The sequence below is a fragment of the Equus caballus genome, chromosome 2 (assembly GCF_041296265.1).
Source record: "Equus caballus isolate H_3958 breed thoroughbred chromosome 2, TB-T2T, whole genome shotgun sequence".
Lineage (NCBI taxonomy): Eukaryota > Metazoa > Chordata > Mammalia > Perissodactyla > Equidae > Equus > Equus caballus.
The window spans coordinates 31,301,506-31,584,673 of NC_091685.1; the positions used below are offsets into that span (position 1 = coordinate 31,301,506).

At 47.6% G+C, this 283,168-nt stretch overlaps 6 protein-coding genes and 5 long non-coding RNA genes across 17 annotated transcripts; 8 read left to right on the top strand and 3 right to left on the bottom strand.

The window, feature by feature from the left end:
• Positions 1-32,247: 32,247 nt before the first annotated feature.
• Positions 32,248-33,853, top strand: ID3 (inhibitor of DNA binding 3). Its single transcript, XM_014737524.3, has 3 exons — positions 32,248-32,641; positions 32,759-32,841; positions 33,365-33,853. Exons 1-2 carry the CDS (start codon positions 32,342-32,344, stop codon positions 32,816-32,818), a joined length of 360 nt encoding a protein of 119 aa, XP_014593010.1. The 5' UTR covers positions 32,248-32,341; the 3' UTR covers positions 32,819-32,841; positions 33,365-33,853.
• Positions 33,854-36,858: 3,005 nt separating this feature from the next.
• Positions 36,859-41,695, top strand: LOC138920792 (uncharacterized). The gene is made up of 3 exons (XR_011432589.1): positions 36,859-38,034; positions 39,295-39,457; positions 40,730-41,695. It is a non-coding gene; the product is annotated as an uncharacterized lncRNA (long non-coding RNA).
• An 8,937-nt stretch (positions 41,696-50,632) lies between these two features.
• On the top strand, positions 50,633-70,716 carry E2F2 (E2F transcription factor 2). 2 transcript variants are annotated; one of them, XM_023635519.2, is made up of 8 exons: positions 50,936-51,323; positions 56,735-56,840; positions 58,300-58,368; positions 58,473-58,692; positions 59,513-59,671; positions 60,779-60,893; positions 62,689-62,881; positions 67,297-70,716. In XM_023635519.2, the coding sequence occupies exons 1-8, from the start codon at positions 51,069-51,071 to the stop codon at positions 67,563-67,565; spliced, it is 1,386 nt and encodes a 461-aa protein (XP_023491287.1). In that variant the 5' UTR covers positions 50,936-51,068; the 3' UTR covers positions 67,566-70,716. The 2 variants fall into 2 exon arrangements, with proteins under 2 accessions (XP_001504272.2, XP_023491287.1); XM_001504222.5 differs by lacking the exon at positions 58,300-58,368 and having other exon boundaries at positions 50,633-51,323.
• Positions 70,717-90,062: 19,346 nt separating this feature from the next.
• ASAP3 (ArfGAP with SH3 domain, ankyrin repeat and PH domain 3) lies at positions 90,063-134,525 on the top strand. 2 transcript variants are annotated; one of them, XM_070260739.1, is made up of 27 exons: positions 90,063-90,113; positions 90,333-90,488; positions 112,715-112,787; positions 112,878-113,023; positions 115,297-115,371; positions 116,496-116,545; positions 122,391-122,502; positions 122,733-122,818; positions 123,260-123,335; positions 123,516-123,602; positions 123,780-123,889; positions 124,785-124,854; positions 125,152-125,239; positions 126,399-126,447; positions 126,578-126,768; positions 126,853-126,986; positions 127,250-127,344; positions 127,575-127,752; positions 128,699-128,784; positions 128,943-129,058; positions 129,641-129,708; positions 129,800-129,907; positions 130,304-130,496; positions 131,309-131,534; positions 132,093-132,183; positions 132,572-132,634; positions 133,162-134,525. In XM_070260739.1, the coding sequence occupies exons 2-26, from the start codon at positions 90,360-90,362 to the stop codon at positions 132,590-132,592; spliced, it is 2,658 nt and encodes an 885-aa protein (XP_070116840.1). In that variant the 5' UTR covers positions 90,063-90,113; positions 90,333-90,359; the 3' UTR covers positions 132,593-132,634; positions 133,162-134,525. The 2 variants fall into 2 exon arrangements, with proteins under 2 accessions (XP_070116840.1, XP_070116841.1); XM_070260740.1 differs by lacking the exons at positions 90,063-90,113; positions 90,333-90,488 and adding an exon at positions 101,112-101,424.
• Positions 99,097-115,170, bottom strand: LOC106782797 (uncharacterized). 2 transcript variants are annotated; one of them, XR_002806268.2, is made up of 5 exons: positions 114,729-115,143; positions 111,558-111,725; positions 104,090-104,289; positions 101,653-101,752; positions 100,127-100,444 (listed from the first exon to the last, which is right to left on the bottom strand). It is a non-coding gene; the product is annotated as an uncharacterized lncRNA (long non-coding RNA). The 2 variants fall into 2 exon arrangements; XR_001380114.3 differs by lacking the exon at positions 111,558-111,725 and having other exon boundaries at positions 99,097-100,444; positions 114,729-115,170.
• Positions 134,526-136,689: 2,164 nt separating the features above from the next.
• On the bottom strand, positions 136,690-139,551 carry LOC138923210 (uncharacterized). Its single transcript, XR_011436517.1, has 3 exons — positions 139,442-139,551; positions 138,836-138,877; positions 136,690-136,813 (listed from the first exon to the last, which is right to left on the bottom strand). It is a non-coding gene; the product is annotated as an uncharacterized lncRNA (long non-coding RNA).
• Positions 137,264-169,499, top strand: TCEA3 (transcription elongation factor A3). The gene is made up of 11 exons (XM_070260744.1): positions 137,264-137,623; positions 142,518-142,580; positions 143,375-143,480; positions 143,952-144,093; positions 148,737-148,799; positions 156,425-156,588; positions 156,738-156,793; positions 159,687-159,842; positions 164,971-165,117; positions 166,794-166,865; positions 169,387-169,499. The coding sequence occupies exons 1-11, from the start codon at positions 137,555-137,557 to the stop codon at positions 169,393-169,395; spliced, it is 1,047 nt and encodes a 348-aa protein (XP_070116845.1). The 5' UTR covers positions 137,264-137,554; the 3' UTR covers positions 169,396-169,499.
• Positions 169,500-177,203: 7,704 nt separating this feature from the next.
• Positions 177,204-186,268, top strand: ZNF436 (zinc finger protein 436). Of its 2 annotated transcripts, XM_001504230.6 has the most exons (4): positions 177,204-177,861; positions 179,173-179,265; positions 180,066-180,192; positions 182,417-186,268. In XM_001504230.6, the coding sequence occupies exons 2-4, from the start codon at positions 179,233-179,235 to the stop codon at positions 183,667-183,669; spliced, it is 1,413 nt and encodes a 470-aa protein (XP_001504280.1). In that variant the 5' UTR covers positions 177,204-177,861; positions 179,173-179,232; the 3' UTR covers positions 183,670-186,268. The 2 variants fall into 2 exon arrangements, with proteins under 2 accessions (XP_001504280.1, XP_023491290.1); XM_023635522.2 differs by lacking the exon at positions 179,173-179,265 and having other exon boundaries at positions 177,261-177,861.
• A 5,064-nt stretch (positions 186,269-191,332) lies between these two features.
• Positions 191,333-197,076, bottom strand: LOC106782814 (uncharacterized). The gene is made up of 3 exons (XR_001380150.3): positions 196,537-197,076; positions 192,804-192,897; positions 191,333-191,804 (listed from the first exon to the last, which is right to left on the bottom strand). It is a non-coding gene; the product is annotated as an uncharacterized lncRNA (long non-coding RNA).
• On the top strand, positions 196,932-230,168 carry HNRNPR (heterogeneous nuclear ribonucleoprotein R). Of its 3 annotated transcripts, none has more exons than XM_070260742.1 (11): positions 196,932-197,396; positions 200,556-200,721; positions 202,961-203,079; positions 203,711-203,818; positions 205,883-205,996; positions 217,562-217,738; positions 219,356-219,491; positions 222,198-222,403; positions 226,087-226,236; positions 228,633-228,754; positions 228,887-230,168. In XM_070260742.1, exons 2-11 carry the CDS (start codon positions 200,565-200,567, stop codon positions 229,497-229,499), a joined length of 1,902 nt encoding a protein of 633 aa, XP_070116843.1. In that variant the 5' UTR covers positions 196,932-197,396; positions 200,556-200,564; the 3' UTR covers positions 229,500-230,168. The 3 variants fall into 3 exon arrangements, with proteins under 3 accessions (XP_070116843.1, XP_005607421.1, XP_070116844.1); XM_005607364.4 differs by having other exon boundaries at positions 196,977-197,396; positions 200,553-200,721; XM_070260743.1 differs by lacking the exon at positions 200,556-200,721 and having other exon boundaries at positions 197,225-197,396.
• A 3,233-nt stretch (positions 230,169-233,401) lies between these two features.
• LOC138923209 (uncharacterized) lies at positions 233,402-238,793 on the top strand. The gene is made up of 2 exons (XR_011436516.1): positions 233,402-233,539; positions 236,855-238,793. It is a non-coding gene; the product is annotated as an uncharacterized lncRNA (long non-coding RNA).
• Positions 238,794-283,168: the final 44,375 nt, after the last annotated feature.

Sequence of the window (283,168 nt, forward strand, 5' to 3'; positions counted from 1 at the left end):
AGTCCCAGCTCGGCCTCGTCTCCCGCCGTGCAGCGTCTGAGTCTGCACTTGCAGTTCCCAGGAGTGCCCAACACTGCTTCTGTGCTCCATGCCTTTGCTCATGCTGTGCCCTCTGCCAGGAGTGCCCTTCCTGCTACCGGTTCATTCACACTCGCCATTTAAGGCTCAGCTCTTCAGTCTTCCTCGACTCCTATACCAGCTGGATTGGGGGCCCCTCACACCACCTGCTCCCCACTCCGTGTTGACTTCATCAGTAAATGAGAACTTTTTCTTCATATGATAATTTCTCTTTTAATATACAGAATCATTTCCAACTCATTTGGTCTGGTGGTTCCTCAGTCACAATTTAACATGAAACAACTGGGCAGCTTTTCCTGGATAGTCCTGGGTGAGAGCAGTCGTCAATGCTTCCAGTCTTTCCTTGGGTTAGCTTTGATCGCAAATGAGATGCTACCTCCGGAGAAGAGGTATGAGCCAGTAGAAAGGGGCGCACAGGTCCTCAACCCTTACAAACCCCGGGATGTATTAGGAGAAGAAGGCCCCAGTATTCTCACCCAGCGCATTTCGATCCTGGTCTTCCCTCTCTTTTGGGGTTAAGAGGTTCCTCGAGTTTTCTCATTCTCACCCAGGCCAGAGGGCTCCCTCACGGGCAGGGGTCCACGCCTACATGGCCAACGCATGGACTGGCCCAGCCAGCCCCTTACTGCGGTGTGGACAAGCTGGTGCCCTTGCAAGAGGCTCAGTCTCTTGAGGAGAGAGCTCACCACCGCCACATGGAAACGCATCCCGCCGCCTGGCGGGACCGCGTGGCTGCCACTCTCATTGCACAGCTCCAGCACCTCGGGGTCCAAGGCCTGCTCCAGCTTTGTGCGGATGGCAGCCTTGGTGGGACTGATGTTCCCCAATCCCGTGCTGCCCTGAGACAGGCATGGTCACCATGGAGAACAGATGCCCAGCCTGCTGCCCACTCAGCATTGGCTTCCGTTTGGCCTTGCCTACCGCAGTGCTGCTCAGGGACGGGGCTCCTGACGTTCTGGGTGAAATCCAGTCCCTCTAATAATAATAACTTTCATTTATTGAGACATTGCCTGACAGGTGTTGTACTAAGTGCTTTACAAGTATTAAATAATTTAATCCTCACAACAATCTTATCAGGTGGGTAATTATTCCCCCCATTTTACAGATTGAGGAAACGGAGGCACAGAGAGTCCAAGTGACTCGCTTACAGCCACACAGCCAGAAAGTGGCAGAGCTGGGATATGAACCCAGGCAGGCTGGCTCCAGAGCCACACTCTTGGCTGATATGTTCAAATGCTTCAACCAATTGCATGATGCATATCTGTTTGCTTGTCTCTCCCCTAAGAACAAAAACCAAGTGTCATTGCTCCTATCTTCAACACTGGCACAGCAGCTGGCACACAGTAGGTGCTCGATCAACCCTCCCTTAACAGGAGCCAGTTTGTGACCTTCCTACCTTGGGTAGGAGAGCCCAAGGGGAGAAAAGACTTTTCATTTTACAGCATTTTGTAACCATCTATCCTACATGATCACATTCATTTTCTCAACACTGCTGGGCATGGGTTATTACACCCACCTGTCAAGTGATGAAACTGAGGCTCAGAGAGCTTAAGAAATTTGCCTAACTCACCCAGCTAAGAGTTGGTGGAGATGGTACATAAACCCAGGACTCCTGACTCCCAGCCCAGTGCTCATTCCACAGTCAGAAATGGGGCCGAGGAAGATGTTGCTGAACCCAAACCCAGTCCAAGGGGCACAGAGGCCCTGCCGGGTCAGGGGTCATTAATCACCCCCTCCCTCCCCCAGTGTGGGGGAGGCTTTGGGGACAGAGGGTTGCTTCCCGTCCTCCCAACCCTCAGGGTCTGACACCTCTTCAGGGCAGGAAACTCTTCCTTGTCACAAAGCTCTATCCCCCCCTCCCGCCTGCCCCCCATCCCAGGCCACGCCCCTCCCCGTCCCCCTCGAGGGTCCTGGTAAAAGCATCCGCTTGTCAGTGTAAATCTGCAGGGTTCAGAGCAGCAGCTGGAGATGGATGGGCAGGAAGCAGTAACAATGGATGAAAGACCCTCTGTGCCCAGGTGGGTGGGGGAGGGAGAGGCAGGAAACACAACCTCGTCCCATGGAGGCCAGGAGCTTCTGGCTGGCCGGAGGCCTCGGATGCCAGAACCTGCGGGGTTTATTTGGATTCCCCAAGGATCCAAGCTGGGAGCCCTTCACAAACATCAGACAAGCTCATCTCCATGGGGTGCCAGGGCCAGGATGTGTGTGACAAGAATGTCGCTTTCATGCATCACTGTTTGTCCCCAGGGCCTAGCACAGGGCCAGCTACACAGTAGGGGCTTGTTTGTTGAATGAAGAAATTCATCTGGCACTACTCATAACTAAAGAACTGCAGTTTTATATTGATTTTTAAAAAATAAAAAGCATCCACAGTTATCCCTTTCCTCCTTCAGACCTTTTGCACATACTGTTCCTTACGCCTGGCATGCTTTTCCCTCTGCTTTTTGCAAGGTCAGCGCCTTCTCATCCTCTAGCTGCAGCTCAGATAAAGCTCTTCAAGGCAGCTTTGGGGGCCAGCTTTTACCACCCCACCCCAGCTAAGGTAGCCCCCATTCCCCAGCCCCTGTAACTCAGCACTCTGTCGATTTCCTTTGTGGCACTTATTGTCATCGGAAATCTTCTCACTTAATATGGATCCTTATTTTTTTATTCCCTGTCTCTCTCCCAAGAATGTAAGTTTCAAACAAGCTTCTTGATCGTTGTTGTATCTCCAGGGCCTGGTACTTAGCTGATGCTCCATAAATAGTTGTTAAATAGATAAAGAGCTGAACAACTGAGTTCCTATAATAATGTCATTCACACCCCAAGATCCTCAATCTGCTTCCTCGAAGAGAACAAAAGGGAGACTCACTCTTGCTCTGGGGACTTCAAGCCCCGACTCTCAGTGAGGAGCTAGTCCCGATCATTGTGACATTGTGACGACCGCAAATCATTTTAGGGCTTTGCTTCCCCCACGACAGCTTCTAAGGTTCACAAAAATCTGGGCTTGCACAGAAGGGGAGGCTGGACGTGGGAATGTCCACCGTCTGTCCAGCATGCTGCAGTGGACACTGGGATGGACAGGGCTGGTTCCATCAAACCTACCCATTTCAAAGGTGGAAGAACCAAGGCCCAGAAATGCCAGGGTCACACACACATCAATCCACAGCTTTGCCAGCAGAGAGCTCAATGGAGCTGCAGATTCCTCGAGTCCTGAGATTGGTTCATTCATTTAATGAGTATTCATTGAGCTCCTCTTATGTGTCTGACGCTGTGCTAGGAACTGGGGATCCAGCAACGGCTAAAGACTCAGAGACTCACAGGAATTAAGGGAAAGACCGAGCCGACCAGACACGGAGCTACTTCAGTGACCTTGAAAGCAATCCGCGCTTGGCTTGGCCTGTGTGAGAGCTGGGCACGGGGTCGCGGGGGAAGAACTGTAGAGTCTGAGCAGGGAGGAGGGGGAGAGCGGATCTGGGGCTGGACAAAGAGAATCCGAAATGGAGCAAAGTGTTGACTACGGCTGAGAAGCCAGCTTAGCGGGGGTAGTGCCCCTGCTTCTGTGCCTGCCGTTGTCAGCTGGGGTCAGGTTGGTGCCCAGAAGCTCAGGGCCTTCAGGTGGAGCAGTTTGTGCCATCTCAACAGTGTGGGACCCAGTCACCAGAGAAGGCCGAAGCCACTCATTCGCTCAGGAAACTCATGTTCATCACCTGCTGTGTGCCAGACCCTGTGCTGAGCCCTGGAGCTACCAAGGTGAAGGAGACACAGCCCATCCCTAAAAGTCCCCAGGACACAGACATGCAGACAGGCCATTGCAGCCCTGAGATCCTGGCCACCTCGGGGCAGCACAGATCAGCAAGGAAACCGGCTAGCAGTGCCTTTCCAACGCCTCTTCCACCTACATCAGTGATATTGGGGACCACGAGAACATCGTGAGGCCAAACACAGCTGAGTCAGGTCTCAGCTCCACCTCTAGGTCAACATGTGACCATAAGCAAGTGACTTGATGTCTCTGAACCTCAGCCCCCTCATCTGTAAAACAAGGCTAATAAGAGTCTCTGCTTTCATGGTGCCGTGGGAATTTGACGAAACAAGCACACGGCAGGAATGGTAAGCCAACACGGGCTTCACTTCTGGGTCGGAACTGTGCGCCCTCAGATAGCTGTGGCCGACCGTCACAAGTACCTCCATTCAATGTCACAAGCTCCAGTCTTGGATGGAGTCAGTCAGTCATGGGACAAACATGTACAGAGCCCAGGGCCTCGCATGGGGGAGCAAAACCAAATGAGACCCAGCCCCGACCCAGGAGTGGCTCACTATCCAGGGCGGAGCTGATACGGTAATAAACTCATAACAACATGGGATCGATGTTATCACAGATGGAGTCCAGGCACAGGAGACACGTCTCTGAGGTGGCCTCATTTACACCTCACAAAGGCCCTTTACAAAGTACACACTGTTATCTCCATTTTACTGATGAGGAAACCGAGGCTCTGAGAGCCAGATTCACTTGCCCAGGGTCACGTAACCTTGTCTGTCTGCCCATCTCCAGAGCCCCACGCTCTGCCTTCACAAACACCCCGCACACCACAAATCCTGTTTCTCCAAAGTCCCGCACAAACGTTGGCTCATTCAGTCAGTGACCACTCGCTGCATCCCCGCTACGTGCCAAGCCTGGACCTGGGGGGAGCTGAACAGGACATGGCCCCTGCCCTACCTCCAGCCAGCACAGAGGTAGATTTGGGGCTTCTTGGGGCTCTGCACTGAGTCTTCTTGGTGACAGCGATGGAGCACTTTTGGGCACTGGTCTGGCCTTTCCCCCATCACAGCTTGCATAAAGCTGCTGGGAAAGGCCCAGGGAGGAAAGCTGTGACAGCTTCAGGCCCCCAGGGCCACCATGTCCGCTCAGCCTGGCTCTGACTCACCGCTCACACCTGGCGCTGGCCTCAGGCAGCCACGCTGCTGGAAATAGACCCGGGGTGAGAGCAGGAGCAGGGGAGGGCAGGGAGGGGCGGGGGGGGGGGGGGCCCGGGCAGGGAGGTGGCACCTGCACGCATGGCTGCTGTTCCTACCCTCCCCGCCAGGAAGCAGAGAAATGTCATCCAACAGAACCCACCTGAGCTAGCCGGACTCGAAAGTGCTCCCAGGAGTTGAAGACCCCGGCCTACTTGGGAGGCTGTCCAGGAGCAGAGAAGGTTACAGTAAAAATAATGGTGATGTCTCACTTCCCAGAATGCTCGGGGCTTACCCAGGGCTTGCTGTGTTCCAGGCACCGGCCTAAGAGAGTGCTTTGCATGTCTTAATGATCTCATTGACCTCTCACAGCTGTCGGAGGTTGTACTATGATTAAGCCCATTTTGCAGATGAAGAACCTAAGACTCAGAGAAGCAGGGTAACTTGCCTAATACCACACAGCCCCTGTATTAGGCAATGTGGGCTCAGCTCAAGTTCCCCACCCAATCCCAGCTCAGATGGCTCATTCTGGGTCACATGTGCCAGCTCTGCTCCCATCTGCCCTTCCTGCAACACCTTTCCTCTGTGCCGAGGTAACGCCTCCCTTCTTACCACTCTGGGAAGCGGAAATCAAACCACCATCCTTCTCTCCTCCCCACCTATCTAAACCCTGCTGAGCTTTCAGCCCAAGTCCGATCATGTGGCCTTCCTGTCTACAACCTGCAGTGGCTCCCCATTGCCCTCAAGAGAAAGTGTATTCAAGAACATTCATAAACTGGCCCCTGCCCACTTCTCCAGCCTCATGGCTCACAGCTCTTTGCTTGGGCAAGTCAGGACACCTCCCAGGGCTCACTGTCCTGGTGGGCAGGAGAACACTTCTGCACAGCAAGGGGGATGAAGGGGCTGATGCCTGTGAAGTGCCTAGCTGGGCACTTGGCGCATGGCTGGTGTTTAGTGGACCTTCCTGCCATGCTACCAGCTCGGAGCGAGAGGCTGGGGCAGAGCTGGTGGTGTGGGACACGGTTTCTGCTTTCGGCCATGCTGAGGTCAAGGGCTTTATGGTGGTCCAACCCAAGGACTGTCAGAGCTACTGGAATTCATCATTTTGAGAAATTCTGAAAGCCTTCAAGGCAGTTGGAACTGGGGGAGGAAAAAAGGCAAAGGGACTGTTGGCGGGAATGTAAACTGGTACAGCCAGTGGAGAAAACAGTATGGCGGTCCCTCAAAAAATTAAAAATAGAATTTCCATATGATCCAGCAACCCTGCTTCTGGGTATATACCTAAAAGGATTGTAAGCAGGATCTTGAACAGATATTTGTACACCCATTTTCACAGCAGCTTTGTTCACAAGAGCTAAAACGTGGAAGCCACCCAAGTGTCCATCAACAGATGAATAGAGGAGCAAAATGTGGTGTATCCATACAACGGAATATTATTCAGTCTTAAAAAGGAAGGAAATTCTGACACATGCTACAGCATGGATGAACACTGGGGACATTCTGCTACGTGAAATAAGGCAGTTACAAAAAGACAAATACTATATGATTCCACTTATAAGAGGTACTTAGAGCAGTCAGACTCATAAAGCTAGAAAGTAGAATGGTGGTTGCCGGGGGCTGGGGGTGAGGGATGGAGAGTTATAGTTTAATGAATATAAAGTTTCAGTTTTACAAGATGAAAAGAGTTTGGAGATGGATGGTGTGAGAGTAGCACATCATGAATGTATTTAATACCACTGAATTGTACACTTAAAAATGGCTACGATGGTAAATTTTATGTTTGTGTATTTTACTACAATTTGTAAAAAGTGGGGGGGGAAGGCAAAGGAAACCAACTTTCATAATACAGTCTTTTTTATCTTCAGCACAATCTAGAATATAGATATACCCACTCGACAGAAAGGAAAACTGAGGTCAGAAGGGTGAAGATTCACCAGGATATCAGGGACAGAGCCAGATCTGGTTCCAAAGCCCGTGCTCTTTCCTCCCCTGCACCAGCACCCCGGCCCCCCGGCACCCCCCCCCCCCCCGCCACCCCGCCTGCGCCTGGAGGACGGAGAGTGAGCGCTGGCTCAGAAGAGGAGGTCCGAGAGCATGAGTGTGGAGGGGAGAGCGTGGATGGAGGCCTGAGTCAGCACTGGTCCAGAACTCGAGGCGCACATGGATGCAGTGAGTGGTGGTGAAGAGCTGGGGCGAGGTCATCTGCAACAAGCAGAGAAGCCTGGACTTGATCCTTCCTCCCCTTCCTCCCACTTCCCCGATGAGGAAACTGAGGACCTGCCTTGCCCAGGCCTCCATAACGCAGGGGGCAGGTGAATGGCTGGGGGACAGCCAAGGGAAGAAAGGAAGAGACCCAGGTGGGGCTGCCGCCTCTCCTTGCCCGCCCCACCCTGCCTCTGCCAGGACCACACCCCCACCCCCAGGCTTGGCTTGGTCACCTGACTTACAGGTGGGAGTGACTCAGGCCCCCATGAGCCTGCTCTGGTGGCCCTGGCCCCCAGGCCACAACGAGCTCTGGGCCTCTCAGCTGTGATGTCAGCGGGCCCTTCCTTCCTCCCACATCTGCTTGAAAAGGTCACCTATTTTAAACTCTCTCGCCCCACCCTGGCCCTCCCCCCAAAAGAGGATGAGCCTTTCTAACCTGTGTCAACAGCTCAGTTCAACATTCAAGCAGCCTTCTCTTCTGGTGCCGGTCACCCTCGCTTCCACCACCAGAAAAAACCCAGCCCCGCAGACACCCCCAGGTTGCAGGAACCACCCCCCCCAGCCACTTGTGATTTAGTAGATAATTCCTGAGTTCGCTGCATGCCAAGCACTGCCCTAGGCTCCCGGGGATGGACCCTGCCTTCCTGGATCTTACATTTTAATAGAGACAACCAGACAGCAAGTAAACAAGTCAACAAATATGGTGACAAGATGTTTTCTAACGATGACCAGTGCCCTAAAGAAAATAAAACAGGGCAAGAAGATAGTGGCTGAGTGGCTACTTTACAGTGAATGGTCAAGGAAAGCTTCTCTGAGGAGGTGACAAAGATTTGGGGGAGGCCACCCCAGAGAGAGGGAACAGCAAGTGCAAAGGCCCTGAGGTGGGAATGGAAAGGTATGCTAGAGTAGGGATTCTCAAAGTGGGGTCCCCCAACCAGCAGCATCACCAGGAACCAGTTAGAAATGTAAATTCTCGGGAAATCTAGCAAGTTGGATTTTTAACAAGTCCTCCAGGTGATTCTGACGCACCTTAAATGCGGAGGGCCACTGTGGTAGAGCTCAGGAAGAAAGCCATGTGTCTGGAGTGTGGTGACAGGGAGAGGGGAAGCCCCTGATCCTTAGCCTCATTCTAGCTCATCCCATTCACCGCCTTCCTCCTCCTGGCCTCACTTCCTGGTCAAGGCAAAGCTGAAAGCCCTTCCAAGGCCCCTCATTGCCCTCTGGCTGAAATCAACACCTCTCATCTGAGCTTATGAGGCCCCTCAAGACTGCACCCACCCACCTGTCCGGCCTCATCCCTCACGCTTCTCCCTCTCGAATCTTACACTCCTAAATAGAGCTGTTCCTCCGCTCCTCCAGACATGCTGTTCCCTTTGTCCAGAATGCTTTCTCCACTTCTTCATCTGGCTTTCACCCATCCTTCAAAACATAACCCAGGACTTGCCTCCTTCAGGAAGCCCTCCCTGATTGCCTAATCAGGGGCAGGACCCCTCCTCTCTGCTTCCACACCAGCCAGCCCCTATGCTTCCTCATCATACCATTCATCACATAGGTTTGACATTATCTGGGAGAAGAAGGATTGTTTTTTATTTTTACTTTTATTTCCAGTTTTATTGAGATATAATTGACATATAACATTATATTAGTTTAAGGCGTACAACATAAGGATTTGATATGTGTATATATTGCAAAATGATCACCGTAATAACTTTGGCTAATCATCGCCTCACATAACTACAAACTTTGTTCCTTGTGATGAGAACTTTTAAGATCTACCCTCTTAGCAACTTTCAAATATACAATACAGTGTTGTTAACTAGTCACCACGCTGTACGTTACATCCTCCGAACTTATCTTATAACTGAAAGTTTGTCTTTTGACCACCTTTACCCAATGTCTCCCACCCCCAGGATGTTTTTTAAATTAATTCCTTTCTATTTAATTACGTAGGTAATACATGAACATGTACTTATTATAAAAGTTTCAAACATACAGACACAAGAAGACCCCCTCTTTGATGCTAGTTTGCTGTCTGTTCATATGTTTTCAGTGCATTCCACACATACAAACAGATGTACAGAAGTTTAAAGTTCACTTGTGTTTATTTTTTCCCACATGAAATGCAATCATATGGGTATGTATTATTCCACGACTTGTTTCCTTACTTAACCATGTCTTGGAGGTCATCTATGTCAGAGCAGGGAAACTCACCTTACTATTTTTAATTACCGTATAGCATTCCAAAGCGTGAAGGTACTGTCGTTTTTTTTAGTCATCCCCCAAATGTATTAATCATGTTTTAAATTTTCTGTATTTTGTGATGCTTTCCCATGCCAGGGCCTTGCTAATCCTGGAAAGACTGCCCCTCCCAGGGCTGGCTAATTCCTAGAGACAGTAAATACCTTGCCTGAGAACATGTCTTTCTTTAACAAACCAATGAGTTCAAAGCCCATACACCCAACCCCCTCCTCTATCTAATTCTCACACCAAGTCAATGTTTCCCTGACTCGGCTCACCCCAGGGCCAGGACCTGGACAGCTAAGGACCCCTCCTATAGCCCAGAGCCTGGCGGCTGACATTATTCAAACTATCTAATCCTAGGCTCGTTCAAACTTGCTACCCTACCTCGCCCATTCCTTCCCGAGAAAACCACAACAAAGGCTCCGGGCCGTGTTCTCTCCTCCCTCCTTCTGCCTCCTGACGCACCCTGGTGCTTCCCCATGTGGCCCTGTGTGGTGTCGTGTGGCCCCTCCTCTTGGGAACTGTAAATAATATAACTTCTGTTAATGGCATTGGCCTCACTGTGTCATCACTCAGTCGCCTCTATAAATTATATCCCGGCGACAATCAAAGCACTGAATGATGGACATTTAGAGGTTTCCAGTTTTTCACCTTTACAGAGAAAGCTGAGTGTACCCCACTATATGTGCCTCTCTGCATATGTGTGAGTATTTCTCTAGGCAGTTGGACTGCCAGGTGAGAATTGCCTAATTCCTCCTTGCACTCCATGGGTGATGCCCCTCCCAAGCCTAGCCTCTGCTCCCCTTGCCTTGCTGGCTTCACAGCTATTGAATCACAGAATGAATGAGACGCATCCCCAGGGGTCTCACCCCCCCACTCCTGGAATGGTTTGGTCAGCACAGAGAGGCTCTGTGGTGGGAAACATCTTCCCCGTCATCAGTCTGCCCTGTTCCCTGAATTTCCTCCCCTTCGAGTCTTAGCATCACCCGGTCAAGAGAGATTCCCTTGGAAAGTGGAACCTATCGAGAGAGTCAGCACGAGCTCTGGCAGAGTCATGCCACACGGAAAGAACACGGGGAGCTTTCGGGTTGGGGAACACGTGGAGGTCTGGGGACAGTGGCGTGCCTGGAGAGGGCATGGAAGCTCCGTGCCCCTCCCCACACCCCTTGTCCTACACAGCTCTTCCACCTGGCTGTTCCTGAGTTCTATTATTTTGTAATAAACGGGTGTCTATTGATAATGTTGACCCTGCCCACAGGAAGGCAGTGGGCTTCCTGTAGCTTCGCTGTTGGGACTCTTGTCGGTGAGGTCGGCCACAAGGCCTCCTACGCAGCTTACACAGTGTGCACCATTCCGACGTGCCTGGCCTCCAGGCTCTGGTGGCACTGGTCTGTCCAGGCTGAGGCTGTGCTTTTCATCTCTTTGGCTTTTAAGATATTTCAATATCTCCCATCTAACTCTAAAGTCTTCATTTTCAAAAACAAAGGAAGAATATGGTTTTGGGGTTAGAAGACCTGTCTGAGTGACAGGGGACAAGTCACTTTACTTCTCTGAGTCTTGGTTTTGTCACCTCCCAGAGCAACTGTCAGGATGTATGTAACACATATAATAATGTAATAACGTATGTAAAGCCCCTCAAGCATAGAGGTACTGGAAAACAAACAAAAAAACACAAAGCATGCTGGGTGTTCTCCGTTTGACCACGCCCCACCCCCACTGGCCTCCCTTCTCCTGGGCTTCTGTGCTCCCTGGCTTCCATTTAGCTTTGGTCAACGGAAGCACTGACAAAAGCCTGCTGTTGCTAGTCCCTGGTGGCCCTGCCTCCCTTAACCCTGCCAACCCCTTTAGACATGAAAGCCCTCCGTTAAACTATCTCCAGAAGGCCCTTCCAGTGAGCCATTTGTTTCTTGCTGGAAACTTGACTGATGCAAGGAGCCAGTTTCCCAGTTTTTATCAAGGTGCTCTTTCTACCTGTCCCTCCCTCCAGCTGCAGAAAGAAGATCCCTGAATCCCAAAGGAGAGAGCAGTCTTGGGGAAGTCTCAGGAGCTGGGGAGTGAGGCCCCAGTGAGAGGAGAGGGCTCTCCCAGAGCTGCCTGCCCAGCTGAGCCTCACAGGGGGGCGCCCTCGGCGAGGCCCTGATGCCCCAGCCTCCTCCTGAACTTCACAAGGTCAGGGTCTTATGCGCCCAACCGCCTTCCGCCAGCCCAGGCACCCAGCCTCTGGGACCCTGACTCACACTGGTGAACCCACCCAAGACCAACTGATACACCCAACACCAGCACATTCATTGATCTGAGAGAGATACAGGCCGAACAGCAGGTCAATCCTGAGGTCAGCCGGTCATGAGGTTCTCTCTGAGGAACTCAAAGTGATAATAACAGTAACCGGATACTGCGCACCTACTGTGTGTCAGGCACTGTACTAGAACTTTCATTCGTTCACTCAGCAAATATTTATTAAGGGTCTACTCTATGCCAGGTACCATTCTAAGCCTTAGGGATACAGCAATGACACGCAGATGAGGACACTGCTATCTTGGAGCCCTAGGAGATGGGCATTTGCAGTCCTGGCTAGTCCCTGAATGAGGATATTGAGGTTCAGAAAATTGCCAAGAGTGCTCAGCTGGCAAGTGGCTGAGCGGGATTCGAACCCAGACCTGTCAGGCTTCCCAGAGGGAACCATCATCTCAGAAAACTACAGGAGGATCAGGCGGCAGCTTGGGCAGAGCCAAACCCAACTCTCCAGAGAGAGGACCTGGGAGGAGGGAGCCTTGAGCTTGGTGGAGGGGGTGCGAGGCTCCCATCTCTATTCCAGACGCCTGTGGTGACTAAAATGTAGGGTCTGGGGCCCAGGGTGACACAGCTGGGGAAGGACGCTTTGTGAAATGATGCTCCTAGTTATTACTTGGTTGTAATTTCCTTCTTGACGTAAAATTTGTGAGTCACAGTCTCAGAACTTGTCTTGGTTTCACAATCCACATAGATGATTGCAGATGCTATCGTGTCTCCTGCCAGCACACTCCCACAGTCATTTCCCCTCTCCTGTTTGGGAGATTGTGGGGAGCAAGGAAAGGTGAGCACAAGATCTCACGCGCCACTCAAGGGTCGGTCACACCAAGGGTCTGGAACAGTTAAACAGCTGCTCAGAGCTCCCTCTCCCCAAACACAAGCAGACAACCATTTCATTGAGCACCTGCTATGGGCAGGCAGTGGATTAGGCAAAGACGGACAATGGTTAAAACCAAAGGCCCTGGATCAACTGGATTCAAGTCTCGGCTCTACCACTTTCTGCCTATGTGACTTCAGGCAAGTCAATTTACCTCTCTGAGCCTCAGCTTCCTTATCTGTAAAATAGTGGAAATAACAGTGCCTACCTGACAGAGTTGCTATGAGGATTAAATGAAGCAACACATCCAGGTGCTTAGAGGAGGACACAGCACACGGTGAGAGTGCAAAAAACGCTCACAGTTATTACCATCGTCAAGCACAGGTGGGGAAACAAACGTGTGACAAGTGTGCACCACATTTGTACCTTTATAACAATAACTCAATTGTGATACAGATGGATACTCACGGTAATCAGTTTATTTTTCACCTGTCGCTCTTCAGCATTTACACAGCAGCCTCACTTCGCGTTAATTCACTAGGTCCTCACCTCCTTGAGGTCTCAGTTCAAACATCGTCTCTTTACAGGATTCTCTCCAACTGCCCAGTCTAATCAGAAATGTGTTCTGTCTCCACCTCGTCAGTCTTTTTATTTTCATCACAGAACTTAACATTCTCTGACATTTTCCCGTTGACTTATGTTTTACTTGCTTGTGATCGGCCCCTCCCATAAAAATGTAAGTTTCCATGAGAGCTGGAGCCTGGTGTCCTGGTCCCTCCTGGATTCCCAAAGCCAAGTAGGCTGCCTGGCACACGGTAGGTGCTTACAAAATATTTGTTCAAAGAACAACGAATAAATTTGATCTTCCCAGGTGTCCCCTTTAGATGCTGGCCTCTGTGTCCTACAGAGGAGGGTAACGGAGGCTCACAGAGGTGAGAGGGCTGGATGCTGAGCTTCGAGCTGGCCTGCCTCAGTCACCGTGTTGGCTCCACTTGGCAGCTGAACTGCGGCCCCGAGAGCGATAGGATGAGGGGGTGGCTGTCAGATACGGCAATCAGAGCTGTCCACCCCCACCCCACTCCTGGTACCACGTGGCACAGAAACAGCATCTGGCTTGTAGCACTAGGGCCTGCTTCCCAATTCTGTCACTGATTTGTGGGTGACCGTGAACGAGCTGCTTCTCCTCACTTGGCCTCGGTCTCCCATCTGGAAAATGAAAGGGGTAGAATAGACGGGAGGACTTTTGAAAAACTGAGATATGATTCATGTACCGTAAAAGATCAGAGGTTTTGAACTTTTTCTGTGGTTGCAAAATCTTGTTTTCCAAAGCCACATTTTATATGACGACCCACTATGGAAACGAGAGAAGCATGGGGCTGTTCTGAAGCCTGGGGGTGCGGCTTGAGAGCCCAGCCTGCTTAGTGTGCTCCTTGCTTCCACCATGCTACCCCTCCCCACCCTCCGTGGTCCCAGAGGCACTTTCACAGCATCCCAGGGCTTTGGAGGAACCCAGTTTGGAAATCAACAAGAGTCCCTCTTTTGGGTCCCTCCCAAGGTGTGGGAGCCTGGGGAATAGGAGCGGCTGCTCTCCCAACTTGCAGATGAGAGCTCTTCCTTGAGCTGCAGTCCAGCTGCCTCCCGAGGGTCATGAGAAAGAAGGCAAGGGCAGGCTCAGGGCGCAGGAAGTGGAGCCGGCCAGCTGGGAGGCAGTGACAGGCGCTGGTACTGTGGCCTCCTGGATGGGCCGGTGACATCACAACCCCAGGAAGCAGCTGCCCGAGAGGCCCTTGCTGTCCCGCAGTCCTCCTCTGGGAAAATCAGCCACCAGCTGTTGCAGTCCCCTTCTCACTCACTCACTGTTCTGGATTGTCTCCTCCTGAGCCATCATCTTCAGCAGCAGCCACTTCCTCTCATTAACGACCTACTATGTGCCGGAATGGCACGACCCTTTACAGCATAGCTCCACATATGCACTCCCTTATATCATTTAATTCAATCATCGTATCAACGTTATGAAGTAGGTACCACCCCCATTTTACAGATGATGAAACTGAGGCTCAGACGGACAAAACAGCTTGCACAAGTTCATCCAGCTGGTAAACATCAGAGCCAGGATTTGAATGGATTCTATCTGACTCCGTCTATGCCCTTTTCATGAATTGTTACGCTGTCAGATTCAAAGCAAAACAATGCCAGGTGGAGATTTCTTCATACATGGCAAGGAGAGATTGTAAATTTCAAACCACGCATCCTTTATTAATGGTTATTCCTGGCCTATTGTCCAGGCCGAGTCTGAGGATGCCTGGACAGGGCTTAGCACGCTGCCGGGCACTCTACAGACGTTGGCTATCGCTACGACTCTTCCCATTTCACAAAGGAGGAAACTGAGGCTCAGAAGTGCAAAGCCATTCGTCAAGACCTGTGAATGGGGAGGTGCCAAAGCCAGGTCTGTGAGACCCCAGAGTTGACGCCGTTTCTCTTTAAGCCCTGAATTTCTCAGCCAGGAGTGTCCTCCTGCTCAACTCTTGTATTGTCGCCTAGTGCTGTGACAGACTCGGTGGCATAAAACAATAGTAATGTGTTCTCTCACAGTTCTGGAGGCCAGAGTCCAAAACCAAGGTGTCAGCAGGGTCGGTTCCCTCCGGAGGTTCCATGCTTCTCTTCCAGCTTGTGGTGGGTGCCAGCAACCCTTGGGGTGCTCGTCTTAGGGCCTCATGACTCGTCTCTGCCTCCGTCTTCACTCGGCCTTCTTCTCTCTGTATCTCAAATCTCGCTTTCTTTTCTTTTGTAAGGAGAACAGTCCTTGGATTTAGGGCCCACCCTAAATACAGGATGATCTCATTTTGAGATCCTTAACTTAATGACATCTGTAAATGCCCTATTTCTAAATAAGGTCACATGCACAAGTACTTGGGTTAGAACTTGGACATATCTTTTTAGGGGATATAATTCAACCCACTACATTGCACCCCACCCCCCGCCCAGTTCAGCAAATCTTCATTGAGCATGAACAATGTGCCAGCCAGGGACACGGCAGGCATATGGCATTATTGCATTAGGGCTGCCCAGTCTGTTGGGAGAGACAGACAGCACAGACAATGGTGGAATGGTTTTTAAACTAAGCGTGGAGATTAAGAATATGACCCCACAAAAGAGAGCAATACTGTCTGGGATAGGGTAAAGCAGGGAGCTTGTATGTATCCTATCAATCATTAGTTACTTACTAAGCCCTTACTTTGTGTAAGATACTTTAGGGAAAAATACATATATTTGAAAAAAAGCAACACAGAATAGAAGAATGCACCTGAACTTTAGCTTTGGTGGCAGAAAGATCTCAAATGCAGCCTCTAACCTGTCTGTGCCTCAGTTTCCTCATTTGTAAAATGGGAATACTAATAGCGTTTGCTTCACAGAGTTATAATTAAGTTTAAGTGAAATCACTCAAGCATTCAGTCAGCAACTATTTATTGAACATTTTCTATGCGCCAGGCACATAATGAAGAGTAAGGGGCTAGTAAAATGCCTGGCACGAGGAAAGCACTTAATAAATGTCAGTTCTTGTCCTCTTTCCCCTAATTCATAAGTTAGGTAAAAGTTCAGGACAGAAATGCAAGAGAGGTAGGACCGGCTAAAAGCCCAGTAAAGAGCATGAGACCCGTGTGCTTAGGAACAGTGAGGACATGGCCAGATAGGTCTGCAAACGCTTCCCGGGGGACACAGGCTTTGAATCAGGCCCTGGAGGACAGCTAAGAAGGAGAGGAGGGAAGGCTCCGTGAAGCAATGGTGGTGTGATCCTAAGATTGGGGCGAGACGAAATTAGTTGGTAAGAAAAGTATGTCTGGGCCAATGGTGACCCTTTCCATAGGATTCTGGGAGGGCAACTGAAACATCCATGAAAGTTAGACGTTTTCTAAATCGAAAACAAAAGATCAAAAGTAAGCATACATAAGAAAGCACTTGACCATATCACAGTTGTTTGAGTTTATTTAAATTCTGCTCCAACTTTGGCATCACTTTATGCAGGACGTTTGCTATCGGGAATAGTTCCATACGTTTCTTCTATATCTAACTTGTCTGCTTCTCCCATTCAACAAGGCTCCTTGAAGGCAGGGGCTGTGTCTTAGCACCAGTTCATCCCTGGTGCCTAGCCCAGTGCTTAGCATATCATAAGTGCTCAATAAGCATTTTATTCAATGAATAAATTACTTTTATATTTATAGCTTACATAAGAGCATGAAATTTTGAATGGCATGCTAAAATTCATGTTTCCTGACCTGGAGCAAGTGGTCAGCCCAAGCCAGGCAGGATTGTTTAGCTGAAGACAGCTACTGGAATGACAAGCCTGGAATCTACTGGAATCTAGCAGGACAAAGCCATACAGGGGCCTTGCTAAACTAAACTTATGAGCTCACTGGCTGTGTGATCAACTCGTTAGGCTGTGTTACTTTAAATTCGGGTCAGCCAACCAAAGGTGGATGCAAAAGACCTTCTCTAAACAAGCCAGCAGCTTGAGACTTGAAATAGAACAGAAAGGGAATTCACAGGCCTCAGCCTGGTCTTCTGGCCGGAGCTCTTGAGACCTGAAGATGCTGGCAAGCCTAACTCTGTGTTGAGATAAGAAACGGCAGCTTCTTTAAGGTTTATTTTGTTTTTGGAGCCACCAGATCCAGTGGGCGGATCATGCCTTGAAATAGAAGCATCTCTAAAGGCCTGTGAAACATTTCTTAGCGCTGGCCTGCAAGGTTTCATATCCTGTTCTCGGAGTTACCTTGGGTGCTGTGTGCGTGTGTGCGTGCATGTGTGTGCGTGTGTGTGTATTGTTTTCAGAGTTGTTTGCTTAGGATTTGGTTTTGAAACTTTTACTTTCTTTTAATAGCTTTTTTTTTTTTTTTAAGCTGGAAGAATTTTTCAAATGGTTTTTGCGAGAAAGTTCAAACCCTGGAATGACTAAGTCTCTGGAAGAATTTGGACTTTGTGTGGGGAATTTGTTTGTATGTCACATGAATCACCCAGTCACTGATTTCTGCAGTGAGAAGATCTTTCAGAAAGGTTTTAGGTCAACTCCCTCATTGTACACTTGGGGAAACTGAGGCTCGGGGAGGGAGGGGGTTCAGCCAAGGCCACACAGCCTGTCAGTGGAGGCGATCACACCAGGTGCAGGACTGACTCCTGCCGTCAGCTTCGGCTTTGCAGGAAGCTGCTAAGCACTCAGGCTACATTTGGTGGCCACATCTTCAAGAGCGGTACAGGAACAGAAAGAGAAAGAGGGCTCCGAGGAGTCAGAATTCACCACGTACAGATATGGAAGGGTCAGGAAAGGGGTCTATAGACGTATCTTCCATGTATGCGTGACCTCGCTTAATCCTCCCCAGATCCTATCCCAGTGCTTCTCAACTAGGGTTGACTTTGCCCCCAGGGGACATTTGGCAAGATCTGGAGATGTTTTTGGTTGTCACAATTTAGGAGGCGGGGGTTGCTCCTGGCGTCTCATGGGTAGAGGCCAGCGATGCTGCTAAACATCCTACGATACGCAAGACAGTTCCCACAACAAAGAATTATCTGGCCCCAAAGGTCAATAGTGCCAGGACTGAGAACCCCTGCTATATGGAGGGCACTCTTACAGGCATCCCAATTTAGCATCTGAGAAAGCTGAGGCTCAGAAAGCACAGCCACTCGCCAGCCATGTGGTCCTGGGCAGATTACTTAACCTCTCTGTGTCTTGGTGTCCTCATCTACAAAATGGAGATAACAGGATCTCTGTCAACCGTCGTTATGATGATTAAATAAATTAATATGTGTAAAGCACTTAGAACAGTGCCTGGTACATATTAAGTAGTCTATGAGTATTTGCTTAAAAAGTATATAAATAAATAAACAAATTTGCCCAGAATACACCAAAAATAAGTGGAAGAATGATAATAAAAATCTAAGGACATGGGGCTGGCCTGGTGGCATAGTGGTTAAGTTCATGCCCTCTGCTTCAGCTGCCTGGGGTTCGTGGATTCAGATCCCGGGTGTGGACCTACACATCGCTCATCCAGCCATGCTGTGGTGGTCTCCCACATACAAAATACAGGAAGATTGGCACAGATGTTTGCCCAGGGCCAATCTTCCTCAGCAAAACAAAATAAAACGAAAAACCCTTAAGGACATTTAAGGGCATGGGGGCTGGAAGATGGGAGATCTGGGGTGGGTAGGGCCTTGAAAGCAGATGAGGCATATGGCTGTCCATGTGGCATCCTACATTCCCCTGGCCATGAGGTTTTCCTTCTCAGACACTGTTGCCTTAAATGCAACTTCATCTTTTTATGTTAAAGTGATACGCACTGTTAAACATGAATATCTTTGGCAAGTCTAACACGGTAAGCCACTATCAGTCATCAGTCATGGCCCAGGATAAATTAGTTTATCAGCTCCCTCCCAACAGGTCAGCCTACTGCTCCCCTCAGCAATCCTAATCCATCAGTCACACCCACACCAGCCAGCACCACCTAAAACCGGCCTCCAGCCTGGTCCAGCCCCGTGCCCTGCTGCCCACTGCGCCCTGCCGCCCACTGCACCCTGCCGCCCACTGCACCCTGCCGCCCACTGCGCCCCACGCCCACTGCACCCCACGCCCACTGCACCCCATGCCCACTGCACCCCATGCCCACTGCACCCCACGCCAGGACCTGCTCTGATCCTCCCTCCCCCTGCAGCTCTGAGGGTCCTTTTACCCAGCCTGGGGCCCAGTCCCTGCTTTTTCATTTTGACCCTCTAGTTCTGTCCTCAGTAGGGGATCAGATTCCTCCACTGGCTGCTGACGCCCGCCAACTCAGAGCGATTGCTACGGGCAGCCCCCAAGGCCTAACGCCCCGGGCCCGGGCAGGCTCTCCCAGCGAGCACTGGGCTCTGGGAAGCAACCCAGGCAGGGGGTTGTTACGAGAGCGGAGGGAGGAAAAGCCAAAGCAAGAATCACCCACGTCTCCCCTTTGCCTGGGAGCCACTTGACAAGCTGTTCCTTATAACAACAGGCGCCATTGGTCAAGCATTTTAAGCTAAGTTTCTCACATACTTAACAACAGTTCTCACCAACTGTGCCCCACTCCCCCATCCCCAGATCTCACCCAGCTAAAACCAGGGTGTTGGCAGGCCTGTTTCTTTCTGGAGGCTCCAGAAGAAAATCCATTTCCTTGCCTTCTCCACCTTTTAGAGGCTGCTGACACTCCTTGTTTCACGGCCCCTTCCTCCATTTTCAAAGCAGCAACACGGTACCTCTCTGACCCTGTTTCCACAGTCACATCTCTTTCTCTGACTCTCTTCTTCTGCCTCCCTCTTCCACTTTTAAGGTCTCTTGTGATGACAGTGGACCCAGCAAAATAATTCAGGATAATCTCCCTATTTTAAGAGCAGCTGATCACCAATCTTAACTCCATCTGCAACCGTAATTTCCACTGCCACGTGATGTAACATACGATTCCAGGGGTTAGGACATGAACATCTTTGGAGGGGCCACTAATCTGCCTACCATGTTAACCAACAGGGAGTGGTAAGGACCATGACAATCAGAGAGCACATACTCCTTCTAGGGGGCAACTGCTACCCAGCCCAGCTGATTTCATCATGCATGAACACAGTGTGGCTGGATCTGCCAATATTCCAAATAAAGCTGGAAAATCAGATTTTCAGGCGAAGTCTTCCAATTTTGAAATCACTGGGCAAAGCCAATAAAAAAAAAAATGCTCATGAGCTAGATTTGGCCCGAGGTCACCCAGGTGTGACCTCTGGATCCGCCTCCAGGCCATCGGCCATGGCGAGATGAGGAGATGTTCTCTGCTACTGACAGGCTCTGCAGGCTCCGGGGGATGAGGAAGCAGCTGGGTCTGGAGGTGGGAGAGAATGTGGTCAGGAGCAGAGCGGGTACTGAATGGGGTGCCTCGGGGGAAAGTTTAGAGGGAGAAGGGACCAACCATCTCCCTGAGGGACCGACCATCACCTGCAGGAAGCAGCCGTGCATCAAAGGGTACATGAAACCAGGCAGAGGCCGACCTGAAGAAATCAACCAGAGTAAGGTAGACTTTATGCCTCGTGGCTTCAGAACAAATCAAGCACACCCTTTCTAATTTCAAAAGGTATCAGTTCTTCCCTTCCCCCTGAAAAAACTAGCAATTTTGGCTGGCTGTGAGGAGACCAGCAGGCTGAGGGGGAGGTGGGGATTTATCACCTTATACCTTTTCACGCTTTTTGAATTTTGAACCAGGTGAAAGTGTTGTCTATTTAAAACGTTACATCGAAATCCTGTTATTCATTTAAAAATTTTTCAGAATACAGTCGTTCACGCTAAAGGTAAAACCACGAATGCAGTGGTCATGGTGACTCTGCGGCACTTTCATGAAGATGGTATGTGTGACCTCACGGCAGGATGGTTTAGAAATGGTGAAAGGTTAATACATTTGGCCAATTGCTTTAGACCTGTCATCTTAGCTGACTGCTGGCTGCCTTCCCTTAGTCTCACACACCAGGACTTGAATGAACCAGGCTGATGTCTTCTTGAGTTCTATTCTATTCCATTCTGAGTGGCAAAAAGTTAAGTCTCTGGAGTTCAGTTGGCTTGTCCCTTCCACAACTGGGTGAACTGGGTGAACTGAGCAATGTACTTAACCTCTCTGAGCCTCGGTTTGCACATCTGTAAAATGGGGGTAATAATAATACCAACTTCATGGGTTATTAGGAAGATTAATGAGTTAACGTATGCAAAGCACTTGAAACAGCAAAAAATCAGTGTTCATAAATGCTGACTCTTATTATTAACTATTTTTACTATTTTTTTTTAACCTTGTTTCTTTTGAGTGAGGAAATTATTAAAACCATAACAACTTAAGATACATAACGTAGGTGCTCTGAAATGAAGTGAACTTAACCTCTGGCCCCCCAACTCCTTACAACCATCCTCTGAGGGGAGTATCATTGTCTCCACCTCACAGATAAGGATACCTAGGCTTGGAGAAGGTAAATGAGTGCCTCAAGGAAGCTGAGTTTGGAGACAGAGAAAATAGGAGCTCGAATCAGATTTTCAAGATTCCAGATCCCATGAGTTCCAACTCAATCTGTCCTATGGTGTGACTATGAAATAACACGCTGCGTGGGGTGCTTGGATTTCAGTTTGTTAGTTTGGTTTGGAGAAAGCCTCTCCCCCATCATGGCCCCAGATCCGGTAGATTCCAAGGTGGGGTCAGGTCAAGTCTCTGGCTCACATTATGGCCTCAGCTTTGGAGCCAACTTCCTCCGTCCCCTGGGAGTGAGACAGGGTTGGGGAGGGGGTGTCAGAGCGTGGGGATCGCCATGGATGACCCTGGCCCAGCTGCTGCCTGAGCTTTCTCACGAAGGAGGCACTCCCAGTGTCCCTAGTCTACCCCAGGCCCTCTGCCGCCTCCCCCTGACCCTTGTCATCTAAGAAGCAATTGTTGCAGCTTGAAAAACACGTCTGGCACCAAATTTGTGAGTTAAATGCCCCAGAAAAGAGGGCACTGTGCAAGGAAGTGCCCTTGGAAGGGCACAACCCCCAGGAAGCAGGAGAGCCCAGAGGCCAGGAGCACGGGCCTTGCAGGTTGCAAACCTGGCTCCTCTACTTCCTTGCTAAGTGGCCTGAGGCTTCACTTTTCTGAGGTTTCCACAACCGTGAAATGGGATAATAATAGTATCTATCACAAAAGTTGTTGGGAGAATTCTTTTCTTTTTTTAAAGAGCTTTATTGAGGTATAATTTACATACCATAAAATTCACCTGCTTTCAGTATACAATTCAATGATTTTTAGCATACTTACAGAGTTGTACAACCATCACCACATCAATTTGAGAATATTTTTATCCTCCCCAAAAAACCCTGTACCCATTAGCAGTCACTTGACTTCTTCCTCCCAGCCTTAGGCAAACACTGATCTACTTTCTGTCGCTATAGACTTACCTTTCTGGAAACTTCACATAAATAGAATCACACAGCATGTGGTTCTTTGTGTCTTGCTCCTTTCACTTAGCATAATTTTCGAGGTCCATCCATGTGTTGCGTAGATCAGTAGTTCATTCCTTTTTTAGTGCTGAATAATATTTCATTGTCTGAATATACCACATTTTGTTTATTCATTCATCAGTCAACGGATATTTGAGTCCTTTCCACTTTTTGGCTATAATAAAGAACGTTGCTATAAACATACCTGTACAAGTCTTGGGTAGACACGTTTTCATTTCTCTTGGGTAGATATCTAGCAGGAGAATTACTAGGTCACATGGTGATTTGATGTCTAACTTTTTAAGAAACCGCCAAACTGTTTTCCAAAGTTTTACATTCCCATCTGCAATGTATGAGGGTTTGTTGAGAGAATTAAATGAGGTAATTAACAAAAAGTACTTAGCACAGTGCCTGGGCCTAGTGAAGCTTCAATCAGTGGTAGCCAGTAGGAATAGAGGTCTTACTGGAATCAGCTGTAGGTACAGTACCCAGGACTGCTGCCTCCTTCCCTGAAAAGAAAGTGGATCTCAAAGAGACGGTCACTCTGAAGTATTAATACCCATATTCTGCCTGATTTTAGCCTGGCATTCAAGGCTCCCCACGCATCCACCTCCATCTACTTATCCGATCTTGGCTAGCATCCACGCCACCCTCCAGCTTCTGCCCAGTCAAGCTGAGCAGCCCGTCTGCCCACACCGTTCTCTGTCCTTTCCCTCCTGTCTTCCTCCTGCCTTCTCTTCACATATTAAAATCCCAGCTGGCCTTCAAGACTCTCGTGTCCTTTCCTCTCTAACGTCTATCTTGACTTTCTAACTAGACCAGTACTGTCCAATTGCTAACCACTAGCCATGTGTGAATATTGAGTATTTGAAATTTGGCTAGTTCGAATTGAGATGCGCTCTTTTATAAAACACACACCAGATTTTGATAACTTAGTGTGAAAAATAATGTAAAAGAAATAGTTTTTTTGCATTCATTACATGTTCAAATAATATTTTGGGTAAAATGAGTTAGGTAAAATACACTATTGAAATTAACTTCACCCGTCTTACTTTTCAACAATGTGACCACTAGGAAATTTTAAATTATATACGCAGCTCGCATTTATGGCTGCATTATAGTTCTATTGGACAGTGTTGTGCAGAGCATCAACATCCTAACAGTTGCTATTTATTGAGCACCTATTTCTTACATTTTGTTATCTGACGTAATGCTCAGTACAATCCTGTGGGGTAGATATTATGAACATCTCCTTTTTACAGACAAGGAAACAGAGGGAGAGTGTGACCTCCCCAAGGTCATACAGCTAGACACTAGCAGTTTCAGGATTCAAACTCGAGTTGTCTGACTCCAAAACCCAGTCTTCCATGGGATTTTGCTACACAGACTTCTAATGCACCAAGGCTTTGGGGGTCTCCCTGGGGTGTCTTTGGCTGGAATTAGAACAGCTCTGGATGGTAATGAATCATGCTAATCAGAGACTCTGACTGAATGCTTGTCTTTCATAAAAACCAAATGAAGAAGCAGATTAATTAATATAAGCAATGCATTTGGAATAAATCGGATCTTGGGATCTGTGGGTGGAATAAAAGGTTGAGGACCACTGATCTAAACAAATATCTCATTTTATAGGTGGAGAAATTGACGCCCAAAGAAGAGAAAGGATTTACCAGGGGTTGTCAGCGAGTGGTAGAGGCAAACGCAAAAGCTGGGTTTCCAGGATCCAGACTGAGCTTCCCGGCATGTACCTCACTGTCTTTGCATGGAAGGACCCTGCCCCCAGCCACCTGGAAGCCCTTTGTCTGGAACTAGTCCCCCCCTCCCCCAAGCCTGTCCCAAGGACTAGAGAGGAGGGGGCCAGGAGACCCAACCCATTTCCCATCAGGGTCCCAAGGCCACCATCCGGTCCTGAGCCAGGAATTCCTTTCAGAGACTGAATTAAACTGAGCCGAAAATAATTGTGAAACCTTGAAGGCCTCCAAGAGCCCCTCTTCCTACTCGACCCTGGTCCAGCTGACCAGGCCTCCCCAAGTCTTCCCCCTGCCTCTTCTTGGGCTCCCCCAGACTTCCCCTGTCAGCTCCCATCCGCACCCACACGTGTGTGTGGAGAGAGGGATGTTTAGACAAACTGCCCACATCCCGGGGTCCCTCTTCCTGGCCCTCTCCAAAGAGGCAGGAGAAAGGGCGACAGAGACTGTGAGAAGTCCAGCACCATCCCTCTGAGCTAACCCAGGAGAGCCCTGGCCAGAGGAACGGAGAAGGAGCCACCAAGAAACGAGAGAGACACACGGACACAAAGCAGCACAGAGAGTGTGTCCGAGACAAAGAGAGGAGATAAAGGATGGATGTTCAGATCAAGATAAAGACAGAGAATAGAAATGAGAAAAACATGGAGGAGAAAAGGGGAAACATGGAAAGGAAACAGAAGAAGGGAAAGTAGGAAGAAGATAGAGAAATGAGAATTTGAGAAAACTGAGGGAGACACTGAAGGCGCAGGGGCGCGATGGGGCAGAGAGAGACCGAGAGCGTGAGAGGAGAGCTCGGCGCACGGGGGCGCGGGCGGCGCCCGGCTGGGGACTTTGGGGGCGCCGGGGCCGCGGGGGTCCCGGGGGGCGGGCCCTCCTCTCGGCGCCCTGCCCCGCCGCGGCGGTCCAAGCGGCCACATTCCTCCGGGTTTCCCACACACTGGCCATCAAAGAGTCCCCAAAGCCCCAGCTTTTCCCGCGCCCCTCCCCCGCCAGGGCTGGAGAAGCTATTTTTCACCCCCTCCTGGTCTTTAATCTGTTGTGGGGAAAGAAAGCGGCTTTTGTTGGGCGAGGGGCTGCGCGGGGGGCGGGGAGGGGGCGCCGGCGATTGTGTGTCCCGCAGCTGCGCGCCTGGGGCCGCCCGGGTGGGGGCGCGGGGCGCGGGCTGGCCGGGGTGGTCGGGGTTGGGGCGCGGGGTACAGGCGGGGAGGGTCGCGGTGGGTGAGGGAGTGGAGGAAAAAGCCACCGGGGCGCGCAAGCCCATTGTCCTCTTAGCCCTGTTCTGCACCTGGCCGGGTACATAGGGAGAAAGCCGGACACCCAGAGAAGGTCATAGATTTAGGCAGGGGGCCACAAGCAGTCAGGGAGTCCCACCACACATTTAAGTAGATTGCAACATCCAGGGGCCCAGACACACAACCCTCAAGGAGGGTCCGACGCCCAGGGAGGGGCAAACAACACACGCTCAGGGAGGAAAACATACATTCACAAAGAACCGGCTTACTCTGAGACTCAAACACACATACACTGTCTGAGACCATAAGGGTCTGTTGAACAAAATGGGTTTCAAATATGAATTTCCTTCTCCTTCCATCCCCAATTTCTCCTTAAGACACTCTCCCATTCTGCAGCATTTGCTTCCTCTCTCCCTCCAGTTGATAGCCTGGTTAATGTTTCAAAGCACAAGCTCTGGATTTAGGCAGCCATGCTGTGCCTCCCAACAGCTGTGTGACCTTGGGCAAGTCACGTCACTTCTCTGAGCTTCAGTCGATATAAGGATCAAGGGAGACAATACATGTAAGATGCCTGGCTCATTGTTGGTGCTCAGCAAAAGTTATCCTTTATAAGCCTGCTGATGCTTAGGCCACTGTAATGATTACACTCAGAAACAGCTTTGGCCAGCAGGAGGCTCTCTCTGAGCTGCAGCGGCTGTCTATGCTTTCCGGCATTCCAGCATTTCCAGCATTTCCAGCTCACTGCAGAGCTCTGGCCCAGTTGGGGGTGGGGGAGCCCTTTCCTCTCTGGCAGGGTCAGCTCTGTCCCCAGGACGCATGCCTCCCCTCCCTACCTCCCTACCTCCCCTAGCAGCCTTTGAACTGCTGCTGGGCCCTAGGCCAACACAAGACAATATCTGGGCAGGGTGAACATTGCCTTTCAAGGTCTTTTTTTACCCTCATCTTTTCTTGCCCCGACTCCATCGTTTTTCCGAAGCCTTTCCTGAACCCTGTTACTGGGAGCCCAGATGCAATTGTCAGCATCCATCTGCAGCAAAGGACATTATGCCTGGGAGCCACAGAATCAGAGAGCCGTCCAGCACAACTTGCATTTGAGTTTTAAATCCCGCCTCCAAGTGGTCTCCCAAAAGTGATTACTGGGGTGGAACTTAATTCCGTACATCCATCTCAGTAAAGTGCCCACTCTGTGCCAGGCACTGTGAGGGAGAGTGAGACAGGGGAGATGAATACTTTGATCACAAAGCAGATGAGCCCCATGTCCCACAAGGTTGTCCGGGTGTTTGATAAAACTGTGAATGAAAGTGCTTTGTAAATACTAAAACCTGTGCAATATATTCTTTTCCTTTTGTTATTTGTTAAATCAGAGTTCAACTCCCACATAACCAACTGATGCTCTCCAAATTCTAAAAGTTCCAAACTTTTCCCTTAACAGAGAAATGAGGTTGTCCCTGTCCACCCTTGTGAGCCTAGAAATGCAGGAAGGAAAGAACTAGTCCTTGTGCGTGCAGTTTGAATGTCTTTCTCCATCCTTCTGTGTATCAATATTTGAGCCACAGGCCTGGGTTCAAATCTTCATTGTTGGCATTTATTTCCTACCAGCTTTGTGGAGAAATCTCTTTGAACGTCAGTATCTTCGTCATAATAATACCTACCCCAAAAGAGTCTAGAGCAGATTATACTAGATAGAATTTATGAAACACCCAACACAGGATAGGTTCTCAGAAAATAAACTCCCTTCCTGCTTCCCTGTGGGTGTCCACCCACAGATGCCATCCAGCCCTTGGGCATCCCATGGTCACTGCCTACCTGCTGATGTCAGGGGTTCATTAACTTCAGGGTGGTATGGCTGGACCAAGCTGGGCTGGCTTTGGGTTGGAAGAAGGAGAGAGGGAGGAAGCTCAGCTCGAAAGTTGACTCTTAAAAACAAGAGTAGTCATTCTGCACTTTAAGGATAAACATCCCTTAAAGCATGGACAGGAAGGATTTGAGGGGAGGGAAAAAAACCCAAAAGCTTCAGATTTCCAAGAAATTTTTACTACTGTTTCTCTGCTTAGAAAGCAAAAGTTTTCCCCTAATTCCCCAATACCTTAGTGTCTGTCTTCCTACCTAATACATTCACCCCTTGCTTTTTCTCTATCTGACAGAATAAAACCCTCTCAGGTCCAAGCCCCCTTCCCAGGAGGTCCCTTGAAGGGGCAGAAGAAAAAGCACAGGCACAGAAGGACACAGCGTTGAGACACGCAGACCTGAGTGCGAATCTTGGATCTGCCACTTACTAGCTATGTGACCGTGGGCAAGCACATTAACCTCTCTGAGTCTCAGTTTCCTCGTCTGTAAAATGGGCCCATGAGATAATGTATGAGAAGGCAAACAGGACTTAAACAGTGAAGACTCAGTGAAGGACAATGACGATGACGATGGCACCGAGTACTTCTGAACATAGAGTAGCCCATCTAGGAGGCCCCTGAAATCCCCACCCCATAAGGACTCCTGCCTTTAGATCGTGATGCTCCCCATACCGCTGGCCTCAGTATTACCCACATTCCTGAGAACAGTCTCAGCAGGAGCCATTCAACTCAGCTGGCACCACCTATCCCGCTCCCCAGGGGCTCCCTCCCACCATAGCACATAAAGATAACTAATTGGTTCTCATCGAACTTTCCAGCCTTCCTCCCCTTTGATTCTCTCCTCTGAGGTTTGTGGATATTATTTTCCTCCCCATTTTACAGAGGAGACAATTGAGGCAGAGTGTGAGGGTAGGTAGGCCATGCAAGGGTTTGAGCCTGGTCTTGATTCTGAATTCCCTGTGCTTTCCTGGTATCACGTGAGCGTCAAGCAGTACTCTGAGGTCTAGCCTCGCTGAGGGGAGGAGAAGGGATCTGTTCCATGTGTATGGCTGGAAGCCCTCCGCCCACCTTTACAGGTATTTTGTGAGCAAACAGGTCCTTATTAGGAAATGCAGCATCTGGGGATGTTCTGAGTCCACAGCGGGCCACCCCAGTGCTAAGGAGAGTCAGTGGGCAGAGTGCACAGGGAACCAAGTGAGGGGGAGTCTGGGTCCTGGCCACAGGTCAGCAGCTGACACTGCAAGTAACCTTGGGCAAGTTTCGGAGGTTCCCTTGATCTCCACTTTACAACATAAATGGGAAAAGATAGATAGGTACATAGATAGAAGCTCAATTTAGGCAAAAAGACATCTGTGGTTCTCATCATCATTACTTTGGCTTTGAAATCGACAGCTCAGAGACCCCCCACCACTTTTTAAGTTTTAAAAGACAAAACAGTATAACTTAAGAGTTCTGCCAACTCTTCAAAAAATCAGAGAGCACAACACTAGATTTTTTTTTTTTGTCTTTAATTTTGGCAAAGGAAGATTCAGTTCCTGGAAATGCTTACAAAATGATTCCTGACACTAGGAGGAGATAGTTAAAAAAGGAAAAGGAAGAAGACGAAGAAAAACTATATACATATATAAATAATGGAAGAAGGTGGAAAGAAAGAGAATAAACAAAAGAAAGAAAAGAAAGAGCAAAAAGAGGGGGGTAAAAGACTTTAAAGGGCCCCAATTCAAGGAACGTTATCAAGTTCTCAGCATCTGCAATTCTCAAGCCGCTCACGGGTCTGGGCGGAGCAGACCCGCCCCTTTCTCGGGTGTCAGCCGCTCATTGGTGGGGGCCGCCGGCTCCGGCCGGTGACTGCCCGAGGAAAGGTTGCCTGGGACACGCATCCCTGTGTGAACGCATGACGTCCCACCCTGGCGCCAGGCTGTCTGGGGCTGAGTCTTAGATCAACACAGCTGTGGGACCGGGACCCACAGCTGGGCAAAGGAGCGGATTCCTCAACAAAAAATAGGATTGTGAGAAAAGTTCTGAAACAAAAACAGCGCAGACAAAAGCCTTAATGACATCCTTTCATAAAAATAAAAAATGCAAGAGGGGGGAAAAAGCTGGTAAAAGGAGCAGAACTGGGAACAGAAAGTTCAGAGGCATTTGGAATAAGAGGCTGGGCCCCGCCACCGCTAGGCAAGTTACAGAAGGCCTGAGCTGGGCCTCCAGTCCGCTGTTGGGAAAAGAAGTCTCTTGGGTTCAAACTTTATTCGATGTTCCCAACCGTAACCTACTTCTTTCGAAATTATAATCTTAGATTGGAAAGGACCATTAGGGGTCATTCACTACCTCCTCTTCCCCCAATTTGCAGAAAATGCAGCCCAGAAGGGAGGAAATTCGTCCAAGGCCACACTGCAAGTTATTGGCATGGCCAGGACAGAATTCTGCTTGCTAATCCCACTGCATCCTTCTCCTGCCTTGTGTCACACAGCCCCTGGGCATTTCAACCTGAAAGCATCTTGGGAAATAATAAATATGAAAGTGTTTGCAAACAGCTATCCAAGCCTGAGGCACCGGTGGTAGTAACTGGAGGAGGGAAAGGAGAGAGGAGAACCTGTGTGGACCTGTGGACCAAGCACCTACCACACACCTGGCGCCATGCTAGGTCCCCAGGCACCAAGGAGACTAACAGATCTAATGGGGAGTTCATGTCAAGTGCCTTACAGAGAAGAGGTATTCAATAATTATTTGTTGAATGAATGAGTTAGGTCTCATTAGCTCCATTTTAGGAATTGGGAAATCAAAGCACAGAATTCACTTACCCAAAGTTCACATCGTTAGTAAAAGAGAAGAATGGGGATTTGAACATAAATCTGCCTGGCCCTAATGGCCGTGATTTTTCCAGAACCTTCTGGGCTTGACCATTTTGTACAAACCCTGGAAGTCTGAATGATAGAAAAAGAAAGACTTTTCTACTTGGTCACTTTGGAGTCTGTATCACCCACATTTTCCCGCCCCATGACCAAATAGTTGGCATGCTTTTCACTTGATGTCTGTAGCATATATAGACTGACTTATCCACTCACAGGTTATTTTCTTCCTCCTTCTTATTTAAAAGAGGCTGTCCTTGAAAAATTAATACTCCAGGAAGCAATCTTTTGAAGATGTGTTTCCTGGGACACAGAACCCTGTGGTACGATGGCAAAGAGTGAGGCTTCAGGGCTGGCTCTGCCATTACTCGTGGTGTGACATTGAGCACAGCCCCTCTCTGGGCCCTTCAGCATCTCACCACACCTGCCTGTCCAAATTTCATAAAGCCTTAGACTTGTAGAGTTGGAGAGGATTTAAAATAATCACTTCGCACCATCTCCTCATCTTATTCACAAGAGAACTAAGGATGGGATAGCTGGGCTTGTTCAAGATCACATGACAAATGATTGGCAGGGCTGGGATGTTGAGCCTAGGACCCCTCATTCCCAGTCCAGTGTCCTTTCTACTCCAACTATTTTGAGACTCTTCTAGTTCTGAGCTCCCATTGTCCTGTTCATCAGCACCACACACTGTAGAACAATTGAGTTTCTCAATTGTTTCCTGTGCTAATTTTTGTCTCCCCAAATTATGAGATTCTGGAGAGCAGGAGCCACGGTCTTACGTGGGGCAACTCCAAAACATTTACCAACTGATTGATTAAGGAAGCCATCATTGGGGGACCCCCACCTCGTCAGTTTCAAGATGGAAACCAGCATTTTGAGGCTGCAAACTCCCAGAAGTCCTGGGAAGTGCCAACAAGACAAGAAAAGAATACTGAGTGCACTGTCCTGTCGCAATCAATACAGGGCTTAGCTTGCCTGTCCTCTGGTCCCTTTCCTGGGCTCTCAGATAGAGCTGGAGCCATTTCAGCAAGGCTAAGAATAATCAAGTCCAGGTGGCCTGCCCTTCCATAGCAGAAAGGGATAGACAATAGAGCGATGAAATTACCAAACTATTGTTTTCTGCGTAGAGAGGTGCATGGAGTGGAGGGAAAGGGGAAAAGAAGGGTTAGGAGATTTGCTCACCTGATGGAGGACTCCTATAAAGGTTCATCTACAACTCATCTCTTCTATCCCTCCATATTTAAAACCATGTCCAGAATTGTAAGAAACTCACCTCCAAAACACAACTGGGCACATATTTGGCTCCTTATGGAGTGCATGGGGCAGGAGGGCGGGGGCTCTTTCCCTTCCTCGTGCAAAAAGCACAGATTCAGGCTGCTCTCTTTTTTTTTCTTTTCCCCCGTTGCTCAAATAAATAGTGTTCTTTGCTCAAACCCCCTTCCCCTCCTCCTTCTGCAATCTCAGCGCCTAGCCCAAATCTGTTTTCTTCATTGTAACCTCAGCTTCACCGCAATTAATTTTTTTCCCCTCTGGTCACAAGATAATTCCTGACGCCAGTGAGTCTGGAGGTCAGACGAACAGCAAATTGGGGAACAAGGCGGCACTAATTCCTTACAAGTTTCCCTTGAAAAATCTTTTGCAAAAAAAAAAGCTTCTTTGCTGTTCAGGGATTTATGACTTCGGAGGAGCTGTGGGTTCAGAGCTAGTGTTGGGCTGTGGGTGGACTAGCAGGGGGCAGGAGAGCTCAAAAGATCTGGGGCGCTGCCAGGAAAAGGCAAATTCTTAAAGTTAATGATTTTAAGTGATTTTTTAAATCCTTGCTGGCAACGAGGCCCGCCTTTCCTCAGTATCAGCGCTTCCTCATTCTTTGAATCCGCGGCTCCGCGGTATTCGGCGTCAGACCAGCCGGAGGAAGCCTGTTTGCAATTTAACCGGGTCGTGAACGCCCAGGGCTGGCGGAGGCGGGGCCCAGGCGCGCTGCTTTGCATAAGGGGGCGTGCCTTCGAGGCGGCTTCTATAAGTGCGGGCCTCGGCGAGCGTGCGCGCACTGCAAGCTGCTCTAGGGGTTGTTTGGCTTTCTGCGCCCTCTCTGCACCTCCAACCTCAATCCTCACCATGAAGGCGCTGAGCCCGGTGCGTGGCTGCTACGAGGCGGTGTGCTGCCTGTCGGAACGCAGCCTCGCCATCGCGCGGGGCCGCGGGAAGGGCCCGGCAGCAGAGGAACCGCTGAGCCTGCTGGACGACATGAACCACTGCTACTCACGTCTGAGGGAACTGGTACCCGGAGTCCCGCGAGGCACTCAGCTTAGCCAGGTGGAAATCCTGCAGCGCGTCATCGACTACATCCTCGACCTGCAGGTGGTCCTGGCGGAGCCCGCTCCTGGACCCCCAGACAGTCCGCATCTTCCTATCCAGGTGACCGTGGGCGTGCGCGGGAACCTGGGCGGGGCTGAGCTCCAGGGCCGGGATGCTGCTGGACCCCTAGAACTCCCAAGGGCCATGCGTAACTCTCCCCCCTTTCCCTTCTCTCAGACAGCCGAGCTCGCCCCAGAACTTGTGATCTCCAACGACAAGAGGAGTTTCTGCCACTGACCTGGCCGTCCTGGCGCCTCCAGGTGAGTGTTCCCGCCTTCGCGGGAGCGGGGGCGCGGGGGGGCGGAACCGGTGTTTAAAGCAAATCTTGCAGTTGGCAGGCCTTCAAGGGATTACTATCCCCTCGGTTTAGGGAAACCCAGGCCATAGAGGGGCAAGTGACTTGCCGGTTGTCACATGAAATGAATGAGGAACTTATTCCCATCCAGTGTACATTTTAACCTTAAACGCACGTTGTCCCAGCCCTCCCCCAGTGGCCAAAGGCCCTAGAAAGTAGGCTCAGGTCCGACTAAATAAAATAGCAGTGCTGTTTGTAGTCTTCCACGGCCCCCTCCCAACTAGTGTCAGTTCCAAGAGGGTGGGGTGGTGCAAGCTCCGCCTGTGGTCCTTTGGCGCCAACTGGGTGGGGGCAGCGTGGGGCGCGGAGTTATCAGCTGGAGGTAGAGACCAAGTTCCCTCCCTGGCGCCGGCCAGTCTGCGGACGGCCCCCGCCGCGGCGCGCTCGGCGGAAACTGACGGCTCCCTGGTCTTTCCTCCCCCGCCCAGAACGCAGGTGCTGGCGCCCGTTCCGCCTGGGAACCCGGGACCCTCTACGGCCGGAAGCCCGAGGGCATGGATGGGCCCCAGCCTCGCCCTGCCCACTTGACTTCCCCAAACCCCTGCCTCGAGGCTGGACCTGGCGCCCGGGAGCGAAGGACTGTGAACTTGGGTGGCCTAAAGCGCCAGAGCTAGCTGTGGGCACCAGCTGGCAACGTCGCCCAGCCCCCACCCTACCCCCAAGTTTTAAAGACTGTCTTCGGAGTGTGGAGGTGTGGGGAGAAGTGGCTGCTCTCCAGACTCGGCCGAGGCAGCGGTAGAGCTGGTCTTCTGTTCTCCTTGAAGAAAGGCTCTGTTTGCCCTGATTATGAACTCTATAATAGAGTATATAGCTTTTGTACCTTGTTTGCAGGAAGGTGACTTTCTGTAACCATGCGATGTATATTATTAAACTTTTTATAAAAGTTATCATTTTGCATAATAAACGGTTTTTAAACACTTGTGTATATAATTTGATTCCTGAAGTGCTAACACTTTCTCACGGGGCTGAATTTAGGGGAAATATATAAATGTCCTTCTTGGAGCTTGGGAAAAGCAAACTTGCTTATTCCCTTAAAAGGGAGATGGGAAAATGCCCAGCTAAGACTGCGGTGGAGGGGGAATGGAAAGGGCTCATCATGGGAGCCCCACATCCATTGAGGGTTGGGTGCAGAGACGATCCTGGCCCTGGCTCCTCGTTTTACAGATGAGGAGATATGGACAGGGGAAGTGACTGGTAGAAGCTCACCCAGCAAGTTGGGAGCTCAGGATAGAAATCAGGTCTCCTGAGTCCCAGTTCTTAGGTCCCTTGAGAGCTGTTTTGCTACATTAGCAGATGGTCAAATACTCATGTCTTTCTAGCAGGGGACGGGAAAGAGTGGAGCCTCACCTGGTGTCCAGACGGAGGTGGTGGTTGATAGACCCATTTCAGAGATGAATAAACGTCCCCGGGCCTGGTTTCATTTCCTTCCTCGTGCTCTCTAATTTGTCTTCCTCTTGGGCTTCCGAAGTTGGAAAAAGTAGGAGAGGGTTCTCCTCCCGCAAATCCCCAGTCATACTGACCAGGGTTTTGGTGCTGGCCGGAACCTCTTGGTGCCCAGCCCTCCTCCATCACCAGGTACTTGAAGACTCTGACCCTGGGCTGGGAATTTGAGGAAGAGGTTCTACAGCCCTCATTCCTTCTGGTATTTCCTTCCGATAGCACCTCCATTGGGAACCTACTCTATAAGCATCTTTATTCCTATTTCAGAATTGGAGAAACTGAGGCTCCATGGATAATGGGCCTGAGCCAGGTTCTCACAGCCCCTCCAGAGGCAGAGATGGGATTGGAACCTTAACTACAGTGACTACGATTGTAGTGGACAGGAGCGGGGCCCGAGACTGGCCACTCCATGGGGCCAGGCCTGAGAGTGGAGCAGAGGGCAAGACCCCCAACCCAGGCCATCCCCTTTTGCCCCCCACCTGGCAGCTCCCCAGGTGGGCTCCATGAGGCACCTGGCTTCACTAGATTCCTGTTTATGATATGATCTCATCTGTGTGTTGGCCCCTGGCATGAATTACTTCAATATTTCCTAACAAACAGGTCACATCATCACCCTTCACGCCTTAACCCTGGTGAGCTTTCAAGGGTGAAAGGGGCACGTGGTAGGGAGGCAACTGCTGTCTTTGCCAGCCATCCTCCCAGCTGGCCGTTGGTTCTTAACCTGTTTCCTGGTCTCTGATGATCTGATGGAAGGTACAAACATTCTCTTCAGAAAATAAAAACCTGCACACACGCACAATTTTTGCAGAGCAGTAACAGACCTCCCGTCTGTGGGAAGCCCTCAGTCCCCACATGAGGAGTTCTTGCCTCAAGCCAAGTGAGTACAAGACCCAGGCTGGGTCTCCCTCGGGCTGTTTGTTAGGTGTGCAGTGCTGGCTCTGGAGACAGTCACACAGGGTGCAAATCCTTGCCCTGCAACCTGTTAGCAGTAAAACTGCAGGCTAGACAGCCTCTCTCAAGCCTCAGTTTCCATGACTGTCTAAGATTGCTGATCTTGAGGATACAGTTCTGAGGCACCTGGCTCCATATTACACCATTAACTGCAGCACAGCCAGGCACTGAACTCAACGTCCTGTACCCTTTCTGCCACAGCATGCTGCTTCCTGCTCTCTCAGAAGTTGCCGGACTGTGGAAGGCTAGAAAGAGCTGAATCGCTCATCTGCCATGTGACCTTGAGCAAGCCACTTCACCTCTCGAAGCCTTTCTCCTCCCTTGCCCAACAGCTGGCGGTTCTTGTACTGCTGCCTTCCCAGACAGAAGATAATGTTGGGAAAGTTCTTTGAAATGCATCGCACACCTACAAGGTATTATTAAGCTAATTCCAAGGAAATTGCCTGTCAAGTCCGCTGAGACTGGGCTGTTCAGGTGGCTGGGACAAAAGCTGAAATCAGCATGCCAATTCATTACTCATTAGAGAGTGAAAGCAATTTGGCCCTAGGTCGGAAAACTCTGAGAGAGAGGATAGAGCCTTCTGTCATAATCACCTATCGAGTGCCTACCAGGTGCCAGGCTCCATTTTATCTTAATTTTCTCTAATCCTCACCACAACCTAGCAAAGTGGGCATCATTATTCCTGTGTTACAGATTCAGAGAGGCTGAATAACTTGATGCAGGTCACACAGCAAGGAAGTGGCAGCATGCATTAGTAAACCCAGCTCCATCTAGCTTCAAAGCCCACGTTCTCACCTCTACTCCAGTCCAGCTCTTTCCCCTCCCCATTCGCTTGGCCTGGCCTATATTTGGTCTCCAGTGGGTGCTTGCTGAATAAAAGACCTAAGGCCACCTCAGATCTCCCTCTCATTTGTGAGAAGGGGATGGTACTTCCTTTGCAGGTTTGTGGTTCAGATTAAAGATAACACGCGTAAAGCATCTACCGAGCTCCCTGAAATACAAAATTCACTATTAACTGAATATCTTACGTTCATCACTGCATCAGCTCTGAAATCTGGAGGGGATTTCTACTTTGTAAATTAAAAAAGCGCCTCAGAACAGGCGAAGTAACTTGTCCGTGGCCACACAGCTCCTAAGTAACAAAACGGGGATTCAAATTCCATGCTAGTGACACCGGAGATGGTGCCCTTTCGAGAAGGCCAGTTATAGCTCTCCCAAGCTGTGGATGCGCCGGACAACCTTCAATTATCTGTCTTCCCGGTCTCATCACCTCTCCTGGCCTCCACGCTTCTTCATCCCCCAGACTACACCCTAGAAACCTCCTGTCGCTCTCTCTTTCCCGCAGAGCCGATCCAAGAGGTCCCTTCGGCCCGCTCCCGGCCCTCCGGGGAGAGAGCCGCTCCCCGCCCGCAGCTCCGCGGCGCCTGGGCGGGGCGGAGTCTCGGCCCACGTGGCCCCGGGCCCGGCTGGGCGGGGCTGCGCCGGCCCCGCCCCGCGCCCCGCCCCCGGCCCCGCGCCCCGCGCTCCCCCCGCGGGCCCTGGGGGCCGCTCGCAGGTGTTCGCTGGCGCCCGGATGTCTGAGCTCTGGCTCCACTCTGGCTCCGGCTCCCTCCGCAGCCTGCGGGCGGGGCTCCCAGCCCATCCGGAGCCTCGCGGCGCCCCCTCCGCTCTGCCAGCAGCGCGGCCTCCCGCTTCCCAGCCTCCCGGCCTGGGGGGCCCCCCACCCGGCGGAGTCGCTGACCCGACTGCTCTCCCGCTGCCCCCAGCTGCGCTCGGGCCGCTGCAGCCTCGGCGCGCCCCCACCCCGCTTCCTGCCTCGGCAGCTTTGCCCCGGCCGGGCGGCCGCCCTGGATCGCACCCCGTTCCTTCCTTCCTCCATTCTTTCAGGCAGCTCGCATTCCTCGAGCGCCTGCGACGTGCCCCGCACAAGGCCTCGCCGACCTTCCGAGTGTGGCCCCCGGCCCACCGGGATCCTCCGGGAAGCCTCTGCCCTCCACCCCAGCCTCCCTCCCCACCCTGCTCCCCGCTCTCCTCCCTGATGTCCTGTTTCACTCAGAGTTGAGCATGTAATTGTTCTCTGATTATTTCTCCCTCCCGTTAAGGGTCGGGCTGTGGCAAGGTCGAGGGGTCTCTCTGTGACCTAAATCAGGGGTCAGTCTGAAAGTGGGGTGAGAGTCAGAGTGTGGCCAGAGTTGTTGGGGTTCGGCCAGACTGTGGCAGGGTTTGGGGATACGTGTGGGCAGAAGTTGGCAGCAGTCAGTCTGGGGGCCCCGTTCGCAGACAGGGTGTGAGGGTTGGTCTGAGCAGCGTCAGAGGTCAAGGTTAGTGAGTCAGTGTGTGAGTAAGGTCAGTGGACCTCCGGATCAGGGTAGTAGGTCACCCTGAGACCAGGATTTGGGGCTTGCCTCTGACAAGCCAGATAGGAGGAGGGCACTGGAGGCCTCAGAACTCAGATTCCTATCCCTCCGTGCTGGGGGCTGACCACAGCCTCCCCCGTCACCCAAGCCATGGAGCTGACCTTCCATGTGGGGCCACTCCCTGTGCTCAGCACCACTCTGCTCCTACTTTGTGCCAGAAGCTAGAGGCAGAAACCCTCATCGGGCCAGACTGTGGTCAAAGGGAGCCCAGACTGGCGGTAACACTGGCCATGGTAGGGTAGCCTTAAGCTTCTGGGGGACCCCATCCTGGAGCCACCCATGTTTAACAGGTAAGAAGATGCTGTTCCCTGCACCTTTTGTCATTTGTTCATAAATCCAAAGCCTGTCAGGGATAGAAGAGCCTTCAGAGGTCACAGTTGTGGCCCAGAGAGGGAAAGGAACCTACCCAGGGACACACAGCAAGTTAGTAGTCAAGACAGGACTCAGACCCAAGCCTCCAAGCTTCCTATCTGGGGCTTTTTTTGTGTAGTATGCCTATCCTGAGCAAGGAGTGTTATTCCCATTTTACAGATGGGGCCGCTGAGGCCCTGCGAGGCTTAGGGACTCAAACAGCTCTCACAGAGTAACTGTAAGGGGCTGGTGGGATGCACAGCCCCCCACCCTGAGAGTCGGGAAATGTGAAGTCAGAGAATGCTGATTCCCTAAAGCATTGTCTCCTTGTCATTGCCACCCAGCCCCCTCCGTCCTGCCCTCATTAGGAGCAAATGAAACAAGGGTGGCCAAGCATGAGCTGGAAGCCAGGGAGGGGAGAGAGCACTTTTTAAGCACTGCTGGGGAAAAGCTTAGCTGGGTCCTTATGGAAACATATGGAACTCATTACCCTAAGTCGAAGTGGTTGCTGGCCAGCTGGCAGTTGGTCGGCTTGGGGGCTAAAAGTGTGCGTTGTGTGACAATGAGGGTACCCAATGCACAGCAGACTCCCCAGAATAACCCACACGCTCACTGAGCCAGGTTCTTCCTGACCCTCACTTTGTGTTTGACCTGTGCCATTTCTACCATCAAAAAACGGGTGTCAGGGGCCGGCCCGGTGGCACAGCGGTTGTGTGTGCACGTTCCACTTCGGTGGCCCAGGGTTCGCCGGCTCGGATCCCTGGTGTGGACATGGCACCGCTTGGCACACCATGCTGTGGTAGGCGTCCCACATATAAAGTAGAGGAAGATGGGCATGGATGTTAGCTCAGGGCCAGTCTTCCTCAACAAAAAGGGGAGGATTGGCAGCAGATGTTAGCTCAGGGCTAATCTTCCTCAAAAAAAAAAAAAACGGGTTTCAAGACACACTTGGGTACTGGGCCCTCTAGGTATGCAGGGAGGAGATGAGGACTTGGGGACCATCAGGCCAGACAGCCACACACCCCTAACACACACCCTGACTCACACACCTCCCTCCCCCACCGGGGCCCCTGGCAGGTCTTGCAGTGACTCAGATGTGTGAAGGGTTGGTCCCAGGTTCCGTCAAGGGTTCATCCAGGTGGGCCTCGAGGGGCCTGAATGTTGGTCCTGCACCCTATCAATTGCATTTTCCACTGCAGGTTTGACTCCATATATAAACAGAGTGCCAAGAAATTGTTCAGAAGAGGCATTCAGTAGTTCACAGCATCTTAGTCTGCGTGGTAACAGGAACAGGGGGCGCTGCCTCCATTTCACCCTTACGAGGTTCACAGATTTGGGAGACCTGCCAAAGGTCACCCTGGGGTAAGTGTCAGAGGCCATGTCTCCAGCACGTCCAGTGCTTTCCATGTCCGCAGCTCATTTAAATCTGTGCAAAGCAATGGATCACACAGAGTGGCCTCTGCCAGCCACCGCAGCCCTGCGGGTACTCTCTCTGTGAGTCTGGGAATCAGACAGTTGCTGGTTGAACTCCGAGCTTTGTCGTGTGTGAGCTGTGCCATCGACAGGTAAGTTATTTGATCCTCTCTGAGCCTCACACGATTGCTGTGATGACTAAACAAGATGACGTAGGTAGAGCGCCTGGTATTAGCCATAGTAACCCCACCACGGAGCTGGCTGGGCATGGTTGTCAGAATCCTAACAGAATTCTTTCCTCATCTTTCTGGGGTGGCAATGTTGTTGGCGTCATCCAATCAGTGTCCAGCTACTACTTTCCCGTTATTGGGGTCTGTAGTTATTTCACGGCAGATGTGTTATCAACTGGTGGAAGGATGGAGCTTCAGATCCATGAGCCTGTCCAGGCTCAGCCTGCTCCAGAACCATCTCACTCATGAAAGTGCCCCTCTCTAGAAGAGAACAGGGGTTGGGGGTTGGGGTAGGAGGGACACGACCCGGACACCAGGGGACATGGAGGCCAGAGGTGGTGAAATCATGGATATGAGCAGCAGCTTGGTGATCAGACAGACCTGTGCTGAAACCCTGTCGGCCACTCCTTAGCTGTGTGACAGCACTTCTCTGAGCCTCAGTTTTTCCATCTGTAAAACTCCCAATAGTGCCTCTTTCCTGGGGTTGTGGGAATTAAATAAGACAACGGAGATAGCATACCTGGCACAGGTGATCTCCTCAGGATTGGCAGCCCTTATGATTTTTTCGAGAGGAAGTGGGGAGGGGGCACGGGCTGTTCCTTCGTCATCACCCTCACCTGCAAATCTTATCGTAAACTTTCAACTTGAACAAACAATGGATAATACAGATGTTGTAATATTTGGCTATTGAAATGCCTGTGTGTGCCCACATTCCTCCACTCACTAGCAGTGTGAACTTGGACAAGTTACTTGGCTTCTTTCATTCTCAGTGGCTGCATCTATAAAATGGTGGTGATAAACCTCCCTGCCACAGACAGTGAGGATTAATTAATGAATGTATAGAACTTTCAGACTGGGGCCTGGCACAGAGAACCCCCAAATGCTAGTTGTCTTTCATTCTCTCAGCATACCGTCTGAAGTTTGTGTTCTTATACATTCTGTAGCCATCTGTGCTTTAATATAAAATCGTAATGTCTCCATTTTTTTTTAGTGAAATTGACATTTCAGGAAGATGTACCAGATTTTTATCACATGGCTTTGTGAAACCCGGCACCCAGCCAACTTCACACACAATCACATATGTGCATACGGATGTACGCTTTGAGAAGGCCATGCTCCGCTGGGCTGCTTCCTAAATGGGCCGAAGCAAGCCCTCTTAGCCCTGAGGACTGCCTGCGCTCTCTGTCCTGCTCATCATGCTCTGTGGAGTGAAGCGAGAAAGGGTGCTCACATCTCAGCAGGAGCGTGTTCCTTGGCAAGACTGACCTGGGAGGAATTCCTGGCTCTGGCCCTTAACCTGAGTGTCAGACCGTGGGTGCCAGTCCTGGCCCTCTCCTCTCCTTGCTGTGCAACCCTGGGCACCTAGCTTTGCCTCTCTGAGCCTCAGCTTCTTATCTGTGAAACGCTTTCTACCTTTCAGGCTTGTTGTGAGGATCAGAGAAATGCATAAAAAGGGCCTGCACATAGTCATGGCTCCACAAATGAGAGCTCTTAAAAGTCTGGCTGGTGTTTTAGCTCCATAAAAGCTATCTTTTATATGTACTTTAATAAAACGGGGCTACGGTCTGTGTGCCTTACACAATTAATACACTTTCTTGCATTTGAACACATCTGTTAATCCAATCAAGGTGTTTTTCCTCCTAAATTATCTTCTTTCATATTTTATTCATATTTTACAATGTCTGGGCACGTCGTTGAAGCCGACTGAGCCTCAGTTTCCTCATCTCTAAAATGGGAAAAATGCCTTTCTTACAAGGTTGTTTCGAGAATTCAACGAGACGGTGTATGTGAAAATGCTTTGTAGATTGTAAAGTCGAACACGTGCCAGAGATATTTTCCTGTACGCCCCTCCCTCTCACTAGGCTGAATTCCTCAAAGACAAGAGAGAGTTTTGTTGACCTTTATTCAGCCCCAGCATTGAATATGTACTAATAAATTTAATAATAATGGTGAGGGAGATAGGAATTCTCATTTCTTGAACGCTCCCTGTGAACGAGGCTCTGGGCTGAGGGCATCCTAATGGAAGGATGAGTGACAGACGTTTAAAAGGTTTGGGTTCCCTCTGCTGCTGATTGAAAGGTGAAGGGATTGTCGTCCTTTTCCCTAGGGCAAGTTCTGTTTTCCATGCTGCAGACAAATTAATTTCATTCTTGGGTCTTTTCCATTGTTTGGCCAATCCATTGTATAACAATAATAGCACTCGTTAGTTTCCTTATGTATAAAATGGGGCTAATGATCAACTGGCCTCATGTAAAGGTGGCTCATAAATGACAGTAACTTTCCCTTCCTCCTTTCCTTCCTCCCCAGCTACGCACACCCTTCCCTTGGAGAAGAAGTTGGTGATGGGGCGAGATGATTAAGCTGGGCGGCAAAGAGCTGAGTCCCTTCACCCCTCTGGGCTTTTGTTTCTTTTTGGCACAGGGTGGCAGATCTTTTAGGAATAAAGCCCTGATTCTGAGACCTTCTGAGCCCTTCCTCATTCAGAAAATCTCTCTCATCTGCCATAGCACCGAAGATTCCACTCACCAAATACCACGTGTCCCCTCTGATCATTTGTTGTGTATTCCAAAACAGCTTTAAGTCCTAAAAAGCAGAGCTGTGTGTTAGGGATTTGACGTCTATTTTTCCAAGCACTTTCTTACCATCGCGTTTCATCCTTGTAAACCTTTCAAAGTCCCCAAATCATACACAGGGCAGCTGAGGCCCAGAGAGAAGAAGGGCCTTGGTTAAGGTCACAAGAGTGAGTGACAGAGCCAGTCCTCTGACCCAAGACATGCCAGGAGCCCATCTGAGCTCAGGCCCTCTCTGAGCCCCTTCTTGACACCAAGCTTTGTGCTTGGTGCTTCCTCACAGTAATTTTACAAAGCAGGTGTTGTCCCCACTTTCCAGACACGGAAACTGAGCAGGTGAAATTACTTGCCCAAGTCACACAGCAGCAAGGGACAAAATCACGATTCGGTCATGGCTGACTCCAAAATGTGTGCTTTTTATTTAATACCTCGATTCCTCTGCAGCTTTGCTGTTTCGGAGCCTTGAAGATGGCCTCTCTTGAGTGTCTACAGCAGTAGTTTTGTACCCACAAGCGAGAAGTGATTACCAAGGCTGACCCCCATGCTCCCCTCTCTCAGCCCCACAGCCAGGGTCAGGGGGTTCACAGAGCAGGGCACACAAGGCCTCTGCTGCAGCAGTGATCTGCACGGAGTGCCCCCCCACCCCCAAAGCCCATTGTCTCCCCAGAAGACAATACAGATAAAGGAGCCAGCCTAGTGGGCTGCCTGCATCAATCTGTAACCATGGAAACCCCCAGGAAGACAATTCCAGAGCCCTCCCTGCCACCCTCCGCCCTGCAGCTGTGGCTCCAGGAACCAAGCCGCCAGCAGAAGGGGCATTGCTGGTAATTGCCACCCCCCCCCCCCCACCATCAAATGGGACACAGCTGGGCTCCCCTCCACATACATCCTCCCACCGCGCCCCAGAACTGGTGTTGGCAAAGGGGCCTTGGATGCGTTTAAGGCCTAAACCTTATTTCTTTTGCAGGAAGGTCCATTCCGTGAGGTTCCACACTGGTGAGATGTGTCCTTGATCCCAGGGTTGGGCAGAGGAAAAAGGGCTCCGCAGAATCCTGAAGCATTGACGGGTCAGCCGGGCCCCTGGGAAGGGCTTCCTTCTTCAGCACATGACTCCCCTCTGGTGGCCAGTAGCTGCAATTGTCAGTTGCGGCGCTGGAGAGGAACAAAAATTATGACCTCTTCTTCCTGGGTGTCTGCCGTGTTCCGGACGCTCACACATATCTGGTCTAATCCTCACAACCACTCTGTGAGCGGGGTGTTCTTAACCTTTTTACACGTGCTGAAGGCAAGCCTTTCGAGGCTAGAAGCATAGATAGCAGAGAGGTCCAGAGGTGAACTCAGACAGCCCGGGACCAAAACCTGCTCCACCATCGCCAGCCTTGTGACCTAAAGTCTGAGCCTCCGTTTCTTCATCTGTAAAGTGGGAGTGGCAGCAATATGTACCTCAGAGGGACGTTATGAGGATGACGTGAGTTCAGATTTGTGACCCTTCAGAACAGTGCCTGGCATAGTAAAGAAATGAATTCCGGGCCCTGACACTCAAGCTGTGTGCCATCAGCATATTGTTGACCTACTCCTGCCTCAGTCCTTTCCCCTGTACGATGGGGCCAGTCGTGGCTTCCTCTTAGGGCTGTTGGGATCGGTGAAGTGGATTTGGGGTGTGAATGTGCTTGCTTTGCTGCTGTTAGCTTCGTTTCTGACCTGCCTTTGTAGGGAGGAATGATCGCAAGGGCAGGGTAGGGGAAGGGGCAAGATTCGGAAGGGAGAGGTTCTGCTTCTCCTCTCTCCACAGGCCAGGAGAAGGAGGTACCGGAGAATTCTGGCCCCGCGACCCCTTCAGCCTCACAGGGCCTCCCATTCCCCTCCATGCAGAGTCACACGAGACTGACAGTGGCCAGAGACTTTCCCGGGAGGACATTGGGTGTGGTCTTTCAGTGGCTCCAGAAACCTTCCACTGAGGTCAGTTCAGTGAGCAATTCTCGTGCTGCTTCTCTGCGAGGGGCACTGGGCTGGGTGTTGGGGTGGGAAGACAAAGAAGGCAAGCAGCACCTTAAATCTGGAGGGGAGGACAGAACAGAAGAACGACCGTCACTACACTGCGAAATGATGACAGACTGAGGCTCCCAACAGGAGGTGGGGAGCAGGGTCTGAGAGATGGGCCGTACAAGCCATCACCACCCATTCCCATACTGTGGCCAGTGCCACCTGGACTGCAAAGACTGAATGTCTTGCTTATTTCAAAAGAATTCTGAGTCTTATTTTCCAATGTTAGCAATTGATCTGGAGTCTTGAGTTTGCTGTCCCGGGTTTCAATTCTGTTAGTCTGAAGAGTGAAAACACACCCATTTTTATTGAGTGTTGGTTGAGGTCATGTGTGCATATGGGGTCCACAGCATCCTCAATGACGTGTATCTGAGAAACTTGTGTCTGAGAGCAGGCCCTTTTTCCTGGTAGAAGAGGTAGAGAGAAGCATCCCAAACGGAGAGAACAGCGTGAGCAAACAGGGAGAGCAGGCAGGTCAGCGGGGGGAGTCGCAAAAGCATGTCTGATCAGAGCCTAAGGTCCCTGTGTGAAGGGGGCTCAAGATCAGAGGGGCTGCGAGGAGGTGGGGTGGGGTGGCCTTCCGTGGTGGGGAGCTACTTGCCAGACCTTAAGCTAGAGAGTGACCAGGTCAGGTGTGCATTTTAAAGAGTTCCCGCGGGAAAAGGAGGGAATAAATTGATAATCACGTGAGTTGTAGGTGGCGCATCCCCCAAACTCCTCTGGGCACCTCTTTGGGGACCTGAATCCAATTGCCCGTCTCCAACAAGGGGCAACCTCCACAGGACCTAACATCTGTGAAAAACATCTCCAGGGGCTGGAAACATCTGGAAAGAATCTGGCCAATTTGGTAGCCCTGGCCTTCCCAGCAGGGCAGCATCTTTCACATCCTTTTTCTCCTTCCCAAGCCCGTAGCTGGTTAACGATGAGAATAGACAGCCTGGCAGGCTTTTGGCAGGTGCTGGAGTTCACCTCTAGATGGCAGCCTTAACCCTTAAAGCCCACCAGCTCCCGGAAAGGCAAGAGAGGAGGGAAAAGGAACTAATAAATGAGAAGGATGCACAACCGGTCTCTCAGGTATGCGTCATTATCTCTATTCTACAGTCGAGAAAATTAAAACCTGGAGGGGCGAAGCCACCAGTCCAAAGTCCCGTAGAGAGACGGGCACAGTGGAACTCAGCCTCTCTGAGCCTCAGCTTCCTCATTCATAAGATGAAACTGACCCACCCCTGGCAACGCTAATCTACTTTCCGTCTCTATAGATTTGCCTATTCTGGACATTTCACATAAATGGAATCACACAATATGCGGCCTTTTGTGGCTGGTTTCTTTTGCTCAGCATAATGTTTTCAAGGGTCATCCATGTTGTGGCATGTACCAGTGCTTCATTCCTTTTTACGGCTGAATAATACTCTGTTGTAAGGATATATCACATTTTGCTTATCCATTCATCAGCTGGTGGACATTGGGTTGTTTCCACTTTTTGGTTATTATGATTAATGCTGCTATGAACATTCACGTACACGTTTTTTGTGTGAACATTTGTTTTCAGTCCTCTTGGGTATATATCTAAGCATGGACTTCCCGGATCATACGGTAACTCCATGTCTAACTTTTTTGAGGAACTGCCAAATTGTTTTCCATAGTGGCTGCACCAATTCGCATTCCTACCAGCAATGAATGAGAGTTCAAAAATTTCTCCACGTCCCAGCCAACAATTGTTAGTGTCAGTCTTTTTGACTATAGCCATCCTAGTGGGTGTGATTCTCGTTGTGGTTTTGATTTTCATTTCCCTAGTGACTAATGATGTTGAGCATCTTTTTATGTGCTTATTCATTTCTGTGCATCTTCTTTGGAGGTTCGTCCATCCAAATCCTTTACCTTCTCAACACATTTTGGTAATATTATGCCACACACACATACACACAGCACATTCACGTACCATCCCAGATTTCACCTATCACAATAACCCTATAAGACAGTCATGCTCAGCCCCATTTCACAGGTGAAGGAATTGGGGCCCAGAGTCGTGCAATGATGTGCCCAAGAGCACACAGCTTAAAGAGTGTCAGGGCCCAGAATTTTGTTTATTTAACAAACATTCATATAGTATTTACTATGTGCCAGTTCAGAGAACCCATGAATCCACATTCTAACAATTTTCCAGCAAAAGCATTGTTATCACTAGCAGAACTTCCCTGAAGCAGCAAGTTGTTTCTTTAAAAAAGCAACTTTTTCTCTCCAATTCCCACAGTAATACGTGCTTATTATAGAATAGTTGGACCAGCCTGTACAGAGGAGCACAGAGAAGATGGAGCAGAGGTTTCTCTTCCTTCCGTCCCATGGCTCCCGTTTGGCTTCTCTCTGATTTGGGGTTGGCGTGAACAGGTAACACAGTAGGGAGCCCCGGAACAGGAAGTCTTTGCATTCAGGAAGCTTCCATCAAGCATTTTGTATTTTGATAAGGAGGATTCTGAGCAGAGGGAATCTGAGGCATTTTTCAGGAGAAGATACACCAGCTGCAAGGGACGTTTGCTATTTGGGGACTTTTCCGGGCCTTCAGGGCCTGACTGGAATGGGGGCTCCTCCCTGACCAGCTGTGCAGCCTCAGGCAGGTCATTTAGTGTCCTCCATGCCTCCGCTTCCTCATCTGGAAAATGGGACTAAGCATCCCTCGCTTATCTAGTTGTGGGGTGCACTCCACCCCAACAGTGTCTGCAGCACTGCAACTCCTGGTTCATCAGAGGAACACACTCGCCTTCACGTGGGGTCCTGGGGCTGAGTTCTTTGTTCAAAATGGTTCAGTGCCTTGTGAGACAGAGGTCTGAGTTCAGATCCTGATTTCATCTTTAACCAGCCCTTGGTCAAGTCCCTCTACATGACTCTTTTTTTCGTTTTGAGGAAGATCAACCCTGAGCTAACATCTGCTGCCAATCCTCCTCTTTTTGCTGAGGAAGATTGGCCCTGAGCTAACATCCGTGCCCATCTTCCTCTACTTCATATGTGGGATGCCTGCCACAGCATGGCTTGATAAGCAGTGCATAGGTCTGTGCCCGGGAACCAAACCAGCGAATGCCAGGCCACCAAAGCGGAGTGAGTGAACTTAACCACTACACCACCAGGCCGGCCCCCTCTACCTGTTTGAGCCTCAGTTTCCTTGTCTGTCCAAACTGTACCCATGTCACAGGGTAGTTGGGAGGTCTCAACATAATATGCATGTGAAGGGCCTGGCTGGGGGATTTATACTGAGGAAGTACTCAGAAGACATGAGCTGTTATCACCATCGTCACTACTTCGGGCCTACTATGTGCCTGGCACTCTCAGGGAGGAGGCACAAAGGTAAAAACAAACCATGGTCCTGCTCCCAAGGAGTTTGAAGTGTCATTGGACGTCTAACTCTAGACTCATTGCTCCTGCCCCTCCACCATTTGAGTAGGGCCTTGAAGGCTGGATCAGATTTGACCACGTAGGGATGGAAGGGAGGAGGGGCCCTGTGCATATGGAGCCATGTAATTAAAGCCTGGGAAATGGGGAAGTGTAGGGCCTGAATGGAAAACTGTAAGTATTTTCGTTCAGTTCCATATGAGGACCTCTTTGGTCCGTCCGCATAAATCTTAGCTAAAATGTATTAAGTACCTACTGTGCACCCCTCTGAGAACTTTCTATCCAATGCCTTACTGAATCCTCACCATAAATGGAAAGTTCACTTTTGCCATCTTCATTTCAAAGATGAAGAAATTGAGGCTCAGAGAGGTCCAGCGACCTGACCAAGAGTGCACACTAGGAATGGACGGGACATGGGGAGCCAGGCTGCAGATCTGTACCCCACAGCTTTTGCAGGAATTAGTCAGTTCCCAGGCAGTGAAACTCTAAAGCCAGTCCCAGCTGCCCGAAACTCAACCGCAGAGAGCTGGCTCGCCGCCCCCCTGCTGGCTCCCTTCTTTCTTCTCAGCCCCACCCTGCCACCCCCATCTCCCTTCCTGGCCCTGAGGCTCTGCTCCTTCCCCAAACCTGCTCTGCCACAATTCCTTCCAGGTTTCTTCATCTGTAAAATGGGGATAATGATAGTGCCTGTCTCAGAGGGGTGTTATGAGGATCAGAACAGATGCCCAAGGCTCGGAGCCCGGCACATTCAGAATCTGTAGTAGGTTCTGTAAATATTAATGAGCCTCATCACCACCATCACTTTATAGTGTCCCTGAAGTCCGGTAAAATAGGCTGAGTGGAAGAATTCTCCATATTTACGGTTGAGGAGACTGGGGTTGAGAGGTGGAGCCTGTCCAGGGTCACTGAGCCAGGCAGTGGAGAGTGGAACCTGCATCGGGCCTCATGAGTTTCTGACTTCAGATCTCATTAACTTCTGCCTCTATTTGCTGGGAAGATGAGCAAATCGCATAATCAATATTTATTACCCACCTTCTGCATGCCCCGCCAGGCCTGACATGCTGAGGGGCATTTAGAGAGAGAGAACACAGAACACCTGGGTCCTCAAGGGAGCTTAGAACCTGGTAAACAAGGCATGAAAACAGAGCAGAGGCTGGCTAACTTGCCCAAGGTCACACAGAGAGATTCACTGATTTGAGAACTGGCAGTCCAATCTGGGACAGGCCAGCTCCTGAGCCCTTGAGGGCTCCTTAGTGTGTTGAGGCAGAACACAATAAGGGTCCAAAGAGGGCAAGAGGCACTCTGACTGGGAGAGGGGAGGCAGGCAGGGAAGGCCTCCTGGAGAAGGTGAAGTTTAAGCTGGGCCTTGAAGGACCCGTGAAATATGTATACTGGAGTGAAGGGTCTGTGTGCTGGAGATAAGGCTAGAGATGGAACCAAAGCTGCTGTTTTTTGAGGTTCTTTATGAACCAGGCTCTGGCTGAGAGCTTTACATGCATTATCTCATGAGATTTCTCCATAATCCTATAAGGCAGGGGTTATTAGGGATGAGAAAACTCAGGCTCAGAGTTTACAAAACTTGCCTGGGGTCACACAGCTAGTAAAGTGACAGGACCCGGGTTTGAACCCAGGGCCATCTACTACAAAGTCTGGGCTCTTAATCACCATGCATTATCGCTATGTCATCCTCACAATCTGAGGATGAGGACCAGGTATTAAGCTGGGGACTTGACTCTGGAGGGCCTTGAATGCCAGGCTCAGACTTGCATAAAAATCACACAACACCAGGCAGGAATCAGTGGACCTGGAATTTAGCAGCAGCTTCTAGCAGCTCTGCCGCTCACTAGCCAAGGTCACTTCTCTGAGCCTCAGCATCTCCAAACCGGAGAGAGGAGGACTGTAAATGGATCATCAGCAATGAAGGTTTTGAATGAGGGAGGGAGGGAGGCTTCTGTGACAAAAGGATTACTCAGGAGAAACCTGGAGATGTTCAAATACTTACTGAGTGTTGAGCTGTGGACATACAACAGTGAAGAAGACAGACGTCTGCACTCTGGGCATGCACACGCGTGCACACACACACCCCATGCATGCAAGGGGCAGGGCACAGCCTGGGAGAGTAAAAGAGGAACCTTTTATTGGAACAAACAAGGGCTCCGGAGCTGGCCTGTCCCAGATTGGACTGCCACTTCTCAAATCAGTGACTCTTTCTGTGTGACCTTGGGAAAGGGAGCTAGCCTCTCAGACTCTCCATCTTTACCAGGAAGGTAATCATTCTTCTTCCCAGGATTGGATTAAATTAAATAAAACAACACATGTATTCATCTAGCAGGGTGCTTGGCATACTGCAGGTGCTCAGTTGACGTTAGTATCCCCCTATGAAGAGGTATAAACGTTAGACTCCGTCCCTTGCCCCTCTATCAACCCCTACCAAGAAAGAGAACAGGTTCCTGGCTTTCATTTTTAGTGGGGATGGGGGCGGGGGGGTGGATATAAATGCATATATGCCCGCTAAGCAACAATGCGGCCGGGGCAATGTGTTGCTGGGTCTGGGCTCAGGTCAGGACTCCGTGCCCAAATCTTTCCCCCAACCACCAGGGAATTGGGGGCCATTCCTCAGCGCGCTGCTCTGGCGGCCTCCGCACTGCGCGAGAGCAGTCTGCTTCGCGGGCTGCTAGCGCCGGCGGCGGGAGGCCGGCGGGCGACAGCAGGTGTGGCGGCCCCTTTAAGCAGCGAAGCTCGTGTTGTAATCGCTGCCTTGGGGACCGGTCCTTTCCGGGAGGTGGAGCCTGTGCGTGTTGCAGCGGCCAACCGGAGCGCGGCATTTTCCGCGGGAGATCCGAATTTCGCGGCACGCAGTTTGGCGCTAAAAAAAAAAAAGAAGAAAAAAAATAGGCAGAGAAAGACTCGGGAACTAGAGAGGGAGGCGAGAGGGAGTCCGTGCAATCGGTCCCCGTCCCCGTCCGAGTACATCGCGTCTCCACCGAGCCGGTGGCCACCCCAGAGACCCTTCCCCGGAGCGGGCCCGACCCCAGGTGCCGAGGCCTTCCGGGGGCGCGGGGCCGTCCCGGGTCGCGGCCGCCCTCGGGGCGGGGCAGCCCCTGGCCGTGCCGCCGCCGCAGCCACCGGGCGATCTCCAAGCGGCGATCTCCAAGCGCTGCTCGGCTCGGCCGCGGGCCAGGAGGGAGGGTCCGGCCTTGCCCCGCAGACGTCCATTGGCGGCTTCCCCCGGCCTCCGCGCCATGCCGCGGGCCGTGTGAGCCGGCGTGGGCTCGGGAGCCTGCAGGTGTCCGCGGGCGCGCCAGGCCCGGTTGGGGAGGGGGCGCTGCGCTCGTCATGCTGCGAGGGCCCCGGGCCCTGGCTCCCGCGGCTGGGCCGCCCCCGAAGGGGCTGCCCGCGATGAGCCCCACCGAGCTGTGGTCGCCCGGCCTCAGCAGCCCTCAGCTCTGCCCGGCCACCACCACCTACTACACCACGCTGTACCCGCAGACTGTGCCTCCCCCTGCGGCGCCGCCGGGCACCTGCCTCGACGCCACCCCACACGGACCCGAGAGCCAAGTTGTACGATGCGTGCCGGCTGGCCGGCTGCCGGTAATGCTGGGGACCCCCATCGCTTCCCCCTATGCTTTTCCGGGTGTGGGAAAGGAGGGAGGGGCGCCTGGGACCCTGGTTGAGTGAAGCAGGTAGAGTTTGGGGAGGGACAAGGGGAGTTTTCAGCTTCCCGAACGACCCATTGCCCCCAATATCTGAGTACTTCATTTTGCAGACTTGGGATGAAATAATCTCATCCACTGGAGTGAAGTGGAATGAGCACTGGATTGGGAGCATGGAGACCCACCCCACTACCCCCAGTGCACTGTGTGACTTTGGGGAAGTCCACAGAGCCAACTTTGCCATCAGTCATTCATTCCTTCATCCATTGTTTGGCCCAGAAACCAGTACTGGGCACCTGCTATTGTGCAGGCAGAGAGCTTGGCCTGGGGATTCCGTGGGGACTTTAAAATGGAGGCGAGGTCTCTCAGGTCCAGTCTGGCTTGGACAGACTCCAAACTCTCCATCCAGCCAACTCCTTCCCAATTATGTGCCCTAGGTTCTCCCCCAGGCCCAGTCTTCCCTCCCAGACAGCCAGTAGCAGGTGCAAGTGGAGGGCAGCCCCCTGGGGTTCCTGCTGAGATTGATTGTTCCCTGCTTAAGCCCCCAGGCCCATTGCCAGGGAGGGCCCTAAGTGTGGTGGCACCAGGCACAGGGTGTGTTTTGTGGGAGTGGAATTGCTGGAGCCCATGAGAATCGAAACAACCAGAGGGTGGGGGTGGGGTGGGAAAAGCTGTGAGGGAGTGGGGGTGGTGGCTGGGGAGCCTGATTTCTGGTCCTGACTGCCACTAATTCACTGTGTGTCCTTGGACAAGTCTTGGCTCCAGTCTGGGCTTCAGTTTCCTTTTCTTGAAACTGTGTGTGTGCATGGAGTGGCTGTACAGCTAATTCAGGTCACTCCCAGCTCCAGGTTCTGGGTCTTGGAAGCAGTCTCCAGGGCGGGGAGATGGGAGGGTTGTAGATTTGCTTAGTTGTGAGTGATGAATAAGTTCAGGTACAGGGATAAACCACCCCCACTGCCCTAGAGGCATCTGGTCAGGCCTGTGGCAGTCAGCAGGCACAGGCCCCCAGCCAGCTCTGGATGCAGGCAGAGCCCCCATTCCTGCCACTGGAATCATGCTTTGCCCATGCTTAAGGCTTTAACCTTCCCAGAGTCCCTTCCTGCCGTTATTTTCAGCTAAGAGGAGTGCTAGTCCCATTTTACAGGTCAAGTAGCCAAGGATAACCAGGACTGAGTACGTGTCTTGTGTTCAGCAGTTTACAGCTTAAAACAGCTTTATACTCTGTGAAGTAGATGGCATTAGCAGCTCCATGTTGCAGGGGAAACAGGCTCAGAGAGGGCCTGTGACCTGTCTAAGGTCATACAGGGAGGTGTATGACCCACAGGGCATTGATCATTAGTCTCTTCTCTGCAGCCATGACTTTCCCCAGTGCTGCCTGACTTAGGAGCTGGGTGGCCCCGGGGAAGGGGCTCAGAGGCAGGCCCAGTCTCCTCTGGCCAGCTGCTTTCAGGCGCTCGGGCGGAGTTTCAGTAACAGCTGTGGTTTTGAACTGCTTCCCTCCCCGGGGAGCCTGAGTGCATCTGTCTGTACCTCCCTCCCAGAGGGGCTCAGTGATCACAGCAAGAATGGCTCTCTTTTACTGAACGCCTCTCGTGTGCCAGGCACTGCTTGGCACTCTTCTCATTCGTTATCTCGGTCAAGAAGCCTGGGATGAGGCATCTTACAGATGAGGAAACTGAGCAGAGATGTGAAGTCACTTGTCCAAGTCACAAGCCAAGAAGTAGGAGAGTGTCCTTGCCTCAGACCACCCTAAAGGCCGAGCAGGCCCAGAGCCCCTTCTCGTGTCCGTCTCCAGACGCCCCGTGCCCCCAGCCCTGTGGGCAGGCCTTGGACCCTGCTTACTCATTTTACCAGGGTGTGACCTGGAGCAGCTCCAGACCCAACCCTGGGTGTGGCCCCTTGCTTTGCGGCCAGGCTGCAAAGTGCAGGGCGAGCAGGATTTGTTGGGGAGCTGTTTAAAGGGAACTCAGGCACTGCCCAGGGATGGCAACCAAGTTCAACAGCAGAATGAAGGCCAGAGCCCAGGTTCCCTCGCTCCCTGTCTAGCGCTCTTCCCGCCACCCTCTGGCGCAGGCTTGGGATGCTCTTTTTGCGTCCCTACTCCCGCCAGGCACACTGCATCATTCTCTTTCATCCCTGGAGGAACCTGTGAAGAGGGTGGGGTTCTGCACGATTCTCCTTTTCTTTTCTATTTCCTTTTCATTTGTCTCTATTTTCCAAATTTCGTCTGAGAACCATGAAAGAAAGTGAACATTTTAATGAACAACCCTGCAAGGCGGGTCAGATGAGGACATACAGCTCAGAGAGGTGAGGCAGTGACTCCCAGGCTCCCTGTGGCAGAGTTGGGGTCTGACAGCGAGGCTCTCTGACTGCCACCTGCTCCTGCCCCACTGTCTAACTTAGGACTGGGGCTCAGGAGAGACCTGGCTCCATCCCCGTGTGACCTTGGGCACATCACTTCCCCTCCCCCGAGCCCTGCTTCCCTCACCTAGGTGACTGCAAGGAGTTGTGTCTGGTGGTCTCTGGCCCTCCCACTCCCGGGGCTGCCTGTGGAAGGAGCTTTGTTCTTCTTCCTCTGGGTTGGCAGGTGGGCTCGAATCCTAAGCAGGCCTTTTAGGAAACAGCCAAAGGGGCTGCCTGGGAGGGTCCAGGTTAGAGCCACGCTGGCCCTGGCTCTTGGCACATCCCGTCTCTTTTCAGCCCCACTCTGAACTCTCCCCTGCTGGGGCCCCTGGCGCTTTGGTGACAGCAGCTGCCCTGCGTGAGCAGGGCGCTTTGCTGTCTCACTGAATCCTCAGCAGAGGTGTCGAGCAGATTATCCCCATTTCACAGATGGGGCTCAAGAGGTCAGCCGACTTCCCAGCTCACCCAGCCTAGATGGGAACCCAGGCAGGTCTGACTCCAAGGCCTGTGCTCCGCCTCTCCTCGTTCCTCATCCGCCTAGGCTTGTCCTCTGCCGCCTCTGTCCTGCAGGCTTAGACCCATCCGTGGGCTGACTTTTCTCTGGGCAGTGCCCAAAGATGTCAGGGAGATGTCCTTGGGTGGGGGACACTTTGCTGCTTAGGGACCCTTGGCGTGCAGGATGAGGGTGAGGGAGAGTAAGAGAAGGGAGGGGACTGGTGGGACTGGAGTGTGTGTGTAAAGTGATGGGGACAGGTGGACATAGCCAGGTCTTGGCTCAAATCCCAGCAAATTCTGGGGCAATGTGTGTGGGATGGAGCCAAGGCAGCCTGGTCTATGGCTTTGGAATCGGACAGACCTAGGTTCAAACTCTGGCTCTGTCCTTTGTCTGTGTGACCTTGGGCATGTGGCTTAACCTCTCTGAGTCTCCACTTCTCTTCTACCAAGAGATATTACCAATACTGCTGTTGCAGGACTGATGAGCACGTGATAGGCCCAGCACAGGTCCTCTGTTCAAGGCCCTCCCCTCCTTCTCCCCGCTTTGCAGGTAGTGAGGTTCTTCCTGGTGTGTTCTGTGAACTCAGCAGGGGCTGGCTTCTCGCAGGTGGGGGAGGTGGGTGGGGTTGGGGACAACTCTGGGCTGCCCCACCTCTGCCTCTGGTGGAACTCAGCCTGACTCCCCATCCTCTCCCTGCCCTTGGCCTTTCCTCTGAGGGATGGATGAAGGATGCTGGGACGGACAACCTCCATCAGGAGTGCTTAAGGCCTTGGAGCTCACCAAGCCTCAGTGACTTTGGCTGTCAAATGGGGATTAGTGGTCCTGGGAAGATTCAGTGAGGTAGTGAATGTTGGGGCTTGGCCCAGGGCATGTGGAAGGTCTCAGCAAATGACTGGGCCTTTCTCTAGAGACAAGATGGAGCCAGAGCAGGTCACTTTCCCTAGAATCTAGGATCTCTCCAGCTGGGAGGTTATAAAAGGAAGATTCCAGAGAGACTTCAAGAGGAATGAGCAGGGAGGTGTTCGGATCATGTCCTGCTCTGGGTAGGGGTGGAGGAGCGGAGCGTCATATCCAAGGCTCCTCAGATCAGTCCAGGAAGACTTCCTGGAGGAGGCAGGAGTGGGGGGAGGGGAGCTGATAGCAGGAAGAACTGTCACCACCTCCCACACCTGTCAGCCCAGCTGTGCTTAGCAGCGGTTAGAAGTCTCAGCCCTGCCGAGCATGACCTCACCACCAAAGGTTAAAATAGGCGTCTGTATCCCAAGCAGGGTTGGGGTGGTGGGGGAGGGGGAGAGGAAGGAAATGGCTCAGTGACCCCCAGAAGGGTGTGTCAACGAAGAGGCCGAGATTGGAAGGGACTCTGCATTTCCTGAACACCTACTGTGTGCTGAGCCAGAGGCTGAGCACTTCACGGAAGTTATCTCCTTGAATCCTTACAACAGCCCCTGAGGTAGGTATTTGCTGCCCCATTTTACAGAGGAGGAAACTGAGGCTTCTAGATGTGGAGCATTGCCCCAGGTCACACAGTGAGCCCGTGAAGGAGCTGGGAGAGTCAAGCCCCGGGCTCTGACCTGTGCCCCAGTGCCCCAGCCCTGCCCCTGCCCAGCCCTAACCAGGAGAGGCCCCTTCCGGGCCAGCACGGCCTCTGGGCCTAATTGGGGCCGGGTGGCAGTGGGGTGGAGAGGAACAGATGGGTCTGTGGTTTGATTTCCCCAGCAGGTGTTTCCCAAGCTTGGCGGGAACAGGGAGGGGGGAGCAGGGGGACCTCAGCTGCCAGTCCTTAAGACACAGGGGAAGGATTCATTGTCTACCCCTCTCGGCAAAGAAAGAATGGCAAATGGGGTCTATTCAGGAGGCCCTGGGGCCCTTGAGCTGAGCCCAAACGGGGGGTGGGGGGGGGATGTTTGCACTGCTTCCAGATCTCGGCACCTCCCTGGGGTGTGGCACGGAGCCAGGAAGTCCCCTGGGCCTGGGCGGATGCCCAGCCCCACCCAGATAAGGGCCAGCTGTAGAGCAGTGATGGGCACACAGTCTGGCTGGCCCAGCTGCTTCTGTCGGGGGGGCCTCTCCCCAGCCTGATGTGGTTTAGGCCCCACCCACTCCTTCCTCCCTACATCATCCTCTGGGTGTGTGGGGGGGGCGGAGGCAGATGTAGAAGTGACCTTGGGGCCTGCAATTAAGGAGCCCTGAGCGACTAACCTTGATCGGGTCTCAAGTGCCCGGGCTTCAGAGGACGGGAGTGTTGTGTGCCCCTCGGAGAACAGGACTTCCTTCCCCTGAAAGCTTTCTTTCAGGCCATTGATATTTCCTTACCAGGTACAGTGATAGTTCACCAGGACTGGTGGTAAACTGAGGCAGGAGATGGCTGCTGGTAGCCTCAGTGCTTTGGCCCCAGGACAGGGAAAGGCTGAGGGGGAACGATCCTCAAACTCTGCCTCTCTCTCTCCAAGGCCAAAAGGAAGCTGGACCTGGAGGGAATCGGCAGGCCTGCGGTCCCTGAATTCCGGACTCCCAAGGGGAAGAGCGTTAGAGTGGATGGCCTCCCCAGCCCCAAAAGTAAGCGGCCTGATGGGGCATCTGAAGGCGGGCTCAGGAGACGGGGAGGGAGTGGGGGCAGAGGGTACAGCCCTGCCCAGGCCACCAGGAGTAATAGTTGGAGCACACTTCCTGGTTTACAAAACAGTTTCCTGTGCGTGCTCTCCCTGGGTCCCGCCAGGTGGGCAGGATCGTCCCCCTCTCTGCTGGGGCCCTTGAGACGCAGAGCTGGAGTGACTTGTCCGAGGTCACATTGCCAGAAGTGGAGTCAGGACTAGAACCCAGTGCCACACTGCTTCTCCCACACCACACACCACTCCCGTGATCTAAACCGGTGACGTGTTATTGAGGAGCTTACTATTTTCAAAAAGTTTTTCTGTTTAGTTCAATCCGAGCTTTGCTAAGAGAGAATCCAGCTCAGAGAGGAGGAGGGGCTAACTAAGGTCTTTCCCACATGCAGACAGAGAGCTAAGTCAGAGGTGCAGAGAGAAGTGAAGTTGGGATTCATCCCACCCACACTACCTCAGGCTCTGCCCTGACCTGACCGGTCACTCCTCTTCTGTGACCCTTAGTTGTCTCATCTGTAAAACGAGATACAGCTAGGTCAGGAAAAACAAGAAAGTTTCCTACGCAGTTGATTGATAGAGGCTGCCCAGAGCTTTTTATTGAAGGATCCTAAGTGTGCTGATGAATTAGTAATGTCTGCCACGAGTGCAGAGCTTGGCAAAATTTTCTGTTTGCCAAATGCTTGCCATCTATATGTTAAGAGATTCTAAAGTCCCTCTCCCAAGGAATCTGAGACTCGCTAAAACTCAGTTTCCAGAACTAGTTTGGCCACTAACTTGCTATGTGACTTGCAAGTCACTTGATTGCACAAGTCCTCCTGTGGTTTAAGACGCTGCAGCTGAGAAGTGGTCTTGTGACATTGACCTCATTAAGAAGGTTCACCTTTTTCATGAACCTTCCCCATTTGTTGTCCCAGGACTGATTCCTCTCAGATCATCACTGGGCTACGCATGGAAAGAAAAAGCAAGCCTATAAAAATGCTCTCAACCAAGCTCATCCTTCCCTCCCTTCTCTCATTGCAGATTCCTGACATAACTGGCAGGATAGGGCAATGGTTAAGAAGGAAGACTCTTGAGCCAGACTGCCTGAATTTAAATCCCAGCTTTGCCACTTTCTAGCTGAGTGAGCTGAGCAAGTTACTTAAGCTGTCTGTGCCTCAGTAGTCTCATCTATAAAATGGGGATGGTTGTGCATCAGCTTTACACGGTGTTGTAAGGATTACATGTGTTGTATATGCAACAAATACTGCTTAGAACAGTGACCTACACATTTACTGTTGTTGGTGGTGGTGGTGGTATGGTTGCCCCAAGCTGTGGTGGGAAGGTGCTCTGAACCAGGAGTTAGGATGCTTGCTTTCTAGTCCTGACACTGCCCCTGACTGTGAGGCCTTAAACAAGTCACTTTTCCTCTCTAGGTATCAGGTTCCCTGTTTGGACAATGGTGGTGAATGACCCCTGCCTCATAGTGCTCTGTAAACTGGAAAGTGGGTGCTCATATGAAGGGTGGTACTTCATGGGTCCAGGTCAAGGGAGGGGGTTCCCCAGGCTGGCCCTCTCTGAGCAGTTACTGGGCCCCTTTTCTCCTCAGCCCCCAAATCCCCCGGCGAGAAGACTCGGTATGACACGTCGCTGGGGCTTCTCACCAAGAAGTTCATTTATCTCCTGAGTGAGTCCGAGGATGGTGTCCTGGACCTGAACTGGGCTGCTGAGGTGCTGGACGTGCAGAAGCGGCGCATCTATGACATCACCAACGTGCTGGAGGGCATCCAGCTCATCCGCAAGAAGGCCAAGAACAACATCCAGTGGGTGTGAGTGCCTGGGCTGGGGCCGATGGCACCGGTGGGTGCACATGCTGTGGGCACAGCTGGGGGCAGTATCCAGCGGCTGTGAATGTCAAGGGCAGGGCTGAGAGCAACAGCCAATGGGCACACATGCTGGGATCCGAGCAAGAGCAACATCCAATAGGCTTATAGTCTGGGGGCGGAGCCAATGTATTTAAGAGGGGTGGAAAAGCAGGTGCACTGCGGAAGTAATAGAACATGGCAGGGGGAAGGTGGAGAGGGATTTCTGGGTTGTGTAAAGGCTTCAGAGCATACCAGGTCCGCTTGAGTCAGGGATCCCAAGATTCGCCCTCTTCTAGCTTAGGAAAGTCCCCTGCGAGCTGAGCTGTAGTAACCCAGACTCCTTCCAGCTCCGAGACGTAACTGCTCAAGACTCCTTCCGTCACTTCTACAATGTCTGAAAGAGCGACCTGCAGCCCCTGGCATGAACCCTGAGAGAACCCAGGCAGAGGAGTCAGGACTGAGGTCACTCCAGCTCCCTGCCACTTAGGGGAGCCTGGAACAGAGGGTGGACACAGTTGAAAGCCCCCCAAAAGTGGAGTCAGGCCTGACTTGTTTCTCTTCTCTAGCCCAACCCCTAAACCTCAAGTTCCAGTCCCTGGCAGCTTCCTGGGAGCCTGGCAAGACCACTGATTTGCACAACCCAGGGGGCACCATCGTAGACGATGTGGACAGGCTCTTCCTGGAGTGTGGCCTGCACCATCCGTGCAGTTTTGCACAGCAACCCTGGGGTTGGGGTCCCCGGATGTGGTCTGAGACTGACCCTGGCGGGCTGCTCTGTTCTCAGAGGCAGGGGAATGTTTGAAGATCCCACCCGGCCTGGGAAGCAGCAGCAGCTGGGGCAGGAGCTGAAGGAGCTGATGAGCATGGAGCAGGCCTTGGACCAGCTCATCCAGAGCTGCTCTCTGAACTTCAAGCACCTGACCGAGGACAAGGCCAACAAGAGATATCCTCTTTGGTTGGGGGGAGGAGTCAGGGAGCAGGGGCCTTCGGCATGCTCCTCTCCATGCAGACATGATGCAAGACCTCCATGCGGGGACTAAGTCACCCTTTCGCTCTGGCTTCTGTTTCTTCCTTCTTCAGGGGCTTTTCCTCTTGAGTCTATTGAAGTTACTTTCTCATTATAAAACTAAGACAAGTACATTTCTTTAGATATGGAAAATGGAGAAAAGAAAGAAATAGCTGCCACCTTAACCCAGCCATTGTTCCTTAACTATAGACAGGGTCTGTGTTATTTAAATACAGCACGTGCCCCGCTATACATAAGATTTTATATCTTGCCTTTCTCCACTTAGCATGTCACCATAGACAGTTTTTATGTTGTAACACATCCTTCCTAACTATTTGACTGATCCACATGAAATTGCTGATATTGGACCATCTTTCACAAAAATAGCAATTTCATATGGCTTAAACTCGTCTTTTACATGGTTTGAGAATGTCCTACTCAGACTATACTCTGGCTTATTGATAAGGCCTAGAATGAACATTTAGATTGATTCTAGATTTGTACTTTTGTAAAGCAACAGTGTGATGAATATCTTTGTATATAGAACATTTTCCTAAATTTCTCACTTACTTCCCTAGGTCAGATCCCCAGGATCGAAACGATAAGGTCAAAGAGCGTGGCCTTTGCTAAGGCTTTTCATACATTTTCCCCAAATGGCTTCGCCATCTAATCGGTTTTTGGATCTGCCCTTGTATTTCTGGAAGGATGCTAGGCATTGTGAGATATATGAAGAAATGAGACATGTCTCCTGCCTTCTCAGAGCTACTGATCTAGTTAGTTTCAGAGATGAAGCTTTTATGTAAAAAGCTGATATAATGCGGCATTTTTTTTTAATGATTTATTCCCCCATTTGCTTTCCAAAGGGATCCAAGGTAGCTTATGACTTTAAAAGAACAGGTTATAGTTTTTGGTTATTTCTATCTGTGTAAGGAGTAAGAAGGAGATACTCAGAGGCCTAGGAGAGGTGGGCGAGATGCCTGGCTGGCAGGCTGTGGGTTCAAATTTTGACCAGACAGTCACTTCTCTTGACTCTCCTGCCCCTACACTGGCCTATGTGACTTACCAGGACATCCGTGCTGTCGGCAACTTTAAGGAGCAGACAGTGATCGCTGTCAAGGCTCCTCCGCAGACAAGACTGGAGGTGCCCGACAGAAGTGAGGTGAGAGGGGGAAGCTTTGGGTGGAGAGCAGTGTTATGGGGGTCCTGGGCAGCTTTGCCGACCCTGTCCCTGGCACTGCCCAGCCCCAAGCTTCCCGGGACTGTTCTGGTGCTCATGGCAAGATTGATGGTCTCCGAGCTGGGGCAGAAATGGCGGAGGTTGGAAAGTACAACAGGCATCGGGTTCCGGCTCGAGAAAATCTCTGTTCCTGGTTTCTTTCTGTGTCCCTCCAACCCCCGCATTCCTGCACCCATGCACGTGTGCCCACACACAGCGGTGTTAGTACTTACAATAATCCTTTCTTGTGAACCGTACTCCTAGGCTGAAGACCAAAATTCTTAACACTCCCCATGAGGCCCTCTGTGCTCTGACCTCACCAGCCTCCTCTTGCGTGCTGCCCCTGTTCTGTCTTTGCTTCAGCCACACTGATCGGCCTGCGGTTTCCCCACCACACTAAGCTTGTCGCCAGTACAAGACCTGCACACGTGCTGTTCCCTCCAGCGGAAATGTTCTTCCTTTTCTCTGCCTGGTTTCCTCCTATGCATCCTACAGGTCTCAACTCAAACATCGCTTCCTCAAGGAAGCCTTCCCTGATCACCCCTAGACTTCATAACCTCCTGTGCTTTCCCACTGCACTTAACCTCCATTTGCGGGCGTATATTGGTGATTACGGGATTATGTTCTGCCTTGTCTATTAGTGTGTAAGCTCCACAAAAGCACGTTCCACTCACGTGGTACCCCCAGCCCAGAACTGGACTCATAATAAGGGCTTGAGAATTAATTTGTTTAATGAAAGAACATTAAGATAAATGAGGCCCCACCCTGCCTTGGAGGAGCTCAAGACCTAGTGGGAAAAAGACCCCAGCAAGCAGTGATGCTGTCATTTATAGACCGAAGATGTATTTTTAGGGTCAGAGAAAGGACAGTTGGAGGAAGAGTCCACAAGTGGTGACACTTAAACTGGGTCTTCAAGAATGAATAGGACTTTTGCCAGGTGAAGTAGGGGTGGGTGGAGGGTACCGCATGAGCACAGGCATGGAGACCGGAATGCGGGCTGAATGGCGCGTGTGTAGCCAGTCGTGGCTGGAGCTGCGGGTCTGGGGTAGGGAAGAGGCAGGGCTGCGAAGGCCAAGGATCAGGACTCTCAGTTACGAGTAACAGAAAGCTGAGTCCAGCTGGCTTAAGTGAGAGGGGCGGCAGGGGGAAGATTTGGCGATTGCAGACGAGGCCAGATGCAGGGCCTCCAACTGTGAGTTCAAGTCCGCCTCACGCTCTCCATCTCTCACTCTGCCATCCTCTTTGCTGACTCCATTCCCAGGGGGGCTCTCTCCTTGCGGTGGCAAAGATAGCTTTTATGATACCGGCTCAGCAACCCCAGCGGGAGGGAGCTTCCATTTCCCACACCTCCTGAGCCTGATGCTGGTTGGACTGACCTGAGCCATGTGCCACCCTGAAGGTAGTCACCTCGTTCTGACTTTCCCCGCCTGCATCCCAGGCTCACCCACTGGAATTGGGGAAGGGTGCTGCCCCCCCACCCCCCACAACTGCAGGCCTGAGAGTGGGGGGAGGAGTGACTTCCCAGAGGAAAATCAAGGTGCTGTCCCCAAAAGAAGGGACCTGGGGCCAGACAGGCAACAAAGCAGATGTCCACAGGCCAGAGGGGGCCAGCCCAGAGCCCAGCTCCGGAGTTGAGCCTGCTCTTGTGGACAGTAAGAGCCACATGTTCATATACATTCACCCATAAGTAAGTATCCAGCTGCCCAGAGCCATGACCTGGCTTCTCTTCCTCTTCCAGGAGAACCTGCAGATATATCTGAAGAGCACGCAGGGGCCCATCGAAGTCTACCTGTGCCCCGAGGAAGTGCAGGATCCAGATAGTCCTGCCAAGGAACCCCTCCCCTCCACCTCCACCCGCAGCCCCAGCCCTGACTCCATTCAGCCCAGCAGCAGCACCGACCCCGGGACCCTGAAACCCACGGCATCCCCAGGTAGGGCCCTCTGTCCAGAGGGATAGGAGGTGGGGAGAGCAACCAGCCTCAGAGTTTCTTCTTCCACGGCAACGTTTGTGGGGTACCCACCTTCTACCCAGCAGCAGAGGATGCCGTCCTCCCCCACATGTGTGCATCACCCTTTACACTCTATAAGGCACATGCCATTCCTCCTCGTCTCACTGGCAGGCTGCTGCTGCCCTGGGGCAGAGCGGGGGCCTGGGTTTGAGCCCCAGCTCTTCCACTTACCAGCTGTGTGACCTTGGACAAGCTACTTAACCTCTCCTTGCCTCAATTTCCCCATCTGTAAGTTGAGCATAGTAACGAATAGTATCTACTTCACGGCTTGTTGTGAGAACGAAATGAGTCAATATAGGGAAGCGCTTAGAGGGTGCCTGGCAACAACTGTCAGCTGTTATTACCCTCATCACTGCCACTGCCACTAGTCCTGCTAGCTCCATGACAACTACCCCATAAGCCCACAGGAAATAGAAACTATAGGTTTTTTGAGGAAAGCTCAATACTTTTTTGGGAGATAATAGCTAAGGTTTTTTGAACCACAACTGTACCAGCTGCACCCGCTTCACATTACTCCTGACAGCAGCTCTGGAGTAGGGTCTGTTATTCCCAGTTTAGAGATAAATGAACTGAGCCAGAGATGTGGTGTAACTTGCCCAAGGTCTCCCAGCTGGGCGAGCACAGAGCTGTCTTGAACCTCGGTACACACACTCCTAGCCCAGTGCTCTCTCCTTGAGGCACAGAGCGAATCAAGGAAGGGGCCCTGGCTGGAGAGGCTCACTCCTGGCTGCGGGGTGGACAGTACAGCTAAAAGCTGGCTGTGCCCGGCAGGAAGTAGTGTGAGGCCATTGCCAGGGAGCAAAGAGGTGGGAGAGGTCCCTGAGGGCTTCCTAGGGAGGGCGGGAGTCCGGAAGGAGAAGAAATGGGAGCCTGGGAAGGCCTCTCCCCGAGAATGGTTTTTGCCCTTTACTGGGATACACATCAGGTCAGGCTCGCAGGATCCTTTGAGGCCTTGTAGGCCCGTGTCCCACGTTTTGTTTTCTTAGCAGTAGAATTCCCTTAAGTAGAAACCTCATGTGTAAGCAGGCACAGAGCTAGAACTGGTCTGATGGAGGAGCCTTGGTGGGGGAGTCCACAGAACACAGGTTGGATTCCATTTCTTTAACTCATAGATTGACAAAGTATTGCCTGCAGGCCACATCTGGCCTGTTTGTATGTGATCCTTGAGCTAAGAATGGTTTTCATGTTTTTAAAGGGTTGTGGGGGAAGAAAAAAAGGGAAGTGACTGTGTGGCAGAGACCATACGTGTCCTGCAAAGCCTAAAAAACTATCCAGCCCTTTACAGGAGTTTGCTGGACCCTAATCTAACTCAACCTTTCATTTTACTCGTGAATAAACTGAGGCCCAGAGAAGGCCAATGACTTCCCCAAGATCACACAGCAAGTTGGTGGTAGAGCTTGGGCAAGAGCCCAGACTCCCTTTTCTAGTGATGTCTCCTGTGTCCTGGCCCTGTCCAGAGACCGAGGCTTCTCCCTGCACCAGCCATCTGTCGCTCTGGGCACCTCCCAATGCCTATCTCCCTGTCCAGACCTGTGCCTCACCCCATTCTCCCTCCTCCTGCGCTCTGCCTTCTCACCCCACTGTCAACATGTGTACAGCTCTCCAAAGTTAGAACCACTTTCACTTCCATCGTCCTCCAAGACCTTGGGCGGAGGTGGGGGACCCTGCAGCGTGAGCGAGGGCCAGGTTTTACCTTGGTTGTACAGATTAAGAGTGTGAGGCCCGAGAGGAGTAGAGCCATACAGGGCAGTTGCTGATGGGGCCACACAGCCGGCTCTGTGCCAGGGGTCATGCCATGGCTGCCCCTTTCCACCCTGGCTACGTGGCGTCTCAGTGCTGTCCCTGCTGAAGGGAGCAGGAGGAAGTTTTCTGGACAGGGTACACACCCCCACACACCCCCTCCGCGTTCTGGCCTGAAGCGGGGTCTTCGTGAGGTGTGAGTGCAGGGGTCACGCCCAACGAGGAGGCTACTGCAATCTTGGGACCCAGCTCTGTCCCTAGTGCTGACATCAGCGGGGGATCGCTAACCCTTTGGGGCCTCAGTTTCCCTCATCTGTAATGGAAGGGAACAAGGGTCGTCTCTGACCTCCCTCCAGGCCCCGACCTTCTGAGTGAACCTAGACGTGGCCGACGGTGCAGGAGCTAGAACTGGAGACTTGGTTTTGAGTCTGCACCTCACCTCCTATGACTTGGTGACTATAGGCGAGTCGCTTTAACCCCTCCCAGCCTCTGTCCCCACGTCTCTAAAACTGAGGCAGCGGGTCCTACAGCCAGTGAGCGGTGGGGCTGGGGTCGGAGCCCACCTCCTCCGTGCTCCCAAGCCAGGCCTCTTACTATAACACCTGCACACCTCTGCAGCGCACTAAAGGAACATTAGATTTTTTTTCATTCAAATACATTTAATTGACTCCTTTCAGCCTCAGTTTCCTCATCTGTAAATAGGGTTAACAACATTGCCACGTGAGTGTCCTTAAGAGCAGAGCCAGGCCCCCGTAAGCCCTGGGTAATGGGAGCCATTCTCATTATTGACAAGGGCGTGCAGACACAAGGTGGGGTTTCTGCAGATCAGCTGCTCTTTCCCTGCGCTTACCATTTAATCCTCTTAGCAACACTGTGGGGCGGTGTAATCATTGTCCCCATTTTAGAGGTGAGGACCCCAAGGCTCACACACATTAAGTCACTTGCCCACAGTTACGTGGCTAGTAAGGGGTTGACCAGGTAGTCTGGCCTACCAGCACAGTTGCATTTTCAAACAAGGCTTGGTTGGGGGTTAGGGAATGACTCATATGGTGAGACTGCGGGCATCGGGATATATGGCAGGGGATTTCTGGTGCCCTGTTCCGCATCCCTGTGTAGGAAACCACCGTCTTACCTCAAGGGGGAAACAAGCTTGGTGTACTGAAGCGTAGCTGATGACCAGCGTGGCTGGAGAGGGTGCATGTGAGCTGTGGGAGGAACGTGGGAGAAGGAGTGGGAAGGCAGGCAGGGCCAGGCCACACAGGCCTTCCCAGCCCTGGTGGGAACTTGGATTTTGTTCTAGGCCATTTTTCAATCCAAGCACAGACTGCAAGGGGCAAGAGGCACCTCCTGCAGGGGCCTAGTGAGAGGAGAGGACTCGGACCAGGATCACCGCAGTGGAACTAAAGAGAAAGGGGCAGCTTGGAGAATTCGTTTGGTTGTAGAGATGACTGAACTTGCTGCTGGAGTGGATGCAGGGGACATGTCAGGGTTACAGTGATTCTTGGGCCTTTTGGTCAAGGCAACTGAGTGAGTGGTGTTTCCTTAATTGTGATGGGGCAAGACGAGGGGAGGCCCAGGTTCAGGGGAAGACCAGGAGCTTGGTTTTGACCCGCTGAGTTCTGAGTTCTGATGCACCTTAGACATCCGAGTAGAGATGTTACAGAAGCAGTCCTGCAGGGCCCCAGAGCTCTGGGAGGAGGTCCATGCCAGAGGCCTCCACTTGGGAGCAGTAGGTCGAAAGAGGGATTTAAAGCCACAGGGCAGGAGGAGAGCCGCTGGAGGAGAGAAGAAGCTGAGGGTGGAGCCCTGGGGTCATCAGGGTTTAGTTGGGAAGAGAAGGAGAATCCAGCAAAGGAGACCAAGGAGAAGTAGCCGAAGAGGTAAGAAGAAAACCAGGGGAAGCTGGTGCGTCCAAAACCAAGGGAGGAAGATGTTTCAAGAAGGATGGGAACAACTGAATCAGATTCTGCTGGAAGGTCAAATAAGAGAAGGCAGAGAACTGACCATTGGATTTAGCCACATGGAGGTCCCTGGCTCAGTGGCGTGGTGGGGACAGACCCCAGGTTGGAGTGGGTAGGAGAAGTGAACAGCGGTGGGGAAGGAGGGAGTATGACAGGCGGTTCTTGAGAAGTTCCACCATGAAACGGAGCAGTGAAACGGGCTGGTGACTGGAGAGAGTCACGAGGTCAGGGAGGGTGCTCTCTAAAGACAGGAGTTATGAGAGTGTGTCTGTGTTGGTGGGAATGATGTAGAGTGAGAGAAATTGACGGTGCAGGAGGAAGAAAAATTATTTCAGGGGCAAGGGCCTTGGTGAAAGGGAGTTGGGTTGAGTGTAGAAGCTGGGGGTGGGTTTTGAGAGCAGGAGACCCCACCCACTGTGAGAGGAGAGGGGAGAGAGGATGGGAGAATGAGGGCGGTGGCTAGAGCTGGTGCCGGGAAAGGGAGGGTGACCCTGTGCCATTAGGAGTGGGGCAGGGTAGGAGAAAGGAGAAGGGTGCACCGTCATCAGAGAACCAGAAGGCTGTTCTTGCGCTCTGAGGTCTGACCAGGGCTTTTGGGCACCAGGGCAAGCATAACCCTTGTCTATTTGTCTCCAGCGCCAGCGCTGACTCCCCAGCAGGTCCCACCGCCGCCACCACCATCCCTTGTCCCCCTGGAGGCCACTGACAGCATGCTGGAGCTGCCACACCCTCTTCTGCAGCAGACTGAGGACCAGTTCCTGTCCCCGACCCTACCGGGCAGCTCCCCTCTGATCAGCTTCTCCCCGCCCTTGGACCAGGATGACTACTTGTGGGGCCTGGACGGTGGTGAGGGCATCAGTGACCTCTTCGACTCCTACGACCTCTCGGAACTGCTGCTTAATTGAGTGGCCCTGCCTGTCCCCTGCAGCCCTGCTCCTGTCTCTACCTCCTCCCAGACAGACTGACAGGTCCTCTGCCTGTGCAGGGACGTTGGACACAAGGTGCTGCCGTCAGGATCTGGGGGTCTCCTCCTCTCCTTTTCCGCCTCCCTGCTGGCCGAAGTGTCTCGCGGGGGCGGTGTGGAGGCCGCAGGTGAGGAGTGTATCAGGCGTCGGGTCCTGACCTTCCTAGTGGAAGCTGGGCCTGGGAAGGCCTAGCCAGTCTTCTGACCTCTGACCTCTCATGTGAAGGGCCACAGGTGAGGTGGCTAGGTATAAGGAAAGGTCCTGCCACTGCTTTTTGAGGGGTAATTAGGACCCTCGATTTATCAAGAAGCACTTAATACCTTTGTATTTATTTCAGGTTGAGTTTTGTTTGTTTGTCTTCCCTGAGTTTTAGCAGGGAGATTGTTCTAGTTTCTAGTAAGACTTCTCCTCCGACAGGCCCAACGCTGTCCACGGGCCAAGGGCAGGCCTAGGCCTGGCCGGGCCAACTCCCTGATTTGTGCTGGTGGCTGGGGCTGCGTCTCGGAGGGGCCGGCCGTCGGCTGAAATGCTGATTGCTCTTCGGCCCCAAGGTTCTGTCGCGGCTGCAGCTGCAGGCCCTGTGGCCTCTCCTGCTCTCAGCTTGCCGACTCTAGCCCCACATTCCTGGTCTCCTCTGTCCCAGAGATGGTTCCAGGGCGCCCTGGGCTTCTGAGGAAACTGGAGCAGCCAGTTAAGGAGACCCTCTTCCTGTGGAACCCCTTACCTCTTGCCTTAGAATGTAAAACACCATCCTCCGGGGGGTCAGCAGAGAAGTGCCCCTGTGGAAACACGGACAGGAATGTGGAAGCAGCTGTAACAGCTGCCGCGGGCACCTGTCCTCGGCTCTGCCTCCCTCTGGGATGGGGCTGTTTGATGCTGAGGACCCGGGCAGCTCCACCCCAGAGAAGGGTGGGATGAAAACCAGAAACTGCCAGAAAGTTCCCGCCCTGGTAGCTGCCAGTATTGTCCTCCCGTTCCCTGGAAGGATCGTTTTTTTGCCATGTTTGTTGAAGGGGGGTGATTCTTTAAGGACCTCCTGTTCCCCCCAGCTCTCCCATAGACCCCCCCCCAGGGACAGAGGTGACCAGGGCTTGATGGCATGTTGGCTCCTTTTGTCACAGGAATGCTGAAGGGGTGACAGGGACGAGTCTTCCTTGCAGACCAGCTAATGGGGAGATGGGCTCGTGTTACCTCTTCAGGCTTGGGGTCCTGAGAAGGTCTGGCCTCACCCCATCCCCCAGAGGCTTGACCATCCCACACTGTCCCTGTAGCCCAGCTGGGCAAGGGGGACACAACTCTCCCCTTTGACCCAGCCTGGGATGGGGGGTGCTCTGGGCTGAACCAAGGCTGTGCCTTCTGGAGAGAGGCAGCCAGGGGTGGTGGTCTCAGAGGCCCCCGCCCACCCTCAGGGAGCTAGGTTTCCTCAGGGGCTCAGCTCGGCAGCACTTTTTGTTTAAGTTTGTAGCATTAAGTTGATTTAAAATATGAAATTGGCCTCGTAAGAGAGCTCCTGAGCTCACCAACTGGCATCTGAATTTTGAGAGGTGGGCTTCTTTGGGGGTGGGGTCTGATGTGAGCTAATGTCCAGCTTGGGACAGTGGTGCCTTGTCATTTGCTCCGTTTCCTGGGCTCCCAAGTTAGGGCCCTCTCTGGAATGGCCATCAGGTCACAGATGCCCCGCTCTATAGACAGGGCTAATTTTGTATGCTTTACAGAAATGCCGTTAATCTCCCCTCCCCAGATACTCACAGGGGTCTCATCAGAAGCCTGTTTTGAAGTTCAAGAGGCCAAGGGCCAAGGGACCACCTTGACCTTTGGGCGGGGGTGAGGGGAGCTGCATGGGCTCTGGTTTGGGGCATGTGGGACTGAAGATGGCCTTGCTGTTCTGAGGTCTCCGCTGGGCTGCCGTTTAGCCATGCACCATCTCTGAGGACAGAGATGTTTGACTTCCATGCCGTGGATTGTCTAGAACTTTCTCCTGGAATAGAGAAAAGAGAGGCCTGCAGGATCCACCGGGAATGAGTTTAATGATGAAATCTGGCCAGAATTCAAGCTCTTTGAATGCCCAGCCATAGGGCTGGACAGAGGGGCTGCCCCTTGGGCCCATGGCCTGTATCCTGAGCAGCTGCCCCTGCCCCCTCCTGTGCTGTCCTCTCCACACCCTGCCTGGCCCAGGGGCTGAACCGCCCAGGCCAAGCCTCAGGCTCAGGATGGGAAAGAAGCTCTTACGTCTTCCTTGCCAGTGACGCTTGGAACCTCCCATGTTCCAGTGCTTTAAGAATGCATTTGGAGTGGTATTTCCTTTAGGGGCCAGGGAAACTTTAAAACCAGGGCAGAAGGAAAGCCAGTTTTTTCTGAAGTACATTATTTCTGCCAGGAAATTTCCCAGCCCACCAGCAGCCCCCAAGTCACCTGTGTCCCCGGGGCATCAAAGGCCCCGGGGGCTCCAGGGAACCCGGTAGCATTAAATTGTTCAGTAGAGTTGGGGATTCAAAGAGATGGCTTGACACCAGGGACGTGCTCCTGTGTCCCTTCCCGCTAAAAGTGTTGGCTCCACCTTAGCGGCGTCCCCTCCCCACGGCAATGCTGTGGGCTGACTAGCGTGGCTGCAGGAAGAAGAGCGAGATGGTGCAGCTCGTAAAAGCGGCTCCAGGATGGTTTTGACTTTATTTTCTCTCCCCAGGTGTTCTCAGCTTCAGTTCCGCACAGTGTTTAGAGTTTTTAGTGAAAGAGTTTGGGTGTCCCCTCATCCGAGCGCTGTGTGGCTTAGTGCATTTGAAGGGAAAGCTTTTGGGGTTGTTTGCAAGCAGCTTTCTGGTTCTCATCATTGTGTCCTGAGGTCCCCAACTCATCCTGGGACCCTGTTCTCCCAAAGGATCCTCAGTGACCAGAAGCCCGGCCAGCCTCCTGGCTCCTGGGTAAGTGAAGAAGCCTTGTATGTGGCACACGTCTCAAGGGCGAGTGGGTCCTGTGCTAGGGCTCCACACGGGTCACTTACCGCTGGCCTGGTTTCGCCTGGGTCCTGCCTCGATGAGCACTGTGTAAACCTCCTCATGTTGTGATAATCGGGCATTAAATGGCAACTCTGGGCGCTGCGTCTCTGTTGTCCTTTCTGAAGGTTGTTGTCAAGTGTGCATCTGGTCCTCCCAGCTTAGGGGTAGGGACTATCCTGACCAACTGGCTGACTTTTCCCCAGAAACAGCCTCCCTTTCCCACGTTGGCTTAGTACCATGCCTGAAATCTCACCATTAAGACACTGAAAAGTCACCAGCGCTCAGATGTAAGATGTGAGCACCTGCCTGCTCTGCCTCTGTCACCTCCCACCTAGGGGGTTTCAACAGCTTCCTTACTCTTCTTGCTGCTCCCCACTCTTCTCCATCCCATCCTCTACATCAGTGGTTCTCACTGTGTGGTCCTCAGACCAGCATCACCTGGGAACTTGAGACAAATTCATATTCTCAGGCCCCACCCCAGACCTTCTGAACCAGAAACTCACGGGAGGGGACCCAGAATCTCTTAATGAGCCCTCCCGGTGATTTTAATGCAGCTGCAGTTTGAGAACCCATGACCGTACCCCAGAGAGATCCTTCTAAAATGCAGCTCTAATCGTGTTACTCCCCTACTTAGTGGGTGGCTCCTCTCTGCCCTCAGGATGAAGTCCCCCCCTTGGCTTGGCATGAAAAGCCATTTGCAACCTTATACCTGGCTTCCCCTACCTTTCCAGCCTCACTGGCCACTCCTTCCCACCGCCCATAGCCACACTGGCTTCTGTGTCAGTTCCTCAGAACAACATCCTTTCCCTCTTCTGGGTTTTTCTTTTTTCATGCTGTTCACTCCACCTGGTGTGCCCTCTCTCCATTTCAGCTGAGCAGCCTTCTGCTTATTCTTCTAGGCCCAGTTCAAGGAAATTTTCTGCAGTTTTCCTTGACACTAACTTGTAACCATTAATACTTTGTACATGGATATGGTTACTTATGGGTTATTGAATACCTGCTATGTGCTAGGCACTGGGGAGATAGAAGTGAATAAGAATAGTCCCCACCCTCAGGATGCTCACAAGACACAGACACAGAAATATAGTTATGAATGATGTGACAGTTGCAGTAATATACATTATAGGAGTTGCGGGGAGAGGGAATTGGTCATTGGGAAGGCTTCCTGGAGGAGGAGGTACCCAAACTATGTCTTACAGGATGAATAGGAGTAGCCTGGAGTTCAGGCATATGGGGGACGGGAGACCTCCCTTCCAAGCAGAGCAATCAATACCTTCTGTCCTGTCATCCAGCAGACAATGACAGGCACGCGGAGCACTGCCTGCTGCCCCAACGCTGCCAATTTGGAGCCTTTGCCCTAGGAAAGCCCACTGAGCCAAAGAGGTTGACAGCCCTGAGGGCAGTGGGATAAGGGGACTAGGCCTGGGGGTCCTGTTAGACGACAGGGGGGACTGACTAATGAGAAGTGTCTGTAACTTGATACCCCGAAGTCAGTTTCCGTGGAAGGCATGAAGACAATATCGCCCAGGTGAGCAAAGCAGGGTCTGAGGTTTGAGACGTTAGCAATGACAAGGCAACATTAAAAAGATGCCATTTATTAAGCCTTTCTGTGTGTCTGGCTGGGCCCAGCACTGTGCTAAGTCCTGCACACATCATAGTCTCATTTAATGCTCACTTTATGAGGTCAGTGTTGTTATCACCACTTTATAGATGAGGAAACATTCAGTTTAAATAAGTTCCCAGCTAACCCACGTACTTTGCGGGTGGGAAAGTAAGATGATGCAGCCACTTTGGCAGTTCCTTGGAAAGATAAGCGTTTGGACCCAGTAATTCCACTCCTAGGTGTCTACTCAAGAGAAATGAAAACATGTTCATGCAAAGACAAGACTTGCACATGAATGTTCGTAGCAGCATTATTCATAATAGCCCCAAACTGGAAACATCTAATATCCATCAACTGTAAACAGAGACAAAATATTAGATGCATACACTGGAATGCTATTCAGCCATAAAAAGGAAGGAAGTACTGACACAATATGGACTCTCAAACACAATAGGCTGAGTGAAAGAAGCTAATCACAAAAGATCACGTGTTGTTGATTCCATTTTTATGAACTGTCCAGAACAGGCGAAGCTATAGAGACAAAAAGTAAATTAGTGGTTGCCTGAGATTGGAGTTGAATTTTTGTTGAGTGGCCTGAACAAAATACTAGCAAACCAAATCCAGCAACGTATAAATAAAAAGGATTATACACTGGGAATTTATCCCAGGAGTGCAATGTTGGTTTAAAAACCTGAAAATCAATTCATGTAATACACCATTATCAGTAGAATAAAGAACCAAAACCACATGATCGTCTCAGTAGATGCAGAAAAAACATTTAACAAAATTCAACACCCCTTCGTGATTCAACAAAAAACAATGGAGTAGGAATAGAGGGGAACTTCTTCAACCAGATAAAGAGCATCTGTGAAAAACCCACAGATAGCATCATACTTAATTGTGAAATACTGAATGCTTTCCCCCTAGATCAGAAACAAAACAAGGATGCTTACTCCCCCCATTTCTATTCAGCATTATTCTGAAGGTTCCAGCTGAGGCAATTAGGCAAGAAAATGAAATAAAAGATATCTGGTTTGGATGGAAGAAAAACTAGTTCTATTTGCACATAACATGATCTTGTATATAGAAAATCCTAAGGAATCCATTAAAAAATATAAACCTAGTAAATGAGTTCAGTAAGGTGGTAAGATACAGGATAAACACACAAAATTAGTTGTATTTCTATACGCTAGCAATGAACAACTCAAAAAAATGAAATTAAGAACACAGCTTCATCTGCAATAGCTTCAAAAATTAAATATTTAGGAATAAATTTAACCAAAGAAGTGCAGAACTTATATTCTGAAAACTACAAAGCATTGTTGAAAGAAATTAATATCTAAATAAATGAAAGGATGGCAATATTTCGCAAATTGATTTATGGATTCAATGCAGTCTCCATCAAAATTCTAGCTGGCTTCTTTGCAGAAATCGACAAGTTGATCCTAAAATTCATATGGAAATATAAGTGACCAAGAATAGTCGAAAGAGTCTCAAAAAAGAAAAAGTTGGAGGACTCACACTTCCCAATTTCAAAACTTATTACAAAGCTACAGAAGTCAAGACACGCATAAGGATAGACATATAGATCAATGGAATAGAATTGAGTGTGCAGAAATAAGCCCCCACATTTACAGTCAATTGATTTTTTAAAAAAATAAATTGCTTGTCATTCTTATTTACTTATTTGGTGAGGAAGATTGGCCCTGAGCGAACATCTGTGCCAATCTTCCTATATTCTCTATGTAGGATGTCACCACAGCACGGCTTGATGAGTGGCGTGTAGGGCTACGCCTGGGATCTGAATGCATGAACCCCAGGCCACCAAAGCAGAGCACGTGAACTTAACCACTACGCCACAGGGCTGGCTTCTACAACCAATTGGTTTTTGACAAGGGTGCCAAGACAGTTCAATGCAGAAAGAATAATTTTTTCAACAAATGGTTCTGGGACAATTGGATATCCACATGTGAAAAAATGAAGTTGGACCCCTAACACACACCATATACAAAATTTAACTCAAAATGAATCAAAGATCTAAATATAAGTGCTAAAACTATAAAACTCTTAGAAAAAAGCACATGCATAAATTTTCATGACCTTGGACTAGGCAATAGTTTCTTAGGTATGACACCAGAAGTACAAGCAACAAAAGAAAAAAATAGATAAATAGGACTTCATCAAAATTGGAAAATTCTTTGTTGCAAAGGACTTCATCAAGAAAGTAAAAAGACAACTTACAGAATGGGTGGAAATACTTGCAAACCATATATCTAATCAGGGACTTGCATCCAGAATATAAAATGAACACTTACAACTCAATAATAAAAATATAAATAACCCGATTAAAACATAGACAAAGGATGTGAACAGATATTTCTCCAAAGCAGATATACAAATGGCCAATAAGCACATGAAAAAATGCTCAACATCATGAGCCACCCATTAGGGAAATGCCAATCCAAACTGCGAGACACCACCTCATACCTACTAGGATGGCAATAACCAAAGGGACAGATAATAACAAGTGCTGACAAGGATGTGGAGAAGTTGGAACTCTTGTACACTGTTGGAGGGAATGTAAAATAGTACAGCCACTCTGGAAAAACGTTTGACAGTTCCTCAAAAGGTTAAACATAGAACCACCGTGCAGCCCAAGGAATTCCTCCCCTAGGTGTCTACCCAAGAGAATCGAAAACACATCCACACGAAAGCTTGTACATGAATCTTCATAGCAGCGTTATTCACAATAGCCCAAGAGTGGAACAACCCAAATGTCCGTCAATTGATGAATGGATAAAGAAAATACAGTATGTCCATACAATGGAATATTATTTAGCAATGAAAAGACATGAGGTACTGATCCATGCTACAACGGATGAACCTTGAAAACATGCTAAGTGAAAGAAGCTAAAGACAAATAGCACATGTTCTATGATTTCATTTGTATGAAATGTCCAGAATGGGCAAATCCATAGAGACTGAAAGTAGATTGCTGAAATTGATTGCTTAGATTGAAAGTGGTTGCTTAAGGCTTTGGAGGAAGAGGGAAGAGGAGTGACTGCTAATGGGTACAGGGTTTTCCTGGAAGGGGGTGATGGAAATGTTCTAAAACTGACATGGTGACGGTTACACAACTCTATGAATATCCTAAGAACTACTGAATTGTATACTTTAGCTGAATTGAATGGTATGTGAATTATACCTCACATAAACCTATTATTTTACAAATGGACGTAGGGATCTTATGGGAGGCATGAAAGTGTTCTAAAACTGATTTACGGTAATAGTTGTAGTTACTTGATGAAATTTCTAGAAATCATTGCATTGTATACCTGAAATAAGCGAACTTAATATTATGTAAAATGTATCTCAGGGCCGACCTGGTGGCGTAGTAGTGGTTGAGTTTGTGTACTCTGCTTTGGTGGTCCGGGTTTCATGGGTTTGGATCCCGGGCACAGACCTAGCACCACTCATCAAGCCACACTGTGGCAGCATGCCACATAAAACAGAGGAAGATGGGCACAGATGTTAGTTAGCTCAGCGACAATCTTCCTCAAGCAAAAAGAGGAAGATTGGCAACAGATGTTAGCTCAGGGCCAATCTTCCTCACACACAAAAAACTAAAAACTAAAATGAAATGAAATAAAATGTACCTCAATAAAGTTGTTTAAAAAAAAAGAGTTCCCAGGTAATGTAGCCAATGAAAGACAGAGCTGAAAATGTATTTGAAAGGGACAGTTTTCTAGAAAATAATAAATTTACCCAAATTGACTCAAGAAGAAACAGGAATCATTAACTAACTTCACTTGGCATTCGAGAGTTTCTGACTCCAGATGATGCCAGAGCCAGATGGACTTACAAGGGAGTTTTATTAAACCTTAATCTTGAATGTACACATTTTTCAGAGAATGGGAAAGAAAGGGAAGTGATCCAATTCATTTTATGAGGCTAGGACAACTTTGATCTCCAAACCAGACAAGGACAATGCAAGAAAAGAAAATTACCGAGGAATTTTCTTAAATGTAGAGACACAAATTGTAAATAATAATTAGCCAATTAAATATAACCTTGCAAAATAAAAATAAATCACAGTCAAGTTAGATCCATCCCAGGAATGCAAGCACGTTATCAGCATATTTACTACAAAACTCCAAGGTTTTCTCATGTGTAGAATGTGAGATAGAAATGCTACTTTTTGCAAGTTTGCCCAGGAAACTGTTCCTCATTTACTCATTGAGCAAATATTTGGGTGCCTATTGAGTGCTGGGTGCTGTTCAGACACCAGTGCATAACATGAATTCCTGCCCTCAAAAATGGAAAGAAAGCAATCTATGCGTCACCCACATTGACAAATTAAAGGAAAAACTGATGTGACCATCTCCATAAATACGGGAGAGACACGTGAAAAATTCAACATTCCTTTATGATTTTTAGACACCTGATAGATAAATGAGAATATATAGGAATTACTACTCTACAGCAAATTTCATACTGACAACAGAAACAAGACAGGACACCTTACTGACACTCCTACAAATCAACACCGTCCTAGTGATCCTGGACAAAGCAGTAAGATAAGGGCAAGAAAAACGCCCACATCTGACTTCACCAAACCTATGCAATTGACTACTCCACTCTGCTGGACAAAGGTCATGTATTTATCAGACATTTATTGAGCATCTACCCTGTGCCAGGGTGGGGTCATAACTACTGCTCCTTCCTTGTCTACCCTGTGCCAGGGTCGGGTCATAACTACTGCTCCTTCCTTGTCAAGGGTATTGACCTGCTTTAAGGCTTGGCTTCCTCTTTCCATGGATGGACAAGGCCTGGCAGGTGCGCACCTGCAGCACATCTCTTGAGGTCCCTGAAGTTCTAGATTACAGCAGGAGCAGAAGAGCCAGACCTCTCTGGGGCTTCTTTTGAGGAAGATTAACCCTGAGCTAACTACTGCCAATCCTCCTCTTTTTGCTGAGGAAGACTGGCCCTGAGCTAACATCCATGCCCATCTTCCTCTACTTTATAGGTGTGATGCCTCCCACAGCATGGCTTTTGCCAAGCGGTGCCATGTCCACACCCAGGATCTGAACCGGTGAACCCTGGGCCGCCGAGAAGCAGAATGCGCGAACTTAACCACTGCACCACTGGGCCGGCCTCTCTCTGGGGCTTCTAAACGAGATTTTCTAACAGGCCTCAGCAGTGTGACAATACCATTTTGTTATGAATATCCATATATTTCGTTTGCCTCTTGATCCTTCAATCAATCCTGGAAGAGATGACAGGCAATGAAAGTGAAGTTTGGAAAGTTTAGGACACTTAGAGCCACAAAAAGAACTGGAAGCAACCTTCGCTCATTTATTTTACAAACACGTTTCGAGCATCTTCTATGCACTTGCATCTGCCAGGTGCTGGGGAAACTACAGCCTCTGCTGCCTTCCTGGAGCTCACTGCCTTTTCTAATTCAAATCACATATTTTACAGATCTGTACATTCATTTAAATAAATACTTTTGAGCCTCTCTGTTCTAGGCCGGTGGATCTCAAATTTCAGCTCTCATCAGAGTCACCTGGAGGGCTTGTTAAAGCACAGATTGCTGGGCCCCATCCCCAGAGCTCTGATTCAGTAGGTCAGGGGTGGGGCCTGGACATGTGCGTTTCTGACAGGCTCAAGGAAATGCTGCGGCTCCTGCCCAGGGGAACCCTACTTTGAGGACCGCTGCACTAGCAATGTGCCCACACTGGGATTCGTGCGTTACACAGCGTAGAAAGAAAGAAGACAGTCCCTAGCCCTGAGGCACTTACAGCTCAGTGGAGTTTGAGAGACATTCACTTACTCACTCATTTGTTCAACAAACCAGCGCCTTGAACACATAATAACATTTAGTTTTGAGGAAAACCCTATGAGCTGGATATTGTTATTAGCCCTATTTTTATGAATCAGGAAACTGAGACTCAGAGAGTTTAGGTAATGTGCCCACGGTTACACAGTAAGTGACAGAGCCCAGGCTGGGGTCCAACAGTCCCTACTCTTAACCTCTAGTTAAACTGCACACAAATAAGTAATTTAATGATGTGTTATACATGCTTCCGCTAAGGAAAGAACAGAGGGCTTTGGGAGCCCAGATGGACTCCAGTTGGGGAAGAATGAACTCAGGGAGGTCACCTCAGGAGGGACCTGAAGGAGACACTTGCCCAAGGGAAGAGAGGAGAAGGCTGCACAGCAAGTAGAAGGAACTGCTCTGGAAGAGGCCGGGATGCCCAATGGTTATGGTATATGCAGTAGAGCATCTCAACAAATCCCAATTCACTGGTCTCAGGCTCGCGCCAATCCTCAAGTGACCATGTGGAGAGTCACCAGCAGGATGCCCAGTGTATCTGTTGGCCGGTGGCTGTGTTAACCCAATAAAGGCCACATACCCTCCTGGCACACTTGTGCACGCATGTGTGTGTGCGTGTGCGTGTGCGTGTTCCTTCAAAGGGATGACTGACCACCAGACAGGTTATTTTCCCAGCCTGGGGACCACTGCCCTCTAGTGGCCACTCTGCCAAATGCCAAAATTGGGGAAAGAACTACCCTTTTTTGAGACTATTGAAGACCAATAAGGACCTGGTTTTATTTTATTTAATCTCCCAGAAACCTTATAGAATAGATATTATTATCCCCAATGAGGCTCAGAGAGGTGAAGTTACTTGCCTGAGGTCACACAGCTGGAAATGATGGACAGGCCCATGCCTAGGGCAAGGCAGCAGATGAGGGAAGAGAAGCGCCTCGCTTGCCTCACCCTAGTCCCAGCCCTACTGATGGACTAGGACTAGAGTCGAGTCAGTCAGCTCCAAGGCTCATGGTCTTAACCACTATGCGGTCCAGCCTCCTAACTGGTATTTTAGGGGTTCCATTCTGAACTTGGACGTTTGCTCTGTGTGTACAATGCTAGATTCTGAGGGGGGAAAGACACAGCCCTTCAAAGGCTCATGGAGAGCATGATTCATGTCCTGCAAATGGAAGCTGTGAGAAGACACCTTGCTCCAGGAACAGCAAAGGAAGCCTTTTGTGTCTGTGTGTGTGGGCCTGTGTGTGTGCGTTTGGTGTCCTAAGGAAACAGGTCCTCAGGGACGCCTAAAGGCAGTGTCCCAGCCACAAGGAGACTTCCTCCCCAGGCCGTGCATCCTCTGAGGCAAGCCAGTTGGAGGTGCAAGGGAAGTGTCTGTTGGATAAATGACTATGAACTTGCAACACAGTTGATCTGCTGTCCATCGCCACCACGCACATGGTTGTCATTGTGCTGTGCGGTCGTGAGGCATAGAAGGAAAACACTCACCAGTGTGAAGGTAATTAGCATTGTTTGGCTCAGACATCCCCAGCTTTGCTCATTTTGCCCGCATTGTTCATCAGGGCCCAAGTCAGTAGGTTCCCTAAAACCAATTCACAAGTTCTTACTGAGCACCCAAAGGAACTCAAAACACAGGGAGAGGGAAATTATAGAGGTGGAGCTCTGTGCCATTTCTCCAGCACCACTGAGATGCATGGCACTGGCCTAAGCCTGTTACTCCTTCAGTCAACCCAGAGTGGGGGGAATGGCGAGACCTTTTAGAGATGAGAAAGCAGCTTGGAGAGGGCAAGGGACGCATCCACGGTCCCGCAGCCAGAGGCAGAGCTGAGGTTCGAGCCTCAGGCCAACACCTCAACGCCTGTGCCTGTGGTTCTTGAAGTATCCCCCAGCCCAGTAGCATCAGGACCACCTGGGCACTTGTTAGAGATGCAGATTCCCAGGTTCCACCACGGATCTACTGAGTCTGAAATTCTGGACGTAGGGCCCAGCAGTCTGTGTTTTAACACACTCTCCAGGGGATACCGTGGATTCTCAAGTGTGAGAACCACAGACCATTGCTACAGTGGTCCCCAAGCTTCAACGGCCCACGGTCAGATGGGGACCAACCCAGACTGAGACAAATGCAAATAACTCCAGTCAATAATACTCTATAACAGCGCCAGAGGGGGGAGAGTCATTCTGGGGCTTCGGAACAGGTTTCACGGAAGAGATGACGTTTGAACTTGGCCATGACGAGTGGAGGGACTTTAAAGATCACAAACGGAAGAAAAAGGCTTTCAGGTAGAACACAGGCAAGGAGGCCAGAGAGTGCCTGTTCATAAACGGGATAGAGCTTAGCTCATGAAGACCTTGCCTGCCAGGCTGAGAGGTCTGGCCCTTATCCTGGAGGCGCTGGGGAGCCATGGGAGGTTTGTTTTTTGAGCACGGGTATGCTCATAGCTCAAATTCCCAGTATGTCACTGCCCAACAAGAGCGTTTTCTTACTTACTCACTGTGGATGGCAGAATAACGCCCCTCCCCCCCCGAAGATGGCCGTGTTCTAATGCCCAGATCCAGTGAATATGTCATGTTACATGGCAAGGGGAAATTAAGATTGTAGATGGAATTAAGGCTGCTAATCAGCTGGCCTTGAGATGGGGCGAGTATCCTGGGTTATCCAGGTGGACCCAGTATAATCGCAAGGGGTCTTCTAAGTACAGAGGGAGGCGAGTCAGTGTCAGAGTCAGTGAAAGATTTCAAGATGCTGCACTGCTGGCTTTGAAGATGGAGGAAGGGGCCACGAGCCAGCCATGCAGGCGGCCCCCAGGAGCTGGGAAAGCAAGGGAAATTCTTCCCTAAAGCCCCAGAAGGAACACAGCCCCGCCAACACCTTGATTTCAGCCCATTAAGACCCACTTCAGTCTTCTGACCTCCAGAGCTGTACGACAGACCTCTAGAAAACTGTGAGTTTTCCTTTCTTCAACCAAAGACAAATAATAACGAGTCACCATTTTCCGAATACTTCCGGTGTCGTGTACTTTATGCACGTGCTCCCTTTAATCCTCCCTATCACCCCATGAGACAGGCATTATTATCTCCATTTTTCATATGGGGAAACTGAGGCTTGCCTGAGCTAATAAGGAGCGCAACCCGCATTGAAACCCAGGCCTGTCTCCCAAGCTCGTCCGCACTAGGCTCCAGAAAAGACTTCAGGACAGCCTCCGCTTGAGGACTTCAGGACAGCCTCCGCTTGAGCTTGCCTGGATGGGTGTCAGACCAAGGTGCTAGGGGCCTTCCCCGGCTGGAGCAGGGGCAGAGGGTTGGAGGACCCTGGACATCCTCTCCCTCTAAGGAGGAAGTTGGTGAAGACAAATTTGAACTCCTCAGTGTTCCACCCTGACTTGGGTCTGCTCTCATCTAGGCCAAGGGAGATAGAAGCCCAGGCACTGGCTGCTGGTTCACAGAAGATGGCCTGCATTTGTCACTTGCCTGATCCATCACTTGTTTACCAGTAACCTTAAGCAAATTCCGTACTGCTCCCTGTCTTAGTTTTCCATTCTATAAAATGGGGATAATGATAGTACCCACCTTTGAGAGCATTCTATGAGTGATCATATATAACGGGCTTAGAAGAGAACCTACAGAAAGTAAGGCTGATGACTGATATTATTACTTCATGTCATAGGAGAGCTAGCCCACCCCAAGCCCCCTTCTCAGGAACAATGGTGACGATCAGCTATGCAGATGGGTTCACATACATACTCTTGGTTTGTTTTTTTTTTTGTTTTTTTGGAGGAAGATTAACCCTGAGCTAACATCCACCGCCAATCCTCCTCTTTTTTGCTGAGGAAGATTGGACCTGAGCTAACATCTGTGCCCATCTTCCTCTATTTCATATGTGGGATACCTGCCACAGCATGGCTTGATAAGCAGTCCTAGGTCCGCAGCCAGATCCTAACCAGCAAACTCCAGGCCACCAAAGCAGAGCACATGAGTTTAACAACTACACTACTAGGCTGGCCCTTACATACCCTTTTAACATGAACGTTTTCATGTGTTCACCAAATACTCCTTTAGGAGTTTTTAACCTTTTATGGGTTTGTGGACCCTTTGGGAATCTGATGACAACTGTCGACTTTGTGTATCTGATCAGTCCACTCTCTTCTCTGAAAATTGCCCCTGGGCACACAGGGGCAGGTCCCCGCAGCTATGCTTGGACTCTGTGGGTGTTGGCAGGCCCCCTCAGCTCACAGGAAGCCTGGCCCACGCTAGTGGGCACTCACAGCTACTTTGCCCAGCCTTCCAGCTGTGCAGGCTGTGCACTGCCCAACTCTAGGGGGCGCCGTGATATCGACCTCAATTCATAGTCCTGGAGTTGAGTAACATGGAGCCTTGCAAGCTTCTGAGCCAGGCTGGGGCTATGCAACTCTCTCTCAAGGGAATTTAATAATTGAGGTTCTAAGATTAGTCTCTGCTGGTGGCTTGAACTGAGGACACACAAAGACCATTTGGCCCTGCAGAGTAGCTGCCCTTTGTTCTTGGGTACTTTCCAGGTCCTTGGGTAGGGAACATCTTACACAACTTGAGGCCACAGGCTCATGGAGCTCATGGTCCAGCAAAGGGTGGGATGGGTCTTTATACACACGTGCACGCACAATGATGAGGGAAAAACAAGGAAACAAAGTGACACGTACTGGGGAAGCCCCGGGGCCTATGGGAAGGGCACCAGAGTCATGAGGATGACTAGGAGACGGCCAGGCAAAGAGGCTGGGGGACTCACGCAGGCAGAAGGAACAGCAGAAAGGTGGCGGTCGGGTGGCCTCAGGAACTGGCGGAGGCTGAGAGACAGGATTGAAGAGGCAGCTGGCGCTAGATAGGAGGGGCCTGTGGCCATGCAAAGGAGTGTGGACTTGATCCCAAAGGGGAGAAGGAGCCCCTCTTTGCATCCATTTTCTTTGGCTATCCTCATTTCCACTTCTTCCGGTCGCTGGTCTCATCTTGCCCCGTGACATGAAACATGAATTCTCCAGTCCCTGGAAGTGAGCCTAGAATTGATCTCCAATAGGTACATCATAGAGCAGTGGAAGAAGCAGGGGTTTTGACCACAGATAAATGTGGATTCTAATTCTGCCCCTGCCACTCACTGGTCGTGTAACATTGGGCATCAGTGAAAAGGGGGAAAGACATCTACTTGGTCCAGCAAATATTTATTGTGTGCCTAATATGGACCAGATGTGGGGACAATAGTTAACACTTACCAAGCTACGACATACTATGTGCCAGGCACGATTACCAAATCCTTTTCATCTATCACCTCATTTAATCATTTCTACAACCCTATGAGGGAGGCACCATTATTCCCCCATTTTACAGATGAGGAAACGGAGACCCCCAGAGATTAAGCTGTTTACCCAAGGTAGCTAGCAAAGCCAGGATGCACACCCAGGTGGTCTGGCTCCAAAGTCTGGGCACACAACCTGGTTTCCGGCAAAGCCCTAATCAGGACAAAGAAGCCTCTGCTCTCATAGAACTTACATTCTAATGGAGGGAGCAAATGGTAAACAACAGACAAAGAAGAAAAGCAGCATGTTAAAAGGTATAAGTCCTAAACAGGAGAAAATAGAGTGAGGTGAGGGAGACTAAGAGTGCGGGGCAGGCGCAGGTGCTTGCAGTTTTAAATGAGATGGTCAGGATAAGCATCATTAAGGTGGTGACAGTTGAGCTAAGACTTGAAAAAAATCGAAGGAGTTGGTCATGTGGCTATCTAGAGGAAGAGCAATCTAGGCAGGAGGAGCAGCCAGTGCAAAGGTCCTGAGGCAGGAATGTGCCTAGTGCCTTCAAGGAACAAGGAAGTCAGCGTGATTGGAGCAGAGGTGAGGAGCAAGGGGAAGAGTGATAGTAGATGATGTCAGAAGGAGGCAGGTCATGTAGGGCCTTGTGGGCCATGCAAGGACTTGGCTATTAGTCTGAGTGCAATGAGGAGCCATTGGAGGGTCTTGAGGAGTGAAATTACATGATCTGACATGATACTTTAAGGATCACTTGCTGCTCTGTTGAGAGTAGACTGCAGAGGAGCAAGGGTGGAAGCAGAGAGACCAATCAGAAGGCTCCTGAAGTAATCCAGGCAAGAGATGGCGGTGGCTTGGATCAGGCTGGTAGTGAAGTGATGAGGAGTGGCGGATTCTGGATCTCTTTCGGGGGTAGAGCCAACAGACTTCCTGATGTGGGGAAAGAGATTCGGGGAGGGAAATCAGAAGTTCAGCTCTGGACTTGTTAATTCAAGACGCCCTATTAGACTCCCAAGTGGGAGTGTCAAGGAACCGGTTGAACATGGGAGTGTGGAATTCAGGGAAGAGGTCCAGGCTAGAGTTATAAGTTCGGGAATCATCAGGATCTAAGTGGTATTTAAAGTCATGGGCCTGGATGAGATCGTCAAGGGAGTGAGCAGAGAGAGGAGAGTAAAGACCAAGGACTCGGGTCCTCAGTGTTAAGACAGTGTCAGGAAGAACAGAGAGAACCAACAAAGGAGGTCAAGAAGGAGCCGCCAAGGAGGGAGAAAGAAAATCAGGACAGTGTGGCGTCCTGGAGGCCCAGTGAAGAAAATGTAGCATGGAGGAAGGCACAGGAAGCTGCTGGGAGGCCAAGCTTGGTGACCATTGGGTTCAACAATGTGGGGGGCACCTTGATGAGAGCTGTTTCAGTGGCTTGTGGGAGCAAGAGTCTACCTGGTGGTGTAGCAGTTAAGTTCACGTGCCCTGCTTCGGTGGCCCAGGGTTTGATGGTTTGGATCTCAGGCACTGACCTACACACTGCTCATCAAGCCATGCTGTGGCAGTGTCCCACATATAAAATAAATATTGGCACAGATGTTAGCTCAGGGACAATCTTCCTCAAGCAAAAAGAGGAAGAGTGGCAACGGATGTTAGCTCAGGGCCAATCCTCCTCACCAAAAAAAGAAAGAAAGAAAGAAAGAAAACACCACACACACAAAAAAAGTCTGATCAGAGGGAGTTAAAGAGAATATTGGAGTGCAGGCATTGGCTTCCTTCCTGAACTCCTCCTGCTGTCTCCAGTGGCCCCACAGAGCACGCCTCCAGGGCCTCTCTGAGTGCATTGCTCACCCTCCCCACTGCTCAACCCCAGCAACATCCTGGTGTCTCCCCTTGACAGATGGCAGCTTGCCTATGACCCAGAATCCAGCACAATAATCCAGTGATGCTGGTAGAGGATTGTCCAGGCAGCTGCTCCTGACTCTACACTACGGGTTGTATGCAGAAATGAAGAGAAGAGGTTCTCTTCTCTTCTCATCATCTTAAGAGGTTCTATTTAGAAAGTTATGACACTGAAAGAGAGTATTTACATTCGGTACATCAAACACTGGGATCCTTAGATTTTCTCCTCTGTCTATTTTGATCCAATATAAACCTAATCGTGAGCATGCCATGACATCACACCCCTAGAGATTACTTAGAGATTACCCCAAGCCTGGAAATCTAGGGAAAATTTCAACGGAATTGAATTATTCACATCACATTTAAACAAAAGCAAAAAGTTATTTTACTGAAAAGAAAAATATTGGAGGAGAGGAAGCAGATGCTGTGAACATAGTGGCAACTTTTCAGTGACTTCTGCTGCAAAAAGGAGCAGAGAAACGGGGCAGCAGCTGGAGGGAGAAGTTGGGTCAAGAAGAACCATTTTATTATGGGAGATGTCACAGCATGTGTCTACACTGATGGAAACGGGCTCATCTACACCGTCTTTCTTCCCTGTCTTTGCTCCTTCTATCCCCAGATCCCTGAAATCCTTCAGGGCTCAGCTCAGGTTCCCCTTCTTTCCTGAAGCCTCCTGAACTTCTCTGAGTCAGAAGCCGGAAGGACTCTCTTTTCTCCTCCCCATCCCTAACTCCCACAGCACCCTGTAAGGGTATTTACAATTTGAGTCTTATGATTATGAGTACAAGCTCCCTGAGAGCTGCTCCATATCCTGCCCATCTTGGAACCCACAGCCTCCCTACTCCTCATTTTCCACATGGGAATACACCTAGAATGGCTTGATCAATGTTTGTTGAATGACCAAGTGAACTGCAGGCAGCCAGATTTGTACAGGTTGGTCCAGGGACCTAGAAACAGCTATTTTATAAGTACTGTGTCTCGAACTCTTCCCTTGAAGTAGCCCTAGTAAGGTGAACGTTTACACAGGGTGGTCTGGGGAAATAGCTTGAATCACCTGGAAATTTCCTCGAAGGCACATGTTTTCTCTGAAAATTCCTAAAAATCTTATAACCTACTCTGATAAAACCCTGGGTTTTTCTTATTTCCATATAATACTGTAATTTTTGTTTATCATTTGTTATTCAATTTTCTGCCAAAAGTCTTGAAATAAAACTTACACTCCAGCAAGGGGCACACCAGCAGTTTGTGTGTCTCTCAGTTTGAGGATCTGATATAGGATTTGACACTGAAGTAGTTGCTTTACAAAATAGTGAGGGATTTGTGAGCCTGAAGATATTATGACAGTATTCTGCCTCTGATGGTGGAATGTTTTAATTGTAGGAGAGAATATATGGAACATTCATATCTACTTAATTTACAAGGGGCAATATTTTCTAGTTGGGTGGCATAATTTGATGATTAATAATAAAACAAAAGAAAGGGCTTTGGAGGCATGCAGGCCTGGGTTGGAATCTCGGTTATATGTCTTGTTCATTCTGACTTTATATGAAGTAAACTCTTGAGGCTCTAGTCTCCCACCTATAATATGGAGATGGGAAGAATAATATCGCCTGCATCCTTGGGTACCTCCTGTTGTGGGTACTGAGTGAGCCATAGCCCTTGGCACTGTGACTGCACATAGTAAGTGCTCAATAAATAAATAAGGGGGCCAGAGACTCAGACCAGCAAACAGGTGATCACAATCCACAGTGAGAAGTGCTGTGGTAGAGGGTACCCAGTCCTGTAGGAACCCCTGGGACATCAAGGAAGGCTTCCTGGAGGAAGTGACAACTAATTTGGCCAGTTGAAGGGGGGTGGAGGAGTCTTACAGGCAAAGAGAAGAATAGTGAGAGGGCTGAGATCACAGAGGGGAGGCAATGGTGAGAGATAATTATGGCTGATGATGGCAGGAGCAATGAGACCACGTAGAACCAGGCAGCCAGGAAAAAAAGTTTGTCTTTCACCCAGAGAGCAATGGAGGCCATGGAAGAGTTCTAAGCAGGGGAGCAACAGATCAGAAATGCAAGACTGGGGACAGGGAGACGGGGGAGGAGGTGAGAGTGGAGGCATTGGCCTGGAGATGGGGAAGATGGGCACATCTGTGAGCCATTTAGGAAGCAGTGATAAGGCTTGATTGAGTGGAGGTTGGTGGAAGGAGATGGCAGGATGATCCCCACAGGGTGCATGGTGGTGCCTTCCACCAAGACAGGGACAGAGAAGGAGCTGGGGCCAGGGACGGGGTACAAGATAGCGAGTTCAGTTTTGGACAAGTAGAGTCTGAGGTGTCTGTCTGTGAGATAACCTCATGAAGGCTGTGAAGCTGGAGAAGGGTCCAGGCTGGAGACAGAGCCTTGGAAGATGTGGCTGGTTGAATAACGGCCCTCAAAGATATCTAGGCCCTGGTCCCTGGAACCCATAAATGTTATTTTATATGGCAAAAGGAATTTTGCAGAAGTGATTAAGTTAAGGATGGGGAGATTAGCCTGGATTATCTGGGTGTGCCCTAAATGTAATCACAAATGTGGGTGGCCAAGGAGGGAGGGAGGCCAAGGGAGATTTGACCACAGAAAAGAAGACAATAGAACACAGAAACAAGATGCTCTTGAAGATGGAGGAAGTCGGTTGCCAAAGAATGTAAGGAAGCAGTACCTCCAGAACTGTAAGAGAATACACGTGTCGAATTAAAACATCAAATTTAAAGTAACTTGTCAGAGCAGCAATAGAAAACTAACACAGAAGACATCAACATTAATGGCATAAAAGAAGCTGGCGGGTTGGATGAAGGTGTCCAGGAAGCCTGAGTAGAGTGAGGAGAGCAGGTCCAGCAGAGAGCTCCCAATGCCTCCAGCACTTAAAATACCAGGGTTGTGTTTCACAGCATATTTGTCTTGCCTTCTCCACCAGATTATACACATTTTTTTCAACTTTCAATTCTGACACACAAGTAGTATATGCTTGTTACAGAAAAGTGAGTATATACGGATTAGCCAAAAGAAAAAAATTTTACTCATAATGTCCTCAGTTGGTAGTATTTTAATACACATCTTTTCAGGTTTGTTTTTCTTTCTATGCAAACTACATAATCCTCTCAATCACCCTATGGGGTAGAATACCATCGGGCCATTTTAAGAGGACGACATTCAGGCTTAGAGAAGCAAGCCATTTACCCAGCTGCACACAGCAGCACCGAGATTGGAACTTCGGTGTGTCTGACCCAAAGCCAGTGTTCTTCACCGCTGTGCTCCCCTGATTGCTTCACCTGAACGAGTCTTTTCCAGAGAATCTCAGGCTCCAGAACTAAGCTTAAGTGAGTTTCTATCCTGAACCCCATCCCTCATCCACCCAAGGATACAAGTGGTTCCCAAGAGGCAGAGGTTAGGGGGTGGGGAGGAGTGGCAGTCTTTAGCCTGGTGGGGATGGTGAGCGGGGTTGAAAGACCCCAGAGTGGGCCCAGGAAGAACGAAGACATGGGTGAGAGGGCCGGGTAAGGTGGAGCGGGTTACTGAGAGCCTATCAGGTACACGCACGTGTGAGGTTCTTTCCTCGCAACATCACAACCAAGTGGGCAACACACTTCCACTTCCCATTTTACACATAAGGAAACTCAGGTTCCAAGAAGGGATGTAATTTTCCCAAAATCACACAGCTACCCAAAAGCGCGGAGCCACAAAGTCCTCGGAGACGGACACGCGGCTGAGGGCGGACCCAAAGGGCGGTGGGCGGCCCTGGCCGCGCGCAAAGCCGAGGCTGAGAGCCGGGTGTGCGGAGCCAGGGAGACTGGGGCGATGAGGGCGGAGCGGGGCACGGAGACTGGCAGGGCTGCGGGCGGGGTGGGGGTCAGGCTGAAGGGGAGAGGTCATGCGGCTGGGAACGAATCGGTAGGAGAGGAAGAGGCAAGGCGCACTGAGGTGGGGCGCAGGGGTGTGGCACCCGGGCCTTGGGAGACGAGGGAGCGGGATGAAAGGGGGTGGAGCCGTGGGGGGGCCGAGAGCGGGGCGGGGCGAGGAAGCTTCGAGGGAGGCCGGAGATCGGGAGGTGGGCCAGGGGCGGGGCTCTCAGGGGCTGGGAGCCGGGGGCGGGGCCGAGGAGCCCAGAGAAGCGGGCCGGGGGCGGAGCTCTGAGGGGCTGGGAGCCGGGGGCGGGGCCGAGGAGCCCAGAGAAGGGGCCAGGGCGGAGCTCTGAGGGTCTGGGAGCCGGGGGCGGGGCCGAGGAGCCCAGAGAAGGGGGCGGGGCGGAGCTCTCAGGGGCTGGGAGCCGGGGGCGGGGCCGAGGAGCCCAGAGAAGGGGCCGGGGCGGAGCTCTCAGGGGCTCGGAGCCGAGGGGCGGGGCCGAGGTGGGGCCCAGAGAAGGGGCCGGGGCGGAGCTCTGAGGGGCTGGGAGCCGGGGGCGGGGCCGAGGAGCCCAGAGAAGGGGCCGGGGCGGAGCTCTGAGGGGCTGGGAGCCGGGGGCGGGGCCGAGGAGCCCAGAGAAGGGGCCGGGGCGGAGCTCTCAGGGGCTCGGAGCCGAGGGGCGGGGCCGAGGTGGGGCCCGGAGAAGGGGCCGGGGCGGAGCTCTGAGGGGCTGGCAGCCGGGGGCGGGGCCGAGGAGCCCAGCGCAGGGGGCGGGGCGGAGCTCTCAGGGGCTGGGAGCCGGGGGGCGGGGCCGAGGAGCCCAGAGCAGGGGGCGGGGCGGAGCTCTCAGGGGTTGGAAGCCGCGGGGCGGGGCCGAGGAGCCCAGAGAAGGGGCCGGGGCGGAGCTCTGAGGGGCTGGGAGCCGGGGGGCGGGGCCGAGGAGCCCAGAGCAGGGGGCGGGGCGGAGCTCTCAGGGGCTGGAAGCCGCGGGGCGGGGCCGTGGGGCCCAGAGTAGGGGCTGAGGCGGGCGGTCCAGGCTAAGGTGCGGAGAGTGGCTGGAAGGCCGAGGCGGGGTGGGGACGCTCGGGGCTCCCGGCCGCGAGGGCACAGGGCTGCGGCGGGCGCAGGCAGGGGCGGGGCGGCGGGGCGGGGCGGCGGGGCGGCGGGGCGGGGCGTGCGGAGGCCCGGACGGCGCGCGCGGCCGGCGGTGAGGTCGGCCCAGCGCGGTGCAGCGAGCGCCCCCCGCGCCCCTCTCCGGCAGCCCAGGCGCCCCCGCCCCGCGCCCGCAATGCCCGAGCAGCTCAGCGTCGCCGAGTTCCTGGCCGTCACCGCGGAGGACCTCAGCTCCCCGGCCGGGGCCGCTGCCTTCGCCGCCAAGATGCCCCGGTGCCGGGGGGCGGCGCTGGCGCGGGAGGAGGTGAGGGGGCTGGGGCGGGAGGGTTCGGGGTCCCGGCAGGGCCTCGCCTGGACCTTAACAGGCGTAACCGGAGCTGCGATGGCCCTCACCGCTACCTAGAAACCTGCCCCCTCCCGAGATCTGGGAGAACCGAGTGCATCGCGAACATCAGCATTCTCGCCGTCGAGGCAGGGTGAGGGCCGGAGGGACCGTTTGGGGGGACCTCGAGGTCACCTCGATGACAGGCTTCACAGGTCGGGGGACACACCCCCAGTGCTCTTGGTGACCTGCCCCGTCTCATGTGTTTGCTCAGCGCCTCGCTGCATCTGTCTGGATTTTCGTCTTCAGAGCCCCACAAGCTTACCCCCCACGTCACTCCCCTTCTGGGAAGCAGGCCTTCCCGCCTCGGTCCTGAACTTACTTCTGCCTGGCTGCAGGGAGGCCCCCTCCCCCTGGCTGCTGGTTCTGAGATTTGGCCGGCGTTTGTGGAATGAATGCGACCGAGAAGGCGCCAGGAGCCGGGGTTCACCTTGGCCAGGCTGTTGGCAAGTTTACCGTCTCCTCTACCCTCCCCTCCCCTCTTTGTCTTTCCCAGCAAGCGTCCCAGGCCTTTTCTTTCGCCCTTGCAGGCCGCCCCACCCCATTCCCCTGCTTGCTGGAGTTTGTTCCTCTTCCCCGGACCTGCCGCATGTTCCCGGGCCTCCTCTGCAGGGAATCTTCTGGGGCAGACACTGTGCGGCTTTGGGGCAAGAGAGAATCTGTGTTTTTGTAGTTCCCTTTTGGAGGATGCCCTGAATTGGGGTGGCATTTTGGACCTCAGCAGCTGCTCTCGCCTTCCATTCTTCACTGTAAGAGTATTGACCACCTACTGGGTGGCAGATATAATACCCTGGGCCACTGTCGTGCGAGATCTCTCCTTCTCCTCCTCTCCTCTGGCAGGCTGAACTCCCATCCCAGAGTGTGTGTGTGTATCGCTTTGTAGGAGTGATAGAGGACTGTGGAAAGAGTGTGGACAGTGCAGCAGGCCTCCCTGTATTCAGATGCTGGCTCTGCAGTTTGCCAGCTGTGTGAGCTTGGGCATGTGACCTGATCTGTTGGAGCCCCGCTTTTGGCATCTGTAAAATGGGGATGCTAATCTTTACCTCACAGGGCTGTGGTATTACGTGAGGCAACGTGTGTAAAGCATGCATCTTGGTAAATAGAATGACTACCAGGTTCATTGACGGACCTCTTTAGACAGAGATGAGGTCTCTCTGGTTCTCATTTCACTCACAGAGCCTAGCCTGGTGCTTTGCACCTCGTAGAAGTGCATGCTTTGATTAAAATAAGCTGCCGATGACCTTTGGCTTTCTTCCTTGGGCAGCACTAGTAGCTTGGAGGCCACCACCCATGCAGGTGGAGGCTCCCAGGGAAGCTGCCGCAGACTCATCCTGAGGAACGAGAGCTTCCTGAGGTTTGTCTTCGTGGCCTCAAGTTTCGTGACCTGGAAGAGTTCAGTGCCATCAGCATCTTTAGGGCTTCCAGTGTTCACCCTTCTCTGTGTGTTCATTAAAATGTGAAATCAGAGCAGGAGCAGAAGGGGCTGTGCTCTGAACCCTTCTCCAGGGACAGAAATGCCCATCTGTGCCCGTGCATCTGGCCTTGCCTGGCTTGCTGTGTGTAAGCGCTTGTGTGTGCCGGCAGGGCTGGGGGTGCCCTTGGAAGGGGTCTGGAGGCCGTGGCCGGCTCTGGTCAGGGCTCAGCTTTGCCCCAGTTGAGGCCAGACAAAACTGGGCCTCCTTTGCCTTTGGGACTTTGGTTTGATGCATGCAGGAGTTCAGTTTTGCAGCAGGAATGCTGTAGGACCCAAACACAGCTTTTCTCCTCAGCATTGAATTCACTGCCCCAGAAGTTAGAATCTGACCTTTGGATTGGACTTTCCTGAGTTTCCTGTTTGGTTTTGCATTCATGTTTATATTTACATGTAGTTTCATGCTGACACCCCCACCCCCACAGTTCTGGGCATGACTAACCCACTCCCGGGCCTGAAGCTCCATTTGGCTGAATCAAAATGCAACTGTTCTTAAGGCACGTCTTCCAGTCCCAGCTGGTTTCCTGGGAGTAGCTAGGGACTCTGTCCTGGGACTTGCAGCCCTTTTTTGCAGTCCTGCTAGGAAGGACCCGGGGCAAGTCACGGGAAACTTGAGTGTCAGTGCTGAGGGACCCTTTAAGAGAGAGCTCACCTAGGAACTCCCTCCTTTAAGATGGGGAAACTCTTGTCCAGAGAGTGCAGGGGGCTTGTCCACGCTCCCGTAGCTGGGAAGGGGAAGAATTGGCATTTCCACCCACAGGTTCTAACCCCTGGTCCTATTCCCTTTCTTTCTACAGTCCAGCTGCCTGTCTCCCTGTGTAACTTCTCTGAACCTCAGTTATTTCACCCATAAAATGGGTCTAATAATCCCTCCTTGCTTTCCTCTCTGGGTCGTTAAGTTCTTTCTTTTTGGTTGTGAAACACTGTACAAATATAAGGGGGTATTAAGACAGATAATCATTCTCTCAGCCTTCCTCCTCCCTGGGCCCCTTTGCATCCATCATCTCATTGATATTCACAATAACACAGGTGAAAATGGGTCCAGGGAGGTTAAGGCAGTTGCTTTGTGTCACAGAGTGGGTCAGTCTAACTCTAGCCTGTGATCTGTCCAGTTCTCCATGCCATCTCTGTCCTAGGCACCAAGCACAGAAAGATGCTGCTCTGGTTTGCAGGCTGGTTGGGGAGAGGTAGCCTATCTTAGGGAGATGAGTAGGAACCCCAGGAGTCTGTCTCGAGTACCCAGAGAAAGGTAGAGAAAGGTGAGATCAGTGCCATAAGAGGCCAGTGGAGCAGGGGAGGGAGGGCGCAGTGAAGACGAATGCAGTCAGGGAGAGCTTCCTGGAGGAAGTGACACTTCCAGATGGGTCTTGAAGGGGGAAAGAACTCCGTTAAGTGGAGAGGACAAGTGAGTGAATTTGGAGACGGGTGGGAAGAGAACATATTCAGGAACCAAGTAAGCCATCTTGACCAGTGCTGAGAATTCCTGCTGTATCGTGTGTCTCAAACTACTAGTGAACTTCTGTCTCCTGATGAATCTTGGATGAAGCAGTCCTCCACAAGGAGGGGATCTTCAAAGGCTTGTGTATTATATATATTTTTTTGAAATTTAATGAAGTTTTACTTACACGTAGGACATCATAATTTTTAATTAACAATTTAAAAATGTAACAGAAAAGGCTAAAGCCACCTGTGACTGTGTCTCACAAACCCTGTGTTCTCCCCAGAGGTAACTGCTGTGGCAATGTGTGTGCTTCCCACTGTGGGTCCTCAGAGAAAGTCTACTATCAGCAAGGGGGAGTGGTTAGGAGAATGCTTACCTCAATTCGTATCATGTCTTATAATGCATGCTTTGAAGTTTTATGGGAATCAAATTTATCTTTTCCTTTGTGACTTTTCCTTTTTGAATCTTGTTTTAGAAGAAGAATTTCGTTCTTTTGTTTGTTTGTTTGTTTTTTTCTGGTGATCTGAGGGACTTGCAAGTCCCTGAGCTAACATCTGTGCCGATCTTTCCTCTATTTGGTATGTGGGTCGCTGCCACAGCATGGCTTGATGAGCGGTGTATGTCTGAACCTGTGAACCCTGGGCCGCTGAGCCAGAGCACGCCAAACTTAACCACTACGCCACCGGGCCGGCCCCAAGAATTTCATTCTTAATCCTTAATATTCTTGTCAATTTTACATTCTGCTTCGTCCTATATCTATAATTGTTTTACAAAAAATAATAAAATTTTTGTTTTACAAAAAATGATAAAAATTATGTCATCTTAGGGCTTATTTGTTTGCAAGAAAGATAAACCCTCTCAAGCTTGTTTATGTTGAAGGGAAATTTGCTTTAAGGAGTTAGAGGTGCCTGAGGGGACTGAAGAGCAGTAAGTAGTAGACCTCACCAGGGCCTCACTGGAGGCTGGGAAGTCGTCAGGGACAAAAGCAGCTGCTTCGTCCTTCTCACCACCTTTTGCCTTCCTCTTTGCACATCTGAAAAGTGCTTTTGCTCCCTTGTCATCACACAGGCCCCAAAGGGCATCACAGAGTCTTCTGGGGAAGACAGGCAGCTTCAGCCCCCACATTCACGTGACCCCACTGGTCCAGCCTCTGAAGGTGACCAAGCCAGTCTTGTGTCCCACTTCCAAGTTCCTGGCAGAGAGGCTGCTGGCCCAGCCCAGCTTCTGGATTGGTTCCAGAAGCTGGGTCTCCACCCCTGGTTTCATCAGCAGAGGTCGTGGAGCGATAGACGCAGGCAGGGTAAACATGGCCACAGAGACCTACACTGTGGGAGGGGGTACTTCTCGAGAAGAGGGGCAGGGCCTGGAAAGCGACCCCCCCCCCCACATGTCCACACCAATTTCTCTTCATTTGGCACAATCTCGGCTCCAGGGAGAGGCACTGTGCCTCCCTGATTATCCAGGCGCGGATGAATCCCAGTTTGGAAAGCTCAGGTGCAGGGGAATTAAAAAGATGGATTGGAGAGCTAAGGGGGTGCAACAGGACTTGGAGGGCCTTTGGGCTTTTGAGCTTTTTGCTGAGCAAGGGGGACCAGTGGACCCAATCCTGTCACCTAAGGAACGGATGAGGCTGGCCCCTCCACTGTTCCCTTCTCAGTGAGGGGTACCTCCCTCTCTTCTGTTACATAAGCCAGAGGTCTCACACCTCCGCGTGCACGCTGCATCACCAAGGGTCATGAGCTTTACCTTCCCAGCGTCTCTGCAGTCTACCCACTTCCCTTCGTCTCCAGTCCAAGCCACCATCACCACTGCCCGGGAACACCGCAGTGGCCTCCTGACGTGCCTCTCCACTTTCAATCCAGCTCATTTCTCCCTAACAGCACGGTATCTCTCTCCTTTGCAGTGCACACCATAGAAAAATTTTACATTTATTTGTATAATTATTTTATTAAAATCTGATTTCTCAATAGCTTTTGACTTCCATGAGAACAGAATCTATCTCATCTTGTATGCCTAGTATTTACCATAGCACCATAGTAGGCGCTCAGAAATATTTGTTGAATAACAAATAAATAAAAGAAAACTAAAAAGAAGCATTAATAGAAAATAATGGTGTGAGGGTGCTCCAGATGGAGGGAACAGCTTGGGCAAAGGCCCTGTGGCAGTAAAGAACCTAAAGTATTTGTGACACTGAAGGGAGGCCAGGGGATAGACAGCAATGGACAAATGGAAGAGTGATGCCTTCCACTGAGGAAGTTTGGGGAGGTAGGCAGGGGCTAGATCATATTCAAGCTTCGAGGCCCTAGCAGCAAGTTTGGATTTTACTTAGTTTCCAGTCAAGCAACGTGATTCAGTTTATATTTTAGAAAGATCATATCAACTGCTGGGTGGAGACTCCTTTGGAGGGGAGTGGGAGGGGACCCAAGGAGGCTGTTGTAGTTGTTCATGGAAGAGATGATGGTGGTGTGGACAGGGCCGTGACTGGGGGAGGAGAGAAGTGGGCAGATTCTAGAAGTATTTTATAAGTAGTAACATCAAGATTTGTTGATGGAGTGCGTGTGAGGAGTGGTTCCCAAGTTCTAATGGAAAAGTGCCATTGACCCTTCCTAAGAAGGGGAAATCTGGGAGAGGAACAGGTTTGGGGAAAGTCAAGAATTCTGTTTGTGGGGCCGGCCTGGGGGTGCAGCAGTTAAGTGCACACATTCCGCTTTGGCGGCCTGGGGTTCGCTGGTTTGGATCCCGGGTGCGGACATGACAGTGCTTGGCAAGCCATGCTGTGGTGGGCATCCCACATATAAAGTAGAGGAAGATGGGCACAGAGGTTGGCTCAGGGCCAGTCTTCCTCAGCAAAAAGAGGAGGATTAGCAGCAGATGTTAGCTCAGGGTTAATCTTCCTCAAAAAAAGAGAATTCTGTTTGTATATCTTATGGGTCTTTGAGACATCCAAGTGGAGATGTCAAGAAGGCAGTTGGATATGTGAGTCTGGAAATCAAAGGAGCTGGAGATACACAGTGGACTGCCGTCAACGTCGAGATAGTGGGTTTCAAAGTTGCCTCTGTGTGAGAATCACCTGGCATCATTCCCAGAGAGTCTGATTCAGTAGCTGTGTCTTCTTTAGGCTTCTTATTGCAAGTAACAGAAACCAACCTGAGCTGATTTAAACAGAAAAGGAGTTCATTGAAAGGGAATATTCAGTAGTGCACAGAATGTCTGGGAAGCTGGAGACCTGGAGCGAGGCAGCAGGCAGGATCTCAGCCAGAATCATTCTGCTGAGCCAGTTTGGCGAGGACACTGCTGCCCTGCACTAAATGCCACTGTCCCCTGGAGACTGGGCCCCTTCACTGCTGTTGCCACCAGCATAAGGACGGATCTTCCACTCTCTCTGCTCCTGGTTCCAAGTCTGCAATGAGTGCCTCTGATTGGTCGAGCCTAGCTCGTACAACTGTACCCTAGCTGCAAGGGAGGCTGAAAAGTAAGAACTTGGTTTTCTTAGCTTTTATAGGAAGCAAGCTCTGCCAAGCCTTGTGCAGCAAGTAATTTCCCAGACGAAGGAAGTTCAGATGCCAGACTGGCGAAAGATGACGGACGTCCTTGACAGCAGGTTTGCTAGCGTGCAGAAGGTGTCTGGGAATCTTCATTCGAACCAGCAGCCCAGGAGATGCTCATGCAGGTGGCCCATGAACCACATGTGTATTCACTGCATTAGCTGCTGTTTAAAGCTGTGGGAACGGAAAAGGTCACCCAGGGAGAGGAGTGGAGAGGGCCGGGGCCCAAGCTTTGGGGAGCTTCAGGATTGAGAGAGTAGGATGGAAGAGTAGTTAATAAAGGAGACTGAGAAGGAGCCACCCATGAGGAAGGAGGGAAATCAAGAGAGTACAGCGCCTCAGAAGCCAGGAGAGGGATGTTTTGAGGAGGGAGCAGTGCTCAGCTCGTCAGACGCTGCCTAGCTGTTCAGAGGTAAAGTGAGAAATGAGTGAGATGAGACCCTGGCGTTGGCAGCCTGGAGGTCATTGATGACCTTAAGAATAGGTTTAGTGCTGTTTTCCCCTCCACACCGGCCTGGACTGGTAGAGGAGGGGTCAGATGAGAAGTTCTCCTGAGATGGGGAGCAGAGACGAGGGATGGTGGCTAGGGACCTGGGCCAAGAGGGTTTTCCAGCTTAGAACCCGCCCGGCCTGGGCCCGGCCTCTTCCCAGAGCAGGCTGACTCTGCACGGGGGCCGAGGGCCTTCCTGCGCTCGTCAGTCTCCAGCCCAGTCTCTCGGAGTCTCCTCCCCTCTCCAAATTTCAGTCTTTCTTGCTCACTTCCTTGCCTGGCTTCTGCTGTTTCTAGCCACCGAGGTGACACAGGCAGGTTTGGGGAGAGAAACTGGAACTTTAGGTCAGAGCAGAAGGAAAATGCTTTCCCCGAAGGCAGTTTGGAGGTGTAGTCCTCAGACAGACGTTATTGCTGGAAGGTCCCTTTGGTGGACCTGGTTGCAGCCAGAGCACAGGAGACGGTGAGGGACAGTGAGTTCCCCAGACTCTGGGGCCGGGCCCTGGGCTCCCTTTGTCCTGGGAACGTTGTGATTGGGCGTCACCGTGGAGGGTGCGGGCGGCCGAGCGGGAACAGCTGCTAAAGGTTCTCTAGCTCAGCTGGGTTTTGACCTTGACTGAGCTTTCAAGAACTTCACATGCTGCGGGCTCCACCCAGACTCACTGAATCAGAATCTCCCAGGGGTGAGGCCTGGGCAAGCGTGCTTCAGAAGCTGCCCGGGGTGACTCTGATGTGCAGTGAAGGTGAGAACTATGGTGGTGAGCTCTTACATGCCCACTTAGGTTAGTAATCCCTTCAACTCCATTTATTGAACACCTGCTGTGTGCAAAGGCAGGATGGCAGGTTCTGAGGGCATGAAGATGACAAGGCAAGGCCTCCATCTGGAAAGGAGGACTCATGCCCATGAAAAGATGATTGACAACCCACAGCACACAGGACATGGCTGAGGTCTGTGGAGAGAGTCTAGTAAGTGAAGTCAGACAGACCTGGGTTTGAATTTCTATTGGCTGTGTGACCTCGGGCAAATGACTTACCCTTTCTGAATCTCAGCTTCCCCATCTGTAAATCAGGGGTGATGATAACTATCTTCTGGGGTTGTACAAGGGGATTACGTATAAAGCATGTAGCATGTACCTGGCACATAACATACTTAATGATTTTTAAAAATTCCCTTTCACTAAAAACACAACTACACCTGCACATGGGACAGTTAAAGCGATCAGGAAACACACAGAGAAAAGGGGGAGATATTGGCAACAGGGATGAAGTAATGACTATGAGTGAGCCCTGAAATTGTCTGTGCAGTCCCGGCACCAGAGCAGAACGGGAATCTGTGTACCTGGCAGGTGTCCGGGGATGAATAGCTCAGCCTAGATCTGGACGAGGCAGGTTCTGCCCTCAGCTCTGCCCTTTGCTCTCTCCCAGCCATTTATTTCTTCATCAAACACTTGTTGAGAAGCCTATGCAGTTGTCAGTCCTGGCTGCATGTTACAATCCCCTGGGTTGCTTTTAGGTAGATTTTTCTTTAATTGAGATAAAATTCATATAACATAAAATTCACCATTTAACCATTTTAACATGTACAGTTCAAGTGGTCTTTATTCACAGTGTTGTGCAATTGTCACCATTTCTAATTCCAGAACATTCCTCTCACCCCAGAAAGAAACCCTGTGCTCATTACTCCCCTGGCAACTTTCTGTCTCTATGGATCTGCCTATTCCAGACATTTCATATCGGTGGAATCCTACAATATGTGGCCTTTTGTGTCTGGCTTCTCTCAGTGAGCAGAATGTTTTCAAGGTTCGCCCGTGTCGTCTGGGTTGCTTTAAAAGCAAAATAAATAGGAATAGCAAACACACCAGGCAGTGCTGTAAGCATTCTCCATATATTAACTCATGTAATCCCCACAAGGAAGTGAAGGCGCAGGGAGATGAAACAGCTTCGTAAGCAGGGCTGCCAAATAGCACACAGGATGCCTGTGCAATATTTGGGGCACACTGATACTAAAACACTGTTCATTGATTACCTGAAATTCAAATGTTACTGCTGTCCTGTATTTATTTTTGCCAAATCTGGCAACTCTGCTAGCAGAGCGAGGGTTTGGACTCGGACGGTTCCAAGCACTTGGGGGGTGCCTCACCTGTCACACCCCGGGCGGTGCCTGACTCTCCCCTGCCCTCTCCAGGGACTCTGATTGAACAGGTCTGAAGTCGCTCTGGCACCCTTATTTTTTTTTTAGCGCTCCAGTTGATCACCCTGGGCAGCCTGGGGATGTGTTTCTCAGGGCCTAGGAATACCGAGAAGATGTTTGCTGGTGGGATAACTACCACGCAGCCCTCCATGTATGCCAGACACTGGGCTAGGTGCTTAAATGCCTGATCGCATTCAGTGCTATGAGATAGATGCCATGAGATAGTATCCCATTTGACAGATAGGGAAATGGAGGCTCAGAGAAACTAAATCACTTGCCCCAGGTCACACAGCTAAGAGTATTGGAACCAGAATTTGGACCTCAGAACAATGTGATGTAAAAGCCAGAGTTCTTAACCCCTCCTGCCTTTTCTGTGTTCCCATAGGGCCCTGCTGATATCCATTCATTCATTTACTCATTCATTCATCCCACAAACGTTTATTGCTACATAGGGACCAGGCCCTGAGCTGGGTGCTGTGGATACAAAGGCAAAGGAACCAATCCCTGCCCTTCTAGAGTTTTCAGCCTCGTAGAGAAGTCAGATGCATGGTCAGTAAGGGCCATGAGTGCCCTGAGAAAGCCTGGAATGGGCGCAGGGCGGCATGAAGGCAGGAGGGATGAGTTCTGTTGTGCAGGGAGGGGTGACCTGTAGGCTGAGTCTGGAAAGATGAAGTGTTCACAGGCAGAATGGGGGAAGGGCTCTCCAGGCAGCGTGAGCAGTGCGCGCAGAGGTCTGGCGGCTGGAAACAGGCATAGTAAGGAAATTGCAAAGCATCGGTTAGGGCTGGGGTTTAAAGGATTAGTGATGGATATCAAGCCCAAGTTGGGGGCAGGGAGGGGTTTGTCCAGGCCAACAAGGAACCCAGAGGATGGGAGGCGTGGGACCCTCTGCTGTCTGTCCCGGAGGGCAGGCCGGGCTCTCCCCAGGGTTGGGCGGAATTCAGGGCTTGGGGCCAGGAGTCGGACGGGAATCTTCGGCAGTCAGGCCGGCAGAGTTCTTGCTCTCTTAGCTCATCCCTGCCGAGCAGTCTCCCGAGAAAAATCCCAGCCAGGAAACTTGGGGTTTGCAGAGGCCTCAGCGTACGTCAAGGGTGCGGCTCCCTTCCTGCAACCCCTTTTCTTCCCCGCTTCCCAGCACCCTGCAAGGGGCAGCTGGTGAGGCCAAGCTGGCAAGGCTGGACAGGCTCCCGGGCTGGGGAGATGTCTGCGGGGGCCCAACCAAGGGGGCGCATGGCCAGTCGCAGGCTCCAGCAGCACAGGAAGGAAAACAGCAAGAGGCTGAGGGATCCTGAAATAATAAATGTCAGAGCTGGCAGGAGCCTTCCATGTCACCGCCCAACCCCTTCGTTCCAGATGAGGATTCAGCCCAGGCAGAGAAGGGGGCTGGGCAGAACAGGGGCTGGCCCCGGGCCCTGGCCCCCAGGCCTTGCAGTGCAGCCACTGCAGGGGCTGCGAGCGAGCAGGCAGGGCTGGGGGCCCCTTCCACATGGGCGATGCAGAGCGGGGCTGGGAAGAACCCTGCCGTCCGCAGACACCTCCTTCTGACTGCCCCAGCCTGGAACAGGCGTGGGGCTGATCCAGTTGAAAACCACTGGAGAATTTTGCTCCTGCTGGCGGCCGAGGTTGGAGCAGCCTTGCAGGGTACCGTTCATCTCGACTCTGAGTCCCAGAGCATCGACCTGGGAGGGGATTTGGAGGTCCTGTCCATCAGCTCTAAATGGTATGGATGAGGAAACTGAGGCACAGAGGGAGGAAGGAGTTTGCTCAGAGGGACACAGAGGGGCTAATGGCAGAGGCAGGCCTAAAATTCAGCACCCTTCCTTCCCCCAAAACATTTCTGTGTGGCCTCTCTAGAGGCTGACATCCACCATTAGGAAAGAAACGACCTGATTTCATCTTCACAGCAGTCCTTCCAGAGCCACCTGGGGCTCAGCGAGGCGGGACTCACCTCGTGGCCTGCTGTCGTGTGCTAGAGAGCGAAGTCTCTGGAGGCAGAGGGCTCCGCGCTTCCTGGAGTGACCTTGAGCCAGTTGCCTCAGTTTCCTCGTCTGTAAAATGGGGAAGATAATAACTACCTCACAGGGTTGTTGGGAGGAGTAAATGATTTAAATAACACGTCTGCCCCAAAGCAGGCACTCAGGAAGTGGTGTCTGGATTCGTCCTGGACACTCCTCCCGGGAGCTGGGAATCCGAGTCCTTCCTGTAGTGTGATCAGCTTTGGGCCAGGCTGTGCTCCCCAGTCACCCTGTCGTGCCTGGGGGACGAGGCTACACCCCCTTTCTCCCGCTTGGGCGTGGGCCTGCAGCCGAGCCCCAGAGTCGGTCTTTCTACCAGGAGAATTTATCAGGCCACTCGGCTCTTGTGCAGAACCCTGCAGGATCTCCCCATACTTGTGGGATAAAACCTAGAGGTTTTGGTTAAAGGCATGGACTCTGGAGCCTGACACCCTGGGTTTGAGTCTTGGTTCCACCACTTACTAGTTGTGTGAGCCTAGGCATACGGCATAAGTTCCCTGGGCCTCAGTTTCCTCATCTGTAGAACCTCCTGGGGTTGTTGGAAGGAATACATGAACTAATACATAGTATGTCAGGTGCTTAGAATAAAGCCTGGTACGTGGTACTGATAGAGGAGCACCCAGCCGGCTCTCGTTATCGTGAGCATGGTCTCCCAGCGGCCCCTTCCCGGCCCTGCTTGGCCCGAGGCTCACTGCTCGCCACTTCCCCACTGGCCCTGGAACCTGCCTGCTCCGGGAGACTCCTGGCTGTTCCCCAAATGTGCCGAGCGCTCCTACCAGGGGCTTTGCAGGGGCACCTCTCCTCGCTTAGAATCTTCTTCCCCTATCCTACTTTCCTCCACCAATGTCTTCATTTTTCGACTTTCTGATGAAGCATCACTTCATCCCAGGGTGGGGTGGGTGCTCCTCCTCTGTGCCCCCACACGGGCTTCTCTTCGGCTCCAGGCTCAGCAAGGCCGCCTGAGCCCTTAGACAATGTCCTTGTCTACCTTCTGGCTCCCCGACTGGGCTGTGAGCACCTTGAGGGTAGATCCTGGCATCCCTCTCTCCCCAGCACCTGCACCGGGCCTGGGTACAGCCGGGCACTCAGTGTGTGCGAATGAGCTCCTACTGCGTGCCAGTGACCCTGTTAGAGACCTTCCCCAGCCCCTCCCTCTGCGCATCAGGGTGGAGAGGGGCAGGTTTGCAGATCTGAGATTCCGAGCAGGCGCTATTAAGGGAGTGGAGCGAGCTGGGATTGCCCTAAGGTGTGATGCCAGAGAATACTTCTCGGTCCCACCCTTTCCTCTTCCTTGCTGGACACCCAGGAGGGGCCCTGGGGGGCTCCCTGCCTTTCTCTGGATCTGGCAGTTGGGCAGGTGGGTGAGAAAAGGCGAACTTCGAACATGACGTGAACAGGACAGCTCTCTTTTGCACAGCTACAAACCTCCATCTTTCTGTGATTCGATTCTCAGTGGGAGGTGGCTGAGCAGCAGTGACTGTCATTCCCATTTTGCAGGTCCAAATTCCGCTAGAGATGCTGGGGACTTGCTCAGGGTCTCAGAGCTGGTAAGGACTGAGTCCAGAATAGAACCCAGGTCTCCTCATTCTGCGTCTTGTTCTTTCCACCATGTGCCCTCTTCGTAATTAGGCCTGGAGCTTGGTGGCCGCCTTTAGCCAGCAGATCAACCTTAACCCCTTCCCGCCTGGGCCTTGCCCTCCATTGCTCCTGAGCCCCTGGCCCTCAGGCCCACTTTTCCCAGACCCCACTCTCTCCCATCTATCCCTCTTGTTGAAAGCCGTGCACCGTCTGTTGAAAGGGGCCAGCTCAGTGTCCTAAGGTGTCAAGGACTAGTTCCAGGTACCTTGGGGCAGTGGCTCCAACTTTGCTGAATATGAGAACTTCTTGTTTTCTTTTATTAACTTTGTATTATAGAAATTTTCAAACATACACAAAAGTAGCCTTACTCAGCTTCAGCAGCTATTCATATTTTGCCAATCTTATTTTCTCATCTATTAGCCCTCCCTTTTGTCTCATTATGGAGAATTTATAATAGTCGCCGGAACAGAATGATGAACCCCCATTTACTCATAACCCAGTCCTGTCCTGTCCACACCCCCACCTACTTTCTTGAGTCTCATCTTATTTTGAAGCAAATTCTAAACATCAAGAAATTTCATCTTTAAATATTTCTATATGGATCTCTAAATAGTAAGGACCCCTTTCTTGTTTGCATAACTATGATACCATTATTGTACCCCAAAACATCAACAATAATCCCTGAATCATCAATTATCTAGTTTTCAGATTTCTAGTTGTCTGATAATTGTCTAACCTCTTTTATAGTTTATTTTTTTAAAAAGCAGGATTCAAGAAAAGTCCACACATTACCATTTGTTGATGTGCATTTTGAGTCTCGTAAGATTCCCCTGCCATCGTTTGTGGTTTTGTTTTTTTGCGGTCCCCTTGTTAGCGAAACCACGAGGCTTGTTCTGTAGTTTCACACCGTCTGACAGCCCATTGCCGCATCCCCAGGTGTGGTTTAACAAGATTCTCCATCTTCTGCGCTTTCCTTAAATTGGTAGTTGGATCTAGAAATGAGAAGTCCCAGGTTTTCGGGGGGTTTTAGCATTTTATATATCATTTCATGAAATGTTTTAAGGATAACTTAATTTGCTCATTAAAGTATTGTATTTTAATTTTCGTGTTTAAATGTAGTGCAGATAATCTAATCTTCGTGTGGACATCAGAGTCCAAGAGCAAAGGAGCCAGGACCCCGCCAGCTCACCGGAGGACCCCTTTTCAGTGTCAGAGTTTCACTGACCTTCCCTCAACAGCTGTACTTTTCATATTGATTGATTGATTGATTGATTGAGAAATATGAAAAAGGACAAAATACTATCAAGAATTCAAGAATGCTTTTAAAGATTTCAGTGTCTTATTGATCATGAGAGCTGCATACATGTTTGGGATGTGGTCAGGCTAATTTGTGAGACGTTTCTTATTGGTCTTTAGTGTGTACTGTAAGTGTGGCTTCATAGGGGCCTGGTAGTAACTCCATGGGCCCCCAGGATCTGGGGCCCATGGACTGGAATGAACAAGGGAGTCAGAGTCTAAAGTCTGAGTCCCAGGTCTATCTCCACCACTTGCTGGCTGTGTGAGCTCAGGCAACTTTCTTTACCTCTCTGAGCCTCATTGACTCATCAGTCAGATGGGAGCAAAAGCAATGACTGCCTCATTAGGATGCTGTGGGTCTTAAAGGGTGGATGCCAACTGCTTTACAAACTGTAAAGCCCTGTACATGTTTGGGTTTGTATTCTTTCCCTAGTTTGTTTGCGTTTCCAATGAGACCCAGGGCAAGAAACTCAGCTGAGCCTTCTTTGCAACCTGTAAAATGAGGAGGGAGTGTTAGATTATCTTCAATATTCTGTGATTTACCCTCTCAGGGGTCAACATCACGGTCCAAAGCAAAGATAGAAAATGGTTTTCATCTCTGTGCCAAGTCTAGTTTAGTTGGTAGAGGCTACCTGAAGAGCTGTCTTAGCAGAATGATGAACCAACCCAGGGTTAGTGGGGAAAATACTGTGATTGATTAACGATGGCTGCAGTGGTCATGGGATGCCACAAAAGCAGTGCGTATGCCGCATATTCATCCAAAGGAGTGAATGTCTAATGGTATAATTTAATCTGCAGCTCCCAAGGCCTTAGCTTTAGCTGCTCTGCCCTCTTGGCTGAGTTGCCATGGTTACCACAGCTGGCTCTGAGGACTCACAGGAATGAAGAATGGGTCCTATTGATGAATCTTGACCCAGGAGAGGGGCATGCAGAAGGCCCTTCCAAGCAGGGCAGCTGGGCATGGCCCTAGTGCTGCCATCTGTGGTCTTCTGCCTGCAGAGAACACGAACCAGGGAGCCAGCACGCTGTGTGTGTGTGTGTGTTTGGGGTCGGGTAGAGGACATAAAAGGCAGTGCCGCCAGCTGGAACTAGCCAGGCAAGGCTGCCTGAAGGACTTCAGTTGGTTTTCCAAGTTCAGACATGTCCCTGATGCCCTCATGTTTCACCTGCCTTTGCCCTGTGCCCGCCCAGGCTCTTGCATGGAGCCACTGACTCTTAGCTTTGAGATAAATCTAAATGGCCATCACTACTGATCCAAAATCCAGTGCCTGAATCATGCTTTACCCCCTGATGTCCTTGAATACTTCTAGTGATGGGGAGCTCACTCCCTATAGGGGTCACTTATTCTTCCTCTGTTTGAGGAAGAGGAAGAACTCCTTCCTCGGTTTGAGCTGACATCTGTTTCTGTCTGCCTAACTTCCACCTCTCAGTCCTGGGACTCCTCTTCAGGCCAACAACTCATACAAATCTACTTTCTCTTCAGTAGGCTTGGAGTATTTGGAATTGGGGCTCTACCACTGCTGTCAACCTTGTTTCTTTGGGCAGCTCTTCCTCTGTGGCTTCCCCGTCTGAGGGGATGGTGAGGGGAGAAGGTGGAGGCAGAGGTGGCCGCGTTGGGATTCAGTTCAGAGGCAGATCAGGATCAAAGAAGCCGTGTCCCTTAGCCTTTGTGGGACAGCTCGGTGGAAGGAAAGCACATTGGCCCCAGATCTGGCCAGACCTGGGTTTAAATTACGACTCTGCCGCTGTTCAGCATTATGTGACCTGTACATACCTGGACGTGTTGCTTTGTCCCTGGCACACATCTGTAGAAGGCAAATGGTGATGCTTACCTCATACAGTGGCGGGGGGTGACGAGTAACGTGCCCGGCACAGAGCGGCCACCCAGGACATGGAATGTCTGCACTCTGAGACTGCCGGGGCTGAAGTTTCACTGTGGTCCCTCCACACCTATGGTTCCCACAGCTTGCCAAGCAGGATCACAGCGGGGTGGCGGTGGGGGTGGGGGAGGGCTATCTTTAATTAGCTCAAGGGAAGTCAAAAAATTCCTAAACCAAATTCAGTTCAATTTTGAAATAGATGACATTGTTAGCTACCAAATAATAGTGTTCTAAGCACTTTACCTATGTGAATTCATTTCATCTCCCCAACAACCCTATGTGGTGGAAACTATTATCATCTTCATTTCATGAATGGGGAAATTGAGACACAGAGAGGTCACATAGCAAGTACCTAATGGAGCTGGAATTCAAAGCTAGGTAGTTTGGAGCCAGCCCCATACTTTTAGCAAAGATGACTTACTGCGTCTCTGAAGGTAGAATTAGACCAGCCATTCCAGGACCTTAGCTGCGTCAGAATCACCTGGAGGGCTTGTTAAAACACAGGCTGCTGGCCCCGCCCAGAGTTTCTGATCCAGCTGAAGAATTTGCGTTTCTAACAAGCTTCCGGGTGATGCTGATGCTGCTGGCTCAGGCGCCCCGCTTTGAGAATCCCTGACCACTCGGGATTAAATGGACCACCTGAAGCCAGAGGCGGACTTGTTTTTTCTCACCTGTCCTGTCTCGGGCTCAGGGGACGAGGGCTGATCTCATCCACAGGCAGAAAACAAAGCACAGGGAGAATCACATTCAGATTTTCCAAATGCCTCAAGCCTTGGCACAGGCCGCGGTGGCTGCGCTCCCAGGTCAGCCTCACAGTAACTCTGAGTTAAGTGGAGAATTTTTTTCCCCCCATGTTCCACTATTTTTCTCTCATTTTAAAGAAGAGGCAGTTTGGAGAACTGGCTGGGCTGGGGTCCCCCGGGGAGATCGTTTGGGGGAGACGGGGTTTAGAATCTCAGCTTGTGACTCATTGTGCTATGCTAGCATCGTTGCAGGAACTCTGGGAACCTCTCTGCCTTTCCCCAGATGCCTCCCCTCCCCAGGCTATGATCGGAACTTCCTCCTTAAACTACATTTCGTTAGCTTAACTCTTTGCCCCATTATATCACAGATGTTATCAGTCATTTATACCCCAGTGTGAATGATTTTCAGATATTTTCTTGAGAAAAGGGTGCTCAGAATTCTCCCCTCTTTGTGCCCCCTTCGGGTTGCGTGTTTATATGTCTGTGAGCCTCTTGAAGGAAGGGGCCGTGCCCAGCTAACCTAGGCACCTCGAGATGCTTGTTGAAATGAAGGAATGAAAGGAGGAGTAAACGGTATTCCTCTCCTTGCCCATTGCCTCCCTCCTCTAGCAACCCTGCCACTCAGACCACGTGCTCCCCCACCGCCGCCCCCGCCCGCAGTGCAGTCTCTCAGTCTCTTTTCTGCCGGCCCACTGCCCACAGTCAAGCATCACAGCTTAAAGCTGTCCCTCTTCCTCCTAAGCAGACACGGCTCTGCCTCCCCTGGGCTCCCAGGCCTTGTCTCTCTTCTATTAAAGCCCTAATCACATTGCGTTACAAGTATCTGCTTGGCTCTTTCTTCCCTTCCATGGTGATGTCCCTGAGAGCTGAGATTGTCTTTTATTATCTCAGGGAGTGAACACATAGCAGGCTCTCAATAACGAGCTGAATGAGTGAATAGCTTTGTGAACCTTGGTTGCTAAGAGCAGTATGGGCCAGGATGGTATCTTGCTGGGAAACCATTTCCTGATATGTGTCTGACAAGGGCATCAGGGACAGTTTTTGGATGATTAGAGTGACCTGCCTGCCTGTACCAGTTAGAGCTAGTTCAGCTACAAGTGTCAGAATACCCAGCATAACAGTGGCTCAAATAAGATATGTATTTCTCTTTCATATAAAATAAGTCTGCAGATAAGTAGTCCAGGGCTGATAGGGTGGCTCCCCAGTCATCAGAGACAAGGCTACTACCTTGTTGTACCACCATCCACAACACATGGCTTCTACCTCATGGTCCAAGATGGCTGCCTCAGCTCCAGACATCACTAATGCCTTCTAGCCAGGAGAAAGGTGTGACAGAGGACACCCTTCTCTTTGTTTTCTTCCTTTCCTTTTCTTCACTAAAAAAATAGGGGATGGCCCGGTGGTGCAGTGGTTAAGTTCACACGTTCTGCTTCTCAGATCCCGGGTGCAGACATGGCACCACTTGGCAAGCCATGCTGTGGTAGGCGTCCCATGTATAAAGTACAGGAAGATGGGCACAGATGTTAGCTCAGGGCCAGTCTTCCTCAGCAAAAAGAGGAGGATTGGCAGTAGTTAGCTCAGGGCTAATCTTCCTCAAAAGAAAAAAAAACATTAAAAAAAATAGACTTCATTTTTTAGAGCAGTTTTAGTTTCACAGCACAATTGAGTGGAAAGTACAGAGTTCCCATATATCCCCTTGCTCCACATACACGCAACCTCTCTCACTATCACCATCCCATGCCAGAATGGAACATTTGTTATAATCAGTGGGCCTACACTGACACATCATTATCACCCAAAGTCCATGGGTTACATTAGGGTTCACTCTGGTGTCGTACATTCTGTGAACTTTTTTGTATTTTTTTTTAAGATTGGCACCTGAGCTAACATCTGTGGCCAATCTTCTTCTTTTTTTCCCCTTCTTCTTCTCCCCAAAGCCCCCGGTACACAGTTGTACATTCTAGCTGTGGGTCCCTCTAGTTGTGGCATGTGGCCTCCTTCCTCAGCGTGGCCTGACGAGCGGTGCCGTGTCCACGCCGGGGATCCGAACCGGCGAAACCCGGGGCTGCCGAAGCAGAGCGCGCGAACTTAACCACTCGGCCACGGGGCCGGCCCCTATTCTATGAGTTTTGACAAATGTATAGTGACAAGTGTCCACTATCATAGGATCATAGAGAGTAGTTTCTCTGCCCTAAAAGTCCTCTGTGCTCCACCTGTTCTTCCCTCCCTCCCCTCACCCCCGGCAACCACTGATCTTTTGTCTCCACAGCTTTGTCTTTTCCAGAATCTTGTATAGCTGGAGTCACACACTACCCAGCCTTTTCAGACTGGCTTCTTTCACTTAGTAATATGCATTTAAGTTTCCTCCATGTCTTTTGTGGCTTGATAGCTCATTTCTTTTTTTTTTTTTAAGATTTTATTTTTCCTTTTTCTCCCCAAAGCCCCCCCTGGTACATAGTTGTGTATTCTTAGTTGTGAGTCCTTCTAGTTGTGGCATGTGGGACGCCACCTCAACATGACCTGAGGAGCGGTGCCGTGTCTGCACCCAGGATCCGAACCGGCGAAACCCTGGGCTGCTGAAGCGGAGCACGCAAACTTAACCACTCGACCACCGGGCCAGCCCCAGCTCATTTCTTTTTAGTGCTAAATAATATTCCATTGTCTTCCGAGCTTTGGCGGTTAAGAATAAAGCTGCTATAAGCATCTGTGTGCACATTTTCAGTGGAAATAAGTTTTCAGCTCATTTGGGTAAATATCAAGGAGCACAGCTGCTGGGTTCTATCGTAAGAGTACGTTTAGTTTTGTAAGAAACTGCCAAACTGTCTTCCAAAGTGGCTGTGCCATTTTGTGTTCCCACGAGGAACGTGTGACAGTTTGTGTTGCTCCACATCCTCGCCAGCATTTGGTGTCATCAGTGTTCTGGATTTTGGCCATTCTAATAGGCGTGCAGTCCCTCTCTTCCTGTTAAGGATGCTTTCTGGAAGCTAACAAGTGAAATATCCATTACACCCCATTGGTTAGAACTTGGGTGTACGACCACACTTAGCTACAACGTAGGCTGGGAATGTGATCTTTAATCTGAGTGGCCAGGTGGCCATCTGAAAAGTCAGGGTTCTTACTGCTGAGGAAGAAGAGAGAATGGACGTGGGGGCCAACAGCAGTCTCTGCCACAGTGCCGGGGAGAGATGGCCGTTCAAGCCAGCTCAAGCACTACAGGGACTTTGTTGGCCGGTTCAGGGGTATTTCGTGGAGGCCCCAGGACTAGAAGGTGGAAGGGCCTCGGGGCAGGATATGGGTTTCATGTGCTTCTCTCCACACCTGCTTGTTCTCTTCTCTTTGCACATAGTGGGAAAGGCGCCCCAGCTCAAGCGCTTGCAGTCAATTAGCTGGCTTCCTAGAGCCTGTTTCCAGATTCCTTGGAGAGAGTGTCCACCCTGGTCCAGTCAATGCTGGCTAGAACAAACAAGGCGCCCAGGACCCCCCTCTAGAGGGGAGGAGAGCAGTTTCCAGAGACTGGGTGTCATGGGATGGGAGACTCCCCAAGGTGTCTAGAGCACAGACATAGACCTCTCAGGTCCGTGTCCCAGGCCTTTGCAAACCTTTCATTTAGATAAACAATTATTGAGCACCTTATGTATGTTAGGCACACAGATGGCCTTCTAGGGAGTTTTCTAAATCTCTGTGGAATTTGTTCATATCTTTAACCTGCGCTATCTTTTGGCGTCAAGTCATGGCTCCTTCAATTAATCCCCTCTTAGCTTTCCCTTTTCAAGTTTCAAGGTATGGGGATGAGGCCTTTGCGAACATGTGTTTCTTCACCCGGGCCTTTGGGAACTAGGGAGATGTCCATGTTCTCTCCTCTTGCCTTTGTCTTGCTGGTAGAAGTGTCTCAGTTCTTCAGCTGATTCAGATATGGCCCCCACTCCCTGATCTCCCTGACTGCTTGACTTTCTTTCTTCAGCCCTGAGATGGGCCTCCACTGGTCCCAAATGTGCAAGTATCTCAAGTTCATACTCAGGGAGGAGAACGTTAGGTTTCTAGTCCCCGTAGGAAAAGTACCCAGAATCTGATGGACCTTTCTAGTGTCAGCAACAGCAGCTGGTGATGACCATAGGTACTGTTCATTGAAGATGTGCTCTGTGCTCCACACCAGGCTAAGCCCATCATCTCATACATATAACCCTCCTAACAACCCTGAGGGGTAGGCATTATTTCCCCCATTTTACAGATAGCTAATCAGGAAGCTCAGAGAGAACAGGCAACTTGCCCAAGGTCACACAGCACCTGGGCAGTGGAGCTAGGCTTCAAAACCAGACCCTCCTCCCTCCAGAGGCTTCCTACCTGCCAAAGGCTTCCGCGAACACCCCACATCGCCTCCGAGCTCTGCCCTGTGGCATATCCTGTGAGTATGGTGTAGAATCTTCGGAGGTGCCATTCCAAACGTGTTCGCTAACTCTTGTCATATTGAAGCAACTCTTTGGAGCTCCAACTCTGATCCCACTTTAGTCACTGGACAAAATAGGTGGGGCTGGGGTCAGAGAAGGGCCGTGGTGTCTGGATGGAGCAGTGTGCTGACTGGGGCACCCTGGGAGCCCAGCTCTGCTGTGACCCTGCCATTTGACTCTGGGCAAGACTCTCCCCTGTGTTGGCCTCGGTTTCTTCATCTGTGGCTCTGTGGGCCCTTTGTAGCCCTAACATTCTGTGACTTCCAGCTTAACTCTGCACTTCATAAGGGTTTCATGAGGTTGGCAGCTTTATACCCACTGAAAGAGGAGCACATCTGGGAGGTTTCCATGCAGGCTGAGCCTACCTGGGGCAGGTGAGTTCGGCCTCTTGCCATCACATCTCCTGGCCTTCCCCAGTCTGCACCCCCGGACTTTGGGGTTGCATGTTGTCATCCCACCAAGTCTTCCCAGTGGAGTTGAGTGCCCCCTCTACCCTCTCTCATCTCCCCACCACCCATAGTATCTGGTATCTTCCTCATCCTCACGTGCCTGCTCCTCGAACCTGGGATTTGGTGAACAGAGTTCCCCCATATAGAGACGTCTACATTCTCTCTTCTGGTCTTTGCTAAGCATTTTGTACATAATCGTCAAATCATTCATTCTCTCAGCAACTCTGTGAGTCCTTAGTATCATCCCCACTGTGCAGACAAGGCACCCAAGGCTCAGAGAAGTTAACAGTTTGTCTGGATTGACACACTAGTTCGTGTCAGAGCCGAAATTCAAACCCACTCTGGCATATCCCCCCGTGCCACACGCCTTGGCATCGCTGCGTTTACTTGGCCTGCACTGGCTTTCGGGAGACAAGTCTGTGGACTTCCTGGAGGAGTGTGACTGGTCTGTGGTGTCCACGCATCTGGTGGTCTGTTTCTGGGTGGTGGGGTTTCAGGGGGCCCCGCGGGAGGAAACTGTTTGTGTGTGTTTGGAGGGTGGGATGTGGAGTCAGGCACCCCTCCCAGCGGAGCGTCTCTGAACCTCTGCCCCGTGTGCTTCCAGGTCCTGGAAGGAGACCAGGCCCTCCTGCAGAGAGTGAAGAAGGCCGTGCGGGCGATCCACAGCTCCGGCCTTGGTGAGCGAGCCTGCCTGATGCCCAGCCTGGCCGGCCAGCCCCTGCCCAGCCCCCGCCTGGAGCTGACGCTGCCCTTCCCTACCTCCCCAGGCCACGTGGAGAACGAGGAGCAGTACCGAGAGGCTGTGGAGTCCTTAGGCAACAGCCACCTGTCCCAAAACAGTCATGAGCTGTCCACCGGCTTCCTGAACTTGGCTGTGTTCACCCGCGAGGTGGCCGCGCTCTTCAAGAACCTGGTGAGGCCCCTGATCCTTCTCACCCAGCCGTTAGCCCAGGCTCAGGGTAAATCAAGTGGGCTTGAGAACCTGACCTGGAAAGGGCTGGTTTCCACCCTTCTCCTGGGCTGCCCTTGACCTCTGACCCATGACCTGAGGTCCCTTTCCAGTTCTGAGCCACCATTTGCATCCTTCTTCCTCTCTGACTTCCCACCCACGTCTCCTCTCCCTTCCCTCTCTGCCCTCCTCTTTCTCTCCTGTGGCGAGTCCCCAGGAGCAGAGGGGTCTCACAGTGGGGAAGAGTCCCACGCGACAGAGGGCTCCCTGGAGGAGGTCTGGGAGAAGGGAGGGCAGACTTTGGGGTTCCTGTCTTTGCGCCTCTCCTTTACCTGCTTTGTCCTCTGCTTTCCCAGCTGCATCTGCTTTGTCTTCAAAGCCTAGAACCTGCCTCTCCTCCCCAAACCCCCAGCTCCTGCACGTGGCCCCGTGGCCTCAGGTTCCTTCCTGAGATTGCCTCCTCCCCTGTCCTCTGAGTCCCCACCTCGAGACCACCCGAGGTACCAGCTCTTCCGTGCACAGGTGCGGCTCTCAGTGCTGCACTGCTGTGAACTCATTCAAGCCGGGAGCACAGCTCTGTGGGGTGGTTCACCACTGCCCTTGCTTTGCAGACTAGGAAACCAGGACATGAGGTTAAGCAGCTTGCCCCAGGTCTCACGACTGGATTTGAACCCAGGTTGTCTGGCTCCAGCTTCTGAGCACAAGCCTGGCTGCACCGTCGCCCAGCAAAGCCCCTCTCTCTCCAGGCTCCGTAGCTTTTGGACCGGCTCTCGTGGCCTGAGTCCCACGCAGTGCCCTCCCTGGCTGGCAGGGACCCTCATCTCTGAGAGGCAGTTTGCTTAGTGGTTAAGCACCCAGACCTCGGGCTTAGAGTCAGGCCTCGAATTCCCGCTCTGCTGCTCACTAGGTGTGTGACCCTGGGCAAGTCACTCAATCTGCCTGAGCTGCGTCTGTAAAATTGGGATGCTGATGGTACCCACCTCACAGAGTCATAGTGAGGGTTACGTGAGTTAAGCGCCTGCTCCAGAGTAAGTGCCCCGTAAATGTTCGCTAAGACTGCCATCCGTCCTTACTACGTCTGCACAGCACTGCCTCACACGCTGTCCTGCACGGGGGGCCGTGAATGGCGCTTGAGTTCAACTGAGTTAGTGACCACTTTGGTCTTTACCTCTCCTCCTCCTGTTTCGGTGAAACTAGTGTTTGCTGTGGTGGCCATTGTACCAGGGGCTGGGGACACAGGAAGAGTCAGGCGCTGCCTCAGGGAGCCACCGTCTAGTGAGGGAGGTGGGAACTGAGATGTAGGACAACACCAAGCAGTGCCTGCAGCATAGCACGGACTCAAGGCCCCAGGAGTCGGGCCAGAGGCCTAGTGCTGCCATCATTCAGAAAAAGGGAGGTCAGCACAGGCCGCAGGCAGGAGTGGTCAGGAAGGGAGACCTGAGCTGTACCTTGAAAGGTAGGCTGAAATATCAGACAGGCCGTTTGGGGTTGCCAAATGACAAACTCAACTTGAACTAGGTTAATTTTTAACAAGGGAAGTCACTGGCCCCTGCAATGGGAAGTCCAGGTACGCAACCGGCTTTAGGCCCCATCTTGTTCTCTTAGATAGTTTCTCTCTGCCTCTACTCAGAGGGCAGGATGGCCCAGTAGGCCCAGCTTCGCATCTTACCAGAAGAAAGACAGTCTTTCTCCCGTGACTTTGGCAGAGAAGCCCCAGGAAGGATCCTGATTGGCTGGCTTGGGTGGTGTGCCTGTTCCCGATCCAGTCGCTGTAGCTCCAGGATGGAGTACTCTGGTCAGCTCCGACTCCTGTGTTGACCCCACGGCCACAGGGAAAGGGTTCCCCACATTATAAGTGGAGACGAGGAACTAGCCAGACAAAAACGACAGATGGGCACCACAGGTGGACTCCAGAGAGTCAGAGAGGAGAGGACAGGGTGCTCCTGGCAAAGGAACAGAGATGGGACTGACCGCGGATGTTCCTGGGCAGTGAGGCGGTGAGGCCGGATTAGCTGGGGAGGGGGTAACAGCTCTATGGCAGGCTGACTCTGCCGCCCCCTTCTACCTTCCGGCCTCTGCATCTCTCCGCCCGCCTCCCTTACCCCGCTGCTGTCCTCCCCCTGCCTCATTGTCCCGTTGCTGTCCTTTGCTTTGTGACGCTTCACAGTACCCTGAGCCCCTTGGGGCTGGACAGATAGTCACCCAAGGTGGGGTATGGGGGTCTCTGCTTTTTCCAGGTTCAGAACTTGAACAACATTGTCTCTTTCCCCCTGGACAGTCTGTTGAAGGGGCAGCTGAGGGATGGGCGACAGGTGAGTCTCCATGCGGGAAGCAGGGGTGCCCAGAGGTGGTAGGATGGAGCGAGAAGGGGGCGGGCAGGAGACCAGAGGGGAGGCAGGGCTGGGCTGAGAATGGCTGGTACAGTGGGAGTGCTGACCCCATACTGCTGACCCTTGGAAGCACAGGACCACCTGGCTCTGGGGTCAGCCTTAGGGTAGCTGAACTACTGTCGGCCAGGGCCCGTATGTACTTCTGACAACACCCCTGTGAGGCGGGTTCTGTAGGTACTCTCGTGCCCATCTTGCAGCTGAGGAAACTGAGGCTCAGAGGGTAACCTGCTCTCAGTTTACACAGCCGGTTGGCAGAGAAGCCAGTGTGGGCTCCGGGACTCCCACACCTGGCTGCTCCCTCTGCACCTGGCAGCCTGGCTCGAGGCAGACAGAGCTCAAAGAAGACGACAGAGTAATCTCCCTGGGAAGTCCACCCCAGAATGCCCAGGGGAGGAGCTGTCCTCCCCACAGAGGCTTCCCTCCTTGCCCCAGGCGGGGAACCACCCAAACCAGACCAGCAGCTCTCCCACCCAGCTGACTGGGGCACCTTGGAAGTCGGGGCTGTTCTGAAGGGTGTGCGCAGCCCAGCTGAATGAGGCCCAGGCGAATGAGGCCAGGGACCAGCTGGGTCTCACTGGCTTGCTGTGCAGCCTTCGGCAGACTTCTTAGTCTCTCTGTGCACCCTTCCTATTGAGAGGACGGTCTAGTGCCCGGCAGGAGAATGGTGGGGTAAAGTTAGGGAGGACCTTCATCCTCCCATCCTCATCCTCATGGTGATCTCCATCTTCTGAGGGAGGGAATTCAGGGCAGATCCCAAAAATCTCCCCACACCCCAGTCCCGGGCCCACCAGTCTGACTGATTCTTGGCAACTGTGGGAGAGGGTCAGGTGGGAGGAGGGGCTCAGCCCTGAGAAGTGGGGTCAGTTGGGTCTATTGTTGGGGTCAGGTTTGCAGGCAGGGCTGTTGGGGCAGGGGTTGGCTGGAGTATGGCTCTGAGCAGCAGAGGGGAGCATGCAAGCACAGGGTACAGGGTAACTGTGCAAAGTGCGCTGTTGATTTCAGGCTCCAAGCGCCCCTTTGGGCAAATTGTTCTTTTTAAACCACAGGATTCCAAAAAGCAGCTGGAGAAGGCATGGAAGGACTACGAAGCCAAAATGTAAGTGGCTGCGGCCAGGTGGTTTGTCCAGGAGAACGGTGCTTGTGTTGCAGCAAGAGGCGGGATGTCGGGAAGAATCTAAATGCTGCCAGGACGCGTTGCCCCTAAGTGCATGGCACATCTCGATCTCTAGAGGCACCTACGGGGGGTGGTTTCTGCCCAGGCCTGATGGGAATCTGGGGGCTGGACCACGAGACCATCAAAGGGGAGCACTCGTGAAGGGACCTCAGGATGCTGCTCTCAGAGACCCATCTGCTTGGTGGTGCCAGACATGGGTAGAGAGACAGACAGGAGCTACAATTTACTGGACACCTCCATGTGCTGGTCACTTAATCCTCACAAACACCCAGCCCTGTGAGGGAAGTATTAGTATCCCAATTATCAGAGCAGGAATTGGAGGCTCAGAGAGGTTAACTCATTTGCCCCAGGCCACACAGCTAGGCAGAGGCAGAGCTGGGGTTCACGTTCCTTGATCCTCTTTCTGCAGTACCAGGTGATATCTCTAAACATTGAGAGGGACATAGATGAGGAAAGGGAGTGGATGTCCTACCCAGGCCTCTTGTGTGCACAGGATACTCCAGATCTCCCACCAGCTACTGGGACTTCACAGGGACAGAAGGAGCCTCGGGCACCCAGTGACCAACTGCGCCTGAGCAGAGCCTCCTTGCCTCTGTCCTCTAGACTCTGTTCAGGTCCCAGCCCCAGCCCTCTGCCAGGGCCCAGCCCGGCCAACCGTATCTCGGAGCACTGCTTGCTATTCTTCGTAAAACTTTATTTTCTCTTACGTTTTGCAAAAGCACTATGTGTTCATTATGAATAACTTAGAAAATATGGAGACGTAAAAGAAGAAACAATTCTATTATCCTTAGCCGGGGGGGGGGTCTTGTGGGGAAAAGCTAGTACTTCTGTGTCGTTGGAAGTTTTTCACGTAGTGTGGGTAGCACTGTAAAAAGTGGGGGGAGGGGAAACCACCAAAAACTAGGAGGAAAATCTTTCATTTCCAAGCCTAAAGTATTAACACCTTTCTAGTTATTTTTCTATACAGAAAGAAATATTTTTACAAAACTCAAGTAATAATCATACTTGGGTTTTTTTACCTACAAATACATCGTGACCATCTCTACATCATTACATATTCTTCTACAATGTCACTTAAATGGGTGCACCGTGTGCCAGCGTATGCAGAAGCCGTAATGTATTGAGTCCACCCCTCTCTCTGGGGAAGCATCCTTGGAACTGAATCTTTGCTCCCATCCATAACTGTTTCTGTAGGATCCATCCCAAGAAGTAGATCCTGGAGCTTTATTGTTCCTCAAGCTCCGAGAGCCACGGGGACCCCCCTCCCCGAGTCTAGAGGAAAGCCATGATCTCTCCCCCCACCAGCATCTCCATCCATTCTCCAGCTGGGGATCTAGATCCTGCCGTGGAGGCAGTGGGAGCTGTGATGGGCGTGGCCTCTGCTCTCAGAGGCCTGTGGCAAGGTGTGGACCGGCAGGCTAGCTCTCTCTTCTGATTTGATGTGGGGTCCCATGGCCTTCCTCCCCCTGAGTTACCCAGACTAAGCCCTTAGCCTTTCAGATCATCATCTACCATGTGGAAAGACTCAGCCCCACCCTGCTGACCTTCCCCAAGCAGCTCTGCTTTTCCCAGATCTACGTATTGATCTTCCCTGTCAGGTTTCATTTAAAGACAAGAACTCTGTGTAATTGATGGGGAAAGGGGCTTGGCTGAGGTTATTCAGGAGTTATCGACAGGGCCTGGAGCTAGAACCCAGGGCTTCTGGGTCCAGTGCTTTTCCTGCCATGCTACATGGTCTCCTTGCTCCAGCCGTGCATGTTACATAGGTTGAGCTACATGTCCTGGCATAGGTGTCTGTACATTCTTTTTGTGAGGGCTCCAGGTATAGCTAGCTATTGGTGAGCCATGAATGGCTGTGTGATTCTGCCTCATTCTTACCAAACTGGTCTGGGCAGCAGCTGGAAGGGCCCAGGGCCCTGATAGCATCTGTGGGATACCACCAGGAGTTGCACCCACTAGTCATTCATATAGGAGGAGGGCTCCCCTCTCTACCTGGGGCTGCTGAGAACGGCATCCCAGAACCTGTGCAGAGGCCTGGTTTATCTAGGCTGTTCCATGTGCAGGTCTGTTTCCTCTAATGGAAAATGGGGCCAGTGATACCTCGTAGCGTTGATGTGGGGATGAAACAGTACAGCATATAAAGCGCCTGGCAGGGCAGTTCAGCAGGTATTTATTGGCCATCTTTCTGAGCCAAAACTGGGACCAGAATAACTCAGCAAGGGGCTGAGAGGCAGGCCCTGAGACCTCTGCTCCTAGCGTTTCCCCGGACCAGCTTGGGATCTTAGGCCGTCATGTCCTTTCTCTGGGTCTCACTTTCCTCTTCTGTAAAATAGTCCTTGACTGTGATCCATCAGAAAAGACACTGTGAGCGTCCCCAGCTGGGGGAACCAGGCAGGGGAGGAGGGATGGAACAAATCTGAGCGGTGGGGTTAGTTACCAGTGCCCTCCGTCCCCAGGGCGCTAGCCTCAGACAGATCTGGGTTCAGATCCTGCCTCCAGCACTAACTAGCTGTGTGCCTTGGACAAATGGCTCCTTCTTGTAAAGTCGGGAATGATCCTGCCTCACGGGTTATCCCTTTAGCGTGTGACAGGTCTAGGAGAGCACCCAGCACAAAATTAGTGCTTCAAAACAATAATTAGTAATAATAGCAGCTAGTACTTGTACTTACTTGAGACCTTCCTTTCTCCAGGCACTCTGATAAGTTCTTTACATCTGTTATCAGATTTATTCCCCTAGGCAGGGGAAGGCACTGTTAAGATCCCAAATTTATAGGTAAGTAGTGAGGAAAAGACCACCATAACCCCTGCCTTAGTGGGTCCCACTGGTTTGTAAGCAAGAAGAGAGGTGGGTCAAGAAATAATGAAAATGCAAAGTAATTGTGCCCTAATGGAAGTGTCAGCACGGAGCTGGCAGAAAAGGCAGGTAGTTGGCAGGAAAGGCAGGAGGGGTGGTCAGAACAGGCATCGCAGGATGCCATGGTGTCAGGTTGGCAGGTGCGAGATTGGCTTTGCTTCCTTTCCTCTCCCGTCTCCCCCCTCCCTCGCCTCCTCACTGCCCCGGAGTCCCTGTTCCGTCTCCTGAATAGCATCAGACTGCTGCTGTAGCCCTTTCTCCGCTCAGCTCGGTCTTCTTAGTAACCAGCATTTCAGCGCTTTTCACCCCCTATTTCATTTCGCTCCTTCTGCTGCAACTCCATTCAAAGGAAATCAGAATATTCCTAACATATGAAATGTTTACAAAACGTCGGTGATCCTTGGAGACAGGGAGGGAATGGGACTTGCTGTTTTCTGGGCTGGGGTGCGTGGTGGAATAAAAAGCACTCCCCAGCTATTAGTTTGAGGGGTGTCACATCAGGTGACTGTGTCAGACTTTGTAGGGTAAATCTCTGTAAATTACCATAGCCGAGGCTGAGGGACAGAAATAGGGTAATTCACAAAGCCATGGATAGCTTCCAAGCTTATCTTCATCCTGAGCTAAATAGCTTCTGTCCTTTAATCTCCACTAGACCCTGTATAAAAAATATTAAATAAATAAAGAAGTACTGTATGCTAAAAAAAAATTATCTAAAGGGATCACCAACCGTTCTTACTATAATCATCAGTATCATTATTATCATCATAATCCTGCCATTTATTGAGGGCTTACCATATGCCATGGACTATATTAAATGTTTCCCATGCATTATGTCATCTGAGAACTAGGCAGTATCAAGTCTCATTTTGAAATGGGGAAACTGAAGCTTAGATTTAGAAAGGTTAAGTGAGGGAGCTGCCATTCAAATTCAGAATCCACATTTCTAGCCACTGTACTACATTGTGGCTTCCTTTCTGTCCATTTATTCTGAAGCAGACATCTTTCCATGTCAATAGAGAGAGAGATCTTCCTCATCCTTTTTAACAGCTGTATAGTATTCCTATATATGGACATAGCATAATTTATTAAACTGCTTCCTATGGATAGACATGTAGCTTATTTTTCATTTTTCACTATTGAAAGATATGGTAACAATGTGTACGGAAGATTCCCCGCCCGCTCCCAGCTGCTCTGCCCACTCAGTCTCCTGCCCTCCTTTGCAAGCTGCCAGGCTCGTTGTTGCTAACACCCAGCCTAGCCACTGCCTCTCACCCTGCTGCTCATCTTCAGATCCCAGAAAAAGCATCAGTGCTGACTCCCAGGCCCGGTTCACAGGGTCAGTCCCCACCCTAACTCCACCACCCTGCCACAGACTCCCTCCTGGGGTATCATAAAGCTTTAGGGAATTGAAAAATAGCTTCTGAGAAAAGAAAAACAAAAGCCTGCAGTGCCCTGCTCTAGAGCAGTAGTTCTCACGCAGGGGCCGTTTTGCACTCCACCCTCCCCCCAGGAGACATTTCTGGTTGTCACGACCGGGGAGATGCTACTGGCATCTAGCGGGTAGAGGTCAGGGATGCTGCCAAACATCCTCTATCCACAGAGCGGCCCCCACATTAAAGAATCATCTGGTCAATTATCTGTAGTTCCAAGGTCGAGAAACTGCTCCACAGGTCTCCAGGGACAGATGCTGTGGGTAAACTCTGTCCCAGACGTCTGACCTCAGTGGGACCCGAGACTTTAGAGGCAGAAGGGGCCTGAGAACTCAGTCTAGGCCACTGCGTCCTCAGTTTACAGGTGGGAAGGCTGAGGCCTCGAGGGGCTGTAATAATAGCTGTAGTGTCTTCTCCGTGCTAAGTCTTTTGCATACTTTCTCTCATCTGGGAACAGATAAAGAGCCCCCTTTTCCAGATGGGGAGACCCAAAGAGGGAAAGTAACGCAGCCCATGATGTATCCCACGTCTGTCTTCTCTGCTGAGGGCCGGCTCCCATTTGGGAGCAAAGCTATTGAGCAAGACGTCTCCTTTACACAGGATTCATGGTCACATGCGCCCAGCCTTGATGTGGAAATACTCTCCTGGCTGGGAGTGGGTGATCTGATGGGCGTGGGATTTCCAGGAAACCATTCACACAGTTCCACCCATCCCTAAAGAGGGAAAACAGCCAACCCTTGAGATCCGCAGGGGGAAGGCCCAGGTTTCTCTCAGCTACAAGGATGGGAAGCAGTTTCTGTTTTCATTTAAAAGAAAAGAACAAAGGTTTTGTAAGCTTTAAATGGGGAGTTCCATGGCTCAGAAGAGTGAAGGCACTTTGTGGTCTTCTAACCCACAGGGTCCTAAATCCCTTCCAGCAAAATCAGAATTGTCACCCCAAATCCCAGCTGACCCTTATGTGAGCGCATCCCCTCCCCCCATAAAAACCTTCACTCCTTCCCATCACTGTTGGGATGAAGACCAAGAACCTCAGCATGGTCTGAATTAGGCCCTGCATGGTCTGGCCCCTCTTTACCTCACCTGGAACCCCTCCCTCTCCATTTCTCCTAGAGCCCTGATCCCTCCTGCCTCTGGCCGCTGTCACATGCTCTGATCCTCCCACCCAGCCCTAGCTTCCTCCAAGGCAACTTCTCAGACTTCAGATCCCACTCAAACATCACTTCCTGAGCAGCCGGATGAGGTCCCCCATGTAATCTCCCATCGCTCTCTTCACAGCTGTGATTTGATCCACGTCTTTCTCTCCAACCAGCCTGTGGATTCCCTGAATCTTCCTTGTTCACCATTGTATGCCAACCCACCACACGGCTGGCACCCAGGAGCGCCCCTCACTCTCGTGTGGCTGTGCAGAGAGGAGCACATAGGGATGGTAGGACGTGAAGGGGCTGGTGGGCGTTGTTCAGCCCTCTCTTTTCTTGGGGCCTAGGGCCAGGCTGGAGAAGGAGAGGGACCGTGCCAGGGTGACAGGAGGGAGCCCTGGGGAGGTGGCCCAGGACACGCAGAGAGAGCGGCGTGTTTTCCAGCTGCACATGTGTGAGGTAAGGAGTGCTCCAGGGGGAGGGTGGCTGGGATGTGTCTGCCTGCCTGCCTCTCCTGAAGCCCCGGGGCCCAGGCACAGACTCAGCTCAGGTCCTGGCCGGATGGCCCTTGAGATGTCACCAAGGTTCAGTCATGGCCAAGAGGCGGAGCCCAGGATGGGGACTGCAGCCCCTCGTCCCTGGATTCAGCTTCTGCTCACGTCACACATCTTGCCCTGCCCTTCCCCCAGTATCTGCTCAAAGCTGGGGAGAGCCAGATGAAGCAAGGTCCCGACTTCCTGCAGAGCCTCATCAAGTTCTTCCACGCCCAGCACAAGTAGGTCTCTCCCCGTGTCCCCACCCCAACGCCACCGTCCCTCGCCCCTTAACCCTCAGGCAACACAGAACAAGGCCCAGGGCCAGGGCCTGGCAGACCTTCAAGGACTGTGTGTGTCTGTCCCCTGTTGGTGATGCGTTGTACAGCTCCTCTTTATCAGGCACTAAGTACCTTACACACTTGATCTTAGTCCCCCAACACCCCTGTGAACAGGTACTGTTATTATCCCCATTTTACAGATGAGAAAACTGAGGCTTAGATTTACTAAGATCACACGGCTAGTAAGTGGAGTTTGGACCCAGACACTCTGACTCCGAGTGCCTGCTCTTGACCGTCAGACTCTACTGCCCCCAGGTGCCCTGTGATCCTTAGAGCACCTTCTCCCACACTTCTCTCATTTGCATCTCTTTCTGGTCCCTTGTTTGGCCTCACACCTCTTAGCTTTTTCCAAGATGGCTGGAAGGCTGCTCAGAGCTTGTCCCCCTTCATCGAGAAACTGGCGGCCTCAGTGCATGCAGTAAGTCGGGCCTCAACCTTGGGCATGGGGTCAAGTCCCTTGTCCTTCCGGGAGAATCTGGGGTGTCGAAGAGTTGGCTCCCGCCCAAAGAGCGAGGCTACTGCTCTGCAACTCTGGGTCCGGGCTGTGCACCTGGCACGTCTGCTGGCTGATGATGGGGTGCTGCCCTCTGTCCCATAGCTGCGTCAAGCCCAGGAGGAGGAGCTCCAGAAGTTGACCCAGCTCCGGGACTCCCTCCGGGGGACGCTGCAGCTGGAGAGCAGAGAGGTCAGCCCCTGAGTCATCCCAAAGCAAGTGCCCTCCCCTGAGGCCCACCACGGAGGGAGGGAGAAAAGGAAGACCCCACAGCGTCCCCTTGAGAAGGCTCCCGGGGTGACACTCCTGCAGAATGGGGTTCTTCCCACCCAGACGCCCTGAGGTCTCCTTTGCATGTCTGAGGAACAGGAGAACCTGAGCCGGAAGAATTCAGGAGGTGGCTACAGCATCCACCAGCACCAAGGCAACAAGCAGTTTGGGACGGAGAAGGTGGGCTTTCTGTACAAGAAAAGTGATGGGTAAGTGACTCAGAGAGCTGAAGTAACTTGCCCAAAGTCGCACAGCCAGTAAATGACAGGGTTGGGGGAACTGCCCAAAGGGGCTGTTCTTATCATTTGTGTAGACCCTGAGGGCTCCAGGACTGTCCACTCTGGCAATGCAAAATTATCAGAAGCCTGGGCCCATGAACCTCTGCTGAAAGTCACTGGTTCTTCTTGAAGGAGAATAGCAGCAGCTAACCCTCGCTGCAGACTCACCATGCCCCAGCCAGTCTCCACGCCCCGCGCCTAACCTCTCCAATATGCTGAATATGCCTGGACATGAAAGCGTGGACTGTGCCTTGCTCCCTGGTATAAAAAAATCAGTCCGTGAAATGCACAGGCCCTATGGACGCGTTCATGTTTCTACATATCCGTTTTTATCACAGAAAAATAACTTTGTTAACCAGTTAATAGGGACCTCTAAGAGCTTTGGATCATGGATTTGCTAATTTTATTTTCAGGGTTTCAATATTTACCCTGCTTTGTTTTTACCTATATTCATCTGTTGCGGTCAAGCGCCTCTTTCCCCTCTCAGACTAGGAGGCCCCTAAGGTTGAGAGCTGTCTCCTCCATCAGACCAGAAGCTCTCAGGGGACCAAGGTCACATGGTCTCCTTTAGAATAAGGATTCCCAGCCGGCAGGGCTGTGTTCCCTCCATCAGACTAGGAGCTTCCTAAGGAGAGGGCTGTGTCTCCTCCATCATCAGGCAGCCCCAGAAAGTGAGGGGTGTCCGAGTCAGGGCACAGGAGAGGTGAGAGGTGTGGCAGGAGGTCATGCAGGTGGGGCTGGGGGCCTGGTCCAGGACTCTCTTCTCTGATTCAGGGGGATTAGGCATGAGGCTCCCATCACCATCTCTCTATCCCTCTGGCCTTAGAATTCGAAGAGTCTGGCAGAAAAGGAAGTGCGGAGTCAAGTACGGCTGCCTGACCATCTCACACAGCACGGTGAGGCCTGGCGTGCGGCCTCGACCGGTCCACTCCTCTGTGTCCTGAGCAGTGTCGAGCCCTCCCTCCAAGATTAGCCCTCGACCTGGATCCAGGGAGCTGGAGACCCCCTGGGTGGGAGGAAGGAGGGGACCCAAAGCCCCCAACCTCGTCTTGGCCCACCCTCCACATCTTTGAGGTCCTGGGAGGGGGGAGCCGTAAACTGGAACAGGATTAGCATGCCATTAAACAGATTGCGATCAGAGTTTGGCAGGCCCAGAGGGGGACGTGTACATCCTCCCCCACAACTTCTCACAGATAAACCGGCCCCCAGTGAAGCTGACCCTGCTGACGTGCCAAGTGAGGCCCAACCCCGAGGAGAAGAAGTGCTTCGACCTGGTGACCCGTGAGTGGTCCCTGCCCCTCCCCCAACTCTTCTCTCAGAGACCTGTCCGCTCCCGGAGGCTTCCCTCAGGGCCTGTGTCCACTTCCACACATGTTTATAAACGGCTGCTCCTGAAGGCCTGAAACGCCCCTGCACAGTCTTCTAGAGGCTTCACCTCATGTCACCTGAAACATTAAAACGCACCCACATCCCACATGCAATCTGGTTATTTCTGTAAGACATATTTGAATGGATTTGGGTAATTTGGCTTTCAAAATTATTACTTTAAAATTTCCAGTTTTTATCCTTTGGAGACTTTGGTGACAGGCTTTACATGGGGGCCGGCACAGGCTGAGAAAGAGTGAGGCCTGGTCCTCGGGGAGCTCTGACAGGGGTGTCATGTGGGGACCAGGACTGCAAGCTGATGGGGAGCATCCAGAAGGGAGGTGCAGATGTGACGCTGTCAGAGATGAGAGGGAAGGCCCGCCCTGTGGTGGGGAGTCAGGAACGGCTGCTCAGAGGAGCATTTGAGTTTGGCCTTGAAGGACACAGAACGGAGAGTCTGGGGGAGGACGTTTCAGGAGACAGGACTGGCATGAGGAAAGGCATGGAAGCAGGAGAGTGGGTTCGGCCAGTTTGGCCAGAGTGCAGGGTTCACACAAGAGTAGTGAGACATGAGCCCTGGAAATGCCTCTTAAAAGTTTGGCCCTTCTTTCCTGGCAATAGGGAGCCACAGGGGGTCTTGGAGCAAGGGAGTGGCTTGATCAGAGCAGAAATTTAGGTACAACAACCTGGCAGCTGGAACAGGCTGGGGGAGGGCGAGAGATGGGGGGCAGGGAGACCAGACAGGAGGCTGTGGGGCCCAGAGTGGTGGTGGCCGTAGGTTCAGAGGATACCCTGCCTCTGAGCTGAGTGGGGTCCTGTGCCCTGGGAGAGCCCCTTGACCCTGGGACTTGGGCTGCACACAGAAGGCCTTGGGATCCTGCTTTGGCAGTAACTTCTGAGAAACTGCCCCCTCTGCTGGCCACTGTCATTACCCTCCCCACTCCCAGCTTGGCAGAGCTTGGCCCCACAGGGACAAAAGCTCCGTCCGGATCCAGTGGTGGGGGTGAGGGCTCCCCGGGTGCAGGGAAGGCCAGCAGGATGTCTGTGGGCCACACATGCCCCCCTCGCCCCACAGACAACAGGACGTACCACTTCCAGGCGGAGGACGAACACGAGTGTGAGGCGTGAGTGCCCCCCGCGGCCAGCCTGGGGGTGGGGGCAGGGGAGCCTCATCTAAGCCCCAGCCTCTGGGCCTGAAACAGGAGCCCACCGCCGCGGGTGTGACCCCCACGCCTGCCCGCACACTCTCCGCAGGTGGGTGTCCGTGCTGCAGAACAGTAAGGACGAAGCCTTGAGCAGTGCCTTCCTCGGGGAGCCCGGCGGCGGCCCGGGGCCCTGGGGGGGCGCCGGGCTGGACGGGGAGCCCCAGGACCTCACCAAGCTGCTCATCGCCGAGGTGAAGAGCAGGCCCGGGAACGGCCAGTGCTGCGACTGCGGGGCAGCAGGTGGGGCCGGTGGGCGGGGCGAGGCGGGAGGTGGGCGCCGAGGGGAGGGCCGCACCGCCAGGCACGAGCTGCTCGTCTTTGCAGACCCCACGTGGCTCAGCACCAACCTGGGCGTGCTCACCTGCATCCAGTGCTCCGGCGTCCACCGCGAGCTGGGCGTGCGCTTCTCGCGCATGCAGTCCCTCACCCTGGACCTGCTGGGCCCCTCCGAGTTGCTGGTGAGGGCAGGGCGGGGCCAGAGGGGGGCTCGGGGCGTGGTTCGATCGGGGGCGGGGCTTCCCGACGGCTCGGCCAGAGCCTGTGGGTCGGGTGGGGCTGGGCCAAGGTGGCGCGGGATCCAGAGGAGCCAGAAAGGGGCTGATCAGGGGCGGGGCCTGGGCCCGGAGGAAAGCTGGGGGGCGGGACCTCTGGAGGCTCGGTCCTCCAGGGGCCGCTGTCCCAACCACCCGCCCTTACCACCACCGCGTTCCCGCAACCCCAGCTGGCCTTGAACATCGGAAACACACGCTTCAATGAGGTCATGGAGGCCCAGCTGCCCTCACACGGCGGCCCTAAACCGTCTGCTGAGAGTGACATGTAAGGGGACTCTCAGATGGCGGGCGTCTTGGCTGGGGGATTCTGCTTCCCCAGCTCCTAGGGTCTCAGAAAGATCTTGGACCAGAATTCTGGGGGGGAGGGGAGCCTCAGATCTGGAAGAGTCCAGGACAGGTTCTGGGAAGAGGGGATCCTGTCTCCTGTGGGATGGGTCCCCGGGTCAGCTGGGTGGAGACGGCCCTTGCTCTGAGATCCCCTGTCTGTTTTGGCAGGAGCGCCCGCAGGGACTACATCGTGGCCAAGTATGTGGAACACAGGTTTGCCCGGCGCTCCACACCCGAGCCCCAGAGACTCTGGATGGCCATTTGCAACCGGGACCTCCTGTCGGTGCTGGAGGCCTTTGCTAATGGGCAGGACTTCGGACAGCTGCTGCCTGGGCCTGAGGGGCAGGTGAGAACCACCTCGAAGGGCCACTGAAAACCCACCGGAACTCGCATACTCCCCAGTCCTCCTCCAGAACCAGCTACTACTCCCCTCTGCCCCACCCCTGACAGCTGCTCAAACCCCACCATCAGAGGGGTAAATGGGAGAGAACACAGCTTCAGTCAGGCAGCCCTGGGCCAGAATCCTGGCTCTGTCTTTTCCTAGCTGTGTGATCCTGAGCAGGTTACTTAACTTCTCTGAGTCTCATTTTCTCATCTGTAAAAGAGGTTAATGATAACACCTAGAGTGCTGAAGTGGGAATTAAGTCATGTATGTAAACGGCCTGGTGCGTAATATGTGTGCCATGAATGTTAGTGTCATTTTTTTTTCCTTGAATAGCCTTAGAAATGGGTAAGGGTGGGTCAGGTTAGATCAGGGAAGGCCACTGCATTGCGATTTCCAGGAACATCTGTGAGCCGAGGAGGGGAAAGGCGATCAGAGACATTTGAAAGATTAAGTCAACAGGAGTTGCTGACTGATTAGACGTCAAAAATTGGATGTCATGTCTTTGAGCTTCTGTTTGACATCTTGGTGGGGCTGTCCAGTGGGCAGTGCGGGTGCAGCGTGTAGGGGAGGTAAGAATTTGGAACAGCCTACACCTGAGTGATGGCTGAGAGCATGAGGTTAGCTGAGGTCTCAGCGGGCAGGGAGAGAGGAAGCCCAGGGCCAAGAACCAAGTTTGGGAAACACCTTCTCCTGCGGGCACAGGAGGCAGAGCCACTGAAGGAAGCTAGGAAGGAATGGTCTTTCACCCTCCTCCCTAACTCGAGGCTCCCCCAGCCTGTCTCAGCTCTCCGCAGTTCTGGCAGCTGCCTATCCAGAGGAGTGAGGGGCAGCAAGGGTTCAAAAGGGTAGTATCGGGTTGAGGGCAGACGAACTGGGGGTAAACTCAGAGGTGTGGACGTGTATTCAGGCACCTGGAGAGCTCGCCCTGCACTTGGCTGTCAGAGTCGCCAGCCAGGCCTCCCTGCCCCTGGTGGATTTCATCATCCAGAATGGGTGAGAACGCCCCTGCCCGCCTGTCCACCTCCTCACGCTGCCCCCTCCTCCCTCTTCTCCCACTCTCCGCCCTCCTCTCCTCTCCCTCCTTTTCCCCCTGACCTTGACCCCCTCACCTGTCTGTTCCCTTCCTCCCTCCCTGACCCCCCCACGCACAGTGGTCACCTGGATGCCAAGGCTGCTGATGGGAACAGTGCCCTGCACTATGCTGCTCTCTACAACCAGCCCGACTGCCTGAAGCTGCTGCTGAAAGGGAGGGCGGCCGCTGGCTCAGGTGGGGCTCCGTCAGACTCCCCTTCCCCACCGCCCCTCCTGTGGGACTTCCTCCTTCTTCCCTGACGGAGAGCACGGGTCACAAGCGTGGACTTGGCAGACAGACGTGCCTTCTAATCCTGGCTTGCCTCGGACCACCTCTGTGACTGTGGGGTTTGTCTGTTCATCTCTTGAACCTCAGCTTCCTCATCTGTAAAATGGGAATAATCCTGCTGACCTAGAAGGCATGCTGAAAGGATAAAATAAAATAATGTTTCTGAAAGTACCTAACAGAATAAATATTAGCCGAATCTGAATAATAATGATTATACTAGCCACTATTTACTATTTAACATGTGCCTGATAATGTGCTAAGTGCTCTGCACATATGAACTCACTTAATCCTCTCAACAGCCACATCAGGTAATTACAGGTATTATACTCGTTTTATAGATGACGAAAATTGAGGCCCAGAGAGGTGAAGTAACTTGCCCAAGGTGACACAGCTAGGAAGTAGCAGAACCAGGGTTCCAACTCAGACAATCTGACTCCAGAGGCCCATCTTAACCTCGAAGCATAATACCCCTGCCTTTACCCCTCACAGTGAACGAGGCAGGAGAAACAGCTCTGGACATAGCCAGGAAGAAGCAGCACAAGGAATGTGAGGAGCTGGTAAGGTCTAGGGAAGGGGGAGCCCCCGACCCTTTCTTTCTCTCCGCTGAGCCCCCAACCCCCTGAACTAACAAGCCTTTGTTTCTGGCAGCTGGAGCAGGCCCAGGCTGGGACCCTCGCCTTCCCTCTGCACGTGGACTACCCCTGGGGAATTTCCCCTGAGCCTGGCTCTGACAGTGAGGAGGACGAGGAGGAGAAGGTGGGTCCCAGCCCCTGCCTCTTGGGCCTCTAGACAGCAGAAGGAGAGAGGCAGGGGTGGGCCCGGTGGCGCAGCAGTTAAGTTCGCATGTTCCACTTCGGTGGCCCAGGGTTTTCGCCGGTTTGGATCCCGGGTGCGGACATGGCACTGCTTGGCAAGCCATGCTGTGGTAGGCATCCCACATATAAAGTAGAGGAAGATAGACACGATGTTAGCTCAGGGCCAGTCTTCCTCAGCAAAAAAGAGGAGGATTGGCAGTGGATGTTAGCTTGGGACTAATCTTCCTCAAAAAAAAAAAAAAAAAGAAGGAAAGAACCAGATGGGACCTGGCATGGGGAAGGCAGGGCTGAACTGGAGGACCAGGCTGTCCTCCCTCCCACACTTCTGCCCTGGCAGCGCTGCTCTCTGAAGCCCCCAGCCCAGGTCCGCTGGGCCAGTGGGAGGCTGGACATCAGCAACAAGACTTATGAGACCTTCGCCAGTCTGGGACCAGCCCCTCAGAGCCAGAGTGAGGACTGCCCCCCACCCTTGCCAGTGAAGAACCCTTCTCGGACTGTGGTCCAGGGACGCGCGGGACATGCCAGTGGAGGTATGGTGGGCTGTCCTTACAAGGCTCATCACACCCTTCATTGAGGGCCTCCTGTGTGCGGGGGCAGTGAGCAAGAGTGCGTGTGTTACTCCTTCTCATCCTCACAGCCACTGTCAGGTAGGACTTACGACCCCTACAGGCAAAGGAACGGAGATGTTAAGTGAGATGCCCAAAGTCCCACAGCTAATAAGTCCCTGATATGGGATTGAAACCCGGGTCCGTGCACTGCTTCACTTAAATACAAAGAGAGAGACACATTTGCTGAGCACCCACCATGTCTCGAGTCCTTCGGGGGCTACGCTGGTGGGAGAGAGAAAAACTGGAGTGCAATCATTGTAATATAAGGCCCAGTGTGCTCTAGAATGTCAATCCCCAAAAGGACGGGGACTGGGAGTGTCTTGTTGACACTATTTCTCCAGCACCTGGCACAGTGCTTGGCTGGTCTCAAGAACTATTTGTTGAATGAATGAACAGGCTTGTTCTGGAAGTCCGGGGGAGGGAGGGAGCATGTCCCGTTGGGAGTGGGGGTGGTTCAGGAAGGCTTCCTGGTGGAGGTAGCATCGCGCTGAGCCTGAGGGATGAGTAGGAGAGTCCAGATGGAGGAGAAGGTGTGAGCAGAAGCCAAAGAGTGTGGCCCTGGCTGTCGTGAATGATGCTGTGGATGAATGAGGCTGAAGCATGATGGGGAGGAGCGGAAGGAGAATGCTGGAGAAGGAGATGGGGTTGGGGAGTGGGGAGAGAACCGTGATAGATCCCGAGGCCAAAGAATGCAGAGGAGTGATCAAGACAGGCTTTATCCCTTCTGATTCCAGATCGTTCTGAAGTCCCCAGCCTGAGCTCGGAAGCCCCTGGGGCCTCTGAGAGCCTGAGCAGTCCAGCCTCCTCCTCCTCCAGCCTTACAAGCCCCGTGGAACCTGGGGGTCCCAGCCAAAGCCCACATGGCTCTGAAGAGGGCCTCTGGGAGCCCTCGGGCGCCTCTCGACCCAGCCTGACATCTGGAACCACCCCTGCGGAGATGTATCCCCCCGTCAGGTTCAGGTTGGTGAGAGCCCAGCTGTGCAACCTGGGGAGGTCTCCTGACCTCTCTGAGCCACTATTTATTTCCCCACTCTAAGTGAGCCTGCCTGAAGACTGGGAACCTTCCAGCTCTGAGGCCCATGACTAGACCTTAAGTTCAAGGAGATTGGACCCCTTTCCCTCACACACCTGCTCCCGGGTGTGAGCCAGAGAGCTGGGGAGGAGTCGGGGACCCAGATTGCTGAAGTGGGAGTAGAGAAGGCTTAGTCCCACCTGTGTGGCTTATTCCAGGGGCTCTCAGTGGGGTCTTCACTCTGTCCCCACCTCCAACCCAGGGTCCAGTCCTCCCTTCCTTGCAAACCCTCGCAGTTTGGAGTTTTGAGAATAGACATGGGGAAATCTCTGGAGCCCTCTGGAGGTCAGTTGCAGGCCTCTGGGCCTGTGATGGACCCCGCCTGGGGCCTCGTGGACTCTCTACACATCCTAAGCCCCCAGCCTTGCTCTGTACCTGAGCCCTGTCTCCCCACTCTGAGGGGCTTGCTGGGCTTGAGGTCACCTTGGCCTTTCCCTGCCTTGCAGCTCCGAGAGCACTCGCTCCTATCGGCGGGGGGCCCGGAGCCCAGAAGACTGTCCCACGGCCAGGCAGCCTCTGCCCAGAAGAAACATGCCGGTAGGAGCTCTGGGACCCTGGTTTGAGGGCCGGTACAGGGTGTCCGGGAGGCAGAGTTGGTCAAGAGTGGGTGTATTAGATTGGGAGACCTCTCCCCATGACTGGTGTACATTAGGGCCAGGCAGCCCTAGTTTGGCCAGTCCCTGTCCTGGTGCTCCTCCTTCCCTTTCCCGCTCCAGCCCAGGGTGGGGGGAGCTGGGGAGAGCCCAGTTCCTGAGGGACGGCAGAGGTGCTGAGGCCCAAGCTCTGGCTGCTCCCCGGGGGAGGATGAGCAAAGCTGTGTCCGCCAGGCTGGGCGCTGAGAGAAGGAATCACTTTCCTGCAGATGAGGCGGGGTTAGGGTGGCCACGTACCAGCCCTTGGTTTACCTGACCCTCCCTTTGTGCAGGAGTCCCCCGGAATCCGCTGAGCCTGCCAGCTCTCAGGCATAGAGGGATGTGACAGGGACAAGGCAAGAGCTGTCATCCTTCATCGGGCCTCTCCCTGCTGGGTCACGAAGTCTCAAACAGTTGGACATATGTAGCTGAGGAACCTGGGAGTGGGCACAGAACAGAGCCAGTTGTGCCGAGAAGGAAGCCTCCTCTGGCCCTTGTTCCCCGGGGTTCCTCAGGGCTGGTGTTGGTTGTCTGTGTTGGGAGTGGGGCCAGGCAGGGGCAGGAGCTGGGTCTCTGAGGAGCTGGCGTCTTCAGTCCATCACAGTCAGGCACGAGACACAAATCTGTGTTCATAACCAGGTATCCGTCACCCAGCATTTAGTTGATGCTTGTTGTTGAGACGTGTATGATAACAGGAACCTGGGCTTTGGAGTGTGGAGGCATTGGAAAAGTGGCTTCGCTGCCTCCAGCCTCAGTTTCATCGCCTGTAAAATGGGGATAATTTCGTCCACCCACAAAAGGGCAGTTGTGAAACTGAGGGAGACAAACAGCTGGGACTCAGTAGGTGCTTAGTAAATGTCCATTTTCATCCCTCTCTCCTCAGGTTGGCTTCACGGAAGGGGAGGGCTCGAGGACTGGGGTTCTCCCAGCAAGTTCTGTGCAGCTTTTGCAAGACTAGCTCCTTGCCGGCCGTTGTGTGCCTGGACCACCCCTATGCTGGACCCCAACATTCAGAGCTAGGACTTGAGCCGCATGACTGGAAAGCTGAGGTGTTCGCTCCCTTAGGTCTTGCTTCCTCTGTTCCTTGTGCTTCTGTGGCTGGCCTTCCTCTCTGCCATGGGCCCGTGCCCCTGCCGAGGACACTGCGCCCTGCCAGGTTAGGGCTGATGGTGGTTCTTTCCCCTCTATCTCATTCCCTGCCAGAGGCCAGGGGGCTGTATGGCTGGATCTGAGTACTCCTGAGCTAGCTGCAGCTGCCAAACCCACAGTCCCTCATCAGACCAGCACTGTGCTTCTTCCATCAGTCTGGGGCCTCCGCAAGAGTAGGACCAGCCTGCTTCGTCATTCTCCATGTCCAGACAGGGATTCTGCCAGACGAGGGACTGTCTTCTCAGCCATTATTAGTCTAGTATTCCTTTACTGAGTTCCAGATGCCACATGAATAGAAGAAGAGTCCTGCAGAGGTGGTCCCTTGCTGGGAAGCTGGTCCCAAAGGTTGGGCTTGGGAGTGGGCAGGGCTAGGTTCCAGGGGCTGGGCTCAGGGGCAGACTGACCATCAGCTGGTTTACACCTGTGTGACCCTGCAGCTGTCTGTGGCCTGTGTCCATTCTAGCAGGTCAATGCCCATGCTATCCTGGCTGTTACATAAATATTCTAAATATCACCCCTTGGAGGGTCAGCACAGCCTTCCGGGGGACCTCTGCTACATTCCCCAGTCAGGAGGTAGAGTAGGACTCACCCGAATGTGCCCACTCGCCTTGATGTAGCAGGAAGGAGAGGAATGGTCCAGGATCGTTGATCCTCACTTCTCTGCTCTTTCTCTCGGTCAGCTCAGGAGCCTTTCAGTCTCGGGGGAGGAATGGGCCCAGAAAGGAGAAAGCAGAGTGACAGAAATGGGAGGGCACAGACTGGAAGGTTCTGCTTGCCAGGGCCAGAAATCCCACCATGGCTTCCAGCCCCATCATCAAAAACATATACACCCAGGCCATCCTCAGTCTCTAACACCTCAGCCTTACGGGCACTGGGCGCTGGGCCCTGGCAGGGATGGCCCTGGCCAGACGGGACGCCAGAGGGTGCCAATGGCCAACGCAGCAGTCTGTCCCAGGAGGCTGGGCTGTTTACTCTGGAGACCTGGCTGGTCTGTGTTCCCACAGGAACAGGGTTGTCTTCTGAGCCCTCAGTGTCTGATTTTGTTTGCCTCAGACTTGTTATTTCACTCCTCTCTAATAAAAGATTTTTTTGAGTAAATTCCACTGGTTTCATTTATGTGATCGGAAGAGTAACAGGGAAGGGGAGGGAATCTTAGGGCTGGGAATTTTCTCGGGACTCAGTAAGGGAGGCAGCTGGTGAAGTGCAGTGGTTTGCGACCACCAGCGATTTTGTCCCAGGGGACATTTGGCAATGCAGAGACTTTTTTTTTTTTTTGAGGAAGATTAGCACTGAGCTAACATCTGCTGCCAATTCTCCTCTTTTTGCTAAGGAAGACTGGCCCTGAGCTAACATCCATGTCCATCTTCCTCCACTTTATATGTGGGAGGTCTGCCACAGCATGGCTTGCCAAGCAGTGCCATGTCCGCACCCGGGGGTCAGAACCGGCAAACCCCAGGCCGCCAAAGCAGAACGTGTGAACTTAACTGCTGCGCCACCGGGCCGGCCCCTCGGAGACATTTTTGATTGCTCCCAACTGGAAGGTGCTACTGGCATCTAGTTGCTAGAGGTCAGGGATGCTGCTAAACATCCTACAGTACACAGCTCTGCCCCTCACAGCAATGAATTAGCCAGTCCAAAATGTTAATAGTGCAGAGGTTGAGAAACTCTGGTGTGGAGGAAAGAGCACTGGATGAGGAGTCTGGAGACGTGTTTTAGCTCTGCCACCGTCCCTGTCTCATTTTGATTTCCGCTGAGACAGGATTTGGAGGCAAGTAGTTTATTATTTGAGAGATGATCCCAGGAAACATAATGAGGGGGTGGGGAAGTGAAAGAGAAGGTCAAAAAGCAACAGTGTATCCATGAGGGGCTACCACCCGGTGCCACTAGGGCTGCTTATCTTGTTGGGGACCTTTGAGAGACTATACTGATTAGAACATGCCTTCAAGTTATCCCACTGAGAGTGAAGAGATTGGCATGTTTACCACCACCTCTGGTCTCTCCTTGGTTGAGGGGTCCTTCCTGGGGGTGTCAATTCCCAAGCGCCTCCAGCCTGCCCTGGAGCCCTCAGATGTGGGGAGCTGTCCGAGGAGTGTCCAGGAATTGCCCGCTGGAGGCCTCCAGGGAGGACAGCAGGCAGAAGGGATGTGGTGGGTACCAACCGTGTCTGGTATGGTTGAGCAGTGTGACCCTGGGCCTCTCTGAGCCTCAGTCTTCCCATCTGTGCGACGAGAGGGTTGCACTAGATGTTTTCATAGTGTCCTTCCAGCCCTGATGATGTGGGCATCGGGTTCTTTTGATGTCACATGTTTTTTTGTTTGTTTTTTTAAAGGCAGTTCTAACTAACTGCAGACAGCTGTCCCTTCAACCCAGAGGGACTTGTAACAGGGTTGGCAGGAGACCTCCTCACACCCCAAACCGTTAAAGCCTAACCTCCTCAAAGTGGCCGATAATACTTTGCGTGGTCAGACCCCGCCTCTCCCCACCCTCCTCTCATCTGGGTGCTGCAGCCACACCGGTTTCCTGACAGCCAAGCACTGTCCCATCCCTAAGCTTTGCTGCAACTCCAGGAGCATTTTGTTCCTTCCTGGATGCTCAGGGCTAGAACTGCCTGGCACATAGTAGGTGCTCAGTAAATATATGTCGACTGAACGAATGTTACTTCCTCTCTCACGTGAACACTCCCTCCCTCCCCTCAACTCCCACCTTGCACTCGGGCCCAAAGTTTACACTTCGTTTCTTCAGAGGAGATGACACCCTAACTGACACAGGTCCCCTCAAACGTGTCCTTAACGTATCCCCCCCTTCTTCCCGACCCTCACCCCAGTTGTGATAATACAGAATTGATCGTGTCCAAATTCGTTTAGAGTTTCTCTTGCCCATAGACCGAATCTCAAGCTTGCTGGGACTGGGTCTGCCTTGTTCGTTGCCTGGACACTCAATACATATTCGTTGAATGAATGAAAAGACCCACCCCTTCCTCCTTTCCTCCCAGGTCCCACAGCAGCAGTTAGAAGCCAGATGGGTCCACACCGGCGCTGTCTCTGTGGCCCGGGCTGGGATGGGGTTCTCCAAGGTTCCCTCAGGACGGTCTGGAGATTTCACTGTACGCCCCACCCCCAGCTCCCGCCCTGCACACACTGTGGACCAGTGTTCCCGCCTCGCCTCTAGGTCCCTAAGCACACTCCCTCCACCCCCCGAAAGATTATTTTCTGTCAATTAAACTCACTTGTTTAGGACCCTTCCTGGGTCCGCTGGGGACGCTTGTAAGGTCCTTCCACGGGTACAGAGATGTGTGTGTAGCTGTGGGGGCACAATTCTGTTTCCTTCCCTCCGCCCAAGATGGACCCTTCCAGACCCGATCCCACTGGGAAGGCAGCGGTTGGACCCTGAATAAATAAAGGGTGCCCACGTCCCGGGGTCAGTATTTCTCAAAGTCTCCCCAGCCCTCACTACTCGGACGGCAGCACTGGGACTTGGTAGAAACGCAGAACTTCACTGTAAGGAACCAAATAAACGGCAACAGAGGGCCTGGATCTACGCGGGAGCACAGAGTAGGGCCGAGTTCGATTTAATGATCGCGCACAAAAATGCGATCCCAGCGCGCCAAGTTGCCTCCACCGGGGCAGAAGCGCGGAGCTCGATCTGCCGCTTTGAGCTGCCGCGAGCAGAGACGCGGGAGCCCAGAACTCTCCCCGCAGCCCCCGGGGCGCCCTCAGGCTCCCTCCGCGCAGCGACAGCCACCCCTGTCCCGGGACGACGGCCTCCCCACTCGCCAGAGAGCCCTCCTCCCCAAATCTCCGTCAGCCCCCGGCCCCCCAGGAAGGGCCCGAGGTGCAGGGCCCTCTCTCGCAGCCTCGTCCCTCTCGGGAGGCCCGACTGGCCGGCGCGGGCAATCTTTGCCCGAGCAAGTCCTTGAAGTCTATATTTAGCGCAGCCACCCCTCCCCCACGTTCGGAGGCCGGCCGGCCGAGGGGGGTGTGGGGGGAGGGCCCCGCCCCCGCCAGGCGTGTGTGTCGTGTGTGTTTGGGGCCCGCGCGGGTTGCGCGCCCTCCGCCTCTGCGCCTCCTGCCCCCGAGGCCGAGCTGCTGCCCCCGTGCCCCGCGCCCCGCCGGGCGTCGCGGGCCACCATGGGCCAGGAGGAGGAGCTGCTGAGGATCGCCAAAAAGCTAGAGAAGATGGTGGCCAGGAAGAACACGGTGAGGGTGCAGAGTTCGGGCCACAGCCCCCGCCCCCGGAGGCGCGGCGCGTGCGAGCCGGCGAGTCCCGGGGGCGCGTGCTGGCCCGGCGCCCGGGAGGCGCGTGCAGGACTCAGGGGCCCGAGGGAGGCGCGGCGGGTGCAGGGCTCAGCGCCCCTTGGGGACTGCTGGGCACCTCGGGGTGGGCGTGTGCATGGCCCGGGGCGCCGAGGGGATCGTGCGGGCCCCGAAGACCCTCTGGGTGCACGTCCCTCTGGACTTGTAGAGTTCGGGGACCGCTGGGTGGCTTGTGCAGGGCCTGGGAAAGCAAGTGAAGAGACCGGGACCTGGAAAAGGACTTTCGGCGTCCCGGGACTAGCTGTGTGCAAAGCCCGGGGAGCGGCGGCGACGGCGGGCGGGGGGAGGGGCGACGGGGGGAACAAAATCCTGGGCGGCCTGGGAAGGGGCAGAGAAACTTGAGCTGATGAGGGGTGCTGTGCAGCGTCTATCTCGCAGCCCGGGAACGGATCTAGGGGAGAGGGGCGAAGGGCCGCGGATCTTACGACCCCACAGCTGGGGCGCCAGCAGGAGCGGTGCTGTTTGCAACTTTCCCTTTGCTGGGCCGCGGGGTGGGGCCCGGCGGGCGGGGGCCGAACAGGTGCGGGGCCGCCGCAGCGCCCGCCTTCGGGGCCCGCGGGCGGGGGCAGGGGGCGGGCTACAGGCCTGGGCGGTGCGGGGACTGGGCCCCGGAGGATGGGGGGAGTAGGGACTGGCGGTCCTACCTGCGGGTCCCTGGGCACTCAGTGCCGGGAACTCCGAGCGCAGGGCGACTTGAAGTTAATGTTTATCCTCCCCATGATCTTTGCCTCCGGTCGGCGGCCGCCTGGGTGCCTAGCCAGAGCAAACTTGGCCTTGGGTCAGGGAGGGTGGGCACACCCCGGGAGGGAAGAGAGCGGGGGGCGGGGGGGTGGTGGTAGCCCAAAGGGCTCTCCTCCTCTCACCATCCATAGCCACGTGCTGGAGCAGAACCTGCGTTTCCAGCACATTCTGTGACCCTGGAAACTTGGAAAAGGGATGGACCCTAAGGGAGGTTTTAGAGCAGAGAAGAGGGAAGAGTGGCTGGAGTCGTGGAGCGTCAGGGAGCCCTAGAGCAGACATGGGCGGTGAGGAGTTGGTGCCTGTGTAAAGGCCAAAGCCTCAGTTTCTTCCTCTGTGAGGAGGAGGGGAGCTTACCTGCCTCCTAGGAAGGAGTGGCACTGGACGTGGTGGTCGACGCTGGTGAGGGGGAAAGAAGTGAGATGGGTTTGAAAACCCCTTGGTAGCACTCTGACTGGTGCTCAGTTAGAGGATGGCTCGGTATTTGCACAGAAACCTGCCATGCTGGAAGCTTCTCACTCTCACACTCTAAGGTGCCACCCGCCCTCATTCCAGGACCTTCCAAAATCAGCAAAACTGAGCCTCACCTCATGGGGACACTTTCCCAACTGGGGGCGGCAGAGCCCGCCCAGGTCTTGTGAGCTAAGTTCCACCCAAGTGGACAGGTTATCCCAGCCCTGCGCCTTGCTGACCCCACTTTTGGGCCAGCAGATTCTGGGCCTCTGGGGGAGGGGGGGAGACTGGGAGGGGTGGGAGGCTGGGGAGTTTAGGAGACCTGAGACATGCGGCTCAGTTCCCAGCAGAGCTCTGGCTGAGGAAGAAGGGGCCTGCCCTGGCCTCCTCTCCCTCCTTTTATGCCCCTATGCCCACCACTCTACTTTCCCTCTCTGGGCCTCGATTTCCTCATCTGTGAAATGGGAGGAGGACATGGTGTCCTTTTGAGATGGGTTCTTGTGGAAGTACCCAGAGGTCTCTCCAGGAAAGATGCAAGTCTGGCCGCCGTGTCGCGGCTACACAGAGCCAGTGTGCAGCCACGTCTGCGCCTGGGCTCTTGGCAGCATCTGGGTGGGCACGGAGAGCTCTGGGCCCGTGGCCGAGAGGTGGGGCCTACTCTGGGAGTGAAAGTGGGCCCGCCCAGTGGTGGTGAGGGGAGGAGGACACACTTCCTGGAACAAGATGATCCTCCACGTTGCAGCTCAGGCGGAGGGTTTACTGCCTGTTACAGAAGTCCCAGCCCTTAGGGCTTTGTCAGAGGCTGTGAGTGTGCACCCACTGAAACAGCTTCAAACGTACCCACCACCAGCAATCGCAGCTACACGCACATGTAATTACACACAACAAACAGCTACACACACGCAGCCACACACAGAAGTTAAACACACAGCTATGAGTATAACTGCATATGAGACGTGGCTACTGACTCTGACATGACAGACACACTGACCATTATATTTACAGAAAGACACGCAAGGACGACTGCACGCCTGCACACAACACAGCTACACCCAGCCAGGCAAAGCTACAGACTTAGCCAACAGCCACACTTACGCATTCAGAAGTTATAACACAGGCATCATCCCACAAAGACAAATAGACCCATTGGGCTTCCAGCCACTACATACAGCTCCACCCCGGACCAGAAATACCATCAGCTACACATCCCATACGTGCATGCAGAGAGACACACCTGGCAACACTTGCACATGGCTTTGTGAGCCTAGCTACAACGAGGGCTCAGGGCTATTCTCCAGCATGACCCAGTTATATACAAATTCTTTTTTTTTTGGTGAGGTGAGGATGATTGGCCCTGAGCTAACATCCCTTGCCAATCTTCCTCCACCCAGTTATATAGTGTGACATACAGAGACACACGCCCAGTGGTGAGCTGGAACTGGCTTAACACCGATTGTTAAATTTTTAGGAATTTTGCAAGCCGGTTGTTAAATACAACCATTGTTTTAAAAACTAAAGTATGTGCTTACAATTAAATAAATTATATTAAAAATAACGGTAATAAATACTCCAAAATCATCACTTCCCAATTATTTTTCTACATTTCACTGTCACCTATGGTCTAGAGGTGATTTACATCTATTGCATCGATATGGTGGAAATACTATATAATGGTGTGCTACTGCCCATCTCTTCCCAGCACCTCCTTTGGGGCCAGCTGGTTGGTTGCTTGAAATTGGCCATGGGAGCAGTATTTACACCATAGAAATTGGCAAACACTACAGATCAGAGGTTTTTCCCCCTTGAGAATTATTAAACATTGAGCAACATACCACTGCACTTAGCCATGTTGATATTCCTTGACGGGACACAGATCTATGTTCATACCTACACAGTTTGTATAGTGGTTCCAGCCCAAAAGGCCTGAGTTTGAATCCCAGCTCAGTTCCTGTAACTTTGGGCAAATGATTTAACCTCTTTGTTTCTTGGATTCCTCTTCTGTGAAAATGGGGTGATAATTCTGTGTGGAAAAAAAAAAAAAAAAACGGCACCCTAATAGTCATACCTAGCTCATAGGGTGGTCGTTGTGAGAGTTAAACAAGATAATGTAGGTAAAATACTTAGCACACTGCCCAGCATATAGTAAGCCTTTAATTACTGGCACACACAGAGTCATGCCCTTAAGTGTACATGCACACAGGTCACACTTTTGAAAACACACTGTGAGCCCAAGCTAAGGGAGGCTGAGGACTGACAGAGGGCAGATCTTGGGACATGATCCAGGAAGCTTGGCAGGGCCGGGGTTGGCAGCTGGAACCCCACAGTGGGGCCAGGGCAAGGGGCATACAGGGCACGGTCGGCTCGTGCTCCCCAGGAAACTGATCTCAGGACAGGAGACTGTGGTTGGCTTCTAGGAAGCGGGTGGGAGAAACGACAAGGCTGAAATGAGTCAGAGGTTGTTCGGGGCCTGGCAGCCAGCAGATTTTCACATCTGAGTCCCCTTTCTGAACCCCCCCCCACCCCTGCTCTCCCCTCCCGCCTTCTGCTTTCTGCTTTATTCATTCACTGAGGGACCCCTGGGCTGTGTGCTGAACCCCGAGGCCTCAGAGATTAAAACAGTCCTCCTTATGCGAGAGAAATGAAAGTATATGTCCACACAAAGACTGTACGTGAATCTTCCTAGCAGCTTCATCTGTAATAGCCCCAAACTGGAAACTGCCCACAAATCCTGTCAACAGATGAATGCATAAACAAAGTATGGTATATCCATGCAAAGGAATACTACTCGGCAATAAAAAGGAGCTATTGATCTATGCAGCAACGTGGATGAATCTCAAAATAATTCATGCTGAGTGAAAGAAGCCAGACAAAAGAGAGTCCGTTACAGTACAGAAAATCCTTAGAAACGCAAGCTCCTCTCTAGTGTCAGAAAGCAGAACGGTGGGGGCCTGGGCCTGGGGTTGAGGTGCAAGAGGGGTGTATTAGAGAGAGGCACAAGGAAGCTTTTGAGGATGATGGCTATATTCTTATCTTGATTTTGGTGATGGTTTTATGGGTGTATGCGGATGTCAAGGCTCATCAAATTCCAGCCTCCATATGGGCAGTTTATTATTGGTCAATTATGCCTCAATAAAGCTGTAAAAAAAAAAAAGAAGCCGCCATCCTCACCCTGTAGAAACTCCCACTTGGGAAGTGAGGGGAGGAGGATACAGACACAAAAGCGATAACAATAAACTGTGAAGTGATTAATTTTAGAGAAGATGGGGAAGGGGAGAGCATGCCTAGTAGAAAGAACAGCTGAACCACCCGGAGGGCTCAGGGCTGGACACTGGCTCAGAGGGACTTGGACCCAGCAGGGTGGTGGGAGATGAAGTTAGGGAGCTGGTCTGGGGCAGAATCTTTTCCTCCTCTCTCCCTCTCTGTCCCTTGCCTGTCCTTCAACCACTTGTCTGCCCATATCCTGCAGCTGGAACAGTCTCTCCCATGCCTCCTGCCCGCCTCTCTCCCACCAAGACCACACAGTGGTCAGAGAGGGGCCTGGGGCAGAACCCACCGCCCTTGGTCCTCACCTTGTGGCCTTCCACAGGAAGGGGCCCTCGATCTTCTGAAGAAGCTGAACAGCTGTCAGATGTCCATCCAGCTACTCCAGGTGAGGTGGGGGTGGGAAGCCCTGGGGGCAGTGCCTGGCGGGTGGGGGGCGGGGAGACCTGGGGAAGGGAAAGACTCTGGGGGTGAGGGAGGGAGACCTCCAAGAGTGGGACCTGGGAGGAATTTCTGAGGGGAGGGTCGGTGGGAGGGGGAGACCTTGAGGCGCTCTGAGGGTGGGGCCTGAGGCATCTGCATGGGAGCGGGGTACCTTCCAAGGGGACCCTCTGGCTCTGAGAGAAAGACTGATTTGCTGTCCTCAAAAATCTCAATTCTCAAGGCCCTGGGCCTGTGGAATCCAAGAGGCCAGTGATCCACGGAGAGGGAAAGGCCCCCATTTTTAGATCCCGCCCTGTGTTGCCCATGTAGCCCCCAAACATTACCAGAAGCTCTTGGCCCAGAAAAAAAAATTGAAAAAATTGGCACAGGCCCAAGCTGTAGCCAGAGCTGTGTCTGGAGCTGAAACTCGAGCTCAGAGACACCAGGGGGTGGGGGATGGGGCGGGGTCCTCGTCACCAGCCAAACCCACCACCATCACCTCAGCTTTTCTCCAAAGCCGCAGTTATCCCTCAGTGCAGGGGGCTGGGCCTTCCTTGGGCACTGGACCTCAGTGAGGGCACAGGTCAGGGCCCCAGTTATAGGATCAGGTTAATTACCTCAGCCACAGGTCAGAGCTGGGGCTCTGGAGAGGCTGAGGCTGGGGGAAGGGGTGGTTGAGCCGGGGCAGGTCCTGCCAGTGGGGGCAGCCCGTTCCGTGTGTCCATTCCCAGGCCAGCTCCTAACCCTCTCGCTTCGCAGACGACCAGGATTGGAGTTGCCGTTAATGGGGTCCGCAAGCACTGCTCAGACAAGGAGGTGGTGTCCTTGGCCAAAGTCCTCATCAAAAACTGGAAGCGGCTGCTGGGTGAGAGGGGGGGAGGTTGACTTGGGCCATGTTTTCCTCCCTGTATCTGGGTTGAAACTATGCCTGGCAGGCACTCAGCGTATGTCTGTTGAGTGACTTAACAAATGACAGATGGCCTCAGGTGGGGAGTCCATGTTTGTGTACGCAAGTGCAAGATTTGTAGACGTGTGAGTTTTGTGTACATGTGCCTAGGCACGATCTCTGTGTGCTTGTGTGCTTGTATGTGTAGCACGTCTGTATATACACATTTGTACAAGTATGTGCCTAGGTGTGTGCACATGTCTTTCTGTCCTCTGTGTGAGTGTGGATTTGCACCATATGTGCAGATTGTATATGCATCTTGTGTATAAATTTATATTTGTGTGTGTGGCTGTCCCTGACCCTGCCCTTTGCTTTTTCCTCCCCAAAGCCGTGCTGGGTCCTGCTGAGACAAAGCTGAGTTGAGGAACAATGCCACCCTTTTGTTTTCAGACTCCCCCGGACCCCCCAAAGGAGAAAGAGGAGAGGAAAGAGAAAAAGCAAAGAAGAAGGAAAAAGCGATTGACTGTTCCGATTGGAAGCCAGAAGCAGGCCTTTCTCCACCAAGGAAAAAACGGGAAGAGCCCAAAGACAGGTATTTTTTCTGGGATGGAGAGAAAGGGGCCAACACTTGTCACGTCCTCTGCCAGCAGCTCTGTGCATATAACTTCGCTTAATCCTCACCCCCCCCCAGGAGGTGGTTATTGTTATCTCCTAGGGGGCCCCCTCTGGGAGTCTTCTTTGGCTCAACCAGACAGACTCACAAGACCCCAGAAGGCCTCCTTGGCACTGGCGTCACCGAGAAGGAGGCAGGGACAGGAGACAAAGATGTGCTGTGCCAGCAGGGCAGCCTCAGGTGTTTCTCATCAGCCAGAGTCCTCACAGGGGCCGGCACCGTGTCCAGAGCTATTCTCTGACCCAGGCAGATGACAGCCCAGCTGCAGGGAATGAGACTGCAATGGATGGGAACCCCCTGACTTAGAAGCCCCATGGCCCAGATGCTATAACAGTCCCGGCGACAAAGCTTCCAGGATCCCAGCAAGGGCGAGGACCAGTTGCAAGATTCACGGCACTCGGGGCAGCCTCAGAAGCTTTGGTTTTCTGCTAGTTATTTATAGTTCGCTCATAGCGCTTCCTGTCTAGACGTAAGTTACCCATCAGGGGTCGTTGGCACCATCAGCGTTGTTTCCTAGTAACAGCTGACATTCCACCTTTGTCAGCGATGAGGGAGCTGAAGGTTGAGAGCCAGGGCTTTCCCAAGATCACACGGCCATTATGTGACAGAGTGAGATTCCAGTCTTCATCTGTCAGACCCCAGACCTCTGCTGAGACAAATAGAGCGGTTGTTTGTCTCAACTTCGTGCCCGTTCTCTCTTGCCCACCCCAACCAGGGTCCCCAAAATTGCATGGCTTTCCAGGGCCCAAATGTCTTATCCATCATGGTAGATAACAACCTTTATGCATATAAAAATAAATCCTACCTACTCCCTATGTGACTAGACAAATCACTTAACTTCTTGGCGGGGCGGGGGGAGTCTTGTTCATCTAATAGATAAGGAAGTGGTATGAGATAAAACTGAACAGTATCTGATGGTACTAGATAATACGAGATAGTATGGACAATACCATCTGTGATACATCAGCATTTTTATCTTTTTTTCTTTTCTTTTGTCTGCTTTTTCTCCCCAAATACCCCCAGTACATAGTTGTATATTTTAGTTGTGGGTCCTTCTAGTTGTGGCATGTGGGACGCTGCCTCAGCATGGCCTGATGAGTGGTGCCATTTCCGCGCCCAGGATTCGAACCGGTGAACCCTGGGCCGCCCAAGCGGAACACGCGCAGTTAACCACTGCACCACCAGGCCGGCCCCACTGCAGGTGTTTCTGAAACATTTTTTCCTTTTTAAATGAATGCTTATTATAATCCTGTAAAATAAGTGTTCTGCAGAAAACACGCTGTCGGAGGAGTGATTCTTGACCAGGAGGGAAGTGCACCCCCACCACACTACTCCCATTTTTCGCTGTAAAAATAACTTAGAGCAGAGAGGATGCTCCGTATCCTGCGATGCACAGAATAGTCCTGCACGCTAAAACCATTTTCCTGGGATGTGGAATTCTTGATGCCAGCTCACCGCCCACAGCTGTGAAGCTATGAAGTGCAGCTGTCACTGTGGCTGAGCAGAGTCGTGACATTGTCTCCCCACCTTTCTGGGAGGATCGAGTCGGCAGGGGTCCCGTTTCAGCTCAGTTAGGGAACTTCCTTTCTTTTTAGTTTTCTTAATAATTCACTATCGTTATTTATTATATAAACACTATAACCACATTATTGAAATTTGACATAAAAATGAAAAGTATTTGTCCTCAGTATACCACTTCCAACAAATGAAACAGCTTTTATTTTCCTCTTCCCTCCCAGTCCTGATCTACTTACGCACGTAATTTTTCCGTTCCTACAGGCAGAGCGTACAAACGATTACGTCCCTGTTTGTTTATCTTCTTGTTGTATTCTAAGCAGTTTTTCATGTTCCTGAATATTTTTCATAATGATCATTTTCAGTAACTGTGGAATATTTCTGGTTTGTTCTAAAAAGAAAAGCAATGAGGAAGGGCCAGAAAAGGCTGAGTCTCGGGGTAGAGGGTCCTGTCTTCCCTTCTTCCTCTCACTGCACGAATTCTGGCTTTCCGCTCTGGCCTGCACCTGCCATCCCCATGGGGCACTCGGGGAGGAACCCGACAGAGGAGCACCCAGGGCCTGGTGTGGGATTGCAGCGGGATGTGGAGGAGGGTCTCTCTTCCTCTCTCCCCCTCTGCGGCCTCCCCGTGTGTTTAAGCCGGGGTGAAAGTCTGGAGCTGGATGGGTCTGGTCCGCAGGATAATTAAGGCCAGCCCCTGAAGCTGCCTCACCCACTGTCTCCCAGACCACGGAGAGGATGAGGTGGGAGCTAGAAATCCATGCAGGAGCATCGCACAAGCTGGAAAACAGGAAATCAGATGCCTGGGATTATGGAGCCTGGAGGACTTCGTTCTGCTGGGAACTGCTGTAGGGTTGTAAATGATGTAATGTCTTCTTCCCAGGCAGCCCCGAGGTGTAGGTCAGCTTCTCCCCGCTTGACAGGTGAGGGAATTGATGACCTGCCCAGGGGCAGGGTGGGATAACAACTCATGTCATTGCCTCTCTTTTTTTTTCTTTAGGAAGATTAGCCCTGAGCTAGCTACTGCCAATCCTCCTCTTTTTGCTGAGGAAGACTGGCCCTGAGCTAACATCCATGCCCATCTTCCTCTACTTTATACGTGAGATGCCTGCCACAGCATGTCTTTTGCCAAGCGGTGCCATGTCTGCACCCGGGATCCGAGCCACTGAACCCCGGGCTGCCGAGAAGCAGAACATGCACACTTAACTGCTGTGCCACAGGGCCAGCCCCCGGTGCCTCTCTTTTTAAATTATAAGTGTTATATATGTTTGTGTGCATGTAGGAAAAGATCTGGAAGGAAAGACATTAAACGCATAGCGGTTACCTCAAGAGGTTTCTTTTTCCACTTTTTAAGTTTTTATATTTCTGTACTTTTCGACTTCACAGCAGTTGGCAACAACTTTTTACAGAGCAGCTCCTCTGAGCCAGGCATCATTCTGCTTGCTTGGGATACATCAGTGAATGTATTAGATCAGGTTCCCCAGAAGCAGACCCTGACACATGGAGTCAAGTGCAAGGGGTTTATTTGGGACGTGATTTCAGAAAATGTACAGAGGAGTGAGGAAGTGAGACACGGAAGGGAAGGAAGCCAGCACGCGGTGTGTTCGTGAGCAGGTTACTGCTGTGGGTGACCAGGGCTTAAATCCTACTGGGGAACAGTGGAGAACACACCTCAAGGTGGCCCACGTGAGGGACAAGGCAGCCGGGGTATTGATCCGCCAGTTCCCACGTGTCTGGTTGAGGGCTGCTCCTGGGGTCATTAACTCCCCAGCACTTCCAGTGCAGAGGCCCAAGGGAGCTTGTAGAAGGAAGCCCTTGGGTCCCAGCGCTGGGAGAGTGAGTGCCGAGGGAACATGGGTGTGGCACAGACAGCGTCCACCACAACGAACAAAACCCACCGAACAAAACCCGCCGAACTCTGCTCTTGCAGAATTTACATGGGGAGTGGTCAGACAATACATATAATAAATAAGCAAATTCTCTAGTGTGTTAGCAGGTGACACATGCACTGGAATTAAAAGGAGAGCTGGTAACTGAGGTGGGGAGTGGGAATTAACAATTTACAAACAGATTAATTTTGTAAAACTGATAAAAGAAAAATGCATTCTGTATCATAAAAAGAATGGAGCTACGTGCATTTTGGAAAATGGGGGGAAACATTTCACTTGTAATCCCATTGCTGTAATATAACCATGGTTAGCATTTGGGTGTATTTTCTTTCGATCTAGGCATTGGTTTTCTTGCATGACTGTAGGCACAGCACACATCTAATTTTGTTTTTTTGTTTTTTGGGTTTTTTTGAGGAAGATTAGCCCTGAGCTAACTACTGCCAGTCCTCCTCTTTTTTGCTGAGGAAGGCTGGCCCTGAGCTAACGTCTGTCCCCATCTTCCTCTACTTTATATGTGGGACGCCTACCACAGCATGGCATGCCAAGCGGTGCCATGTCTGCACCCGGGATCCGAACCGGTGAACCCCGGGCCACCGAGAATCGGAACGTGTGAACTTAACCGCTGCGCTACCGGGCCGGTCCCTGCACGCATCTAATTTTGTACCCTGTTTTTTCACTTGCTCTTTTAACCCAGCTCTTCTATCTTCAAGGCCTACGTGCTTCTCCTCTCTTCCTCCTAAGGTGCCTGTGAGGGTGACTGAAGCCAGTCTTCTCCAGGTCCTCATGAGAATAGGCAATCCTAGGAATTCTAATCTCCGTGGGCCCCACTAGCCAAAGCCTGCCAGATAGCAAGGAGGAGAGGGGCCTGCTGAGAATGTCATTAATAACCAGTAGTACATGACGTAGCACATGTAATGTATCTGGTGCGTATTAGGTTTCCTTCCTTGTACTGCTTCACTGGATGGAGGGCAGGTGAGGGTGGCCAGCCAGCACTGCCTGGAGCTTCCTCTCCCGGGCAGCTGTGGTCCAGGTAGGCTCCACCATCCTCACTCCAGCAGGCCTGGCTCCGGGATGCTTTCTCCCCAGCCTCTGAACTCTGTAGATCAGTGCTGATGCTGGCCTACGAGAGAGTCTCATCTCCAATTTCTCTTCTTTCAGGAGAGACTCTGTGGACTCCAAGTCTTCGGCCACCTCCTCTCCAAAAAGGCCGTCGATGGAAAGGTAAAGGAAGCCATGGACTTCTCCATCCCCAAAGTCCTGTTCCATGTGTGTCCCTCTCTCTGCTTTAACGGAGGAAGCCCAAGGCAGAGGAGAGGAGGAAACCTCATACATCATGTTGCCTCTGAGTCCTAGACCCACACAGTAAGACTGTGAGTTCTCTGGTCGATTAGCCGCGTGTGTCATGAGTAAGGCCCAGGAATGGAGGCTCCAGTGTCGTCCTGGTTCTAGACCAGTGGTTCTCAATGAGGTTCATTTAGAAATTTGTGGAGGTATTTTCGGTTGTCACTATGACTTGGGGGTTATTTTGGTCAGCTTGGACCGCTATAGCAAAATATCATAGACTGGGTGGCTTAAACGACAGATGTTTCTTTCTCACAGTTCTGGAGGCTGGAGAGTCCAAGATCAAGGTTCCAGTCAATTCAGTTCCTGGTGAAAGCTTTCTTCCTGGCTTGCAGACAGCTGCCTTCTCTCTGTGTCTGCACGGGAGAGAGAGAGGGAGAGACAGAGAGAGGGAGCACTCCAGTCTCTCTTCCTCTTCTTATAAGGACATTAATCCCATCACCGGCCCCCCTCCTCGTGACCTCATCCTGACCTGATTACTTCTCAAAGGCCCCGCCTCCAGGTCCTATCACACTGGGAGTTAGGGCTTCCATTTGGGGAGGACACAGACATTTAGTCTGCAGTGGGAGTGAGGGAGGAGCGCCACAGCATTTGGAAGGCAGTGGCCAGAGACGCTGAATGTCCTGGGATGTGAAGGACAGCCCTGCATAACAAAGGATCGTTCTGTCCCAAAATGAAACACTGACCACTAATCCATTTCTGGGTTTGATGCTGTAATGAAAACATTCGACATTTGTGTAAGGATTTATACCTCCAGGCTCCTCTCCTGACTTTGACTGTGGCCTTGACGTCTCCTGGCTCCATCCCATAATGCATTCTCTTTCTGAAGCTCAGTCGAGCAGAATATGTTTGTCTTTCCAGCAGTTGTGCCATTTCCTGCTGGGTCAGTATTGGGGGTGGGCCACCCAAAGGGACAGAAGCAAGTCCTGTAAATTCACCTTATCCCCTACCCGGACTGGCTCCTGCACTCTCTGCTTCTCTATTATTTCATCTTTCTCTTCCATGCATGCATGCATGCATGCATCCATCCACCCATGCATTCATTCAGTGAGCACATTTGTTCAACACCTTGCAAACTCAACGTCCTCCGGGGGTCAAGGGCTTGTGCACACACTGGGTGACTAGAGGAGACCATGGCAAACTGGAGAGCACCTGCCCGTCTGAAGGGGGCGCCCACTCCCCAGCCCCAGCGGCTTGTTGCTTTGTAGAAACCAAAGTCCAGCGCTCCACGTCTTCCAATTTTTTAAGGAAAGCTGGACATTTAGATTGTCAGAGGACACTCCCAACTTTAAATGTTGGCAGCACATTCCTATTTTTCTGAGACACAGTAGAGCAAACAAAGCACATTTGTAGCTAGCCAGTTTGTGACCCCTAAGGCCAGGCAGAGATTTTAGACTCAGATCTCTTCCTTGGTACAGCTAACCACTAGTGTAGAAGCAGAAGCGAAAATGCTTGTTTTTTGAAGCTGTAAAACAATGGGAACATAGGAAGAGTGTCTCAGTATGACTTGAGAAGTCACAGGAGATTTCATGGAAGAGAGTGTGTGCTGAGCACTGAAAGCTGAATAGGAGTTTGCCGGTAGACAAGCCAAGAGAGGACAGAGGGAATACGCGTGCAGACGTGTGGCAGGATGAGCGAGCTTGGTGCTCTGGGAACTGTAGCTGGAGTCCCGGGGAGCAGACCATGAGGGGCATCCCTGTGACAGGGAAGAAGGCTGCTTTTATCAGCTGCCCTTAGGACCCAGCTGTCCGAATTGGTGCACTTTTTTTTCTCACCGAGCAGTTATGCTTGCTTGGCGGTGCAGTAACCGAAATGCCCTCGAGGTGGCGCGCAGGAGCAGCGAGCCTCCAGGTGCTTCTGCTCTGACCTGGGGCGGGAGCGTCTTCTGAGGGCTTGGCGGTGTCAGACCACAGGCTGGTGCTGGCGCTGGCACATTCAGGGAACAGAAGGAAGCTGTTGATCAATCCAGACCCCCGCCCCCACTCCAGTGATGCCCTCTCTGCAGTTTGGCACAGTTCCCAATCGTGTGCATTGAAAGCAGAATGAGCATGGCTGCCGGATATGCCACCCAGACACGAATTCCAGCCAGCCAGCCAGCCAGCCAGCCAGCCAGCTCCTAGCCAGGAGGAGGGACCCGGACTGGGAGTGCCCTGCCAAGGAGGTGGGGGGAAAATGAAGCAAGCAGCCTAGCCTAGGCCGCATAAGGGGACTCTGGAAAACCCTCTGCCTTTTAGAGACGCGGTGAGATGTGTTGAAAAGAATTTGGGAGGCAGGCGGACCTACGCTTGTGGTCTGACTCTGCCATTTGCAAGTTCGATAACCTTGAACAAGTAAGTTCAACTCTCTGAGCCTCAGTCTGTTGATCTGGAAGGTGGGTATAATTATGACCTCCTCTCAAGGTCACTGTGGGGCTCCAATGAGGTAATGAAATGCTTAGCACTGTTTGTAACCCGTGTGAGTGCTCAATAAATGCCTAGTGCTTGGTAACAATACTCGCACTTAACGTGGTAATCTCTGTAAGTTTCCTAATCCTTCGTTACTGGAATTCTCTTAGGTGCTTCAATTTCTCAACAACTCTATAAGATGGGTACTATGGTTATCCCCATCTTACACATGAGAAAACTGAGGCAGCTATAGGTTAAGGAACTTTCCTAAGGTCACATAGCTACAAGGTGGTGGCGTCAGGCTTTAAACCTGGGAGTTTGGCTCTGGAGCCTGGGTTCTTAATTAATATGCCACCTCAGGGTAGGCATTCCCCAAAGGACCAGTTCTCGTTGTTGTTTGTTATTATGACTCCTTCCTAGCAGCTTGCTCCAAGCTCCCCCTGGTGGTTCCCCACAGCTGGGTCCTGGACCTTGAGAGTGTGGTGATGGGGCCCACGGGTCAGTGAGGGGCGGTGCCTGGAAGAATCTGGGACTCCATCCCAGGTGTGGGAGATGGGATGGCCCAGGTCATGGGAGTTGACAGATGCTGGCTCAGAGGGAGATCCTTCTCTTAAACTCAGGGAATGGAGCCACTGGTCTTCCAAAGAGGACCTGTCCCCTGCCCAATTCAGCTCTGCCTAGACCCCCTGGACGTGCCTTTCACCTCTTTGTGGCCAGCTCCCTCAACTCATCCTGTATTCATTCATTCAACGAGGAGTCATCAGGTGCCCACCTAGAACTGTTGCAGGTGCCGGAAGCCAACGGGGTCCCTATACGCTGGAAGCTGTAATCTGGAGATGGAGGCAGACAATGTTTATAAACACATAAACAAGTTAATTATAGACTTGGATCAGTGCTATGAATGAAAGAAATCAGGTCACGTGCTAGAGAGTTACAAGCAGGAACAGTGCACTTGGCCGCGGTGGTCAGGGAAGGCCTCCCTGAGGATGTGGTATTGGAGCCGAGGCCTGCCTGGCAGGAAAGCACCCGTCACAGGGGAATCTGGAGGAGAACGAGCCTTCCGGGAGGAGGGACCAGCCAGCACAAAGGCACTATGCCGGGAGTGACTGGGGTGTTTGAGGAACAGACAGGAGCAGCGAGGGGGAGGGGGCTTCAGTGAACCCTGCCCTAGGGGACTTGGCGTGAGATGAGGTCAGGGGCGAGGCAGGGCCAGATGTGCAGGGGCTGGAAGGCCATGTGAGAAGTTGGAGTTTATGCTGAAAACAGCTGGAAGCCATTAGCAGGTCAGAAGCAGGAGAATGCTGGGATCAGCTGTGAGTTTTTGAAAAGGAAATTGACGGTAAGGGGGCAAGAGGATGCAGGGCGAGCAGCTTCTGGGCTGTTGTGGCTGTTGTGGCTGAGAGCCTGGGGCAGGGACGGGCTGTGCAGAGACGTTGGTTCTGGTCGCAGGCAGCCCCTTAGATCAGAGTTTATACCATCCCAGCCTCTCACCCCAGCTTTCCCTCCCGCTGAAATCTGACTCCAGGGAGAGTTGGTTGGAGCTCAGCTTCGCTGTCCCTGTGCCCTGGCTGCCAGGCCACCCAGTTGTCAGGGTTGGGTAGAATCCAGGGTAAGTTCATCTAGAACAGTAAGGTTCAAACTGCATTAACAATTAAATAAAAGCTAGGGAATCCCTCTGGATGAGTTTTTGGGGATTCAAAATGTCAACCTTATGAGAGCCTTCCCTCCCCAGACCACCCCCGCCCCCCTCCCGCCCCCGTGGCAGCACTGAGACAGCTTTGAGGAGCCTCAGAGCTCCAGAGAACACAAGAATCCCGGCAGTCCAAGGGTATCTGTGGTGAGAGAGGGCATCCAAGGTCAGGTGAAACAGCAGGGGTTGGAGGACAAAGAGGTCACTGGCAGAATCCACACTGAGGGGTGCTCGGGGGGCTGTTGAATGGGATTCTCTTATAACCTCAGGTTTGTAGCATTGAGAAGCCTGGGCTCTTCAGTCAGCTTCACTCTCAGACACAATTCCTTGGGGCTGAAAGACTGTCAGAAGCCCAGCGTCCTCTACAACCATAGCTCCAGAGCTGCCTGGTGTGGCTGCCCAGGTTGTCCACTGTGCAACTCCAAGGGGTACACAGGTGACAATGCGAATGGTGCCCCCTGGAGTTAGGAAATGCGTCAGCCTTTTGGGCCCTTCCACGAGGGCTCAGTGTGGGAAGACCCTGGAGTGAAGGAAGGACCCTCATTTCTTCAGCTCCGATGAGTCGGTTTTTCCTAGGAGGCATGAGGGTTGGCTGGCAGATCCTGATGGGTTACTGAAAGATGAGACTGGGGAACAGCCAAGAGATGAAGGCAGTGACATCTTGAGTACTGGGCCCTGTCCCCAAGAGTAGTGCAGAGGCAGCTCTGGAAGGGAGGGAGGTGTGAGACTCTCACAAAGTCACTTCACTTCCCAGTGCTCCATCCCCTCATCTGTAAAATGGGGCTAGTCATGTGTGAGTCTCAGGGTTAGAGAGAGGAACGCATAGCAAACAGTAAGTGGTGGCCTTTGTTATTACCATCCTTCACAAGCCCCAGAGTCTGTCCACATCCTCTCTCTCCAGCTCCCTCACGCTCACGCTCCAGCTGCCCTGAGCCCCCCAACATTGCACATACAAACCATGGACTTCCACGCTTCCAGGCATTTCTGCCAAGAATGCCCGCTCCTCTAGTGCGCAACTCCTACTCCCCATCCCTTGCTGAATTTCTTGGACTGAATTGCACTGTAGTGTGTGACCTGTTTGACCTTTCTTAAGCCCTGGCATCGTGATGCTTGTTGGCATGGGCCGCCTCTGGGATGCGGGAGGACGACGCCTCTTGTGACATCGCCCAGCACTCTCTTCATGAGGACCTGAAAGGGACCACCGCCAGTTGGAGTCTGAGCCTTGACCCGATTTTTTGTGGTTGCATGCATCAGTACTTCATTCTTTTTTTTTTACTTTTTTTATTGTGGTCAAATACAAATAACAAAGTTTTCCATTTTAATCTTTTTTTTTCAGTCTGAGAAAAAAGATATTTTATCATTTCAAATGGATTAAGATTTACCAAATATATAAAACAGATTAGTTGTCATTGCATATTTCAGGTTTGATGGCTGCTCTCATTCATTACACTTATTATATAGATTTTTCTATTGCGGTAAAATAGATGTAACATAAAATTTACCCACTTTAGCCATTTTTAAGTGCACAGTTCAGTAGTATTAAGGAGTAGTATTAAGGACATTCACATTGTTGTACAACGGTCACCACCACCCGTCTCCAGAAGTCCTTCATCATCCAAACTGAAATTCTGTCCCCATTAAACACTAACTCCGTTCCCCTCTCCCCAGCCCCTGGCAGCTGCCATTCTGCTTTCTGTCTATGAATCTGACTACTGTACGTACTTCATATAAGTAGAATTGTACAGTTTTTGTCCTTTTGTATCTGGCTTATTTCACTTATAATGTCTTCAAAGTCCATACATGTTGTAGCATGTTTCGGAATTTCATTCCTTTTAATGGCTGAATAATATTCCACTGTATTATATACCACGTTTTGTTTATCCATTCATCTCTCAATGGATACTTGGGTTGCTTCTACCTTTTGCTGGCACTTCCTTGAGAACAGGAGGACAGGAAGCCTGTCTGAGCCATCAACACCGAATGACCACTCATGCTCGTCAGTGTTAAAAAACAAAAAACAAGAAAAGAGTTTCTCATTATACAAGTTGATATATTCTTCATAGAAGATTTAGAAAATATGTATAAGCAAAAGAAAAAGATTTAAATCTCCTATAATCCCATCTTGGAGAGAGAATTATTATGAACGTGGTGTTGTGGTCCGAATGTTTGTGACTCCCCCCCCCGCCCCCGCAAGTTCATGTGTTGCAGCCCCAAACCCCAATGTGACTGTATTTGGAGACAGGGCCTTTATGGAAGAAATTAAGGTTAAATGCGGTCATAAGAGTGGAGCCCTGATCTGATAGGATTAGTGTCCTTAGAAGAAGAGACACCTGAGAGCTCGCTTGCTCTCAAGAACGTGGCCGTCTGCAAGCCCGGAAGAGAGCTCCCACCAGAAACCAAATTGCCCACCACCTTGATCTTGGACTTGCGAGTGTCTAGAAGTATGAGAACTAAGTTTCTGTTGTTTAAGTCTATGTTCTGGCGGCCCAAGCCAAGACACGTGGTTATCCTTGCAGTCATCTGTGCATCTATGCATATGTATATTTGTGGTTTTTTAAGCCAAAACCAAAATGGGATTATTCTTAGGAAGTGTTTCATAGGAATTAAGAGCATAGGCGTTGGAATCAGACAGACCTGGGTTTGGATCTTAGCAGGGGAACTTTAAGCAGATCTCAGCAGTGTAACTCTCTGTTCCCTCAGCTGGAAATGGGGACAAGGAGAGCCTCTCCCTCCGAGAACTGCTGTAGGATTAAATTAGAAAAAGCTGCTGAAGTGTGGCACAGTGCCTGGACATGGCAAGAGCCCGCTCCCCATTCCGTAATGGTGGTAATCGTTTGAATGGTGATAAATTCACTGCCCACCAGACTGTGACGTCCTTGAGAGAGGGAGCTTTTCTCACCTGTCTGCTTTCTCCCTTGTCTTTAGCAAAGTACCTGGAGAACAGGTGCCCATCAATATTTATTGAATGAGCAAATGAATGGTTCAGGGAGAGCCTGGGGAGAGAGCAGCTAGCGCGGTGCATGATGAAGGGACTGTCGTCTGGTTACTGGCGTCGTCGTTTCCCTGTTCTATAACCAGCAGGGTGTGGTGGTTGGTTAAGGGCCTGGTATCGCAGCTCAGCCACCTGGGTTTCACTTCTGCTTCTACTCGTTTCCAGAGGTGTGACCTGAGTCAAAGTATTTTACATGTATCTTTCTCTAAAATTCACTTTAAAACGCAACTCTAAAATGAGGGTAAGAATAGTGTCAACCTCATGGGGTTGTTATGAGGATTAAATGAGATGATCCATGTCAGGTGTCTCAAATAGTACCTACCTCACAGGTTTGTTATGAGGCTTAAAGGAGATCATCCATAGAAACATCTAGAATGGTGCTCAATAAATGCTTTATTCGCTTAATGTCAAAATGACCATTACTGATTGTCATCCTCAGATCAAACAGCAGCAAATCAAAAGCGGAGACCCCCAGAACACCCAGCAGCCCCTCGAGCCCCACCTTTGCCCCCTCCGTCTGCCTCCTGGCGCCTTGCTATCTCACGGGGGATTCTGTCCGGGACAAGTGTGTGGAGATGCTCTCAGCGGCCCTGAAGGCGGAGGGTGAGAGGGCCTGGGTCAGGGGTGGGGAGGGAAGGGCTTCCCAAGGGCAGAGGAGCTGCGGTCTTGCTCAGCAGTGGGAGTGCTGCAGTGCCCGGTACAAGCAGGCTTCACTGCCAAGGTCATGTCTCTGTTTGCCGAATCTCTTTCAGATGATTACAAGGACTATGGAGTCAACTGTGACAAGATGGCATCAGAAATTGAAGATCATATCCTTGAGTTGTGCTGGGGCTGCGGGTGCTGGGCTGTCAGCAGCAAGTCCCCCTGGTGCCAGGGACCCAGGACAATGAGGGAGGAGGGGAGAGGCTGGGGCCGGCCCCCTGCTGTGCCCCCGAACTGCATTCTAGCTAACATTTATTAAGTCTCGCACCTGCCGGCCTCTAGCTCAGCTCTTTACGAGCAGCGCCTCATTCAGTGTTGCAGACAGTCCCACATCGTAGGTCCCCCGATGTACAGGTGAGGTAACTGAGGCTCCGAGAGGTTAAGTCACTTGCCAAAGCTCGTACAGCAAATAATAGTGGCAGAGTTGGCATCTGAACCCAGAAAATGTGACTCCGGAACCTGAAGGCCCAACTGCTGTGCCAGACAGGCGGTGTCACAACGTGCCTGGGTTGTGACATCAAGTGTCAGAGCAGACAGAGAGGACAGCATTTCTCCTGCACAGCCTTTCCCTCTCTTCCATCCTCTGAAGATAACAGCTCCCCTTTTTGACCCCTGAATATGTACCAGGCACTGTGATGGGCAAATGACACTTCCTACCTCTGTTAGCTCTCACAACAGTCTCTGTGAGGCAGGGGCTGGTGTTCCCATGTTGCGGATGAGGAAACTGAGGCTCAGGAACCACTGGTTGTCAGAGCTGGCCTGAAACCTTGGTCCTTGGATTCCGTGCCCTGAGCTCTTTCCATGTGCCCCCTTCTCCCACTATCTGAAAGGGGCCTTATAGACGGCGGGGTGGGAGGGTGACCACCTGTGTGATATGGGCCCATTGCACCAAAAGATTTTTGTCTTGGGGAAAATACTCCCTCCGCACAGTGCCCACTGGATGAAGGCATGGAATTTCTTTTACCGGAGGCAAAGCTTTGCATGTCAGAGTGACGTGAAGGGACGGGGACAGAATCCCCAAGGGAGAGGGGGTCTGATGTCACAGCAAGGTGTGAGTGACCCTTTGGAGGCCTCTGGGCTCTGTCTGGGGAGCTCAACTGGATCTGCTGGGGAGGGGTGGGGCCCCCTCTGCAGACAGCAAACTTGCCTGCCTGAGGCTCACCCTAATATCCTCCAGCACATCTCCTGGGAGTTTCCCTCCGCCGTCATTAAATTATTAACCAGCGTGTCTTGAGCTGTCCAACTCCTCACCAGGTACATTTTCATAATTTCCAATTAATTCAGGAACACAGAGCACAAGGTGTCAGAACTATCACGAGCTTCATCTTTGTTTTCTCCAGAACAGTTGTCCCTCCAAGGAGTCCGTTCCACCTTCAAGTATGAAACAAAGGTGGATGATCCGGTGCTCAGTTCCACTCGCAGTCCACTCTCAGCCTTCCTTCCTTCCCCCTCCCCTGGAGGAGAGGAGATCAAAGCTGCATCAACCCTTTCGCTCTTTGTTCTGACGTGGTGGGAGGTCACGGGGAGGGTAAGTTTGGGGGCTCGAATGCTCTGTGTCCAGAAAAGGTCTGTCCTCTTTGGAGCGACCCTGGACTAACACGGCAGCCGTGGGGCTCGCATGCGCCCCTCTGAGGGGTCGGTGACCCCGGGTCCTCGCTCCGCCCAGTCCTCCCCTGTGATCTCAGGAAATGGAGACAGAGTCAGGAAGAGGCGGATGGACGCACTGCAGCCCCCTGTCCCCACCTGCCAAGCGGATACACGCCACCCAGAATCCCAAATACAGATTTTTAAACAAACTTTTTGACTTTCAAATACATTATGGCATATTCCTTCTTTTCACATTTTTGTTGTACAAACGTTAAAACAACAATAACAGAAAAAATAAATAACACCGTATTCCCTCCCACCACTTCTAGCCAGTCAGCTATTTCCAGTTTTCGTATTCCCTGCAGTCTCTTTCTCGAATATGGTTTTTCCCAGCAAAGGCTTTGTCTTCCTGATTCTGTTTGGCTCAGGAGCCCAAGAAATCGCGGCTGTGTGCCCTGAGCTCCTCCAGAGGATGGAGAAGGGAGGCGGGGGTGGGAGGCCTGTCTGGGATGCAGTGTCTGCACAGAGGACTCACTGTGGTTGGTGGCCAGGGGTGACTTCCTGCTGGGGGAGTGAAGAGAGCATTACTGTTAGGAGGGCATCTGGCTTCCAGCCCCGTCTCTGCCGGGAATTTGCCCTGTGACCTTGAGTGAGGGCCTGCACCCTTTTTAAGCCTCAGCTTCCTCATCTGGTAATGAGAGAAGTACCTGACCAGCCATTCCCAAAGTGGGTTCCATGGGATGGTAGTAGGTAGTAGGGAAACGGGGCGGCAGGTTCTATGCTCTGATATATTGGGAACACCAGATTAAACAAAACTCAACCATTTCTTTATTGCAATACTTCTTAGAGCCTTAAACATGTGGTTCCTAATCTTATGCTTTCTTCTGATGACTGGACTCATAACCTCCAGAGGCCCTTCCAAACTAGAGGTCATCTTTGTCATTGTCGTCATCTTCCTCATTGTCATCATCTTAGCAGCCCTTGATTTTGAGCACTTGATATGTCCCACACACCACCCTCGTGCATCATGTGGCTTAGCTCACTGAACCTCATTACAGCCCTATATTTTATACATAAGGAAACTGAGGCACAAAGAGGTCATGTGACCCATGTGAGATCACACAAGAGGCACAGACAAACCCAGGATGCCCATTCGTGGGGTCCCTGACACCACAGTGCTTGCTACCACCTGAGCTCACCATGGAGGCTGTTTCCTGTCCCTGATACATGGCTGACCCCAAATGTCCAAATGAGATTCCCCACTTGGGGAATCAGAGGTCACAAAGGTGCCCGGCCCCTGTGCAAGTCCAAGGAGAGGAATAGATGGCCCTGGGGCTCCTTGGGCTTCTGGGAGAGGCTCCCCATCCTTCTCTGCCCCTCTGCGCATGGCTGGCTGGCCCTTGACCATGTCACATATCTATCAGGAGCTCAAGAGCACAGACATGAAGTACCGGAATCGCGTACGCAGCCGAATCAGCAACCTCAAGGACCCCAGGAACCCCGGCCTGAGGCGGAACGTGCTCAGCGGGGCCATCTCCGCTGGGCTCATTGCCAAGATGACGGCAGAGGTGAGGGCCGGGGCATGACCTCTGCATGGGCGGACAAGAGGCCAGGCCCTTCCAGCTTTGTCCCAGTCTGAGAGCCAGTGGCTTGTGACTCAGTGCAGATAAGCCAGAGGGCTCTTTCAGCCAGACCATCGCAACTCCCCATCCCTCGGGCTTCTGGCCCATCTAGAGAGTGAGCACAGCCGATCTGTATTGGGCACTGGGCTGAGTGCTACAGGGACATTGCCGGTTCTATCTTCACACCAGCTGAGGTAGAAATGTTTATTATCCCCCCTTTACAGATGGGAATACAGAGGCTCAGACGGGGGAGCTGGTTTGCCCCTGCCCACAGCTAGAAAATGTCGAGACCAGGAAACAAGCTGTCTGCCCCAGAGCCCCACTCTCCCCTGCTTTGTGATCTGCCTTTCTCTTCTGCCTTGTCGCCCAGTTCTGTGGCCGAGCCAGGATAGGAGTCCCTGTCTCCGTGGAGCACAGGGTGAGGGGGAGACACACGTGTTTACAAAGATGTATAATCAGAGGTGGTGCCATGATGGAGCCACCGTGGAACTTCCAGGAGGGAAGGACTGACCCAGCTCGAAGGGGACAGTACGGGAAGGAAGAGGGAGCAAGCCCGTTTGAGGAGGTATAGTGCAGTGGTTAGAAGCTCAGAGGCTGTGCCAAACTGCCTGAGTTTGAATTCTGCCCCTGCCACTTAGCTGTGTGATCTCAGACAAGCTCCTTAACCTCTCTGCGCCTCAGTTTCTCATCTGTAAAATGGGAATGATAATAGCTATCTCACGAAGGATTGAACGAGTTAATACGTGTGACGTGTTTGGAAGGTGAATACCTGTGGAGCCCTCCCCAGAACTGGTACATGATAGGCTCATTTGCTGACCGTTGCCTGCAGCCTTCAGCACCATGCTATGAAAGGGGAAAATTATCCCCATTTTATGGGTGAGAAGACTGAGGCCACACACAATTAGTAAGTGGCCGACGAGAGTTTGAACCCAGAGCTGTTTACTTGAGAGCGCACACCTTGAAAACGCCTTTTGCACGCCATCAGGTGCAAGTGGCCCTTTCCTGCCAGAGCTCACGGAGGGGTTCCCGCACGCACCTGGAGGCCCGGGAAAGAGGGCAAACGCAGGGGGTCCTGGGATCTGGGTGTGCCTCAGGGAGCCTGGGACCCTCTGTAACTGCTGGCCACGCTGGGCCTCTGTGTGTCTGTGGTGTGTGTGGTGGGGGAGTATGATATGTGTGTGTGTGGTGTTTAGTGTGTGTGATGTGTGCGTATTTAGTGTGTGTAGGGGGTGTGCTATCTAGGGTATGTACGTACATTTTTCTGAGGAGAGAGTTCACTGCTTTCCTCAAACACCTGAAGCAAGAGTGAGCCCTGGCTTTAGGAGAAAATGGGGAACTTGGCACAGGTGGACCCGGGTTATCTTTCTGCTTAATTTAAAATATCTGATTTTTAGGCAACTAGTGTTATATGCCCAGAGTTACAAATTGCAGCCTGGCCTTACAGGGAATTCTCCTTCCCTGCATGGTGAAGCTGTGACTTTTACGGAAACCCAGGCTTGTGTTTCCTTCTCTCTGTCCCCACTCTGTGGCTCTGGGGTCCCTCTGCTTCTCTTTGTGTGTGTGTCACGGCAATGCTATCAAGAGACTGTCTTACAAGGAATTCCAGAGACGTTGGGAAACCAGGCCCTGCAGAAGCAAGAGCAAGATGTAGACAGAGGTTTGAGCCAAACACAGCACATTCCCAGAAGCTAGAGGTCGGAATGGAGCTGGGCGTCTGGATTAGGACAAAGACAGGCCCCAGAAGTCCCAGCAAAGCAACTGCGAAAGCCAGACGTGGGCGAAGTCAGGCCCCATCCGAGGACTGTTCACTGGGACAGGACAAGAGAATTGAGTGACCAACCCAGGCCCAAGAAGAGGCTGACCAGGCCAAGGGGAGCAAGCCAGGAACTTGCCAGGCCCTCCACAGGGACTGCCAGGGCCAGCCCTCAGGGACCCGGCCTCCCCAGCAACCCAGGCAACGGATGCCGAGACCTTCATCCTCGGGTCATCTTTTACCCCAGGCAGCAAGTTTCTATAAGAAATGTAGGACCATTTTTCCTCCAATAAGAAAAATAACAGCTTGGGTTTGGGCTACTTGCTGTGCTGTGGCTCAGAGGACAGGGAGCCCCCAGCAAGGAGAGCATGGGACGGCGGATGCCCGTGTGGGTGGACATCCCTCTCTGCATCCTCAGTCCCCCTGGCTCCCTTCTTGTGTCTCTTTCCTCGTCCACCTCATTCCCTCATTCTTCTCTTTTTTCCTCTCTACCTGGATGTATCAAAGAATGTCACAGATTCTGAGATTTCCTTTAGAGCTGTCGAGTGGACACACTGTCAGCCCCGCAAGAAGAGGATTTTGTCTGTTCACGGTTCATCCCGCATTGAGACCAGTGCCTGGCATGTCATAAGTGCTCAACAGATATTTATCAGATTCACATTTGGGGCCCTTCTCTAACCGTGGATACAACGTGAGGCCAGTGTCATCTCCTACCCTTATTTTCCTCATTTTCTACATCACTTACTTTATGTGTCTTAATACTGCCTGCTTCCAGAGGAGGCAGGGCAAGATAGGTAAATGAACTGGTGAGTGAGTGGGTAGGTTTTTCTGTTCTCTGTTTCTTAGCTGGCACACAAGACTCTCTTTCCACAATCCTACCCCACACATGTCTCCCACACTCCTCACCTTGAAACTACCCCAAATACCCACCCCCAAATATGTTATTCTTGTCCTCCGATCTTTTGTGTGTGTGTGTGTGTGTGTGTGAAGAAGCTTGGCCCTGAGGTAACATCTGTGCCAGTCTTCCTCTATTTCGTTTGTGGGACGCTGCCACAGCATAGCTGATGAGTGGTGTGTAGGTCTGTGCCCAGGATCTGAACCCGTGAACTCTGGGCCGCTGAAGCGGAGGGTATGAACTTAACCACTACACCACGGAGGAGCCGGCCCTGCTCTGGTCCTTTGTGTCTCCTATTCTCTTTGTCTGGAATGTGCCATCCCCCTTGGGAAGTCCTGCTTATCTTTCAAGACTAGTGAAGGTGTCAGCTTCTTTCATGAGCCTTCCCTGTCCCCAAGCAGTTAGCCAGGTACTCTAGGCTCCCCCTGCACTTTGTAAACTTTTGCTTTAGCACTTTATCTTGCAATCTTGTGTAAATGCCTGGCTGCTCTGCCAGATTAGCATTACCGGGAAGAGGAACCAAATCTTTATGTCTGGATCTTTAGGGTTTAGAGGGCGGGGTGTGCTGCAGCCGGCTCCTGCCAGCTCGAGCGATGAGTCTGTGTAGCTGTTGCCAACTCTGCATTCAGTTACAACACATCAGTACCTTGAAATTGGCCATGGTTGGAGTATTTACACCATGGAAATTGGTAAATGCTACAAATCAGGTACCCCTATAACCAAAGTTGGTTTACCAGCACACGAATGCAGTTAAAGGCATGCAATAAATTGACATCGGATACATTTTCAATGAATGGATGCATTATGCTCTAGAAAGTCCCCCCAAGTTAAAGTCAGCTGCTTGTTTATGTGGCCTCTCCTTGATTGGCCCTTCTATATAGCCCTGCCATTGGTTAGGATCTCGTCCTTGAATTTAACACAGTAGGATTTTTTTTTTTTTTAAGATTTTATTTTTTCCTTTTTCTCCCCAAAGCCCCCCGGTACATAGCTGTATATTTTTAGTTGTGGGTCCTTCTAGTTGTGGCATGTGGGACACCACCTCAGCATGGTTTGATGAGCGGTGCCATGTCCGCGCCCAGGATCCGAACCGGAGAAACCCTGGGCCGCCAATCGGAGCGCAGGAAGTTAACCACTCGGGTGCGGAGCCGGCCCCGTGTAGGACTTAAACGTTAGTGTGTGCCAGAATAACTTGGGGGCACTAGTAAGAATGCACATTCCTGGGCCTGCCTTTAGAGTTTTAGATTCATAAGAATCTGCCTTTTATCAAGAAGCCCAAGTGGTTATAACGCAGTGGTCAGCACACTAAAATCATTTATCCTTTGTGCCAACTCTGTTCTCCATGGTTTAAGGGGTCAGGATAGATAGCAACAATGAGAATGTTTAGCCAGTACCAAATCCTCATTTTTTTTTTTAAAGATTTTATTTTTTCCTTTTTTCTCCCCAAAGCCCCCCGGTACATAGTTGTATATTCTTCATTGTGGGTCCTTCTAGTTGTGGCATGTGGGACGCTGCCTCAGCGTGGTTTGATGAGCAGTGCCAAGTCCGCGCCCAGGATTCGAACCAACGAAACACTGGGCCACCTGCAGCGGAGCACACGAACTTAACCACTCAGCCACGGGGCCAGCGGCCCAAATCCTCATTTTAACCTTAGCCATCCTCCTTCCCCCCAAACCAACCCCAACTAGAGCTCTCCCCACTTTGAGTGTCCCAGCTCTCTGCTGTCCTCTTGCAGAGGTTTGAGGGGAGTCAAATGGCCAGGAAGATGGATAAAGCAGGGAAGGACCTGGATAACACAGACACTGAGTGTCTGCAGTGAGCTGAGGGGAGACAGGAGGCTGTTCTGTAGGAACTTATGGAAAAAGACACTCTCTGATGCTTTCACAGGTGAGCCGTGAGCTCTGCGAACCCAGGAGCTTCAGCTCCTGCTTGGGTTGGGGGTAGCAGCAGTGTGTCATGGAGAGTTGAGACCAAGGTTCCCACCAGGCAGAATGGACTGGGCATTGATCACAGCTCAGACAGGCACTGGGTCAAGTCCAGGCTGGAAGGATAGGGGAACATCATAGATCTGGTGGTCAGTATTGAAGTCAGCTCAAGCAGGAAGGTTCAGGCAGGCACCCAGGTCCTGGCAGGCAGGCCAGGCACCAGATCTGAGCAAATATACACAAGAGTGTTGATCTTGGGGTGGAAGCCGTTTGCCTTCTGCTCTCCTGTACACGCCCTGCCGTGCTTGGCCAAGTCAGAGCCCCCAGGTTTGACCTTCACCTGGAGGTGGAATGGGGAACTCTTGTATAGCCAGTCCTCCCTCCAGCTCCTTGTACTCAATCTAACACATTCCCCACTCCTCTGTTCAGCCTCTCTAGAAACTGGGTGTAGGGCAAGGGTTATGGGGCTCCCTGGCCCTAAAGGGCAGACTCGTTTCTCTCCAGGAAATGGCCAGTGATGAGCTGAGGGAGTTGAGGAATGCCATGACCCAGGAGGCCATCCGTGAGCACCAGATGGCCAAGACAGGCGGCACCACCACTGACCTCTTCCAGTGCAGCAAATGCAAGAAGAAGAACTGTACCTATAACCAGGTATGAGGGAGGAGGCCACGGGGGCCTGGATGCGGAGACCCAGGGAGAGCTGAGGGAAGAGCCAGAGGGGAGGAAGGGCTAACAGCCAGGCTTCAGACAGAGGGCGCGTCTTGATACACCAACATGGTGCCCCTGTGGCTTGTGGGATATGTTCTCCTGCACGTACGGTCACCCAGATTTGTGTCTATGAGGCTTGGCAAGGGTGTGCTGGCCTGCTCTGAAGCAAAAATAAGAGGAACCAGAGTAACAGGGCGCAGAACTCCATAGAGCCACGGAAGGTTGGAAGAGAACCTAGCAATATAAAAGCTCCCACATTTTACACACTGGGAAGCTGAGGCCCAGACAAGAGACAGGCTTTGCAGCTTTGCCCAAGGTGTCAAGGATGGTCAGTGGCAGAGATTGTAATAAACGCAGATCCAGACCTTTCTGCCTGCAGCACAGCCAACGTGGTCGGTAAAGCCTGAGGTATTTAGCCTCAGTTCTAAGGGTGAAGAGTATTGCCTCAAAGTAGGGAGGCACAGAAGGCTGTGGAGGTCCCTTCTCTGAAAGGCTTAAACCAGAGAACTGACTCCAGTTTCTGAGGTGCACACATTATGCCCTTGGGGCACCAATATTCTTGAATTCTAATTAGTGCCTAGTCTTTCTGGAACTCTATTCATTCCCCCATCTGCTGGGAAGCGAGATTTATGAAGAGCACCTTGCCCGTGGGGATGTGCGGCTCCAGCAGAAATACAGTCAGCCTTGCCATTCAGGGGGACGCCCTCGGAGAATTCTGACTCCAGAATTTGGAGATGTTTGCACAAGCTCCTGCTCCCTTCCAAGCACGTTTTCACGTGGAGTGATGTGTTTCCCGCACATCGTCTCCCACCAGGAGTAAACTGTCCATTAGCAGAGTTTTCTCTGCACAGAGAAACCCCAATATTACCCCTCCTCAGGTGTCCTTGCTCCCCAGTGACAAGGCTGTGCTAAGCTGTGTCCTCCTGTCTGACCGCTGGGCTCACTCAGCTGGGGGACTCCCTCCCACTCCACGGAATCCCGGGTGACATCCCTCATGGCTGTGTGTCAGCAAAGTAACAACTCGCTACATGTCATGGCCATCCAGGGTTGGCTGTAGAAAATCAGAACAGCCATGGTTAAATCTGGAAGTGCCAGGGGTTTCCTGCACCTGAATGGTTTGGTGACGGGCATGAGAAACTGGAAAACGTAACGTTAACTAGTCCCAATGATCTTCAGATCCCTTTTCCTCCCTGGGCCTCAATTCTTCCAGCTGCAAAATAAGAAACAAACTAGATGATCTCTAAGGGGGTTTCCAGCTCACAAGTTCTGATCAGTGAGGCACATCCAACAGGGTGTGTTCAGAGCAGGGTCAGGAACCTCCTGCAGGAGATGAATCTTGAGGCAAGAGAAGAGAGATGGGTCAGAGGATCAACAAGAGTGAGAATGCAAAGGTCAGGCGGGGCCAGTGAGATCCTGGAAGTGCGCTGATGGACCTGTGAGAGGAGGGGAAAGTACACCTGATGGAGTTCTCAGTGATAAGGGTATTGCCAAAGGGGGTGGGAATAACAATGCCAAGCTCTGGGATTTGGACCTACTACCACAGACAGTGGGAGCCATGGCAGGTCCTAGAGCAGGGGAGTGACATCATGAGCGATTCTCGTGCTCTCTCTGTCTCTCAGGTGCAGACACGAAGTGCTGATGAGCCCATGACTACCTTCGTCTTATGCAATGAATGTGGCAATCGCTGGAAGGTCTGTATCTTTCTCCCTCTCCTGTCATTCACAGATGCTGCCTCACATAAGGAGGAGCATATCCACGGCCCAGAAGGGGCCTCATACATGGGGGGCTGCGCCAGCCTGTGCAGAGTGGGTCTGCAGAGCTGGAGAGAGTGGTGGGTTGCTGTTGAGGAGGCGGGGAGAGAGTGCATGTGTGTGTGTTTTGTTTTGGAAGGCACCCAGCAAGGGTGGGGGCAGCAGCCCACATTTTATCACAGGATGGGCAGGTCTGTCATTTGAGCACAGATGCAATCAGCCGCCCGCCCGAGATCCACAGAGGGGAAGAAAAACAACGGCACTCGGCATCTGGACCACACCCCTTTGCAAAGCACTTTCACAGATGATATTTCCTTTAAACCTGGCCACAACTGGGATGGGAGGAAGGCTGAGCCCCATCAGAGGGGCGTGGCCCCTAAATGCTCCCAGGTCGTCCTCCCCTCCCAAGCCAGTTCTGGAAAAGCCTTACATTACCCAAGGCTGTAACCCAGGCTGCCCCAGCTCCTGCAAAGGCCGAGGTTTTGTTTTCAGGCATGGGAGCCACGCAAAGACTCCTCCCAGGGGGCTCCTTCCTGCCACGTCTTCTGAAAAAACTGAGTGTGGTCATGTGATTACTGTCAGTTGCCAGTGCCATCTGGCCTGCATGTGCACGCACCGTGTGATGTCTGAGCCACCAAGCAGGCTGCAGGTGCTCCAAAAGTTCCAAGGTACTTAGCAAGGAGCCCAAGACTGAGCATGGGACGGGGCGTCAGGAGCCCTGGTTTCATGTCTCCGCTCTGCCCTACTCGTTCGTTGTGTGACCCGGAGCATGTCACTCACCTCCCTGAGCAAAACGGTGATAATGCCTTTCCCCTGTGGTTGACGTGAACATTATTACAAATGCACACACACTTTGCAGACATCTATGAGAAGCATTCCTTACAGTATTACTCTCACTTGTCACACAAGGACGCTGGGCTACCGAAATACTTAACGAGCATAAAGTCACATAGTTTGGACTTTATAGTTTGAAAGACAGTGCGCCAAATTCCTGATCAATCTGAGTTTTTTACAACCTTACTAAGAGCCTTGATACACCTGGGGCCTCATTAGAACTGCCGTACTTTTTAAGGTAAAAGTCAGATGATTATGTATTTTTCCTTTATTCACTCATTGAGCACTTAGAGATGGGGCCAGCATAGTGATGTAGTGGTTTGGAGCATGGACTTTGGCATCAGGTCCAAATCCTAACTTTGTCACTTACAGAGTGACTTAGCTAAGTGATCTGAACCCTCTAGACCTGATTTCCTCATCTATAAAATGGGAGGATTAATATCTAGCCCACAGAGCTGTTTCGAGGATTAGAGCAGGCAATATACACAAAGCATTAACGGGGCCTCTGATCGCTCATATGGCATCTTTGTCAAATTAGAAAAAGGTTTCCCAGCCTCCAGGTAGACACCGCCTTGCACCAGGGTACAGAGGTTGGCACACAGAGCAGGGGCTAAGTTTCAGCCTCAACTTGCCCCTTTGGCCAGGCTCTCTTGTGCAGTGAACAACCTGTCAACTATACAAAAAAGCCCTGAGCACGTATATACGTAGAAACTACTGTTCTTACTATTCTGAGTTTGTCACCTACTAGTATTATGGGAGCTTGGGCAAGTCACTTAACCTAAGTTGCTTCTTTACCAGTGAAAATGGGAGTGATACAGTGCCTGTCTCATCAGGTGACTGCGAGGATGAAATGAGTTAATACACACTAATGCTGCCTAGCCTAGAAGTGCTCAGTAAATGGTGGCTCTTGTGATTGGGGCACAAGGACAGTCTGCATGTTCCCAACCCAGCTCCTCCTCCCTGATTCCTATTAGTGAGAGAGGCAGGGCCCACTGGAGGTGGCAGCTGCACAGCTTCTGACAACATTTTCAGGTAGCGTCCATTGCCACGTTGGGAGGTCTAAAGTCCACCAAGTCATTAGTAATAATGACAGTGAATTTTTTTTTTTTTTTGAGGAAGATTAGCCCTGAGCTAACATCTGCTGCCAATCCTCCTCTTCTTGCTGAGGAAGACTGGCCCTGAGCTAACATCCGTGCCCATCTTCCTCTACTTTCTATGTGGGATGCCTACCACAGCATGGCTTTTGCCAAGCAGTGCCACGTCCACACCCAGGATCCGAACTGGTGAACCCTGGGCCGCCGAAGCGGAACATGCACACTTAACCGCTGCGCCACCGGGCCGGCCCCCACAGTGATATTTTTGACCATGAACTGAGAGCCCACCACGTGCCCAGCACCGAATTTTCATTCATTTATTACCAGATCTCCTTGCCCTGGCCAGCATTATGATCCCATCTTACAGATGAGTGATTTGCTCAAGGTCACACAGCCAATAATGGCAGAGGTGGGACCTAGACTCCAGTCTGTGTGGCTCCAGACTCTACCTTCTTTTTCCTGTGCCCTTCCCCTAGCCTCCTTGGGTGATACAGGGAAAGTTCTAAAATGTTGTCGCCTTTTTGGTTTTGTAGTTCTGCTGACAGAACCGCCAGCCAGGATTTCAGTGAACAAGGTGAGGAAGAATAAAGAGAAAGCACTAAGCCGTTGTAACTGGAGAAAAAATAAAAATCAAAATGAAGAAAAATGCTGAACTCTGCATGGGGTATTAGGGACCAGAGGGAGAATTCTTTTGCAAATTAATAATCAGATATTAATAATGCTGGGTTAAATGGGGGAGCCTAGTTGGGGTATGACGCTAAGAATCTGTGTTGACAAACCTCTTGTAGCAACTCAGAGACTGCAGAGCCTCATAGCTGAGGTGTCGTGATCTTTGACAGTGGCCTGGCAGACCTTTGCGTCCCTTCCCTCACATCCGAACCTCTCAGTCTTCTCTGAATTGAAAACTACTAGGCCACACAGATCTCACCCCACCCCACTGCAGTCACAGGTGCAGAACAGGTGACACACGGCTTGGCTCAGGCAGGTATGACTTCCACGCCATGTAGAAAGATTTCTTCCCTGCTCCTCATCTCTTCCCAAACTCTCTGTGCTCTTCCCTGTTCCCAGCTGGCTTTGGGGGCCTCTGATGACTTCAGACGCGGTCCCTTTTGGCAGGGAACTGATCGTCTTGAGCCGAGCCTTTCTGAGTGATGAGTACAGTGGTGCCCCCGAGTTCCACGGCCCCTGGGAGGTCCTGAGCCTCAGCACCTGCCCAGGCGCTGGCAGCGCATTCCTTATGGCCCCATCTGTGGCCTGAGCTGCAGAGGAAGCCTGCAGGGCACAAAGGGCCTTGTTGTGCTTCTCCCCTGATGACATAAACTTGCATTTTGAGCTGATAGGAACTTTAGGCAAAACTGGAACCTTCTGCAAAAGCCTTGGGAGCAGGTCTGGTGGGCCTGTCCTGGGTCTCTGTCTCTGACTTTCCCAGCCTTCCAGCAGCCTCTGGATTCTTTGTTTCCTAAAATGGCTGAAGCACAGGAGCCTGTGCACCCCTGGGAGCCTGGGCACGTCACTTAACCTCTCTAAGCCATTTTTTTCACCTGTAAAAATGGGAGTGGTCCTAGTGCCTATCTCACAGGGTGATTGTGCAAAGGCCGCGGGGTACCCATCTGCCTCGGTTCACCCTTAAGGCAGCTGTTCGGGGTAACTTCAGCCCAAGTTACTTGTAGGCCCCGGATATCATCCACTCTGAAATTGGTTATTGCCTTCCTCCTTCCGCCTTCCAACGCCTCCTCCTAGAGATGAAGCCGGCGAGGAAACTGTGTGCAGAAATCTGCCACCATCTTCAGCTCTTCAACAGTCAGATTTGGGGCGGGTCCTTTGGAAGGACAAAAATTCCTCTCACAGAAGATACAACACACATAGCTCATAAATGGCAAACCAGGACTGAAACCCAGGTCCTCTGCCTCACGTCAGTGTGCTCAATGCCATCAGAGGTCCAGCACGACACACAGTGCTCAACCCCTACCTTCCAGGAATTCCCGGCCTGGCAGGGAAGACATCCTAGGCACAGGCTTCCACACCAGGTGGGATGTGATAAACGCCTGAGGGACGAATATTAACCACAGGAGTATGGAGCAATCCTGCTTAGATACCCAGGTGCTTCTGAAGCTTTAATAGGGGTGGGAATCCACTGGGGATTGTGTTAAAATGCAGATTCTGATTCAGTGGGTCTGGGGCGGGGCCTGAGATTTTTCATTTCTAACGAGCTCCCAGGAGATGCCAGTGATGCTGGTCCACAGACCACACTTGGAGGGTTTAGATATCCAGATTTTTCTCTGCACTATCTAATCCTCCATCCAAATGTCTAGAAAACAAAAGCAGAACAAAACAGCAACCACTGCCATATAATAATGTCAATAAACGTTACCTTGGGGCCTTTTAAAGGTGGCACCCTGGGGTGACTTTCAATAGTCACGGTCTAAATATCCTTTGTGTTCCCAGTGTCATAGGGATTTACAGCATAGGAAAAAGTACAAAACTGAATCTCCGCCCTCAACAACCTCGCTGTTTACAAAGGAGATGAGTCAGAGTAAACAGCAAAAGAAGAAGCTGGCTCCAGTCCACACATCTATACAGGGCACATCTACATTCACCAAAGGACACGGAAAAGCGCGAACAGGCCTCAGACTGTGTTCATCAGCAGGTGTCAGGACCCTTCCAACTGGTCTTCCTGTGTCCACTTTGGACCCACTCCAATTCATGCTCTCCATTGCGCTGACCAAAATACACTTTTCAAAATTGCCGATATGATCGTGTTACAGCGCCCCCCCCCCCACCCCATTCTACCACCCCCATTTAAAACCTTCCATTTTTTCCCACTGCTCTTGGCGGGACCTACAAGTCCCTGCAGAGCTAGCCTCTGCCACACCCCCTCACTTGGTGCTCCAGCCACGCTGGCCACGCTGTGTGCTGTGTGTCACAGAGCCTTTGCATACGCTGTTGACTGGAACACATGGTTTAACCCCATCTCCTCCTTCATATCAAAGGGGAAGAGGGTGTGAGCCGCCAGGCAGCTAGCATCAACTTTTGCCACCCAGAAATGCTTCCCAGGGGAGGGGAGAGTGCTACCTTACAGGAGGAAAAACTCAAGGTTAGGTGAAGTGAAACAGAGAGGCAACCTGCTTGGGATGGAGGAGAGAACGTCTCTCCAGGAATGTCATGGCCAAAAGACCTTGAAAACAAAAGTACATTCAAGATCCTATGACCAATGAAGAAGATGTTTTCAAAAAGTTACAGGAACCTAAAATACCATATGGAATGAGAAGTCCTAGTAGTCTCATTCAGACTACCAAATCTGTCTTTAGCTCTGAGATTTCTTTTCTTTTCTTTTTTTGCTGAGGAAGATTCATCCTGAGCTAAAATCTGTGCCAGTCTTCCTCTTTTTTTTTTTTTAAGATTTTATTTTTTTCCTTTTTCTCTCCAAAGTCCCCTGGTACATAGTTGTATATTCTTAGTTGTGAGTCCTTCTAGTTGTTGCATGTGGGATGCCGCCTCAGTGTGGTTTGATGAGCAGTGCCATGTCCGCACCCAGGATTCAAACTGACGAAACACTGGGCCGCCTGCAGCAGAGCGCATGAACTTGACCACTCGGCCACAGGGCCAGCCCTCTTCCTCTATCTTGTATGTGGGTCGCCGCCACAGCATGGCCACCGCTGAGCAGTGTTGGTCTGCACCCAGCAACCAAACCCATGCCGCCGAAGCAGAGTGTGGCAAACTTAACCACTAGGCCACTGGGCTGGCCCCCCACCCTGAGATTTCTTGAGCTCAAGACTTTCATCACCAAGTGCCTATGTGGATATCTCCTCTAAGTACCCCACCGGCCCTCTCAATCCAAAGAATCTGAAACTTAACTCACATCTTCTCTTTCTTAAATCCTCTCTTTGGGGCCGGCCCGGTGGCACAGCGGATAAGTTCGCACATTCTGCTTCTTGGCGGCCCGGGGTTCACCAGTTCGGATCCCGGGTGTGGACATGGCACCGCTTGGCATGCCATGCTGTGGTAGGCATCCCACATATAAAGTAGAGGAAGATGGGCACAGATCTTAGCTCAGGGCCAGGCTTCCTCAGCAAAAAGAGGAGGACTGGCAGTAGTTAGCTCAGGGCTAATCTTCCTCAAAAACAAAAACAAAAACAAACATTAAATGCTCTCTTCTTTTTTATTTGCCAACTAGTTCATTACTTAGAACCATCTTTGACCCTTTCCCCTTACCGTCTTCACCTTATCAGTTACCAATTCTACAGCCTTTCCCTCATCCAACCCTTTTCTCTGTTGCCGTTACCAGCAACACTGTCTTTCAGGTTTTCTTTTTTCTTGAACTGCTGCAAAGACCTTCTACTGGTCTCCCAACTCAGAGCACTGCCTCCCTTTCATGCATCTGCCCTGCAGGGCTCTTTGCTTTCCCCCCGAGCACCTTCAGTGGACGTCCAGCAGCTGTCAAATAAGTTTCAAGCTCCTTGGCTCGGCTTTGAAAGCTCCCCTCCCTCTGCCTCCTGCCTGTCTTTGGTGGCTTGTCTTCCACCCCGCTGCCCCTTCACTCCAGCCTAAGGATGGTATCTGCCCTGTTCTTGAACACCTGATGGTCCTTCCCAACTGTGGTCACCTGTTCTGATTCCCCCTCCCCGACCTCGGTCCAAATCTCACCCCTTCTTCAAGGCTCACCTCAGATGCACGTCTTCCATGACGTCTTCTCCGATCCCCTGGACATAGAGACAGTTCTCAGAACTCCCACAGTGCTGTGAAACTGATAACTATACTGCATTCTGCCATGATGATGAGAACGATGACGACTTCTTTGTGTGATAGTGTCAATATAGCTACTAATTATTGAGCATTTACTAGCTAGGCATCTTGGGCACATTATGTAACTTCTCCATGCCTCCGTTTTTCATCTGTAAACTGGTGGTGACAGCACCTAGCTCAAAGGGTTGTTGTGAGAATTCATTGGAATCATGCCTGGCACAAAGTACCTGATTAGTAAACATCAGCTATTGTTATTACTATGAGTATAGGGGAGTACTTTATATTGTCTCAACTAACCCTCAGACCCCATGAACTAGGATACTATTAATATAATCTTTTTAAAAAAATCATGGTAAAATAAACATAAAATTTGACATCGTAACCATTTTTTTTCCTTTTTTTGTGAGGAAGACTGGCCCTGAGCTAACATCTGTTGCCAATCTTCTTTTTGCTTGAGGAAGATTGTCGCTGAGCTAACATCTGTGCCCATCTTCCTCTATTTTATGTGGGATGCCACCACAGCATGGCTTGATGAGTGGTGCTAGGTCTGTGCCTGGGATCCAAACCTGTGAAACCTGTGCTGCCGACGTGGAGCATGCAAACTTAACCACTATGCCACCAGGCCGGCCCCATCTTAACCATGTTCAAGTGTACACAGTTCAGTAATGTCAAGCACATTCACATTGTTGTGCGGCTAATCTCCAGAACTCTTCCGTCTTGCAAAACTGAACCTCTGTACCTATTAAACACCTCCCCGTCCTCCTCCCCCGCCCCTGGCAAGCACCAGTCTACTTTCTGTCTCTATGAATTGTATTGCTAAACTCTTCTTACAGACGGAGACAACCAAGGTTCAGAGAGTAATTTGCTTCTAGGAGACAGAATCTGGACTTGAAACCAGGCCCCCATTGGTACTCTGAGCCACTCTGAAATATGGCTTCACCTTACAGAGCATCTGTGATGCGTTTTACCTCCCCCATAACGGTGATGGCCGCTGTGTGCCAAGGCCCTCCTCTGTGCCCATGCATTTTGCAGCCATTCTCACATTTAATCCTCACAACGGCCTTGCAGTCATTGTGAGGCGTGGTGTCCTCTCTCTCAGCACAGTGTCTTGTACAGAATAGAGACACAGTAAACACGTTCAGAGAATATGGGCGTATTTGGTGCCTTTTAGAAGGCTAGACAATACTAGTTAAGTTTGTTGTACATTTTTAATGCAACTGTTTACATTTTTGAAAATGTTGATTCTCTCTGGAGAAAACCAGCTGAAATGCACGAGATCATAAAGAGTGGCCCAGTCCTCTCTGCTCCCTGCCCCTCCTGCAGAGTCAGCCTGCTGTGCTCACACCAGGCAGCCCCCAGGCCGCCCCCCAGCTGCACCTCATCATCAGCTTTGCTGATCCACAGCCCAAGGCAGAGACAAACAGGCAGGCAGGCAAGGGGACCTAAGAGACTGTCCCTGCTCTGCTTCCTCCCCCTGCCACTCCACCCCCACACTCTTCCCTCTAGTCATACCCAATCCTGACCATTCTGGAACATGCTCTGTCTTTCACGCCTCCGTGACTTCGCACATGCTGTTCTTGAAGACTGGAATGCTTTCCCTCCCCTCCGTTCTCCACCTCCAAGACTCCTACAGGCTTTGCAAGTCAGCTCAGATGTCACCTCCTCGGTGAAGCCTCCTCCCCTGCCCCCAGCTGAGCTCGCCCCCTGCTCGGTGTAGACAAGCTAGCTCACCCGTATAGCAGAGCAGCTGGACTGCAATGACTGTTCACAAGTCAGTGTGTCCCCCATGTCCCCAACTCCCTGTGCTGTGAGGAGGCTTCATCTCTGCTCCTAGCAGGGGTGAAAAGCCTGAGTCACTCCGATCTTTTTGATGTTCCTGGTATATTTGAAAATGAAGCGATGACAAAGCAAGATCACAAACATTGAGGCATGTTTTTCAATGTGAACAAATTAATGCTCCTAATACCAAAAATTACAACATAATTGTGCTGCTCACAAGGTAATTATAGGATTTATTAAAATATAATTTATAGTGCTCCACAGGCACAGTGGTCGGTTAATAAGAAACAAGTTCACGCATCAGCAAGGAGGGTCTTGGGTCAAATTGGTCAGTAGATCCGACATAACATATAACGCTATTTGGAGATGATGTCAGAAGCCTAGACTGGAGACCATGGCCGAATGGTTCTCCCGGCCCCTCTCCCCAGTGATAGGCTGTGTTGCTGCCTCTGCACTCAGTAGGTGCTCACTGTTTGCTGAACGATAGGAACAAATACAGCTTTCCCAGTTGGTTATTGAAAACTCATGCACAATAAGTATTCCTGAGAAACTATGAAGTCCTGAACAATGGGGCAGGAAGCCACCTCCTCCTCCAGTGACCCCAGCCCTCAGGGTCCAGCTGAAGGCTGCAACAGGAAGCCCCTCACCCACGGTCTTTCCTCCGCCTCTTCCCTACTACCCTCCCCCCACCCCCAGCCAGGGGCACCAAACGCAGTCCGCTTCCCATCCACTCTCTGCCTCTCTTCTCCTCCACTCTCGGGAGGGTCCCAGGTGAAGAGAGAGAAAAGCACTTAGAGAAGGAGGCAAGCAGCCAAGCTGGGCTTAGAGAGGCGTCCTGCCCCCAGGCAGGCCTGAGGAAGAAAAGAAACAGCGAGAGGACAAAGGAGGGCTTAAAGCACTGGAACAAGGGGGAGAAAAGGCCCGAGAAAGTTTACAAAGCAATCTGTCAGAGAAGGACTGAAAAGGGAGGCCCGCTGGGCTGACGGGCTGGGGCACTCGCCTCACCTTAGGCGCGCTTGGAAACCTGCAATTACTTAGCCGAAGTCTGAACCAATCCCCCTCCTCCTCGTCCCAGATTTCCCTGAGCGTGAAGCCTCAGTTCGCTGGGTCTCTGGCAGCCCCAAATACCTCTGCTCTACTGGGCTCAAAACACCATTCGCTTGAACCCACCAAACTGGCCCAACTCCCAGATCCCTCTGAATTTCCAGCCGAAGCACTGTGTGAGGAAAAGGTCGCCCGCAGATCCTCACAGCTATGGCGCCGCTCTGACTTCCCAGCCTTTCAGAGCCAGTGAAAACACCCACAGGCCTCTCTGGAAGTCTCCCCTGCTGCGAAAGGCAGGATTGATAATAATAACAGTTATCTGAGTGCCTACCCCGTGTGGAGCGCTTTGAGTCATCTCACTTAGTGCTCACCATCGCCTTGGGTATGGTTACCCCATTTTACAGAAAAAGAAATGGGCCTGGAGAGGTTAAATGGCTTTCCAAAGGATACACAGCCTAGATTCCAACCAAGTCTGTCTGCCCTTGCTGCCCACACTCTCCCCATTAGGGACACTGCCTCTTGGGAACCCTCTACGATTCCATTTTTTGTGGTACCCGCATCAATTTTAGATGGGGTAGGACGGTACAATTCTGTGCTATCTAAAGAATTCCTAGCCTCACAGTTGGGCGTGAGGAGTGGGAGAGTTTGCCTCATGGCTGGGTAGGGTCCTAGTTCTTTTTAGACACTTGAGTAATTTAACCATAAATAACTGGGCACTGGGAACAGGACACTAACTAATAAAAGCATAGCCTGGAGTCATGTTCGATAAAAAAAAATTCAAGTCACTGAGTGGGTGGATGTATCTGCAAAACAAAAGAAAAGCCCCTTTCCCAGCCCAAGCAGAGAAGTCTCCTGTACAGTTAAGAGACAACAGGCTTCTGGGCACGTAGCCAAGGTTCTGGGGATATTTATAACTTGAAGAGGGTGGGAGTCCCTAATAAGCTGCTATATTCTTTTTCCATCACTTCCCTCTCCAAGGCTACAGCGAGCTCAGAGCTCTTCCCCACGCAGAATGCCTGCTTTCCCCAGTCCTCGGCTTCCATTGTCTAATTTTCTCATCCTGGCTGGGGAGAGGAAAGGCTGCAAGTCCTTCCGTTCGGAGGAACTCCAATTGAATGCAGCTTAGCTGCTGGTGGTGTTTCTTGGCTAGCTGCTGTGCTCTCAGGGATCTGCCTATGAGCCTGTGGTTTCTCTGAGTTGCCTAAGAGTCTGAGCTCTCGGGAATCTGCGAGTCTTTGGGATCTGCCTACGATCTCTGGGCTTTGCCTGCAAGTCTACGGATTGGAGAGCTACCCGCAGGTCTATCCGGGATCTGCCAGAGATCTCTAGAACCTTTCCGAACGCCTTAAGTCTCAGAGAACTCTGCCTGCGGATTTGGAATCTGTTCGAGGCCTCTCGGATCTTGGAGCCGCTGATCCAGCGGATTTTTTGCGGGCCAGGTGGTAAGTCTGTTGGTTCCCAACTCGGGTTTTCGGCTTCCTACCTCCAGCCGGTCAGGAACTGCTAACATCCCAAGGGCCCGCCCGGCTCAGGCCCTCAGAGGCGCACTATCCCAGCGGTGCGGGAGGCCACCAAGAACCCTTTTAGCAGACAACCCCTCCAGGGATGATAAGGACAGCCCGTCCCAGCGCAGGGGCTGGCGCGCTCCTCCTTACGCGCCCTATCCCCCACCCTCGCTTCTGATTGCCCTTAGGGTCCCCCCTCCCCCTGCCCCACGCTGGGTGCAACTCAGCCCACTCCTCAAGGGGCGCCCTCTTTAGAAGGACGCAGTCGGACGCGCCTATAGGGTTAACAGCGATGGAGCCCGGACACAGCCTGGCCCAGCCGCTGACCGCACTCGCTCGCAGCGGGCCTTGCGGGGCCTCCTGGGAGTTGTAGTCTGCGTAGCGGGGAGCCAACGCCGCAGGCGCCGCCGGGAGATGTAGTGCATGGGCGGAGCTCAAAGTTCCAGCGCGGCCGCTGAGTCTCCCCTGGGGAGTGGGCGGCTGCCGCTTTCCTCTCAGGCCTGGGCTGCCAAATGAGAGCTAATCCTAGCGGAACCCAACACAGGCCAGCGCCTAAATTAGGCCCGACGTCGCAGTTTAGGTCCGACTCAAGATAAGCTTCTAGTGAGGAGAGGAGAAGCAGGGCAACCGCCCTGGCTTAATCGGGCTGTGGTCTCCAAGAGAAGAAAGCAGCAGATACTCTGTCCTAGCTAGGAGGACGCGCTGCTTTCTTCACCCTTTTGTTCTTTTCCCTCTTTGGCTTTTGGCCTCCGACTGGCCTTTGTACGCCGGTACGGAACTCCAACTCCCGGCAGGCCATGGGGGCGGGCGCAAGCGTGGTAAAGGGGCTCAGCCGTGCTACAAGAGGCGGGCCTAGTGTTCGGCATCTAATTGGCAGAGCGTTTTCCGAGCTTTGCTCGCTGATTGGCTGACGCAGCTGCCGGAAAGGGCCCAGCCTCGAGCTGAGGCGTTCTGAAGAGCGGAGGCGTTCTGTGGGCTGGGTTGAGAGCCTCCTCCCTGAGACAGCATCTGCTTGACCCCGGGCCTGGGAGGGACCGAGCCAGGGGGCTGTCTCAGTAAACTCCGGCATTGCCTCCACCCCATGGTGGCGGAGACACAGAGGGCGGGTCGCGCTCGAGGGTCAGGGAGGAGAGTGACCCAGCCCGGGTCCAGGGCCCTCCCCACCCGCCTGGCGGCCAGAACTCCAGCCCTGGGGAGTGGGCAGGGCCTGTTTTCTGTGCCTCACGCCCTGCTTTTCGCCTCCTCTAGCGCTGTCTGCTAGCTGCTTTTCCTGCTCTCTCTCCCGGGAGGCGGATCCTTGAGCCCGAGATGGCAGCCACCCTGCTCATGGCTGGGTCCCAGGTAAGCCGGGGGTGGCTTCTCGGACCCTGCCTCTGCTTACCCATCTCGTCCCGGCGTTTCTTTGCTCTCCAAATCCCGATGGGAAATTCCCTGGAGTTAGTAATTCGCTCGCTTCGGTATTCTGCCTCCAGGGACCCAGTACCAGGCCAGTACAGCCACAGACATTTATTGAACACCTGCTGTATGCCTTTAAATAATGGGGAGACAAAAGATGGATGAAACTGGCCCGGGCTTTCCCCGCCTGCTATAATCTGTAGGGAGACAGACGCATCTAGTAAGCCGTGATACAACGTGATAACAACATTTGCCATGGAGCAAAGTTGTGGTGGTGTGGGAACCAAGAAGTGGGAGTGATTAATTCTATCTGAGGGGTCCAAGGGAGGAGTGGAGCAAAGCAGAGGGATGTGGGGCATTGAAGAACAGTTGGTACTGGAACAGGGCCTTAAAGAATAGCAGGATTTCACTAGTCTGAGAAAGATATTCCAGGTAAAGAGGAACATTGTGAGTAAAGGTATGGAGTGATGTAGCTGCTAAATGTGTTCTGAGAAATATATGACGAGGAGAAGGTTCCAGAGTAGGGCAGGGATATCAGGTTATGAGGCCAGAGCAGTCAGCTTGTAAATTGCTCCCTTCTTTACCCCATCTCTTTTTTGCTTGTTTATTTCTTCTTTGGACTCCCCAGATCAGATTTAATACCTTTTGCTTCCTCGACACTTCTAGCCATGTGTCTAATTTCAAGAAGAAAAGCTGGTACGAGCCTCCTAGATACCAGGTAATGAGGAAGCATTGTGTGATTTCAGGCACCTGTGACATTTGAGGACATGGCCATGTACCTCACCCGGGAGGAGTGGAGACCTCTGGACCCTACACAAAGGGACCTTTACAGGGATGTTATGCAGGAGAATTATGGAAACGTTGTCTCTTTAGGTAAGTAAAGATTCTCCACCTTTCTTCAACCCACGTTTTTGAGACTGTGTCAAAAATGGCTTAGTTCTTTCAACACAACTTAGTAGTTTGATTTTTTTAAAGCACTTACTTGGATATTGGCCTGAGTGGAGTCCTCAGGCAAATCTTTGAGTGTGGAAACATCAAGGTCATGTTGTCTAAAAGGAAAGAATGTTTCTGCACATGTTAGAAACGTTCAGATTTCTTGGGCCCTGAGTCATTTGCCGTTCTCCAGCCTGTTTGTACAGATCACTGACCAAACAGGTCTGACATAATGGTGCTTGCCAGGATATAAATGCCCCTGTAAACAGCGCTTTTACTAGAAGATGAGGGGGTTCAGACCCAGGTTCATGGGAGGGCAAAAGCCACCTCTTTGTGTTTGTTTTGGCTTCAGAGCCCCAGCTTTGCCTGAGGTCCTTTATTTACGTGGAGTAGGTACTTGTCTAGAGATGTTTCAGAGTTGATCATACATTTTGAGTGTGTCAGATGTTGTTCCAGGAGAATCTTGAACTAAATGAGATCACAAATTCTATTAGAGAGGGAAGCTAATTTTTTTGATCATCTGCAAACTTGTCTTTTGCCTATCCTTTCATCTGGGTGTAACTAGAATAGACAGTTAACTTCTTGAGCTGAACAGTCTTTGACTCACTTTATCTCCTGTTAGGACTTGACAGAAGTTAGCAACCATGGATGTTCACTGGGTCATCTGTCACTCATTAGGACTAATCCTTTTTCTGAGATCTTTATTCCTATAGCCTTTTCCAGGACAAAAGGTGACTGTGAAGGATTTTCTTTTTAACTTGAGCGCTCTCTGATGTCCCAACTTTCTTGGATCCTTCCTTTAGAAAAGCAACTAGAAATGAAGTTATCTACCTAGATCTATTGCAGTCTGTAACCCAAATATTCCCTTCAATCCAACAAAAACAAGAAATGAGACTCTTAAAGAAATGTGAATTTATATGTGTATGGTCCAGCCCAAGGAGCATTTGTTAGAAGGATGGAAGCATGGAAGCACCAAAAAGAAAAAAGAGAAAAAAAAGTTTCTTGCCCAGATAAATTCAGGAATGGGTTAAATAATGTTTACAAAGTTCCTTTACTTCAAGAGTCTTCAGACTCTTTAATGTGTTATGAGGCATTGTGAATTTCTAAGAAGAGGGACCCTTTTCTCCCAGCATACCTAGTAACCTCTTTCTGAAGAGTGTACCAAGAAACACAGCTTGTAAAATGCAGTGTCTGGTAGAAAGTCTCTTGTAGACAGTGGTTGTGTATTTTGATTTTCATTTAAAGACTGTACTTAGTCAATGCCAAGAATGTTCTGAGCCAGGTATCTTTTTTGCCTTCTCCAGCCTTGCCACCTCTATTTTCAATAAAAAGCCACTGGAAAGTAGCAAGTAACATTTGGCAGTCACTTTACCTGTCAACTAAGACTTGGTATAGGGGCCAGCCCCTTGGCTGAGTGGTTGGGTTCATGTGCTCTGCTTCGGCAGCCCCAGGTTTTGCTGGTTCGGATCCTGGGCACGGAGATGACACCGCTCATCAGGCCACGCTGAGGCGATGTCCCACATGCCACAACTGGAAGGACTCACAACTAAAATATACAACTATGAACTGGGGGGATTTGGGGAGAAAGAGCAGGGAAAAAAAAAAAGATTGGCAATAGTTGTTAGCTCAGGTGCCAATCTTTAAAAAAAAAAAAAAGACTTAGTATAGATCGATAAAGATTCATTTTTCTCTGTGCTAACCCAGTAGGTTCTTAGTAAATATCATATAATAGTAATGATGAAGGCTTGACAAGAACATATACATACACTCACGTGCATTCACACAAAAAATATCTAGGCTCTTGGCTTTTAGAGATTCTAACTTAGAGTCTCTTCTATTTTCTATCTCTGGTTGTCTTCTTCTTTCAAAACCAGGAAGATATACAATTTTCATAAAGAACCATTTTAACTGTAATGATACAGAGCATGAACTTTTATTAGACCTGCCTGGATTTGAATCCTAGTTCCACCATTACCACTAAATGACCTTTTGCAAGTCACTCCTTGGGTCTTGGATTTCTCATTCATAAAGTGGAAATCATCATAATGCCTCACTCTCAGGGTGGTTGAAGTAATTCATGTAAAGAACTTAGCACAGTGCCTGGCACACAGTAGGTAATTTTTTGTGTGTATTTACCAGTATTATTATTTACCCTTTGTTACAGATTTTGAGATCAGGAGTGAGAATGAAGTGAATCCAAAACAAGAGATTAGTGAAGATGTGGAATTTGGGACCACATCTGAAAGACCTGTTGAGAATACTGAGGAAAATCCCGAAAGTGAAGAGGCCTTTGAAAGCAGGGATAGAGCAGAAAGACAATGGGGAGATCTAACAGCAGAAGAGTGGGTAAGCTATCCTCTCCAACAAGTCACCGATCTGCTTGTCCACAAAGAAGTCCACACAGGCATCCGATATCACATATGTTCTCATTGTGGAAAGGCTTTCAGTCAGATCTCAGACCTTAATCGACATCAGAAAACCCACACTGGAGACAGACCCTATAAGTGTTATGAATGTGGAAAGGGCTTCAGTCGGAGTTCACACCTTATTCAGCATCAAAGAACACACACTGGGGAGAGGCCCTATGACTGTAATGAGTGTGGGAAAAGTTTTGGAAGAAGCTCCCACCTCATTCAGCATCAGACAATCCACACTGGAGAAAAGCCCCACAAATGTAATGAGTGTGGGAAAAGTTTCTGCCGGCTGTCTCACCTAATCCAGCACCAAAGGACCCACAGTGGGGAGAAACCCTATGAGTGTGAGGAGTGTGGGAAAAGCTTCAGCCGGAGCTCTCACCTAGCTCAGCACCAGAGGACCCACACAGGCGAGAAGCCTTACGAGTGTAACGAATGTGGGCGAGGCTTCAGTGAGAGATCTGATCTCATCAAACACTATCGAGTCCACACGGGGGAGAGGCCCTACAAGTGTGACGAGTGTGGGAAGAATTTCAGTCAGAACTCTGACCTCGTGCGCCATCGCAGAGCCCACACGGGAGAAAAGCCGTACCACTGTAATGAATGTGGGGAGAATTTCAGCCGCATCTCACACTTGGTTCAGCACCAGAGAACCCACACGGGGGAAAAGCCATATGAATGTAATGCTTGTGGGAAAAGCTTCAGCCGAAGCTCTCATCTCATCACACACCAGAAGATTCACACTGGAGAGAAGCCCTACGAGTGCAATGAGTGTTGGCGAAGCTTTGGTGAAAGGTCAGATCTAATTAAACACCAGAGAACCCACACAGGAGAGAAGCCCTATGAGTGTGTGCAGTGTGGAAAAGGTTTCACCCAGAGCTCCAACCTCATCACTCATCAAAGGGTTCACACAGGAGAGAAGCCTTATGAATGTACCGAATGTGAGAAGAGTTTCAGCCGGAGCTCAGCTCTTATTAAACATAAGAGAGTTCACACCGACTAAGTCCTGTAATTATGATGACTGAGAAATGATTCATTTGAAGGTACAATTTTATTGATATCAAAGAGCTCTCTCAAGACAGCTCTCTCTTGGAGCTGCTTTTACCATACTGAGTTTCCTTGTTGTGGGCCACAGTTTAAAACGTCAAAGAAGACAAGCCACTTGAAATTCTGACCCACAGCTTTGGGAATGTTATCCGCTCCTCCAAAATAGTGATTTTTATTCACTCGAATTACTTCCTCAAAATCAGCCCCACGGGTAACTGGAAATCTGAAGACCAGGAGATGAATGATGATAAATTCTCAGGCCTGGAAATGGAGTAAATCTTTAAAAGTTCTTTCTCCTATCCTTGGCCCAGAGAACTACGCTAGGGGAAATATTGGACTGTGATAGGGTGGTCACAGCTGCTTTGGAAAAAGAAGCCAGAGACTTGGCCTGAATTGCCACACCTATTCACTCACCATGGTAGTTTGGTACACACATCTTCCCCTTCAAAGGGCTGTTTCCTTGAGTTGCTCATGCGTTTGTATCTTCCTGTCTTCCTGAGAGCAGGATTCTTCTGCACAATGAAGGCAATGATCATAACTTTTCTCCTCATTGTTTCTAATTAACTTTTTTAAAGCTTGCATCTTTGTGAAAGCTAACTGAAGATACAGATTGAAACAAAAAATGAGATACAGGTTTGGGGACCAAGGACTCATCAGCGGTGGTGACTTTAGCAAGAGATGTCCACTGTTATTGCCATTAATCATAATTTATTAATTTTCTTTGGGGATCACTGTAGGGAACATTGTAGGGAAAATATCTTCAAGGAAAGATAGGACCATAAGTGATGATGGAGTGTAAGTGGAATTGACCACTTCAGGGAAGGAGGCACAGAGTCCCTTCCCAAGGAACACAGGCCATTTCTGTGTTCTTTCCCCTCTACCCTTTAAGATCAATTCTCCCTATACTGCTAACTCTCGAATTTGATAAGGGCCACATCCCAGTGTTTATCTTAGCTTGCGTAAGGGCATGTGTATGTACAGTAAAATGTGTGTTCCTGTGGTTTTTCCAATAGCAGAAACTGAATTCACACAGAATTAGCATGTTCTTGGGTGATGTTGATCATGTGACAGAACTACACACGTAACTCCAATATGAGAAGTGTCCTTTGTTTTCATTCTTTATGAAAAAAAATTTCAACAGTAATGCTCTAGTGTGCACTCTCCTGTAAGATCTGTGTTTGTACTGAACTAAGCACTTGTTTATATGTATCAGTCGATTGTGGGAGATATGACCAAATAGGCTGATTGTCCTGTTCTCAAACTGAATTATCTTCTCTTCGGCCTAGTCACAAGGACTTAATAAACCTAGATAGGAATGTATTTCGATCCTTCCAGCCTACACATATAAGTGGTTAAAGTAAGAGTTGAACCAATTTAAACCCAGTAGTGTCAGTTTTCCTTATCACAGCCCAAATAGAAATTAAGAAATATCCCAAATGTTGATGGTTATCCAAGCATCCAAGGAGATGGGAGAAGGAAAGAATTGATGCCCAGGAGATGGGACTGGAGTAAGGATTTTTTTTTTTGCGCGTGCCCCACGTTATTTCTACTGTGCTTTATTGTGAGTGTTGTAACATTTGAAGAATACTTTTGCCATAGCTCTTTGGTACTTGGTGTTAAAGGAACCAGTGGTCTCTCTTGGGTGGTGTACTCTAGTGAGTTATTAGGACCCACGGCTATGTGGGACTGCATCCCTTGCAAATAACACAACCCCGAAAGTAACAAAATAAAAAACCACTCCACCAAGGAGGTTTCTTTATGTTGCCACTCCTATTTAAAGACAAACTTGGGCAGGGAGCATGTTTTCTGTTCTATACAAAATCTAGCTGACTGTGGGTATTCCTATTTTAATTGTTGAGTGACTTACATGTTCTTGATGACTAAACTCAAATATGTCTTCTCGTATCAGTGTTGCTGATGGTTGCAGTGAATATCAGAGTTCTCCTGTTGTTTCTGGATGCCACTACGGGCATGAGCTTTGGAGTGGCCGTGGGAGACACCGTCTCCATGACCCAACTGTATTTCATCCCCTTTTCCTTCCCTACTCTCCTGCCCCACCCTAGCCTGTTCCTGCTGCTGCTTTTGGCTTCTAAATGCCCCAGCCATCTCTCCATACATCTACACTCCAGCTGAGAAGTTAAGAGGGCTAGGGCCAGACCAGCTCAGTCTCCTCTCTTTCTGCCAGTTGCTGCCCATTTGCTGTGCTGAACTTTGTGTAGAAGTCAGGCATTGGACTCTCTTTGCTAATGCTTTTTGCATGCCTTCTGCTCCCAAGTCGCTGCTGCTTCTGCACATCCCCTGAACACTTTGTGCCTGTTTTCTATGGTTGTGGAGAGTGAGTGAACAAGTAAGTATGTAGAGCAGTTTTCCTTATGGTATTGGTCACAGTTATCCTAGTGTCTATCTACATCTGTATTATTCTAATAATATTCTATAATTAAAAGTATAATTTTTAAAATCAAAAAACTGAGAATTATTTTAGTAATCCAGCACTGGTTCATAAAATGTCTTTTCATCAGATTCATTAAAATTGGGCACAATTGTCTTTACACGGATGCATTTGTACAGATGTTCTTGTGGAAATTTGGAAGTACAGTGTGTCTTCACACATTAGTGGGCTCTCTGGATATTGCCATATTTTGGGGAGATGCAAAAACTGGACAGTTTCCTATGAATATTAGGCTGGAGGCAAAGCAATGTGGAAATATTTGGTATGGGTGATTCATTGGCTTTGGAGAATGAAAAAAAAAGACAACAACAGAAAACAACCACATCCAAGAAGAAAAATGAGAGGAGGCCTTGTTGCTTTAAGGAGATTATTTTTGAGTATCTGTTAAGAGTACTAAAACAATTTCTACGGAGCTGGTATTGGGATCCCAGAACAGAGATACTCTTAGAAACAGTCAAAAGCTCTCTATTCATGACATAATTGCACAGTCTGCCTAAGGCAGTGATTTGATTCTGTGCTACCAGGGTGTGGCCACAATTTTCAAATTACTTACAAGTAATTTTCTCTTATGAAGCCCTTTTTTTAAATGGAGAGCCAGTCTAGGCAGAGGTGGGTAGTGGAAGAGCTTTAAATTGGGAAAAAATGCAAATAGCAAAGAAAAAATTTCATTAACCCAATAGCCAAGACTTGGAAAAGAAAAAGATATTATCAAAACATTTTTTAAAACTCTTTTTCTCCTTTCTACATGTTCAGCATTTTTTATTTCTTGAGAAGGAAAGTTCAAGGAAAATGCTGGTTCATCTGGAGAAATTCACCTGCAGCCTCCCCTCTAAGGGTATTTGATATGTTAATATTTCGCCATTGTTATAAGGGTAGCAGGTTTCCTTCTGTGTGAGCTGTTCTCTAGGAGGCTAACAGTTGGTAGCGCTGTGCTTCCAGGCCATTAGGACACCACTGAGCGCAGTGAAATGATAATTTGTTAAATGGTTCCCTAGTGTTTCAAAAGTTAGTGTTGTTCGAAAAGGAGTTCCTGTGCCCTGGGAGAAAGGGACTCTTTGAAGCCTTGGTTAGATGCCCATCTCTGCTGAGGAGTAGCAGGCTTGGCCTCTTATCTACAGGAGACTTCAAGATAAAAGGTCGTTAGTGGAAAACAATTGGGGAGTAAAATTAATAGAAGAAAACTACCCTGTAATGACCTAAAATTGTTTTGTAGCTAATCCTGTTGTATTATCTGTTTTCCTGAATGCTTGTGTCATTTTCAGCTTCTCCAAAAGTGGTTTTGTTTTTCCTTCTGGGAGAGATTGAGGCCGATGACATCAGAATCTCACTTTGAGTTTCACACCATCCCCTCCAGCTGCCTTGTGAACGTCTCCACTTGGAAATTACCCCCAGGCCCTTGAAATCCAACCCCACGCTGAATTGACCTGACCACTTTTTTCCACTACTGCCCGCCTGCTTCTCCTGCATTTCCTAACTCCGTCATTGCCTAGGTATCCAAGCTAGAAAATTGCCTATCGTACTGGACAACAACTGCTCCTTTGGCCAACCTCCCAAAATCAACAATATAAGTAAAAATAATGAAAATTAATTGAATAATTAGTGATTCAGTCATGATCATACCACCTCCTAAATATTTCTCCAATCTGCTTAGCTCTCTCTCTATTACCATCACTTACCCTGAGACTTTGGGCAAGTTACTTTGCTTTTCTGTTCCTTGGATTTCCCATCCATAAAATGGGGATAATTGTATCTGCCTCACCGATTTGCAAAGATTAAATGAGTTAATGAGGCTCAAAACATTAGCTGCAATTATTCAGGCCATCAGCAAGCCACACCTCGGCTCGTGAAACAACCTCCTAACGAATCTCCTCGGTTCTATTTTCAACTCCTTTTGGTCTGTTCTCCCTTGCCGCAGCTAGAATGATCTTTCTGAAGGGCAAATCCCTTTGTGCTGCTCTTCTGTGTCAAACCTTCTCATGCTTCCCATTGCCAGCAGCACACGGTGAAACTGCTTCACTGTGATTCATGAGGAGGTCGTCATCTGGCCTCTGCTGCCCTCCTCGGCTTCAGTTCTCTGCACCTGCAGCACTCTCCAGGCTGCATGTCTCTCCACTCTTCTGGTCAACTCCTGCTCTTCCTTCAGGTCTCATACCTAACCTGTTCTAAGAAAGCTTTCCCGATCCCACAAGAGTGGGTCAGGTGTTCCTTTTCAGGGTTCCTTGGGTTCAGCCCAATTAAAGTGCTTTATCCCTGTTTTGTAATTGCTTGTTTCCTTTTTCATCTCCTCCATTAGACTTTGTTATCCTTGAAGAAGTCACTGTGTCTTGCTCACCCTTGTATCTTCAACCCTTGGCACAATTTGACTTAGAGTAGGCAAGCAACACATATTTCTTGGATAAATGAGAGAAGGATATGTATAAACTTCATTCTCTTCAGCAGGGCTGGTGAATTCATTTCTTATTTGTCACCACACAAGCTACTCATAAAAGAACTGTAGAAATTCTGTCATTGTGTATCTGTGGGGCCTTATGCAAGAGGAAGAAGGCTCCCAGAGTCAATGTGACCCATCTAAGACACTGCCCCCACCCCCGCCCCAGGTGAAGCTGGGATAAAGACACCCTCACAGCTCCTGTACTTGAGGAACCACTGTCATCTTTGGAGGGTTATCTAGGAATAGACTCTGACAACTTTGCAGACGTGTTGCAAGGCAGACGCTCAATACAGGGAGCTTGGGCAGGATTCTAAGCTCCCTGCTCTAGATTGGGCATTTGGTCAATCTCTGAATTCTCCAAGCTGAGCATATAAACCAATAGTTATTGAGGCTGGCCCCATGGCCAAGTGGTTAAGTTCGTGCGCTCCACTTCAGTGGCCCAGGGTTTTCCCAGTTTGAATCCTGGGCGTGGACATCGCACTGCTCATCGGGCCATGCTGAGGCAGCGTCCCACATAGCACAACCGGAAGGACCTATAACTAGAATCAACAACTATGTACTGGGGAGCTTTGAGGAAGAAGACGAAACAAACAAAACAAAAAAACCCCAATAGTTTTAATAGTATTAATATTTTGAGGAGGATCCAGATTCCTTTGAGAGCCTAATGAAAGTTTTAGATCCTTTGTTTTTATTGAGTTTTGAGAGTTTTTTATATATTTTGGATACAAGTCCTTTATCAGGTATATGTTTCGCAAATATTTCTCCATCTTTAGCTTGTCTTTTCACTCTTGATAGTGTCTTTCAAAGAACCCAGGTTTTAAAGTTTGATGTCCAGTTTTCTGATAGGATTTTTACCCAAGGTTTCCTTTTCTAAATTTCTGTTGATACCTCTTGAGTCATAAAACTTTAACCTTTGGTTTTTAGGCAAGGGGGGGATGAAGCACGCTTTCAGTCTTGTTTGGTTACAGCTGCTCTATTGGAGTTTGGGTTTAGCCCGGGTAGTACTGCCATTAGACGGGGGCAATGGGGCCACGCCCCTGAGCTGGCTCTCCTCCAGTTGCACCTTTTCCCATGGGGCCAAGGGTAGATGGCCATCCAGAGCTCATACCTCTTTCTCCACTTCTGGATCACAAACTCCAAGTATCTAGGACCTTGGAATTATTTGCCCAAACAGCGCGCTTCCTCCCCAGGTTTGTTTTCTCGAGGGCAAACCAAGCCGCCTATGTGTATCTCTAGGCCTTCAGTTTGGGAGGATGGACAGAGCTGGGACCTGCAGGTTAGGTAGCCAGAGATGTGGACATGAGGGCCCTCCTGGAACAGGACAAAGCTAGAACAGGCTTCCCTTTGTGCTCTTGCTCCAGCCTGGTTCGAGGTATGCTATCAAACACTTCCATGAGTGACTTATGGTCAGGAGTCAGAACCTACAAAGTCCAGATTTCTGAGGTGAGTAATTTGTTGGATGGAGGAGTATGCTATGAATGGAACCAGGGCACACAAAGAGGAGGAGTCTGGGGCAGATATAAAGGTTACAAGTTAAGTCATTTAACAAAAATTTGTTGAGCACCAGCTTATGTACCTCAGATGTGACTGAACAAGATGAAGACTCTGCCCATATTGAACTTACATTCTGGTGGGGAGATGGACAATAAACAGACATATATAATGTCCAGTGGTAACAAGTACAATGAAGAAAAATTGAGTAAAAGAAGGGGAGTGAAAGGGGACGGCTATGTTAGAGACAGTGGTCAAGGAAAGCCTCTCTAAAGGGGGGACATTAGAGCAGAGTTCTGAATGAGTTGTCAGGACATCTGGGGGAAAGAGTTCTAAGTACTTAATTTCCTGAAGAGCGACTGTAAGGGGGCTGAGGCAGCGGCTGGCAGACTAGAGGAACCACCACCAGATTGGCATGGCTGGAACTCAGTGAGGAAGGAGGCATATAGTGAGAGAGAAAAACCATCTTCAGAGACGAGTTGTGAGTTGAAGAACCTGTCATACCCAAACATACATTCATATGCCCAGCAGGTAGTTGAAAATGAGTCCAATGCTCAGGACCAAAAGCAGGGCTGCAGATAAAGAAATGGGAACAGCTAGAATGAGGATGGTAGTAGTGAAAACTATGCAAGTGAGTGGGTGGCCCTGATGGAGCATGAGAACAGTGTCAAGGATGGAATCCTGGGGACACCAAAAACGACAGGCAGAGGAGAGGACCTAGAAGGAAGTATTATTGAACCCAGAGAATCAGGAGAGGAGAGTCACAGGGTCAAGAATGTGACACATTTCAAGATGTCCAAAGGGAGCAAAGATGTCTAGTGAGATACTGTAGTTGAAACTCTTTGTACATGAAAAAATTCTACACAAGTATAAGATATTATATTATTATCAATGATAATTAGAGAGCACTTGTCCCCTTCTTCTAATGGATATTTTAACTTAAGGGTAATGAGAATTTAGTTATGTACACATAGTCTACTTATAATCTGTCAACCTTAAAAATAAAACAGCTCTGGGGCCGGCCCCATGACCAAGTGGTTAAGTTCGCATGCTCCACTTGGGTGGCCCAGGGTTTCGCTGGTTCAAATCCTGGCCACGGACATGGCACCGCTCATCAGGCCATGCTCAGGCGGCGTCCTACATGCCACAACTAGAAGGACCCACAACTAAAAATACACAACTATGTACCGGGGGGCTTTGGGGAGAAACGGGAAAAATAAAATATTTAAAAAATAATAAAACAGCTAGTTAGTTTACTAGGAAAAAGTGTTTATTTGGCAATACCTAAAGAATTGCAATTCAGGATATGCATGCTATGGCAGACTATAGGCAAATCCAACAAATGAGGGAGAGAAACATTATTTTACAGGGAAAAAGGAGGAAGTTGGGAGGGGTTGTTTTGAAGGAAAGTCCATTGGAGGAAAGTGAGAGTTTAGGGTGATAGGTTCTCATTGGCTTAGTTACTGGGGTAGCGGATTTCTGCTTGGGATGCAATGTACATTTCTTCCTGTAACTGATGATTCGTCTCTGTTGACTTCTTTCTGTTGGCGTCTATAACTGACTGTCTTCCTGTTAATGACTTCTTTCTGTTGGGGTCTGTAATTGACTATCTTTCCTGTAATTGATCTGGAGTGGTACTGCACAGGAGCTCCCCCTTCTGGCCTGCTGAGTCCATTTCAAATGAGATTTCCTTTTACTAATTTTCACAAATCAATTCTTCCTGTTTTATTGAATTTTCAGAACAAAACATAAGTTATAGTATGGAGAGAGCAGGACTCACAATCCTTGTTGAATCTGATTTGTGTTAAAAGTATATTTAACTTGTATATTTGAACATGGGTAATAATACTTACCTTAGAATTCTACTAGATTTTGGTTAAAAGCTTTTTTTTCTTTTTAGGAAGATTAGCCTTGAGCTAACTGATGCAAATCCTCCTCTTTTTGCTGAGGAAGACTGGCCCTGAGGTAACATCCATGCCCATCTTCCTCTACTTTATATGTGGGACGCCTACGTGGCGTGCCAAGCGGTGCCATGTCCACACCCGGGATCTGAACCAGCGAACCCCGGGCTGCCGAAGCAGAACGTGTGCACTTAACTGCTGCACCACCAGGCCGGCCCCTGGTTAAAAGCTTACAGTAACACTTCCATAAAAGATTTGCAGCGTATAGCTCTTCTGCCTGACTATAGGGAAGCCTTAAAATAATTAGAACTTAATGGACCAGATATTATGTTCAACAAAATCCTAGAATCTCATTTCTGGACTTTAGGAGCAGCTGCTGTTGCTGCCTATGCCTGTCTCTTTAAACGGCTGCAGAGTTCAGTGGCAGTGGGTAGATGCACCAAGGTCCTGCTGGTGAGCGGCCAGGGAATGCCGCTGCAGCCAAGCGAAAGAAGGCTGTGTTAAATTCTTCCATGAGACCAAGTGTCTATCACTCTTAAATTGGATTTAACAATCCTAATTGGACTCAAAAGTTGATTCTTGCTTTCTTGAGTTTGACTGAGGGAATGGAAGGTTGGAAAGGAGAGCTTACTCTGTTATCTTTCTTTTCTCACTTCACTTTATCCATAGTCCCTCAACAGAGTCCAAGGAGAACAGAGAACTCATGAAAAAAAAAATTAAGGACAAAAGGAATTTTAAAATCAGAAACTACCAACATCAGGTTTGGAAATATAAAGACTTAAAAAGAGGGCAGTTTAACTTTATTCCTTTGAACTCACCCCTTCTAGCTGTGTAGCATGATGATTAAGAGATTGGTGTTTGGAGTTACGCCAGAGTTTGTCTCAGCTTTGACTCGGGCCTGAGTTTCTTCATCTGCAAAGGGGAGATGATATCTTTTGGTATTTGTGCCGTATGTTGTTGTGAGCATCCAATAAGATAACCTGGCAAGCACTCAACAAATATTAACTACTATTATGAAGTCCACGTAGTTATAATCTTTATGAGATGTCTTCTTTTCTAACAAACCTGCCCAAAGGACTGTCGCTCCTGAATGTTGAGACCTTGTGAGGCCACAATTTTGTTCTTGGATACTGTCATTTCTCGAAACAAGTTCAAATTGCATTGTAAAGCCAATTTGCAAACCACATAAGGAAAATGTTCTAATTATCTTATACCACAATTTGCTTTGGACTCTTAAATAGTATTTTCTAACTTATTCATAAAATTGACAATGGTGACTTTTTGACTGGTAAAAATATATACCTCTACAAGTGAAGAATCTGCCAACACTGAGACTTTACTTGAAAAGTTGCTTGGTGAAGTAGCTTTGGAGTCACACAGACCTGTGATTGAGTCTTAGTTCAGCTGTGTGACTTTGAGCAAATGTGTTAACCTCTCTGAGCTTTGTTTCCTCCATAAAATGGGATAATATTACTAACCTTGAAAGTTTCATGTAAATATCAGCAATAGCCTAAGTAAAACACTTGACCCACAGTAGGAGCTCAGTAAATGGTAGTGATTTATTGTTTGAAACGTTGTGCCACTAAGATGGAGATATACTTTCTTTCCATATTAAAACAGCTTTGATGAATTTGAGAATTAGAAGGGAATTCAACAAGTCAGCTCAAGGATAATCTTCAACAGAAAAATTGCTACAAATATGATGATAAAGCAGGTGTGCATTAAGGTCTTGGGGTCAGTTGACTACAAGCTACTGCAAATCAGCCACATGCACTTTGTTTTTTAAAAGAAGCATAATCCATGGGGCCAGCCTGGTGGCATAGTGGTTAAGTTTGTGTGCTCTGCTTAGGCGGCCCTGGGTTCACTGGTTCGGATCCTGGGCACAGACCTATGCACCGCTCATCAAGCAATGCTGGGGTGGCATCCCACATAGAAGAACTAGAAGGACTTACACCTAGGATATACAACTATGTACTGCGGCTTTGGGGAGGAAAAAAAGAGGAAGATTGGCAACAGATGTTAGCTCAGGGCCAATCTTCCTCACCAAAATAAATAAATAAACAAATAAATAAATAAAATGAAAGAAGCATAATCCTAGGAGGTATGAATAAAAGACAAAGAGCCTTCAGCTCTGGTCAATCTTGATTAGAGCACCACGGCTTTGCAAAGTGCCTTAAAATAATAAAAATGATTAAAGTTTGAGGAAGAAAATAAATAGTTGTATTTGACATTGGGAGAATTCATGGTAGAACTGAAGTTTTCGAGTAAGGCTGAGTGGAGGACTCTTGGCACCTAAATGTTTGTGAGGGTTGGTTGTTGACACCCTTTCCACTAGCATTCCACACATGGTGTTTCTTCATCTTCCTCTCCTCTTTCTTCCATTCTACATTGTTTGTTTATTCCTTCCCCCTGCCTGTGCCTTTGAACTGTGGCTAGCATGGCTTATTCTTGTTAGTGGCAAATGAAGGCATTTTGAAAAGGCTGAATTTATGCAATCTTGTTCGGAGTCAGAAGAATAGACTAAATGTTTCTTTAAGAATCATCTCAGGGACAAGATTAATCTAAGGATGCAGTAAAAAAGTTTGATGATTTAAACATTCTTTGTTACTTCAGGTTGTAAGTAGTAAAAGTCCGAGCTTCAATTTGAATATTCTGGTGCCCTGTAATTGTTTTAAAAAGCAAAGCATGTTCATTCACATACTAGCTCAGACCACAGAGTGGGTCTGTGACAGAAAACGGTTGTGGAATGGCCTGGCTGCACCATTACCTAATCTCAAAAGATTAGAGATGTAGCTGGAGCTCTCCCTAGTAATTCATTTTTACTATGTTTATTTGTATACTTATCCTGCCTTGTCAGCTGGAGGACAGAGATGGTGTTTTATTCATTTTATATTCCCTACTTGTAACAGTGATTTTATTTATTTATTTATTTGCTGGGGAAGATTCACCCAGAGCTAACATCCACTGCCAGTCTCCCTCTTTTTGTATGTGAGCCACCACCACAGCACGGCCACTGACAGATGAGTGGTGTAGGTTGGTGCCCTGGAACCAGCCGAGGATTGCTGAAGTGGAGTGTGCCGAAGTTAACCACTAGGCCACTGGGACTGGCCCTTAACACAGTGATTTGAATGTGGAGGGCATACAATATTTGTAGAATATTGAGTTCACAAACACACACACACAATTTTTTTGGAAATGCAAAGATCAGAAGATCATGCTTTCCAAATTAAGAAAAAGTCAAGAGAGCCAGCCCCATGGCCGAGTGGTTAAGTTCGCATGCTCTGCTTCGGCGGCCCAGGGTTTCACTGGTTTGGATCCTGGGCATGGACATGGCACCGCTCATCAAGCCATGCTGAGGAGGCATCCCACATGCCACAACTAGAAGGACCCACAACTAAAAATATACAACTATGTACCGGGGGAGCTTTGGAGAGAAAAAGGAAAAATAAAATCTTTAAAGAAAAACAAAGAAAAAGTCAAGATACATGGTCTGAAAAGGTGGAATATACTTATGAGCACTATATATGGCTAAATATTTGAAATATTATCTCGGAAAATATTGGGTGACAGAATCACTTTAATTGCAGTGTCCAGCCCAGGAGTTCTTATCCTGTGTTAAATGGAATTCATTGGTCCTTCAACATGGAAGGAAAAAAAAATAACATCTTTATTTTCACTAATATCCAGCTGAAATTTAGCATTTTTTCCCCGCTGTGAATGTAGGCAACAAAGCACACTAGAATTAGCAGTACCTTTCACTCTGTCACCAATAGAAATCAGACAATTTCATATCACATTATGGTTATCATAGATTTCTTGACATATCTTCTCATTCCTTTAAAATTTCAGTGGTTGTTTGATCTGCTACAAGATCTTGACATTTAATGTGTTCGATTACTATATCACAAATTTGTTTTTAAAATATATTTCCGTATTTCAATATAAAGTTTCTTTTGTAGTGCTATGTATTTTATTTAAAAACTTAGACGAGATCGAGCTTTTACCAGACTGTCAAATAATACAAAATCGGTGAAGAACCCTTTAGCTAGAGGCAGGTTTATGTGAAGCTAATAAAGTTTAAGCTTCAAAGCCCCTTTCCCACGCCCTTCCAAGACTGTTCCTAAATTTGTCATTTTATATTATTTTCTTATCGATCCCAGCACTTGTGTAAAGTTTCACACCCCATAATACAAAACTTGGGTCCATTTAGCTCAGTATCGGGCACATAGGTTGTCAATAATTAATTTTTGTTGGTAGGTACTGGGAAATTTAAACGATCCTCGAAGTGTATCTGGAAATTCTGCAGACCTCTTCTCGACCTCCTCCCCTCGGAGAGCGGTGGGGCGTTGGGGGCTGGGGTTGGGGTGGGGGGCTGGCTCTCGGAAAAAAGCTTGGAGGGCTGTGGACGAAGGCGAGGACAGGGAACAAACCCGCGGGGTGGAGGGTGAGAAATCTCCTTTGGGAATAAGCCCTTTTCCCTGCATGGCTCTTTTGGCTTCATAGATACATCTGTCTGCCCAGCTACTTTATGAATGTTAATCAGCTACAAACCCTGTGGAAAAGAGGTCCCTGCTCTGTCATTTGTGGGCGCCGCTGCTCTGGAGCAACGGCCACTTTCGCGATTCCCCTCACGCTCGGAGCGGCCCTAGCGAGGCACGGAAGGCAGCCAGGGAGGCGGGGGTGCAGTTTTCCGATCGTCCCGAAGGGTGATTTTCTACCCGAAATTCTCCAGCAAAACGACGAGCCCAACATCCTTAACTCCGGCTCTACCGCGCAAAAGGCGACCTAGCGGGAGGCCCGACCGCGTGGCGGGGGCGTGGCGGGGCTCACGCCGGCGGCAGCGGCGCGAGGGGGGATCGGGGGCTCTGCGGCGCCGGCGAAGGGGCGGGAGGTCCGCGGCGGAGCAAGGCCGGCGCCGACAGGGGGGCGGGGCTCCGGAGGCGGCCACGCGGCGCGAGGCCTACGTCTTCGGCCTCGCGTCGGCGGCAGACGAGGAGGGAGGAGCCTCGGCCGCCCGGGGCCTGGTGCCCCGCAGCCTCGCCTCTACCCGGGGCTTCACCACAGACCCCTTTGTGTTCCTGCCCCCGCCCCGGAGGCGCCCCAGCCGGCGGCGCTGCGTTCCCCCATTGGCTCAGCCGACGGCCTCATTGATTGGCTCTGGAGTCGTCCGGCGTCGTGCGCCTCTTCTCGCTCCTATTGGTCGCCTGAGCTGCCCCTCAGACCGCCGCGCGACGTGATTGCCCGGCCGCTCTGAGTCCCTGGAAGCAGTTCCGGGAAACCCCGCGTGCTGCCGGGATCGCGTCTCTGTCCATGAGGGGGGGAGGGGGTGGCGCGCGCGCCATTTCTAGTCGTTTTCAAAGCGCCTCGCGCTGATTCTCACGGGCCCGGCCGCCGGCCCCAGCTCTGCCCGGGTGAGTCTCGCGCCGGCCCGTGGGGGAAGGGGCCAGGCGCCCCGATCCGACCCGACTCGGCCCGGCCCGGGCCCGGCGTCTTGTCCCCAGTTTCGTTTTCGCTCCGAGGCCCCGAAGGTGGGGGTGGGGACGGGCCGGGGGCGGCTTCGGCCTCGTCCGGCCGTGCGGTTGAGGGCCTAGCCCCGCCGCGGCGCCTCCGCGCCCTCGCTCGGCCTCCCCCGCCCCTCCGACTCCCGGCCCGCCGGGCGCCCTTCCGCGCGGCCTGCCGGGGCTGGTTGTGCTTTTCCCGCCTCCGCCCGCCGCTCCACGCGGCCCGGCCGGCGGCCTGAGGCGCCCGCGGCCCCCCGGCCTCCCCCGCCGGAGCCGCCTCGGTCCGGTCGCAGCCGGCCCAGCCGCGAGTGGGATGTGTGGCTGAGCGGGGCGGGCGGAGGGCGCGGGGCGGGCGGAGGCGGGAGGCGAGTCCGGGTGCCCGAGCCGGGAGGAAACTTTGGTGCGAGCGGGAGGCGGGGGCCGCTCCGCGGAGGCGGCCTCCCCTCTCCCCCCGCGCGCCGCGGGCCGAGATTTGAAGGAAAAAATGACTGCTAGAGGCCACGCACCTTAGGGCCGGCGGCGCCCGAGGTCGCCGGTTCCGAGCATGTCGCCGGCGCGGCGCATCGGAAAGGCGATTCTTGGCCAAAATTGAAAAGTTAAAGCCGAGGGGTTCTTGAGCGGTCCGGTCCTTTCGCGCCACCTGTGCCGACTTTTGCTGTCCTCAAGAGGCCGAGCGTGTGTGTCCTGAGTCAGGGGTAGGATGAGGGCTTGACGCGCCTCGGCCATTAGGTGCCCGTTAGTTTTCATTTCGTGGGCTCTTTGAAGGCCCGTTCTTAATATGGTGCGTCGGCACGAGCGGTCCCGCAAAGGCCAGGGAGGGGCTGGGCCGACTTCCCGAATCTCCCGGCAGCCCTTTGAAAACCTCACTGAAATTTCTACTTTGGGCAGGAAGGCTTAGTATATTTGCTGCATCCAGAAATATGGTTTGGCTGTGTGGCATCGTGTGGAATTGACAACACGAGTTTTAAAACGGTCTCCTAGAACGTAAAAGTCTTTTTTTAAATGAGCACATTGTCTGTGGCTCGAAGAGAGAGGTGTTCCCCCTTGATCTGAAAAGTTTTATTATCTGCAGTCTAATTATTTTACTTTTATTCCCTTAAAAGTTTACAAACTTTTTTTTTTTTGAAAATTTCCGCCAGTTTCGGAATTCAGCTGGTAGAGAGCCTTTCCGGTGAAATGGCAGTCATAAATATTTCTGTCTTGTGCTTAATCCACAACTCGTCTTTTTGCTTTACACATACTTGAAAAGAATACCACCTTAACCGATGTTCATTGAACTTTTTAAAAAAAAATTTGCCTTCTTTCTGTGACTGATAGTATTCCCAGGTGCAATGCTGTGAGGGTCTTGTGGTGCTGGGAACTTGTGAGTTCTGATGATCTTACGGTCGTGTTTGGGGTGGCGGAGCGTGGGAAAGCAGAACTCTTACGTTCTCAAAGAGATTTCGGACTTTAGGGTGCATCTTTATAGAAACGGGTTGTATTAATCAGTAACGTGTTCATCTTAGACCGTGACTAGTTTCTTGATCAAAAGTGTGCCAGTTTCGAATGTTTTCGGTTTTGCCAGTTCATCAGAATTTGAGGCTTGCCTTGAGAAGCGTTCATCCACCCAGAGTTGAACCACACAGTCTGCGTCTGTATAGACATCGGTGGGCTATCAAGTCCTAATGTTTTGTGATCATAAGAAGTCATGATGATGTTTATCTCATTTTCAGAATAACCCTTTCTGCATTTTCCTCTCTTCCTACTCTATTACCTCCTACCTCTGGGTCCTCCTCTCTTTTTCATTAACTTCAAAGTACCAGGGACTTTGAAATGAGAAGATGTTGTTTTAAGTCAGAAAACTGCACCTGGTGCATTTGCACAGCGTTTGTTAAGCAATCTGGAAGTGTGGTTATCTTACAGGTTTTAGTGCTTTTTAGGAAACTTGCATTTTCTCTGTAGCTGACTAAGCATCTTGAGTTTCATCAAGAAAAGTACGCTTTTTCTTGAGATCCACCTTCATGTCCTTTATTTCAGTATTTGTTGCAATGTCTTTGTTCTGCTTATCTTCATCACATTATGATTTCACAGACAAATGCACTTTATCTTGAATTCCCTCTTTTGAGGCAGTATAGAGACTGGCTTTGAATGGTTTTATTATTTAATCTCTCCTCAGAGAGGTGGTCCAATTCAGCATTACATACAGGTTGAACATACAGAAAGAATGATTTGGGTAGGTTAATCTGAGCCATCTGACCTAAGTTTACCCTAATTAGGTAATGTGTATTGAAACTATTTGGAAGAAGTTAGTTGTCCATTCTTCATTATGTTTTTGCAGCTTTATTTTATTGATATGAAAAATTCAATATGTATTCATGATTTTTTTTTAAAGAAGCAACTCAATTATAGCTCACTTTTTATTTTGTGTGGACTTAAAACAATTGTTTAGCTTTCATACTTGGTCATTTTTTCTTTTAAATCTGTGAATGGGAATAGCAAATTAATTTTAGAACAAAAATTAATGTCAAGTTGTGGTTTTTTTGTTTTGTTTTAAGTGAGGCAAAGAAAACCCAAACCACCAGCATGTTGAACTAGAGACGTGTTGAACAGGGCATTTATTTTCCATCTATTTTACATTTGAAGCAGAGCTAGGAAAATTTGAAAGTCCTTAAAACCTTGATTAAGTGATCTATGGGTGTTCATTCTGTTTTTAAACCAAACTTTTAAAAACTGTATAAGAATTGAGAGCTGAGGGGCTTTTTAGGATTTTGTGGTGATTTGTTGATATGCTCGTAAGGACACAACAGCTGCTTTTGTTAATCAGTGATTCTATCTTCAGTAAATTCAAGCCTTTATTTAACCTAGTGTACATGAAGTTCCTTAAAGATCTAATGCTTCCATGTACATTTTCTATGGTTTTACAGAATTATTGGAAATTTAGGTCAGATACATCACTAAAGGCATAAGATATTATTTTGACAGACGTTATTAGCAGCATGTATACAAATTAGTTTAGATAAATCATGCATTGTCCTACAAACTAGTTATTTCTGGCTTAATGTAATATAGCTCCTGAATTTTTTCCAGCAGCATAATAAAATGGCTAATCAGGTGAATGGTAATGCGGTACAGTTAAAAGAAGAGGAAGAACCAATGGATACTTCCAGTGTAACTCACACAGAACACTACAAGACACTGATAGAGGCAGGCCTCCCACAGAAGGTGGCAGAAAGACTTGATGAAATATTTCAGACAGGTATAATATGCATTTCTTGTTTCTGACTGGTTATGAAAGTGAGGGCAAACCACTTTGAATTTTATAGATTTTTTTAAGGTTAAATAATACTGTTTCTGATCTATGTAGAGCTGAATGTTTGTTACTTTCCCTTCGAGGGCATATTGGGTTTGATTTTGATATTCTTATTTCATTATTTTGAAGCCTTCTTAGTGTTGAATATGCAGTCTTAGTTGTTTCAGAACAGTACATCAATTTGTCTTAGATTTACCAATGAAAATGTATGTTTGAGCATACTAAATTTTACATTTTTTTCTTAATCTAAATCAGTCATCGTTTTGCTTTTAGTTTTCTACTTTTAGCTTCTTAAAGTGATTGTTAAATCAGCTTAGGTCTGATTAGGTGGCATAATAAGGGGACTAGTTAGACTGTATTGTCTGAAACGATAATAAATGTCACACTCCGTGAGAGTTTGTGGCCTGTCTAGTTTCTGATAGACAGAAATCCACATCTCTCAGTAATTTGAAAGTGTTTGGTTTGTAACAGCTGCTTTTTTTTTTTTAATCCAGAAGTCCCATGGTTAAGGGCGTAAGCAAATTTGAACATCTTAATATGGTTGGTTGTAGGTGGTTTGAAGTTTTAAAGAGGGAGAGAAATATTTACCCTTAGGGAGTGTTGTTCATAAACAAATGTGTCCTCCCCCCTTGGGGCCAGAGATGGAAACTTTATTCCTCTGTGTTTTGTGTGCCTATCCAGATTCTGGGAGAGAGAACTGAATTGTCTCACAAATGTGTGTTAAGTACCGTAGTAACAAATATCTGTTTTTTTGTCCTCTTAAAAAAAGTTTAAATCTGAAAAGCTCAGGATAATTCTAGACCTTAAAATGATTTCTAAAAATGACTCCTGGGTGATGGTCCCATTCGAAAATCAGTCCTCAGGAACTTTCTGTGACATTCTGCCATAGAGAATTGGCAGTGATCTGCTTAGAGATGCTCTCTTGTAGAGTGTTTTGTTATTGATAAGAGGCTGATGGTTTGGGTGTAGGGTTGGATTGACAGAATGGATTGATGGGTGTCCTGAGTTGTGACTTTGGGTGGTGGTATTGAATATTCAAATGAGAAACTCCAATTATTTGGGCTGCTCGTTTTTTGAGCTTTTAAAACAAATTATGGCAACATTATTTTAAAGTAACTTTGCAAGTGGCATTACATTTATTTAAAATATATTTACTGTATGGAATAAAGTTCTTTTGGCTTTTCCAAAATGGAGTCACTTTTGATGTTAGTTCATATGGACTTGGAGTTTTAATCTGCCAAATATTTCCATTTTATATTGGATCAATTCTGAAATGTATTCCTTATATACATAGAAAGAGAAAGATAGCAAACTTAACAGACTTAAGAAAGTATGTGTTAAGCTTAGTAGATGTTCTGTGTGCAAGTTAAATATACTACATATGTAGAATGCAGTGAATATATTTTCTGTATAGTTTACTTGTAAGTCCATAGTAAAGTCCTTAACGCCACAAAAAAATTGTCAGTGTTATGAATGCCACAGCATATTTAAATCTCAGCTTGACACTTCAGAAGTACAAAAAATGCTTTAAAATAGAACTTTCAGAATTGATCAAGCTGCACTTGAATTTGTAGAAGAGTTTAAAATTATGCCTTTCCACATTCTGACTGCAGCAAAGCAGGTGCTCAGATAAAAAAATGCATTTCATTTTATCTTTGGTACTAAAGAGGGAAAGCTACTTTTTGGAGAGTGGAAAGAATTATTTAGTAAAAATTGTTCTCTTATTTTTCCCCCTACCTCTTGTGTGGTTAGCAGCAGCTAAAAGAGTCCTATAATTTGAAGGTTGATCCTTGGGAAGTACAGTATTTTCTTACCATTCTAACATAAACCAGAATTTGTTACATTAATGCTTAATCTGTAGTACAGTGTGTACATCAGATTTAATTTCCAAGACTTAAACCATTTGGGGAGTGGGAAACGGGGTTAGGATTTTTGTGGGGGTTTTTTTGTGGGATATGGAGATTGAAATTCATGTTTATAGGCGTTGACGTTTTATCTATTTTCATATTTGTACTCTTGACCTTTCTTATAGTATTTGGATAGCTGCCTATATACATATAGTTAAATGAAAATGTAGTTTGTTAGTGATAGTATTGAATATAACAATTCTTGATTAAACATTGATAGACAGTTTAGATTATCCCTTTTGTTGCAATAATGTTATCCCTTTTCGATTTAATTTTAGGATTGGTAGCTTATGTCGATCTTGATGAAAGAGCAATTGATGCTCTCAGGGAATTTAATGAAGAAGGAGCTCTGTCTGTACTACAACAATTCAAAGAAAGTGACTTATCACATGTTCAGGTAAGGCCGCTACTCACAAATGTCTCTGAACAACTACTGATCTGAAGTTATTTTACCATTACTTTTTTTCCTGTGGAGCAGTGCTATTTTTTGTTTGTGAGTACCTCTGCTTCTTTAAAAAAGTTAGTTTAAAGAAAAAAAGGTCTGCTTATGGCAAAGAGTTCAGAAATGCAAGTATAAAAGTCTCCCCCGCACTCCTTTGCTTGCAGTGTTACTTGAGAAACTTAAAATCAAAGCCAGAGTTTGCTGGTTGTTGTTATTAGGTTTTTACATGTTTAAATTACTCAGATTTTAAACATTTTTGGGTTATCTAGTTCTGTTTTATTTTCTTGGAGGAAAATAATGTAAGCGGGAGGAATAGTTTTGGAGCATCTGGCAAAGATAGTCTAGATGCATTTAAAAATCAACAAATGGAAGACTGTTGGCCAGCATAGAAGGTAAGCTCCCTGAGGTCTTGGCTGTCTGCTCCAGTCTCTGACACGTAATAACCACTCAGCAAATATTTGTTGAATGAATAAGTGAGTAAATATTCTGTTAAAATTCTGCTCCTCTGAAATTTAAATTTAATTATGTATTTGACCCTTCAACAATTTCTGTGATTCTTTTTCATTAAATTACTTGCCTGTTGTAGAACAAAAGTGCATTTTTATGTGGAGTTATGAAGACCTACAGGCAAAGGGAGAAACAGGGGAGCAAGGTGCAAGAGTCCACAAAGGGACCTGATGAAGCAAAGATCAAGGTAAAACTTGACTTGGATAGGTGCAATGGAATTAAATTTAATGAGATCGAATGCTGCTTTTCATGTTTCCCAGAAACAGTTTTTATAGTTGCACTTCTTTTTCTAAAACTAGCGTTAAGCAGTGAAATAATTTATGGAAAATTACATAGGAAGAATTTGAGGGGTAAAGATTCAATTGTATGTTTGGTGGAAAACCTTAATTCAGACTCTTCCCTCATTCCTTGTTCTTCTCGATATGAATGATATGTATTTATTGATACTTCCAATAATAGTTTTTTGTACTGATCCGGTCATATCTCTTGATTGGGTTTCTTTCCAAGTGCTTCCTTTTCTCTTGGCAAAGAGTTGTTTTTATAACTGCTTTCCTCCTTTTGAATTTTTATTTACCTCAGTTTTTTTATTTGTAAGCTGGAAATAGTAATAGTGCCTATCTTATAGAGTTGCTGTAAGGGTTAAAGGAATTAAGATATGTGAAGCACTTAGAGTAAGGCCTGGAATGTGCCAAGAGCTGTAAAACTATGAGTTGTTGTTACTATTACCATTATTATTACGATAAACTGCTCTGAAAGGTAAATACAGGGCTTTTAGTGGAATACCAGTGAACCTAGTTCCTTCGTTAAATGCACATGGTTATTTTGCTGCAGTGGTCGACTTTCCCATTTGAAGTAGTTATTTAATGTGAAAGTTGTTTGTATAGTTCTATGTTTTAGACAGAGAATATAACTCGTACTTTCTCTCATTTAACTTGTTTATATAGAGCTCCTTTGTACCTTTTTTCGTTATCTGTAAAATAGCATAACCCCATTCTTACACTTTTTCGGATAATTGTGTGAAAATTTTGTTTGACGTAATAGTTGTTTTTTAAAAAAACCTTTCTGCTGTTCATTGAATAGGCCTATGTTATTTTCCTAAAGCTGGCTGCTTGCTCTTGGTAAGATGTGTATTATATATGTAATATGTGTATATTACATATTAAGTATTGTGTAAATATGTAATATACGTGTTATGTGCATATTATACATTACATGTATTCCTATGTTTAAAAGTAGAGCAGCTCTGCTTGAGTCAAAGATAGAAGAACGGAGAGCCTCAAGTGACTCTGGAATCCCAGGGTTCTTCCAAAGACACTTTTGAAAACCACTAAACTTGGTGTCTAAAATCTCTTGTTGCTTTGGCATTGTATAATTTTAAAAACCTTAAAAAATTCTGCCCTTCCCAGGTAGATTGCCTTTCTTCTTTTCCATTGTATCTTCATTCTCTAGGCCTTTCGTGTAGTTACAAACGCTTGAGGGCAAGGATGTTATCTTTTTTTCTATGATTCTTAATACCTAATATTGTGAGGAAGGTTGGTAATCAGAAGACATAAGGTTATTTGGTTTTTGAAACCTGAGTGTACTCATTTGGTAATTGCCGAACATTTTGAGTCTTTGCTGTATGAAAAATGGTCTGGTTCTTATGGAGCTTATGGTATAGCAGGAGTACAAAACAAGTGATCAAACAATATAAAGGTTAAATTATTTGAGTACAATAGAAAGTCAGTATGAAGATGTGAGACATAGTAAATGAGAGAAGCTACATAAAGGAGGTAGGGCTTTTGATGTTTTAAGAATACAGAACATTTTATTTGAAAAGAATCACTGGTGGACATAAGTATGGTATATCAAGGGAACAATAGGGAAAGAAGTCTAATTGAAGTAAAGTAGGATGCAAAATGAGGAGTACTTCAGTAATTAACCATGGATAGGTAGCCTGGGGTCAGCTTATGTCAAATTTTTAATGCTTGCTGCCTTTTTCTGTTCTCATTCATAACAAAGTGGTAGTGTGTGCTTAGGCACTTAATTTGTGTACAACTCTTTCCATTAGATGTATGGAAAGGAACAGTAAAACAAAGTAGGAACAACATATGTGAGAGGTCCCAGTGTGAATTTTGCCGTTTTTTACCTAACTAAAATACATAGGCTAAGACGTTGGGGTACCTTTTGGGAAAGATTAATATACTGGTGTGTGTGTGTGTGAGAGAGAGATTTAATATTTAAGTATAAACAGATGTTTAATTATCTTTAGGCCTTGCTTGAGAGGACTGGTTATACTCTGGATGTAACCACAGGACAGAGGAAGTATGGTGGACCTCCACCAGACAGTGTGTACTCTGGTGTGCAACCTGGAATTGGAACAGAAGTAAGTGTTCTTCAGCTGTTTGCTGAAATCTTTCCAGTTTGTAAATTATTCTGTCTGCTGTTTGATGGTGGAAAATACTTGATTGTTTTCAAAGTGTAGCTATTATTATTTTTTGGATATCCAGCTGTGTTTTGCTGCCATCATAAGCAAGGAGAATCATGTGACTGGTAGATACCCAAATACTTTTTAAAAGGAATGAGGAGTTCTTGGAACTGGTTGCTAAAACCATACAACTAGCAACACACCATTTTAGGTGCTTGGGTTGAGGGTATTAGGGAGAAACAATTGCTTTGTTTTTGTTTTGTGATGTCAGTAATTTGGAACAGTGCTTGTCCTCCCTCCTTGACCCCCCCCATCACATAGAAGGTACTCAGTATTGACTGAGAGGTTTATTGATGGGGGTGGGTTGCACAAGGGAAGGATGTGGAATCAGACAAAAGGTTGGTCTATCCGTGAACAAAGAAGCACTTCCTCCTCCCTCTGTGCCTTCATAAAGGTTTCTTCATATGCCTTTATGCTAACCTGTTCTTCTCCTTTAAATGCAGAAAACTGAGCCAAAATGTAAGCTCTGTTATAGTAGGAACCTTTTCTGATTTCGTGTCTCCACTATCTATATTTAGTGCCTAGCATAATGCCAGGAATATAGTAGGCACACAGTATTTGATGAATGTGTGGTTATGGTTCTTTTCTTGGAATACTAAAATCATGGCCTTGTAACTTAAAATTTAAACTAGATTAAATGATAGTTTGATAGGATTTTCTTTAAAACAAACTGATGGTAGCTTCCTTAGGGAATGATGTCAGTTAAATATTTAAGTGGTTTTATTATGTATCTCCTGCTTATGTTAGAATTCTAAGAAATCTTAAAAGTTTACTCAGGCTCCTGTTTGAGTAACTTTAAAGGAAACAAGAATTCCTTACTCAAACTTATCAATGACACCCTCCTAAAAGCTAAAACTTAACTTTTCAGGTAGCCAAAAGCAAAGATTATCATCTCCAGTTTGTGAATAAACAAAGATGGCACAATTTAGCATTATTTATTTACTTATTTATGTATTTATTTTGAGGAAGATTAACCCTGAGCTAACATCTGCTGCCAATCCTCCTCTTTTTGCTGAGGAAGACTGGCCCTGAGCTAACATCCGTGCCCATCTTCCTCTACTCTACATGTGGGACGCCTGCTACAGCATGACTTGCCAAGCAGTGCCATGTCTGCACCTGGGGTCCGAACGGGCGAACCCCAGGCCACTGAAGCAGAACATGCACACTTAACTGCTGCGCCACCGGGCCAGCCCCAAGCATTATTTTTTAGATATATATCAAAACTAATTCTAGTTATGTTCTTTGTATATAGAATGGAGTTTTCATTAATTGGTCTTTGTTCCCTGAACTTCTTTTAAACGTTATAACAGTTAATATTCTGTTTCTGAATATTTAGCATTATTGAAGGGGGCTCTAAGCCATTTTTATTTTTCATGATACCTGAATCAGCTGTGTATGATTGTTCTGAGTCTCTTAAAAAACTGCTCTAATTTCTTAACGTTATATAATTATTGATTGACTTAGAATTGGAACTCTAGGCCATCTCAGTTCCTTGCGGGAGCAAATGTCATTGAAACATCGTGTACAAGTGAATAATATTTCAGCTTTTTTCACTTTTGTCCTCTCATGTACACCTCTCTCTCCCCACCCCCTGGCCATCCTTTCAAATCTACATCTGTGTTTTATTTACTTTGTAAACAATATGGAAATAGAGTTTAGTTCTCTATTTTGTTTTTAGTGTCAGGATTTTTTTTTTAGTGAATAAAAGCGGAATTGCTTTTTTGCCTTTTCTTTGTTCTCGAGGCAGCCTGCAACACCTCCAAGAGGGGAATACAATTTTTAAAAGTTTATTTATTTATTTATTTATTTAAAGATTGGCACCTGAGCTAACAACTATTGCCAATCTTTTTTTTTCCCCCTGCTTTTTTCCCTCCCCAAATCCCCCAAGTACATAGTTGTACATTTTAGTTGTGGGTCCTTCTAGTTGTGGTGTGTGGGACGCCGCCTCAACATGGCCTAATGAGCAGTGCCGTGTCCGAGCCCAGGATCCAAACCAGTGAAACCCTGGGCTGCCGAAGGGGAGCACGCGAACTTAACCACTCAGCCACAGAGCTGCCCCCTAAAAAGTTATAGTATACCATTCAGCATGTGAAATCCTTGTTAATATTTACCAGATGTTACATTTATCTTAGTCTTGTTTTTTTCAACTAGTTATAAAATCCTTAGGAATAGGCATTGTCTGTAAAATTATCATGTTCTTACAATGCCCAATACAGCCCAGTGTAAAATTAGTTGGTTGTATCTATTTCGTAGTTATGGAAATGAACTTTTTAAACCCATTAGATTGGTTTTATTAATGAGCTCATCAATGGAGATTTATTTTGTCTTTGCTTGATAAAGATAAGGAGTTTGCTAGTGCTCTAAAAGTTCACTGAAAGCATTTGAACAATTTAATAGGAGAAACTATTTTGAGTATTCAGTTAGAAACAAATACTTGGTATGATAATGCTGAAGTATGTGTAAATTCTTTTATTGCATTGTATTATATTGTATTGCATTCCTTACTCCACTGCACTGTCTCTTTAGGAGAAAGATATATTTTCCTATATATGGGATATCATTACACACAGCAAATATTGTTGCAGCAAAATCCCTATATGAGATGATCAACCTAAAGCCACTCCTGTCAAGCAATTTGTTACAGCAAAATCCTGGTGTAAAGTTTTTGATTCCTCCCATAAAATAAGATTTCATGAGATTTCGTTATACTTGTTGAAAACTAAAGTTTTGAAAAATAGCTTTTTCATATATTGGGTTGCTGATTTAGTAAATAAATATTTTAATTGGTGTCACTTTTGATGCTGTGAGGTTCTGCTTTTTGTTCTTTTATGTTTTATTACACTTACTAAAAAGTTTTAGGGGCAGGCCCGGTGGTGCAGCTGTTAAGTGCGCACGTTCCGCTTCAGCGGCCCGGGGTTCACCGGTTCGGATCCCGGGTGCAGACATAGCACTGCCTGGCAAGCTATACTGTGGCAGGCGTCCCACATGTAGAGTAGAGGAAGATGGGCACGGATGTTAGCTCAGGGCCAGTCTTCCTCAGCAAAAAGAGGAGGATTGGCAGCAGATGTTAGCTCAGGGCTAATCTTCCTCAAAAAAAGAGAGAAATTTTTAGCTCTTGGGGCCAGCCCTGTGGTCGAGTGGTTAAGTTCCCGTGCTCCGCTTCAGCAGCCCAGAGTTTCGCTGGTTTGGATCCTGGGCACGGACATGGCGCCACTTGTCAGGCCACACTGGGGCGGCGTCCCGCATGCCACAACTAGAAGGACCCACAACTAAAAAATATATACAACTGTATATGGGGGGGATTTGGGGAGAAAAATCAGGGGAAAAAAAATTTTTAGCTCTTGATTCAGGAAGTTGAAATTAGGGTCAGTGCCTGAGACTGACAATATTAAAATTAAGTTATGAGCAGACTCAGATTTCATCTTTGGGTAAAATCTACTGTAAATGAGCCCTATAAATGAGCACTCGTTAACAGACATTGTTGCTAAACGTCCTGAGATAAGAAATATATAAGAGGGGCTGGCCCTGTGGCCGAGTGGTTAAGTTTGCGTTCTCTGCTGCAGACGGCCCACTGTTTCGTTGGTTCGCATCCTGGGCGCGGACATGGCACTGCTCATCAAACCACACTGAGGCAGCGTCCCACATGCCACAACTAGAAGGACCCGCAATGAAGAATATACAACTATGTACTGGGGAGCTTTGGGGAGAAAAAAGAAAAAAGTGAAAATCTTTAAAAAAAAAAAAAAGAAGAAGAAGAAATATATAAGAATAATAGGTATTAATTTTGAGATGTACTTTTTAGTGTGCCTTGGCTCTCAGACCTAGTCTGGTTATAGTATCTTTGTATTCTTCAGCTGGTTTTGTAAAATTGTTTGGAAGTAAGTTCTGTTTTAATTTGTTTCTGCTGACGTAAATGTGATATCCATGGAGATCATGGCTAGATAGACTCGTTTGTGTAAAGAGCATAGCACTGATGTTCTGTGGAGGAATCCGAAAGAAGTGGTAGAGTGAGATCTGGTTCTTTGGTTTATTAACTGTTAGCAGTGGTTTGGTTTATTTAGTGTTACAGAGCCACTATATTTAACAGAGACCTCTAAGTATATGACTTTGTAGCACCTGAATTAAATTATGTACTAGGAAAAGCTGCTGTTGTTTGCCAATTAGCGATAGGAGCTAGATAATGGAAGAACCCGAGTAGATACTCAAAACACTGTTGAGCTGCCTGGTTCTGTTCCTTTCAGAGACTCGAAGTGCTTCCTCTATTACTGTTTCAGTTTTCGATGGATAGGGAGTAGATCCAAGCCCTGATGCCTAGTGAGTACAGAAAGAACTGTTGTTATGGTAGTCACTAGATTCTGTTGGTTCTAAAGAGGGGGAGGATTTACCTGCACATGACTGAGTGCTTACTCTGAACAGCTCGTATGGAGCCAGAATGGTTCAGAGACCAGCAAGTTAATAAAAGGAAAACATTTCTATTTGATTTTAGTAATTAAAAATTGAACTTAGGGGGCCAGCCCCGTGGCTGAGTGGTCAAGTTCACGAGGTCTGCTTTGGTGGCCTGGGGTTTTCCCGGTTCAGATCCTGGTCGTGGACCTAGCACCGCTCATCAGACCATGCTGAGGTGGTGTCCCAGATAGCAGAACCAGAAGGACCTACAACTAGAATATACAGCTATGTCCTGGGGGGCTTTGGGGAGAACAAGAAAAAACAAATGAAGAGAAGATTGGCAACAGATGTTAGCACAGGTGCCAATCTTAAAAAAAAAAAAATTGAGCTTAAAAACTTTTAAAGGAGTGATGCTGGGTTAGTTTTTGAATACTGTTTATTTTTAGCCTTTCTAAGCTCTTTTAGTGTAAGCTGATCTTGAAATGAAGCCATGTTCTGTTTTTCTGATAAACCAGTGTTTTTAGTTTGTTCCTTCATGGACTCCAATGATTATAATATTCGGGACTTTGTTGACCACAGATTTATTGGTATTCTAAAGTAAAACAATATTCTTATGGAAAATCTGTAAGTTGGGCTTCTAACATTCAAATGATACTTTTTTTTTTAAGACTTCAGTTTTCCTTTTTCTCCCCAAAGCCCCCCGGTACATAGTTGTATACTTTTAGTTGTGGGTCCTTCCGGTTGTGGCATGTGGGATGCTGCCTCAGTGTGGCCTGGTGAGCGGTGCCATGTCTGCACCCACGATCTGAACCAGTGAAACCCTGGGCCACTGAAGCAGAGCGCAAGAACTTAACCACTCGGCCACGGGGCCAGCCCCTCAAATGATGCTTTAGAGAACAAAGAGCTTGTTCTTAGGAATCCTTTCTGTAAAGTGATTAGTCAATCAATAAATTACTTTTCCTAAAAATGCAGGTTTTTCCATTTAGGTTGCTTAATGAGGTAAACCTGTCTGGTTCTAAAAATATAGGCACAAGTGTTATATAAGTAGTGTAATATTTGACACTTAGCTTCCTCACTTAGCTGTGTGTCAGATTTTTTTTCCTTTTCTTTTCTTTTTTTTTTTTGATGAGGAAGATTTGCTTGAGCTAACATCTGTGCCAGTCTTCCTCTGTTTTGTATGTGGGTCGCCACCAGAGCATGGCCACCGACAAGTGTTGTAGGTCCACACCCGGGAACCAGACCCAGACCACCAGTGCGGAGCACGTTGAGCTTTTAACCACTAGGCCACGGGGCCAGCCCCCAGATATATTTTCATAGTACCACTGCATGTGCTCTTTCTTTGCTTTATGTGTATTTGTAATGGGTAGGAAGGAAGTATGTATGGTGAATGATCTAATTATGAAGCACCATTGCATTGTGTTAATAGAAACAATTTAAAGCAGAATTTACTTCCTAGATCAGTTTTTAAATATTCAAAGACAAATATCCTCAAATATAAAAATACTCTAACAAGACTGGGCCAGAGAGCCTAGCCACACCAAAAAATACATTTCAACATTAATGCCAGTTATCCTTGTGTATTTCTTGTCTCAGGACACCTTTTATCAGTAGTTTTTTTTAGTGCTATGCCCTGTTAATGAATGTTCATTTATTGAGTTGATAATACAGGGTGGTAGAGCTAACGCCAGTAAGAAGTGGTCAGATTCTGGATATCTTGAAGACAGATCTAACAGGATTTATTGATAGGTTTGATATAGGGGTGTGAGAGAAAGGAGCCAAGGATGACTTCAAGGCTTATGACCCGACAGCTGGAAGGATTGAGTTGCCGTTTATTGAAGTAAGGAAGGTTGTAGAGAAGAGCAGATTAGCAGGATTGAAAGATAGTAGTTCGGTTCAGGACATGTTATGAGTGAGATGTCTCTTACTCCTCCAAATGGAGTTATTGAGTAAGCACTTGCTTTTATGAGCCTGGAGTTCAGGGGAGAGTTCTGGCTGCAAGTTACAAATGTGGGAGACGCAAGCATCTAGATAGTATCTAAAAACCGTGAGTTTGGATGTGGTCACCAAGGAAGTGTGTATAGCTGGAGAAAGGGTCTGAGGTTGATCCCTGTGGCCCTTCAACATTAGAGTTTGGGAGATGAGGAGGAACTAGCAAAGGGGACTGGGAAGAAAGCTAGTGAGGTAAAGGGAAAACCAGGAGTGTGTTGTCCCAGAAGTCAAGTGAAGAAAGTTTTCACAGAAGGAAGGATGGTCAGTCATATCAAACTTTCCAAGTAAGATGAGGACTGAGAATTGACATTTGATTGTGACAACATGGATGTCATTAGTGACTTTGACAAGAATGGTTGTGAAAACCAGTTTGATTTGAAGATGATTTGAGTGGGAGATGAGGAATTTGAGCCTTTTTTTAGTACTTGTATATAAAGCAAATATGGACAGCTCTTTTGAGCAATTTTGCTATAACTGGTCATAGAGAAATGTAACAATAGCTGGAAGGTGTTGTAGTCAAGATATGTTTTTGTTTTACTTAATTTTAATGGAGAAATTATACCATACTTGTGTGCTGATGGGTATGATCCATGTATAAAGGAGGAAATTGATGATAAAATTGTTGCTGGACCAAATGTCCTTGAGTAGGAAAGAGGGGATGGCATCTAGTGCATAAATTAACAGTATGAGGTAAATTTCATTCATGCCTTCATTCAAAGATGAGCAGCTGTTACGTTCCAGGCACTGTTCAATGTTGGGAATAAAACGCGGAACAAAATGTGGGCTCTCTGCTCACATGGAAATTGAACCCTCCTTCTGGTGTTATTCCCAGATGAAGATATTGACTCCCTGATTAAGAAATTTGCTCGAGGTAACTAAAATGAAAATTTGAATCCAACATAACTTAAAATTCACTGTTTCTCACATTCTCCCTACCTTCATAGTTATCATCCTAATGCTCCAGGCAACCATCGTCCCTTGCCTGGATTGCCCAGTTAACCTGACTGAGCAACCTGTTTCTCCATATAATCCATTTTCTACCCAGCTTCCAAAATACTCCCTCTAGAACATAAGTCATACCTAATCACTTGTCTGCTCAAAACCCTCTGATGTCTTCCTGACACATTTGGAATAAAACTCAAACCCCTAACTGTGGTTTAACTTGATCTGACTCATTCTCTCCTCAACACTTAGCTCCTTTGTGGGCCTTCTATTGCGGTGACTGGCCTCTATGCTGTTCTTCAGATATGTCAAGTGTACTCCCATGTTTTTGTACTTGTTCCCTTGCCTTGGAATGCTCTTTCCTCGTATTTTTACTTAATTTTCTTTCTTAGGTCTCAGTTCAAATTAGCCTCCTCAGGGAGGGCCTGCTAATTAAAATACCACCTCTCCTTCATCATTGATCACCTTTCCTTGCTTTTATTTTTCTTAACCCTTAACACCTGAAATCATATATTTTTTTAAATTTTTATTTGTGTCTATCAGTAGACTATAAGCCTCGTGAGTGAGATCTTGTCTGTGATGTTCACTGTATCTCTAAAACTTAGGAAGATACATGATACGTGAGTCCAAGGTATATGACATTTCGTGTATCATGAAACATTTCGACAAATTCTGTGAGTAGGGAGGAAGCCAGTTGTCTGTTGTCTGATAGGCTAGACATTACGAATTGGAACAACTTCAAGCTGATACATAGAAGATTAATTAGATATGGATGGGAATGGGAGGGATTCACTCTATCTGGGATTTCTGTTTATGGGAGTATTAATTCTTCAGTCATTTTGGGGGGAGGAAGGGGAGCATAAATTATGTTCTCCCCAGAGAAATGGGGAAAATCAGGGGAGCTGGTTGGTTTTAGTCATTTTGAGTTTTGGAAAAAGGAGACATTCGTTAGAAATGTATTATATCTTGACCATGGAATATTTAGGGGGCCGGCCCTGTGACCAAGCGGTTAACTTCGTGCGCTCTGCTTCGGCCCGGGGTTTTCCCTGGTTTGGATCCTGGGTGCCGGACATGGCACCACTCATCAGGCCACATTGAGGGGACATCCTACATGCCACAACTAGAAGGACCCACAACTAAAATGTATAACTATGTACTGGGGGGGATTTGGGGAGAAAAAGCAGGCAAAAAAAAGATTGGCAATAGTTGGTAGCTCAGGTGCAAACTTTAAAAAAAAAGAGATTTAAAAAATATAAGGTAAAAGAATAAAATTAGGACAGTATTTTCATGCATTGATAACCACTATTAGTATTATTCTGATACCTTCTATTAGTAGTATTCTGATACCTAGTCATCCTTATCTATACGTACACCTATAATCAAAAAATAAAAATTGGCATTGCTAGATTTATTGATGGTTTGAGGTAAAACCAAGACAACCAAGAGAAAATGTTTTATAGACAGCTAGAGATAGAGAATTAGATCTTGGGATGTAGATCTTGGGAGAGATCACTGTATAGTTGTAGGCTTTGGGAATGGATATGATCTTTATTTTGTTTTTGTTTTGAGGAAGATTAGCCTTGAGCTAACATCTACCACCAGTTCTCCTCTTTTTGCTGAGAAAGACTGGCCCTGAGCTAACATCCATGCCCATCTTCCTCTCCTTTATATGTGGGATGCCTACCCCAGCATGGCTTGCCAAGTGGTGACGTGTCCACACCTGGGATCTGAATGGGTAAACCCTGGGCCACTGAAGCAGAACGTGTGCACTTGACAGCTATGCCACCAGGCCGGCCCCTGGATATGATCTTTAAAAGTGAAGAAAATATAGTACAGATTAGGAGATAGAGCCATAACTTTGGGAAACAGGTAGATGATTATTAGGTTGATAGAAGAATCACTATGGAAAGGACAGAGAAGTAATTAAAGGTAAAAAGACCTGGTTAGTGGAGGATTCTGAAAACTTAAGAGAATTTTCAGAAGGTGGCGTCACCAGTGTAAATGCTTGTTGAGAAGGCAAGGATGATGAGGCTGAGGGAAAAAAAGACTTGAATTTGGTCACTAGAACGTTAGTGACATTTGGGCATACAGTTTAGTGTTAGAGAGTTAAAGACAGCATAGATGCCAAGTGCTTTTCAGAGTCAGTTTTCACTAGGAAGATGCTTCTCTAGGGATATCACTCAGCTGTCTTATTTATACTTCTCTGTAGCTTCGCAATACCAAGCATATTAGTTGATTAGATGAAAAGAATACCTGCATGAGTGAAATAAAACAGACATGGGCCATGTGTTCAAAACATTTAGAAGTGAAAGGAAAGGGATACATACACACACACACATAAATATATATAAAATATAGGCTAAAGTAAGGAGTTGGGTTGTTTTTTTTTTTTTCGTTTGGGAGATTTGGTATGTTTAAAGATGGAGGAAGGAACCAGAGGGAAGGAAAACATGTTCTGAGCAAAATAGGAGAGTTGCAGAAATAAGGTTTGCAGTTATTTCCTAAAGAAGGTGATGAAAAGAAAGCTTATTTATTACGGTTAAGGAGTTAACCTTGGAAAGGAAGTAATCTCTGTCTGTGAGGTATAAGGAAAGAAGTGAAAATAAATAGATTTCGGGAGAGGTTTTTTTGGGTGTTTTTTTTTTTTTTGGTTTGGTTATTTATTGAGATCATAATGGTTTATAACTGTGTATTTCAGATGTGCATTATTATTTATCAATTTCTGTATAGACTGCATTGTGCTTACTACCAGTACTCTAATTTTTATCCATCACCATACATGTGTGCCCCCCTTTGAGAGAGATTTTTAAGGCTGAGAAGAAAGAATGTGAGGAAGCCACTGACCTTCCCAGAGATGTCCTTAGAATCAGACTTAGTGAATGAGAGTTGGAGAATTTCAGGAGATAGATTAGGAATAGCTGTTATGTGAGAATCATGCTAGGGATTCAGAAGAAGACCTCAGGTTTTACCAGACAGCAATGAAGGTGAATCTGATTATTTTGAAAAGGATTGTCTTGAGATAGCACAACTGTTGTAGAGCTTAACATCAGAAACTTAATATCCAGTAATAATTTTGGCATCTTTTGGATTAATCAGGTCATTTTTTTGAAATATGAAATGTTGATGTAGTTGGCATTCATGAGGAAATTAATCTCATGCAAATGCTAATTTATTCTTTAAGACTTGGTGTGTGGGTTGCAAATGTTTTAACAGAAAAGATTGTTTTTGAAGTTGCTGATATGGTGGAAACTTGAAGAAAATTGTGGTCTGATATTAAATATTGAGAGGGTTTCTGATTGTTTAATTTATCATTATTGCATATTATAATTTAATCCTACTTAATATATAATTTTAATTAAGATAGAGCACCAAATCTTCAAATGATAAAGAGTTTCTTTCATACCGTAAAATGTAATATTCTGATAGAGAAAGGGGTATATTGAAGCATTAGAGTTTTCAGTAGCAAAGATTTTAGAGTTGAAGAGAACAGTTCATCACATGAAGATGAATGACCACGTCAATCTTTGATTCAGTTATAGCTTTTATAAAAATGCAGACATCATATTTCCGTGAAGATACGTACATGCCCATTATTCTTTTTTTATGAGAAAAAGACATTATACAAATTCAAAATTGAGTTAGTACAGGTTTTGCACATTCTTATTAAATAGTTTCCATTTTTCAATATAGAATATTGATCTGTGTTGATGGCCTTAAAGTCATTATAATAAAAATTAACATCAGCTCCACAGGATTCAGATTGTCCCTGTTCCTCCATAACCATCTTTGTGCCCCTACTCCCTTGAAAAAGACTGACAGGGGTTGGCCCGGTGGTGCAGCAGTTAGGTTAGCACGTTCTGCTTCTCAGTGGCCCAGAGTTCACTGGTTTGGATCCCGGGTAGAGACATGGCACCGCTTGGCAAAAAGCCATGCTATGGTAGATGTCTCACGTATAAAGTAGAGGAAGATGGGCACGGATGTTAGCTCAGGGCCAGTCTTCCTCAGCAAAAAGAGGAGAATTGGCAGCAGATGTTAGTTCAGGGCTCATCTTCCTCAAAAAAAAAAAAAAAAAAAAAACCGGCAGGCTTTGGGGATAGAAAATCAAATGCTTACATTGGGATTTCTAATACAAAGGTTTTATTTCAGGTCTTTGTAGGTAAAATACCGAGAGATTTATATGAGGATGAGTTGGTGCCCCTTTTTGAAAAGGCTGGTCCCATTTGGGATCTACGTCTTATGATGGATCCACTGTCCGGTCAGAACAGAGGGTATGCATTTATCACCTTCTGTGGAAAGGAAGCTGCGCAGGAAGCTGTTAAACTGGTACGTGATAAACAGGTACCCATTGTCTAGCAAGTCGTTATTTGAGAGAAATACTTCAGTTAAAAATGTTTGCAGTCAACATCGTTTCATTTTTTTTCCACTTTTTGCTTTGAATGTTTTTATGTTGACTGAGTTGGTATGTGACCTTTGCTCTATTTTTCTGATTATAAAAGTAAAATAGAAATGAAAATACCCAAGAAATACTGTTAAAGTCTCCCATAATTCTAAGAAGTTATTCATTAGAGTGATTAGTATCTAAAGTTTCATTTAAATATTTGGCTTCTGCACTTCTCTCTGGATTTTAAACAAAAAAGATGTCAAGTCTGACTGTTAAACTTTAGGGTGGGATTCTTAAAGTGTAATGAAGGCTGGGATGGGTTCTAGGGAGCATAGCAATGGGCCACGGTGACTTTTAGGACACATTTCTGGAAATGGTTGTAAATCTGCTGTGTATTATTTTTGTCACAGCCTAACACAATTTATTTTCTAAGTGTATTCTTGTTCTTTTCTGTCTTCTTGTTTCCAGGCCCTTCAGTCCTGTCTCTAATCTTTCTCCTTTTCTACTATGTTATAACCAATCTTCTAGTAATTTCCTTCCTGTAGGGCCTCTTTTACTCTTTGTACTTATTTCAGAGGAGGAGGAGGAAGAGTTACAAAGTTCGGCACATTGAGTATATCTTCACTTTGCTGTATTAAGATACAACTATCTCACTAGCTTAAAATAACAGTATTGCTTTTTGGCACACTCATTTGCCAGAGAGCTAAAGCCCTCACTTAGTCTAATTCTAGTCCTTCTAGAATTGTAATTCTAGAATGGTATTTCACCAGGGCTTCTGGTTTCATTAGTTGCCTCTAAATTAGTTCCACTTCTAACTGACCCAGATTTTAGTTATTATGAACTTTTTCTTCCAGTTTATTTTCTTAATATTGACAAGTTTTCAAAGCTTTATTTCTTTTTTTCTGGCAACATATGGATGATTTTATTTTTTAATAATCACGTATCTTTTAGTAAACTAATGGGTAAGTAGTGTTAAAACACGAGAAGCTAAAGTTTATGAAGAAACCATCATAGTGATTTAAATAAAGCATTTTTTAGTCCTATTTTATATAATTTTGAAAGTATTGTGTTTGATATGCGTTTTAAAACTTTATATATTTAGAATTCTGTGTTTTGTGTAGAGTGTGAACTACTTCTAAATTTCTGTTGCATTGATTAAACATAGTTGTTACTCTTTATATATTGCCTATGACTTATCTGTATCTAATTTCATCTCCAAGGGCCCTGAATGATCATCAGTATTCGGTACCTTTTCTGAAATTCTCTGGAAAAAAATTTTCAGATAGATAAAATTGAAATATGAAACAAGATAATTTTAAAAATAGAGTAACTGAGTCATTTATATAGAGAGGAGCAGTATAGGTTAACAAAACCAAACTGAAATGAGAGACTGTAGCAAGTTTAAAAACACACATTTCTGTTATGGCAAGCATGAGGGAACTCAATGAGTTCACAAAGCAGGGAGTGTTTGACCTTAAATTGTTGGATTTTTTAGATTGAGATCAGTTGTCCTGAGTTTGGGGTGGTTGTGGGGTGTCTGGTTCTTTTCTTCCTTGCAGTGTGACAGCTATGAAATTCGCCCTGGTAAACACCTTGGAGTATGCATTTCTGTGGCAAACAACAGACTTTTTGTTGGATCAATTCCGAAGAATAAGACTAAAGAAAACATTCTGGAAGAATTCAGTAAAGTCACAGGTAAAACAAAAATGCATTTAGATGTTAGTTTTGGGAAACCTGTGGTACTATTTATAAATGGGGGAAAAAAGGAGACCCAAGAATTCACGTCTCCTCAGTATCTATTGAATTGCCTCCTTTCTGCTTTACAGTAGTTTGGACTAAGTCAGTTCCCTCATAACCTCAGTTTCTTAGAACGTCCCCTTCATTTCTTTGCCTTAATTGAGCCTTGGCTTTTCCAGAGCCTTTGCCCTGCAGCCCTTAAATGAAGGCTTTCTCTCCCTGACAGTCAGTGTGCTTTAGGCCAAGGGGATGAGAGTTCTTAGCTTTCTCCTTCCTGTTGCCTTGTATAGATCAGATTTTTCAAAATTTCTGATTCTTTTTTTTTTTTTTTTTTTTTTTGAGGAAGATTAGCCCCGAGCTAACTGCTGCCAATCCTCCTCTTTTTGCTGAGGAAGACTGGCCCTGAGCTAACATCCGTGCCCATCTTCCTCTGCTTTTTATGTATGGACGCCCACCACAGCATGGCTTAGCCAAGTGGTGCCATGTCTGCACCTGGGATCTGAACTGGCGAACCCCGGGCCGCCGAGAAGCGGAACGTGCTCACTTAACCGCTGTGCCACCGGGCCAACCCCTAAAATTTCCAATTCTAAATCCGTGGAATTGATTGAGAAGTACATTTTATATCACAGGTCTATGTACATTTATATGTAACTGAAACGAAAGTTACCAAAACCATGCTTTCACTTATTACACATAATCTGTTCTGTTTCACTTTTTTAAAATGCTGGTGGACATCCACTAATGCCAGCTATGGTTTTAAAAGCATTGTTTTAGACCATTACTTCACCTTATAGAAACCACTGTTCCCTTACATTTTTGTCATCCAGGCATACTGTCCTTTCTTTTTCTTTCAAGCTGTTGTCTCTTGCTCCTGTGCTTTTAGTCTTTCATTAATTGAAGATTGCTTCTGGCTCACAGTCTTCCTCTTCTGCCCTAAATGAACTTATTCTTAGTACTTTTAACATGTACATGGAAGAACCATCCAGTACCCTAGCCTCTCAGTTTTTATGATCACCTCAGTCCAGTCCTTTACTTCAGCTCCCCCATATCCAGATCACATTCTGGATCTTGCCACCAGAAATTTCTACCCTCTCTGAGATTTTGATTTCTGGCTTCCCACTTTGTAACCACTGCTGCTGTCTCATAATTATGTTGGTCTAATACTCCTAATGGCACAGTTCTTTATCCTCATCACTGTTTTATTACCTACCATCTCCTTTCTGGCTTCTTATGCATTTATTCATTCCTTCTGCAAGCCTTTATCCAGTACTTAGTGAGTGCTGGCATTGTGCTATGTGCTGGGGTACAGTGGCGAATAAGATCTTTCTCTGCCCTTGAAGAGCTTACATTCTGAGAAAGGAGATGAGACAAAAAATTTAAATATTTACACATTGTGGTAAGCCCCGTGAAAAAGGAAGTAAAAGATATTTAGCTGGAGAGTAGCTCCTATCCATTTCATTGGTTATGGAACACTCACTGTTCTGATAAGGTGACAATTCATTCCAAGACATAAAGAATAAGGAGGATGTAGCATACAAAGAGCAAAGGGATGTGCATTCCGAGAGAGCAGTACATGCCAAGGCTCTGAGGCAGAAAGAACTTGGTGTATTAAAATGACTGAGAGAAGGCCAGTGTTGTTAAAAGGTAGAATTAGGGGTAGCATTATATGAGATGAAGTAGGCAGGGGTGTAGGAGTTTGGATTTCATTGTATGTATAATGAGAAGGTATTTGAAGGTCTTAAATAGGGAATAATATCTCTTTCATGTTCACAGAATATTATTCCTATTGCTATACAGATAATGGCTTGGAGGGGTTGATAGTAGAAGCTAATGAAGTAGTGGAGGCTGTCATAGTAGTTCAGATAGAAGATTAGACTAGGATAATAGCAGTAGAGATGCAAAGAAGTAGGTGTACTTGAATCAGAGCAGGGAGACGGAGTAAAGGAAGCAATCACGAATGAGTCCTCGGTTTCAGGCTTGAGAACTCGTGAGGTGGTACTACTGCTTAGTGGATAGGAAAGTCTAGAAAATACAGATCTGGGGAGTGGTGGTGCAGTTTTGGATATGTTGCATTTGAAATGTCTTTAAGTCTGGGCTAGAAATAAAATCTAAGCATTCTTAAGGCTATAGATGGTATTTAAAAGTAGGGACTAGCTGATATTACCTAGAAAGAGAGCTTGTATGGAAAGATGAGGGCACAGGACCAAGACCAGAGGGACACCAATATTTAGCAGTTATTTTCATTCTTGGTAAAAACGGTAACTTTTAAGTTAGATCCAAGGATAGTTTTCGGTCATAACTAGTTGTTAAATGTTATTTCTCTTGGATTTATGTTAATAATTTAGTTTTTAGGCTCCTTAGTAGTGTTTTCATAAATTAGAAGGTCATTTAATGTCAACACTCTAAAATATTTATATGTTAAAATACAGCGGTTGGCCCTTTTGTTTATGGCTCTACCTTCAGGATCTTTAAAGTTAAAAGGGAACATAAAATGCTATCCCAAAACTTTGTATCTGATGCTGATTTGTCTACTAGGTAATTAGTGGATCATTTTGATACTTCTTCAGTTATTTTTTACTCTTCGGCAAGTGGATTTAGGTCTGCCTAATTGCTAGATGTGTGGTGGATGCTTTTGGCTTATATATCTGGCTGTTGGTTTAACAGAGGGTTTGGTGGACGTTATTCTCTATCATCAACCCGATGACAAAAAGAAGAATCGGGGGTTCTGCTTCCTTGAATATGAGGATCACAAGTCAGCAGCACAAGCCAGACGCCGGCTGATGAGTGGAAAAGTAAAAGTGTGGGGAAATGTAGTTACGGTTGAATGGGCTGACCCTGTGGAAGAACCAGATCCAGAAGTCATGGCTAAGGTAAATGCAATTTCTTGGCATTGGGAGTGCAGTTATTTAAAATTTATACTCAGGATACAGCTCAAATTTCTAAAGCTTAATAATAAATATAAATTGTAGCTCTTGATCCTGACTTGGTATGCAGGAATTCCTGTTAACCATCCCTCTTCTTGCAGATGAAGTGTGCAAAAGGAACTGAACTGAAATCACGTCAATTAAGTATTTCTGTACACACTGAGAATTTATTTAGTGCTAAGTACTATGAGGGATACAGAGGTGAAAAAAGGAAAAGAAAAGAAAAAAGAGCAAGATCTTGTTCAGTAAAGAGAGAAGTGATGTTTTGGAGATGGTGAATTATTATAATCTTCATTGACCATACTGTGACTTTCATTACGTCACCACAAATAGTATTTTATTTAGATTTATAGCTAATTTTTGTTTTTTTAAGCTTTTCTTTTTTAATGATCAAGTTCTTTTAGAGTATTGTCGCCATGAAGAAAGGCATGCTCTTGTTTGCTCTAACATAGTAATGGCAAAATATGCATGGCAAGTCTTGTAGAGGTCCCTCGCTTTCCTCCTAAGCCCTTTACTTGCATTGCCAGGACCTGTGCTTCTTAAAGGATGGTGCCATGAGTCCTGGTTCGTAAGCTTTCCTTTGGGTGACCCCTGGGATTGAAGAGACACATCAGAGTTGCGTCTCTGCTACTTTCAGTAGGTTTTTGAGTGTTTTGGTGTGTGTCTCTTTTCTTCTCAAGGAGGCAACAACTCTGTGTATGACCATAAGTTAGTGGTTGGATTCTTCTGGATTGAGAAATCTTCCTCAGGCTTTTTATTCCAGATGCTGAGGAGGCAGTCGTCTCTGATTAGTTTGGAGGAGAGCCCTGGTTTTTACTAGTATGATAAAGTATTTATAGGCAAAGACATCTTTGAGTTAAGCAGAGAAGATCCATTGAGAATGAACTTGAGAGGCTCTCAAATGTGCTGCTCAGCATCTTTTTCTCATATTCCTTGAGTAGATGAGTGTCAAGGAAAGGGAATGGAAATGTAAATAGCCCTGATTTTTTATTTTTTATTAGAATGATTTTTCCATTTTTTATTCTAATACAGTTGTGACTTTGGGCAAACTTACTGATTTTGGATGCCACCTATTTTATTGGGCTGGGTAAATATCTTAAGATCCCTTACAAGTTTGAATCTACCCTGTAGAAACTGAATATAGTCAGTATTGCTTTTCCTATAAAAAAATTTTTAAAATAGCATTATAGATACATTACATATTATAAGAGGGGAGTAAAATCCTCAGAAAAATCTAAAGTGTAGCTAGTAATTTGTTTATCAACCACTTTTCACATCCTTCTGGTAATTTCAGATTGAATTTCATCCTAAAAGTTTTTGTAGGGTTAGAAAACCTCAAGATTTTCTTCTGGTAACTGTTTTTCCTGGATCAAAAACAAGTTTCAGAATGAAAAGGAAGCTTCTATAAAGTTGAACAATACTGACTGAATAAGCTTGATTGAGTAATACTGACTCCTTTATTGTTTTCTAGTAGGGCAGGGAGTTTACCCGGTAGAGTAAAGCTTCTGCTGTTACTTCACTCTATCAATGTTACAATTCATTGAAGATTTATTGCCCAATTGGGCCAGTTTTATAATCAAACAGGACCTAAGAGCCTAAATGTAGCTTCTGAATGAATTGTAACGCAATTTCATCAAGTAATTTTTATATAATATGTTATGGTTTCACCTCAGGAAAGAGTAAAAGATCCATATTGAGTTATAAAAAATAATAAATCGGTGGAGGCTTGTCTAATGTAGTTAGACCTCAATATTGACAACATTTGAGAAAAGGAGGGTGGAGATGGAAAGTGTTAGATTTTTTCCCCCTTGAATTAATATCTTCTCCCCAAATCCTTTTTATTCGTTTAGCCTTTTACACGAGGCAACAGTTTGTTCAGTGAGTCTCTTACTTTTTTTGTTTGAATAGGTAATATATTTCTTCAGCTCAAAAATCGAAGTTAGATAGAAATGTATAGATGAAGTAGTCCCACTTCCACCCCTAGCCCCATTACCATATCCCCCTTGTCCCCTGTAGGCATCCAGTTTTAGTCTCTGGTCTGTCCTTTTAAGCTCTTCCTTAGGCAAATATAAGTGCTTATTCTTACTTTCCCCACTTATTCAAATTGTTGCTGGTAACCTACTGTATTCACTGATAACATATTTCATCACTCTAAGGAAGATACCATTATTATATGTACCACTAAGAAATTAAAAAATGTTGCCAATTAAATTCTGACACCGTGCTTGCATATCACATTAAATGTAACTTGGATCCCTGTTTTGGAGATGTAAAAATGGGGGGTGAAAGTCTTACCAAAGGTGTATCCAGACAATCTCTATACTTAGAGTTCTTCCTCATCTTTTGTGGCTACATAATATTCCATTCTGTGGATGTACCAAAATACGTAATATATTCAACCAACTGGACATTGAGTTGTTTTTAATCTTTTGTTATTAAATACTGTAGTAACTAAACTTCTGTAATGTTAGTTGATACAGATGCATGGATATCTGTGGGATAGATTCTCAAGGATAGAATTGTGGGCCAAATGGTGAATGGGTCTGTAATTAGTAAGATTACCACATTCCCCTCTGTAGGAAGTGTATCATTTTACCTGCCCACCAGCAAAGTACAAGAGGCCTCTTTTCCTTTCCTTGTCAAAATAGTGTATAGTCAGACTTGGATTTTGCCACTCTGACAACAAATGGTATCTCAAAGCCATTGTGATTTTCTTCTCTTACTATACGTGAGTTTTAAGTTTTTAATATGTTTAGGGGCCATTTGTGTTTCTTCATAGGGACCATGTATTCGTGAATTTTGCCTGTTTTTCTATTCAGTTGTTTTTCTGTTGAGCTTTTTCTTGTTTTCTTACTTTCTGATATAAAAGAGAGAGGAATTGTTTATAAGTTTGTTTTTTGACTTTGCTTATGATATTTTTTGTCATGTAGAAGTCATTTATTTTTACTAGTAGAATTTATTACTCTGTAGTTTACAGATTTTGTCACAAAGCCTTCCCCAGTGCAGTGTTATGTAGAGGAGTCACCCTCATTTTCTTCTAATACTTTCAGTCTCCTCCCCACCCTCTTCTCTTTTTTTTTAATTAAAACTTTTCATCTGTTTAGTTTCTTCTGGTGTATAGTGTGAGGTATGGATCCACCTTTTATCTTTATCCAGATTAACACTACACTGATTCGATGACTTAATCATAGTTTGTTATATCTAGTAGAGCTAGTCTTTAAAATTTGTTCTTCTTTTTTTGTTGGCTATTCTTGCTTGTTTATTTTTTCTTATAAACTTTAGAATCAGCCAGTTCTGGGGGGGAGAAAACAGGAAAACTTGTTGTTTAGAGGGCATTTAGGGACCATGTTAAATTTGTACATTAACTTAGTAATAATTATGTGTTGGTTCCTTGAAGGTCCTCTTCACAGTGTTAGGTACTTTAATGACAGGGCACAAGAAAGAACCAATAATTTATATAAATTGGTAACTAATATCAGAATCATTTTCTTGGCAGTTTTCATACTTTCTGTGATAGCACTTAATGTTTTAGAGAAGAAAAACCTATGCCATAAAGATAGGAAGAAATACTTTAAGACTTCAGCTAAAATGAAGTAGCCAATGCCAACTTTGTATATTTGTTGTATTAGGTGAAAGTTTTGTTTGTGAGAAACTTGGCTACTACAGTGACAGAAGAAATATTGGAAAAGTCATTTTCTGAATTTGGAAAACTCGAAAGAGTGAAGAAGTTGAAAGATTATGCATTTGTTCATTTTGAAGACAGAGGAGCAGCTGTTAAGGTAGAAGTTTTGAAATTTTGGTTCTTGGTATTTGAATTTTATTGTTGAAACTTGCTAAACACAAAGCAACTTTTAAAAACTGAAATAAAAATGGTTTTCAACTTTTGCTGAACCTTTATTTTAATAATCTCTCTGAAGTGTAGTAGTGTAACAGGTAAGACTCTGTATTTCAAAGCCTGATTATTACTAACTGGGTTTGTGATCTTGGGCAGGTTATTTTTAATCTGTTTTGTTTTTGTAAGCCTAAGGTTTGGTAGCATGATGCCTTGGAAATATTCTAAGGTATAGTAATTAGCTACTGTAAATACTAAACAGGTAATGAATGTATTATAACTACTTTGTTTACCTTAGTTTGTGGACCTATGAAAGAAACTGAGCAGTGTACATGACTACATACCAGCATATTTAATTCAGCTGATATGTTTGAGGGAATGGTTACTTCTTCATGGTTTGCCTTTCTTTGGTGATTTTAGAATTCTAATAGCGTTGACTATATTTTGCCAGTTTTGATAGTTGTTAGAGATGTTTCTTGCATGTAATAGTTGATTTTCCCCTGAAGATAGTAATGAAAAGTGTAAAAAAAGTATTTTCGTATGGTATCTAGAACATAAAACCTGAGTACTCTGATGCTTTCTATTGATAATTGATCAGCACCATCTTTGATGGGTGAAATTTCCAGTTTCTACTTCCTCTTGTTCCTCTCTCCTTTTCTGGACGAGGAAAAGAAGACAAAATACTAATAAAAGTTTTTTTATGTAATTGGGAAGATGAATCCAGAATCCTCAGTGACTCTGCCTTGGTTCTTTTTCTCCATGTTCTGTCAGTGGAGTAGTGCCACCTCTTATTGGAGCAGTTTTTGTTTTTGTTTTCTGCCCAGGCTGCTGCTTTAAAATGTGCCTTACAGAATCTTTGACTAGTTAGAATTTATTGGTTAGCTTTTTGATGGTAGTGAGACATAGAAAGAATGAGTCAATACTGCTTATAAAATTCAAAGCTTAGTACAGACTCTGTCGTCTGCCTTCTGAAATTGCCATGATAGGAAACACAGATAACTAATAAATTTGTACCTTCTAAGTATTTCTTTGGATTCCGTTGGTATTAACGAAGTGGTTGTCCCTAATTGAAAATAATTATAAAAACTGGTAGGGTGCTTTACCAAAGAAGTCTATGAAATTATAAAGTTTCTAGCTCGGCAACTGGATATCACATTCTTTAGGATGGCCAGGGGAAAGAGGAGGTGCTTCATTCTTTTGTTTATAGCAGGAAGCTTCTGTAGACTCATTTGTTAGCTTTTTCAGCTGAAGTGGCGGAAAGCTAAGGTGGTAAAAGGGGAAATTAGCATGTAGAGGAGGACTGATTTAATCTCCATCTAGATACTTTATGGATAGAGCATTATATTGAGTGTGTCCAGAAAGGAACAGGTTGTATAGGGCACCAGAAAAGCTGTGATGAGGAGGTGACACTTCCTTACTGACTTCCCTGAATCTTGAAGAATGGCAGGCCGGTAGGTGGAACAACTTAAAGGGCTAGAGCATAGAATGCGTGTGATTTCTGCTTTCCGGGTGAGTGCTTGAATCTTGGTCAGTCCAGGGCTTTTCTGGGCTCTGCGCTGTGTGTGTGTGTGTGTGTGTAAGATTCACCCTGAGTTAATATCCATTGCCCCTCCTCTTTTTTTTGCTTGAGGAAGATTCGCTCTTTGCTAACATCTGTGCGAATCTTCCTCTACTTTGTATGTGGGATGCCTACAGCATGGCTGCTGAGTGGAGAAGGTCCCAAAGCAGAGGGCATGAAACTTGAACCACTTCGCCACAGGGCTGAGCCCGGGGCTCTGCGCTTTTAACTGTTAAGGCAAAATATGTTCCAAGTGAAGTGTAACGGGGGAAACCTAGGCTTTTTTTGGTTAATATCTTGTTGAATTTTACTGATGATGTCATTTGTATTTCAAATCCTTAAAATTTTTATGGAAGAACAGAGTAAGACCTACATGTTCAATGCTATGCGTTTATTTAAAAATTTGAGTCCTGAAAAGTTGGTGTTAATGCTGGCGTTTTTCCCAGATGTGGCTTTGCTGCTTTGGTGTGGGTAAGCTTTGAGGAGTTAGTTTTTTGGAATTAAGGAGCAGCAGTAGGCAGCTCTGGCAGCTCTTTTACCTTTTTAAATATAATAATAGGACATAGGATTTGTTCTCTATAATTTACATATAAGGGGGAAAGATTGAGGAAAACAACTGCTTTTTGTGTTTTATTACTTTCTGGCTAGATTCATCTTTTGCAAATTCTAATAGTTGTGAAGTAAGTTGTTTTTTAAGTGCATTAAATGGCACAGACGTGTTTATGTAGTTATGTTTTAAAATACTATTACTTGTAAAATAAATCTATTTTTCTAACTTTGTATAGGCCATGGATGAAATGAATGGCAAAGAAATAGAAGGGGAAGAAATTGAAATAGTCTTAGCGAAGCCACCAGACAAGAAAAGGAAAGAGCGCCAAGCTGCTAGACAGGCCTCCAGAAGCACTGCGTGAGTCTGCATTTTAGTAAATAGTTCTTTCAACAGAGAATAACTTGATAACAGAGATCAGGTCAATAAAATCAGGAAGATTCTTGAATTAAACTAATTTGTTTTTTCTTTCTCCCTTCCCTCCATTGCTAGGTATGAAGATTATTACTATCACCCTCCTCCTCGCATGCCACCTCCAATTAGAGGTCGGGGTCGTGGTGGGGGGAGAGGTGGATATGGCTACCCTCCAGATTACTATGGCTATGAAGATTACTATGATGATTACTATGGTTACGATTATCACGACTATCGTGGAGGCTATGAAGATCCCTACTACGGCTATGATGATGGCTATGCAGTAAGAGGAAGAGGAGGAGGAAGGGGAGGGCGAGGTGCTCCACCACCACCAAGGGGGCGGGGAGCACCACCTCCAAGAGGTAGAGCTGGCTATTCACAGCGGGGGGCACCTTTGGGACCACCAAGAGGCTCTAGGGGTGGCAGAGGGGGTCCTGCACAACAGCAGAGAGGCCGTGGTTCCCGTGGAGCTCGGGGCAATCGTGGGGGCAATGTAGGAGGCAAGAGAAAGGCAGATGGGTACAACCAACCTGATTCCAAGCGCCGTCAGACCAACAACCAACAGAACTGGGGTTCCCAACCCATCGCTCAGCAGCCGCTTCAGCAAGGTGGTGACTATTCCGGTAACTATGGTTACAATAATGACAACCAAGAATTTTATCAGGATACTTATGGGCAACAGTGGAAATAGACAAGTGAGGGCTTGAAAATGATATTGGCAAGATGCGATTGGCTCTAGATCTACATTCTTCAAAAAAAAAAAAATTGGCTTAACTGTTTCATCTTTAAGTAGCAATTTGCTGCCATTTGTATTGGGCTGAAGAAATCACTATTGTGTATATACTCAAGTCTTTTTATTTTTTCCTCTTTTCATAAATGCTCTTGGACATTATTGGGCTTGCAGAGTTCCCTTATTCTGGGGGTTACAATGCTTTTATCGTTTCAGGCTTCATTTTAGCTTCAAAACAAGCTGAGCACACTGTTAAATCATGATTTTGCAGAACCTTTGGTTTTGGACAGTGTCATTTTTTGGATTTGGGATAGATCACATAGGAGTATGGAGTATGCTGTAAATAAAAATACAAGCTAGTACTTTGTCTTAGTAGTTTTAAGAAATTAAAGCAAACAAATTTAAGTTTTCTTGTATTGAAAATAACCTATGATTGTATGTTTTGCATTCCTAGAAGTAGGTTAACTGTGTTTTTAAATTGTTATAACTTCACACCTTTTTGAAATCTGCCCTACAAAATTTGTTTGGCTTAAACGTCAAAGCCGTGACAATTTGTTCTTTGATGTGATTGTATTTCCAATTTCTTGTTCATGTAAGATTTCAATAAAACTCAAAAATCTATTCAAAACATTACCTATTTCAAATTCAATTGTGTCCTAAAACATTATTTTATTCGTAATTCTTGCAAGGAATATTGTTTTCAAAGTATAACTGCCTATGTGAGTGATCAAATTCTTGCAAAATTTCTTGTCTATTCCAGTATGTATCGTGGTTATCAGACTGAGGATTAGTCTAAATTCTAGTATTTATTCCAAATAGCACTTCATTGATTGGTGTTCTCTCATAGTCTTTTCTAATTTTGAAGTTTTATCCTTTATTTTTATTAAAAACAGGTTCAAAGGCTTTTGAACATTCTTGCAGGCATTGGATAATTTGCATTAAATAAAACGGGATTGAGAAAGCAGACTGCAATTTATTTTGACCCACATTCTTTCTATAGAGGATAATTTGTTGTCTGAAGACCTTATTTGGTGGATCATTGAATGTATATAACAGAAAGTAATGTTAGTACTGTGGCGTCAATTGCACTGCGGACTAAACTCAGTTTAGTATATGTGATCATGACTACCACTTTAGTTATTGGTTTAGGAATATAGTTTCCTATTGCTATGTAAATTTGCTTTGAGAAACACTCATGCCTTATAAAAGAGGCTTAAGAATGTCCAGTAGTCGTATTTCTCACTTTTCTGTTAAATACCTGTTATTTTTATTGTTTTTTACTCTCCCTAATGGCTAAAGTTTTTGTTGGCCAAGTCTTACCTCTATTTCCCTGTTTCCTTTAGAAATTCTGATTTATTGTAATGACTTTTTTTGCTTGAGAATAAGAGGAACAAAAGAATCCAAACTTTACAGTGTAGATAAGTCTGGATCACTCTCAAATTACCATAAAATTTTCCCTTCCGTTTTATTCTTAGGTGGGTCTAAACTGTTTTTAAATTATAAAAATTAGCCATTGGGAATAATTAAAATGGACACACCTATTTTGCGTTTTGTTCCTGTTTGGTGTCTTTTATGACAGCAATATTAGATTTCAAAATTGTAAGCCACTTGATTCCTTGTGAGCTTGGTTAGATCATATTTTGGGTTTCATGGCTTCTCTTTTGATCTTGAGTAAGAAAATTAATATTTCCCTATGAAAGTCTATATCTCATTTCTTGTTAAAAGTATACTCATTACATAGGACAGTAAGTTAACAGGCCTTTTTAATATTCCTATGATGTTTTTGGAAACTGATAGAGGAATCATATAGTTTGTTTTATAGTAGTTTCAAGTTCACATGGGTATCTATTTGGTGAAGCTTAGATCCAGTTGTTCTTACGCCCATGTATGCAAGTAAAGACACCAAACATTCTTTAAATGATGCTTTTAAACTTTGAAAATACAATTTGAAGCTATAACTACAAATTAGACTTAAATAAAACCCTGATTTTTCTTGGAAGAAAGAAAGGGTCTACAAATAAAATTTGAGTTGTTTGTATTTCTTAAAAATTAGGTGGTACCAGCTACAAAGTTCTCGTGAAGAAAATTAGGAACGGGACTAGAAGTGATACTGAAGAAGTAATTTATTCTGCTTCCCCCACCCATCCTAAAATAGAAACCCTAGTGAAAGCATAAGAACAAAACATGGGTTCCCTGTCAAAATCCTTTCCTTTAATTGCAAATTCTATTTTACTCTCACCAATTAAAAACATATCTATGGAAATACTCCTCTAATATTACTTGATAGGTTTTTTTCTGGCTATTTTATTTAACAGAAAAACAACTTTGGAAGCATTAAATATCACTTGAGAGCTTTTCTCTTCTTGATGTCTTGAAACTTTTACTGTGGCAGCATTCAGAGAAAATAGATTCAGAGCTTAACTTTTCACAGAAAGAAATCTAATATGTAAACCTGAAAAATGTCAATTGAGGGAGGTCTTTATTCTAAATTTGCTTAGGTGTTTTTTTTTTAAATAGGCACAAATTATGAGTTCTGGGAAATTTTATTTCCTGTTCTGCCATCGTTTTTCTTCCCGAACCTAGTTCGTTTGGTTTTACTTATGAGCCTGGTACAGTAATGTCTGTTGGGAAATATATTTACTTTTTATTGAGGTAGATCTCTTTTATAGATACCCTCCTGAGATTGACACAAATATACCCCTTCCCCATAATAAAGAATGCTAATTTTTATTTGATCACTCATTTATAGCAGTTGCTTAAATGTATGTATTTAAATGACAGTTTTAATTTTTTAAAAGCAAAAAAGTTTTAATAAGTTGCCAGATTTCTAATAAATCCATGTTTATTTGGTCAATTGATATGGAAGTTGAGTTACTATGGTTCTGTAGTTTTTTTAAACAAAAAGAGTTCAGCATATTTGTTTTTTAGTTTTCTTTAGTTACTGGGGTTATTCTGCATGAGAAAGCCCAATGCTTTCTGTTAGTAGGTAATTTTTCTCTCATTTGATTTTGAAATCTGACTTAGGAGGTGAACCCTCTTTTTGAAAAGGTTAGCATGCATCAAAATAAATTATATATTTTAAGTTCCAAAATACAAGGGACATAAAATTCCATTTCTAGCATAAAGCCATATAATATTCTTGAATCTCATTACATCATTTGCCTCCTGCCCATTTGGATAATCATACCTACGTTTTATTAATTGTGTATTATTTGTAAAACCAAACCCTTCCAGTGATACTTGCTATAAGGCTGTTAACTTGCCATTTATAAAGACTTCTAAATATGTTAAAATTTCCTGTTCTGATTTTCCAAAGAGAATTTTATTATACTGAGTTATCCGATACTGTTAAAGAAAACCAACTGAAGTATGTAGAAGAAATGTTAATGTTAGTGTTGCCCTTTATTATCTGGAGTCTCTTAAGTGAGCAGCTAAGAAAAAGCCTTATAGAAAGAGTGCACTGGATTTATAAGTGTGTTTATGTTTCTCTAAGAATGGGAGCTTCTGTTAACTTAGTTCTGAGTAACCCGGTGGATTGGGTGACTGACTAGAGAATCCAGAATGACAAATCCGTTAACCAGGCATGTTTACTTGTGCATTAGAAGTTTGTTGATTATTCTTATTTTTAAAATACAAACACCAAGCTTTAAAAATGTATATTTAATGTACTGGTCAGTAATTTAAATACAAATATTTAATTTGAAGTAGTTACTGTTAATCTTTCTAGAGAATTTTTTTTCTTTTTATATATATATATATATATACATATATATTTTTTATTTAGAGGTTACCAGAAGCTCTGGGTTTTTTGTTTTGTTTTTACTTTTTAATCATTTTCAGATGTTATCCAGAAATCTGCAAGTGTACTTTTCCTGTTTTAACTCCTTCCTTTTATCACCTGACTATCAGGGAAGCGAGGTTGAGGCTGCCCTGACCTGACATGTCATGATGTCGACTTGCTAGGTGGGGTTCGCTGGGGACGATAACCAGTGGAATTGTTGGTAAGAACTTTTTTTTTCCTATTTTTTTTTTTTTATCTGTAGTGGGGTATTTTAAGTGTGGGAGAATGCCCATGTACCATAAGCGGGCATTTATGTCAGTCTTGTAAAATAAGACCTTAAGTAATTCTGTTCTTAATAGGGACATGTAATAAGTACTTCATACTCTTTATTCTCAGATTGGTAGATTAGCAGGAAGGGCCTGCAAGTATGAAGTAATGAAATACTCAGGGTATATTTTAAGTGATCAGAATAGATTCTAAATAAAGTCTCTTGGAGAGACAATAAATTTGCTTTATTTTACTATGATTTAAATCCCCCTAATATCCTCATTGTATTAACATCATATTTTATTTTTATTGGCTAGATTAGCATATAATGCATCTTAAGAGATGTTTATTGCACACTAATGTTAGTAAAAATAGGAAAGTGTTGATAGAATAGAGGGAGAAATTGTTTTTTAAAATCCTCCAAAAGACATCTTAACATTGTAAAATGAAACTTAAAAGTTTTAGCAATTTGATAAACAATAGTGGACTCAATTTAAAGATACATTTAATAATAATGACTCTGAGTCAAAAGGAAATTACCTAGCTAGAATATTAGAATCTTGAACATAGCAGAAACACGAATCTATCAACAACTTGTGTTTTATCTGAAACCCAGGGCAGCCGATGGAATTAGTAGATATGGGTAGAATTCAGAGTCAGTTTTTACATGATTGCTAAAGATTAAAATCTTTCATACTCAGTAAGAGATTCCATGATCGTAAAGTATAAATGGAGGAAATTAAATTTAATAACTAGGCATTTCTGACCATACCATATAAAAAATAATTGTAATATAGCATAAGCAGTGATTAAAAGTAATTATGGATTTTCATGACTGAAAAACCTCCTCAGTATTATGCCTTCTTTGTTGGTTGGGTGTATCAGTCTAGAAAGAATCTCCTAGATGTTAAACATGTGCTAGCCTGAGTCATGACTATAAACCCTTATCTGTAAGCTTGCTGTAGACTAGCTATACATCGATACAATGAAGTTACACCTTAAGAATTGCAGTGATTGCATTATTGTGTTAAGGCACTTGTTTCTCCTCTGACATGTTTTATGCATGTATCAGTGATAGAAAAGTCAAAGTATAGAACTTTAAAGGTTGCACTTCATAATGTGCTCCTTCGGAAGTTTTAAAGTAAGCAATAGGAACACTCAATTCTGTGGAATTCATATAAGTTAAGGAAAATGCAGTGCAAATTTGTTGGTTTTTATACACTAACAACAAAGTACGTTTCATGGGACCAGAAAAGGAGGCGGCATTGTGGCAGAAATTTTAAATTCCGCAAATATAAGTAAGGGCTTTCATTTTATATAGAAACTTTGTCAGGATCCCATGAACATTGCTAATCTTGATTTCTCCTTTATGATGCTTGGACAAAAGGGACTTCTCTAGCTTGTTCAGTAATATAGGTAGAATTGTACTTTAATGAATCCTATTATGATGTTTAGTACTATGTTATAAGGCTATTTCTATAATTGAACTGAAAGCTCCTGCAAACATTACATTGCTGATATGCATACAGTAACATGAATATATTAAAGTAGGAACATTTGCAAGACCATTTAATCAGCAGTTTAATAAAAATCATGCTTTTGGTACAGTGTTCAGGTATCATAACTGTATTGAAATATTTGTAAAATGTTAAATATTTTTAATAAAATCTAACATGTTCAAAATGTTGTGTTGGTGATTTTGGGTGGGGTGTGATGGGTTTAATTGTGCAAAACAGATTCAGTAGTTCTCTGATTGAGACTTTCGTAGTCAAATGGAGTTCCTGTCCTCAAATTTAATACTGCATATTGGGCACCTGTTCAAGGGAAGGTAGCGAAGGAGTGGGGTAGTAAAAATAAAAGGACTGAATTCGAGGGGGTTTATTAAAGTGTCAGGAAGTAGCGTTATTGGGGTCAGAACTGGGTCCACAGGCATCAGATGGGAATATTGACTTTGGCATAACAGCCTGCCATAAAAGATTTTCTGATGAACTTGTGGCATATCCACATTGGAAATGATCTTAGAAAACATAAAGAAGTGGGCAAAGGGAAACACTTGTACAGTGGTTTCAGTAGACATTTTATTCCCCCAGTGTTCTTGACCCCTTAACGTGACGTGCCAGCAAGTCAAGGAGAAGTGGTGAGAGAATATTTGAGGAAGGCTGTGTTGGAGTGTTTAGATGCATCATCAGAAAATATCTCCAGTGTACAAGAAATACCACATAGAGAGCCTTCTCTTTATTTCTTAAACTTTCTAAGGGTTTCTGTTTTCATACTCATGCCATTCTCTTGAAGATAGCTCTAATAAAGTAGTTTTTCTTGGGACTACTTTTCCCTGAGGGTATACTTAGTTCCTTACGAGTCAGAAAGGTAGAAGTTCAACTCAGAATGGAAATTTACTTGAAGTAATGTGCTCCTTCCTCCACAGACTGTACCATTAATAACAAAATGCTTTAGGAGGAAAGTGCTGGAGACCTAATGATCCATAAACAAGTTGAGTAAGAAACTATTTAGAAATAGTAGTAATATTTTCTGCCTTGTCTCTTTTGGATGAAGACTGTTAAGTAAATATGGGATATAGGGAAGAAAAAGTGATTACCTTATTGTTTTAAGATACGAAAACAGTAGACAGGAGCCTTCCGTAAGTCAGTATTTTCCAGAAAGAGTTTACTGTTTTTGCTTCTTTTCCTTTTGTCCCAAAACAAAGATCGCTCTCTTGAGACAGGAGGGAATGTTCTAACAGCAGAAATATCTAAACTTGGGCACATTTAGGTGTTAACAGAGCCTGGGGGTAGAGTGGGACAGGATGGGGGTGGGGCAGTGAACCAATTCATGGTATGTTTTTTCCAAAAATAAAGGTTTTTGATCATTTTAAGGTTAGGCTCTATTAGTGTCTTTTGGCTCTACCTAAAGCTCTAAATTTATTTAGTTTATTTTTAGAAATGACAAAATTTTATTAGCTGTTTTCCTGTGGAGAGTATTATATTCACATAGGGGAATATCTTCTGCCTATAGCTATGAAAAAAATCATATTTCTATTTATTTAGACTGGAAACTTTTGACTGAAATCATGACTGTGTATAGACATTTCCTCAAAAATCTAATGAGTAGTGTTTAATTCAATTATTGACTTAAAATTCCCAGAGGGTGATTTTTAGGCCTAACTCCATTTATTAACAGGGCAGAAGGTTAAATTAGTCATAAAATTGTACAGTTTAGTCATGCCTTTTAAAATAATGAGATTTGATCACTTTAAAATTCTTTTCCACAGGGGTAAAGATGAGGATCAGTATTGTCAATATGGTAACTGACCAACAAAGGGGCTCAACCTCAGTCTTCAAAAATGTAAAGGAGAAAATGTTTCCTTAAATAAGGAAATACTACATTATCGAAGATCTCATATCAAGCACTTTTTTAATAGATTAGGAGACAGAAACATCCCTATACAGGTGTTCTTGGAGGATTAATCTCGTACTTCAACCAGGAATCCTTTAAATCTGCAGGTTTCAGTTCCCTAGGTTTTTAAGTAGGTTAAGCAGGGATTAATGTATTTTAGAAGGCCATCACTGTTTTTATCAGCTAAATCACTTTTGGAAATTTTGTATCTTATATTGATCAAAATATTATCAAAACAAATTCTGGTTTCATTCGAACCTATTGATTATAATGGTGTTTAGATATTTTTCTGTTGTTCAAATTAGTTTGGTCAGAAGGTCTTGGGTATACTTCTTGCAAATTGTTGTATAACTAAATATTTTTGGTTAGATGGTACATGTTTAGCATTGGCTTGTCATATTGAAACTTTCCGTGCTTCCTTTTGAGAAGTAGAACCTTACCAGATAATCATATTTAAATGTAAGCTATGTTGAATTGGTGTGGAAAACAATTTAATCTGTTTAAAATACAACCAACAATATATATTCTTATTGAAACTTCTTTCTAAATCATGAAGAGTAATGTAGGTATGTTTGTTAGTTGTAATGTTATTTCTGTTTGACTTTCCAAAATGTGGGAAAAAAAGATGAGACCATTTGTTGCATTTATCAAAATAATTTCGAAAGAACTTCTGGTGATTGTTTTAATTGTCTAGTTTACACTGTTTAGGTCACAGTTCACCACTCAACAGTTTTTCTCAAACTTTAATGTGGATGGGAATCCCTGGTAATTTCGTTAAAATACAGATTTGATTCAGTAGATTTGAGATGAGGTGCAGGAATCTGTAGGGGGCCAGCCCAGTGTCCTAGTGGTTGAGTTTATGCACGCAGGATCAGATCCTGGGTATGGACCTACACACTGATCATCAAGCCTCGCTGTGGCAGTGTCCCACATGCAAAATAGAGGAAGATTGGCACACATGTTAACTCAGGGCCAGTCTTCCTCATCACCACCACCCTCCCCCCAAAAAAGAATCTGCATTTCTAACAAGCTCTTAGGTGATGCCAGTGTCCCTGAATACACTTGCAGTAGCAAGGTCATAGATTGTTTATCTCATCTTTGGCGGGAATTTCAGAGTAGACCTTAGTGGAAAAGATAACAAATGTTTGCAATGATTTGCAGGATCTAGTTGGATCTAATTGGAGATTAAAAACTTTGGTAAAGGCCACCGCAAATGTTAATATGCTTAGGATCCCAAAGAAAGGTTAGGAGCATAGTCGACAAGAAAATAAAATGAATTTAGAAAAACAGGCTTTAATAGTTTTAGGGAATTGAGGGAAAATAACAGTTGGAAGAAAAAAGCAAAAAAGATCAGGTCACTTGAGGAAATGTCCTGGCATGTGTATTTAGGAATTAGTACAGAAAACGGGTTACAACAAGAGTCATAGAAGATAGAATAAAAATAACTTCTGAAAGCTCAGAAGGGGGAGGTTAATCGGTTACTAAAAATACCCATGTGGTTTTATTTATTTGAAACTTCTAACTTTGAAAAAAGGTTATAACATTCACCAGTTAGTTCAAAGTAGATCTTAGATGGTGAAAATCTGCATCAGATTAAAGAAAAAAAATCATTAAAAGTGACTTTTTAAAAATAATTTATACAGATTAAGATCAACAGATGGAAAATGCTCTTGAAGAATAGAAATGGCAGGTATCTCCATTATATAAAGAGGGGCTAAAAGATAATTCCTGATAACTGTGATGAAATAATCTGATTGTCAACTCTAAAACTTTATTTTGAAAAATAAAAACATAGACGAAGTATGAAAAACAAATACTCTGCTGTTTTTCTTACGCCAAGCTTTTTTTTCATTGTGGGTTAATAATACATACTAACTGTTGTGTGACTACTGTGTACCAGGCACTGTGTTCAGGAATTGCTTTACATTCTGTGTATCATGTTAATAATCCTGTAAGGTAGATAGTATTGTCCCTACTTTACGTATGAGGAACTCAGGGATTGAGATTAAGTAATTTGTTATATGTAGTTAGTGGTCACCTATCTTTAAAAGTGGCAGAGCCGGGGTTCAGACACTGTTCTGCCTGACTCTGCCTGACTCCAAATATACACTGTTAAGTACTAGATTAGAAATTAGCCTAATGTGAGGTTAGAATGAAATGTTTTATGTTTACTTTAAAGCTCTCTGTTATGGCTGAAATAAAGCCAACCAATTTGAATTTAAAGTAATATAATTTCGTCCCAGATTAATTTGGATTGCTAGGGTGTTTTGTGTGTGTGATGTTGACAGTTCAGTTGTCATTTGTTTTGTTTTTCTCCCATCATTTCGTTTCTAAAAATTTAGGCCAAAACATCATTGGATTTTGGTCTCTGAGAAAGCCATTATTTACGTAGGCGAGCTTGTACTTAATTTGGAAAGAGGTGCCACTTTCCAAGTGACTTAAAAATTAAAAATTTCACTCCTACATATTTTATTCACAAAATCCATATTTATCTTCATACCTGAGTTCTATCTGGTGCTTAAAAGTTTTTTAAGTGTTGGTTTATTAAACCATTCCCATCATCCAGTATTGGATTTCAGCCCTTCTACTTTTTGAAGGACATAGTGGAAGAGTTTGTTAAAGGGCTTCACTTTTCAGACCTGAATGTGTGTGTGTGCGAGAGACAGAATTACACATAGAGAAGCCAGTATGCTTAGCCCTAAGATTGGTGGTGTGGAGAACCTACTTTCCTTATGCACTCTTACAGAAAATGTTGTCTTCCCTGAAACAGAAAGAAAGGTGGTTTTAAACCGTTTTTTTAAAAGTAAAATAATAATGGTTTTAGATTATTCAGGGTATTTTCTGCTGTTGTGTTTCATGAAAATCTGAGCCATTTGGAAAACAATATATAGATCAACAGATACCAACATTTTTGTTAAAAGCCTGTTAATTCTTAAGGATTGTAACACTTTGCTTCTAGAATTCTGTGTAATTTGGTCCGTTGCTTTTCAGAGTAGAATCGGGGATTCTCAGTACTCACCGGTCCTGAATTTAAGGTCACCAGGACAGTAGTGATGTTCTATTAGGGAAGAGCTAAAGGCCTATTATTCATCATGCCTAGGTTCTCAAGTAATTTCTTTGAGTTTATAACTGATCAGTTGATCTGGCTCCAAGAAAACTAGCTGTCTTGAAGAAAATTTTTCCAAGGTTAGTTTCATTTAGTGTAGACTAAATGTCTGCCAGAGGGAGATTATTAATGATGTGAAATATTATATTATTAACACATCTGATCAATATTTTCTGAAAAGTCACTATGATTCCTCTCTTAAAAATGACATTTGTGTAGCAGTTTTAGTGTTGCTTTATATTTTAATCTGGAAAATGGGTCACAGTAATGATAAGTGCTTCTTAAAATTTACCCAAAGATTCTGTCGGGCAGAATATTTAAGTGTCTTTAGATGTGTAACATAATAGCCTTGAAGAAATAAGTTTGAGTAACTACTCCAGCAGCTGAACACTTATGTGAATGCTCAGTATGTAATTTATGTGATCCTGCTTATCAATAAATGTTTAAATAATTTTAGTAAGATAGCAAACCCAAATTGATGATTCATCATGTCTTGTGTTGAAAATTCTTATCTTTAATTTTGTTTTTGTTAACGTAACATGTTTTTCACCTTAAAAAGAGGATTGAGAAAAATATATGACAGTTGCTAGTTTATTTCTCCGCAGTGTGAGCTTCCAGTATGATAGTAGGAATTACTAAAAATTAACATTTTGGATTTGTCCTTGAGAAGTATTATAAAGGTAATTAAACTTTTTTTCTTCTCAGAAAGTATGGTAACATCTCAATCAAACTGTAAATGCCTAAGAAGGGATATCATTAAATGGATTGATCTTGTACATCATTAACCAAATCTAGATAATTAGCCGAAAGTCAGTTATTTATTGAAAAGATTTAGTCTGTACCTAACACTGATAATATGTCATCCATTCATTTCACACCATTGAGTGTTTTCTATTGGAGTTGGGAAGACAAAATAAGTCATGATCATTATCCTCAAAGAATTTAGAGAAGATTCCAGGAGGCAATGGTAGATTTATAAACAGTAGTGGTAATCATCGCAAGTCTTCCGGAAACACCATTGGAAGTTCAAAAGGTGTTCTGTGCTCCTAATAAGATATTCAGCTTATAATTGGAATACATGGATAATGTGTCAGATTTTGATTACCCTTGGAGAGCAGAAAAGTTTGTGAAATACGTATATCACGATTTTTAAATATTTTTTAATTTATTTTTTTAGCTAACTAAAATTAAGTTTAGAGTCCACTGGATATGATAAAGATAACTTGATTTTAGTATTTTTCATCTATACAGTTCAAATTTTAATTAAAGAAGACAAAAATATAGTGAGTGAGTGAGGGGCGGCCTTGTTGCCAAGTGGTTAGCACGCTTCGCTTCTGTGGCCCAGGGTTTTGCCAGTTCGGATCCCAGGCACGGACATGGCACCACTCTTTGGGCCATGCTGGGCAGCGTGCCACATTCCACAACTAGAAGGACTCAACTAAAATACACAACTATGTACTGGGGTGATTTGGGGGAGAAAAAGCAGGAAAAAAAAAGATGGGCAGCAGTTGTTAGCTGAGGTGCCAGTGTTAAAAAAAAAAAAAAAAAAAAGATTTGAGTGAGTGAGTGTGTATAAATCTGAAAACAAATGTAAGGGTACATGTTCTTATATTTTTATCTATTTTTCCATTACTGAAAACTTTAACCCTTTAAGTGAGAAATCCCTGGTCAATGTTGGATTCGTGAGCAGTTCTTTGAAACATTTCTTTCCTCCCTGAAGACAAAACAGACATACAGATGGTACTTCACTCAAATGGAGTAGGTTTACTAAAAATAACTTTTTTCTCCGTTCCTTGTAATGCATAAGGTTCCTTATGAGGTCAGGTTGTTTCATACTCCCTTATGTGTTATGAAACTGGTTAATCTAGTGTCTTGATTCTGTATTTTTTTGTTAGCAGTATAGGACATTAAGACATTTGACAGGAGTGACTACTGAGGTGATTTAGAAAGAAAAGATAGATAATAATAGCTCATTTGGGGGAAAAACTCAGGACTACATGTCTCATAAGAATACATGGTTTAACCCAGTGGCTTTCCAACCTTTTAAGCTGTCCATCTCTTTATTTTTCACCTGTGAACATTTTCTTTTTAGAAAAGTTCTAAGGCCTATAACTACCAGCTGAAACTTTGAGTCAGGAGGAAAGAACTGAGGTTAACACGTTGAACTGGTTATACTTTCAGTCAAAAATAAGTTTGACAAAAGAGCTAATACTGAATATTTCGAATGAGTTGACATTGTCATAAGTTGTTTAAGCTTACTAACCCTGTAAAGTATAAATGTGGAAACCACAGCTATTTTGGTCCAGGCCTCATAACTAGAAGTGGCCAATCTGGTATTGAACCCAGGTGGGTCTGATGCCAGAGCTCGCGTTTAACCCCCGCTCTGTACTGCCTCCTGGATTTTACTTGCTCTGTGCAGTCTTATCAGGTAAATGTCATTAGGCTTCTTTGAAATATGAAATAACTGAGATACTACTAACTGGTTGGTTAGACTAGCTCCTCAGCTCAGAACTGTAAGTGGGGCCAAGGACTAGTTTTATAGAAATAGGAGCATAAGAATTTTGTGTTGTGATAGCAAGGTTAATGATAGCCTCTGAATAGCTCAGGAACTTCCTGTTTGTGGGTAAATGTGCTCTCGTTGCAGCCTCCATTAATCGAACAGTGTTCTTACACCTATTTACGGTTTTTCAAACTACTCTTTTTTTTTGCCCTTGTGACTTTTGTCACAAGTTTACTAAACATCTTGTCATTTGAGATTTCCTTTTACCAGTTTTTTTTTTCCTAAAGATTTTATTGTTTTCCTTTTTCTCCCCAAAGCCCCCCGGTACATAGTTGTATATTCTTTGCTGTGGGTCCTTCTAGTTGTGGCATGTGGGACACTGCCTCAGCGTGGTTTGATGAGCAGTGCCGTGTCCGCGCCCAGGATTCAAACCAACGAAACACTGGGCCACCTGCAGCGGAGCGCGTGAACTTAACCACTCGGCCACGGGGCCAGCCCCCCTTTTACCAATTTTAAAACATCGAATTAGAGTGTTTCAGGATTTGTTTTAAATTACTTTTAATAAAATGGAGCCAGGCTGTGGTATTTTGTCTGCAACCATTGTGATTTTACGTGGGATTCAACTTTATCGTCTTAACTTCCTTTCCAGATTGGAGTTCTTACTCTTTGAAGGTAAAATCCACTTTATTTCTGTAAACTCTTCTTAGTTGCCCTGTTGTGTACTTTCCCTGGTTTTCTTTTATGTCTTTGAAGTGGCTACTGGAAGGTCATGAAGTATGCTGGGTGCATACATAACCATGGCTTTGTGTAGTGTTAGCTTTTTTTTTTTTAATATATACCTTTCTGATTGTTCCCAGTTGTTATCTTTCTGTTTGTGTGTGCTTTGAAAGTGGGGCATGATTGTTTCCATTTCACTTTATAACTCACATGGTTTACCTAGGGTAGGGTCATAGAATAAAGATGGAGCAGAACCAGAACTTATTTCCGGATAGTTTTCCAGTCATCTTGATTCCTGGCGAAAGAAGCCTTTAATATGTATAAGCAAATTTGAATGGCATCAAATTTCCTGTTACCTTTGGAAAACTCTGTTCTCTGATAGTAACAGCCTACACACACACACACACACACACGCACTCGCAGTCACACACTAAATAGTTGAGCAGTCTCCGAAGTGGGAGGGTATTAATCAAAGTCAGTCTGGCTCTGCTTATACTCAGCTGCAAAACCAGCTTCAGAATTCCAGATAGATATTTGACAAACCCGTGTGCCCTCAGTTGCTTTGGGGTTCCATCTACTGTGTTCTGCCTAGGAGATTCTTTACAGATCATTTTAATTGCTCTTCAGTCAAAGCAACAGTGCAATGGCAGCAATGATCTCAGGCCGTTTGGGTTGCCTTTTTTTCCTGATCATTATCCTGGATCTTTTTGTTATTTTTGTTACAATTGAGTAAACATTCAAAACGCATAGCTTTCCTGGCTCTGTTTGATCCACAATTCTGTGCGTTTTCTTGTTCCCTGTAGTGCCTCCTTCCTGTGTCTTTTGTCCCTCTATAGGAATTTCAGCTGCTGTTAGGGCTACTGGATTTGATATCCTCCCAAATCATATCTCTGACTCCAGTCTTTCACTCTGTAATCTCCTCTGTGCCTCCGATCACCTGAAACTTGATAATGTTGAAGAAAGGTCAGCAGCATGGGTTCATTTAACAAATGTTTAGTGAGTACGTGTACTCCTGGCACTGTGCTAGCACTGGGGATAGAGAGGGAACATCTGGTAAAGGGAACAAAACCTTACAGATAAAGCCTTGAAGAATTACATGTTTGGGGAGCATCTCTTGCTCCTACAGGTTGCAATCCTAATAGTTCTGTTGGATTTTCTGTTAATCAAGTCATGCTGATTCTTCTATGATGTCTTTTCCTTAATTTTTCTAGTCATTAACCTCCTACCCTACAGTGGCGATTCTTAATCTTACAGGAGAATGACTGGGAACCAGTGTCAGAAAAAAAGACCAGCCATGAGAACTAACAGCTGTACTTGAGTATTTAAGTTGACTAGAAAATTTGCATTGAAGGATTCTAGACATTCAGTGATACTTTTAAAATGAATTAGATTTCATTAATTACAACAGCATTTACATTCAGATTTAGACAATAATTTTAGAGAGCAACCTTTATGCTAGATAATGTTCTAGGTACTGAAAATATATCAGTAGATATAAGATAGTCTTCTCCCATTAAGGAGGTAATGTTCTATTTAGGGAGAAAATTTACATTTAGTCTGCTTAGTCCCAATCCAAGACTTAGAGGTCAGGAAGTATTGCTGTGTGCCTGACAAGTCAGGTCCTGGATTATTGCAAATCGTCCCAATTTTCCTGACTAATCTCTCTTACTTCCCTTATTTGTCCTACAGAATTGCCATAATAATCATCACACAAACACCAACATTCCCATTACATCATGGTGTCAAATCTAAATTCTTGAAATTTGAGACCTTTCGTATTCTTCTTTTTTGAGACTTTTCGTATATTTCCTGTCTTATCTTTCCTTTCAAACCTATTAGTGCTTTCCCAATCTAACTGATTGTGCTTAAACATTTACTATTTAGCCTTAGGCAAGTTACACTGTTTTTATCCATCTTGCTTTAACCTGTTACTTCCTAGCAATTTGGAGATTATTCCATTTTCCTAAGAGACGTGGATTGGAATGTGACAACATCATTCATGAAATAACGGGAATATATAGTTGAGCTATCAGAATTGCTATATACAAAATTATTGCTAGACTCCAACCAGTGGCCCACTTCAAGGAGCCCTTGAAATCACTTTAGTGGCAGTTTGACAACAAATCTGTAATAAACCTTAATATCTAAATACTGTGGATAACAATATCTGTAAGAATGCAGAAGGGTTAGAAGTAGTCATTTGGATCTGAGAGTTTGCAGTCAGGTTTTGAGGCTGAACCTAATGACTCAAAGGGAACTTCAGAAGACTTTCTGCTGTTAACTATTACAGAGCAATCTCTTGCTTCACGGTCATCGGAATTCTGCTTCTTGAAAGTACACAGACCAAACAGTATTAAAAAGTAGCCCTGTTGGCCAGTCCTGGCCTAAAAATTACACAGGTGGATACATAGATTTTCACATGCTCTTGTGTTTTCTGAAAGCAAAGGTACTGTAATATTTTTGCAGTGTATGTCCATATTGCTGTGTTCATGCATACAATGGGTGAAATTGTTTAAAGAGCTCTTTGCTTTAATCATGGTGTAATAAACTCCCTTAGACAAAGTCTGTTAGACTTGCCTCTGTGTGCTAGCTGTCTCTCTTTGGGGAAATTAAAGTACAACAGAAGGCTGCTTGATATTTTGACCTTGGACTTAGTACCTAGTCCAACCCCTCTCACAGTCAAGGAATAGCTCCCATTCATTGAGTTGCTACTGTGTGCCAGCTAAATGCTTCACATTATCTTTAATATTCACAGTAACCCATGAGTTGGGTAGTTGGATCCATCCTATTTTAGCAGTGGGGAAACTGAGGCCCAAAGAGGTTGAATGACATAGCCAGGGTTGTACAGCTAATTTATGACAAAGCAAGTACAAGAACTAACCACTTACTTTTCCAGTAGTTTTTCATTTTTATCTTTCTCCAAAAATATGTATTTAGCTCTCTAGAACTAGAGACAAAGCATTTTCTTAGGTCAGGCTTATTGTGGAGAGTGTTGAATTACAAGCTAAAAAAAGCAAAAAGTTTATTCTAGAATATAAGGTTTAATTAATTTATAAAATTTAAGTTGCTGTTGTATGCTTCTATTGCCCTGCCCTTAGCATCGTAGAATATTTTCTTTTCCACAGTTTATGGTTGACAAATGTTTGCTTTTTTATATATACAAAAGCTTTAGTTTTTTAGAGGAAAGGAATAAAAGAAGTTGTTAGTTTTCTACCTATAAGTATAGCCTGTTGGCTTTAATTGTCCCCACAGTAAATTTGATCATTCAAATCACCATCATTTAGGATGTAGACACGTATACATAAGGGCGTACTGCCTTCCGTCTCCTCCTAATATCAACAGTAATAATTGACGCCAGGTAAGAAGGGAATGCTGCCTTAGATTTGAGTGAGCTACTTCTATGTAAAGACAGCATTTTAAGGAATTTAACTGAAGCTATTCTGAAAGTTGTGTCATTAGATACATTGTCAAAATCTGGGCTCAGATTCCAGCCTGTATTCAGGGAGCCCGTCAGGGAGATCCCTGCTTTTGCCCTTGAAAAATTAAAATAATAGCTGAGAAATACGTAAGTGAATATGTGCTCTCTGTTTAATGCTGATAGCTAGCATTTGTAAAGTACTTACTGTGTGTCAAGGACTGTGGAAAGTGCTTTTCAGGTGTCCCTGAATCTTCACTTGACAGATGAGGACACTGAGATGCAGGAATGTTTTGTAGTTGAGCCATGATTCAAATACTAAATAACTGGTGTGTTCAAAAATAGAGCCCCAGGGTATAGTAGAGAAGGAGTCTTTGTTTTGTTTTTTGGTGTTTTCCCTCTCCATCTCTTCCCCTCAGCTTCTCTTTACTCCATGTTCTGTCTTGGATTTTCCCCCTATATTTAAGTTTTGCTTTTTGCTTTTATTGCTTTTCAAAGGATTTCAGCATCCTTAGGAGCAGAAAACTCGGGAGACTTATTCATAAGTTTAAAAATTTTATAGAAAACTTCAAAATAATTGTACTTCATTGACCTATGTTTTGTCTTAAAATCTTTCGTTTTGAATTATGTTATTTAGGGGGAGGGCTATTAAAGTGTTCTCTCTCCCCACATATAATACGTTTTAGATCTCCCGCATTTTTTCCTGGATATTTATCGGGAGATGGTAGAGAGATTTGGTAAGTAATACAGTTTGATTTTTATGTCTCAAGGATTTCTCCTATAGTCACATATTTGAGTTTTGTTTATTCTGGTCTTTTTTTTCCTGATGGTTCTATTTGCAGTATTAACTGAAAATCCTTGTGCTAATGCTAATTTTGATCTTTTTTTTCACTAGCATGTATTGGAGCACTCAGACTTGACGAAGGACATAGGTAAAAAGTATAATATGGAACATTTTCTAACCTTAGGGTTATGAAATCTTTTTCCTTATTTAGTTGCATACTTGCCATGTTCAATCTGAAAATTATTTATGAAACAGTTTAAGTGGTATTGATTTTGCTGAAACAACTATGGATGTTTTTATATTCTCTTATTTCTATAAACATAGCATCAATTCTCTTAATCTTTAAGGTTAAAAAAGGTAGTCTCATGTTACATTAGGAAATATTTAAGACCTTAAAGTATTTCCTCTTTGTGTGAAATTTTGTGCAGAAGACTTGAATTACTTAATTGTAAAGTGAATAACAAATATTTATCTAAAACGCATTTTAGATATATCAGAATCAGGCCTTACTGCTGCTTTGTCCCAAATGCTTTCTTATTTTCCCAGAACCCTCATTGGATTTAAACCCCATATCATGTCTCTCTCATATCTGAGACTGGTGTGCCAAGGTCAACCCTGCATGGCCTTTTAAGTTCTTTTCTATGACTAGAAGCTGTAAAAGATCAAAAAACCTTGAAAGTGACGTATTTCTTTATCTCCTTCATACAGTTGTTTTACAGTATCCTTTGGGGGCCAGCCCAATGGTGTGGTGGTTAAATTCACCCTCTCTGCTTCTCCGGCCCAGGGTTCATGGGTTTGGATCCCAGCCATGGATCTAGCACCACTCATCAAGCCATGCTGTGGCAGCATCCCACATAAAATAGAGGAAGATTGGCACAAATGTCAGCTCAGGGAGAGTCTTCCTCAAGCAAAAAGAGGAAGATTGGCCACAGATGTTAGCTCAGGGCTAATCTTCCTTACACACACAAAAATACCTAAGTAAAATATCTTTTATTGTAATATATAAACAAGATATGCCACACATTTTTACATTTTAAAGTTAGTTTAGTGATACCGAAAATGTTAACAGGTTAATTTTCCAGTTAAAGTGTTCTTTGAAAATTAGCTATCTGCAGTATTTTTTTAGTTGGAGTTACTTGAAGTTAAACTCCGTTTACTTGCAATAGAACTTTGTAGTGAATGATTGAAAAGGACTAGGTTCTTCTGCAAAGTCAGTGAGAAAATGAGTTTCTGCATATGCATAATACATATTCTCTTTTGCTACTTTGTTTTGATAATCAAATCTTTAAGAACAAAGCTCTGGTGGCAGTCTAGGAAAGACTGAGAACAAGAATACATCCCCCAAATTCCACTTTTGACATCTCATTTATAGTAACATAATTTAGCGAGATCAAATTGGGAATTTTACCCAAGGTGTCAGGTAGAACCATTAATCCATTGAAGAATTTACTTAAAAATTTTAAAAAAGCTAGTGGAGGGACGGAGAAGGTGCTGGTTGAGAACAATCAGAAATAAAGATTGTAGGGAGCCTTTGAAATTAGTTTGTTGGCAGTAGGAAATTCATCTGGTACGTAAAAATTTTATGTTTACTTTGGATTTTCAGGCATTGATTTATTTCATAAAGCAAAGAGAAACTGTAAATTATACAAGTGTGGGTGTTGACATTTGAAAATATTTCCATTTATTTTTAGAATTGACACTTTAAGTTACATAACCGTCACTGGCAAAGTTCATTCAAATCCGAATTTTCTAACTTTCCTTCTTTGCATTAGCATTTTTTTAAAAGTTACGTGAAAGTTCAATTTAGATTGGAAAATGAATGATTAATGGAGCTGTGTATGATGGTGTTAGAGTTCCTAATATGTCAGTATTTTCATGGAAGAGCACAATAACTGATTTACGAATGATTAAGAGATAGTGATACTTGGAGGATTTCTTTTTCTTTGAAATTCGGGTTAGAAGTCTATAGCCTTTGGCTCATGAAACTGCGTCAGCTCCAGTCACTGCTCCCACATCTCTGTCTCAGGGGAAGGTGAAGTCATCCTTTTCACAAGTAACCTCCACTCCCTTTGTCCCTGACGGTCTGCCAGTGACCAAGATTTCTAAGGTTCACTCTTGGAACCAAGGGCAAGAAGAAGAGGATGCTGATCAGATAAACTGTTTGCTGTTCCTTGACCCTTTAGGTGATAATTTATGTTAAAAGTAATATTTACTTTGACTACAGATATGCCTCTAGTTTCAACACTGATTTTTTTCCAGAAATCCCCAGGAGCTTAGCTCAGTGTCTTTCAAGAGAATGAAAGAAAAAAAAGCCCACAAATGTTGGGAGGAGAGAGTGATGCAGAGAAAAAATTTTTCTCAAATTAAAAAAAAAAAAAGGTTGTAGGGAAGTGGACATTAGAGAGCTGGATGATATAAATAAATATTGCATAATTTGTAGTCTGATTTGCTTCCTATGTGGTTTACTCACAACTAACATGAAATGAGTGTTTCATTCCTTAAAGCATGCAGTTGGGGAAGAATGGGAAGCCAGCCTGGAGGCACAAATTTACAGCAGGTGCTGTGTATCTAGGTAGCAGAAATGGCTGTGATGGCGTTCAGCCCAAGAGCAACAGCACCTCCAAAGGAATACTGAGGCTGATCATCTTCACCATCATCAGCCATTGGATAGAATAAGGGCATTTTGATGGCTTTAGGTTTTCAGGAAAGTATGTGTAAAAAAATTGCAATTATGCTCAAGGTTTTTTTCCTCTGGCTCCTTATTCTCCTGATATAGTTAACATTTCACAACTAAAATCATCTTAACGCTTCATTATAATCTTTTTAAATGCATTTTCATGAGATGAAGCTGCACAAATCTCCATATTTTGGGCCCAGTTTACATTTCACGGTTTGTTTACTATTATGTCCAGAGCATCCCCAAATTGGGAAAGATTGCCTCTTTCAAGTTGGTAGCCATTTTGCCTCAGTGTGAACAAGGCCTAGCCTACAAGTTCAGTTTTGCCCTTGGCTTTGTCCCTGAATTGAGAACCAAGTCAAGAGAACTGAGTGGAAGTATTGGGACAAAGCCAGCAGCTGTACTCAAAATATGTATGAATCAAGCATATATATTTTTTGGAAAGATGGGCTGTTGAATCCACCTTAGTGAGGAGACACTGAATATTTGGTTTAAATAAAACAATAGCGTTACTCACTTTATATGTTTGAAATGAATATTTTAACCATACAAACACTTAAAAATGTAGCTGGATTTGTTGTAGGCCGGAGAAATACGGTTATCATCATGAGGGCATAACTTGTGGTTCTTGATTATTTACATCCTTAGAGAAGAACACAGATATGAATAACTCAAAGTAGTTTAACTTTGAAATGAGAGATTAAATGCACCTTTATATGTGGGATGGCTGAATATCCTTGGAATTTACTTCAAATGAATGATGAAAATACCTGTGAAAACTTGGTGCTGGAACTTCCACTTTTTTTTCATGTTCAGTGGTCAAGTTCTTATAAACCCAGCATGAAGAGAAGCAAAAATAAATGCTGCTCTAGATCATGAGGCTTATTCTCTTCATCTGGTATAATGGAACAGGCATAATGGTTTCTCAGCTTCCCCCCTCCTCTTTTGGGTCTATAGGGACAATTGAGATGTCAGTGAAGCTGCGATTAAGTATATCAGAGCATTTGAAATACCGACGGTAGACGTGGTTAGTAGTATAGACATTACCACTGACCTTAAAGGTAAGATTTACCATGAAATTCATATTGCAAGACTGAAGAATGATCAGTTTCAAAATATAAACCTGGATATTGAAGAGCAGAAGTCTGTTGTTGCCAACTTCTAGGTCTTGGTTTAGCAAATCTAATCCAGTGTGCATCTCAGCCCTTCAACAACCAGGACTTTTTATTTTTGCGTTATTTCCAGATGCCAGTTTAACACAGGTGCTTTGCCACACTGAGTAGCTTGGAGTAATGTCTTGCTTTGAAAAGAAACTTACATGTACATTTTGTCTTCCCTTTGAATGTTTCTTTTTGACTGCAATCTAAGAAGCACTGACACATTCACACGGCTTGTTCTCAAACTCTGTTTTGCCTAATTTCTCAGTTTTTTCCTCAGGTCATCCTAAATGGTGATTCTTTTTCTTTTCTTAAACTGAATTTTGCTTTGTTTTTCTTTATAAAGTGAAGAGTAGGTAACATGAGTCCCTCTTGCCCTTTGCTATTAGAATCTGGCATCAGGAGCAATTGTTGCTATGTCTGATTTTCATTCATGGGTTTTTCTCGGATGGAAGGCATATCAAGTCCAATGTTTATTATTTAATTGGGCAGTATAAGTAAATTCAGAGGCTCTCCTCCTGTTTAGTGAACACCTAACCACGATATTTTATATTCCTTACACTTCTGGAATGCCAATCAAAAAGGACAAGTTATGGAGAGGAAAGAGGGTACTTTGACCATTCTTGGAATAACAGACATTTTGAGGGTTTTTTTTTTCCTTCTTCTTAAAAACAAACTCATCAGGACCAGATGTGTCTGTTACTTAGAAAAAAATTGCTTCTAGTCATTATGTTTATCATTCATGAATTAGTGTTCTGCCGTAGTCCCTAAAGGTAGTTTTATATGCTAACTTTTGTTTTGCCTTTCTAGCTGTTAAGATAGATAATGGTTATTGCAAACTGCACGTTTTTAAATGGTCTCCAGTGTGGACTGCTGAGCCAGTGATGGAATGAGCACGTTGAGGAAGAATGTGTCATTTGGAATCCAGAACCATTCAGCAAGGATAACTGCCTGATGTATGGTCAGAATGCTCAAACACTTATGGCGTATCGATGGCTTTCTCTTCCATTCCCCTAAAAAGCAAGTTTTGTCAGCCTCAGAGTGCCCCTAATCTAGCTCTTCTCATTTCCAGACCTAGTTCTGTCACTTTTGGGTGTCAAAGGGAATTGAAGTGTCAGTGTATGAGTATAGCAAACTTACTTAATGATTGATAGGAAGCAAATAAAAAGAATTTTGTTTGCTAAGTACTTGAAGTGTAGAAAGTTTTGGTTTTCAGTTTATTTTGCAAAGCATAAAGACATTTCCTGGTGGTTAATTCCACGTGAATTATTCAATATTTTTTCTCTCTCTAAGTTAATTTTAATGCTAATTTCCTATGGTAACTGACAAAGCAATTGAATGGAATAAGCCTTATCTTTGAAAGTTTGTACTGATGGTATTCAGATAAAGTTCACTTTTTTCCCCAGTTTAAGTGGTATGTAAATAAAATACCCATTTCAAATTTGACAAATTAGAAAATCACTTGGAACGATTTCCCAGTACAGTCATGTGTCGCTTAACGATGGGGATAGGTTCTTAGAAATGCATGGTTAGGTGATTTCATCGTTGTGCGAACATCAGGGAGTAGTGTACCTGCACAAACCTAGATGGTGCAGCCTACTGCACGTGGAAGCTGTCTGGCACTAATCTTATGGGACCATCATACATGCGGTCCATCATTAACCAAAATGTCATTATATGGTGCATGACTGTATTTTTTATTTCATTTTTTAGAGTTGTTTTTCCTTTACACATTTATACTGCAAAACAAATCGAGGATGCAGACTCAGACTAAACTGGTCAACTTGTGTTTGGTCTTCATGGGAATTACATCTTTTTTTCACCCAACGTTTATTAAAGAAACAAAATTTTATGCTATAGCAAACTAATACCTTTATCTTAGCTAAGAGCTGAATTTCATTAAGGAACAGACCATGTAATTCCGTTCCACATGCTTTAAAGTATGACTCATCCCTTTTAAAGTTGTGAGACTCAAAACTACGCCCATATCACTTAATTTTATGTCCTTCCCTGTTTACTGTGTCTGACCTTCAAGATCTCGTGACTGATGCTGAAATGGAAGCCAACCAGTGCAGAAATTTGGGGGAAAATGAATCTGAAGAAAGCAAGGGGAAGTAGGAATTCATTTCTAGCATTCCCAAAACCTGCTTTTGTCGTGTCAACTCCACTGCAGTCAGAGGAAAAGAACTGAGTTCATGGAAATTACCAGCTAAGCCTTACATCTGTATTTAATGTTTTAGGAAATACACTGAAAAGGTAAGTGAGATGTCTGTTTTGAAAAAAGACTATTAGATATTTTAAAGCCAAATATTCCATATTAGTAAAGATGGACAGCTTTATTCTGAGCTTCAGAAAGGCTCGCCCCCATTTGGAGTGGTTCTCAGTATTTTGGAGAAGGTGGAGTTGTTGCAGCCAATATGGAGTCTTCCTCTGCTTCTCAGCAGTTAAGCTGGAATTTGCATTGAAGTGTACAAAATGCCAATTTTTGTTGTTTTGTGCTCAAATCCTTTCTTAAGTTATATTTGCATTATATGTAGTCAAATAAAACTGCGTTTTTAGAGGTTTCTGTTAATGTCCACACATAGTGGTTTTTTAGATAATTTTTAAATTATTAGGATTAAATTATTCCACATTTATTACACACCTACGTAATACACATTGTGCCAGGCCCTGGAACACACAGATGGACTAGCACACAGTTCATGTCCTCAAGGAGTTCATTTTTATTGATACAGTAGAGAGAGAATTCTAGCTTAGGGACTCAATCTAATAAAATGGAGGCTAATTCCACTCCCTCATCAAAAATCCACTCTAACATGTTAATCTGAATGTGACAGATTCTATTTGAAAGATCCTGCGCATGTGTGCATGCACGTGTGTGTGAGTGTGTGCGAGAGAGACATTTACTAAGCACTTCTATGTGCCAGGTACTGTTGTAAGCTCTTTACATATATGTATTTTTTAAATCCTCATTACTATTCTATAAAATAGGTGCTATTAGTAGCACATTTTCTAAGTCATTAAGGAAGACAGGTTAATTAACTTGCCCAAGTTTGCACAACTATGATCCTGGACCAATATTTTAACCCAGACAGGCTCCTTATAGAGCCTGTGCTCTTAATTTGGGTGTGATATTTATATGTAGTACCTGGCTGTGAGTACCCATAAAACATTCCAAAATGTTAATAAAATTTGCCTAGTTTTAAAAAAGGAAAGTTCCAATAACATAGAAAGATTATAGATATAATAGTAGTCAAACCTTTTAGAAAACTAAAAATTGCCTTTTTCCAACTCGTGGCTCCAAGACAGTCCTTTTGCATGATGACCTCCTCTGGCCCCCAGTGGTGTGCATGCCTAGACACACAGTTCAAAGTGCTGGAACAGAGAGGCAGAGCTTATCACGGTTCTATTTTATATTCAGTACCTGTTGCCCCTTCAGTCCACCCCTCTTTCTTTTTGAAATGTGGGTATTGCTTTAGCTGCTAAATCATGAGAAAATATGACTGCTGAGACGTTCCCTAGTATTCTTAAAAGAATAGGTTAGACTCTGTGCAGAAGTAAAGAAAAACTGCTCTGAGAACCCCAGGTAGGTAATTTACTCCCTATTGTATGCATAATTTATTCAAAGCCTCTGCTCTTCTATTCTCTGTTTTATATTTTTGTAAATCTGATTGACCTTTAATAAACTGTTTTCTGAAGTGATGGTTTCTTTGGTCTCATTTCCCATTTGATTGTGTATCTCCTTTGGTCCCTTTATGTTGTTGCCACCCCCTTCAAAACTGATGGTTTAATTGGAGTAAGAGCACCTGGTACTGGTGAGGGTTAAAGCATCCATATGCCCAGGCTCTGTTCTGAGCTCAGTGCAGGTGCCACCCAGAACTAAGACTCGGCAGGTTTCTTAAGGAGAAATAAGATGTTATAAACACAATGTGAACAGTGGTTGATTGTATATCTCAAGCAATTGTGACAAGAAAAATCTGCCCTGGTGAAATCCAGTTAACTATTCCATGAAGAGTGAAATTAATTGGAGAGACAATGTTGACTGTGTTTTTTCTAGATCAGTGCTTCTCAAACTAACATGTATGTGAGTCACCTGGAGATCTTGTTAAAATGCAGGTTTTAATTCATTAGATGTGGAGTCACCCTCAGGATCTACATTTCTCTTTTTTAAAAAATAACAGTTTTATTGAAATACAATTTATGTAAAATTCACTCTTTAAAAGTGTATAATTTGTTGGGTTTTTTGTTTGTTTTTTAGCATGCAGAGTTGTGTAACTATCACCACTGTCTTAATTTCATTCAGGACATTTTCATTGTGACAAAAAAGAAACCCTAGACCCATTAGCAGCCTTCCCCCCCCACCCCCATTCACTGCCACCATCTCCAAGTCTGTGGCAACCACTAATCTACTTTCTGTCGTTATTGATTTACCTATTCTGGACATTTCATGTAAATGAAATCATGCATTTTGTGGACTTCTGTAATTGCCTTCCTAGTATAAGGTTTTTAGGCTTCTTCCATGTTGTAACACGTATCAGGTACTTCCTTCCTTTTTATGGCCAAACAATATCCCATTGCATGGACATACCACATTTTGTTTATCAGTTGATGGAATTGGGTTTGTTTCTACCTCCTGGCTATCATGAATAATACTGCTGTGAACATTCATGTGCAAGATTTTGTGTGGACATGTGTTTGTTTCTGTTAGGAATATATGTAGGGGTGGAATTGTTGGGTCATATGGTAACTTTTTTTAAAATTGTGGTTAAGGACACTTAAACTGAGATCTACCGTCTTAAATTTTCAAGTGCACAATATGATATTGCTAACTATCGGCACCATGTTGTATTGCAGACCTTGGTCATATGTTAACTTTAACATTTTCACAGCTAGAAGGACCTGCAACTAAGAAGATAGACAACTGTGTACAGGGGGGGTTTGGGGAGATAAAGCAGAAAAAAAAAAAAAAAATTGGCAACAGTTGTTAGCCCAGGGGCCAATCTTAAAAAAAAAAAAATCTTTTGAGGAATTGCTAAACTGTTTTGTAAAGTGGCTGTACCATTTGAGAGTCTGCATTTCCGATAAGCTCCCAGGCAATGCGGAATAGCAGGCTCTAGCTTATGTCTGGGCAGCTATAAAGTAAACAATTAGGAACATGATCTTTAACTTAGTTCAGTTGGGAATGTCTGAGCAGCAGCGAAGAGGGTATTTTGGCTTTCACAAGGTCTTGGTGCCTCTTTTCTTCTAACGTTAGTCTTACTGCTCCTGGGCTTATTCATCCAGCCTTTGAACTCCATGTAAATTGATACATCTGATATCTAAAGGAAGAATTTTCATTTTTAGTTGAAAGAGGCAACTGTAAATTGAGAATGCCTATATAGTTGGCAGAATATTAGTAAAGATCTTTGGTAGTGTTCTACAGAATTTCTGGGTGGCTTTTCAATATGCTGATGATAGCATTTGGGGGAAAACAGATGAATGAGTGAACAGTAGAATGAGAGGATGTGTCCATTCCCTTCCAGATAAGTTTAACAAACATTTTGGTCCTTTCTAGATGCCTTCAGAGAACGAAGAGTATAGTGGTGGAAGCATACACATAAATGATTTCATACACTGTAATGAACATTAGGATAGACCAAAGGAGGGCAGATCAAGGAAAACTCTCAGGAGACTGGGACTCATAAACTCGATCCCTTTATTGATTTAGCTAAGATTTGACTTGTGGGAAATTCAGATTCTGGGTTTTGGTTCACAGTTTAATAGGGAGCACTAGATGGACAAAAGGAAAGGGAGAGGAGAGAACTACAGCTTAAAGATCTGACGTTTCAGATGAGGTCGAGAACTTCAGGTGGGGCGACAGTTGAGGGTAGAAGGTGGTAGAAATTAGAAAGGATTTCTTGGAGATGACACTTGAAGTAAGCCAGGATTTTAGAAATACAGGTGTATGAGAAGGGTGTATTTGAAGATGGTGGAGCCGAAGGAACTAAAATGTTGAGGTCATAAATGGCAGCATATATAAATACACCAGCTATTCTGAATAGCTAGCCTGTGCTCAGGTGCTGCGCTAAGCCTTGGGTATGCAAAAAAGGAACAGGACCTCTGTCTCATAAGTAGCAATCAAGTAAGAGATTTTAAGTGTAATACAATGTAATCTGTGTAAATAGGAGTGTGTTAAGAGGTGTAGAAGTAGTTTTAGGAAGGCATAATTCTCTAGACTGGCCGTTGGTTTTGTTCAATGGTGCCTGAAATGAGAGGAGTAGGACATAGGGATGTAAAGATAAATTGAGATGTTATTTGCTGCCTTTGCTTAAGCAGAAATGGTGTAAAAACCTAAGCGTGTGGCTTAGTAGTCAAGAGGAGTTGGGGGTTCTCTTCTTCCTTTGGTGCTTGTGTGACTCACCTATGGTGAGAAATTTATGCCTTTAGTGGAGGTGCAGGGTACTTGGTCTGGTCCTCAGTTTAAAAAAAAAGAATAACCTAATATACTCCAGGGCCTACAGCCTGTAGGTGAAAATTGTCAACTGTCCTGCAAAGATTGATTTGTGGAGTAGTCTTCAAAATAACTTCAGGCAGTTATTTTCGAACATTTCTTGGCTGTTCACACTCAAGAGTCTTTAACTGCTTTCCCCAATTCAATAAATAAAATTGCAGGACAAGATTTGTGAGTTACATTGAACAGGTTTTCACATGTCTTGGGAATTTTTGTGTATTATCTCTTGCAGCATAACAAATTACCCACAAAGGTTACTGTTTTATTCTTTTAGGTTTGGGGGGAGAGGGGTGTAATTTAAGATTTATTTTAAAGGATAGCTATAGAAATCAATGTTTACACTAAAATAAAAAGACTAAAATTTAACGAGCTAGTGGCACAACCTAAGGATGAAATAGTGATAAAGGTAATCTCGTACTCATATCGTTTATACTTTTTGTTCCCAGTGTAAATTATTTGGTGGCTACTCAGTGCAGAGCTGAGGCTGAAGAATCGTCCTATTGGTTACATTCCTAGGTTCCCCTCCAGTATGAGTTCTTACATCTCAGTGAGGATAGGAATCACTGAGAGATTTTCCAGAATTAGTACATTGATAGGTTTTGCATCCAGGGAGTATTTTCATATTTTCTTCATGTAAGAGGCATCATTAAAGGCTTTCCCACATTCTTTATATTCACAAGTTTCTTTGCAGTGTGAGTTCTCACAAATTTCCTAAGGAATATGGAAAAATGGGAGACTTTGCAATACTGACAACATTCAAAGGACTTTCTGGAAAATTCTCATGTCTCTTAAAAATTGAGAGAACATTTAAGACTTTCCCATAGTCATTACATTCAAAGTATCTCATCATCATTCGCTCAGTAATGTAAACGCTTGTGCTGCAGGGTTTTCTGCATTCTTTATGTGAGTGCCAAAACCTAGCACTTTGAAACAAACATTTATCATCACGTACAGTTTCACCGGGTCAAGAATCCAGCAGTGGCTTAGCTGAGTGATCCGGCTCAGGGTCTCAGGAGGCTTGACCGAGGTGGAAGGATTTGCTTCCAGTGTGGCTCACTCATGCTTAGCAATTAGTGCTGGTTGTTGGCAGGAAACTTCAGTTTCTAGCCAAGTGGACCTCTTCATTGGCCTGATTGAGAGTTACACAGCTAGCTTCACCCCGAGAGAGAATGTAGCAGACCTCCATCATTTCCACAGTATCCCATTGATCACACAGGTCAACCCCAGTCAGTGTAGGAAGGAACTGCACAAGAGCAATAATACCAGACGGTGGGAATCATTGGGACCATCTTGGGGGCTAGGTGCCACAACTTGGGATGAATTTGAGGTTCTTTGCTTTCCTGTTAAACTAGGTTTATAAAGCTAGTCCTTGACGTGGAGACTTACAAATGCCTATTTATGATTCCCGGTACATTTTAGTACTCCGGAGTGATTTGTTCAAAAATATTTTGACCTTAATGTAAATAAATTGTTTAGTATGCATACAGCATTTTTGAACAACGATTGGGTTGGCAGTTTTCTAAGATTCATAGACTGTTTAATATCTTCATTGAAGTAAGTTCTGACATGTTTTAAGTGTGTGTAAGGAGCTCAATAAATATTTGCAGGGCTGGCCCTGTGGCTGAGTGGTTAAGTTCACGTGCTCTGCTTCGGTGGTCCAGGGTTTCACCGGTTCGAATCCTGGGCGCAGACATCGCACTGCTCATCACGTCATGCTAAGGCGGCATGCCATGTGCCACAACTACGAAGGACCCACAACTAAAAATACACAACTGTGTACCAGGGGGCTTTGGGAGAAAAAGGAAAAATCTTTTTAAAAAATCCTTAAGTAAGTAAGTAAATAAATATTTGCTTAACGGAGCTGACAAGAAGAGAGTGAATTCTCTTCTTCCTCTTGAGTTTATTTGATAAGGTGAAGGTAGGAATTAGGGATTGATTTGGAGGCAGGGGGAGGAAGGTCTGGCATGACCACTAGGTTTCTAGTTAGATTATCTGGTAGGTGGTAGCTATTTACTGAGAGAAGGAATGCAGGAGCAGGCCTGGGCTCAAGAGTAATGACTAAGGAGTTTAAACACGATTGGATTGATGTGTCTCTGGAGATGCCAGAAACTTGAATTTGGGAACCAGTCTGTTTACATGTAGTCTGAAGCTCAAGTGCGTGGTCAAGGCTGTAGCTAAAGCTCCAGGAGAATTGGGAAACAGGCAACACCAAACTCAAGGGAGAGGAATTTCAAGCAGAGAGTGTGAGAAAGATGGTTGAGACATGTCCACAGAAATTGGCAGAATGGTGTCAGAGGAACAGTGGGAGAAAGGCAAATTGCTAGTGCGTTGAGAAATAAGTGGGAGGTGAGAACGCTGAGTAGTGTAGACTACCCTTAAGCTTGCTGAAAAAGGAAGAAGAGAAGAGAAGGATAGCTGGAAGGGAATGGAGGGAGGAGACTTTGTTAAAATTGGAACGGCCAATTTGCAAACAGGAAGGTTAGAAATTTAAGAGGGGATGATGACTACTACACCAAGGCCCCGGATGAGGTGAGAGTGAATGGAGCGGAAGGTCTGATGAAGCAGTGGACCTTGGACAAGAAGACATCTCGTCTTCTGAGACCGGAGGTGAGAATACATGAGTTTGCAAGGTGAGAAGGGGAGATTTGAGAGTTTATCATATTAAAACTTGTTTGATTTAAATACTGAATTTTTCAGGAATAACGGTTTCACTTTGTCTGGAAGGTCCACAAGAAGAGAGTACCATATTGATTGTTGGAGTATCGTGTCAGGAAGCCCTGTTGTAGTTCAGCAGACTAACATTAATGTCTTCATCCTCTTCAGACTGACGAGCTGTGAGGCCCTTAGGCGCACACTTTGATCTCTCTGGACCTCTGTTCTCGTCTCTAAAGACAGCGTGCTCTAGGTGCTGTTTAAGGTTCCTTCTAGCTCTGCATTTCTGCTGCTTTTCTGCCTAAATCACATTTCTTAATACGCTGCAGGCATTCAATTTGGCTCACTAATGACTTTTAATTATGTTTCAATGATACTGTAAATTCCTCTGTAGTATCGGGTATGCTCTAATATGCCATGTGTGCATTTTTCAAGATATACTAATTTCAGTAAACATGAATCTCAGCTCTGCTGTGTGACTAGGCAAATTACTTAACCTGTCTGAACCTCTGGTGTCTCCTATGTAAAATGCGAAAGGGGTAATACCCACCTTATTTAATCTTCATAACAGGTCTATTATGTATATAAAACACTTATTCACGGTGCTAGAAACGCTGCAAGAATTCAGTAAATCGTAGATCCAGAATCCTGCTTTCAGTATACATCTTTGTAGCCAGATGTGTTCAAGAATTCGGAAATTCTCAGATTTTAGGAAGCTATTCTGGGGCGTAGATAATTATGTTGGATATTATGTTATCCCCAGCAGGGTCTGGGGCAGCATCCATAGTCAAACATTAATATTTCCTCAGGAAACATGATAAATAAAAATTACAAGTAGCCTCGAATCAGTTCAGGTTTTGCCTCCAAATGAACTTTGTACCAGACTTAGAAAAGTTCTTTTTGTTTTCATAACTTCGGGTTTGGGGGTTGCCGATAAAGATTCTGGACCTGCACTAATCTGTCAGCATGTGTTTATTGAGCCCTACTTTGTGGTTGGCTCTGTCTGGCACTATGGTATTAAAAGCAGAGAAGAAGCCTTGATACCTGTTCTCCCTTTGCCCTGTGCTGTCTGGGCCATATCTAGAACCCCTCATGAGTGGAAAGAAAAGCATGGAATAACTCAGAGAACTGGGCAAAACACTTGAATCATGAATCAGCACACCATAAAAGAAGAGATTCCAGTAATGACGTGTGAAGAAGTGTTCAGCCTCATTAGTAATCAGGGAAGTGTCTGGCGATGGCAAGTGTTGATGACTACATGGAGCGATGGGAACTCTCAAATACTGCTGATGGCAGCGGAAATTAGAACAACCGCTTTATAAAACAGTTTGTCTTTACCAGTAAATTTGGAAATACGTTACCCCATGATACAGTATAGCCACTCCTCAAAGTTGTACCCTAGAGAAACTCGTGCGTGTGTCCATCAGGATACATAGACAATGTTACGGAAGAGACAGCAACTTGGAGGGTTCTAGGTCTGTGTAGTGATTTTGCGGGCATTTCCTTTATAATTACTCATTCATCTCTATGTTTAATGCACTTGTCTGTCTTGGTGTTATGTTTCACAATTGAAAAGGTTTTTTTTAAAAAAAAAACATGCAGGCTTTGGAGCCAAATCTTTGTCTAAACTTAGTAACTTTGTGATCTTGAGCAAAATAATTAACATACTGGCAGTACTGTAAGGGTTGTTGGGGCAACCTATCATAGTGCCTAATGGTGCTACAAATATGATAGCAGTATCTTTCCATGTACCAGGCATTGTGCTAAGCACTTGAAGGAAATGATCTAATTTAATCCTTATATAACTTCCCTATGAGATTAATGCTATTATTTTTCCATTTTTTTATTTAAAAAAATCAAAGACCCCAGGAGGTTGTGTCGGGAAACAGGCCTATTTGCTTAATGGCTTACTTACCAAATTTACCTTTACTTCTTTACCTGTGTAGCTTTTAATGACTTGTATTGAATTTGACAGTTTTAATAGCTTTGACCAGCTTTCATTCTGTCTTCAATCAGCTTTTTAAGGTATGTTCCATTTGTTGCTGCACTAAACTCCTTGCGATTATACCCTGAAGGGAGTTAAAGCAGAGAGTGCTCTTTGCCCAGAGAAGAAGGGCTGCTGATTCCAGAGATGTGTTACACTTGAAGACGTAGGAAGACGTAAGGTCCAACAGCAACGCTATCAAGTAGGGTGGGAAGATGACATCTCAATAAAGCGGACTCAAAGGCGGTGATTTCCCAAAATCACCCACTTAGTAAACTGACAGAAGATATCAGAACCCAGGCCTTTTTATTTAAAGTATCACTCGTCCCATGGGTATTCCTATTTTAATTAGAAAACTGTGAGAACGGAGAATCTTCCAGACGATAAGGAAGGAATTATTTAAAGGTGGGATTTCCCATGACATGACCAAGATGATTATAATCGTCTCAGATATGGGAAGGCATGAATGGAAGGCAGCTTGGTTTCTGGGCCTGCCTCTCCCTCCCCCTCCTTTATTGAGATGTGGTTGTCAAGCTACGGGAATCGCTGTGTTATAGTTGGGAGACTCGGGATGTGATTGTAACTTATAGGTCTTGTGTAAGTTTGAGGTGTGCAAGTGTTGATCTGATGCACGTAGATGTTTCAAAATGGCTGCCACTATAGCGTCAGCTGACTTTTCCGTCACGTCACGTAATTACCATTTCGTGAGCCTTTTGATAAGGAGCAAGTCCTTGTGAGAATTTACGTTTAACGCTAGGAACACAAGAGATATAAAGAAGTATGGCAACAAGTTCTGGCTCCAAGTCCTGCACTCTTTCTAGATTCCAGAGTTTCCTTGTAAATGTTTGCTGAGTAATTAAGAACAATGGAAAAAATAAGGAACTAGCAGACAATCTGCCCCGAAAGAGAAGAAAAAAGTTGGTAGGAAAGACATTAAGTTAAACTATCCCCTGCTCTGACCACCAGGTGGCACTATTTTCACAGGTGATAGGTCTTGGTTGCTTTCTAGAACAGAGCTGCATCCATGGATGTGGAAGTATGTTTATAAAACTCAGTAGCTCACGGAAAATTTTTGTCTTCAAATTTCAAAGATTTTTTTAAAGTTTTCATTTTATCTTGACACTCACTGTTTTGAACTCTGTGCATAAAGGAATGAGCAAAGATTTCCAACTATTCCTCCAGCCCCAGGACTTCAGTGATAGGCTCTAACATTCAAAAGCTGTCAGCTTTAGCTTCCATTTTTGGCATATTGGACTTCCTGGCCAAAAGACACTTTTTTGTTTAATTCTATCCTGCCCTTACAGATGCTTATTTTATTTTACATAAACATCTATTAGGTTAACAATAGCCGATTCCAAAACATCCGGTGGCATTAGAGATTCAGCATTTTTTTAAAAATTCCTTTGGGTTCCTTTTGACACCAAGGTATATTTCAGTAATTTCAACCCAATTCAGTCATAAAGCTGCCACTTTTAAGCAGCTCTCAAGGACAGGTAAGAAAGAAAGGGAATCAACTTAGAGAGGACACTGAAGATATACTCGTCTTCTGTCTCTCTTTTCCCTTTTTACCTCTTTTCCTTTCCCTACCACCTCTTTCTTCCAACTTTTCTTTTTTCTCTTCCCTGTTCTCAATGTGATACGCCTTGAAGTTTATTCCAACATTTTATTATGAAAATTTCAAACTTAGGGGAAAGTTGAAAGAATTCACAGTGACTATCCCCAGACCAACCACCTGGATTCTGCGATGATTTTACTGTTCTTGCCTTATAGTACGTGTCTATCCATCCCTCCCTCGATCAATCATCTTAGTTCTGTGATCCTTTCACAGTAAGTTGCAGGCGTCTGTACACAGCCTCCCAAATAATTCAGCACGTGATAGGCCTTTTAGTTTATCTACCAACATAAACCTTTTGGGTTTGTGCCATCTTTGCTGTGAAAAATACCATGTACTTTCAGCGAAGTTTAGTGGAAGATTCACTTGATGGACCTTAGGGTCTTAATTTCTTGCCGTGGTCCTGCCAAGCATCAGAATGCTTCTTACAATATGAAGACTATTTCTTGGCCTACTTCCCTCCTTGGGCCCCATCCAGGATGGTCAAGAATTGGTTGGATATTCAGTGGTGATGGTATTAGGTTCATTGTCTTTGGCTGGACAAAGTCCAAAAACCATCTCCACCCCCCACGCTCCATGACATGGCTTCTCCCACCTGCTGTGAATTTTCTGGGAGAAGCTCTTTTTCTTCCCACATGGGTTAGGGAACAATGTCAGTTTCCAGAGCAGAGTGTGTTGCTATGGGAACCTAAAGTTATTTGGAGTTGCAAAATGATAGCGAGCAATCAGTGACATGACCTGAAACACTCCATAATTGTCCCCAGAGAATAACAGGGTGAAATGTTTTATTCTTAGATGAAGGAACTTATGTGCTTTTGTCCTCTGGGGAGCTTCCGGGAGACAGCAACGAGCTGCTGAGTGAGAAAGCTGGGGGTTAGGAGAAGATGGCTTCTGGTGACTAAGATAGACTCCTAGTTTTTCCTGGGATGTGTTCCTTAGGCAAATCATTTATTCTTTCTGAGATGCAGTTTTCTCTCCTGGAAAATGGGGTGCCAATCTAGAGCTGAAAGGGATCTTGGAGATAATCTGAAGTTGTGTGATTCTCTGAAACTGACAACGTCTGCGCATTTTGTTGGGGAAAACCTTGTAAATGAGAAACCAACAGTGAGAGCAAAAGACTGTACACACAGTCCTAGGCTTCCCTGTGTCTTTCATGTAACTCACACATTCACACATTTTACTTTGACAGTTAACATTTTAATCTATGTACGGTACTCAGGATAGCCTGTGACTAGCGGCATTATATATATTACATATATATATTATATTATATATTATATATATATATTATGTATATATATTATATATAGCGGTACAGCATAATTATTAACTTGCAGTCAAAAAAATGATGCTTGCATTTGAGAAGATAATAATGTACTTTTTTTTTTCCTGAGGAAGATTTGCCCTGAGCTAACATCTGTGCCAATCTTCTATTTTTTAGCATGTGGGCCACCAGCACCGCATGGTAGCCAACAGAGCAGTATAGGTCCACGCCCGGGAATGGAACCCAGGCCACTGAAGTGGAGTGTGCTGAACTTAACCACTAGGCCACCAGGGCTGGCCCAATAATGCATTTTTTAAAAGATGTTTTTGTTCTAGTATAGTTAAAAATGTTTATGAACTTAAGGGAGTAGGAGATGAAGTCAGAAGGGTAACAAGGATGAGGTCTATACGACCTTTGAGGCTGCTGCAAGGATTTTTAAGAGAAACAGGAAGTCAGTGGAGGATTTTGAGCAGAAAAACGGCTTTCTCACTCCACTGCAGCTGCAGTGGCTTCCTTGCTGCTCCTTGAAACTGGGCAGCTTCTGCCTCAGGGCCTTTACAATGGCTGTTCTTTCTGCCTGGATAGCTCTTTCCACAGGTGTCTGTGGAGCTCACCCCTCACCCCTTGCATGTGTGAGCTTCACAGTGAGGCCTTTCCTGACTCCCCTATCCACAGGGCCAGCCTGGCCTGACTTCCCCTGCCCTTGGGCTTCTGACCCCGTTACCCTGCTCTGCTCTACTCTTTTAACCAAGAATATGTCACTTACTTCCTAATTCTGTCTGTTATTGTCTGTCTCCCTCTGCTAGCATATGAGCTCCACGGGACCCGGAGGTTTGTTTCTTTGGGTCACCAAACACCTAGAATCTGTCTGGCACATAGAAGGTTCTCACATATTTGCTGAAAGAATGATTTAAAGGAGTAAGTTCTCATTATATGGAAAATGAACTAAATGATGAGCAAATAGTTGTGGAAGATTTAGGATCTTGAAAAAAACGGAATTATTTCAGAGAGGTTCAGTTATGTTCCTTAAAGATGTTTAGCAAGCCAGGAAAGTGGACTTATATTTTAGGAATATTTTTAACCCTATTAGGGTGAAATAAAAGGTTTCTAGCCAACTATTTTTGTTATAATTTATTTTCATGTGACTTCAAACTTACAGAAAAGTTGCAAGAATAGTACAAGAAACTTCCTATAATTTCTATCCAGATTCATTAATTGTTTACATTTTGCCCCATTTGCTTCATCATTCCCTCTGTGTGTTTTTTCGTGTTTCTGAAACTTAGGAGTGAATTGGAAATACTATGTCCCTATACCCATAAATGTTTCTTGTTTATCTTTTAAGAGCAAAGACATTCACTTGCATAATGACAGTACAGTTATCAAAGTCAGGAAATTGCATGTGGGTTGCTGCCACAACATGGCTTGATGAGTGGTGTGTAGGTCTGTGCCTGGGATCCAAACCCACGAACCTTGGGCTGCTGAAGCAGAGCGTGAGAACCTTAACCATTATGCCACGAGGCGGGCCTGGGAAAGACTTTTTAACATCTGCAGCTGTTGTGTGTTGGAAAGGATTGATGTGAGGTCATGAATTCTCTGCATACACAGTGTTCAAGCAGAGACTGTGCAAGTTTTGGATAATACCGAAGATGGGATTTCTGTGTTATATAGGAGTTTGGACTAGATGACCTCTAGTTCCTTTCTGCTCAAATCCTAGGTCACTGTTGCTTTCCTACTTTGGCATGATGCCCTCAGCCCCTACACTGTCCTGTAATCTGAATCCTTCTTTACCACTCAGAAGCTTTCTAGTCCATTTGGTCTCTAAAAAGTGCCCCAGTTTTATATTCTGAGTTTGTTCTCTCTTATAGTGGGTGCAAATTGGAGGAGGGGCAACCCCTTTTCACATGTCCCCCTGCAGCTCAGATAGGAACCAGCGTAACAAGATAGATTTGTCCCCAGGGCCTCTGGCCTAATGAGATAAGGCCCCTAACCAAGCAGCAAGCTAAGAGAATCAGATAGAGACCACCAAGATCCACATTCCACAGCTTCAGGACTTTCCAGGGCTTACACATGCACCATAGCACCTAGGAGTGGTCTGAAGGTGACCGTAGCACCATTACCATAGTAAAAATCACACCCAGGGGTGGAGAGCTAGCATGCTAATGGTACATGCAGCACGTGTGGTGGCATGGTGAATAACAGCGCAAGCGCAAGAACAGCCCCACCTCTGCATGCCATGACAAGGCCCTCCTCCCCAGCCTTTGCCTAATAAAAAGCCCCACATCCGGCTCCCTAATGCGCTGGTCATCTGTCCCTTTCCTTGCCGCACCGGCTCCCTTGTGCCTCCCTTGTGCGCAAACTAATAAACTTCTACTTTTCTACTCCTGTTTGTTGTCTCTCTTGATTTCTCTCCTGGGCAACAACCAGAATGCACTGGTGCAATGCACTGATGACACACCCATGCCAGCAATGCCCTCTTCTTTCCAAAACAGCTCTCATTCCCTCCCGCACCATAAGGGGGAGCTTGTAACCCAAGCTAGGCCACTCATCACGCACCCCTAGCCATAGTGGACCAGTCCGGGTCCATCAGTATCCCTTCCCAGATTTCTTCAAGCTGAAGCTTGGAAGAAGAGTTTTCTTTTTTCCTGGGTGCTAAGTGGAAGGATAGACTTGGTGGCCGCATTCCCGAACACGTGGAGAAAGTCATTATCGGGTAGGATAGGATAAAGCCAAAATGTTAAACAATCACAAGAAAGGCAGAAATACAAGCGTCCTGCTGGTGTTTGTGGCTTAGAGCCAGCCCACGTACCCTTTCTGTTTCCATGGCTGGCTCAAATGACCCCAGCATTTCTGTTTTTAGCTTAAGCTAATTGGGTTACTTGCAACCAAGAGTTCTGTCAGTGAGCTCACCCTTTAGCACACCAACCAAAGAAGCAACTGGCATTAGCATATCTGAAGTCTAATTTACATTACAACTATCCTCTCCCAAAGCACTGTGGGGGTCTACGGTCCGCACCTCCACATCCTTGCTCTGCCCGGGGTGTCTAACTCGATTTGCCTGACCAGAAAAGCCTAAGCGGAGCAAGGACCTTTACTGGAGAGCAGGGGTTGATCCCAAATGCAGCAGTCCCACCCAGGCTCTCAACACCTGCCCCTGTGCCGTGGTCAGAGTTGTCAGGAGCAGGAAGGAAGGAAGGAACGAACGAACCAAAGATAGGACATTGCAGGGTTTCTGTCAAAGGCGATCTCTACGGCAGTCAGGATCCCACAGGCTGATTAACGTGATACGAACCCAAATTCTGTTCCAGATTCTGTGCCTACTGGCCGCGTAGATTTAGGCAAGCCAGTGCCCATCCGAGCGGCAGAGTCCCGAAAGTTCATGAAGGTCCAGCTCCAGGGCCCTCATTTGCACAGGCTGCTCACGGTCCTGTACCTAATTCTGTATTTGTAATTTTGCATTCTTTACTTAAGTGAGGCCCTCCAAATAGTATATGCTTCAAGACTCACGGATCCCAATATACCTAGGCCTCCTGTCTGGGCCTTTGTTTCCAAAGATGTGAAAGGCAGTTGTTTTAGATGGGCTCGAAGATCCCTTTTGAATCGCACAGCTGAAACTCTGCACCTCTGCCACCGTAGCCAAAATGGAGTGCTCCTAGATCACTGACAATCGGGGGAAAGTCTTTGATGCTGGGCATATCACTAAAACCATATATCCTGCTTAAAACCCATCCGTGGCTTCCCGTTGCTGCTTAGATCAAAAAGGTAAAAATTCTTACTTTGACTTACAAAGACCTGCCTGGCCTGGTCCCTACCTCCCCTTGTTCCGCGTTCTTCTTGCCTTCTGCACTCCAGCCACTCTGGCCTTCTCTCAAGCTCATGCTCCCCAAACCACGGGGCATTTGCATATACTGTTCTTCCTGCCTGAAATGCTTTGCCTCACTCCCGTGAAAGTCCCCTGGTTCCTTACTTCATCCTTCCTACTTCTCCTGCAGGCGTTAGCTCTTCCCTGACATCTCTGAGCCTGAAGAGATCAATTACCCTGTGATACACTCCCTGGTTATGCCATGTACCTCTCCTATACCGCACTCATCACCATTATGAGTTGGCATCAGTCTCTGCGATTGCATACTTGATATTTCTTTCCCAATTAGACTGCAAGCTCCACGAGGGCCGGGACTGGTCTGCTTCTGCTCATCTTCACAGCTTTAATGCCTGGCTCAGTGGCTTTCAATGAGGAGCCAGTTTTGTGCTCAGGGGACATTGGCAATGTCTGGGGACATTCTTGGTTGTCAAGACTCGGGGATGTTACTGGCTTCTGAGGCCGGGAATACTGCTCAACATCCTAGGATGCATAGGACAGCCCCACAACAAAGAATTATCCTGCCCAAAATGTGCATAGTGCAGAAACCCTGGCCGAGTGCAATATCTGGCCCCGGAAAGGGGCTTGGTGAGTGTTTGTTGATGAGTGAACCAGAGCGAGCCATCCAGCTTTGTGAGTGTGTTCCTTTTGAATGTGTCCCAAAATGATCAAAGATCGCGATCTCATTTGAGGCTTGAGTGTTGAAAAGAGGGGAAAATAGTCCCTGGTAGGACTGGAGCTATCGTCTCATGGTTCTGGAATGTAAGTAGACATCCTGTATTGGGACATCCTGGGGAGGGCCTCCCCTACGTGAGGATATGCCATACACAGGGCATACACACTGACATGTGAAAACCAGGACACAGCAGTTCTCACTCCCCACTGAGACTGTGTGAGAAGTCCAGAGCCGGGGGTGGGGGTGCAGGGTGGGGGGCGGGCCCCGGGGAGGAGCAGGGAAGAAGGAGAGGGCCTTCCCCTTCCGTCCCAGCCACAAGAGCTCAACCCACCAAGACCGCCTCACCAGCAAGGCCCCTCGCTTAACGCATCTTTCCCTTACACTAGGTTCCCTCAACATCTGACCTGCCTCCAACTCAGTTCCTTTCCCTGAAAAGTCTTAATTAAATTCCATCTGTTCTTCCCACACCCACCATCTTTGTCCCACGCCTCGTCACCTCTTTCCTGTGTCACTGCACAGCGTGGCTTCCTGGCCTCCTTGCCTCAGGCCATCCTCTCCTCTTAGCAAACAGAGCTCCATGGCAGCAAAGCACACACTGCATTCTGCTCGGTGTGCTCATGATAATTGCTTACATTTGGACATCCTTCTGTTTATACGTCGTGCTCCCACCCATTACCTCCTTTTGGTTCTTTGAGCCCATTTTGCAGATGAGGAAACAGATTCAGAGGAGTAGGTTGGGGTGGGGGGGGTGTCAAGTAAGTGATGAGGATAGGACTTAATTCCGAATCAGAATTTTGGAATTATGATGGTGCCCAGCACATGATGGGTGTGGGGGAGGGTGGATGGAATGAAATATGAACACACGAATTAAGATATAATTTCTTTCAATCTCACTCACTTTGCAAATGAGGAAATAGAGACCTAGGAAGATTAAAATTGCCTTGTCTTAATAACAAAACTAGGACTTGAATTTAGGACTTCTGATTCTTAGCTCAAAGCCTAAATGTCTAGAGCTTTCTACTCCATACCCAGCTGCTTCCTCTTTCAGCAATGCTAAGGCATGTGAACCTTATAAGATTTCTATCTAAAGTGGAAATTGTTTTAAAGAATTTAATTTAAAGTTATCTGCATGGAAGCAACCCAAGTGTCCACAAAGCAAAATGTGCTGCACACATACAGTGGAATATTATTCAGCCTTAAAGAGGAAGGAAATTCTGACACATGCTACAACATGGTGGAAACTTGAGGACATTATGATAAGCGAACTAAGCCAGTCACAAAAACATGAAGCCTATATGATTCCACTTACATGAAGTACTTGGAGTAGTCAACATCACACAGACAGAAAGTAAAATGGTGGCTGCAAGAGCTGGAGGGAGGGGGAAATGGGGAGAGAGTGTCTGATGGGTACAGAGTTTCAGTTTTACAAGATGAAAAGGGTTATGGCGATGGATGGTGGTGACGGTTGCACGGCATTGTGACTGTGTTTAACACCACCGCACCGTGCACTAAAAAATCATTAAGATAGTAAATTTCATGTTATATGTATTTTACCATAATTTTTTTTTTTTAAGATTGGCACCTGGGCTAACAACTGTTGCCAATCTTTTTTTTTTTTTCTGCTTTATCTCCCCAACACCCCCCTGTACACAGTTGCATATCTTAGTTGCATGTCCTTCTAGTTGTGGGATGTGGGAGGCCACCTCAACGTGGCCTGACGAGGGGTGCCATGTCCGCGCCCAGGATCCGAACCCTGGGCCGCTGCAGTGGAGTGCGGGAACTTAACCACTTGGCCATGGAGCCAGCCCCAGTATTTTACCATAATTTTTTTTTTTTAACATTTTATTTTATTTATTTTTTTTCCTTTTTCTCCCCAAAGCCCCCCGGTACATAGTTGTATATTCTTGGTTGTGGGTCCTTCTAGTTGTGGCATGTGGGACGCCGCCTCAGCGTGGTTTGATGAGCAGCGTCATGTCCGCGCCCAGGACTAGAACCAACGAAACACTGGGCCACCTGCAGCGGAGCGCGCGAACTTAACCACTCGGCCACGGGGCCAGCCCTTTTACCATAATTTTTTAAATCTAAGGGGAAGAAAAGATTAAGTCATCTGGATAACTGCCCATCTGGACAGCTCCAAACATGTGGATCAGGGAAGTATCACCCTTGCCACTTAACTATGCCAAGTACGTCATTTCCACCTTAATGGTGGCTTTGTCAGTGGCTTGGGAATTAGTTTAATTTTCACCTGTTGGTAGAAGTCTGAGGGGTGTTACCAAATCTTTCGCCTGTTTCCTTTCCCTAATCCACCTGTAAGCTTCCCTGGAAGGAGAGGGGAGTATGGCTTTCCGAGCTTCCGGCATTCCTCCACCACCTCCTGCAGAAGGACGTGGGTTAGGGGCAGGATGCCACCCTGAACTCTAGTGTAGGTTTTCCCCAAATCAGTCTTTCTGGGTTCCATGCTTCATTTATCTGAAGGGGAGCAGAATATGTCATCCCAAAATATGCTACTTTGGCATATTGATTGTTCTGAATTAAAGTTACTTGAGAAACAGCCAGAGCAAGAAGGACATTCTGAACTCCTCTGTTCCCTTGAAAGCAGGAAATAAATCTCCCACATGAAAGGTCCCCTCCCTGTACCAGGAGGACAGAAGGCATCCTCATCACCGGAGAGATGGGCGTTCAGGGCCGAGAAGGCTGCATAAACAAACCTTGTTACTTCTTCACTAATTTGCTACCCCAAGCCCAAACGCTTTGTCTTGTCGATTCTTCACAAATTTCTTGTTTCCTTGTCTAAAAGATATAAAAGTTGTCTGCTTTGGTCACTTCTTTGAGTCTCATATCTTTGAGGCTCTCCTACATGCAAAATTAAATTTGTTTTTCTCCTGTTAATCTGTCTCAAGTCAATTTAATTATTAGACCAGCCAAAGAACCTAGAAGGGAAGGAGAGAAAGTGTTGTTCCCTCTGTACACATCCTAAGTACAACAAAGACTAAAGAAAAAGCCCTGTCACAGTGTGCTTGGGAGACAAGGCAAGGAATAAGAAAGCAGTCTTGAGGTGAACTGAAACGTGTCCATTTTCTGCCTCTGAGGGGAGGGGAGAAGCTTGGGACAGGGCGTCGCTTAATGTTTCCTAATTCTAAGAAGCTTTGTGATGCAATTCAGGGCAAGGAGGGGCAAAGATATGTTTGGCATAATAAGAGTAAGAGTGGAGTTATTGGTTCTCAGCAAATAGGATGAAAACCAGGGTGACAGAAGAGTAGCCATTTCTCCAGCAGACTCGAAAGGCATGATTTCCAGGGGGAAATCAATTCTCAGATATTTATCAGATTAGAGCTTCAGCCTGGAGTGGAAGCACCCACCACTCTCTTCCCCCTCCATGGAACCAGGGCTCACTCTGCACTGGACGGGGAGGGAGGGCCTAAAGGGAGTTGACGATGAGAAGATGAGAGAAGAGAGAAGGAAGAGCGCTAGGGAGCACGGAGGGTCTGGCAGGACACGCCCTCTTTGCCACCTGGGTTCCATTTGTGATGCTAAAAGCTGAACAACCCGTTCCCTACTTCCCTGCCGTCTTCCCAGGGCCGAGAGAGAATGGACGTGAAAGGCAGTAGAAAATGGTCTTTGGGGGCTTTCAGTGACCACCCAAGAAGTTTGCCAAACTCTCACTTCAGCGTCCTCATTTGAGCACAGGAGTTCTCAGCTGAGGCACCATTGACATTTTGGGCTGAATAATTGTTTCTTGAAAACCACTGCTCTAGCAGAGGCACAGGTGGATTTACTTTACTTTGTATTTTTTTTGCTTTTTCTCCCCAAATCCCCCCAGTACATAGTTGTACAACCTAGTTGTGGGTCCTTCTAGTTGTGGCATGCGGGACGCCCCCTCAGCGTGGCCTGATGAGCGGTGCCATGTCCACGCCCAGGAATGAACTGGCGAAACCCTGGGCCAGTGAAGCGGAGCGCAAGAACTTAACCACTCGGCCGCGGGGCCGGCCCCGAGATGTTTTATTGAGTCGATAATGAAGCTGTGGCCTCAGAGCCCCTCCCTTGCTCCACCTCCTTCCACAGACCCAGGAGAGGCCCTGACAACACGTTCACAGAGTAGACATTTGTGTCAAATTTGCAAAACCAAGATCTTTTCACTGCAATTGGTTAAGACCACTCACTGTCTCCTTTTACTCCAACACTTTCATCCCAAAATCTGTGTTTTTAATTTTTTATCCTTTTCTTGAAGATGGTCCCCTGTTGGGGTTCGGGACAGACTACCCCCAACTATGGCATATTGAATATTTTAAACTGAAGAAATTAGAGAAAATGGCAGAGGGAGGAAGGTCATTTTGCCCTCTTCCTCCCCTCACCCTTCTTCCCTGAAACGGGTCACAAACCCTCACGTGAGTGGAGCCCTCCCTGTCCCTGGAGGAATGGGGTATCCTGTCTCTGAAGACGAAGGGACGCCACAAAGAATCCGAACCCACTGCCTTGCTGTACCCCAGGTACGCTACGCTTACCTCGTGCTCCTTAACCCGTTGTATTTCTACACCGCTGCCCGCGCTTCATCAAACCGAGCTCTTTCTTTCCTTATGAAGGTTCCCATGTCATGTAAATCTTCATATTAAACTTGTATGCTTTTCTTCTGTTAATGTCTTTGTCAGTCTAATTTTTAGACCCAGCTGGGGACTCTAATGGGGCCGAGGAAAACTCCCCCCAAAAGAGCCTAAGCTTCAGGCCCCACAAAACCCAAATCTGACCCTGGAGTCAGACAACATTGGGTTTAAATCTTGGCTCTACCCCATCCTAACTTATTCAAGATAGTTAAATCTCTTTGAGCCTCAGTTTCCTCATTTGGAAAATGGGTTTAGGGCCGGCCTGGTGGCGCAGTGGTTAAGTGCGCACGTTCCACTTTGGTGGCCCCCAGGGTTCGAGGGTTCGGATCCCGGGTGTGGACATGGCACCGCTTGGCACACCATGCTGTGGTAGGCGTCCCACATATAAAGTAGAGGAAGATGGGCATGGATGTTAGCTCAGGGCCAGTCTTCCTAAGCAAAAAGAGGAGGATTGGTGGCAGATGTTAGCTCAGGACTAATCTTCCTCCAAAAAAAAAAACGAAAAGAAAAGAAAAATGGGTTAATGGTGACTCCTCTTAGGATTCCTGTGAAAACCGTGAGAAAATACATGTAAATTGCTTAGCCCCCCGCCCGGAACACCTGAACACTCAATAAATGGTAACGATTACAAAGGTGGCGATGTTTTCTCTTCCTATTGGTGGACATCAGACGTGGTGACCGCTTGAGTTGAGGGGAACACTACCAGCTTCCCACAGGTGGGAGACCAAGACGACGTCGAGGGGCTCAAACATTTGGCTAGAACCGCCACCAAGGAAAATGTCTGGTTTTGAAAAAAGTGGCGGGGTATTCAAGCTGATAATTCGGGCTCCACCACAGAGAACGGAGGAGCCAGGATTGCCTTCGTGGGCATCTTACTAGGGAGAGCCCCTCTGCGGACAGCTCCCTGCAGAGTTCCACGGTCAGCTGATGCCTCCTGTTTGAACAGATGCTGCACGAGAGGCTTCCAGGGACCACTATTAATTCTGTTTCTGAAACTGGATGGCAGCTTCGGGGATTTCATCAGTAAGATATATTCACTTCCTTTATGTATAACTGTGTTTTGCAATCTTTTTAATGTAATTATTTTGTTGCGGTCATATTGGCTTATAACACTGTGTAATGTCAGGCGTACATTATTATATTTCAGTTTCTGTACCGTCTGCCTCATGCTCACCACCAACAGTCTAGTTTATCCGTCACCACACCTATGTTGTTTTGCAAGTTTTTTAAGCTTGAAAAATAAATACAACCAGTGCGGCTCTCCCGTGCCTCTGCCCCTGGTTTGCTGCCATCTCTGGGCCTCAGTTTCCACTCGTGTAAAATGACCCTCTCTGGGGTCCCTTCTGGTGTTACCAGCGTATCTAAGTCTATGACAGTCTTTGCCAAACCAGAGGGAACATTAAGAACTCGAGGCTGACAGCCCATCTGAACACCTCCCCACTCAGCGGCGAATGTATTTCTGTCTTGACATCTAAAATGGAAGCTTAATTGCTGATAGGCGGCTGACAACTGGTGAGTGCGTTTGGAGCGAGTTAGAAGAACCAAATCTATAATGGGCAGCAGACGCTGCTCCAGAGAGTCGGGCTGTCAGGGAACGAAGCCAGGGGCCTCTCGGTGGCGTGGAGGATGTCAACCCGGCCAGGGAATCTGTGGGATCTGGGAATGGCAGCCCCATCCTCCAGGGCCCCTCAGCAAGAAGTGACAGCAGAGACAACCCGTGCCATTTATAGGATATGTACTCTGCCCGGGCACCGCACTCATTGCTTTTGTGCCTTGTCTCACGTGGAGCTCCTGACAACCCTATAGTCATACCTAGTGACAAATATCCAAGCAGGAGCTCAGCTGTGTGCTGTAATTATATGTCATCACAGTGAAACCTCACGATGACCCTGTGAGGCCCCCATTTTACAGATGCACAAATTGAGGCTCAGAGAGGTAAAGCGATCTGCAGGGCCCCACAGCTCATAGGTGGCTGAGCTGGATCTGTCAGGCTGATCTGCCTGAGAAGTCCGGGAGGTTTCACTGAAGAGGCAGCTTTTAAATGGAAACTTGGAGGGTGAGTAGGAGATGGCCAGGCGGAAAAGGTTGGGGCGGAGAAGGGAGGAAGACAGCGTTCCAGTTGGTGGGGACCAAATAAAGCTCAGCATTTGAAGGAATGGGGAGGAGTGAGGGCATCCTCTTCCTGCCTCCCGTGCCCCAGCGCTACCCGCCCTGCGCAGAATCTGTTGGGATGTGCAGACCGACCTGGAAGCCTGGGTCTTCCAAGAGGGATGTTGCTCTCTTTCCTGCCTCTCTGGCCGGAAGCATTTCTGGGACGCAGAGTGGCAAGAGCACAGGCTTTGGGACTAAACCGATCTGGTTCAGATCCCAGCTTTGTAACTTCCTGGCTGTGTGGGCAAAGTGCTTTCCCCTCCCTGAGCGTCAGTTTCCCCATCTGTCTTAGGGAGATAATGCCACCTCCTAAGCTTGTGCTCATGATGCCTAAGTGGATGTGGCCGAGGCTCCTGACCCTGGACAGGCCGCGGTAGATGGCAGCTGGCATTCTCATCAGGAGGTACGGGTGTGAACACTTCAATCCCAGCTAGCAATTTGGGGCATCTGTGGGAGCAGCTGCCCAGTGGCTCTAATGACAATCTGTGGGCAACCATCTCTGCAGGATGCAACAAGGATGAAATTACACGAGGCAATTCACGTCTGCAGAGAGCCCAGCCCAGTGTCCAGCACGTAGTGGATAGTGCTCCAAAAATGAGAGCTCTCCCGCTATTGTCACTCAACCAGCTTTCTTATGCGGACTTCAAATAGCTTTGGCGCAATGTAAATCGCTGTGATTTACCACAGGTTTCTTCAGGAATCCACCTGAGGCTCCCTATCAAGGGACCCCATCTCATGCAACCACTTCATCTCTCTTCACAAACCTTGTTAGTTCCTGTCTGGGTACTTGAAAGAAAACTTACTTTTGGGCAAGCCTGAATTTGTGACTGGAAAAGGAGCATGATTGCTTTAGAACCAGAGAGCCGGTGTGCGAGGTTGCCGTGGAAACAATATAATGTACACTTTATTTTACAGCACGCCCACTAAGTAATTGGTCAGGAAGGAAGGGGGAAGCTAGAAGCAATTTCCTCCAAAAAGAAGAGAAAATATTACCGGGGAAAGGCTGACAGAGGAAGAGAAATCTTTTTTGGCTCAGGGAAAAGACCATTAAAAGGTTCTTGCTTCTGGTGAGGGCAGAGACTGCAAGACTTGGAGCTTGCTTTCTCTTCTCGTTTTTTTCTTCTGTCTATGGATTGAGATAGAGGGGAAAATAGGAGTAGAGAAAGAAGGGAAAACAGGGAAGCTAACTAGCACTTCCAACTAAAACTATATGGTCTTTATGGCTAGAAGGACATCACCTGCCGGTAAGGAAAGCCACGTATAAGGGTTTCTGGAGTTAAGGTGTTTTCAAGCCTTACAGAGAGATTTAAATATACACCCCAGGAAGCTGCAGACTACTAAGAGCTGAAGACTGAGGTCAAGCTATTTTCCATTCTAGCCAGAGCCCTAAGTCAAGGTTACGCCTAGCAGGAATAAATAATAGCTAACAATGAGGGATACCTGGCTACTTGCATTAAACTAATTCTTGCCCCAACCGCATATATTTTAACATAACATATTAGCATACAGAACATTAACATTTTGCTGTGTTTCATTGGTCTTTTTAAAAAGTAAGGTTTAGAGAAACCTATTCACTAATCACACTTTTCTGCTAAGCTTTCAAGTCATCAGCCAATTGACAACTATTTATTGAGGGTCCAGGGGTTGCCAGGCCGGGTGCTGGGTCTGTGGGTGCAGCCAGAGGTAATCGGAGCGGGCGGGTCCCTTCCCCACGGATTTCATAGTCTAGGAAGGGAGATGATGTTCACGGAAATGTTACCTAATTGTGTTAGAGCTGTGGTAAGTGCTAAGAAGGACAAGCCCAGAGACGTGCAATTTCGTGCAAGCAGCATATGAGAAGTAGAAGCCCAAGTCAAGCGCTAAAATATCCCTCATTCAGAACATGAGCCCCGGAACTCCAAAGCAGGGACATCAACAACGAGAATCCTACTCACGTGCTTTCTGAATTCAGCAAATGAAATTTTTTGAGTATCCGTTATGTGCAAGGTCTAAAGCAGCCCCGACGCTTACCCTCCGCAAGCTCGCGCTCCGGTGGGGAGGCAGAGAGGTGGAGACCCCGACTGCAGGTCTGGCATCAGCTCCCAGGCATCGAACCCTTAGCACGGGCCTGGCACCCGGCGAAGCACTTACACGTGTCATCTCATTTAAATGCCACAACAATCCCATCATGTTGGTACCATCATTGTCCCCATTTTTCATATGGGGAAACTGAGTCACAGACTGATGAAGCAACTTGCTCAAGGTCACACACTAGTAAGTGGTGGAGTGGGGATTTGAACCCAGGCGGTGAGGTTGCAGGGCCTGCTGCCAATCGGCTGTGCGAACACCTGTATCAGCCTGCTTTGGACAGAGGTCGTCGGTCAGGAGTTTGGAAACGTCATGCTCTGGCAGTGGCAGGAGGAGCCAGAATCCAGAATAGAAGTCCAGGAGGCAGAGAGCTCCCGGGTCAAAAGAGATTCCCTTCCACTCCCCGGGGTTGGCGTTCATCTCGTCCCCCTCCTCGTTCTTCAGTCACCATGTGGGCCTGGTCCGAGGATGCTCAAGAGCAGAGAGTAGTTAGTGAGCCTGAAAAGCTGCAGCAGGAGGAGGCCCCAGGGCCGCCGGGGTCAGCTGGGCGTGTGCTGGGCTATTTCCGGGATGGCAGAAGAGAGCAGCCACCAAGCACGTGTGGCCCCTGGAAATGGGCCTGGAAAAGGAGGTCTTGGGAAAGAGGATATGGAGGTGACAATCTTGTGTTGAGACCCTTGAGGGTCCCACTTGCCAGTGACCACTGTTTGGCCTCAGGCGGCCATTGTACCTCCCTGGGCCTCAGTTTCTCCTCCCGCTATTCCCACTGCTTCCACGGTATGATCTTTCCAAATTCTTGACCAATAGCTTAGGATGAGGAGCTGGAGGCCAAGTGTATGACCTTGTTCAAGGTCACACAGCTAAGAGATAAGGAGCCTGGATGCAACCCAGGCCCTCCTCCCCACCTGTCACAGTCCTTCCCATGCTCAAAGGCCCAGCTCCCGCATCGAGTGGGCGCCCCAGAGCAGAGGACCAGCTTGCTCTCAGATGGTTTCCCCAATTAGTCCCATCACACAGCACCCGGGGAGCTCCCTGAGGGCCAGAACTAGGTACCAACCCCTCCCCCAGCCCAGCCCACCACTGAGCACCCAGCGGAGTGGATCTGTGGTTGACGGATGCAACCATTTCCCTGAAAAATAATTAATACCAGCTGGGCGTTTGCAGCCTCAGCTGTTGGGGTGGCAAGTGCTGCCTCGGTTATTTCTGAAATAATTAATGACTGTGCCTGTCTAATCTCACCGGAGGTGTGAGCAGCGGGGGAGGGGGTCGCTGCCTCTGCCCCTCCAGGGGCCTGGAGGGTTATTTTTATCAACTGGGCTCAGAGCCTCCCCTGAGACAGCCCCTGCCTTCCTGCTGTGCAGGCTCTACCACGGCAGACAGCCTCGCTGCTGCCCTGGCCCAACTGGCCCAACTGGCCCGTCGTGTTGCCCCCTCAAGAGGCAGCTCTCGACCCCAGGCCGCGCCTTCCCACACGAAAGTCCGGGTGAACTGTCCCTGCCAGCTCACACCCACGAGGCCACGCTGAGGTTCACAGGATGGTTAGAACCAGAGGTACGTGCAGCCCTACAGTGTCGCCTCCCCCTTGAATCACCCCACTGTGCCTAAGGCCACTGGCTTAGATGTCACATCTACCATGTGCCAGGTGCGCTGGTAGCATCATTTCTGCTCACAACATCTTCCTGGAGAGGAAATTTATCACCCTCACCCCCATTTCCCAGATGGGGACACTGAGGCTTAGAATCCCACAGGTAGTATGCACAGAGGCGGATTTGAAGACCAGGTCTGTTGGGCCCTGGGGCTGTTATCCAGGAAATTAATTCTGGAAAGCCAGCAGGTCAGGGGAAACCAAGCCAGCTGGACTCCCACCCATTTGCGACCCAGCCCAGCCCTTCACATGTGAGGGCGAAGCCTCCCGCGGATGTCGCTGGGGAGAAAAGCCGCTCACCATCTCAAAGTATCCTTCGAAACCAATGAAAATGCCACTCTCAGGGGCCTGAGCAGCTTTCTAGGGACCACACGCCTGGGCGGCCCTGGACCAGCCTCTGCCCAGCCAGCCTCCTTGAGGACAGGGGCTGGCACTGGGTCCCGGAGCCTCTGCTCCTCACCCTGCCTGTGGGTCCCCTGTTCTGCCTCCTGAAACACGCCCCCCCAAAGCCCTTTAAGGAGCTGGGGAGGCTGCATGTTTCTCTGCTGCCGGACAAAGGAGGCCCCTGGAGGGCCAAGCCTGTGGGGTTAAAAACACGGAAACTGAAACTTCTGAGGACACGGAGAACAGCGGCCGACCGGCCAGGGAGGGGTCTCAGGAAACCAAGAGAAGCCCTTCCAGCCACGTCGGAGACACCAAGGGTTTACGCGACAATCTTCCAGACCGGAGTCCTCGGCTCAAAATTAATTAAGCTTTGGGACAAAAAACAAATCAAAGAAATGGTAATTTATTTTTTTAATTAGAAAATTGATGCATGGTCGTGTGTAACGAAAAAATTTCTTCTTTTAACACCTAATAAATATATGTGTGTGGATGTGTGTATAGTGTTAGGGGTTTTTATTTCTTTTGTTTTCTTTCTCTCTTTTTCTACAAAAAAATCATTATTGTTTTGAAACATCCTTTTTTCACTTAACAATATATTATGGGATACATTGTGGACACATTTCCAATATATTTAGATCTGTTTATTCTTTTAATTAATCTAAAATGTTAATAAGTAGTACATTTACATGGTTCAAAATTCCAAAGGTACACCAGAGTACCCAAAGATGAGCTCCCCCCACCCCTCTCTTCTAGGCACCTGGTTATCTCCCCGGAAGCAGCCGGTGTTGCCTCTTTGAGTACGCTTCCAGAACTATGTAAGTGTGGATAAGCAAATATGATATACATTGTCCTTCCCATTTTTATATACTGTTCTGCACCTAGCTTTTTCACTTAATACCATGTCTACAGGTCATTCATGTCCATATGTGACATTTCATTCTTTTAGTAGCTAAAGGCATTCTATGTAGGTACGTAGACTGTCTTCTCCCTTCTGCCACTAACAGACTTTGAGGTTGCTTCCAGTTTTTTTCTTTTTCTTTTTTTGCAGAGGAAGATTGGCCCTGAGCTAACATCTGATGCCAATCTTCCTCTTTTTGCTTGAGGAAGATTCGCCCTGAGGTAGCATCTGTGTCAGTCTTCCTCTATTTTGTGTGTGGGTCACCGCCACAGCATGACCACAGATGAGTGGTGTGTAGGTCTGGGCACCTGGGACCCAAACCTGGGCCACTGAAGCAGAGTGCACCAAACTTAACCACTAGGCCACGGGGCCAGCCCTGCTTCCAGTGCTTTGTTTTTTGCTGTCATAAAGAGTGCTGCAGTGAATCTCCTTGTACTCCTTTCTCTATGTATTTGTGCTTTTATTTCCGTTGGACAGAGTCCTAGAAGTGGAATTGCTGGGTCAGAAAGTATGCGTGCTTTAAATTTTAATACGTGTGCCAGATTATTTTCCCAAAGGGTGTAGCAATTTGTGGGCTCACCCACACTTCCCGATATTTTGTTAATTGCTTACATTTTTGCCAATCTGATAAGAGAAAAATAGCATCTCCTGGTTCTAAAACAGCATTTCCTGGACTTCCCTCTGAGGTTGAGCATCTTTTTATAAGCGTTTTGGTCATTTGCAGTCAACTTCTATGACCTGTCTGTGTCCTTAGCCCATTTTTCTGGTGGGTTCTTTTCTTCCTATTTACCTCTTAGGACCATTTTTTGTATTAACCCTTTGTTTTTATGTGGAAATGTTTTCCCCTAATTTTTTATTTGACTTTGTTTATAGTGTCATCTGCCAAGTTTATTTTTTGTGTAGTCGAATCTGTCAGTCAGAATAATATTTTAAGAAAAAGAAGTTTATTTTTATCTTAAAAGAGAAACGTTTTGAATTTAGATAGTGTAATTTCAACGTGAATGCCAATTTTGCTTGCTAGCCAGATGCTCTGCTATTCTAGTTAACGTGAAAGAGAAAATAACAGAGGTCAGTCCCTCATCAAGCCTTTTTACACTGCTTTATTTCAAATGACTCCCCACCTCCAGATGATGATGACGACGATGACAGCGACGGTGATGATGACGACAAAAACCCCTGTTCTGTGTCAGGTGCTATGCTACCCTCTTCCTTATGCTCTCCTCTACATTATCTCATTTGATCCTTACAACAACTTTCGGAGGTAGGTTTTTTTCCCTTGAAATATAATTCACAAGTCATAAAATTCACCCTTTTAAAGTGTGCAATTCAGTGATGTTTAGTATATTCGCAAAGATGTGTAACCATCACTGCTCCCTAAATCCAGAACATTTTTATCACCCCAAAAAGAAACCCCGTGGTAGGTAGTGTTCTCAGCTCCATTTTACAGATGAGGAAACTGAGGCTCAGGGAGGCGATGTCACCTGGCTGAGACCACACAGCTGGGTCTGGATGGGAACGTAAGCCCCATCGCCTGGGATGGCATCCTCCTGACATCC

What these genes read in the sequence shown, in the direction of transcription:
- ID3 (XM_014737524.3), top strand. Translation starts at nt 32,342, where the DNA reads ATGAAGGCGCTGAGCCCGGTGCGTGGCTGCTACGAGGCGGTGTGCTGC. An exon ending in GTCCGCATCTTCCTATCCAG is followed by an intron (nt 32,642 to 32,758) that starts GTGACCGTGGGC and finishes CCCTTCTCTCAG; the next exon opens with ACAGCCGAGCTCGCCCCAGA.
- ZNF436 (XM_001504230.6), top strand. Translation starts at nt 179,233, where the DNA reads ATGGCAGCCACCCTGCTCATGGCTGGGTCCCAG. An exon ending in TGCTCATGGCTGGGTCCCAG is followed by an intron (nt 179,266 to 180,065) that starts GTAAGCCGGGGG and finishes GTGTGATTTCAG; the next exon opens with GCACCTGTGACATTTGAGGA. An exon ending in TGGAAACGTTGTCTCTTTAG is followed by an intron (nt 180,193 to 182,416) that starts GTAAGTAAAGAT and finishes CCTTTGTTACAG; the next exon opens with ATTTTGAGATCAGGAGTGAG.
- E2F2 (XM_023635519.2), top strand. Translation starts at nt 51,069, where the DNA reads ATGCTGCGAGGGCCCCGGGCCCTGGCTCCCGCGGCTGGGCCGCCCCCG. An exon ending in TGCCGGCTGGCCGGCTGCCG is followed by an intron (nt 51,324 to 56,734) that starts GTAATGCTGGGG and finishes TCTCTCTCCAAG; the next exon opens with GCCAAAAGGAAGCTGGACCT. An exon ending in AAGAACAACATCCAGTGGGT is followed by an intron (nt 58,693 to 59,512) that starts GTGAGTGCCTGG and finishes CTCTGTTCTCAG; the next exon opens with AGGCAGGGGAATGTTTGAAG.
- ASAP3 (XM_070260739.1), top strand. Translation starts at nt 90,360, where the DNA reads ATGCCCGAGCAGCTCAGCGTCGCCGAGTTCCTGGCCGTCACCGCGGAG. An exon ending in AAGGACTACGAAGCCAAAAT is followed by an intron (nt 116,546 to 122,390) that starts GTAAGTGGCTGC and finishes CTTGGGGCCTAG; the next exon opens with GGCCAGGCTGGAGAAGGAGA. An exon ending in CCGTCTGCTGAGAGTGACAT is followed by an intron (nt 127,345 to 127,574) that starts GTAAGGGGACTC and finishes CTGTTTTGGCAG; the next exon opens with GAGCGCCCGCAGGGACTACA.
- TCEA3 (XM_070260744.1), top strand. Translation starts at nt 137,555, where the DNA reads ATGGGCCAGGAGGAGGAGCTGCTGAGGATCGCCAAAAAGCTAGAGAAG. An exon ending in TGGTGGCCAGGAAGAACACG is followed by an intron (nt 137,624 to 142,517) that starts GTGAGGGTGCAG and finishes GGCCTTCCACAG; the next exon opens with GAAGGGGCCCTCGATCTTCT. An exon ending in AGCGGCCCTGAAGGCGGAGG is followed by an intron (nt 156,589 to 156,737) that starts GTGAGAGGGCCT and finishes AATCTCTTTCAG; the next exon opens with ATGATTACAAGGACTATGGA.
- HNRNPR (XM_070260742.1), top strand. Translation starts at nt 200,565, where the DNA reads ATGGCTAATCAGGTGAATGGTAATGCGGTACAGTTAAAAGAAGAGGAA. An exon ending in TGATGAAATATTTCAGACAG is followed by an intron (nt 200,722 to 202,960) that starts GTATAATATGCA and finishes ATTTAATTTTAG; the next exon opens with GATTGGTAGCTTATGTCGAT. An exon ending in ACAGAGGAGCAGCTGTTAAG is followed by an intron (nt 226,237 to 228,632) that starts GTAGAAGTTTTG and finishes AACTTTGTATAG; the next exon opens with GCCATGGATGAAATGAATGG.